Source organism: Salmo salar, chromosome 03, assembly GCF_965601325.2.
Source record: "Salmo salar chromosome 03, fSalSal1, whole genome shotgun sequence".
NCBI classification, from domain to species: Eukaryota; Metazoa; Chordata; class Actinopteri; order Salmoniformes; family Salmonidae; genus Salmo; species Salmo salar.
In genome coordinates, this window is record NC_138293.1 from 50668613 (window position 1) to 50925272 (window position 256660).

The 256660-nt window shown below is 42.6% G+C and overlaps 3 protein-coding genes and 1 long non-coding RNA gene across 4 annotated transcripts; 3 read left to right on the plus strand and 1 right to left on the minus strand.

Annotated features, from left to right (window-relative positions):
• The first annotated feature begins 23270 nt into the window (after nt 1–23270).
• On the plus strand, nt 23271–195582 carry LOC106600634 (phospholipid-transporting ATPase IA). The gene is made up of 18 exons (XM_082973546.1): nt 23271–23346; nt 23465–23574; nt 50144–50228; nt 50834–50973; nt 57491–57629; nt 63280–63344; nt 76624–76796; nt 101532–101646; nt 145368–145442; nt 149837–149959; nt 160706–160784; nt 163087–163148; nt 167433–167489; nt 167816–167923; nt 176005–176093; nt 187726–187818; nt 191267–191358; nt 192932–195582. The coding sequence occupies exons 1-18, from the start codon at nt 23313–23315 to the stop codon at nt 193027–193029; spliced, it is 1737 nt and encodes a 578-aa protein (XP_082829672.1). The 5' UTR covers nt 23271–23312; the 3' UTR covers nt 193030–195582.
• Nucleotides 195583–197356: 1774 nt separating this feature from the next.
• On the minus strand, nt 197357–201942 carry LOC106600637 (protein shisa-3 homolog). The gene is made up of 2 exons (XM_014192137.3): nt 201107–201942; nt 197357–198845 (listed from the first exon to the last, which is right to left on the minus strand). Exons 1-2 carry the CDS (start codon nt 201375–201377, stop codon nt 198250–198252), a joined length of 867 nt encoding a protein of 288 aa, XP_014047612.3. The 5' UTR covers nt 201378–201942; the 3' UTR covers nt 197357–198249.
• A 9096-nt stretch (nt 201943–211038) lies between these two features.
• Nucleotides 211039–245738, plus strand: LOC106600618 (BEN domain-containing protein 4-like). Its single transcript, XM_082973103.1, has 9 exons — nt 211039–211194; nt 211312–211362; nt 211540–211950; nt 216177–216255; nt 219053–219634; nt 220196–220287; nt 239692–239932; nt 245382–245501; nt 245722–245738. The coding sequence occupies exons 1-9, from the start codon at nt 211039–211041 to the stop codon at nt 245736–245738; spliced, it is 1749 nt and encodes a 582-aa protein (XP_082829229.1).
• Nucleotides 227014–234588, plus strand: LOC106600639 (uncharacterized). The gene is made up of 4 exons (XR_001327870.3): nt 227014–227430; nt 227955–228025; nt 231584–231704; nt 234083–234588. It is a non-coding gene; the product is annotated as an uncharacterized LOC106600639 (long non-coding RNA).
• Nucleotides 245739–256660: the final 10922 nt, after the last annotated feature.

The following is a 256660-nucleotide window of genomic DNA, read 5'->3' on the forward strand; positions in this document are numbered from 1 at the left end:
CACCTCATGTCTTGATGAGGGGAGATAAGACAGACAAAGGGAAAAGTGCGATGGCTCAAATTAGGATCTACTGGCGCCTCAAAGGCCGAGTACTATTAGATCGGATGTGTTGCCAACAACTTACTGCAAGCATCTGAGATTATCCATGCACCCACTGTGCACAGACGTGAGTTCAAAAACAAGCCAATATTTGATTGAGCTGTTAACTAATGTGAATTCTATGTGAAATCAACAAAACTTCCAGCCATTTTGGTTAAAAGTGGGTGGGAAAAAAACGTGTATGACATTTTGCAAACCTAATAGGTCTTCCATGTTGATACAATGTCATCACATGGACAATTTGCATAATTTTTTATTGAAATTACATGGGCCGTTATGGTATATTATTAGCCTAGACACAAAGTGTCCCTCCCTCTACATTCAACGGGAGTGTCTTTCCCTCTAAATGTCATATTGGTTCACGAATGTACAGCCGCAACAGTTGCAACTATGATTAGTCTCACTGCCTCTATGTCTTAGTTAGATCTATTGTTTGATGAGCATTGTAATTATAATGTAATTTTATTGTAACTGTAATATTTCATTTTAATATGTTTCAGAAAATATTTTGGGTTATTCAATTAACCAACTATACTCACAATATTGAACAGATGAGTGTTGCCTCATTTAGGGCTCGTGTGAGATAAACCATGTACCATGTATCAAAGTGAAAGAGACTAATCAATAATATATATTATATTTGACTATATATTTTATATTCTATTCTATTCTATTCTATTGCAATCAATTCCATTCTATTTTAGGGGTCAAAGTCTGCATTCACTCAAAAGTCCCCTTTAGACGGCAATCAACCTGATCCATCCCCCAAGGATAATGTAACTATGTCCACCAAAGGGCAGACTGGAATTAAATTTGCAATGGAATGTCAGGCTGACCCATCACCTCCCAAAGGGCCAGAGAGACGAGGACTGATGGTTGTCTCTATGAGCCTGGCTCAGCTCACTCCATGGGGCTGAACAAGCGATGAATCTCCCTCAATGAGAAAATCGTTCAAACCCACTGAACAGGAGCTAGAGGAGAACACACTTTCCCTTTCCCATATCGGTGAGAGACGACCATACTAAGAATCGGGAAGAGACTAAAATGCCAAAGATTTTCACCATGCATGCATGATGCATCTAGACTGGTTCCAGATCTGTTTGTGCTATCATGTCAACTCATTGTCATTCCAAACATTGGTATGGCAAGGAGTGGCACGATGGCACAAACAGACTGGTTCCCAGGCTAGCATGCATCATGTTGTAGTATATTTTTTTTACTCCTTAAAATGAATGTCTTAGGTGTTTGTATCAAGGTCCTCTTGATATTCACATATTTATTAAGATAATTTGGCCTTCACTCCCTTACATTAGTTCAGCTCAGTGCTTGTCATTTACTGGGTTCTTCTTATCTGATTATGGAGAAAGCTGTGAAATTAGAAGCAGCGTCCAGTGAACCTTCTACAAAGAGCTCTGAAAAGATGTGGCTTCCTGTGTATGCATTATCATCACTAATCAATCTCAGGGAATGCAGAATAATTATACTTTACATTTTATCAGAAAAAAGCGTATTGTTGTTTACCCTTTACAGTCCATCCTAATCATAACTGGCAAATGTAATGTAGTAAACACACACACACCACTCATCTCTTGAATCCTCATCCTCAGGTCTTCCTGTGTGATTTATGTTGCTTAGTCCTAGCTTGTGGTCAGTAGTGCTGCAAATTGATCAGACCCAAGACCTTTGACCGTAGCCAGAGGCAAAGATAATTGCAGGTCCAATTACAATGAGAGAGGGCCGTAATGCCAACGTAGACTGTGTAGCATTTTTTAGGTTTTTGTATTTCGCGCCACGCTCTTCCACTGGCTGTTGAATAGCTAGCTCATAGAAGTTAATGAACATACTATTCTCCTTCTTAAATGTTAGCGTTTATTTACATATTAGGGTACCTGAGGATTGATTAGAAACATTGTTTGACTTGTTTGGACAAAGTTTATTGGTAACTTTCGGGATTCATTTGTACGCATTTTGTACGAGGGAAACCAGTGGATTACTGAGTCAAGCACGCCAACTAAACTGACTTTTTTGGGATATAAAGAAGGACTTTATCGAACAAAAGGACATTTGTTAAGTAGCTGGGACTCTTGTGAGTGCAAACAGAGGAAGATCTTCAAAGGTAAGTGATTTATTTTCTCGCTATTTCTGACTTTCGTGACGCCTCTGCTTGTTTGGAAAATGTTTGTAATGCTTTTTGTAGGGTGCTGTCCTCAGATGATTGCATGGTGTGCTTTCGCCGTAAAACCTTTTTGAAATCTGACAAAGCGTCTGGATTAACAAGAAGTTATGCTTTTAAACGATGTAAGACACTTGTATTTTCATGAATGTTTAATATAACGAATTTTGTATTTTGAATTTTGCGCTCTGCAATTTCACTGGATGTTGGCCACCTAGCCCAAAGAGGTTTTTAACAAAATCCAAAACATGCAGGGTTTCATTGTAATTCACACTGCTTTGACAGGGACGAGACATATTGCGGGTTGGGTTGAGTCATTATTTAGACTGATATACGTTGAAACATAAAACCACCAAACACATAATCGAAGAGGCAGGCTTCTTGTCACTGTTTCTAAGCAACTGCAGGAGCCATAGGCCCGAAATCCCTGTGGTGGCTTGCTGATATTGAATTAGGTAGAGACAGAAAAAGGAAGTCTTTGCAAAAGATGCATCTCTGGAAGACTTTAAAAGCCTGCTCGAGTGTGCATGTTCAAGTGTTTATTCGTATGTACTGTACCAGTCAAAAGTTTGGACACACTTTCTCATTCAAGGGTTTTTCTTAATTTTACTATTTTCTACATTGTAGATTAATAGTGAAGATGTCAAAACTATGAAATAACACATATGGAGTCATGTAGTAACCAAAAAAGTATTTTAGATTTTAGATTCTTCAAAGTAAAAAAAAAGAGAAAAAAGAAGAAAGCCACACATTGCTCTTGATAGTATCACTGCTCTTTAATAAGCTTCACGTATCGGCCTTGCAGCCTTCGCCTTTAAAAAAAAAAATTGCACCCTTATGTAGATTTAGCCCCACCCACATCCATTCCACGCATCGAATGGGTGAAAACAAATAATTTCTACCAAATATACCAATATGCTGTTCATAAATATTTGAATAAAATGTGTACATTAAACATATTAAACATGTCTGTAAAACCACAATGAGGACATCGACCTACCAAGCAAGTTTTCATAAATCATTGTCAAGAAAAAGTCAGAGTAATCTGAAATATGGTCATAATTCATGTTCACATTTACAACATAACATACATGCATTTCATCTTTAAGACCTTTAGGAAATAATGTCTGGAGGGTGAAAATCCCAAAACATTCTCTTTTGCTCTGAGTATTATTTATATCACCTTCCCTATTTGATATCTTAACTTTCTCTATGCCACAAAATGTTTTTTTTACCCCGTGTTTCTCCCCAATTTTGTGGTATCCAATTGGTAGTTACAATCTTGTCTCATCACTGCAACTCCCGTACGGACTTGAGAGAGGCGAAGGTCGAGAGCCGTGCGTCCTCCGAAACACAACCCAACCACAACACCTGGGAGCCAGAAATCTTTCTGATTGAGAGGGGGTCAAATACTTATTTCCCTCATTAAAATGCAAATCAATTTATAACATTTTTGACATGCGTTTTTATGGATTTTTTTGTTGTTATTCTGTCTCTCACTTCAAATAAACCTACCATTAAAATTATAGACTGATCATTTCTTTGTCAGTGGGCAAACGTACAAAATCAGCAGGGGATCAAATTATTTTTTCCCTCACTGTATGGGCACAAACCCACCGTTGCTGGACCAGACAGGACTGGCAAAAAGTGCTCTTGACTGACGAGTCGCGGTTTTGTCTCACCAGGGGTGATGGTCGGATTCGCGTTTATCGTCGAATGAGCATTACACCGAGGCCTGTACTCTGGAGCGGGATCGATTTGGAGATGGAGGTTCCATCATGGTCTGGGGTGGTGTGTCACAGCATCATCGGACTGAGCTTGAAGGTCATTGCAGGCAATCTCAACGCTGTGCGTTACAGGGAAGACATCCTCCTCCCTCATGTGGTACCCTTCCTGCAGGCTCATCCTGACATGACCCTCCAGCATGACAATGCCACCAGCCATACTGCTCGTTCTGTGCGTGATTTCCTGCAGACAGGAATGTCAGTGTTCTGCCATGGACAGCAAAGAGCCCAGATCTCAATCCCATTATGCACGTCTGGGACCTGTTGGATCGGAGGGTGAGGGCTAGGGCCATTCCACCAGAAATGTCCAGGAACTAGCAGGTGCCTTGGTGGAAGAGTGGGGTAACATCTCACTGCAAGTACTGGCAAATCTGGTGTAGTCAATGAGGAGGAGATGCACTGCAGTACTTAATGCAGCTGGTGGCCACACCAGATACTGACTGTTACTTATGACCCCCCCCCCCTTTGTTCAGGGACACATTATTCCATTTCTGTTAGTCACATGTCTGTGGAACGTGTTCAGTTTATATCTCAGATATTGAATCTTGTTATGTTCATAAAAATATTTACACATGTTAAGTTTGCTGAAAATAAACGCAGTTGACAGTGAGAGGACGTTTCTTTTTTGCTGAGTTTATTATATTTTGTTCATTTGAATAGCTTATGGATGATGATGATGACATCTTTAAAGGGAACTAGGAAAACCAAACCCTCAGTTGGGTATACTGTAGACCTCTCAGAGCTTTCTGTATGAGAAGAGAGCTTGAGACTTATATACGTTACCAGTCAAAGGATTGGACACACCTACTCATTCAAGGGTTTTTCTTTATTTTTATTATTTTCTACATCGTAGAATAATACTGAAGACATCAAAACTATGAAATAAGACATATGGAATCATATATTAACCAAAAGTGTTAAACAAATCGAAATATATTGTATCTTTTAGATTCTTTAAAGTAGCCACCTTTTGCCTTGATGACAGCTTTGCACACTTTTGGCATTCTCTCAACCAGCTTCATGAGGGAGTCACCTGGAATGCATTTCAATTAACTAGTGTGCCTTGATAATTTGTGGAATTTCTTTCCTTCTTCTTCTGAGCCAATCAGTTGTATTGTGACAAGGTAGAGGATGTATACAGAACATTGGCCTATTTGGTAAAAGACCAAGTCCATATTATGGCAAGAACAGCTCAAATAAGCAAAGAGAAACCACATTCCATCATTACTTTAAGACATGAAGGTCAGTCATACCGAAAAGTTTCTTCTTCGCAAAATCCTTCAAGCGCTATGATGAAACTGGCTCTCATGAGGACCTCCACAGGAAAGGAAAACCCAGAGTTAGCTCTGCTGCAGAGTTAACTGCACCTCAGAGTGCAGCCCAAATAAATTCTTCACAGAGTTCAAGTAACAGACACATCTCAACATCAACTGTTCAGAGCAGACTGCGTGAATCAGGTCTACATGGTCGAATTGCTGAAAAGAAACCACTATTCAAGGACACCAATAAGATGAAGAAGAGACTTGCTTGGTCAAAGAAAGACAAGCAATGGACATTAGACCAGTGGAAATCTGTCCTTTGATCTGATGAGTCCAAATTTGAGATTTTTGGTTCCAACCGCCGTGTCTTTGTGAGACGCAGAGTAGGTGAACGGATGATCTCCGCATGTGTGGTTCCCACCGTGAAGCATGGAGGAGTATGTGTGATGGGGCTATGCTGGTGACACTGTCAGTGATTCATTTAGAATTCATGGCACACTTAACCAGCATGGGTACCACCGCATTCTGCAGCGATACACCATCCCATCTGGTTTGCTATCATTTGTTTTTCAATAGTACAATGACCCAACACACCTCCAGGTTGTGTAAGGGCTATTAGACCAAGAAGGAGAGTGATGGAGTGCTGCATCAGATGACCTGGCCTCACCAATCACCCGACCTCAACCCAATTGAGATGGTTTGGGATGAGTTGGACTGCAGAGTGAAGGAAAAGCAGCCAACAAGCGCTCAGCATAAGTGGGAACTCCTTCAAGACTGTTGGAAAAGCATTCCAGGTGAAGCTAGTTGAGAGAATGCCAAGAGTGTGCAAAGCTGTCATCAAGGCAAAGGGTGGCTACTTTGAAGAATCTAAAATTCAAAAGACACTCGCACGTCTGAGCTATCTTTTTTGCAGGTGCATGGTAACAGTTGAATAAAATGAGAAAAAATAAGAAACCCGCACACTGCTCTTGAAAGTATCACTGCTCTTTAATAAGCTTCATGTATTGGCCTCACGGCCTTCGTCAGAGCTTTTGTGAGTTTTTTAAATGAGCACCCTTATGTAGACACAGCCCCACCCACATCCGTTCCACTCATCAAATGGGGTTGGAGTCAAGGGAAAACGAATAAGTGTTACCAAATATAACAATGTGCATTTCATAAATATTTTAATAAAGTGTATACATAAAACGTAGTAAACACATCTGTAAAACCACAATGAGGACATCAACCTACCAAGCAAGTTTTCATAAAACTGTTAGGGTTGAACTGGCTATTTGTTTGCATAACTGGGGAAGCTATGCTACAATATTAAATATATAAACTACGGATAAGTCAACTGCTGAAGACAAGAACTACAATCGGCGACAGGAAGTGCGTCACGAAGCTGGGACCAGCCTGCACGCCGACGATAGGAGGAGCAAGTTTAAACCACGCTCCTTCTCCCTCTGACAGGCCAGCATTGAGCGGGAACTATCACTGTCAGAGTATATAAGAGAGAACAATAGGATGGGACGCTCTCTTCTCTGTCTGCCCTGCGTGGTGTAACAGCGAGACCGTATACGAACGACATATTTACCATACACGTGTTTGCATTAATTAAAGTACAAATAAATCAGAAGTTACTATGTGCTGACTATTTTGTTCTGATACCAGAATCGAATTGACGCAACTTTAACAAAACATTGGGTACAGTGCAAGAAAAACAGCGCAAGAAAAATGTCAACATAACATACATAGGCATTTCATCATTAAGACCTTCAGAATGTCTGGAGGGTGAAAATCCAAAAACATTCTCTTTTGCTCTGAGTATTATTTATATCATCTCCCCTGTCTGATATCTTAACTTTCTCTTTGCCACAAAATATAAAGGTAGAAATGTCATGTTTTAAGTCATTAAAATGTACTCCGACTGGATAATCCCTGTTGTTTCTCCTAATTGAACGTTTCTGTTCACAGATTCTCTGTTTGAGAGAATGAGAGGTTTTACATACATAGCAAAGCCCACATGGACATTTAATAATGTAGATAACATGGGTGGTGGAGCACGTAATAATGTCATTTATTTGGAACTGTTTTCCTGTATGTGGGTGGCAGAAATATTCACACTTCATCATATTCTTGCACTGTGCACAACCTCTCAGAAGAGGGCATAAAGAGCCTGGCTGATTTTTCTTTTGTGTCTGGCAGTTGGCATGGACCAATTTATTGCATAAATTACGACCTCTCCTATATACCATAATTGATGGATTCTTAAATTCAGCTGGCAAAGCTGGGTCCGATGATAAAACATGCCAGTGTTTCTTGACAGCATCTCCCACTTTTTGTGAGTTCAAAGTATATGTGGTTATGTTCTTTAACTCTAGTGGGTCTTTTTTGTAGCAGTTCATCTCATGTTTTCCCCAATGCCAAATTAAGAGCTTCATCCACACATTGTGGAGAGTAGCCTCTTCTTAAAAACCTATTGCGCATCTCCGCTGCTTTTTCTAGATAGTCCTCTGTGGAGTGGCATATACGGCGCAGTCTGAAAAATGGGCTTCTTGGAAGTCCTCTTTTTAATGACTCAGGGTGGAAGCTGTCCCCCTGTAATAGAGTATTTCTGTCTGTTTATTTTCTATACAGAGTTGTAAACAGGGTTCCATTTGATTTCTCAATCCACATATCGAGGTAATGAACACGTTCAGTGTCACATTCAATAGTGAATTTGAGATTGGGGTCAATGTCATTGAGTAATGCCATAAAGTCTGACAGCTCTTTTCCCGTTCCTCCCCATAAGCAAAACATTTCTTCAATATATCGATACCACTTCAGGACTTTATTCAAAATGGATTTTCATTTTCATTATTAACATAGCTCGGAGCGAATGTGGAGCCCATCGATGTTCCATTCGCTTGGAGGTAGTGTTCATCATCAAACCTGAAATAGTTATTCGTCAAAACATATTCAGCCAGCTCTAGAATAAAGTTTGTTGGTGGGCATTCGTTAGTATCTTTGTCTCTCAAATAGTGAGCTAGGGCTGCCAGCCCCTCTATGGGGAATGCTGGTATATAGACTCTCCACATCTAATGTGACCAAAATACAGTCTTCTGTCTTACTGCCTTTAGCTTTCAGCTGTCTCATGAGTCTCTCAGTACAAAATGTTGGTGAGCTACCAGAATCGAGAAACACATAGGTTATGTTTTGCTTCCATTTGCCATCTTTTCTTGAACTGACACAATTGCAAGTGCACAATCTGTACCGGCCCGGTATCTTTACCAGTTTCCAGTGACAAGAGCACTGTTGACAGTCTGCTCCCGCTTTACTGCTACACCACTCATATCCGCCTTTTGAGATCTAAATCTCTCTCTTCCTTCAATGTGCAGGATAGTGGGGTGCTTTCTTTGACAGCTCTGACAGGTCATCCTTCTTTTACATTCTTTGCTTAAGTGTCCTCTCATCAAACAGCCAAAACAAAGGCCTCTTGATCTCAGAAACTTAACTTTGGATTCGTGTGGCTGTGCCTTCACCTGTTGGCAGTCGACCAATAAATGCTCACCAGCACAAAATACACGAGATACCGGGAGCATCAGAAGGGTAGGTGCCTGGTCTCTTTACTTTAAATGTTGTTTTTTTAAAAAGGTTTTTCAGAGACGTAATCTGCCACTACAGCTACTGCAGTGGCAAAGCTGCTTCCCCTACTCTTAGACTTGAACTACTGTTTAAAGTCTGCTGCTGTTTTGGTTTTTAAAAACCTTTTGTTGGACAGGGAATCTTGAATATCTCCATACAACGGATCCTGCATGAACGTCACAAGGTCAATGAACAGGGCTCTCAGGTGGCATCTCTCTAAAATGTCACATGCTGTAGACCTACATTTTCCCCTTAGTTTGTAGGGAAGTTTTGATATTATCAACTTTATGTTGGGAAGATTAAGCTCTTCCATATTCTGGTGGTCTTGCATAGCGATACAGCAACCTATAAGATAGAGTGCATAGCCACCTAGTCCCTTTCCCTCATCCGGTTTGATGTTTGTCCAGTTCCTTTTTCCATGTAAGCAGTGGTGATTTTGATTTCATTGCCCAAGTGTTCCTTTAACAACCTCTTAGCCTCTGCATAGCCTCTTCTGGCTTCCATATGCAGACAACTGTGGACCAGATCCTTGTGCTGACCAGAGGTGTATTGTTCCAGGTAATAGAGCCTATCCTGGTGACTGCTGACCAGAGATGTACTGTTCCAGGTAATAGAGCCTATCCTGGTGGCTGCTTGTCTTATCTTCTACGCCATGCTCAAATGCATGCATGAATTGCCTAAAGTTTAGAGGACCACCGTCAAACATACAGTTGAAGTCGGAAGTTTACATACACAAAACTCGTTTTTCAACCACTCCACACATTTCTTGTTAACAACTAGAGTTTTGGCAGTTAGGTCGGTTAGGACATCTACTTTGTGCATGACACAAGTAATTTTTCCAACAATTGTTTATAGACAGATTATTTCACTTATAATTCACAGTATAACAATTCCAGTGGGTCAGAAGTTTATATACACTAAGTTCAGTGTGCCTTAAGTTAAGAGGAGGTAGTCTGGTAATGTACCTTTGCCCAGTGCACAATCTCCCAGGCACCGTTCCTCAGCACTTTAAAGAGCAGAGACAAATGAAAAGAGAAATGTTGTGACACTCAGAATAAATATCATCACCATGCATTGTCATCACCACACATTCTGTCATGTGTCATACGACAACAAAGAAATACATTCATCTTTTGAAGGCTATGCCGTTATACATAAATGTATTATGTATACACTATACATACGAAAGTATGTGGACATCCCTTCAAAATGTTAGATTCGGCTATTTCAGCCACACTCTTTGTTGACAGGTGTATAAAATAGAGCACACAGCCATGCAATCTCCATAGAAAAACATTGTCAGTAGAATGGCCTTACTGAAGAGCTCAGTGGCTTTCAACGTGGCACAGCCATAGGATGCCACCTTTCCAACAAGTCAGTTCCTCAAATTTCTGCCCTGGTCAACTGTAAGTGCTGTTACTGTGAAGTGGGAACGTCTAGCAGCAACAACGGCTCAGCTGCAAAGTGGTAGGTCACACAAGTTCACAGAATGGGACTGCCGAGTGTTGAAGTGCTTAGAGCGTAAAAATCATCTGCCCTCGATTGCAACACTCACTACCGAGTTCCAAACTGCCTCTGTAAGCAACGTCAGTACAATAACTATTCGTCGGAAGCTTCATGAACTGGGTTTCAATGGCTGAGCAGCCACACACCAGCGTCGGCTGGAGTGGTGTAAAGCTCGCAGTCATTGGACTCTGTAGCATTGGAAATGCGTTCTCTGGAGTGATGAATCACGATTCACCGTCTGGCAGTCCGACAGACAAACCTGGGTTTGGCGGATGCCAGGAGAACGCTACTTGGAGGAATAATGGTCTGGGGCTGTTTACATGGTTCGGGCTAGGCCCAGACACAGGTTCCAGTGAAGGGGAATCTTAACACTACAGCATACAATGACATTCTAGACAATGATGTGCTTCCAACTTTGTGGCAACAGTTTGGGGAAGGCCTTTACCTGTTTCAGCTTGACAATGCCCCCAGGCCAAATCGTCCAACATCAGTGCTAGACCTCACTAACGCTCTTGTGGCTGAATGGAAGCAAGTCCCTACAGTAATGTTCCAACATCTAGTGGAAAGCCTTCCCAGAAGAGTGGAGGCTGTTATAGCAGCAAAGTGGTGACCAACTCCATAATACAGTTGAAGTCGGAAGTTAACATACACTCGTTTTTCAACCACTGCACAAATGTCTTGTTAACAAACTATAGTTTTGGCAAGTCGGGTAGGACATCTACTTTATGCATGACACAAGTAATTTTTCCAACAATTGTTTACAGAAAGATTATTCCACTTATAATTCACTGTATCACAATTCCAGTGGGTCAGAAGTTTAAATACACTAAGTTGACTGTGCCTTTAAACAGCTTGGAAAATTCCAGAAAATGATGTCATGGCTTTAGAAGCTTCTGATAGACTAAGTGACATCATTTGAGTCAATTGGAGGTGTACCTGTGGATGTATTTCAAGGTCTACGTTCAAACTCAGTGCCTCTTTGCATGACATCATGGGAAAATCAAAAGAAATCAGCCAAGACCTCAGAATTTTTTGGGGGACCTCCACAAGTCTGGTTCATCCTTGGGAGCAATTTCCAAACGCCTGAAGGTACCACATTCATCTGTACAAACAATAGTACGGAAGTATAAACACCATGGGACCACGTAGCCATCATACCGCTCAGGAAGGAGACGAGTTCTGTCTACTAGAGATGAACGTACTTTGGTGCGAAAAGTACAAATCAATCCCAGAACAACAGAAAAGGAACTTGTGAAGATGCTGGAGGAAACAGGTACAAAAGTATCTATATCCACATTAAAACGAGTCCTATATCGACATAACCTGAAAGGCCGCTCAGCAAGGAAGAAGCCACTGCTCCAAAACCGCCATAAAAAAGCAAGACTACGGTTTGCAACTGCACATGGTGACAAAGATCGTACTTTTTGGAGTAATGTCCTCTGCTCTGATGAAACAAAATAGAACTGTTTGGCTATAATGACCATCGTTATGTTTGGAGGAAAAAGGGGGAGGATTGCAAGTCGAAGAATATCATCCCAACCGTGAGGCACGGGGGTGGCAGCATCATGTTGTGGGGGTGCTTTGCTGCAGGAGAGACTGGCGCACGTCACAAAATAGATGGCATCATGAGGTATGACAATTATGTGGATAAATTGAAGCAACATCTCAAGACATCAGTCAGGAAGTTAAAGCTTGGTCGCAAATGGGTCTTCCAAATGGACAATGACCCCAAGCATACTTCCAAAGTTGTGGCAAAATGCCTTAAGGACAACAAAGTCAAGATATTGGAATGGCCATCACAAAGCCTTGACCTCAATCCCATAGAAAATTTGAGGGCAGAACTGAAAAAGCGTGTGCGAGCAAGGAGGCCTACAAAACTGACTCCACTGACCAGCTCTGTCAGGAGGAATGGGCCAAAATTCACCCAACCTATTGTGGGAATCTTGTGGAGGCTACCTGAAACGTTTGACCCAAGTTAAACAATGTAAAGGCAATGCTACCAAATACTAATTGAGTGTATGTAATCTTCTGACGCACGGGGAATGTGATGAAAGAAATAAAAGCTGAAATAAATAATTCTCTCTACTATTATTCTGATATGTCACATTCTTAAAATAAAGTGGTGATCCTAACTGACCTAAGACAGGGACTTTTTACAAGGATTGAATGTCAGTAATTGTGAAAAACTGAGTTTAAATGTATTTGGCTAAGGTTTATGTAAACTTCCGACTTCAACTGTATGTTCAATGAGCAGATGCCCACATACTTTTGTTAATGTAGTGTATGTGTAACCTGTCACCTTCTCTCAGCTTGTGAGCTATAAAAATAATTACCCCTTGAAGGACAAACATCATCAATCAATTAATCAATCAATCTGGGATAACAGCAACAAGAAACAGACAAAATTGGTCCGTACCTTGACATTCCTTCTTATTGACGACACTGTCGGCGCTGTGACGTTTCTGCAACCAGACAAAAAGAACCACTTCAATCAAGACACACAGTTCAGGCATTTAGACAATACATTAGTGGAATGAAATTGTCACGTCCTGGCCAGTATAAGGGTTAATTGTCATTGTAGTTTGGTCAGGACGTGGCAGAGGGTATTTGGTTTATGTGGTTCGGGGTGGTGTGTTTGTTGTAGGGGATTTGATTTATGTATTCCGGGGTTTTTGGGCACTGTTCCTTGTTTATGTATTTCTATGTTGATCTAGCTGGTTGTATGTCTATGTTTGGTTAATTGGGGTTGGGACTCTCAATTGAAGGCAGGTGTTGTCTATTTGCCTTTGATTGAGAGTCCCATATAGTAGGGTGTGTTTGTCTTTTGTGGGAGATTGTTTGTGAGCACTGCTTGTTGAGCCTGCCACACTGTTGTTAGTTGTGAGTATCATTTATTGTTTTGTTTTTTCTGTGGATGCTTTACTCTTTTTGTGAATTAAAAGAATGAGTATCCATATACCCGCTGCATTTTGGTCTTCCCTGCAACACCACGACATAATTCGTGACAGGAATGGAATGATGGAATGATGACTGCATTGAAGACCCCCACTTTAATAAAATGTGGGCCCCCCTACACATTGGGTAACCAAAAATGTTCAGCCTAGCCTACCTGAAACACCAGTCAACAGAGTCAAAACAAAGCCAGTTTCACTCAGACATACAGTACCAGTCAAAAGTTTGGGTTTTTCTTTATTTTTACTATTATCTACATTGTAGAATAATAGCGAAGACATCAAAACTATGAAATAACACATATAGAATCATGTATTAACCAAAAAAGTGTTAAACAAATCAAGATATATTTTATATTTGAGATTCTTCAAAGTAGCCACCTTTTGCCTTGATGACAGCTTTGCACATTCTTGGCATTCTCTCAACCAGCTTCCTGAGGAATGCTTTTACAATAGTCTTGAAGGAGTTCCTACATTTGCTGAGCACCTGTTTGCTGCTTTTCCTTCTCTCTGCGGTCCAACTCATCCCAAACCATCTCAATTGGGTTGAGGTCGGGTGATTATGGAGGACAGGCCCATAACCATGTGTGTGTGAGGTATATACTTTTGTTTCAAAGTAGATATGTTTAAGACTACCAGGAAACACTGTGTGACCCTGATTTAGCCCACTGCAGTAAAAGGTTAAACATCACAACTGAGCATATTTTGTGTTTTGGGAACCTCTCTCTTGTAATGTACCCACACTGTTCCCACAACCTAATTACATATTCTGGGAACCTTTACATAACTCAGAAAGGCTATTTTGTCAACATTCTTGCAACATGTGAGAGCAAAATTGCAAGATTATGTTATAATACTGTAACTGCATCAAATGTTGTTTTATGCAACATAATAAAGGGTTCTTATAACTCTATTTAATTACTGCATTAAAGTTTGATTGTTTTTAAGAAATGCAAAAGTCTCTCGTTTCGATTACAATAATTCCATGACAAACATCAAAGGAGTGTTTTGTGCACCCTGATACAAACACAATCTGAACTTCAGCACAACTGGAATTGTTTTGTGTTTTGGGACCATATCTCATCATGTCCCCACAATGTCCCCAGAACCTAATGAGACATTCTAGGAACCTTTAAAGAACAGACAAAATGTGTTCTGGGATGTTCAGGTGAATGTTTTTTGTCCCCTGAAAGAAACATTGTCGAATCATCCACACAAATGGACAATTTTGTGTTTTGGGAACATATCTTGTGTGATGTCCCCACAATGTTCCCACCAGACTGTTCCCACAACCTAATGAAACATTCTGGGAACCTTTAAAGGGATACGTTAGGATTTTCAAAACATCTGCATGCTAACCATTTGATCTCAATCAGTTTCATGAGAATACGTATTTAGATCTAATGGAATTAGGCTCTGTAACCTACAGTGTTGTTTCGAAGTACCGTGTTGTTTTCTATTATGCAGGCCTACAGTGAGCAGTTTTAAAAGCAAATGGTGATAAACTGTAGCCTACCTGTGTTTTGGTTCAATCTATTTTGCCTTGTGGCGCACGCTATGAAGTTTTGGCCGCATGAGAGAAAAATCCAACCATTCAAACTCCTAAGAAATGAGGTGGTGTTTTTCTTATAAAAGTAGTTATAGTATACTATTAAATTCAGTTCTGTTACGTCTAATGTGATCTTGCAGACATACAATGCCTTCAGAAAGTATTCATAACCCTTGACTTATTCCACATTGTGTTACAGCCTGAATTCAAAATAGATTAAACATATTTTTTTCTCACCCACACAATACCCCGTAATGACAAAGTGAAAACATGTTTTAGAAATGTTTTCAGATGTATAGAAAATTCAATACAGACATCTCATTTATTGATGATGCAATTCAAAACGGCATGAAAAGCGTCCCTTATCACAACTAAATTCTATCTTGATAAATCTAACGCATCCAATTAATATTGTCCATAAACATTCAGGCAGCTTTACAAAACTAAATATAGCCTACATATTAAAGCCTATAAAAAAAGGATATCAAGTCAAATCAACGCCGACATCAAAATTCGAATAACCGGCGCTTTAACTGACCACGGCTCAAATGCAAACTATGTCAGATAAATCCTACAGATAATACTGTATTGAAATAAAAGGCATACAATCAAAGGGATTACTTGTCATCAAGGACCTACTGTATGTAAGTCAAACAAAATCGATGAAACAATGGCAAAAATCACTAAGTACTAAAGGAAAATCTACACTTTCGCTCATCTGATAGCCTGCAGGTAGGCCTATAGTGGAGCACCGTGCTGAATGGACAGTGTAAAAAAAAGGTAATATAACGAGTAATATGTGATATTACTTTCCTTGCAAAGTAATATTGTAACGTAACAAGATTACTTTTGTTACATCAAACAAGGTATATGAGGGTTGTGTCATAACAGTATTCTGAGGTAGGTGGTTTGGAAATGTAACATGGCTTAGGTTACAACTGATTATAGCAGACAGCAAACTAACTAAATTGACCCGTACCCAGTACTAATCCCTCAAAGACAATTCCTTTATAATAGAAAAGTCTGGTCTTAGCGGGAAAACAATGTTCATTAGGGACACAGATCACCTAATTGAAATAGCCAGCCTTATTCTAAAAATGATGAAATTCTACATCAATCTACACACAATACCTCATAATGACAAAGCAAAAACGGGTTTTAGAAATGTTCGCAAATAAACTCAGCAAAAAAAAGAAACGTCAACTGCGTTTATTTTCAGCAAACTTAACATCTGTAAATGTTTGTATGAACATAACAAGACTCAACAACAACAGACAAACTGAACAAGTTCCACAAACATGTGACTAACAGAAGTGGAATAATGTGTCCCTGAACAAAGGGGAGGTCAAAATCAAAAGTAACAGTCAGTATCTGGTGTGGACACCAGTTGCATTAAGTCCTGCAGTGCATCCTTATGGACTGCGCCAGATTTGCCAGTTCTTGCTGTGAGATGTTACCCCACTCTTCCACCAAGGCACCTGCAAGTTCCCGGACATTTCTGGGGGGGAATGGCCCTAGCCCTCACCCTCCGATCCAACAGGTCCCAGACGTGCTCAATGGGATTGAGATCCGGGCTCTTCGCTGGCCATGGCAGAACACTAACATTCCTGTCTTGCAAGAAATCTCGCACAGAACGAGCAGTATGGCTGGTGGTATTGCCATGCTTGAGTGTCATGTCAGGATGAGCTTGCAGGAAGGGTACCACATGAGGGAGGAGGATGTCTTCCCTGTAACGCACAGCGTTGAGATTGCCTGCAATGACAACAAGCTCAGTCTGATGATGCTGTGACACACCGCCCCAGACCATGACAGACCCTCCACCTCCAAATCGATCCTGATCCAGAGTACATGCCTCGGTGTAACGCCCATTCCTTCGACGATAAACGCGAAACCGACCATCTCCCCTGGTGAGACAAAACCGCGACTCGTGAGTGAAGAGCACTTTTTGCCAGTCCTGTCTGGTCCAGCGATGGTGGGTTTGTGCCCATAGGGAATGTTGTTACCGGTGATGTCTGGTGAGGACCTGCCTTACAACAGGCCTACAAGCCATCAGTCCAGCCTCTCTCAGCCTACTGCGGACAATCTGAGCACTGATGGAGGGATTGTGCGTTCCTGGTGTAACTCGGGCAGTTGTTGTTGCCATCCTGTACCTGTCCCGCAGGTGTGATGTTCGGATGTACCGATCCTGTGCAGGTGTTGTTACACGTGGTCTGCCACTGCAAGGATGATCAGCTGTCTGTCCTGTCTCCTTGTTGCGCTGTCTTAGGCATCTCACAGTACGGACATTGCAATTTATTTCCTTGGCCACATCTGCAGTCCTCATGCCTCCTTGCAGAATGTCTAAGGCACGTTCACACAGATGAGCAGGGACCCTGGGCATCTTTCTTTGGTGTTTTTCAGAGTCAGTAGAAAGGGATCTTTAGTGTCTTAAGTTTTCATAACTGTGTCCTTAATTGCCTAGCGTCTGTAAGCTGTTAGTGTCTTAACGACCGTTCCACAGGTGCATGTTCATTAATTGTTTATGCTTCATTGAACAAGCATAGGAAACAGTGTTTAAACCCTTTACAATGAAGATCTGTGAAGTTATTTGGATTTTTACAAATTATCTTTGAAAGACAGGGTCCTGAAAAAGGGATGTTTCTTTTTTGCTGAGTTTATGTCTTTATCATGTATTAAACATGAATAGCCATGTGTTTTTGTAGATTTAATAGATATTTTGTGAAGGCACTGCTCACACTTCCACAGATATTGTGCTCTTCTAAATTATTTTCTCCCTGCCAAACATAGTTCCCGTAGATCAGAGGATTGACGGGAGCAGGAGGCATGTTGTATGCCGTAGGTGTATCTGCTGCTACTATCTCCTTGAATTATCGTGAATCAATAATTTAATGTAATTTGCATTGAAACAAAGATTTACAGTGCCTTCCGAAAGTATTCATACCCCTTGACTTGTTCCACATTTTGTTGTGTTACAGCCTGGATTCAAAATGTATTAAATCTAAAAAGAAATCTCACTCATCTACACACTATCCCATAATGACAAAGTGAAAACATGTTTTTATACATTTTAGCAAATGTATTGAAAATGAAATCCAGAAATATATAATTGACATAAGTATTCACACCCCCGAGTCAATACTTTTTAGAAGTGCATTTGACAGCGATTACAGCTGTGAGTCTTTCTGGGTAAGTCTCTAAGAGCTTTATTAAACACCTGGATTCTGCAACCTTTGCCCATTATTATTTTCAATATTATTCAAGCTCTGTCAAATTGGTTGTTGAGCATTGCTTGACAACCATTTTCAGGTCTTGCCATAGATTTTCAAGTAGATTTAAATCAAAACGTTAACTCAGCCACTCAGGAACATTCACTGTCTTCTTGGTAAGCAACTCCAGTGTAGACTTGGCCTTGTGTTCTAGGTTATTGCCTTGCTGAAAAGTGAATTCATCTCCCAGTGTCGGGTGAAAAGTAGACTGAACCAGGTCTTCCTCTAGGATTTTGCCTGTGCTTAGCTCCATTCCTTTTATTTTTTATCCTGAAAAACTCCCCAGTCCTTAATGTTAAAAGCATACCCATAACATGATGCAGCCACCACTGTGCTTGATAATATGGAGAGTGGTGCTCAGTACTGTGTTGTACTGGATTTGCCCCAAACATAACACTTTGTATTCAGTACAAAAAGTGAATTGCTTTGCCACATTGTTTGCAACATTACTTTAGTGCCTTGTTGCAAACAAGATGCATGTTTGGGTATTCCGTACAGGCTTCCTTCTTTTCACTCTGTCGATTAGGTCAGTATTGTGTAGTAACTACAATGTTGTTGATCCATCCTCAGTTTTCTCCTACCACAGCCATTAAACTCTTTAACTGTTTTAAAGTCACCATTGGCCTCATGGTGAAATCCCTGAGTGGTTTCCTTCCTCTCCTGCAACTGAGTTAAGAAGGACGCCTGTATCTTTGTAGTGACTGGGTGTGTTGATACACCATCCAAAGTGTAATTAATAACTTCACCATGCTCAAAGGGATATTCAATGCCAGCTTTTTTTGTTTTTATTTGTTACCAATCTACCAATAGGTGCCCTTTGCGAGGCATTGGAAAACCTCCCTGGTCTTTGTGGTTGAATCTGTGTTTGAAATTCACTGCGTGACTGAGGGACCTTACAATTATCTGTATGTGTGGGGTACAGAGATGAGGTAGTCATTCAAAAAGCATGTTAAACACTAGTGTTGCACATAGATGGAGTCCACGCACCATATGTGACTTCTTAAGCAAATTTTTACTCCTGAATGTAGGCTTGCCATAACAGAGGGGTTACATTTTAGTCATTTAGCAGACGCTCTTATCCAGAGCGACTTACAGTAGTGAATGCATACATTTCATGCATTTTTTTTTGTACTGGCCCCCCGTGGGAATCGAACCCACAACCCTCGCGTTGCACACACCATGCTGGCGTTGTAAACACCATGCTCTACCAATTTAGCCACAGGGAAGACTATGATTGGTTGAATTCTTATTGACTCAAGACATTTTTGCTTTTTATTTTTTATTCATTTGTAAATATTTCGAAAAACAATATTCCACTTTGACATTATGGGGTATTGTGTGTAGGCCAGTGACAAAATATCTCCGTTTAATCCATTTTAAATTCAGGCTGTAACGCAACAAAATGTGGAAAAAAACTTTCTGAAGGCACTGTATACCTAAGGGATAAAACCCTACGTTCTGTACATTACCTTGGAAATAATGGACAACGTAGCGAGTTAATTTTTCCAATGTAATGTACAGAACGGAAGCGCTTATACCACAGTCAAAGAAAACCATATGAAAGCACCCATTTACCTATAGAAGTACTTTTTTTTCGTTGACATTTTCATTTTTATAAGCAAATTCATACTTTCTCATCTTCTGGTTGCTAGAGACGCGGCCCAGTCGTTCGTCCGATTAGTTCGAAATTTATGAACACGACCCAGTCATTCGTTCTTTATGTTCCGTTGCCATGTTCAGCGGCAACGTTCTTATCCCTTGCTTGCTGCTAGCTAGCCAACTAGCTATGGCTACACAGTCACAACCTTGGCAGCCAGAATAACAGCAAAGTAGCTGTTTTCTATTGACATTAATTTGGATACATTCATAAAAATGAACTGATAATGCCCGATTTTGCCTGGCATAGCTAGAAAATGTTGCCTTCTCGTCAGGACACTTGACTCTGTTCAATACGAGGAGATAGCATTGCATATCAAAAACTAGGTTAGAAGCTAGCTAAATAGTTTGTTGCTAGCAAACCTGCCAATATGACAACCAAATGTAAAAATATCAGTTGCTGAAAACAGCTGGTCAAACTAGAAACATGGGAGGATTTGACAGCATATTGTATCATGACTGCAACACTAGGGACCTGAGAAATTCATGTTCATCACTCACCACGTTAGGTCATCAGATGCTCCCCAAAAATATTTCTGGAAAAACAAATCAATGCTATCTAGCTGGCTACGTTTTTTTTCTCATTGGACTTGCGTTTACAATGTATACATTTTGGTTTGTGTGGTTGTTGGTTTAGGTTTCTGTGGCTTTTTAGCAAGTACGGTCTGCATGTATAACGTGAGCATCTAGCAACACAAAGGTTGCGAGTTCGAATCTCATCATGGACAACTTTAGCATTTTAGCTACTTAGCAACTTTTCAACTGCTTACCACTTTTTAGCTACTTTGAAACTACTTAGCATGTTAGCTAACCCTTCCCCTAACCTTGACACTTTAATCTATCTCCTAAACTTAACCTTAACCCCAACGTCTACCCCAACGTCTTAACCCCAACGTCTATCCTAGCTAACGTTAGCCAGCCAGCCAGCAAATTCGGAACATATTGTACAATTGGAAATTCATAACATATTGCATGTTTAGCAAATTTGTAACATATAATACGAATTGTAATTCGTAACTTATCACCCGAAATGGGTTATGGACCTCCACAAGTTAATACATACCTTACGAAACATAACATATCATACTAAACGCAGTGTCTCTGATTTACGTACAGAATAATACAAAATGCGCTGACACCAGGTTGCAGCCAAACTGAAGCTGGAAAGACTGCAAACTAGCTGCATTTTGTTTCGTTTGGCCTGTTTTCTTTTACATTTCTTTGTATATATCCATAAAAATGAGGCTAATTCATGATTTTGACTGGCTGAGAAAAGTTGGCTGCCTGCCTGTCTGTCTTGTCCCGACTCCCAAACCCTACACATTGAGTACTATGTCTAGATGCTTTTTACAGTGGAGATCAAGTTTATAAATTGTCTGGCTGGGCTGATGAGACAGTGGATTGCGCAGTGAGATGGAACTTGTGGTGGGAACTTGTGGAATAGACACCAGCTGGAATGCGGTTTTAACCAATCAGCATCCAGGATTAGACCAACCTGTTGTATAATGTGCGATAGACTGACAGACTATTACATGTTCATATATGACAGTGTCACGGTCGTCGTTCAATGAAGACCAAGGCGCAGCGTGTGTATCGTTCCACATTTTATTTTAACTGTGAAACTATGCAAGACATACAAATAAACCACTAAACAAAAACAACAAACCGTGACGAAGAGGTGCAACATACACTAACTCAAAATAATCTCCCACAAACCCAGGTGGGAAAACAACTACTAAATATGATCCCCAATTAGAGACAACGAAGACCAGATGCCTCTAATTGGAGATCATCCCCCCAAAAAACATCGAAAAACAGAAACTAGAACCACAGCAACTTACCTTGCCTCCTTACAGCCACATGGTCCTTTTGATGCTGCACTCGCATAACAGGTGGTCAGCCTGCCATGCAGTCTCCTCGTGGATTGCAATGTAATCGGCCATAATTGGCATCCAAAAAGGCAGATTACCCGTTGTTATGAAAACTTGAAACCGGCCCTAATTAATCGGCCATGCCGATTAATCGGTCGACCTGTACTTGAAATAACTGATTCCATGTGATTTTTGGCTGTTCAGACTGCAGGAAAAATAGCAGATTATAATCGGATATGCAAAAAAAATTTTTTGGAGTCACTTCCAACTGACAGTGTGAATAAGGCTTGAAGCGGCAATCAGCAATTGAAGCAATAACAAAGCGTCCTCCCCACCACTGCTTCTGTAAATAGCAGGGGGATGGGGCTGGAGAAATGTTACCACTCAAATTCAAAGACAGAACTATGGAAGCAAGGACTGACCATCAATGATATCAACATTGTAGTTTTAGGCTATACAATGTTTGTTTACATTTACTTTGTTTACAAACATTGAGGTAAAACAAACTAATATTTTGGGCTCTGATGGGGTACTACAGTTGACCTAAGCTCAGGAGGCACAAGTTCTATTCTTCAAGAATCATTTGGTACAAACCATATCATTCATTTATAATTCCAAAAATGGATGTAGCAACTGCTGATTGCCCCTTTAAGTGTGGCTGGTCATGCTGAAAACTCTGAGTGGAAAAAGACCAGAATAAAACACACATTGACAGGGGTTTTTTGGGTTTGTTTTTTTACAAACTTCCTCTCCGTCGCAGAAAGCATTGTAGCCATATTCACAACAATGCCATATTGTAGTAGGCTACAGCATTATGTGCAATTAATGAGGGAGATCTATACAGGCAATTAGGAATGGCATCAATTAGGCTAATGGTTCATAGTTTATTGTTTGTCTCAGACAATGTTGTTTCTGTGTTTTCATGTTTTAGGTAATGTCTTTTTAAGCACATGACCAAATTAATTTCACCCTGATGGTTTAATAAAGTTAATCTGAATCTGAATGACACACCTTTTTAAAGTGTTGTGTTGATAAAGCTGAATTTAGACACAGACACACAGAAATAGTGAAACAGTGTCATTGAGTCGTTCGACATTACAGCCGAGTGACCGACAGTGCATGTGACTGCTGACTGACTGATCTACAAATAACCTTGCATCATAAATAACTACTCATTATTATTATTATTTGTCGATCAGTCAGTCAGTCACAATTTACCCATGATATTTCTGTGCTTGCTACCACACTTCATGACTAACTACAGTATGCAATCTCCATAGGAATCGCTAATGCATCTGTTATGTTGGGTGATACGCCTTACAAATTATTTCTGTATTTTTATATCATGTCATATAGTCTCAATTAGTTAGTAATCTAAAGATTTAAAAATAATTTTGCTAAAGCATTTGAATGGTCTCTTTGTTGATTTGATATGAGCCAGGCAGAAACATTTTATTTAGCAATCGGTTTACCCCCTGCATTTGAGATGGTACAGTCCATATTGTGAAGCGGCATCGTCCTTCCCGTTTCAGTTCATGTGAAAAAAAAAACGGTTGTCAGCGTCTTCATTCATCAATTCTATCTGTAAAGAGATGCAGGGACGACCAACGAAATCTCGAGTACATGGTTTGTCATAAGAAAATGAATGTTAGTACTAGATAAATGTGCCAGCATTTAAATATACGTTTACCGTCTGCATGAGAGAGGTTACTCTGTTGAATGTAGACTGGCTCTGAATTCCTAGACCGTAAAAATAGCCAGCTAACCGGCGGGAGAAAAGCAGAGATCGAGCTCTGTGTGGAAAGACGTCGTCCGTGCAGAAAACTATGTCTAATCTTCGCTCCCGAGTGGAGGGTGAGTAGCAACCTAGATAACCGGCTATGTGCATGGGTTAGTTAGCTACAATTTAGAGAAATGGCCAATGTATATCCCCTGTGAGATTGATATCGTTATTTTTGGTTATGAACAGGGCGCCTGTCTTAGCGCAGAATGCTAGCTAGCTAAATGATCGCAGCTAACTTTAGCTAGCTATTAGCCTATTATCCAGCTAAGTGAGCTGATTAACTAAACTGTACAACTACTGCTTAGATAGCTAGCGTTTTGACACAATAGTGTGGGAATGGGCCTCAATTCGGTTTCTGCATATGAGCATTCATGCACCCTCAAGCATCCCAATGGGTAGATTAAATTATGCTGAGTTGCAGGGCACAGGTATGCTGGACACTTTTTTTTTTTCGGATAAAAAATTGTTAATTACATCTGCCATGGAGCCCAGTTTCATAATACTACAATATGTCCCAGCTGCTTGCGGTAGTTTTGAAGTAATCACAAAAAACGCCTTATTTTAGGGCATTTTTCACCCAGCAGCTCCTAGTTCTATTCAACATGGCACCTTACCATAGCACCAACTCTCATTCCTAATGTTCTATTCCCTGCCCATTGTTCTGCTTCACAATAACATTGGCTCACATCAAATCAACAGAGACCATTCAATAGTTAGCAATTACATTTATCCAAGTAAACCTTGAAGGCTTAACTCTTGTAACTTAATATTAACAGGGTTAGGGCCACTTGGTGAGGGATATCACTGTAAGCCTGGGTACACATTGTGGTAACGTAAACTCACTCACTTTTGTACATCGCCTTGGGCCGTACAACTGTAATATCAATACCAATGTAAAGCACCATTTCTCCCCTTTCCAACAAAATTAATGACGAGACCTTCATGATGCCCATCTCTGCATAATTCAAGAAGGCAATGAGCTCCGTCGGGTCTTTTTAAAAATGTCGGTTGGTTAAATATGTTGTGAAGAAACAGGTTTTTTCACCCGATTTGTCCAACTAATCAACTTTAAAATGTAAATAAAACATAGAGTTTATGTAATGTCTCGTCACATACCTGTTTGAAGGTTTGTGTCGAATTTGAAGAGGGATTTAGGGCTGTGCTAACGTTAGCCACAAGTGAGCTGCAGCTGTTCTGGCTTTTGAGTGTCATGATGGCTCGCAGTAATGACGTGCAAAAAAAATGCAATTGGCACCCTAGCCATGAAATATTAGTTTAATATTAGCAATAATTATATTAATTTAGACAAATCATGAATAATGAAGTTGTCTTACAAGTGTATATGGTTAAGCATGATTTTAATCTGCGAGAGAAGGGCTACCCCTGCCTCTTTCGGCTGTATAGCACAAAATGAGTTGCAAATGCGCGCTGTACGTTACGTAGTGACATGTCACGATGTAACGTACAGCGTCAGAGGGGTCCGTTTTTTTCATCTTTTCTCCAATACTGTTAGTCCATTACCATGTCAATCAACGCTGAATCGAAATGTAGTAAACACTCTGGATTTTGATGGCAACAGTCACTCCAGTCCCATTCGTTTTCATTGCAGCCTCGTTTGAATGTCGCGGTTACGCACATTTGTAGGGAATGGGGTGAGTTTACGTTAGCCCACGGTGCCTGAGATGGCTGGTGCCTACCAGAGCATGTGAGCAGAGTTGAGTTGTTGGAAATGCTTGCACACTGTTCCAGTGCTCCATGTCCTTTCCTAATGCTCTACTCTAGACCATAAAAACCACTTTAAAAAAACTTTGAAACCAAACCATATGGATTTGAATGAAAAGTACTTGAATAAACATGAAAAGGTGAATGTAAGAAGCGAACATCATTTCAAATAGGCTACGTATCATATTAAACAGCATATAAACACTAAATAGGTCAGGAGTCAGACGGAGCCTAAGAAGGGTTGAAAATGAATTATTTAGGCTATATTATTTCAATTATTTCTAGGCTATAGCCTACAAAGAAATACATTGTGAAGCATTTGCAAGTGCGACACAAACGTATTAAATCATTATAGTCTATAAATTGTGCATATAGGCTGTAACTTACTTCGAATTAAATACAAATTAAACAAAAAATTACTTATTAGTGTCTTTGAATTCATTTTTAGAGTTTGGCCAGTCTGTGGCTTCAGGATCATGTGATGGTGCCTGGAGAGCCGGCCAGCAGCGGAGAATACCCTCTCCATACTTGCAAAGCCACTGGGGATGCTAAACACCCTTTTGGCCACTCTTGCCAGGCTGGGCAGGGATGCAGAGTTGTTTTTTTGTTTTTTTCCCCCTATAGGTAGGCCTAAAGGTATTTAGGCAAAATAAACAGTTGACAGTAGAGGTCGACTTATTAATCGTAATGGCCGATTTAATTAGGGCCGATTTCAAGTTTTCATAACAATCGGTAATCGGCATTTTTGGACACCGATCATGGCCAATTACATTGCACTCCACGAGGAGACTGCGTGGCAGGCTGACTACCTGTTATGCGAGTGCAGCAAGGAGCCAAGGTAAGGTGCTAGCTAGCATTAAACGTATCTTATAAAAAACAATCAATGTTAACATAATCACTAGTTAACTACACATGATTGATGATATTAGTAGTTTATCTAGCTTGTCCTGCGTTACATATAATCGATGCGGTGCCTGTTAATTTATCATTGAATCACAGCCTACTTCGCCAAACAGGTGATTTAACAAGCGCATTCGCGAAAAAAGCACTGTCGTTGCACCAATGTGTACCTAACCATAAACATCAACGCCTTTCTTAAAATCAATACACAAGTATATATTTTTAAACCTGCATATTTAGTTAAAATTGCTTGCTAACATGAATTTCTTTTAACTAGGGAAATTGTATTACTTCTCTTGCGTTCTGTGCAACAGAGTCAGGGTATATGCAGCAGTTTGGGCCGCCTGGCTCGTTGCGAACTGTGTGAAGACCATTTCCTCCTAACTAAGACAGCCAACTTCGCCGAACGGGGATGATTTAACAAAAGCGCATTTGCGAAAAAACCACAATCGTTGCACGAATGTGCCTAACCATAAACATCAATGCCTTTCTTAAAATCAATACACAGAAGTATATTTTTTTAAACCTGCATATTTAGTTAAAAGAAATTCATGTTAGCAGGCAATATTAAACTAGGGAAATGTTGTCACTTCTCTTGTGCCACCTGGCTCGTTGCGAACTAATTTGCCAGATTTTTACCTAAATATGACATAACATTGAAGGTTGTGCAATGTAACAGCAATATTTAGATTTATGGATACCACCCGTTAGATAAAATACAGAACTGTTATTTCACTGAAAGAATAAATGTTTGGTTTTTGAAATTATAGTTTACGGATTTGACCATATGAATGATCTAAGGCTCTTATTTCTGTGTGTTATTATATTATAATTAAGTCTATGATTTGATAGAGCAGTCTGACTGAGTGGTGGTAGGCAGCATCAGGCTCGTAAGCATTCATTCAAACAGCACTTTCCTGCGTTTGCCAGCAGCTCTTCGCAATGCTTCAAGTTTATGACTTCAAGCCTATCAACTCCCGAGATTAGGCTGGCAATACTAAAGTACCTATAAGAACATCCAATAGTCAAAGGCATATGAAATACAAATGGTATAGAGAGAAATAGTCCTATAATAACTACAACCTTAAACTTCTTACCTGGGAATAATGAAGACTCATGTTAAAAGGAACCACCAGATTTCATATGTTCTCATGTTCTGAGCAATGAACTTAAAGCTTTTTAGCTTTTTTACATGGCACATATTGCACTTTTGCTTTATATTTACGTCATTTAGCAGACGCTCTTATCCAGAGCGACTTACAAATTGGTGCATTCACCTCATGATATCCAGTGGAACAACCACTTTACAATAGTACATCTATCTTTTTTTTTGGGGGGGGGGGGGAGTTTGCGGGGGGGGGGGTTAGAAGGATTACTTAATCCTATCCCAGGTATTCCTTAGAGGTGTGGTTTCAGGTGTCTCCGGAAGGTGGTGATTGACTCCTCTGTCCTGGCGTCGTGAGGGAGCTTTCTTCTCCAACACTTTGTTTTTGCATTATTTAAACCAAATTGAACATGTTTCATTATTTGTTTGAAATTAAATTGATTTTATTGATGTATTAAGTTAAAATCAAAGTGTTCATTGTTCATTCAGTATTGTTGTAATTGTCATTAATATATATATATATATATATATATATTTGCTCAGAAAAATAAAGGGAACACTTAAACAATACAATGTAACTCCAAGTCAATCACACTTCTGTGAAATCAAACTTTTTTTATTTATTTTATTTAACCAGGTAGGCAAGTTGAGAACAAGTTCTCATTTACAATTGCGACCTGGCCAAGATAAAGCAAAGCAGTTCGACAACATACAAAAACACAGAGTTACACATGGAGTAAAACAACATACAATCAATGATACAGTAGAAAAATAAGACTATATACAATGTGAGCAAATGATGTGAGATAAGGGAGGTAAAGGCAAAAAAGGCCATGGTGGCAGAGTAAATACAGTATAGCAAGTAAAACACTGGAATGGTAGATTTGTTATTTGAAGAAAGTTCAAAGTTAAAATATAAATAATATGGTGCAAAATAAATAAATACAGTAGGGGAAGAGGTAGTAGTTTGGGCTAAATTATAGATGGGCTATGTACAGGTGCAGTGATCTGTGAGCTGCTCTGACAGCTGCTCTGACAACTGTCCACGTAGGAAGCAACACTGATTGACAATGCATTTCACATGCTGTTGTGCAACTGGAATAGACAACAGGTGGAAATTATAGGCAATTAGCAAGACCCCCCCCCCCCAATAAAGGAGTGGTTCTGCAGGTGGCGACCACAGACCACTTCTCAGTTCCTATGTTTCCTGGCTGATGTTTTGGTCACTTTTGAATGCTGGCGGTGCTTTCACTCTAGTGGTAGCATGAGATGGAGTCTACAACCCACACAAGTGGCTCAGGTAGTGCAGCTCATCCAGGATGGCACAACAATGCGATCTGTAGTAAGAAGGTTTGCTGTGTCTGTCAGCGTAGTGTCCAGAGCATGGAGGCGCTACCAGGAGACAGGCCAGTACATCAGGAGACATGGAGGAGGCCGTAGGAGGGCAACAACCCAGCAGCAGGACCGCTACCTCCGCCTTTGTGCAAGGAGGAGCAGGAGGAGCACTGCCAGAGCCCTGCAAAATGACCTCCAGCAGGCCACAAACGTGCATGTGTCTGCTCAAACGGTCAGAAACAGACTCCATGAGGGTGGTATGAGGGCCCAATGTCCACAGGTGGGGGTTGTGCTTACAGCCCAACACTGTGCAGGACGTTTGGCATTTGCCAGAGAACACCAAGATTGGCAAATTCGCCACTGGCGCCCTGTGTTCTTCACAGATGAAAGCAGGTTCACACTGAGCACATGTAACAGACGTGACAGAGTCTGGAGATGCTGTGGAGAACGTTCTGCTGCCTGCAACTTCCTCCAGCATGACCGGTTTGGCGGTGGGTCAGTCATGGTGTGGGGTGGCATTTCTTTGGGGGGCCGCACAGCCCTCCATGTGCTCGCCAGAGGTAGCCTGACTGCCATTAGGTACCGAAATGAGATCCTCAGACCCCTTGTGAGACCATATGCTGGTGCGGTTGGCCCTGGGTTCCTCCTAATGCAAGACAATGCTAGACCTCATGTGGCTGGAGTGTGTCAGCAGTTCAAGCAAGAGGAAGGCATTGATGCTATGGACTGGCCCGCCCGTTCCCCAGACCTGAATCCAATTGAGCACATCTGGGACATCATGTCTCGCTCCATCCACCAACGCCACGTTGCACCACACACTGTCCAGGAGTTGGCGGATGATTTAGTCCAGGTCTGGGAGGAGATCCCTCAGGAGACCATCCGCCACCTCATCAGGAGCATGCCCAGGCATTGTAGGGAGGTCATACAGGCACGTGGAGGCCACACACACTACTGAGCCTAATTTTGACTTGTTTTAAGGACATTACATCAAAGTTGGATCAGCCTGTAGTGTGGTTTTCCACTTTAATTTTGATTGTGACTCCAAATCCAGACCTCCATGGGTTGATAAATTGGATTTCCATTGATTATTTTTGTGTGATGTTGTTGTCAGCACATTCAACTATGTAAAGAAAAAAGTATTTAATAAGATTATTTCATTCATTCACATCTAGGATGTGTTATTTTAGTGTTCCCTTTATTTTTTTGAGCTGTGTATGTATGTGTGTATATATCTATCTCTATATATATCTCTATATATATCTATATATCGGCTGATTAATCGGTTTCATTATTTTTTTTTGTCCTCCAATAATCGGTATCGGCGTTGAATAATCATAATCAGTCGACCTCTAGTTGACAATGCATGTCAGAGCAAAAACCAAGCCGTGAGGTTGAAGGAATTGTCCGTAGAGCTCCGAGACGACAGGATTGTGTCGAGGCACAGATCTGGGGAAGGGTACAAAAACATTTCTGCAGCATTAAAGGTGCCCAAGAACACAGTGGCCTCTATCATTCTTAAAAGGAAGACGTTTGGACCCACCAAGACTCTTCCTAGAGCTGGCCATCCGGCTAAACTGAGCAATCGGGGGAGAAGAGCCTTGGTCAGGGAGGTGACCAAGAACCTGATGGTCACACAAAGCCCTAGAGTTCCTCTGTGGAGATAGTTGTCCTGGAAGATTCTCCCATCTCTGCAGCACTCCACCAATCAGGCATTTACGGTAGAGTGGCCAGACGGAAGCCACTCCTCAATAAAAGGCACATGATAGCCCACTAAAAGTTTACCCAAAGGCACCCAAAGGACACTCAGACCTTGAGAAACAAGATTCTCTGGTTTGATGAAATCAAGATTGAACTCTTTGGCCAGAATGCCAAGCATCAGGTCTACGGGGAAGCATGGTGGTGGCAGCATCACGTTGTGGGGATGTTTTTCAGTGGCAGGGACTGGTAGACTAGTCAGGATCGAGGGAAAGATGAACGGAGCAAAGTGCAGAGAGATCCTTGATGAAAACATGCTCCAACGTGCTCAGACTGAGGTGAAGGTTCACCTTCCAACAGGACAACGGCCCTAAGCACTGTGGTGGAATATTCTAATGAAGTTAGAGAGACTTTGTTTGAAGAAATGACAATCATCTTTATTCAACATTGATTAATTATTGCAGAGTGCTTAAAATCATACATAGTATACAGGGTCTTTATATAGCAGACCTCAAAATGCTTTGATCATGGCTGCCTCCCCCCATGCAGATTGGGCACCATAAACCACCCTGGGTTCATCCTGTCGTTTATCTGCACGGGGGGAGGGGGGGGGGGGTATTTTACTCCTCCAGGCAAAGTTTCCCAGATGCATGGATTGATCCTTCAGGCTATCTCGATTCACACACACACCACATCTTACCTAAGAATGCAGGCTCAGTCTGACCGGAGACATATTTCTCAAATGCACCACTAATCGTAGAATGGAATGTGGCTGTAAAGTTTTTTAGCACCAAGCCATCACTTAATGAGTTGCCTGCCCAAGCTTTAAAAGACTCCTCTCAGTTAACTCATAAAGGGAGAGAGAGAGTGTTCTAAGAACCTTACTCTATTTCATAAAACAACAATTTATGGTGCATAAATATAACAACCTTGTAATTTTTCTACCATAGCACACAGCTAAGACAACGTGGGAGTGGCTTCGGAACAAGTCTCAATGTCCTTGAGTGGCCCAGCCAGAGCCTGGACTTGAACCCGAACAAACATCTCTGGAGAGACCTGAAAATAGCTGTGCAGCGATGCTCCCCATCCAAGCAAACATTGTCAAACATATACAGTACCAGTCAAAACTTTGGACACACCTACTCATTCAAGGATTTTCTTTATTTTTACTATTTTCTACATTGTAGAATAATAGTGAAGATATCAAATCTATGAAATTACACACATGGAATCATGTAGTAACCAAAAGTGTTAAACAAATCAAAATATATTTTATATTTGAGTAGCCACCCTTTGCCTTGATGACAGCTTTGCACACTCTTGGCATTATCTTAACCAACTTCATGAGGAATGCTTTTACAACAGTCTGGAAGTAGTTCCCACAAATACTGAGAACTTGTTGGCTGCTTTTCCTTCATTCTGCGGTCCATCTCATCCCAAACCATCTCAATTGGGTTGATGTCGGGTGATTGTGGAGGCCAGGTCATCTGATGCAACACTCCATCACTCTCCTTGTTGGTCAAATAGCCCTTACACAGCCTGGAGGTGTGTTAGGTCATTGTCCTGTTGAAAAACAAATGCTTGTCCCAGTAAGCGCAAACCAGATGAGATGGCGGATCACTGCAGAACGCTGTGGTAGCCATGCTGGTTAACCTGTCTGGGCTAGGAGGCAGTATTTTCATGGCGTTCTGCAAAAAACGTACCCGATTTAAACTGGTTACTACTCTTGCCCAGAAATGAGAATATGCATATTATTAGTAGATTTGGATATAAAACACTCTGAAGTTTCTAAAACTGTTTGAATGGTGTCTGTGAGTATAACAGAACTCATATGGCAGGCCAAAACCTGAGAAAATTCCAAGCAGGAAGTGGCCTGTCTGAGAATTTGTAGTTCTTCTTTTGATTCTCTATCAAAACTACAGTATACGTGGGGTTACGTTGCACTTTAAGGCTTCCATTGGCTCTCTAAAGCCTTCAGAAAGCGGATTGAGGTGTCTTCTGTCACTGGGCAGAGTATAGTTTCTCAGTGGTCTGCCTGGGGACAAAGAGATTGGATATGCGCGTTCACGTGCGCACGTTATTTATTTTCCTCTTTGAATGAATACAACGTTTCCCGGTTGGAATATTATCGGTATTTTACGAGAAAAATACCATAAAAATTGATTTTAAACAGCGTTTGACATGCTTCTAAGTACGGTAATGGAACATTTTGAATTTTTTGGTCTCGAAATGCGCTCGCGCGTTATCCTTTGGATAGTGACCTGAACACACGAACAAAACGGAGGTATTTGGACATAACTATGGATTATTTGGAACAAAAACAACATTTCTTGTGGAAGTAGCAGTCCTGGCAGTGCATTCTGACGAAGATCAGCAAAGGTAATACAATATTTCTAATACTAATTCTGAGTTTAGTGCGCCTCGAACTCAGCTGGTGTCAAAATAGCTAGCCGTGATGGCTGAGCTATGTACTCAGAATATTGAAAAATGTGCTTTCGCCGAAAAGCTATTTTAAAATCTGACATAGCGATTGCATAAAGAGCTCTGTATCTATATTTCTTAAAATAATTGTTATGTATTTTGTCAACGTTTATGATGAGTAATTTAGTAAATTCACCGGAAGTTTTTAGTGGGAATGCATGTTCTGAACCTCACACGCCAATGTAAAAAGCTGTTTTTGGATATAAATATGAACTTGATTGAACAAAACATACATGTATAACATAATGTCCTAGGAGTGTCATCTGATGAAGATCATCATTTACATTACATTTACGTCATTTAGCAGACGCTCTTATCCAGAGCGACTTACACATCATCAAAGGTTTAGTGCTTCATTTAGCTGTGTTTTGGGTTTTTGTGACATATATGCTTGCTTGGAAAATGGCTGTGTGATTATTTTGGTCTATGTACTCTCCTAACATAATCTAATGTTTTGCTTTCGCTGTAAAGCCTTTTTGAAATCGGACAATGTGGTTAGATTAACGAGAGTCTTATCTTTTAAAATGGTGTAAAATAGTTGTATGTTTCAAAAATTGAAATTATTGCATTTTTGAGGTTTTTTGTATTTCGCGCCACGCTGTTCCACTGGCTGTTGAATAGAGTGGGACGGTCACGTCCCACCTAGCCCATAGAGGTTAAGTGTGCCTTGAATTCTAAATAAATCACAGACATTGTCAACAGCAAAGCACCATCACACCACCTCCTCCATGCTTCATGGTGGGAACCACACATGCGGATATCATCCGTTCTCCTACTCTGCGTCTCACAAATACACGGCGGTTGGAACCAAAAAGCTCAAATTTGGACTCATCAGACCAAAGGACAGATTTATGTCCATTGCTTGTGTTTCTTGGACCAAGCAAGTTTCTTCTTCTTATTCCTTGAGTAGTGGTTTCTTTGCAGCAATTCGACCAGGAAGGTCTGATTCCTCTGAACAGGTGATGTTGAGATGTCTGTTACTTGACATCTGTGAGGCATTTATTTGGGCTGTAATTTCTGAGGTAACTCTAACTTATCCTCTGCAGCAGAGGTAACTCGGGGTCTTCCTTTCCTGTGGCGGTCCTCATGAGAGCCAGTTTCATCATGGCGCTTGATGGTTTTTGAAATTTTCCGCAAGTAATGATGGACTGTCATTCTTTTTTGGAACAATGTGTTGACTGCATTTGACCTAACACAACAGCATGCGACCTTAGTGAATCTAACGTCGAGGAACTATGTGTGCGCAGCCACAAGGGGGTAGCTGCAGCCCAATATGGTAACCGGAGAATTGGCGAGTGGGTGTGTCTAAAGGAAAGTAGTGGGAGTGTGGAAAGTAGTTTGTATGTCGAAAGTGCTCTGCTGTAGGTTAGACGGTTTGATAGAGCAGTGGGTTTTTTTCATTCTGTTTATTAACATTCAACTACCATACATTGAGCTGCCATATCGTGAGAGTTTCGACTTTTGTTTTGTCATATTTCACTGTTCGTTTCACACAAATAATTGTAACTTTTCAGTTATAAAACTGACAATTGTTTATTTCTTATTAAAAGTCCTGATGATGGGTGTACTGTTGCTTCATTCGTTGTATGCGTGCGCTTACTGTCACCCTGATATTGGCCCACGCCATTGCCGGACAGTAGTGCTTGTCATTCGGGAACGAAGGGCATTGTGTCCCGGTGTTGTTGCCGTTCATGCCCTCCCCATTGAGTAGTAGACTGTATGTATCAAGATGACATCTAAATGGTTATCAATATTACAAGCTGCTATCCTACTTGAAATCAAATCCTTGGAGGGAAAAAAAAATGTCCACGTTAGCTTTGCCGGCAACACCCAGTAAGAAGAACCTTGGGTAGGTAGGCACTTCGACACAACATCGGCATATCGACTTGTCGTGCAGCCCAATCAGCCAAGCAAAACGTTCTTGAGCGGCAACAAATTGGGCTGCAGCTACCCATACTTGAGAAGAGAGAGAGACGACAAACTGATTAAACTATAAAAAGGGACATTACATGCGGCTGAGTGTCGTTTCAAAATATTGCATGCTTATGAAATATGTATATTGCACATGTCAATATTATTATTTAAAACATTTTACTCCTTATTTCCTTCACAATTTCGTGGTTTCTGTTACGTTCTCCCCTCGGGTGTACTTCGTCTGAGGAGGAGACATAAATGCCTGTGCCTACGCACACAAGGTAAACTAGATGGAGGGGGAAGAAATGTGGAGTGTAATGAGCGGAAATAACCAGACAACAACCAGAACTCAATGTTAGCCCTTGGGGGATGTTTAGTAAAGTAATTAAGCAAACAATCTAAAACACCAGTAATAAAAATGTAAAAAACAACAACAAACCAGTGAAGGTAAGAGAAGAATATTTGGGATCGGGGTCCAAGTAATGAAAATAAACAAAAGGTCCCTCTTCTACACACCTAATCCTTCCTAACACACTACACTCTAAGCCCTAACCCACTTTCCTACCTGGTTCCAAAAAAAATACAAGGGTGACACCCGCCCGGCTAACCTAGTGTGTAAAACAATGGGTTATCTACGTGGGAATGTACACCCATGGGCAGATCTACCTTTTCCCTTCTCCAGGACCTAGGTAGGGTGGAGTACATCAGGAGGACAGGCTGAAACACAAACAAAGATAAATGAAAACAACAAATCATCAAATACTCAACTTGCAAAAAAAAAACAAGCGTGTGTCTCTCTCTCTCACTCACTGTCACTCTCACTCAGAGCTCACACGGCAAACAGTTATCCTCTCGTCAATCAGCTACAGCTGCCAGGACTCCGGACCGAAGCCACACCCACTATCGTCAGCCGCAACTCAGTACACCTGTAATGCCCAGGACACAAACACACTACAAAGGTAAATGGGGAGCAAGAAAAATGCGTCACACGTAACAGTATCCAATTGGTAGTAGTTAGTCTTTTCTCATCGCTGCAACTCCCGTACGGACTCGGGAGAGGCGAAGGTCGAGAGCCATGCGTCCTCCGAAACACAACCCAACCTAGCCGCACTGCTTCTTGACACCATGCACATCCAACCCGGAAGCCAGCCGCACCGATCTGTCGGAGGAAACACCGTACACCTGGTGACCTGGTCAGCGTGCACTGCACCCGGCCCGCCACAGGAGTCGCTTGCTCGCGATGAGACAAGGATATCCCTGCCGGCCAAACCCTCCCTAACCCGGACGACGCTGGGCCAATTGTGCGTCGCCCCATGGGCCTCCCAGTCGCGGCCGGCTGCGACAGAGCCTGGGCTTGAACCCAGAATCTCTGGTGCCACACACGTCAATATTGAAATGTGAATTTCATTAATAGTGCAGCCCTAATACCTGCGTATATCCTCCACCACTGGTCCTCGAGCTGTAATGACCATTATGGCCATGACCATTCTAATCCCAGGCCATAATAATAAGCCACGTCCCTATTTTCACTACAACAATTTGTTTGACATCAGTTTAGTTGTTTTGTGATGTTTTTATAAAGGTATCACATTCTTGTATGTCAGCTCAGGTGGTGCTGCTGCTTTGCCAGGTCCATAGGCGATTTCTTCAGTTTACCCTGAATGATACTGCGGTCACGACGGGCCATGTAGGGTAACACGTTTTAGTATCAACTCTATTGATACTGCATTTAATCTTCCCCGGTGTTGAAAGTCATGCAGCAATAATCTTTCATCCCAACCCCCCCTACTATAGCCCTAGCTAATACATTACCCCTCTGCCTCTTCCTATCATAAATCTACAGACATGGACGTAAACCAGCAATGCCCACAGAGATTAGGCTACACTAAGATATACTGTGTAATATTATACTATTAGTATAGCATTTCAAAACCTAGGCCTACACTGTTGTAATAAGGCTTTGAGGCTAGGCATACTATGTTTTTTGTTAATTAATTATGCATTGTGCGTGGAATTTTGGACCAACAGAACAGTTGGACAATTCGCCTTTCAGACATAAATGGAGACAGCATATTAGCTTAAGCCTTTAGGCTATTTATTCTGACTTTGTGTATTCCAATCTGTTTTTCTGAAACAATTTGTGGATAATGTCACACCCTGATCAGTTTCACCTGTTACACGGAACCCAAACCGGCTGCGCGCCTGCACGATCGTGCATGAATTTATTTTGTCCCCCTACACCAAACGCGATCACGACACGCAGGTTAAAAGATCAAAACAAACTCTGAACCAATTACATTAATTTGGGGACAGGTCGAAAAGCATTAAACATGTATGGTAATTTAGCTAGTTAGCTTGCACTTGCTAGGTAATTTGTCCTATTTAGCTAGCTTGCTGTTGCTAGCTAATTTGTCCTGGGATATAAACATTGAGTTGTTATTTTACCTGAAACGCACAAGGTCTTCTACTCCGACAATTAATCCACACATAAAACGGCCAACCGAGTTTTTTCTAGTCATCTCTCCTCCTTCTAGGCTTTTTCATCTTTGAAATTATATGGTGATCGGCATCTACACTTTTACCACGACAACCGGCAAAACATTTCGTCTTTCAATCACCCACGTGGGTATAACCAATGAGGAGATGGCACGTGGGTACCTGCTTCTATAAACCAATGAGGAGATGGGAGAGGCAGGACATTCAGCGCGATCTGTGTCACAAATAGGAATTACTTCTATTTTAGCCCTTGGCAACGCAGACGCCCGTTGGCGCGTGCGAGCATTGTGGGTGCAATAATTAAATAACATGTATTTCTAAATGTATTTTGCGACGCTCGCGCACGCAACGTGTCCGGTCTGGTCAGCATGTTATTGTCTCCACGCCCTCCAGGTGTCGCTTGTTATCCCTGGTGTATATATCCCTGTGTTTCCTGTCTCTCTGTGCCAGTTCGTCTTGTATGTTCCAAGTCAACCAGCGTGTTTTTCCCGTGCGCCTGCCTTTTCTATTCTCTTTTACTAGTCCTCCCGGTTTTGAACCTGTTTTCTGGGCTCTGTACCTGCCTGCCTGACCATTCTGCCTGCCACACTGTACCTCCACGACCATTCTCTTGACTACCCCTTTTGGATGTAATAAATATCAGACTCAAACCATCTGCCTCCCATGTCTGCATCTGGGTCTCGCCTTGTGCCCTTATCGATAATGATTATTCCGGTTGTTGTAAGTGACCACATTATCTACTCGTGAAATATTAGATATTTGGAAGGATATCAAAACACTTGTAATTTGGTTAGTGCAGAGCTATAAGCCTATTTAATTGACACAAACTGCAACATTAGGCTTCTCTCCTTATTGGACAAAAGGCTGTTAAAATGGTTTGCCATAGAAATGACAAGAACAGGTCTTGGTGACTGATTTCATAGTGATCGATACAGTTACATATTGGGATATTATTTTTGACGATATATCGCATCATATCGTTTTGACAATATCACAATATTATTTTTGTGCTAGTTGACTGTACCTGCACCAAAACTTATATTTTTCCTTCATAGCTTGTTCTCCATCTTTTTAAATAGGAAGCCAATTTTGTTTTCAGGACTTTTATTTCCATGACTGATCAAAACGCATTTCTCATGGCTCTCTCTTGTCCATCTGCAGCAGGCATATGGTGAGCAATATGTTTGGAACATCGAATCGCAATACATATCGTATCGGCACCTAGCAATTTCCAGCCCTACTGATTTACATATCGTTTTATTCTTAGCCTCAAGATGCAAAACAGGAAGGATTTCCCATGCCTGGTGGCATTTCCTTTCTGACTGAAAGGGAGAAAGGTGCCGGGCCCAGTTTTTTTTTTTTCCCCGGTGGGCAACCCCTCCAGAATCCATTGCCCATTGTTCCGCCTTATCAGACCTCAAGATAAGACCCAGATGCAGACTGTTTGAAATAACAAATGCTTCTTTACGAAATAGGGGGCAGGCAGAGGTAAATAACAGGAACTAACAAGAAACGGGAGTACTGGAAAAAATGCTGGTAGGCTTCACGAGACAAGACAAACAGGCAACAGAGAACGCAGGTGTAAATGCACTAGGGATAGTGGGGAAGATGGGCGACATCTGGAGGGGGTGGAGATAAGCACAAAGACGGGTGAAACAGATAAGGGGACAAAGGTCTGTGAGACAGGTTTAATCCTAGACACATGAAAAGTGGGTTGTATACGGAGGGTACAGGGCAACAGAAGACGAACAGCAGAGGGGCTAAGAATCTTAGATGGGGAAAGGGCCGATAAAACGGGGGGAAAGCGTTGTCGCACAAAGGCCAGGGTCCGACGGGAGCCCGGGTAGCAGGTCAGCCTGGAGGAGTGGGTCCACTCCAGGACCGAGGGGACAGCATCAGGAACAAACGTGGTTATGAGTACAGGCAGGGGGGAAGCCAGGGTACTGTCACTCTGGATAAAGCGGCGGTTAAAAATGGGTGAATCCCAGGAAGCGTTGCAGCTGTACTCTGAAAGTAGGTTGGGGCCAATCCACCACCGCTTTCACCTTTCCGGGATCCATGCGCACATTCCCAGCGGCGATGATGTACCCGAGGAAGGGGATGGTGGAGTGATGGAATTTGCACATTTCCGCTTTCACAAAAAGCTGGTTCTCCAGGCGGCGCTGTAGGACCTGTCAGACGTGGAGCTCGTGTTCTTGGGCTGAGCGGGAGAAAACGAGGATATCGTCAAGGAAGAGGAACCTGTTCAACATGTCGCGGAGAACGTCATTAACCAGGGCCTGGAACACAGCTGAAGTGTTGGATAGACCAAATGGCATGACCAGATATTTGTAGTGACCACTGGCCTTGTTAAAGGCAGTCTTCCACTCGTCACCTCTGCACGGGCGCAGAGTTTTGTCCTTTTTTGCCACAAAGAAGAACCCCGCGGGGGAGGCAGAAGAATGGATACACCGTGCAGCCAGGGAGTCCTCGATGTAAGTCTCCATAGCCTTGGTCTCTGAAACCTGACAGTGAATACAGTCGTCCCCGGGGTGGTGTGGTGCCCGGGAGAAGGTCGATCTCACAGTCATAGGGTCGGGGTGGAGGAAGCGAAGTGGCCCGGGCCTTACTGAAAACCTCTCGGAAGTCCTGGTACTCTGCAGAATGGCGGAGAGGTCTGGGGCAACTTCCGGCAATGGGTGTAGCAGAACGGACTCCAGCCCATGATGGCACCAGCAGTCCAGTCAATGAGGGGATTGTGTCACTGGAGCCAAGAGAATCCCAATATCACCGGAAAGTGAGGAGACTTAATTATCAGGAATTGGATAGCCTCGCTGTGATTTCCTGACACTTGTAGGTTGATGGGAGTGGTGTAGTGCGTGACCCTGCCTATAGAGCGCCCGTCCAGCACTCTAACGTCCATGGGAATGGAGAGGGGCTGAGTGGGGATGCCCAGCTCGGACTCCAGTGTGGTGTCCATAAAACTCTCATCGGCCCCAGAGTCGATGAGTACCCGGAGATATTTTGACTGGTTCCCCCACAGCAGGATGGCATGGAGAGGGGTGTGAGTAAGGGGAGAGGGAAAGTTCTCAGTATGGCCCACCAGAGTACTTGCCCCTACCGGTGAGCCTGGTCTTTTAGTGGACATCAGGACACGAAATAACCAGTAGTTCCGCAATACAGGCAACTCTTCGTGTTAAACCTGTGTAAACGTTCGGCTGGAGACAACCTAGCTTTGCCTAGTTGCATCAGCTCGGGAAGAGGCAAATCGGCAGACTTTGGGGACTCTCGGGGGAACTCGGGTAGCCTCGGATTTTCTTGGAAACGGAGACGTCGGGGACTTCCGGGATGCCTCGGAGGCGAGGTGGAATCAGACCTCTCCTTCCTATGTTCCCGTAGCCGTCCATCGATCCAGATGTTCAAGTTGACGAGCTAATCGTTGTCTTTTTATTCTGTATCTATGGGTACAATCCAGTCATTTGTTCTAAATGTTTAATTGCCATGCTGGCTGGCAACATTATCCCTTGCTTGCTAGTAAGCCAACTACAGCTAACTTAGTGACGTCAAACAGTGCAGCCAGAATAACAACAGTAGCTGCATTTGCGATTGTTTAAGCTGTTTTCAAGTGACATTTATTTGGATACATCCATAACAATGAGCTAATGAGGCGCGATTTCGCCTGGCATAGAAAATGTGGTCTCTTGTCAGGACACAGTTGTTCAGAGGAGCTAACAACACGTTCTATACTATGGGACAGCTGCAAATCGAATTTGAATATTGAAACAATGTTGCAAATGTCAGAGACAGACAGCAAGGTTTATACACTGTTGAAAACAATGTTAGTCTAAAATAAATGAGATGTTTAGATGCTTTTTATAGTGGAGATTCAGTTTTAAAATTACCTGGTTGGGCTGATGAGACTGTGGATTGCGCAGTCAAATGGAACAGAGTAAATAGGCATTTTAACGTCATAGATTTAGCCGGTGGTAACTTGTGGAATAGACACCGTCTGGAATGTGGTTTTAACCAATCAGCATTCAGGATTAGAACCACCCGTTGTACAAATGGCTAACAATAGCTCGCAATGGAAAAAAAAATGTTTTGTTACAGACGAGACAATAACGTATGCACATAGCTATCTTGGCATTTTATCTCTTGACTCTTACCTGTGTATGAAATACGATGATTCACGGCAGACTAAAACACTTTCTAAATAATCCTCCCCACTCGACTTCAACCAGTCCAGACTGCTGTGTGGATAGCAGCAAGTGTATTCAAGGCAACACTGGTATTGAAAGCTGTAGCTACAATTTTCATGTAGTCCATGATGAAAATATGAGTAAATCCAATGGATGTGCCATTTGACAGAATGGACTCTCTTTCTCGTGAATGTCCCAGCCCTCTCATTATCTCAACCAACCATTTCTAAACAGCTTTGTGATTTCACATTTTATATTTACAGATTACATACTAGTTTATTACGGCACCTAAAAGTTCAAATGTTCAAAAAGGCATTTCTGCAAAAAATGGCATTTAGATAAATGTTTTTTTTTATTTTTTTTATGTTCAAATGCCTCCTGTGAAGTCGTAAAGTTAGTTATACACCCAGCTTTCTGAAACGGGTCCCAAATGCACTTTCTCCCCCGTTGGATACATCAGTGCGCTGTTGAATTGGCGCCTTTTCCTAGACCATGTTGCTATTTTGCCTTGCACTAGTTGTCTAAGAAAAGTGAGAAGAGTAAACCTCAACTTAATTAGGGCTATAATCAATAACCCGACTGTTAAATGTGCCTGACTTTATAAATCATCCATATATGTCTACAGAAATGAGACATCCTGGTTCTGTTGCCTGAGTGTTTAATGGCCTACTGATTCCGTGAGCTCCAAGCCTTACGCAACCACAACATGTCGGATAAAGCAATTTCACAAATTCAGCTGTTTTAATCTTTGCTATGCTTTAATATAGGCTTTACATTTTTTTCCCCATTAGAACACACTCTGGTATTACATATGATTTATTTAGTGTTTACACTGTTCCAAATGGTCTAAAAAATTATAATATTGTAATCTAACAGCACCTGTTTGTCACGCATGCAGCGCTCGCTCTGATACCCTCCTTTTTCTTGATCTCCTTGTTATTATTATTATTATTATTATTATGATCGTCATTATAATAATAAGTAATGTCATTATAATTAGTAGGCTTATTATAGCAGCCTTCTATAAACACCAATATGCACGTAGCGCTTGATCTTTACCTTCCCTCTTTTTCTTGATCTCCAGTAGTTTCCACAACTAAGTCAAATGTCTTCCACACATCTTACTTCCCCTTTCCCTCCTGAGCATTCTCCCATATCAAGTTCATTTTTCACATCCTCTGCATCCATTTTGCTGTCACGTGTTTTGGTGTTCAGAGTTTGTTATAATTAGAGCCCGACTGATTTATTGGTTTACCGATATTATCCTTTTACCAATGTATTTGTATCGGCGTTTAATCCATTGAAAATTACCGATATAAAATGCAGAGAAAACGCTCTGCAAAAAAACCTTTCTTCATATAATTACTTTTTCATGCATTTCTTTATTTGTCCTAAAGAGGGCGCTCTTTTCATGGCTATATACCTATCTTGCCATGGCACGCTACACTAAAACTGGACACTACCACCGGGCCAACACAACTACCCCAGTAAGAGGGGAGAGTGAACTAACTTAGTCTTACTGCTGCTACGGTGAGTGCTGAGTAGATAGAAGCTTGCCTGCTCAATAAAGTGCCAAAAATGTGCACTGGTCATACTGTTATGTGAAGTGTCATGATCGGGTGTCGTGACAAACAATGGATGCTATGCCCAAATGTGAAGTAAGTGCCGCGCTAAGAACGTTCAACTGTGGTAATGAGAACATTACAGCCCTTTAGTGAAGCCAGCGAAATCTGGTGTTATATTTGCTCTATGCAAAGGGTAATCCTCAAGCTCTGTCATTCAAATGTTTTCAGAGACACAAAAAAAACTTTGCAGGTTACAAAGTAGCACTTCGTAGCAATGTTTTGGATGTCCCTGACCTTAACACTTACCTAACCTGAACCCTTACCGTAACCATATGTAGGAAAGTCCCAAGGAATCGCAGATAGCAATGAGGCAACGCTTGAAGTGACAACTACCAGAATTCGGTAGAATTTGGGGGAATATTCAGAGGTGGTAACTTTCCATGGGAATTAACGGTAATATATGGGAATTAACCTAAATATATACAAATTAAATTAATATCATTGAAATACAGATTTTTTTTTTTTGCATTGGATATATTTACCATATCATATGGAGACAGAAACATAAACCTTTTTAACTTATCATAAGTAGACATAATCGCAAATAATGAAATCCTTCCAATAGAAAAAAAATCTATTTAGTTACGAATTGAACTTTAATTAAATAGGTTGACTCTTCTCATGGGATTATTTCACTGAACATCAAAAGAAAGGGAATGTTGAATGATCCCCAATGATCCATCGCATATAGCAATAATGGTTTCAACATACAGTTGAAGTCGGGAGTTTACATACACCTTAGCCAAATACATTTAAACTCAGTTTTTCACAATTCCTTGACATTAAATCTTTGTAAAAAATTCCCTGTCTTAGGTCAGCTAGGATCACCACTTTATTTTAAGAATGTGAAATGTCAAAATAATAGTAGAGAGAATGATTTATTTCAGCTTTTATGTCTTTAATCACATTCCCAGTGGGTCAGAAGTTTACATACACTCAGTAAACGTTTTGGGTAGCCTTCCACAAGCTTCCAGTAATAAGTTGGGTGAATGTTGGCCCATTCCTCCTGACAGAGCTGGTGTAACTGCGTCAGGTTTGTAGGCCTCCTTGCTTGCACACACTTTTTCAGTTCTGCCCACAGATTTTCTATAGGATTGAGGTCAGGGCTTTGTGATGGCCACTCCAATATCTTGACTCTGTTGTCCTTAAGCCATTTTGCCACAACTTTGGAAGTATGCTTGGGGACATTGTCCATTTGGAAGACCCATTTGTGACCGAGCTTTAACTTCCTGACTGTTGTCTTGAGATGTTGCTTCAATATATCCACATAATTGTCCTACCTCATGGTGCCATCTATTTTGTGAAGTGCACCAGTCCCTCCTGCAGCAAAGCACCCCCACAACATGACGCTGCCACCCCGTGCTTCACGGTTGGGATGGTGTTCTTCGGCTTGCAAGCCACCCTTCTTCCTCCAAATATAACGATGGTCATTATGGCCAAACAATTCTATTTTTGTTTCATCAGACCAGAGGACATTTCTCCAAAAAGTATGATCTTAGTCCCCATGTGCAGTTGCAAACCGTAGTCTGGCTTTTTTATGGCAGTTTGGAGCAGTGGCTTCTTCCTTGCTGTGCAGACTTTCAGGTTATGTTGATATAGGACTCGTTTTACTGTGGATATAGATACTTTTGTACCTGTTTCCCCCAGCATCTTCACAGGGTCCTTTGCTGCTGTTCTGGGATTGATTTGCACTTTTTGCACCAAAGTGCGTTCATCTCTAGGAGACAGAACGCGTCTCCTTCCTGAGTGGTGTGACTGCTGCGTGGTCCCATGGTATTTATACTTGCGTACTATTGTTTGTACAGATGAACATTTGGAAATTGCTCCCAAGGATGAACCAGACTTGTGGAGGTCTACAATAATTTTTCTGAGGTCTTGGCTGATTTTGATTTTCCCATGATGTCAAGCAAAGAGGCACTAAGTTTGAAGCTAGGCCTTGAAATACAGCCACAGGTACACGTCCAATTGACTCAAATGATGTCAATTAGCCTATCGGAAGCTTCTAAAGCCATGACATTTTCTGGAATTTACCAAGCTGTTTGAAGGCACAGTCAACTTAGTGTATTTAAACTTCTGACCCACTGGAATTGTGATACAGTGAATTATATGTGAAATAATCTGTTTGTAAGCAATTGTTTGAAAAATTACTCATGTCATGCACAAAGTAGATGACCCAACCGACTTTCCAAAACTATAGTTTTTTGACAAGACACAATAACTTGCATTACCCGAAACAGTTACAAGCAATATAAAAATCCTCCAATACATTTTTAAAATGGGCAAGGGGGACAAGAGTCTCAAGTTTAAGTTTAGTCTGCAGGCTATTCCATAAACAAGGAGCGTAACAGGGAAAGGCAGCCATACCCAAATCTGTGGAAATCTCTTAGGCCTCAAGTGTCATCCATGCTTGAGACCTAGTTTTACGAATTCTAATTCTAATATTGATGAGTGATGATAAATAAGAAGGTAGCTTATTCAGAAGTGCTTTATAAACAACCATGAGAGCATGTTGTTCTCGTTTCATGGACAGCGAAGTCCAACCCACATTTTGATATAAAACAGTGGTGAGTTCTGTAGCTAGCACCCGTAATAAAGCTAAGTGTGCAATGATAAATTGCATCCAGCGATTTTAAGTGTTGGTGCCGTAGCATGCATTTAAATAATATCCCCATAATCTATAACAGACATAAAAATAGCTTGCACAATATGTCTTCTATTTGTAGAGGACAGACATGTCCTGTTTCTATAGAGGAAGCCTAGCTTGATATTTAGCCGTTTACAAAGTTTGTCAATATGCATTTTAAAAGACAGTTTTATCATCCAACCATATCCCTAAGTATTTATATGCAGAGACCTGATTTAATTCGAGAACAATCTTTCCTGAAATTTAAGAAATCAACTTTCTGAGTATCTTTGTCGGGCTGTTTTTAGAATAATCCATTATTACAGCTATAATAATACGAACATTGGCAGATGTATCATATCAGTTGTTGGTGAATATTTCCCCCCAAAAAATCAGAATCGGATCCAAATTTCCAAATTGGTTGGGCTGTAGTTTTAACCAATTTATTGATGCGGTTATGGTAGGATTTAGGTCAGCGCCCATTGGTCACGTGCATGCGACGCATATGTACCACGTAAAGAGAGCAAGGGCTGAGAGAATAGGGAATGTTTTTCCTAAACAAATGAATGATTTCGGTAACAGAACTTTTCAGTCAGAAATGGCTGTAATTATGTTGCAGCTTCAGTAACATGGACAGCGCGATGAACACTGATGTTCTGTGGTGGTTGCCGCTGCAGGAAGGAGAGAGAGAGAGAAAACAGGTGCTAGTCACACAGGCACTCGCTGTATCAATCTAATCAATTGCAATCGGACTTGAACCCGATCGAACATCCCTGGAGAGACCTGAAAATAGCTGTGCAGCAAAGCTTGAGAGAATCTGCATAGAAGAATGGAAACTCCCCAAATACAGGTGTGCCAAGCTTGTAGCGTGAAACCCAAGAAGACTCTAGGCTGTAGTCGCTACCAAAGGTGCTTCAACAAAGTACTGAGTAAAGGGTCTGAATACTTATGTTAATGTGATATTTCCGTTTTAGTTTTTTATACATTTGCTAAAATTTATAAAAACCTGTTTTTGCTTTGTCATTTTATGGTATTGTGTAGATTGAGGAGGAAAAAACGATTTTAATACATTTTAGAATAAGCTTGTAACGTAACAAAATGTGGAAAAAGTCAAATGGTCTGAACACTTCGTTTGTTTAGTCAGGGACAGTCCTACACTGGCTACTCTACACAGTCTTCCTCGACATGGCTAGATATTTGTCTTTCACAATGCACACCTAGAATTGTAATTCATATTTGAGGATGTTCTGTCAATCGCTGTAGTTTACCTTTTTTTGTATTGTCTAACCTGCATCTTGTCAAGCAACAAATCCCTTACAGCGACACTACCACAGCATGAATGCTAGTGATTAACCACAATCAAGTTTCTCTACTTAACCTCTATGGGCTAGGTGGGACGCTTGCGTCCCACCTACTCAACAGCCAGTTGAATCCTGTGGCGCGTTATTCAAATCCTTAGATATGCTATTACTTCAATTTTTAAAAAATATGACTATTTTACACCATTTTAAAGATAAGACTCTCGTTAATCTAACCACACTGTCCGATTTCAAAAAGACTTTACAACGAAAGCAAAACATTAGATTATGTCAGCAGAGTACCGAGCCAGAAATAATCAGACACCCATTTTTCAAGCTAGCATATAATGTCACATAAACCCAAACCACAGCTAAATGTAGCACTAACCTTTGATGATCTTCATCAGATGACAACCCTAGGACATTATGTTATACAATACATGCATGTTTTGTTCAATCAAGTTCATATTTATATCAAAAACCAGCTTTTTACATTAGCATGTGACTAGCATTCCCACCGAACACTGCCGGTGAATTTACTAAATTACTCACGATAAACGTTCACAAAAAGCATAACAATTATTTTAAGAATTGCACTCTATGTCTGATTTTTAAAATAGCTTTTCGGTGAAAGCACATTTTGCAATATTCTCAGTAGATAGCCCGGCATCACAGGGCTAGCTATTTAGACACCCAGCAGGTTTAGCACTGATCAAAGTCAGATTTACTATAAGAAAAATGTTCTTACCTTTGTTGTCTTCGTCAGAATGCACTCCCAGGACTTCTACTTCAATAACAAATGTTGGTTTGGTCCCAAATAATCCATCGTTATATCCGAATAGCGGCGTTTTGTTCGTGCGTTCCAGAAACTATCCGAAATGGTAAATCAGGGTTGTGCGCATGGCGCAATTCGTGACAAAAAAATTCTAAATATTCCATTACCGTACTTCGAAGCATGTCAACCGCTGTTTAAAATACATTTTTATGCAATTTCTCGTAAAAAAGCGATAATATTCCGACCGGGAATCTCCTTTTCGGCAAACAGAGGAAAAATCACAAAGACGGGGGCGGCCAGGGCACGCGCCTAAGCCCACAGTCCCTTGATTGGCCACTTGAGAAAGGCGATAATGTGTTTCAGCCTGGGGCTGGGATGACGACATTCAGGTTTTTCCCGGGCTCTGAGCGCCCATGGAAGACGTAGGAAGTGTCACGTTAGAGCAGAGATCCTTTGTAAAAGATAGAGATGGCAAAGAAGTTCAAGAAATGGTCAGACAGGCCACTTCCTGTAAAGAAATCTCTCAGGTTTTGACCTGCCATTTGAGTTCTGTTATACACAGACACCATTCAAACAGTTTTAGAAACTTTGGAGTGTTTTCTATCCAAAGCCAATAATTATATGCATATTCTAGTTACTGGGCAGGAGTAGTAACCAGATTAAATCGGGTACGTTTTTTATCCAGCCGTGAAAATACTGCCCCCTAGCCATAACAGGTTAAGCTGACTCCCCTTCATCTACACTGATTGAAGTGGATTTAACAAATTACATCAATGAGGGATCATAGCTTTCACCTGGATTCACCTGGTCAGTCTATGTCATGGAAAGAGCAGGTGTTTCTTAATGTTTTGTATACTCAGTGTATACACTCAGGTAATAACAGATTGATAATGCTGGCTAGATAGGTTACAGCAAACTATCAGACCACTAGGCCTACTTATGACAGAATTTTGATTACAATATAGCTACAGTATGTCAAGGGGCAGGGCTCCAGACTGCGACCATTTAGTCGCATTTTGCGCCCCTTTGACTTGGCTGTGCGAGTAAAATGTTGAATTGGTAGCATCAGCTGAACATCCATTAGATGGTCACCTCTCTCAAAAGTTTCAAAATGTTGAATTTTTTGGGTGGCTAAAAACATGATTTTGTCAAAAAGTAAACAAAGTGCATTATCCTCACAATTCCTGTAATGAAAGTGTCTGCTGCCAGGCCCCTGGGCCTGTTTTATTGGGGGCTGCTGCTGTGATGAGTGAGCCACTCTCTTTCCCTCTCCCCCAATGTGCACTCCAGGAGAGAGAAAAAAGGCTTCTGATTGTATAACATTTCAAAATCCAATTGCGGGAAATACACAGCTTTGGAAGCAACTACTGTTGTTCTCAGCTTTCTTTTTTGGGTATATTTTTTTATTTGTCATCTCTTAATATTGAGCTCCATAGCAACTATTTTACAACTGAGATATTTGATATCACTTTAAGATACAAAGTGCGCAATATTCACAATTGCACAACAGCCCCAAAAAATACATTTAAGACATTCATTATATTTAGTTTTAGCGAGTTAATGTGTTTTGAGTTTTCACTTCCTCATGTGGTGAATTAGCCCCGAAATAAATGTACCTACGATACTAGTGCACATAAAGATGTAGGCAAATTCATCTCTATTGAAAATTCTGGAGCCCTATTTTAACAGTAAAATATAACACCAATACCCTATTGTCAAACCACAATTCATGACTATCACTAGTTTAGGTTCCACATCAAAATATCTTGAATCATGCATTCCTGCTTTCTTGAATAGCCTATCATCTCAGTAGTCTATAACACAGTCTAAAGCACGGTTAATGGCTTCATAAGGTGATTACAAATTGTTTCTATTGTGTGATGGTGAGAGGAAAAATTGGTGTGACCAAATCATGTGCTGCCACCAACTGAAAATGTGAGTGGCACCAGTGCCACCAGGGGAAAATGTTTGTCTGGAACCCTGTCAAGGGTATAATGTGTTCTCCTGCCAATTTGGCTGTTTGGAAGAGAATCTTGTGATAAGATGTTTTGCAGAGAAATATATTGATAGGACAAGGCTATGTATGTTTGTGCAGTGATTTATGTTTACTATAGGTTAATGAGGCAATCAAAATGTCATGTGACTAAAATGAAAGGGCATTTAGTTGACTAAAATGGCCCACTATTTTCATAATTTTGACAATAACTACACTAAATCATTATTCATTCTAAAGACAAACATGTGAAAGTACAACATTTTCTCTAAGCCCCGTGGCAAAATGTTGTACTCACAAGGTGTGCCAAAAGGCAAGGCTCTGACTGCATGTATGGGTACACAGATGTTTTGTGGCTCCCATCCCCAACAAAGTTGCCCATCCCAAACATACATCACTGGTGTTTGGTATCTAGTGATTTTACATGGTGGTTTGTTTACATGGCAGTTATTTGCTGGCTGTCCAGACAGTATATGTAATGACTGTGCTGTTTCCAACAGGACACGGTGGTCTACGACCGTCTAGCCGACAGTTCCAGGTATAAAGAGATCACGCTTAAACACCTGGAGCAATTTGCCACCGAGGGTGAGTGAGGGAACAGCTCCCCCTGTCTACCTAACACACATAGGACCTATTAAAAAAGTTGAGAAAGGCTTTCTTCCTTCCTTTTTCCTTGAGGTAAGCACAGATCTGTAAGTGATTGGATAGGTTTAATCAATGCTACTACCCCTTTACTTTCACTAATCCACTCGATTATTTGATTACTTCAAGGAAGGAAGGTTGGAAGGAAGGATGTGCTTCTGTATTCAAACTGAATATTTTATTAGATTGCATTGCTTTACCTCTATAAATATACTACCTTCTTGTGAGAGTTTGGCAGAATTGCATTAACATTAACCCTGTGGAAGAACCTGCATATTTCTAGTTTCTGCAGCTTATAAACCACATATTTTTTAAATTATGTAATTGAAGAGAAAAGCAAAGTAATGGCACTCGCCATAAGCGGACACCTGTTGTGTAATTATTAGGTTATGTAAGCCTTCTGGGTTTACTCGGGTGAGTTGAGAAGTGATGATTATTGTGGAGATAGGGGAAGATGGTGGATAGGGGTTAGATGGGGACTGATGTTGTGTGTGTGTGTGTCTGTGCGAGTGCGAACAGGCATGTGTTGTCTGTCCATTATGTCTCAGGGCTGCGTACTCTATGCTTTGCTGTGGCTGAGATCAGCGAGTCATCCTATCAGCAGTGGCTGGAGGTGTTCCACTATGCCGCCAGCGCCCTGCAGAACCGAGCCCTCAAACTGGAGGAGAGCTATGAGTTTATTGAGAAGGTCAGTCTCACACACACATGCCCGTTCGCCCTCGCACAGACACGCACACCACATCAGTCCCCATCTAACCCCATACTAACCCCTATCCACCAATCACCATCTTCCCCTATCTCCACAATAATCCTGTAGGTCTGCACCACCAGGTAAAAGTTAGCACAGATTTCTTCACATTTTCAAGTTACTAACACTACCACTACCCCGCCTCCCCCATTCTACACCAGGAACCTTATGCAAACTTATTTAATTGAATTTATTTTGGGTAACAGACATGTACCACAAAATGTACGATGTGGACCCAGAGGATATCACTTGAAAGTATTAATTAAAACGCTTGTTTCCAAAGTGGTCCTCAATGGTAAAAACAATAACACATAATGATTAAAAGACAAGACAAAATTACAAACAACCATAAATACATTCATTTATATTGACATCCTAAAAAAATAGCACTATTCACTGCACTTCTCCCTAACCCTAAAAATCCTCCATATTCATTTCACATTAAAACAATCTATTAATTGCCCATCATACCGATCCTTCAAATAAATACACCTGACCAGCAGTAGGGGGCACAAGGGTCAGAGGAGTGGTTTCTTACTTAGACAACCTTGTCCAAATGAAAACCTTTGCCTGCTTTTTAAAGCTATTTTTACGGTTTCTTTGCTTGATCTCCAAGGGAAGGCTATTCCATAGACAAATGCCTGTATGGAAAAACGTGCTCCTCGCAGTACTGTTTACTCTTGGGATTTTACAAGACACAACACTAGCTCTGGTATTGTGACTGTGTTGGTTATAGACCATATCATGTAACCTGGGGCACGATCATTTAAGATGTCAAAAATATTATTAAGTTTAAGTTGGTCCACTCTGGACTACAAATGCAACAAGCCCACCTCCCGGAACTCCTGTATCCCTATGTGGGTCCTCGTGGGGACATTCAACATATACCTGATAACATTCTCTTGTTCAGCTTTTTTGATAGCCCACTATACCAAGCAGAGCAGGCATAATCAACATGACACTGAAACAAGGTTGAGACAAGCAGTTTCTTAACTTTAATGTTAAAATATCTAGTGTTACGATATAAACATTTCAATTTCTTCGCCATTTTAGAAAGAATTTTAGCAGCAATCAGGTCTCCAGAAAGGGATTGATCTAGGGACACACCAAGATAAGATACACTCGTCTTAGATTAAATCTCCTTGCCTGCACAGTTTACTGTTATCTTGTCAGCCCTACAAACAAAATTGATCTAGTTTTTCACAAATGTAGTGACAATTTGTTGTCAGACAACCAATCTCTAACAAAATGCAATTCCTTACTCAGGTTCTCCTCTATGTAAACTGTATCCTTCCCTGATATCAGTATGGCTGAATCAGATCAGCCAAGAGATTACAATGATGAGCGATCATCTCTGCAAACAAGATAATTACTGCCTGCTTGGTTCACCCTAAGGACACCAACCCCTCACACAAGGCATCCATTTTAAAACTCTCCACCCATTTCATTGAGTGGTTCGCTGAACACAAATCAGTAGAACCGATTTCAGACCTTCAACTTGATTAAAGGTCCAATGTTTTAGAAATTGAGGCACACTTAACCAGTATGTCTACCACAGAATTTTGCAGCGACACGCCATCCCATCTGGTTTGCGCTTAGTGGGACTATCATTTGTTTTTGAACAGGACAATGACCCAAAACACACCTCCAGGCTGTGTAAGGGCTATTTGACCATGAAGAGTGATGGAGTGCTGCATCAGATGACCTGGCCTCCACAATCACCTGACCTCAACCCAATTGAGATGGTTTGGGATGAGTTGGACCGCAGAGTGAAGGGAAAGCAGCCAACAAGTGCTCAGCATATGTGGGAACTCCTTCAAGACTGTTGGAAAAGCATTCCTCATGAAGCTGGTTGAGAGAATGCCAAGAGTGTGCAAAGCTGTCATCAAGACAAAGGGTGGCTATTTGTGTTATTGTGTTTTTTCATAGTTTTGATGTCTTCACTATTATTCTACAATGTAGAAAATAGTATAAATAAAGAAAAAACCTTGAATGAGTAGGTGTGTCCAAAATGTTGACCGGTACAGTATATAAAACACAGGAAAATAACGTTTTTGACTGCACTGGACCTTTAATGTGGCAGGTGTGATTGCCATCGGGGGAGTAGAACAGAACATCTGTAGATTTTCCCAAATACATTTTGTGCCAGGATGTAAAATGTCTGTTTTGTAGATTTGTGAAGATATCAAAATACTTAAACTTACATGCAAAATACCTGCTGTTAACTTTAAAATGATTGGAATGAATTATCCAAAGAGAGTGTAAGCAGCAGGAGAAAAATGTCCATAGGGAGAGTAGCAAGTGAGAGTTGAGACAGTTGGAGGGAGTAGCAGAGGGAATGTCCATAGGAGGAGTAGTAGGGTGGAGGGGGGTTCAGGTAGCTGACTAGTGGTGGCTATTCAGCAGCTTGATGGTCTGAGTGTAGAAACTATTGGCCAGTCATTCATTTTTTGCCGTGATGCTCCTGTACTGTTCGGGTGCATGTACAGTGGCAAGAAAAAGAATGTGAACCCTTTGGAATTACCTGGACATAAATTGGTCATAAAATCTAAGTCACAACAATAGACAAACACAGTAACAAGAACACACAAACAATTATACATTTTCATGTCTTTATTGAACACACTGTGTAAACATTCACAGTGCAGGGTGGAAAAAGTATGTGAACCCTTGGTTTTAATAACTGCTTGACCCTACTTTGGCAGTAGGGTCAACCAGTTTTCGCAATCGGGTTGAGGTCGGGACTCTAGAAGGCGTATTTTCTTCTGTTGAAGCCATTCTGTTGTTGATTTACTTCTGAGTTTTGGGCGTTGTCCTGTTGCATCACCCAACTTCTGTTGCGCTTCAATTGGTGGACAGATAGCCTATCATTCTCCTGCAAAATGTCTTGATAAACTTGGGAATTCATTTTTCCACTGATGATAGCAAGCTGTCCAGGGCCTGAGGCAGCAAAGCAGTTCCAAACCACGATGCTCCCTTCACCATACTTTACAGTTGGGAGGAGGTTTTGATGTTGGTGTGCTGTGCCTTTTTTTCTCTACACAGTGTTGTGTGTTCCTTCCAAACAACTCAACTTTAGTTTCATCTGTCCACAAAATATTTTGCCAGTAGTGCTGTGAAACATCCAGATGCTCTTTTGCAAACTTCAGACGTGCAGCAATGTTTCTTTTGGACAGCAGTGGCTTCTTCTGTGGTGTCCTCACATGAACACCATTCTTGTTTAGTGTTTCACGTATCGTAGACTTGTCAACAGAGATGTTAGCATGTTCCAGAGATTTCTGTAAGTCTTTAGCTGACACTCTAAGATTCTTCTTAACCTCAATGAGCATTCTGCGCTGTGCTCTTACAATCATCTTTGCAGGACAGCCACTCATAGGGAGAGTAGCAACCGTGCTGAACTTTCTCCATTTATAGACAATTTGTCTAACTGTGGACTGATGATCATCAAGGCTTTTAGAGATACTTTTGTAACCCTTTCCAGCTTTATGCAAGTCAACAATTCTTAATCTTAGGTCTTCTGAGATCTCTTTTGTTTGAGGCATGGTTCACATCAGGCAATGCTTCTTGTGAATATCAAACTCAAATTTTGTGAGTGTTTTTTATAGGGCAGGGTAGCTCTAACCAACATCTCCAATCTCGTCTCAATGATTGTACTCCAGGTTAGCTGACTCCTGACTCCAATTAGCTTTTGGAGAAGTCATTAGCCTAGGGGTTCACATACTTTTTCCAACCTACACTGTGAATGTTTAAATGACGTGTTCAATATAGACAAGAAAAATACAATAATCTGTGTTTGTCTGTTGTGACTTAGATGAAGATCAGATCTAATTTGATTACCAATTTATGCAGAAACCTGATAATTCCAATGGGTTCCCATACTTTTTCTTGCCACTGTATCACCCAATGAAGATCCTTGTGGTCCACGGAAGTGGAGTTGCCGTACCAGGCTGTGATGCAGCCTGATAGTATGCTCCTGTAGAACACTGTAAGGGCCCTCAGGGACAGGCCAAATTTCTTCAGCATCCTGAGGTTCAAGAGTCGCTGTCGTGCCTTCTTCGCTACTGTGCACGTGTGGTTAGACCATTTCAACTTCTCTGAGATGTGTACACCGAGGAATTTGAAGTTATCGACTGTCTCCACGGTTGCCCCGTTGATGAGGATGGGGGCGTGTCCAGCCTGGTTCCTTCTGAAGTCCACAATCAGCTCCTTTGTTTTGCTAACATTGAGGGAAAGGTTGTTTACCTGCCACCAAGCTGTCAGAGTGACCAGAAAGTAGTGCTTTATATAGGGGTGCAGCCATGGAATCTGAATGGGTTTGGATGGTTTGATGCAGTGTATACTATGGAACTATGGTTTGAGTGTATGGGGGCAGGTTGGGTTGGCCTAGTACCGGAAAGCAACAAACAGTTCCTCTGTGAAAAACAGTGATCTGGAAGTGGAAACACAGGCGGCCACGCTAGTAAATCAAGTGCAGGGCTCCTTTGCTGCCAGACCTTCAGCTCTGCCCAAAACAAAATACTAAAATCACTGTGTTAACACAAAGGTTCTGAGAGGAGGGTGCAGGGATGTGATAAGTCCACTAGGTGGCAGTCTGAGACAAGGGTCAAGTCCCAAAAATCTCTCCTTCCTCCTGAAGTGTGCACTTGCTCACTTCTTCCCACACCAAAAAGCATTGGATTGGTGGAGGAATGGGCTAATGGCAGTTTCCACCATATTTCTTATACCAGTCATTTCCTTTCAAATCAGTGAAGGGAAGTGCATACTTCAGGTGAAGTAGAAAATTGGGATGTAGCTATGGTCGTAGTGTTTAGGAACTGTGACCTCAACATGTACTTTTAGAGCAAATCAAAAGGAAAGCACACCACCACATTACATCTCTTTGCAGAACACTCTTGACAAGCTACTCTCGAACAGCTACTACTTGGTCTTCATTGAAATAAGTTATGCACAAACACACCTTGTGGGGTGGCAGGTAGCCTAGTGGTTAGAGCATTGGGCCAGTAACCGAAAGGTTGCTAGATTGAATCCCCAAGCTGGGCAGTTAACCCACTGTTCCTAGGCTGTCATTGTAAATAAGAATGTGTTCTTAACTGACTTGTCTAGTTAAATAAAGGTTAAATAAAATAAAAAATAAAACCTTATGCCTGTAAATTTATTTTGTAAATGTTCGGGTGAATTTTCAGGGATCGTCTTGATTGAAACCTATTTGAAATCTTGCTTTAGCCTGGCTGGAATGCCTGCAACATTGTGTCAGCGTTAAGACAATGTAGCTGTGAAGTTGTCGCAACATTAATTAACGCATCCCTCCCCTCTGCGTGAGGTTTCATAAGGCTAGTGGGTTACAGATATACTGCAGCTTGGCCTCTGTCACAAAAAGCATCGGGGCCTCCCAGGTCCCACAGGCCCTTTACTAGCAGATAAATCAAATCAAATGTATTCATAAAGCCCTTCTTACATCAGCTGATATCTCAAAGTGCTGTACAGAAACCCAGCCTAAAACCCCAAACAGCAAGCAATGCAGGTGTAGAAGCACGGTGGCTTGGAAAAACTCCCTAGAAAGGCCAGAACCTAGGAAGAAGCCTAGAGAGGAATCAGGCTATGAGGGGTGGCCAGTCCTCTTCTGTCTGTGCCGGGTGGAGATTATAACAGAACATGGCCAAGATGTTCAAATGTTCATAGGTGACCAGCAGAGTCAAATAATAATAATCACAGTGGATGTCGAGGGTGCAACAGGTCAGCACCTCAGGAGTAAATGTCAGTTGGCTTTTCATAGCCGATCATTCAGAGTATCTCTACCGCTCCTGCTGTCTCTAGAGAGTTGAAAACAGCAGGTCTGGGACAGGTAGCACGTCCGGTGAACAGGTCAGGATTCCATAGCCGCAGGCAGAACAGTTGAAACTGGAGCAGCAGCACGGCCAGGTGGATTGGGGACAGCAAGGAGATAGTCCTGAGGCATGGTCCTAGGGCTCAGGTCCTCCGAGAGAGAGAAAGAAAGAAAAAAGAGAGAAAGAGAGGGATCATACTTAAATTCACACAGGACACCGGATAAGACAGGAGAAATACTCCAGAAATAACACACTGGCCCTAGCCCCCCGACACATAAACTACTGCAACATAAATACTGGAGGCTGAGACAGGAGTGGTCGGGATAACACGTCCCAAAGTCCCTCGCCCGTGACGGCCCCCTCTCTCTCTCTCTCTCACACAACCACTGTGCTGTGACTACAACTGGCCCTTAAGTTTCCCCCTTATTCCTGCCCCCTCACTCAAACCCCAATTCCCCTAATCCATTCCCCAGCTTTGGAGGGGTGGAAAAACAAGCGCAGCAGACTCAAGTGAAAAACAGGGAGTAAATGAATGAGTGACACAGTCCGACCCCTCACATGACATTGTAAAGCCCCTTCTCCTGTTAGATTTTCTCCTTTTTATTACCAAAATGTTTTCTCTTCCTCTATAGAACTTGCATCTTCTAGGGGCCACGGCCATCGAGGACAAGCTTCAGGACAAGGTGCCTGAGACTATTGAGTCCCTGATGAAGGCCGACATCAAGATCTGGATCTTGACTGGGGACAAGCAGGAGACAGCCATCAACATTGGTAAGAGTGGAAAAATAGTCGAAGTGGACCATAAAAAAGAGATCTGACCAGAAAACATCAAAATAACATAAAAATGGCGTCCTTCCCTGACATTGTGAAATAAAACATCTATACCTGATTGTAATCTGGGTATGTGATGTCTCTACTACCAGAAAGACTGTCGATATAATTCTCGCACCAGCCACATTGTTGTTGTATTTAATGTCCCTTTGGATAAAAGGATCTGATAAATTACCATATTATGTTTTATTAGCTTACCTATGAACAATATCCCAGGTATGAGTAGCTAATTTCAAGATTGGCATACATTTAGAGCACTCGAAAAACAGGCAAGGATGAATTAATCATAAAAGTGTTCATTCAGATGGAGACACACAGGTGAGACAGGAATAAGGAAACCAGACATATCCTGGGTAGCCAGCGCAGTCAGCACTGTGGCCATTCCTCATGGAGCAAAACGGTGTATTGACAAGCAGATTTTCTCTATAAAAGTTGGCAGCACAACTCGCTTCAAAATGCACGTGACATATTGCTACACCACATGACATGGACAGGAATAACATAAGTGTGTGCACATGTACACATATACACACACCCTCTCACATACATACCTGGCAGCCACAGGGGTTCCAGCATTACCACTGCTGTCAACGCACCAGAGAGCTGACGTTAGGCATGTGCACCCTCCCTCCCCATGTTCCCCCTGAAAGCGCATGGCCACTCAGATGTCCTCAGATGTGGCCGTTTTAGCAAAATGGCAAAAAATGTGCCGACCTCGCTTAGCTAGCAAGTTAGCAAACCAAATGCATAGCTGGAGCCCTGAGCTGGAGATAATTTCTTTGGCACGTCTTAGATAGTTAACTTATAAACAGTGTTGTAGCAACCACAAAAGTAAATAAATAAATGTTTTTGACAGTACTGAAAATCATACCGTGGGTATTTCAAAATATATATGTATTCTACCCAAGCCTGTTTTCTCCCTCCTCCTCTTCCTCTGCCTGAAAATAAAACACCCTCTGTGGCGAAGGGGGGCTGATGAACTAGACTCTGTCCCATTGTCCGTGTTCTTCTGTTCCCAGAAGCCGATGCCGTGAAAAGGCAACGCAAACACTGGCCTACCCTAACAACCCACTCTCTCCTCAACTACACTCTAACCTCACCATGCCCAGATTAAGTTGAGTGCCACCCCCACCCTCCCCCCTAAAGTCCACTGCCCCGGCAGCAACTTTTTACCCCTTTTTTTCTCCCCAATTTTGTGATATCCAATTGTCAGTTACAGTCTTGTCCTATCGCTGCAACTCCCGTACGGACTCGGGAGAGGCGAAGGTCGAGAGCCATGTGTCCTCCGAAACACGACCCTGCCAAGCCGCACTGCTTTTTACCACACTGCTCGCTTAGCCCGGAAGCCAGCCTCACCAATGTGTCGGAGGAAACACCATACAGCTGGCGACCGAAGTCAGCATGCAGGCGCCTGGCCCGCCAGAAGGAGTCGCTAGAGCGCGATGGTACAAGGAAATCCCGGCCGGCCAAACCCTCCCCTAACCCGGATGACGCTGTGCCAATTGTGTGCTGCCTCATGGGTCTCCCGGGCACGGCCGGCTGTAAGACAGCCTGGGATCGAACCCGGGGCTGTAGTGACGCCTCAAGCACTGCGATACAGTGGCTTAGACCGCTGCACCACTTGGGAGGCCTCCCGGCAGCCATTTTGAGGAGCCACTATGACCATATTGTGCAGATTTAATTACCTCCCCCAAACCAACAAACCTCTGGGGTTGCCATGTGACACAGGTGTCACGCCATTCGTATTCTGCAACTCCTTGGAGAGCTTTGTTGTTTAGTTCCACCAGGCCCCAAAACACTGAGAGGAATTGACTTTATCTTTTGAATAAAAAGAGTAGTTTGGTTAGAGTGAACTGAGCCTTTAAGATAAACACATTAAGCAAGGGGACTGTGGCAGGGTCGCCAGGGGGGTGTAGAGGTGGTGGGGCATTTTCTACACGCTGGATTATTTTTTTTAAGTTTGCGCATTAACACGTAAGAAAACAATCCACCAGGTCCAGACCTGTTTGGTATTGTTTTGAGCCTCTGGAGGTGAAACCTGCACACTCCTCATCCCGACCCCCGTGTGTGTGTGTGTGTGTGTGTGTGTTCAAGCACGTGTGTGTAATTCTCTCTCAGACACAGTCCAACCCAAACACTCACTTATACATGCGGATCTAGGTTTTATGGTAAGCCCTCAGATTGAAACGGGAGTCATTTCCAAGCTTGACGAAGCCCACAGATGTTCCACTGATATTGCCGCTCACTAGGGAGACATGTTTAACAAACAAAGGTCTAACTGCTCCCTTAAAATAGAAAACAGACATGTAACCCAGAGAATTAGTCTTGTCTTTATAGACTTTGATGGACTCAATACTGTCACTGTGCACCTAATGAAGTTCCAAGAATTTGTTGTCTTTTTCATCCCATTGGTACTTAAGCTAATAACATCAAAGTAAACAGAGAGCTCAATTTCAGGAGGTAGTACATATAACCTATTACTTCTCCTACATTTGCTATTTTGTATTAAAGTTTATTTTGAAAAGATAATCATAATACAGTGCATTCAGAAAGTATTCAGACCCCTTGACCTTTTCCATATTTTGTTACATTACAGCCTTAATCTAAAATGGATTAAATCGTTTTTTTCCCCCTCATCAATCTACACACAATACCCCATAATGACAAAGCAGAAACAGGTTTTTAGAAATGTTTGCAAATGTATTAATATTAAACTGCTGTCTGGACCTCTGGCAGTCTCTATGGGGGTACCACAGGGTTCAATTCTTGGGCCAACTCTTTTCTCTGTATACATCAATGATGTCGCTCTTGCTGCTGGTGAATCTCTGATCCACCTCTACGCAGACGACACCATTCTGTATACTTCTGGCCCTTCTTTGGACACTGTGTTAACAACCCTCCAGACGAGCTTCAATGCCATTCAACTCTCCTTCTGTGGTCTCCAACTGCTCCTAAACACAAGTAAAACTAAATGCATGCTCTTCAACCGATCGCTACCTGCCCGCCTGTCCAGCATCACTTCTCTGGACGGTTCTAACTTAGAATTTGTGGACAACTACAAATACCTAGGTGTCTGCTTAGACTGTAAACTCTCCTTCCAGACTCACATCAATCATCTCCAATCCAAAGTTAAATCTAGAATTGGCTTCCTATTTCGCAACAAAGCATCCTTCACTCATGCTGCCAAACATACCCTCGTAAAACTGACCATCCTACCAATCCTCGACTTCGGCGATGTCATTTACAAAATAGCCTCCAATACCCTACTCAACAAGCTGGATGCAGTCTATCACAGTGCCATCCGTTTTGTCACCAAAGCCCCATATACTACCCACCACTGCGACCTGTACGCTCTCTTTGGCTGGCCTTCGCTTCATAATCGTCGCCAAACACATTGGCTCCAGGTCATCTACAAGACCCTGCTAGGTAAAGTCCCCCCTTATCTCCGCTCACTGGTCACCATAGCAGCACCCACCTGTAGCACGCGCTCCAGCAGGTATATCTCTCTGGTCACCCCTAAAGCCAACTCCTCCTTTGGTCGTCTCTCCTTCCAGTTCTCTGCTGCCAATGAATGGAACGAACGACAAAAATCTCTGAAACTGGAAACACTTATCTCCCTCACTAGCTTTAAGCACCAGCTATCAGAGCAGCTCCCAGATCACTGCACCTGTACATAGCCCATCTATAATTTAGCCCAAACTACTACCCCTTCCCCTACTGTATTTATTTATTTTATTTATTTTGCTCCTTTGCACCATATTATTTATATTTTAACTTTGAACTTTCTTCAAACTACAAATCTACCATTCCAGTGTTTTACTTGCTATACTTTATTTACTTTGCCACCATGGCCTTTTTTGCCTTTACCTCCCTTATCTCACATCATTTGCTCACATTGTATATAGTCTTATTTTTTTCTACTGCATCATTGATTGTATGTTGTTTTACTCCATGTGTAACTCTGTGTTTTTGTATGTTGTCGAACTGCTTTGCTTTATCTTGGCCAGGTCGCAATTGTAAATGAGAACTTGTTCTCAACTTGCCTACCTGGTTAAATAAAGGTGAAATAAATAAATAAAAATAAAAAACTGATTTTACATTTACATAAATATTCAGACCCCTTTACTCAGTACTTTGTTAAAGCACCTTTGGCAGCGATTACAGCCTTGAGTCTTCTTGGGTATGACGCTACAAGCTTGGCACACCTTCATTTGGGAAGTTTTCCCATTCTTCTCTGCAGATCCTCTCAAGCTCAATCAGGTTGGATGGGGAGTGTTGCTGCACAGCTATTTTCAGGTCTCTCCAGAGATGCTCGATCAGGTTTCTAGTCTGGGCTCTGGCTGGGCCACACAAGGACATTCAGAGACTTGTCCCGAAGCCACTCCTGCGTTGTCTTAGCTGTGTGCTCAGGGTCATTGTCCTGTTGGAAGGTGAACCTTTGCCCCAGTCTGAGGTCCTGAGCACTCTGGAGCAGGTTTTTATCAAGGATCTCTCTGTACTTTGCTCCATTCATCTTTGCCTCAATCCTGACTAGTCTCCCAGTCCCTGCCACTGAAAAACATCCCCACAGCATGATGCTGCCACCACCATGTTTCACCGTAGGGATGGTGCCAGGTTTCCTCCAGACGTGACTCTTGGCATTCAGGCCAAAGAGTTCAATCTTGGTTTCATCAGACTGGAGGATCTTGTTTTTAGATCTTTAGGTGCCTTTAGTTGCCTTTTTGGCAAACTCCAAGCGGTCTGTCATGTGCCTTTTACTGAGGAGTCGCTTCTGTTTGGCCACTGTACCATGAAGGCCTGATTGGTGATGTGCTGCAGAGATGGTTGTCCTTCTGGAAAGTTCTCCCACCTCCTCAGAGGAACTCTAGAGCTCTGTCAGAGTGACCATCGGGTTCTTGGTCACCTCCCCGACCAAGGCCCTTCTCTCCCGAATGCTCAGTTTAGCAGGGCGGCCAGCTCTAGGAAGAGTATTGGAGGCCACTGTGTTCTTGGGAACCTTCAATGCTACAGAATTGTTTTGGTATCCTTCTCCAGATATGTGCCTTGACACAATCCTGTCTCGGCTCTCTACAGACAATTCCTTCGACATCATGGCTTGGTTTTTGCTCTAACATGCACTGTGAACTGTGGGACCTTATATAGACAGGTGTGTGCCTTTCCAAATAATTTCCAATCAATTGAATTGACCAAATCAAGTTGTAGAAACATCTCAAGGATGGTCAATGGAAACAGGATGCACCTTCGAGTCTCATAGTAAAGGGTCTGAATACTTATGTAAATAAGGTATTTCTGTTTTTTATTTGTAATAAATTTGCAAACATTTTGAAAAACCTGTTTTCACTTTGTCGTTATGGGGTTTTGAGTGTAGATTGCTGAGGATTTTTTTTTGGTTTTTATCCATTTTAGATGAAGGCTGTAACAAAACAAAATGTGGAAAAAGTCAAGGGGTCTGAATACTTTCCAAAGGCACTGCATATAATGCATGATGGCATGAACAATCTTTTTCTTCAGTACTTTAGGATGTTAGATGTTTGATGTTTGCACAAGATGACATTGCAGCTCATCTCTTGTTTCACTTGTCTCTCTCCAGGATACTCCTGCAAACTTCTGACCAAGAACACGGGCATGCTGGTGATAAACGAAGACACACTTGACGTGAGTACAGCAGACTGAAGCTCTGTTATCAATCTACATTATTATTATTATATCATTGAACAGGGGATGTGCGATAGTAACTGCGTAGGTCTACAGTGTGAACAGGGCCGTATGCATTTGTGCACACTGTAGCAAACTGCAGCAAAACTAGTGTCTAAATCGGACAAGTTCAGGTAGTCTCTCTCCGTTTAGGTCAGTTTTCTTCCATTTGTTAGTGAATGCAACCCTATAATACAGTCCCATATTACCCTTAAAAGTTATTTTGTTGAACTGTTTTCATGGAAATGTAGTTATTGTAGGATTGTTAGTGTTAATGCTGTCAATCTGCATAATCCAAATTGCAACGCTCCCTCTCAACCCCGATTATAATCATAATCCATCCCTGTGTGTGAAACAAAAACACCAATCTGGTTTGGCTTGTACCCTGGAGCCCGCTCAGAATGTAAAAAACAGTCTTTGTGCCAAAGGTTAGTAAATTTCCTTGACCGACAATGTAATCCCACTTAAAACAGGGCTCAGTGTGTCCCCCAATCAGCTAGTGCTTTTGATGACTATTAGCCACGTATCCTGAAAACTCAGATGAGGGGAGTATAAATGACGGCTTAGGAAGGTTGTATTAGTGCAGAGTTCAGTTCATGCTAGGCTCTTGGGGCCTTAGTGTTGTCAGACAAACTCTGACAAACCACAAATGTGATCTTGCACGTTGCTAAACCAACTACCGTCATAGTCGGTGACGTTGAACTTGGCTTTACTGTTGCTTTCTTTGTTCCTTAGTGTTTTTCTTCCTCTTCTCTTTGGATTCTCTTTCTCTTCTGTAACAACCCACACTCTGTTGTGTAAGTTGCCTCTAGTGACCACAGTGCAGATGCCTCTATGTCAAACCCATAGTTGAAGAGATATCTCTATCCAGAGTGAAGTGAACCCCAGCTAGTCACAGGGCCGAGGTTGGGGCTGGGGGCTCTGACTGTGCCTAGTGGGATGGTTGGAGAGGGGGATGTCGGTCAACACATAACCAGAGCCCAGCATGCCTTCTTTCGCATGATGTAGAAAACTCAACAGAAGGAGGCCCGGGTGGGCCTCCAGCCGAACCCCCATTTAACCCCCTTTAAAAGCAGAGCAGTAGAGGGGGGAAAGGTAAGCAGGCCCCTGCAGGGATAGTCTTGTCTGTTGTCGTGGGGGACGGAAAGGAGGAAAAGAAACCACTGCTGCACTCCTCCAGGAGAAGAAGCAAGGGAACAGAGCCGTGGACGGAGGAGGAACCACTCACTGTGTGTGTCGGAGCAGGAGGGAGGGATGAAGGGAGGGAATGTAGGAAGGGAGGAGGGGATACAGCGATGACGGACGGCCTTCACTCTGTCAAACCGGCCGGTTAGCATGATAAATTAAGTGGAGGTAGAGAAGAGAGGACGGCCCCTTTGAAATGTCAGCTCCCATTCTCCTGTGGCTCACAAGAGATGCTCATATAAGGTTGTTTGTAAAACATGGAGGAATTATGGAAGAATTCTCTCCCCCCACCCCTCCATTCGGGCTCAATGAACAGAGGTCCTGCCAACGGTGCTGCTGGGAATTGGAGTTGCTCTTATGTTGTGCCTGAGAGTAATTGGAGTGCGTCTTCCTCCCCTTTTCCATGTTTAGAAACTGTTATGAAAGAGATGGGGACGTGTTCGGCGGCTTGAAGCAGGCTGAAATCGCTTCAGTGCTAAATCTTCCAACCCCCTGAGACCTGAAGTGAAATGTGCTATGCAGGAAGTAGTAAGGAAGGATCCATTAGCTGAATCTTCAACTTCAGCTCAGTGACTGAGATAGTCAAAGAGAGTGAACGCGTTGCAAAGGAGCCTAGGACTGCGCTCACGCTCACATCAGGGTTTCCATTAGCTGGTAATTGGCAGCTTTTGGCTGATAAAATAAATGAAAAGCCAGTAAGTAAAATTGTAGCCAGCCAAATTGTCCGGGGAGAAAGCAAAAGAGGAGGCTTTGCCCAGGCTACTGTTAATTGAAAAGATGAACGCCTTTTTATAAGTAAAATGAAAGTTACACCGAACAAAAATATAAACGCAACATGTAAAGTGTTAGTTCCCTGTTTTTCATGACCTCAATTAAAAGATTCCAGAAATGTTCCATATGCACAAAAAGCTTATTTCTCTAAATTGTGTACACCAATTTGTTTACATCCTTGTTAGTGAGCATTTCTCCTTGGTCAAGATAATCCATCCACCTGACAGGTGTGGCATATCAAGAAGCAGATTAAATAGCATGATCATTACACAGGTGCACCTTATGCCGGGGACAATAAAAGGCACTCTGAAATGTGCAGTTTTTAAACACAACACAATGCCACAGATGTGTCAAGTTTTGAGGGAGCGTACAAGTGGCATGCTGACTGCAGGAATGTCCACCAGAGCTGTTGGCAGAGAATTGAATGTTAATTTCTCTACCATAAGCCGTCTCCAACGTCGTTTTAGAGAATTTGGCAGTAAGTCCAACCGGCCTCACAACCGCAGACCACATGTAACCATGCCAGCCCAGGACCTCCACATCTGGCTTCTTCACCTGCGGGATAGTCTGAGACAAGCCACCCTGACAGCTGATGAAACTGAGGAGTATTTCTGTCTGTAATAAAGCTCTTTTGTGGCGAAAAATGAATTCTGATTGGCTGGGCCTGGCTCCACAGTGGGTGGGCCTGGCTCCCAAGTGGGTGAGTCTATGCCCTCCCAGGCCCACCCATGGATGTGCCCCTGCACAGCCATGTGAAATCTATAGATTAGGGCCTAATTAATTTATTTCAATTGACTGATTTCCTTAAAGAAACTTTAGCTCAGTAAAATCATTGAAATTGTTGCATGGTGTTTATTTTGTTCAGTAGAGTTCGGTCCTTGAACTGTTCTTGTCTATTAATGTTCAGTTTTATGTCATATTTCATGTTCTGTGTGGACCCCAGGAAGAGTAGCTGCAGCTAATGACTATCCTAATAATATTCCCCAAAAATACCAAATATTAATATTAAAGCTTGAATCTTATAGGGATCTCACTGTCACCACTGGTCATCTAGCTAGCTATTAGCCAGCATGGTTGCATCGGTTTCCATTGGACTAGAGCTTGCTAACGCTGGCTAGCTAATGCAAGCTAATTATCATGTAGCAGCCAATGCTGACTAGCGTCGCCAGCATGCTAACGTTAGCTATTTAGCTAATGTCAATACACCTTAGTCGTGGATCCGCAAAATCAAGCAAATGGTACTGAACTCATGACAAAATTATGTTTTGACATTGTAGTGGCTATTGGTGTTTTGGTTGTTTGTTTTTTGCTTAGTGACATTGAATAACATCTTTTTGGAATATAACTCTGATTCACTATAAATACTGGTATGTATATAATCCGGTTTTGGCATGAGAAAATTTGTGAAGTGTCAAAATACCTTGAAGTATCGCGAGAATTTGTGTACTCACGGATACGGAGTCTCAGGAATATAATATCCGGTCACGGATTAGAAGCAACTCCCTATTATTAATGTATATCGTTGTTGTTATTGTAGGCCTATTTATTAATCCAAACCAGTTCTTTAAATGTGACCGACCGGCTCAAATCGGTCTTATGTAGCAACATTTGAAATTGTGTTTTTTATATAGGATAAAAGTAGAGACTCGGAGCTACAAAATGGTATATCATACACTACAGTTGAGGAACTGTAATGGGTCCTAGGTGTAGCTGGTGTAGAGAGTCAGGCGCAGGACAGCAGATATGAGTAATCAATGTATTTTTACTCAAAATGTCAAATATACAAAGTAACAAATATACGCACACCATGACAGACCGAAAATACAAATAACAATCACTCACAAAAAAACATGGGGGAACAGAGGGTTAAATAATGAACAAGTAATTGTGGGATTGAAATCAGGTGTGTAAAACAAAGACAAAACAAATGGAAAATGAAAAGTGGATCGGCGGTGGCTAGAAGGCCGGTGACGTCGACCACCGAACGCTGCCCGAACAACGAGAGGGACCGACTTCGGCGGAAGTCGTGACAGGAACAATGTGAAAGTAATTTTGCTTTGAAAGTTGATGAACTTGTAAACTCACTTTTGAGAAAATGGCCTTTGAATGTTTTGGTACTAATACTGGAGAGCCCTCTTTGTCTACACCCATTCAGCATCGTTCACATCCTCTTAAGCTTTAGCCCCACCCATCTCTTTAAGGGTTGATCTGAGAATTCTGTACTAACAACAACAGTCAAGCACCCCTGTAAAGACCTTTATTATACACAGATTCAAAATAGCTATTGATAACAAATGTGTATTTTGTGGTTGTGACCCAGAGACTCTTGACCATTTATTTTGGGACTGTTCTTAAGTCAGAAGATTTTGGAGTGAGTTAGATTTTATTTCAAAAGAAACTACCATTAATGTTAATTTGAAATACTTTTTTATGGCAGATTCTTTATCCATAAAATGAAGTGGGCGGAGAACAAACCCCTCTTCACATTGTTTAAGATAGAATTTAAATATTATTTTGAAATTATCAGTAAGTGTAAAAACATGTTTATGTACCCTTGTTTGTATATTTCTGTTTTTGTATTTGTTTTGTTCATAATAATCTTTTTAAAGCGGTCAAGCACGCAAGCTAACTTGCTAGCTACTTCCAGACACAAATGAGAGAACAGCTCACTGAACATTACTCGCCCTAGCAGAGCTCATTAGGCTGTTATCCAGATCGTTGGTGACTGCAACTGTGCTGTCAGATTGTCCGTTCGTAAATTCAGAGCGCACACTGGACGCTCTGGGCAATGAGCAGGGTTGATCCAAACATTCTGACCTCACAACAGCAGTCAAGCACCCAAGCTAACTGGCTAACATTGACTAGCTTGCTAGCTACTTCCAGACACATAATGAGAGAACACCCCACTCTGACCATTTTACTCTCCCTAGCAGAGCTGGTTAGGCTGTTTTCATGTTATCCAGAGCATTGGTGACTGTAACTGTGGTGCTGGCAACAATTGAATTACGCTTTTTTGTCAAGGTTTCCTGACACCGGCCATATTCAACGGTTGTTGAGCATTCGTAAATTCATCAGTTATTCTGCGCTCTGGCACACGAGAGTCTTTTGTTAAGACATGTAGCTAGCTAGCTATCTAGGTAAACAATGAACCATAATCCCAATTTCTGATGTTACTACCTTGCATGAATCTTTAGGTAACTAACCAACCAGGTTCAATGTTAGCTAGCTAACATTAGGCTATAAATAGTCGAGCAAGTGGCGCAGCTGTCCTAAGGCACTGCATCTCAGTGCTAGAGGCGTCACTACAGATCCTGGTTCGATCCCGGGCTGTATCGCAACCGGCCGTGATCGGGAGTCCCTTAGAGCGGCGCACAATTGGCCCAGCGTCGTCCGGGTTAGGGGAGGGTTTGGCCAGGGTAGGTTGTCATTGTATAATAAGAATTTGTTCTTAACTGACTTGCCTAGTTAACAAAAGACTCCACTATTTTTTTATTTAAGACATGTAGCTAGCTAAACAATGAACCATAAACCCAACTCATGACCTGGAACCTGCAGGTAGCTAACCAACCAGGTTCAATGTTAACCAGCTAACATTAGGCTATAACTAGTCAATCAAATGGCTCTAAGATACGAATAATAAGATCATACACTTAACGTTAGCTAGCGAGCCAGCCAGCTAACGATAGCTAGCTAACAGTACACTTTAACTTGAAATGAAACCACTTTCTGTCAAAATTAGAAACATGTAATATATGAAAATTTATATTGCTAGACTATATTACATCACGTCATCACTATTATACATCACGGATGGGCGCGTCTCCTGTCGGATGCCATGGTTGCCCATAGTTTGAAGATGTAATCCGGAGACAGGCGTTTTCTCCATCTCCTTAGCTATTATACTCGAATTCCACTGACTTCAAAACTCGGTCAGCCAGAAAGTGGAGAGCATACACGTAACGGTAACTAGCTAACAGTACACTTTAACTTGACATTAGGCTTATGCAGTTTTACTATGAGATACTTTTTTTTTTTTACGTGTTAGACAGGATTACCAAGACATACTGACCAGCCCACTCATTGTCTGACATACTGACCAGCTCAATTAGGCAGACCAGTCCAAACTCATCGCAATTCAACGGCTCAGACACAAGACATATGTGGCAGGGTCTACAAACAATCACGGAATACGAAAGGAAAACCAGTCATGTCGCGGACAACGTCTTGCTTCCAGACATGCTAGACACGTTCTTTGCTCGCTTTGACGGTAACACAGTGCCACCGACGCGGCCAGCTACCAAGGACTGTGGGCTCTCCTCCTTCGTGGCCGACGTGAGTAAGAATTTTAAATGTGTTTACCCTCGCAAGGCTGTCGGCCCAGACGGCATCCCTAGCCGCGTCCTCAGAGCATGCACAGGCCAGCTGGCTGATGTGTTTACGGACATATTCAATCTCTCCCTATCCCAGTCTGCTGTCCCCACATACTTCAAGATGGCCACCATTGTTCCCATACCCAACAATGCAAAGGTAACTGAACTAAATTACTATCGCCCCGAAGCACTCACTTCTGTCATCATGAAGTGCTTTGAGAGACTAGTCAAGGATCATATCACCACCACCTTACCTGTCACCCTAGACCCAATTCAATTTCCTTACCGTCCCCAATAGGGCCACAAACGATGCAATCGCCATCACACTGCACACTGCCCTATCCCATCTGGACAAGAGGAATACCTATGTAAGAAAGCTGTTCATTGACTATAGCTCAGCATTCAACACCATAGTATCCTCCAAGCTCATCATTAAGCTCAAGGCCCTGGGTCTGAACCCCGCCTTGTGCAATTGGATCCTGGACTTCCTGACAGGTGGTGAAGGTAGGAAACATCTCCTCTTCGCTGATCCTTAACACTGGGGCCCCACAAGGGTGCGTGCTCAGCCCCCTCCTGTACTCCCTGTTCACCCATGACTGTGTGGCCATGCATGCCTCCAACTCAATCATCAAGTTTGCAGACGACACAGAAGTAGTAGGCTTGATTACCAACCACGACGAGACAGCCTACAGGGAGGAGGTGAGGGCTCTGGGAGTGTTGTGTCAGGAGCGTGTCACTCAACATCAACAAAACAAAAGACTTCAGGAAACAGCAGAGGGAGCACCCCCCTATCCACATCGACGGGACAGCAGTGGAGAAGGTGGAAAGTTTTTTTTAAGTTCCTTGGCATACATATCACTGACAAACTGAAATGGCCCACCCACACAGACAATGTGGTGAAGAAGGCGCAACAACACCTCTTCAACCTCAGGAGGCTGAAGAAATCTGTCTTGGCACCTAAAACCCTCACAAACATTTATAGATGCACAATTGAGAGAATCCTGTCAGGCTGTATCACTGCCTGGTACGGCAACTGCACCGCCTACAATCGCAGGGCTCTCCAGAGGGTGATGCGGTCTGCACAAAGCATCACCAGGGGCAAAGCATCAAAGCTGGGACCGAGAGACTGAAAAACAGCTTCTATCTCAAGGCCATCAGATTGTTAAATAGCCATCACTAGCACAGAGAGGCTGCTGCCTACATACAGACTTGAAATCATTGGCCACTTTAATAAATGGAATTTTAGTCACTAATAATGTCACTTTAATAATGTTTACATAACTTGCATTCTCATCTCATACTGTATGTATATACTGTATTCTATCTATTGCATCTTAGCCTATGCCGCTCTAAATTGCTCATCCATATATTTATATATTCTTATTCCATTCCTTTACTTAGATTTGTGTATATTAGGTTATTTGTTGTGAAATTGTTAGATATTACTTGTTAGATATTGTTGCACTGTCGGAACTAGAAGAACAAGCATTTCGCTACACTCGTAATAACATCTGCCAAACATGTGTATGTAACCAATAAAATTTTATTTTATATCTCGGCATGTCCAGCCCACTCATTATCTCAGCCAATCATGGCTAGCGGGAAGGTTTCTGACATTTTCTGTGGCTAAACCATTCTAGGCTTGAAATTTAACAATTTTATTTGTATTTACAGAGGGCATGGAAGTTTGTTATTAAGGCACATGAAAAGTTCACATGTTCAATAAGCCATTTCTGTAACCAAAAAAACGCATTTTGATTAAAAAAAGATTTACATTCAAACGGCTCTCCTGTGAATTAGTGAAACGGGTCACAAATATGCAAAATGTGTTTTGTTTCATTCTGTTGAGACATTTTCGTTGACTAAATTACATTCGATCTGTCTTAATTGTGTGGTCCATATTTAGTTTAAGATAGGTTAGGTAGGCCTATTGTAAAATAAATATCATTAGCCTATTGCTGTCATTTGTTGGGTACGATAGGCATTAGCCTTTCTTGGTAATTGATGCAATATAGCCTGTTCAAAACTTTTGTGAATGTTTAAACCAGTTCACAAGTGTTTTGTTTCATTCTAATGAGCCATTTTCTTTAGCCAAATTAAGTTCCAACTGTAATGTTGTGTTTGCCGCAATATAATATCCTGCTTGTATTTTCCCTATAAACAATTTTCCCCTAATAAAGTTTAGAATTTTTGTGAAGGTTTAGTGTGGTGTGGCCTATGATATGAAGGCAGTGTGCACTGGTACTCCAATTGACTCTGACAGTTGATCTTGAGATGAGGAAGAATGTTTTAGGTCTACCAGAGTTACTCCTATAATCTAACAATATAATGCTTATATTTAGATTCTAAATAGAAATTAACTAATTAGCCTCCTTCTGTACACCTATATCTGTATAGCAGACGCAATAGCCTATCTGACAAGTATAAAGAAATGTATGCCAGTGTCGCAGCATGCCGCCGGCATATCTCTTATCGCTTTCGCTCTCTGGGGCTATAGGCCTAAGATTCTCTTCCTTTTATATACAGTATATATTTATATTAATATAATACAGTGGATGCCTAGGCCAATAGGCCTATGTATGCAATGCCCTTATGCATTTTGTCCTCAAATCTCTGACAGCTAAACTTTGAGATGGACAATTTATTGTTTTAGGAAAGTAAAAAGTAATAAAACAATAGGCTATATGGTTTTGCATATGCTACAGTTTGAAATACAAGGAATAATGTTTTTGGAATTAGTTATAGGCTTTTTAAGGACATGTAAATGTGACTCAGTTAGCCAATATCCCTTGTTTATTGATTGTGCTGGCTGCGTGGATGGATGGCCTAATTGGTTACGCACCCAATGCATATGGATGACCGGTAAATTTCTGAAATGCCTGATAAATTCAAATCTTCCTGGTCACTTGTCAAGCGCCAAATGTTCCTAACGGAAACCCTAACTGCTATACACAATCACACAGTCTTTCTCACACTCTTCTAAAACTAAGGGTGTTCTTCTGACTTGAGATCCACTTGATTAACTTTTTCGCAAATATCACATTGATTTAAATGAATGATTTATGCAAAAGTCTGAGTTGCACAACCTAATCTCCACTTTGAACTGGGGCATAAATGAGTCAACTGAATCAAAGCTTGAGTCAAGCCTATCTGAAGTTTTCTGTGTAGAGTGTGTCTATTGCAGAGAGAGGTCAGGGGTCAAACCAGAAGGGCAGAGGAGAATGTGTGTGAGCCACGGCTCATTGTTTTCTCAGACATCATTGACTGCTCTGCTTGATGCCCACTGACAGGTGGAGCTGCCGTGACTAAACACTGGGCCTGGAGGCAGCAGACTGACTGGGAAGTGTATGTGTTTGCCTGTGTGCGTGCATGAACGCACATGGGTTGTCGATGTTGGTGTGCACGGATGTGCATAATATGTCTGTGCTTTATTTATCGGTGTATGCCCCTCTTTGGGTGTGTCCAAGTTTGTATGGAACTGTATGAGACTAATGGAGACACGTCCTCCAACTCGGAATCCCTGTCAAGTGTGTAATGTCCTGTTTGCTACATTACTCAAGACTTTCATCAACAATGGATCACAAAGTCTTGATGGAATCTCTCGTGTTTTTTGAATGGATGCCATCTAGCCACTCCTAAACCAAACACAACTAAGTCACATACGTTAACTGGTCAGTCTAGCCATAACTAAGAGGCTTTAGGAGGAGACACATAGCATTAGCACTAAAATACCTAAGTGGAAATGGGGACCCTACTTGAGCAAATGGCTGCACTGCTTGATTGCGGTTATCGTGATTTCGTGATAAATCGCTTGTACCCAAACATTCCCAGACATACACTGTACAAAGTCGGTACACAACACACACTTCCATACATTAGTGTTCCCTGTTAAATGCTTTCACACAAGTGTGGTGCCAGTTCACCCTGTGAGGAATCACTGTTTTGGGTTCCAGGGTTGGATACATATGTCAAATGTGAGTCTATTCTTACTCTTGTATGTAACACACACACACACACACACACACACGTTGCTTGCCAGCCCGCATGCTGTTTTATGGCCCACATCAGGGATTGACCACGCTCATGTGGCGAAGTCCTCACAGCTGCATTCCTCCCTGCCTCCTCTCATTCAATTTCTCTCCCTCTTTAGCTTCCATCTCTCTCTCTCTGTCTCTCTTCATCTCTTTCCCTCTTTCTCTTCATCTCTCTCTCTCTCTCTCTCTCTCTCTCTCTCTCTCTCTCTCTCTCTCTCTCTCTCTCTGTGAAACTTGAGGCCCTTCTCTTAAAATATTGTCCTTCAAGCTTTGGTTTCAGAGCTTTGTTATGCCAGGAGAGGGTTGCATGATCCCGTTCATGCCCTTAGGTATCTAACCCTCCTCAAATGACCCCTCCCAAGCCTCATTCATGACCACTAGGTCACCCCTGCATTTCATTATAGTCACACCCGGCCGAGCCATCTGTTCAATGTGTTAGGTGTGACCACCTTCGGGTGGAGGTGACGATACCTTTGGGTAGAAGGGCCCACCTAGGTCTCGTAACCCAGCTGATACGCTCGCTCTCACACAAGCCCAGATGCAGATACTTGTGAGTCTCAACCTTACCTCACTCTTCAGACCACACCTGAGTCTGCTGGAGTCTGCGACTCCTATGGGCAAACGGGGTGACTTTCCGCCCTTCTTTATGTGTGTGTTTACCTTTACAATTGTTTGAGTCACTTCTTAGTTATGGGCTGTTAGTCATACAGGACAATTATTGAACTTCATATCACTAACCTCGCTCTTTTTAATACTCTCATTGTCTTTACATAGTAACCACAGCTGGTGTAAAGTTTAAATTACATGTTGGCAAGAACCGGAGTTATCACTGCACATCATGTTGTTCAAATCATTGTATGGCTGAATTCCTTAGCTTGGTTAAAAAATGTAGAATGTCCTTTTCAGAGAGTGGAAAAGTCTGTCATTCAAAATTCTATTATAGGCATCTTTGTAGTAATCCAACTTGACCAAATATTGATGACCACTGCTCACAAATATTGTTATTTATTTTGTTTAATTCAATAACTACCATCACAAGGATGCATCTCAGTCACCAATTCCTCGCCAGACAACAACAGCAGCAGAAATTGATGGACAATTTATACCCAATTATACCCATGTCATTGATTAGTGTGGTCTGAGAGCAGCATGTCTGTCTCCAATCCCAATTCAAAACCTAAAGATTTAGTCTGTCTGGGGCATGTGTGACCTCTCCTGTAGTAATGTATGCACAGCCACATACTCTAGAAGATGTTAAGTATCCTACTGCACAAATAAATATTACCAGAGCTGCGATCACATTTCATCCATGTTGTTTCAAGCAGTCTAATATCTTATTTCCATTAACCAAGCCCTTGGCCCCAGAACCACATGCTCGCAATCCTCAGAACCCTCAGAACCCTCTTTTATAAGCACATCCAAAGCTGTTCCGGTCTCTCTTGGAAATGGATCCTTGATTGGTTTTCTCTCCAGATGCACAGATGATGTCACCATGACTACAGTATGTCTATCTCCATCCTGGGCTTTCCTGAGTGCAGGATGTTGTCCTTAGCTGCTCCTATTAGATGGCACTTGATCTTACCGCCCATTTATGGCATTTCAACATCGCTTGTCATTGTATCACTATATCACAAACACAACCCGAGAATACATCCATTCACGTCCCAAACCTTTTGCTCGGTTTGTGATTTGAGTAATCGTCTCTTGGCCAGGCGTCTGAATATTCTGTCCAATAGGCATGTAAAACATGGAGGACAGCTGCTATATGGCAGCTTAGTAAGAGAACGGAGAGTGGAGAGAGCAAGAGCTTATATTTTTAACCACCCTCATTGATTTAGGGACTTATAGAAGATGGGGCCTCCGAGGACGCTTGAAAGCCGGGTTAAGACAATGGACTTTCGAATGGGCTCTCCAGCACAGCGCTGAACTGAGATCTGTGGAAATCGTATCTAGCAGGGATGCTTTGTGTGACCCGTACGTCTTCTTGGTTTTCAACATGAAACGCAAAGGATGACGAATCCCAGTGACATACGTCTAGGGTGTCTGTCCTCACGGGAGCCGATACTTTTACTATCCCCGCTCATCGCTCCAGCAGATCATCCGGGGAATCACGTGGCTTTTTATGGGGAAAATTATATTGAGGTTCAGTGCATTCCCAACCCAAACAGGACCCATCCGCCAGTACACCTTAACCCTTAGAATAACAGTCTCCTCTTTAAGGCCCTATTTGCCATTTGAAGAGTTTGAAACATTAAACTAACAGGGTTCATGTGAAGTATCCATAGTATTCAAGTCAGCGGGGATTTAAAATAGTCCAGGTTTAGTCAGTATATGGAAATATTCCTGGCTTTCAGTTTGAACAAATTCAGATGGCTCGGGACATTCCTGAAAATTGGCTCGTAAACCCAGACAGCTAACTGTACAGTACTTGGTTGCTGAGAACTAAATTATGGAACTGTAACAACGAGAGAATAGAATCACTTTGTTATTAATGCCCGATACCATGTGAAGGTATGCTTTTCCAAATGAATCATCAAACCATTTCTAATGGAGCGTGCCTTATGTATTTTCGTGTTATTTTCTTATGTTCTATCATTGCATGATGTTCTATCCTCAGTAACAAACCTAAATTGTCTTGGCAAGCCTGAATAATCTTTACTATATGTAAATATGATACTTGTCATATTTTCTTGCACTGTAAAAATAATAAAAGTATTGATGATAAGATCAATGAAATCACTGGAGAATAGGTTGCCATGTTCTCTCAAAAACATTGCATTGAAAACCTCAACTATATTTACTTTACTTCACTGTCATTTGTAGAATGTGTTCTGTTTAGATATGGTAGTCCTAATGATGAGAAAATGTGTGTCTTTACAGGCAACCAGGGAGACCCTCAGCCACCACTGTGGAATGCTGGGAGACACCCTTCACAAGGAGAACGATTTTGCCCTCATCATCGATGGAAAGACTCTCAAATACGCCCTTACGTTTGGAGCACGGCAGTACTTCCTAGACCTTGCCTTGTCCTGTAAAGCAGTGATATGCTGCAGGTAAGGCCCACTCACCTATAACAGCATTACACTGAGTATACAAAACATTAAGAACACCTGCTCTTTCCATGACATAGACTGACCAAGTGAATCCAGGTGAAACCCTAAATCCACTTCAATCAGTGTACATAAAGAGGAGGAGACAGGTTAAGAAGGATTTTTAAGCTTTAGACAATTGAGACTTGGATTGTGTATGTGTGCCATTCAGAGGGTGAATGGGCAAAACAAAATATAAGTGCCTTTGAACGGGGTATTTGTAGTAGGTGGCTGGCGCACCAATTTGTGTCAAGAACTGCAAAGCTAATGGGTTTTTCACTCTCGAAAGTTTCCCATGTGTATCAAGAGTTTTTGCCTAATGTACCATAACAGCAAATCAGGACAAACCTGTGCATTCAAAGGCTTATGCACTGGACCTGAAAGGTAAGAATTTAGTGTGTAGTTCACTGTAGTTAAATAAAAAATGGTAACGCTATAATTACGAAGGTGCGGTGTGTGTGTTGCACTGACCACATAAATAAAAGGACGTACTTAAGTGCTCAGGAGACCCTAACCACAACATCCAGTTTACAACACCTTCTTTTGAAAGTTTTTGTACTGTAGCTGTAGATCATGGGGTGCATCACAAATGGCACCCTATTTCCTATATAGAGCCCAGGTCAAATGTAGTGTACTATATAGGGAATATGGTGCCATTTTGTACGCATACCATGTCTTAGACCCGGGCAGACGCAGAAAAAAGCTTGGAGCTCCAGGAGCCTATAAGATTCAGGCTGTCATTTCAGAGGTTAACGTCGGATAACTCGTAAAAGAGGGGACACAGGAAGTGGCAGATCCATCACATGACGAGTGGCTTTACAGGCGCAGGCAGCCAGGGAGGTCAGCCAGTCAGACAGAGCTTAGCTAGCCCTTTTGTTCCAAGCACATAGTGAGGAAATCATTCAAAAAAAATAAAAAGAGAGTTGCAAGGTGGGTTGGTGCCAAGACAACTAACAACAAAACACGAGGCCAAGGTTGTACTTTGTGACGACCTCTTTTACAACAATATTGCTTTAGATATTAGACAAGCAATTTGTTATTTTATGGATTCTCCCTGTCTACTGATCTCACCAACCCTGACCTCGTGTTTTGTTGTTAGTTGTCTTGGCACCAACCCACCTTGCAACTCTCTTTTTATTTTTTTTGAATGATTTCCTCACTATGTGCTTGGAACTCTACAGAATACATAATTTTTTATTAATCAGCATTGTCTATATGTCTGCACCTAGCTTAGATTGGTTATGTTCAAAACTGTTCGCTGCTCTGGCACCCCAATGGTGGAACAAGCTCCCTCACGACGCCAGGACAGCGGAGTCAATCACCACCTTCTGGAGACACCTGAAACCCCACCTCTTTAAGGAATACCTGGGATAGGATAAAGTAATCCTTCTACCCCCCCCCCCGAATCATGTAGTAACCAAAAAAGTGTTAAACAAATCAAAATAGATTTTATTTTTGAGATTCAAATAGCCACCCTTTGCCTTGATGACAGCTTTGCACACTCTTGGCATTCTCTCAACCAGCTTCACCTGGAATGCTTTTCCAACTGTCTTTGAGTTCCCACATATGCTGAGCACTTGTTGGCTGCTTTTCCTTCATTTACATTTACGTCATTTAGCAGACGCTCTTATCCAGAGCGACTTACAAATTGGTGCATTCACCTTATGATATCCAGTGGAACAACCACTTTACAATAGTACATCTCTATCTTTTTTTTTGGGGGGGGGGGGGGGGGGGGTTAGAAGGATTACTATATCCTATCCCAGGTATTCCTTAAAGAGGTGGGGTTTCAGGTGTCTACGGAAGGTGGTAATTGACTCCACTGTCCTGGCGTCGTGAGGGAGCTTGTTCCACCATTGGGGTGCCAGAGCAGCGAACACTATTCAATAGCCAGTGTAAAATCAGAGCGCCAGATTCAAAACTACAAAATGTCATAATTCAAAGTTCTCAAACATACAACTATTTTACACCATTTTATAGATAAACATCTCCTGAATCCAACCACGTTGTCCGATTTCAAAAAGGCTTTACAGAGAAAGCAAAACATTAGATTATGTTAGGATACCACCATAGCAAAAGAGCAAGAACACCATTTCCTAGCATTTTCAAAGCAATGGTAGCCGTTCAAAAGCAGAAAACCAGCTAAAATGAAGCACTAACCTTTGACAATCTTCATCAGATGACACTCCTAGGACATCATGTTACACAATACATGCATTTTTTTGTTCTATCAAGTTCATATTTATATCCAAAAACACCATTTTACTTTGGCGTGTGAAGTTCAGAAAATATTTAGCCTCCACAACTGCCGGTGAATCAACACTACGATTTACAAAATTACTATTTAGAATCCTTGATAAAATATTAATCTGTTATTCAAAGAATTATAGATTAACATCTCCTGAATGCAACCGCATTGTCAGATTTCAAAATAACTTTACGTGGAAAGCACACTTTGCAATAATCTGAGTACTGAGCTCAGAAAAAGACATCAAGCTAGCCATTTTGGACTCATATAAATGCACATATAAAAGTAGAAATATTCGCTTACCTTTAGTAATCTTCATCAGAAGGCACTTCCAGGAATCCCAGGTCCACAATAAATGTTGTTTTGTTCGATAAACTCCATAATTTATGTCGAAATAGCTCCTTGTTGATAGCGCGTTCAGTCAGCCACTCCAAATGTAGGAAGCGCGCCCAAAATATCACGACGAAAAATAAAAAAAAATCTATTTAGGTTCGTTCAAACATGTCAAACGTTGTATAGCAGCAATCTTTAGGGCCTTTTTCAACGAGAACTTCAATAATATTCCAACCGGACCCATCCGTTGTTTTGAAAAACTTTTTGGAACACAACGACCTCCTCATGAGACAACAACTTCTTCTGTTTGCTCTCTGTTCATCACAGAAGTCTCAAACAACTTTCTATAGACTGTTGACATCTAGTGGAAGCTGTAGGAAGTGCTAAATAAATCCTAACTCGCTGTGTATTTGATAGGCAAAGGCTGTAAGAGATTCCACAGATTCAGAATTCCACTTCCTGCTAAGATTTTCCTCAGGTTTTTGCCTGCCATATGAGTTCTTTTTTCCTCACAGACATCATTCAAACAGTTTTAGAAACGTCAGAGTGTTTTCTATCCAAATCTACTATATGCATATCCTACCTTCTGAGTCTGAGAAGGAGGCCGTTTAATTTGGGTACGTTTTTCATCCGGCCGTGAAAATACTGCCCCCTACCCTAGAGAGGTTAACTTGGTTGAGATCAGGTGATTGTGGAGGCCAGGTCATCTGATGCAGCACTCCAGCACAGAGGTGTGTTGGGTCATTGTCCTGTTGAAAAACAAAGGATAGTTCCACTAAGCCCAAACCAGATGAGATTGCGTATCGCTGCAGAATGCTGTGGTAGCCATGCTGGTTAAGTGTGCCTTGAATTCAAAATACATCACAGATAGTGTCACCAGCAAAGCACCCCCACACCATAACACCTCCTCCATGCTTTACAGTGGGAAATACACATGCGGAGATCATCAGTTTACCCACTCCACGTCTCACAAAGACACGGCGGTTGGAACCAAAAATCTCCAATTTGGACTCCAGACCAAAGGACAGATTTCCACCGGTCTAATGTCCATTGCTCGTGTTTCTTTGCACAAGCAAGTCTCTTCTTATTATTGGTGTCCTTTAGTAGTGGTTTCTTTGCAGAAATTCGACCATGAAGGCCTGGTGGACTGTCATTTCTCTTTGCTTATTTTATCTTATAAAATCCAAGATGGCGTAGCAGTTCAGACGTCTTTGTCTTGTCGTGTCCCATGTATATATCTTTTTTTTCTTCATATATATTTTGTATATATTCTTTATATTTTTAACCTCAATTTCAACATACTCTCCTGCAACCCGCCTCACCCAATGTGGTATGGATCTGCTATTTTTTACGCTTTAGAACTGGAACCCCCCACAGAAGCTAGCCAGCTAACTAGCTACTAGTCAGTTAGCCACTGCTAGTGGTCATCAGCTAACCTTAGCCCGGTCAACTCCTGCCAGTCTGCACAGCGCGATTCAACCCAGAGCATGCCAGACTGCTTTTTCTCCACCAAATCTCCACATCTCTGGATTCCTACCGCAAGCTCTGATCCTTTTCACCTGGATCATCGCAGCTAGCTAGCTGCTATCCGAGTGGCTACTCCTGGCTAATGTCTCTGTCCCGAAACAAGCACCAGTTAGCCTGGAACTAGCCTTGTGCTAGGCCCATCTCCCGGCTAGCTGAAGATGTCCATCAGTCACTCCTTGGGCTACAATACCTATTTTGCCAATTGGCCTGGACCCCTTTTACTGCCGACACGGAGCCCCGCCGATCCATCACGACTGGTCTACCGATGGAATCCGCCCGAGGGGGTTTCAACAGGCTCCTCCATCGTGACGTTGCCTGATGGCCCATATGCTGGCCTGCTTGCCGCGGCCCACTAGCTGTCTAGAGCATATCGGACTGTTAGCTGAAGAGGTCCATCAGCCAATTTCTTGGGCTACAATACCTATTTTACCAGTTGGTCTGGACCCTTTTACTGCCTACACGGAGCCCTGCCGATCCATCATGACTGGTCTGCTCATGTAACCATCCGAGGGGGCTACAACAGACTCTAACGTTGCTGAAGAGCCTCCAGTCCTGCTCAATATGCCTTAGCTAGCCCTTTTGTTCCAGCTCCCACACATGCAGTGACCTCACCTGGTTTAAATGGTGTCTCTAGAGACAAAATCTAGGTTTACCTCAATTGTATTCACATCCTACCATACCCTTGTCTGTACATTATGCCTTGAATCTATTCTTCCGCGCCCAGAAACCTGCTCCTTTTACTCTCTGTTCCGAACGCACTAGACGACCAGTTCTTATAGCCTTTAGCCGTACCCTTATCCTACTCCTCCTCTGTTCCTCTGGTGATGTAGTGGTTTATCCAGGCCCTGCAGCGCCTAGCTCCACTCCAATTCCCCAGGCGCTCTCATTTGTTGACTTCTGTAACTGTAAAAGCCTTGCTTTCATGCATGTTAACATGAGAAACCTCCTCCCTAGGTTTGTTTTATTCACTGCTTGAGCACACTCTGCCAACCTGGATGTCCTAGCATTGTCTGAATCCTGGCTTAGGAAGGCCACCAAAAATCCTGAAATTTCCATCCCTAACTATAACATTTTCCGCCAAGATAGAACTGCCAAAGGGGGCGGAGTTGCAATCGACTGCAGAGATAGCCTCCAGAGTTCTGTCATACTATCCAGGTCTGTGCCCAAACAATTCAAGCTTCTACTTCTAAAAATCCACCTTTCCAGAAACAAGTCTCTCACCGTTGCCGCTTGTTATAGACCACCTTCAGCCCCAGCTGTGCCTTGGACACCAAATGTGAATTGATTGCCCCCCCATCTATCTTCAGAGCTCGTACTGTTAGGTGACCTAAAATGGGACATGCTTATTAACACCCCGGCCATCCTACAATCTAAGCTAAATGCCCTCAATCTCACACAAATGATCAATGAACCTACCAGGTACAACCCCAAATCTGTAAACACGGGCACCCTCATAGATATCATCCTGACCAACCTGCCCTCTAAATACACCTCTGCTGTCTTCAACCAGGATCTCAGCGATCACTGCCTCATTGCCTGCGTCCGTAATGGGTCTGCAGTCAAACGACCACCCCTCATCACTGTCAAACGCTCTCTAAAACACTTCAACGAGCAGGCCTTTCTAATTGACCTGGCCCGGGTATCCTGGAGAGTTCCGGCACCGACAGAGATGGCCGCCTCGCTTTGCGTTCCTAGGAAACTATGCAGTATTTTTTTTTTTTTTATGTGTTATTTCTTACATTGTTACCCGAGGAAATATTAGGTTTTATTACATACAGTCGGGAGGAACTATTGGATATAAGAGCATCGTCAACTCACCAACATTACAACCAGAAATACGACTTTCCCGAAGCGGATCCTCTGTTTGGTCCACCACCCAGGACAATGGATCGGATCCCAGCCGGCGACCCAAAACAACGGCGCCGCAGAAGGGGCAGACGGAGTGGTCTTCTGGTCAGGCTCCGTAGACGGGCACATCGCGCACCGCTCCTGAGCATACTACTCGCCAATGTCCAGTCTCTTGACAACAAGGTAGACGAAATCTGAGCAAGAGTTGCCTTCCAGAGAGACATTAGAGATTGTAACGTTCTTTGTTTCACGGAAACATGGCTCACTCGGGATACGTCATCAGAGTCGGTCCAGCCACCTGGCTTCTTCACGCATCTCGCTGACAGAAACATACATCTCTCTGGTAAGAAGAAGGGCGGGGGTGTATGCCTTACAATTAACGAGACGTGGTGGGATCATAACAACATACAGTAACTCAAGTCCTTTTGTTCACCTGACCTAGAATTCCTTACAATCAAATGCCGACCGCATTATCTACCAAGAGAATTCTCTTAGATCATAATCACAGTCGTGTATATCCCACCACAATCAGACATATCGACGGCCCTGAAAGAACTTCATTTGACTCTATGTAAACTGGAAACCACATATCCTGAAGCTGCATTTATTGAAGCTGGGGATTTTAACAAGGCTAATCTAAATTTGATCAGCATATTGAATGCGTGACCCGGGCTGGAAAAACCCTGGATCATTGTTATTCTAACTTCCGCGACGCATATAAAGCCCTCCCCCGCCCTCCTTTCGGAAAATCTGACCACGACTCCATTTTATTGCTCCCTGCCTATAAACAGAAACTAAAACATGAAGCGCCCATGCTCAGGTCTGTTCAACACTGGTCCAAACAATCGTACTCCACCCTTCAAGATTGCTTCGATCACGTGGACTGGAATATGTTCCGCATAGCGTCGGACAATAACATTGATGAATACGCTGATTCGGTGAGCGAGTTTATTAGCAAGTGCATCGGTGATGTTGTACCCACAGCGTCTATTAAAACATTCCCCAACCAGAAACCGTGGATTGATGGCAGCATTCGCGCAAAACTAAACGCCCGAACCACTGCTTTTAATCAGGGCAAGGTGACCGGAAACATGACCGAATACAAACAGTGTAGCTGTTCCCTCCGCAAGGCAATCAAACAAGCTAAGCGTCAGTATGGAGACAAAGTAGAGTCGCAATTCAACGGCTCAGACACGAGATGTATGTCAAATCAAATCAAATCAAATGTATTTATATAGCCCTTCTTACATCAGCTGATATCACAAAGTGCTGTACAGAAACCCAGCCTAAAACCCCAAACAGCAAGCAATGCAGGTGTAGAAGCACGGTGGCTAGGAAAAACTCCCTAGAAAGGCCAAAACCTAGGAAGAAACCTAGAGAGGAACCAGGCTATGAGGGGTGGCCAGTCCTCTTCTGGCTGTGCCGGGTGGAGATTATAACAGCACATGGCCTAGATGTTCAAATGTTCATAAATGACCAGCATTGTCAAAAAATAATAATCATAGTAGTTGTCGAGGGTGCAACAAGTCAGTAACACAAGAGTAAGTGTCAGTTGGCTTTTTCATAGCCGATCTTTGAGAGTATCTCTACCGCTCCTGCTGTCTCTAGAGAGTTGAAAACAGCAGGTCTGGGACAGGTAGCACGTCCGGTGAATACGTCAGGGTTCCAGCAGGTCTGGGACAACAGGTCTGGGACAGGTAGCACGTCCGGTGAACAGGTCAGGGTTCCATAGCTGCAGGCAGAACAGTTGGAACTGGAGCAGCAGCACGGCCAGGTGAACTGGGGACAGCAAGGAGTCATCAAGCCAGGTAGTCCTGAGGCATGGTCCTAGGGCTCAGGTCCTCCGAGAGAGAGAAAGAAAGAAAGAAAGAGAGGATTAGAGAGAGCATATTTAAATTCACACAGGACACCGGAAAAGACAAGAGAAATACTCCAGAATTGACAGACTGACGCTAGCCCCCCGACACATAAACTACTGCAGCATAAATACTGGAGGCTGAGACAGGAGGGGTCAGGAGACACTGTGGCCCCGTCCGATGGAACCCCCGGACAGGGCCAAACAGGTAAGATATAACCCCACCCACTTTGCCAAAGCACAGCCTCCACACCACTGGAGGGATATCTCCAACCACCAACATACCATCCCGGGACAAGGCCGAGTATAGCCCACAAAGATCTCCGCCACGGCACAGCCCAAGGGGGGGGGCGCCAACCCAGACAGGAAGACCACATCAGTGACTCAACCCACTCAAGTGACGCACCCCTCCCAGGGACGGCATGGAAGAACACCAGTAAGCCAGTGACTCAACCCCCGTAATAGGGGTAGAGGCAGAGAATCCCAGTGGAAAGAGGGGAAACCGGCCAGGCAGAGACAGCAAGGGCGGTTCGTTGCTCCAGCCTTTCCGTTCACCTTCACACCCCTGGGCCAGACTACACTTAATCATGGGACCTACTGAAGAGATATGTCTTCAGTAAAGACTTAAAGGTTGAGACTGAGTCTGCGTCTCTCACATGGGTAGGCAGACTATTCCATAAAAATGGAGCTCTATAGGAGAAAGCCCTGCCTCCAGCTGTTTGCTTAGAAATTCTAGGAACAATTAGGAGGCCCGGGTCTTGTGACCGTAGCGTACGTGTAGGTATGTACGGCAGGACCAAATCGGAAAGATAGGTAGGAGCAAGCCCATGTAATGCTTTGTAGGTTAGCAGTAAAACCTTGAAATCAGCCCTTGCCTTAACAGGAAGCCAGTGTAGGGAGGCTAGCACTGGAGTAATATGATCAAATTTTTTGGTTCTAGTCAGGATTCTAGCAGCCGTATTTAGCACTAACTGAAGTTTATTTAGTGCTTTATCCGGGTAGCCGGAAAGTAGAGCATTGCAGTAGTCCAACCTAAAAGTAACAAAGGCATGGATTCATTTTTCTGCGTAATTTTTGGACAGAAGGTTTCTGATTTTTGCAATGTTACGTAGATGGAAAAAAGCTGTCCTTGAAACAGTCTTGCTATGTTCTTCAAAAGAGAGATCAGGGTCCAGAGTAACGCCGAGGTCCTTCACAGTTTTATTTGAGACGACTGTACAACCATCCAGATTAATTGTCAGATTCAACAGAAGATCTCTTTGTTTCTTGGGACCTAGAACATGCATCTCTGTTTTGTCCGAGTTTAAGAGTAGAAAGTTTGCAGCCATCCACTTCCTTATGTCTGAGACACAGGGTTCTAGCAAGCGCAATTTTGGGGCTTCACCATGTTTCATTGAAATGTACAGCTGTGTGTCATCCGCATAGCAGTGAAATTTAACATTATGTTTTCGAATGACATCCCCAAGAGGTAAAATATATAGTGAAAACCTTGAGGAATACCGAAATTTACAGTTGATTTGTCAGAGGACAAACCATTCACAGAGACAAACTGATATCTTTCCGACAGATAAGACCTAAACCAGGCCAGAACTTGTCCATGTAGACCAATTTGGGTTTCCAATCTCTCCAAAAGAATGTGGTGATCGATGGTATCAAAAGCAGCACTAAGATCTAGGAGCACAAGGACAGATGCAGAACCTCGGTCTGACGTCATTAAAATGTCCTTTACCACCTTTACAAGTGCAGTCTCAGTGCTATGATGGGGTCTAAAACCAGACTGAAGCGTTTTGTATACATTGTTTGTCTTCAGGAAGGCAGTGAGTTGCTGCGCAACAGCTTTTTCTAAAATTTTTGAGAGGAATGGAAGATTCGATATAGGCCGATAGTTTTTTATAATTTCTGGGTCAAGATTTGGCTTTTTCAAGAGAGGCTTTATTACTGCCACTTTTAGTGAGTTTGGTACACATCCGGTGAATAGAGAGCCGTTTATTATGTTCAACATAGGAGGGCCAAGCACAGAAAGCAGCTCTTTCAGTAGTTTAGTTGGAATAGGGTCCAGTATGCAGCTTGACGGTTTAGAGGCCATGATTATTTTCATCATTGTGTCAAGAGATATAGTACTAAAAAACTTTAGTGTCTCCCTTGATCCTAGGTCATTGCAGGGTTGTGCAGACTCAGGACAACGGAGCTTTGGAGGAATACGCAGATTTAAAGAGGAGTCCGTAATTTGCTTTCTAATGATCATGATCTTTTCCTCAAAGAAGTTCATGAATTCAGGGTTCATGAATGGCAGGGTCTACAGTCAATCACGGACTACAAAAGGAAAACCAGCCCCGTTGCGGACCACGATGTCTTGCTCCCAGACAAACTAAACAACTTCTTTGCTCGCTTTGAAGACAACACAGTGCCACTGACACGGCCCGCTACCAAAACCTGCGGACTCTCCTTCACTGCAGCCAATGTGAGTAAAACATTTAAACGGGTTAACCCTCACAAGGCTGCCGGCCCAGACGGCATACCCAGCCGTGTCCTCAGAGCATGCGCAGACCAGCTGGCTGGTGTCTTTATGGACATATTCAACCAATCCTTATCCCAGTCTGCTGTTCCCACATGCTTCAAGAGGGCCACCATTGTTCCTGTTCCAAAGAAAGCGAAGGTAGCTGAGCTAAATGACTATCGCCCCGTAGCACTCACTTCCATCATCATGAAGTGCTTTGAGAGACTAGTCAAGGACCATATCACCTCCACCCTACCTGACACCCTAGACCCACTCCAATTTGCTTACTGCCCCAATATGTCCACAGACGACACAATCACTCTGCACACTGCCCTAACCCATTTGGACAAGAGGAATACCTATGTAAGAATGGTGTTCATCGACTACAGCTCAGCATTTAACACCATAGTACCCTCCAAACTCGTCATTAAGCTCGAGACCCTGGGTCTCGACCCCGCCCTGTGCAACTGAGTCCTGGACTTCCTGACGGGTCGGCCCCAGGTGGCGAGGGTAGGAAACAACATCTCCACCCCGCTGATCCTCAACACTGGGGCCCCACAAGGGTGCGTTCTCAGCTCTCATCTGTACTCCCTGTTCACCCATGACTGCTTGGCCATGCACACCTCCACCTTGGTCATCAAGTTTGCAGACGACACTATAGTTGTAGGCTTGATTACCAACAACGACGAGACGGCCTACAGGAAGGAGGTGAGGGCCCTCGGAGTGTGGTGTCAGAAAAATAACCTCACACTCAATGTCAACAAAACAAAGGAAATGATCGTGGACTTCAGGAAACAGCAGAGGGAGCAGCCCCCTATCCACATCGACGGGACAGTAGTGGAGAAGGTGGGAAGTTTTAAGTTCCTCGGCGTACACATCACGGAGAAACTGAAATGGTCCACCCACACAGACAGCGTGGTGGCAACCTCAGGAGTCTGAAGAAATTCGGCTTGTCACCAAAAACACTCACAAACTTTTACAGATGCACAATCAAGAGCATTCTGTCGGGCTATATCACCGCCCGGTACGGAAACTGCTCCGTCCACAACCGTAAGGCTCTCCAGGGGGTAGTGAGGTCTGCACAACACATCACCGGGGGCAAACTACCTGCCCTCCAGGACACCTACACCACCCGATGTCACAGGAAGGCCAAAAAGATCGTCAAGGACAACAACCACCCTAGCCACTGCCTGTTCACCCCGTTATCATCCAGAAGGCGAGGTCAGTACAGGTGCATCAAAGCGGTGACGAGAGACTGAAAAACAGCTTTTATCTCAAGGACATCAGTCTGTTAAACAGGACCATGGCTGTTTGAGTGGCTGCTGCCAACATACTGACTCATCTCTAGCCACTTTAATAATGAAAAATTGATGTAATAAATATATCACTACCCACTTTAAAAAATGCCACTTTATACACTGCTCAAAAAAATAAAGGGAACACTTAAACAACACAATGTAACTCCAAGTCAATCACACTTCTGTGAAATCAAACTGTCCACTTAGGAAGCAACACTGATTGGCAATAAATGTCACATGCTGTTGTGCAAATGGAATAGACAACAGGTGGAAATTATAGGCAATTAGCAAGACACCCCCAATAAAGGAGTGGTTCTGCAGGTGGGAACAACAGACCAATTCTCAGTTCCTATGCTTCCTGGCTGATGTTTTGGTCACTTTTGAATGCTGGCGGTGCTTTCACTCTAGTGGTAGCATGAGACGGAGTCTACAACCCACACAAGTGGCTCAGGTAGTGCAGCTCATCCAGGATGGCACATCAATGCGAGCTGTGGCAAGAAGGTTTGCTGTGTCTGTCAACGTAGTGTCCAGAGCATGGAGGCGCTACCAGGAGACAGGCCAGTACATCAGGAGACGTGGAGGAGGCCGTAGGAGGGCAACAACCCAGCAGCAGGACCGCTACCTCCGCCTTTGTGCAAGGAGGAGCAGGAGGAGCACTGCCAGAGCCCTGCAAAATGACCTCCAGCAGGCCACAAATGTGCATGTGTCTGCTCAAACGGTCAGAAACAGACTCCATGAGGGTGGTATGAGGGCCCGACGTCCACAGGTGGGGGTTGTGCTTACAGCCCAACACCGTGCAGGACGTTTGGCATTTGCCAGAGAACACCAAGATTGGCAAATTCGCCACTGGCGCCCTGTGCTCTTCACAGATGAAAGCAGGTTCACACTGAGCACGTGACAGACGTGACAGAGTCTGGAGATGCCGTGGAGAACGTTCTGCTGCCTGCAACATCCTCCAGCATGACCGGTTTGGCGGTGGGTCAGTCATGGTGTGGGGTGGCATTTCTTTGGGGGGCCGCACAGCCCTCCATGTGCTCGCCAGAGGTAGCCTGGCTGCCATTAGGTACCGAGATGAGATCCTCAGACCCTTGTGAGACCATATGCTGGTGCGGTTGGCCCTGGGTTCCTCCTAATGCAAGACAATGCTAGACCTCATGTGGCTGGAGTGTGTCAGCAGTTCCTGCAAGAGGAAGGCATTGATGCTATGGACTGGCCCGCCCGTTCCCCAGACATTTACATTTTACATTTAAGTTATTTAGCAGACGCTCTTATCCAGAGCGACTTACAAATTGGTGCATTCACCTTATGATATCCAGTGGAACAACCACTTTACAATAGTGCATCTAAATCTTTTAAGGGGGGGTTAGAAGGATTACTTTATCCTATCCCAGGTATTCCTTGAAGAGGTGGGGTTTCAGGTGTCTCCGGAAGGTGGTGATTGACTCCGCTGTCCTGGCGTCGTGAGGGAGCTTGTTCCACCGTTGGGGTGCCAGAGCAGCGAACAGTTTTGACTGGGCTGAGCGGGAACTGTGCTTCCTCAGAGGTAGGGAGGCGAGCAGGCCAGAGGTGGATGAACGCAGTGCCCTTGTTTGGGTGTAGGGCCTGATCAGAGCCTGAAGGTACGGAGGTGCCGTTCCCCTCACAGCTCCGTAGGCAAGCACCATGGTCTTGTAGCGGATGCGAGCTTCAACTGGAAGCCAGTGGAGAGAGCGGAGGAGCGGGGTGACGTGATTGAACTTGGGAAAGTTAAACACCAGACGGGCTGCGGCGTTCTGGATGAGTTGTAGGGGTTTAATGGCACAGGGAGGGAGCCCAGCCAACAACGAGTTGCAGTAATCCAGACGGGAGATGACAACTGCCTGGATTAGGACCTGCGCCGCTTCATGTGTGAGGCAGGGTCGTACTCTGCGAATGTTGTAGAGCATGAACCTACAGGATCGGGTCACCGCCTTGATGTTAGTGGAGAACGACAGGGTGTTGTCCAGGGTCACGCCGAGGCTCTTAGCACTCTGGGAGGAGGACACAAGGGAGTTGTCAACCGTGATGGCGAGATCATGGAACGGGCAGTCCTTCCCCGGGAGGAAGAGCAGCTCCGTCTTGCCGAGGTTCAGCTTGAGGTGGTGATCCGTCATCCACACTGATATGTCTGCCAGACATGCAGTGATGCGATTCGCCACCTGCTTGTCAGAAGGGGGAAAGGAGAAGATTAATTGTGTGTCATCTGCATAGCAATGATATGAGAGACCATGTGAGGATATGACAGAGCCAAGTGACTTGGTGTATAGCGAGAATAGGAGAGGGCCTAGAACAGAGCCCTGGGGGACACCAGTGGTGAGAGCACGTGGTGCGGAGACAGATTCTCGCCACGCCACCTGGTAGAAGCGACCTGTCAGGTAGGACGCAATCCAAGCGTGGGCCGCGCCGGAGATGCCCAGCTCGGAGAGGGTGGAGAGGAGGATCTGATGGTTCACAGTATCAAAGGTAGCAGATAGGTCTAGAAGGATGAGAGCAGAGGAGAGAGAGTTAGCTTTAGCAGTGCGGAGAGCCTCCATGACACAGAGAAGAGCAGTCTCAGTTGAATGCCCAGTCTTGAAACCTGACTGATTAGGATCAAGAAGGTCATTCTGAGAGAGATAGCAAGAGAGCTGGCCAAGGACGGCACGTTCAAGAGTTTTGGAGAGAAAAGAAAGAAGGGATACTGGTCTGTAGTTGTTGACATCGGAGGGATCGAGTGTAGGTTTTTTCAGAAGGGGTGCAACTCTCGCTCTCTTGAAGACGGAAGGGACGTAGCCAGCGGTCAAGGATGAGTTGATGAGCGAGGTGAGGTAGGGGAGAAGGTCTCCGGAAATGGTCTGGAGAAGAGAGGAGGGGATAGGGTCAAGTGGGCAGGTTGTTGGGCGGCCGGCCGTCACAAGACGCGAGATTTCATCTGGAGAGAGAGGGGAGAAAGAGGTCAAAGCACAGGGTAGGGCAGTGTGAGCAGGACCAGCGGTGTCGTTTGACTTAGCAAACGAGGATCGGATGTCGTCAACCTTCTTTTCAAAATGGTTGACGAAGTCATCCGCAGAGAGGGAGGAGGGGGGAGGGGGAGGAGGATTCAGGAGGGAGGAGAAGGTAGCAAAGAGCTTCCTACGGTTAGAGGCAGATGCTTGGAGTTTAGAGTGGTAGAAAGTGGCTTTAGCAGCAGAGACAGAAGAGGAAAATGTAGAGAGGAGGGAGTGAAAGGATGCCAGGTCCGCAGGGAGGCGAGTTTTCCTCCATTTCCGCTCGGCTGCCCGGAGCCCTGTTCTGTGAGCTCGCAGTGAGTCGTCGAGCCACGGAGCAGGAGGGGAGGACCGAGCCGGCCTGGAGGATAGGGGACAGAGGAAATCAAAGGATGCAGAGAGGGAGGAGAGGAGGGTTGAGGAGGCAGAATCAGGAGATAGGTTGGAGAAGGTTTGAGCAGAGGGAAGAGATGATAGGATGGAAGAGGAGAGAGTAGCGGGAGAGAGAGAGCGAAGGTTGGGACGGCGCAATACCATCCGAGTAGGGGCAGAGTGAGAAGTGTTGGATGAGAGCGAGAGGGAAAAGGATACAAGGTAGTGGTCGGAGACTTGGAGGGGAGTTGCAATGAGATTAGTGGAAGAACAGCATCTAGTAAAGATGAGGTCAAGCGTATTGCCTGCCTTGTGAGTAGGGGGGGAAGGTGAGAGGGTGAGGTCAAACGAGGAGAGGAGTGGAAAGAAGGAGGCAGAGAGGAATGAGTCAAAGGTAGATGTGGGGAGGTTAAAGTCACCCAGAACTGTGAGAGGTGAGCCATCCTCAGGAAAGGAACTTATCAAGGCGTCAAGCTCATTGATGAACTCTCCAAGGGAACCTGGAGGGCGATAAATGATAAGGATGTTAAGTACCTCCATAAGGTAGGGTACCAACAGGTCCTTAAATTCTTTATAGAAATATGGAGGGAAGTGTAGCATCGCTTGATTGGGAAGTGTAGAGGTCTTCGTAATATTTCTTAAAAGTATCATTAATTTCAGTGGAGTTGGAAGATATCTCATTAGTAAGAGTTTCTATAGGATTAATTGTCCTCTTACTTTCCTCTGCTTTCAGTTGCCATGCCAATACTTGCTTTCTGTGTGCTTTCTCTCCAAGCTCGTAGTAATGCTGTTTTGATTTAGTGATGGCCCTCTCAGCTTGGTATGTGTTCAGAGTATTATATTTCTGTTTTTTATTTACCATAAGCCTGTATAGGTCTTTAGTCAGGCCTCTTTGGTAGGTTTTCTCTAGCTAAGAGATTTCAGATTCAAGGACATTCAGTTCAGCACTGTGTTTTCTCTTCAACCCTTTAGTATAGGAAATTATCTGTCCCCTTAGATAGGCTTTCAATGCGTCCCAAAGAATGAAACTGTCAGGAGCGGAGGGTTTGTTTGTCAAAGTAAAAATATTGATCTGCTCCTTGATGAATGCTCAAAATTCAGGTTGCTTCAGGAGTGTAATATTTAGTCTCTGTCTATATGCTCCATTTACCTTGGTAGAAATGGAGATTGATAATATCAGAGGGGAATGGTCACATTAGTAATCTGGGGAGATAATCGGTATCTAACACTCTATGAAACAGTTGAGTCGATAGTAAAAAGTTATCTATGCGTGTGTGTGTTGTGTGTGTGTGAATAAAAAGAGTAGTTCCATCTGTCTCCAGATATCTAGTAAATTGAGATCCTTCATGAAAGACATGGTTGAGCTTGGCGACTTTGGTAAGAAGAGAGGGTTTATCAAAGGACCTATCAAGAACTGTATCTAAACAAATATTTTAATCTCCTCCAGCCAGTAGCCATCCTGGTGGTGCTTGAGCAACCTGAAGGAAGACATTCTGAATAAACATATGGTCATCGAAGTTGGGAGCATAAATATTCAACAGGGTCCAAGACTCCGAAAGCATATGCCCCTGCACCAAAACAAACTTGCCTGAGGTATCAGAGATGGTATTGTTGACACAGAATGGGATGTGTCTACTGATCAAAATTGCAGTTCCTCTTGCTTTGGAGTTAAAAGAGGACGCAAAAACGTGTCCTACCCATTCCCTCTTTACTTTCTGGTGTTCACTGGCTGTAAGATGTGTTTCTTGTAAAAACACAAAGTCAGCCTTTAATTTCGAAAGGTATGTATAGACTTTTCTTCTTAATTGGGCTGTTAAGACCCGTAGTGGATTAAGCATAGGTTCAAACGACCTCCACTCATCACTGTCAAACGCTCCCTGAAACATTTCAATGAGCAAGCCTTTCTAATCGACCTGGCCCTGGTATCCTGGAAGGATATTGACCTCATCCCGTCAGTAGAGGATGCCTGGTTATTTAAAAAAAAATGCCTTCCTCACCATCTTAAATAAGCATGCCCCTTTCAAGAAATTTAGAACCAGGAACAGATATAGCCCTTGGTTCTCCCCAGACCTGACTGCCCTTAACCAACACAAAAATATCCTGTGGCGTTCTGCATTAGCATCGAAATGCCCCCGCGATATGCAACTTTTCAGGGAAGTTAGAAATCAATACACACAGGCAGTTAGAAACACCAAGGCTAGCTTTTTCAAACAGAAATTTGCTTCCTGCAACTCAAACTCTAAAAAGTTCTGGGACATTGTAAAGTCCATGGAGAATAAGAACACCTCCTCCCAACTGCCCACTGCACTGAGGATAGGAAACTCTGTCACCACCGATAAGCCCACTATAATTGAGAATTTCAATAAGCATTTTTCTACTGCTGGCCATGCTTTCCACCTAACTACCCCTACTGCATTCAACAGCACTGCACCTCCCACAGCTACTCGCCCAAGCCTCCCCCATTTCTCCTTCTCCCAAATCCATTCAGCTGATGTTCTGAAAGAGCTGCAAAATCTGGACCCCTACAAATCAGCTGGGCTTGACAATCTGGACCCTTTCTTTCTAAAATTATCTGCCGAAATTATTGCAACCCCTATTACTAGCCTGTTCAACCTCTCTTTCGTGTCGTCTGAGATTCCCATAGATTGGAAAGCAGCTGCTGTCATCCCCCTCTTCAAAGGAGGTGACACTCTTGACCCAAATTGCTACAGACCTATATCCAATCTGCCCTGCCTTTCTAAGGTCTTCGAAAGCCAAGTCAACAAACAGATTACCGACCATTTCGAATCCCACCGCACCCTCTCCGCTATGCAATCGGGTTTCAGAGCTGGTCATGGGTGTACCTCAGCCACGCTCAAGGTCCTAAACGACATCGTAACCGCCATCGATAAGAAACAATACTGTGCTGCCGTATTCATTGACCTGGCCAAAGCTTTTGACTCTGTTAATCACCACATCCTCATCGGCTGACTCGGTAGCCTTGGTTTCTCAAACGATTGCGTCGCCTGGTTCACCAACTACGTCTCTGATAGAGTTCAGTGTGTCAAATCGGAGGGCCTGCTGTCCGGACCTCTGGCAGTCTCTATGGGGGTACCACAGGGTTCAATTCTTGGGCCAACTCTTTTCTCTGTATACATCAATGATGTCGCTCTTGCTGCTGGTGAATCTCTGATCCACCTCTACGCAGACGACACCATTCTGTATACTTCTGGCCCTTCTTTGGACACTGTGTTAACCTCTATGGGCTAGGTGGGACGCTAGCGTGCCACCCGTGGTGCACTCCATCAACAGCAGGTGCATTTCAAGAGCGGTAAATTTGAATCCAAATAAATGTCAAAATTCAAATTTTTCAAACATACAACTATTTTACACCCTTTGAAAGATAAACATCTCCTTAATCTAACCACGTTTTACGATTTCAAAAAGGTTTTACGGCGAAAGCATAAATTTAGAGTATGTTAGGACAGTACATTTACAAGAGTTGTGTGTAATGTTTTGTCAATTCAAAGACAGGGTCACCAAAACCATAAAACCAGCTAAAATGATGCACTAACCTTTTACAATCTCCATCAGATGACACTCCTAGGACATTATGTTAGACAATGCATGCATTTTTAGTTCTATCAAGTTCATATTTATATCCAAAAACAGCGTTTTACTATGGCATTGATGTTGAGGAAATCGTTTCCCTCCAATAACCGGCAGTCAATTCAGCGTCACAAATTAAATAATTAAAATTATAAAACATTGGTAAAATATTATATTGTCATTTAAAGAATTATAGATTTACATCAACTTGCCAGATTTAAAAATAACCTTACTGGGAAATCACACTTTGCAATAATCTGAGCACTGCGCCCAGAAAAATACGCGTTGCGATACAGACTAGACGTCATGTTGGGGAGATCTAAAATCGAAAATACTATGTAAATAATCCATTACCTTTGATTCTCTTCATCAGATGTCACTTCCAGGTATCACAGGTCCATAACGAATGTAGTTTTGTTCAAAAAAGCTCATCATTTATGTCCAAAAATCTCCGTCTTGTTAGCACATGATCTAAGCCAGCCGGACTTCTCGTCATGAACGAGGGGAAAAAATATATTTACGTTCGTTCAAACATGTCAAACGTTGTATAGCATAAATCATTAGGGCCTTTTTTAACCAGAACATGAATAATATTCAAGGTGGACGAATGCATACTCTTTTATAACGTATTGGAACGAGGGTACCCAACATGAACTTGCGCGCCAGGTGTCTAATGGGACATCATCGTTCCATGGCTCTTGTTCGGTCAGATCTCCCTCCAGAAGACTCAAAACACTTTGTAAAGGCTGGTGACATCTAGTGGAAGCAATAGGAAGTGCCAAAATATTCCTCAGCCCCTGTGTTTTTCAATGGGATAGGTTTAAAGTCAATACAACACATCAGGTATCCACTTCCTGTCAGAAAATGTCTCAGGGTTTTGCCTGCCAAATGAGTTCTGTTATACTCACAGACACCATTCAAACAGTTTTAGAACATTTAGGGTGTTTTCTATCCATATGTAATAAGTATATGCATATTCTAGTTACTGGGTAGGAGTGGTAACCAGATTAAATCGGGTATGTTTTTTTATCCAGCCGTGTCAATACTGCCCCCTAGCCCTAACAGGTTAACAACCCTCCAGACGAGCTTCAATGCCATACAACTCTCCTTCCGAGGTCTCCAACTGCTCCTAAATACAAGTAAAACTAAATGCATGCTCTTCAACCGATCGCTGCCTGCACCTGCCCGCCCGTCCAGCATCACTTCTCTGGACGGTTCTGACTTAGAATTTGTGGACAACTACAAATACCTAGGTGTCTGGTTAGACTGTAAACTCTCCTTCCAGACTCACATCACTCATCTCCAATCCAAAGTTAAATCTAGAATTGGCTTCCTATTTCGCAACAAAGCATCCTTCACTCATGCTGCCAAACATACCCTCGTAAGACTGACTATCCTGCCGATCCTTGACTTCGGCGATGTCATTTACAAAATAGCCTCCAGTACCCTACTCAACAAGCTGGATGCAGTCTATCACATTGCCATCCGTTTTGTCACCAAAGCCCCATATACTACCCACCACTGCGATCTGTACGCTCTCGTTGGCTGGCCTTCGCTTCATAATCGTCGCCAAACACATTGGCTCCAGGTCATCTACAAGACCCTGCTAGGTAAAGTCCCCCCTTATCTCCGCTCACTGGTCACCATAGCAGCACCCACCTGTAGCACGCGCTCCAGCAGGAATACTCTCTGGTCACCCCTAAAGCCAACTCCTCCTTTGGTCGTCTCTCCTTCCAGTTCTCTGCTGCCAATGAATGGAACGAACGACAAAAACCTCTGAAACTGGAAACACTTATCTCCCTCACTAGCTTTAAGCACCAGCTATCAGAGCAGCTCCCAGATCACTGCACCTGTACATAGCCCATCTATAATTTAGCCCAAACTACTACTTCTTCCCCTACTGTATTTATTTATTTAATTTATTATTTTGCTCCTTTGCACCATATTATTTATATTTTAACTTTGAACTTTCTTCAAATTACAAATCTACCATTCCAGTGTTTTAATTGCTATACTTTATTTACTTTGCCACCATGGCCTTTTTTGCCTTTACCTCCCTTATCTCACATCATTTGCTCACATTGTATATAGTCTTATTTTGTAAAAAAAATGTTCTACTGTATCATTGATTGTATGTTGTTTTACTCCATGTGTAACTCTGTGTTTTTGTATGTTGTCGAACTGCTTTGCTTTATCTTGGCCAGGTCGCAATTGTAAATGAGAACTTGTTCTCAACTTGCTTTCCTGGTTAAATAAAGGTGAAATAAATAAATAAATAAATCGCTATCTTGGGGATCAACAAAGTTTGATCATCCTTCTTGCCTCTCGGCCGGAGGTGCATGGCTCTTTGGGAAGGTACGTACTTGACAGTTTAACAGCCGATGTTAGAATATTGTTTCAACGTTGTTATTTAAGTAATAATAGGATAACTTTGAGGAGCTCGGTTTGTCAACGTCTGCTCAGCTCCGCGGCATCACGTGCTCTCCACAAATTAACTTTTAATAAGGCACACCTGTTAATTGAAATGCATTCCAAGTGACTACCTCAATAAGCTGGTTGAGATAATGCCAAGAGTGTGCAAAGCTGTCATTAAGGCAAAGGGTGGCTATTTTAAGAATCTCAAATATAAAATATATTTTGATTTGTTTAACAATTTTTGTTACTACATGATTCCATATGTGTTATTTCATAGTTTTGATGTCTTCAGTATTATTCTACGATGTAGAAAATAGCACAAATAAAGAAAAACCCTTGAATGAGTAGGTGTTTTTCACCTTTTCACCTGTAATGTAGGTGAGGAATTTGGAAGGAGTGTTAGGGTTAGAGCCAGTAGATTAGACAGGTCATCTTTGCTTACACAGGTGAGCAGCAGCAGGACAGGCATCTGTTGACACCTTATTCTATAGCCACAGTTAGGAATTTCTAAAGAAACCAATTTTGAAAATGTAAACTCATTATTCTATCTCAGTAACCAGTATCTCCAAAATTCAGAGATAACAAAAGCGACAGGGCTTCTATATCATGGATACATTTGGTTTTTCTTCTGTCTCCATTATTTCATGGTATATACTGTCAATGCCTCACTGTACTTTGTTCATATAGCCAAGGGCTCTGTGAGCAAGGCAAGCCAATAGTTAATTAAAGCACAGTACAGTCTCTAAGCCGTAGCATTGGATTACTCTGAGAGCGACTCTGTCTTATCTTAAGTGCCCCCACTATCTACATGACATTCAGAATGACGAAAGCAGACGGCTTCATAGAATCGGTTTAGGTTGCATCCCAGCAATGTATTGAGTTACCTTCCAGGCCTCATTGGTGTGTAACAATTTGTTATGTGATAAAATCAATCTTCACAATTGCATTTATTCCTTTAATTGTACTGTATAGGCTACAGCCCTGTCCAGACTCACTCCAGATAATGTATTTTATAGACTGTAGCATCATAGCTGTGTTAGCAATTTATGTTATTCTTCAATAACACAAACTCCAAAGCAAATCAGGGGGAGAAAAATAGGTTTATTCAGAGAGGACAAATCAAGATGTTGGGAGTCAGATGTTCAGTCTTCCTGTCCTCAGCTTTTCCCCCAGAACAAGCGACAGGATGCCACTTATAACCTTATGAACTAAAACACAACTCCTATTTACAATTCACTATTGACCATTAGTACTATATTTAGTGTAGTACTCTCGTCCTCTCATCCTCTCAAACTCTCAAACTCTGCATTGCGTATTTATCTTAAAAGTATTCTTACATTGCCCCCTAGACCATTTTAAAAATAAATATAGTTCAAATGTATTTTTAGAAAACAAAAGAAAACATGAAAAAATGTACAGAATAATAAACATTAGTAGTCAGCATAAAATCGTTCACATTAACCTCTTACATCTAGACGTTCCGCTAGCGGAACACCTGCTCCAATATCCAATGATAGGCGTGGCGCGAATTACAAATTCCTCAAAAATACAAAAACTTCAATTTTTCAAACATATGACTATTTCACAGCATTTTAAAGACAAGACTCTCCTTTATCTAACCACACTGTCCGATTTCAAAAAGGCTTTACAGCGAAAGCAAAACATTAGATTATGTCAGCAGAGTACCAAGCCAGAAATAATCAGACACCCATTTTTCAAGCTAGCATATAATGTCACAAAAAACAAAACCACAGCTAAATGCAGCACTAACCTTTGATGATCTTCATCAGATGACAACCCTAGGACATTATGTTATACAATGCATGCATGTTTTGTTCAATCAAGTTCATATTTATATCAAAAACCAGCTTTTTACATTAGCATGTGACGTTCAGAACTAGCATATCCCCCGCAAACATCCGGTGAATTTACTAAATTACTCACGATAAACGTTCACAAAAAACATAACAATTATTTTAAGAATTATAGATACAGAACTCCTCTATGCACTCGATATGTCCGATTTTAAAATAGCTTTTCGGTGAAAGCACATTTTGCAATATTCTCAGTAGATAGCCCAGCCATCACGGCTAGCCATTTAGACACCGACCAAGTTTAGCCCTGATCAAACTCCGATTTACTATTACAAAAGTTTCATTACCTTTGTTGTCTTCGTCAGAATGCACTCCCAGGACTGCTACTTCAATAACAAATGTTGGTTTGGTCCAAAATAATCCATCGTTATATCCGAATAGCGGCGTTTTGTTCGTGCGTTCCAGACACTATCCGAAATGGTAAAGAAGGGTCGTGCGCATGGCGCAATTCGTGACAAAAAAATTCTAAATATTCCATTACCGTACTTCGAAGCATGTCAACCGCTGTTTAAAATAAATTTTTATGCCATTTTTCTCGTAGAAAAGCGATAATATTCCGACCGGGAATCTCCTTTTCGGCAAACAGAGGAAAAAAATCACAAAGACGGGGGCGGCCAGGTCACGCGCCTAAGCCCAGAGTACCTTGATCGGCCACTTGAGAAAGGCGATAATGTGTTTCAGCCTGGGGCTGGGATGACGACATTCAGGTTTTTCCCGGGCTCTGAGCGCCTATGGGCGATTACATGATTATGACGTCCACGACATGCCCCAAATAGTAGGATTATCAAATAATCACATTTTATTGGTCACATACACGGGTTTAGCAAATGTTATTGCGGGTGTAGCGAAATGCTTGTGTTTCTAGCTCCGACAGTAATATCTAACAATTAAGAATATATAAATATATGGGCGAGCAATATCAGAGCGGCATAGACTAAGATACATTAGAATAGTATAGAATACAGTATGTACATATGAGATGAATATTGCAAGATATGTAAACCTTATTAAAGCGGCCAGTGATTTCAAGTCTATGTATATAGGCAGCAGCCTCGAACGTGCTAGCGATGGCTATTTAACAGTCTGATGGACTTGAGATAGATGCTGTTTTTCAGTCTCTCGGCCCCAGCTTTGATGCACCTGTACTGACCTCGCCTTCTGGATGATAGTGGGGTGGCAGTGACTCGGGTGGTTGTTATCCTTGATTATATTTTTGGCCTTCCTGGGACATCGGGTGCTGTAGGTGTCCTGGAGGGCAGGTAGTTTGCCACCCTCTGGAGAGCCCTGCGGTTGCGGGCTGTGCAGATGCTGTACCAGGCAGTGATACAGCCCAACAGGATGCTCTCAATTGTGCATCTGTAAAGGTTTGTGAGGGTTTTAGGGGCCAAGCAACATTTCTTCAGCCTCCCGAGATTGAACAGGCGCTGTTGCGCCTTCTTCACCACACTGTCTGTGTGAGTGGACCATTTCAGTTTGTCAGTGATTTGTATGCCGAGGAAACCCATTAAAGTATTATGTCGAACCCTGGGAGAGCATACCCCCTCTCTGGCTCTCCCCTTTTTAACAACTTAAGGCAAAACTAACCCCTAATCAAACTATGACAAAAAATGCCTGGAATTTGTCTGTGAAGACCTTGCTCGCGACTGCCCTCTGGCCCTTCAGTTTCCTGCTGTCAAACGACGATAAGATTGTTTCTTTATTTAATCCAAGACTTTCTCTCAAAAGCATTTTTTCCTCGAGGGATAGCCCTGGTCCTGGGTTGCCCAAGAACACTCTGTGTACAGACTTTATAATGCCTGTGTTACAACTTTTGGGTTATTCATTTATCTTGGCCTTTCTCCTCCCTTCCCTCCCACGCAGTTCAAATACTTTTGCTGGTCCACTATTGCTGGTCCACGGTGCCTGGAATTACAACCGCGTCGCCAAGTGTATCCTGTACTGCTTCTACAAGAACATTGTCCTGTACATCATCGAGGTAAGTCATGCAGCCCTCGACACCAACAACCTTCGATGTCTCCCGTAGGGTTCCCATGGCAGTGGTAAGGCAGTAAACTCGATAGGCATAAAAAAACGTAGATTTTCCACATGACATTACTAAGTTGAAGTGAAGGGAATATTTTTAAATGTTTTTATGACTAAGGCATATGCCCTATACCCTAGTTTGCCAATTTGTCCAAGTCTATATACAGATATATAAAACATGATATGATATAAAACAGAATCCATGTATATTCAGCTTTACTGGAAGCCAGTTTTTAGAAAACTGTAGTATAGATGGTAGGAATTCTGCTCCACTCAATGTGTAGCTTCTTGGCCTCCGTGGCCAGTGATGGCATTTAACAGAAGCCAGGTCTTGTGCTAATAGCAGCATCAGAGCTAAGACCAAGAGTGACCTGACAAGTTTTCAAGATGTATAACTTTCAAAATACAAGAATACAGCCAGTTTGCAAAATGCATCATACCAGCTGTATTTCTGTATTTTGAAAGGAATATATCTTAACTTGATTGCTGACATGCAAAACATTTTGGGCCTATATCAACAATGGACTAATGAAACAAATACCAAAAGATAGTTTTTGGGTGGAATTTTCCTTTAAGGCCTCTTGGATCATCCCAATTTTCATTATCCAATACTTTTTTCAACAACAGTTTTTCAACAACAGTTACCCCCCTCTCTTCTGACTGACATTCCTTTGGCTGTAAACGTCTGTCCTCAGGGGCCAGTGATACAGACACAGTGAATTAGTTGCTCCCCTCTCCCCCTTGAGTGAGTCATCGCTGTGTGCTCCCGGGCACACTGGAGGATTGGACAAGGGGCTTCTGGGCCCAACTATTCAAGATCAGTGAAGATCATCCTGATGTCATGAGAATGTCACCACCACCACTGACTAAATGCTCCTGGCGCATTACAGAGACCGAAGGGTTGCACGCTGTAAGCGACACAACCCGTACAAGAAATCTGAGCCCTTAAAGATTACATTTTTTCCCCCACTCTTTTTCTGAGACACTTCACCTGTGAACTCCTTTTTCATCCTCGTTTTGGTTTATGTGCTGCAGGAAATCTTGGCGTAACCTCAAGGATTACTGTGTATGTCTGTGCGTAACCTCAAGGCCTCTATGTATGTCTGTGTCTATCTACACTCTTAGAAAAAAAAGGTTCTATCTATACTGAACAAAAATATAAACGCAACATGTAAAATGTAGGTCCCATTTTTCATGAGCTGAATTAAAAGATCACAGAGATGTTCCATATGCACAAAAAACATATTTCTCTGAAATTGTGTGCATTATCCTTTGCCAAGATAATCCTTTCACCTGACAGGTGTGACATATCAAGAAGCTGATGAAACAGCATGATCATTACACGGGTGCACATTGTTCTGGGGACAATAAAAGGCCACTCTAAAATGTGCAGTTTTATAACACAACACAATGCCACAGATGTCTCAAGATTTGAGGGAACGTGCAATTGGCATGCTGACTGCAGGAATGTCGACCTGAGCTGTTGACAGATAATGTAATCTTAATTTCTCCACCATAAACCGCCTCCAACGTCATTTTAGAGAATTTGGCTGTACATCCTAACGGCCTAACAACCGCAGACCACGTGTAACCACGCCAGCCCAGGACCTCCACATCCGGCTTCTTCACCTGCATGAGAAATCTATAGATTAGGGTCTAAGAATTCCTAGAGTAGGTCCCAATTTATTTATTTCAATTGACTGATTTCCTTCTATGAACTGTAACTGAGTAAAATCTTTGAAATTGTTGCATGAATAAATGAATGAAATTGTATTTTTGTGTCAAATCTCCAATTGGCAACCCATCCCTTATGGGATTATTTGACACTTAAACAAATATGGTAATTAAATGATCACCCTTCTTCTGGTGTTCTTTGCATTGTGCATCGCATAAAGAGTGAAAAAAAATCTATACAAATCTAAAAAATCAATACATAATAATAGTAAATAAGGTTGTCCAAACAATAATTACTTCCCTAGAGCAGTAAAATAACATACATACATCCATACATACATACACTACCGTTCAAAAGTTTGAGGTCAATTAGAAATGTCCTTGTTTTTGAAAGAAAAGCTATTTTTTGTCCATTAAAATAACCTCAACTTCATCAGAAATACAATGTAGACATTGTTAATGTTGTAAATGACTATTGTAGCTGGAAACGGCAGATGTTGAATGGAATATCTATATAGGCATACAGAGGCCCATTATCAGCAACCATCACTCCTGTGTTCCAATGACACGTTGTGTTAGCTAATCCAAGTTAATCATTTTAAAAGGCTAATTGATCATTAGCAAACCGTTTTGCAATTATGTTAGCACAGCTGACAACTGTTGTTCTGATTAAAGAAGCAATACAACTGGCCTTCTTTAGACTAGTTAAGTATCTGGAGCATCAGCATTTGTGGCTTCGATTACAACCTCAAAATGGCCAGAAACAAAGACCTTTCTTCCGAAACGCGTCAGTCTATTCTTGTTCTGAGAAATGAAGGCTATTCTATGCTAGAAATTGCCAAGAAACTGAAGATCTCGTTCAACGCTGTGTACTACTCCCTTCACAGAACAGCGCAAACTGGCTCCAACCAGAATAGAAAGAGGAGTGGGAGGCCCCGGTGCACAACTGAGCAAGAGGACAAGTACATTAGAGTGTCTACTTTGAGAAACAGATGCCTCACAAGTCCTCAACTGGCAGCATCATTAAATAGTACCCGCAAAACACCAGTCTCAATGTCAACAGTGAAGAGGCGACTGTGATGCTGGCCTTTTGACCCTTTTAATGGTAATAAACTGCCTTTGTTGACACGGCAACAGGCAATCCTTTCATTTTCATAGGGCACCATAGACGCATAGATCATTGTGATTTTAGTGTCTCATTCATCATTTCTCTTTGACTCAGTGCACATGCAAAGTAAAGCTTGGATTTCCAACAAACCATTTAGGTTTAAGATAGGGTACCAAATGTAAATGAGAAAACAAAAATGTAATTCAAATTGCGATCAAGGGCCAACAGTGCCGAAAGCAAACGCACTAGAAATGAGACCTTTTAATGTAAACGCTGATCCCTTTCATGTAGTTGTCTTAGCTTTCGCCCTTGGGTAATCTTTTTGCGCCCACTGGGAAACATTGAAATAGTTGGCAAAACTTTTGACATGATTGCAAAAGACCAGAGGTTCTCATCACACACCAGGCCATATGACCCTCTCTCTTTCCTTCATATAATTAAGAATAGAATTGACTGGTGGTGGTGGGATACTCTGAGCAAACCAAGCTCATTACAAAGTTTTCCTTTCTGAATTCTTCTCCCACCTTATTTTGCCTCTCTTTGTGTCCATCCACAAGCCCTCTTTCAAACATTTCAATTCCCTTTTGAAAGGAGGTTGTCTCTCTCAGCATGTACAGTCTACAGTTCTGTCCGCAAGGCGAGTCCCTTCCCAGCACACCTTTTGTTATTCCCTGAAAATCGTGATTCAAGTACATAATAGGGGATTTCTTCACTGTTTTTGCTGCTTTGTAAAGTATCAAACACCCCTGTTTGTAAGGGCTTGACATCCAAGACACTAGCAACCCAGGAGAGGGCTCAAAGCTACATTTGTTTCAGAAGTAGGTTTACTTTTGCACACGTTTTTCCTCCTCCTCTCCCATGCCATGTCCTACCAAAAGAAACAGGGAGAAAAGAAGTAAAGGAATTTTCACCTTTTTCTGAGAACATTGTCTGTTACAGTGTGCATTAGAAACTAAATACCATGACTGGGATACTGTATAGAGGACTGTGCCCTGTAGCCTGGCCTGGCCTGTTCTGGCCTGGCTTATTTTGTTCTCTCCTCTGTCTAGCATTTGCCTTTGGTTGTTTGAAAGGCATAGAGATGGTGAAAGGGTCTTTCCAAGGTCATTGTAGGGAATGTGAGTGTAGGTGCAGATCGCTCTTCTTTGGTGGTGGAATCAGCAGCTGTGTAATAATTGCTATTTTGCTGGGAGCCTGGATGGATGGAGGTTAATTGAGAGTCAGGAAGTGAGGCTGACACTGAACTGTCTGTTGGAGCAACAGGTTGGGCTGCCATGCAATGCCCCGGTCAGTTTTCTCATGGCCTGTTAGTCTCTCTCTCACTCAGCTAATGATCTGTCTTTTTTGACAGGGCACTCATTCAGAAGGAACATTCAAACTTCACAGAACTTAACATTTTCATAACTTTGTGAGGGATAGTTGGAGGGAGATCATGATGGTCAGAAAATTGCGGGGGATATGAGGGAGCAGAAGATACTGAAAACAGTTATATATTACACACAAATGCCAAATGATATTTAACACAGCAGTCATACTTTCTTTCCTTTGTCTATATTCTTGCAATGCTAAACAAACAAAAGAAAAACAATTGGACAAAATAAAGGATTTGCCACATTTAAACTGAGAGGCCTTTTCAATGATGTTGCCATAACGACTTAATTCAAATATTTGGTCCAGCTGGGCACGACTTTGCTTGATTGACATATTGTCAAGCGGCCCCGGAGAGGCTGATAGACAAGTGTTATTTATGAGGTTATTACAAGAGGCTCAGAAAGCCTGGAGAACACCTGGAGACCGAGAGAGGAGGGCCTAGTGCTGAGCTGAGCACAACCTGCCGACTGGTGCCACACTGTGAACATAACCACCACTCAGGGCCCCCATCCAGTATGGTAACACTAGGTGCCCTTCTCTTTCCAGCATATTTACTAGCTCCTCTTTCTTCATCCCTCTCTTTCTCCTTTGCCTACTTTTTTGAAGCAGGATAAGGACATCGTTTGCATTTTTTCAGGAGCAAAGAGGGCTGTTATTTTGTTCAGGACAAATGTCACTCCTTTCTCTCCCTCCTCCACTCCCTTCCTCCCACACAGAGGCCTACGCATCCGTGGGACGGTGTCGCAGAATTTTTTATTCTGCTGATGAATATGCAGTGGGAGCTTCTTTATTGGCGGGTCGCATTCCCTTCTTCCCTCTCCCTCCGTTTCCCCCTGCTCTGTTTTTCAGAATGTGCACTGGGGGAGAGAGGCCAGCCACACCCCTCTGCTGAGTGACACTCAATGAAGAGAGAGGGAAAAAAGACCCTGCCTGGTCCTTCTCCTAATGAGCAAATCAATGCATCTGTCTCTCAAGAGAGAGAGAGAGGGGCGCTAGCGGGACCCGAAGGACCAGGCCAAAACACTCACGCATAAGCCGTTACCGCATGCTCTGAATGGGCTTCTTTTTAAACTTAGCACAACAATATATCAGCCCGGAGGCCTCTCATTGAGCCGGCCCTTAATTAATTCAGCACTTTGACCCCAGGCTAGTAGTGTTGTCACGATACCAGAATTTTGACTTCGATACAATACTCGATACCGTCATGATACTTGATACCAAAACGTCACTGAATGGCACTTGATCCAGACAGCTAATTCAGCTAACGGACAGTTCAATCGATGGGCATCTTTTGAGTTCAATATCATTACATTCAATATCATTACACCATTTTTTTGAGACAGCCATGTACGCATTAATTGAATCAATTATACAATCATCCAACCAATTTTACCTTTTTTTTATCAATCTAACTACAAAACAACACAGTGGTAGTAATTTATTTGAATGGTAAATCTCTGTTGATAAACTGGATAAATCAAGATGTAGCCTAGGTCTATTCACAATACAGGTGAATGCATATTATTTAATAGGAGTGTGTAGCCCCCCGCCCCCTCCCAAACATCTTCCCGTGGCTATGCCTAAAATTGAAGCTGGAAGCTAACGGTATCGTCTTGCATTTCATAAAAGTGTTCAAGCCTGGATGGACATTGTTTTGCGAACAGTAATGAACAGTTTCAAATTATAATTTTTACCCCTTTTTCTCCCTACTTTTGTGATATCCAATTGGGTGTTACAGTCTTGTCCCTTCGCTGCAACTCCCCTACTGATTCGGGAGATGCAAAGGTCGAGAGCCATGCGTCCTCCGAAACACGACCCTGCCAAGTTGCACTGCTTCTTGACACACTGCTCACTTAACCCGGAAGCCAGCTGCACCAATGTGTTGGAGGAAACACCGTCCAGCTGGCGACCGAGGTCAGCTTGCAGGCGACCGAGGTCAGCTTGCAGGCGACCGAGGTCAGCTTGCAGGCGACCGAGGTCAGCTTGCAGGCGACCGAGGTCAGCTTGCAGGCGACCGAGGTCAGCTTGCAGGCGACCGAGGTCAGCTTGCAGGCGACCGAGGTCAGCTTGCAGGCGACCGAGGTCAGCTTGCAGGCGACCGAGGTCAGCTTGCAGGCGACCGGCCCGCCACAAGAAGTCGCTAGAGCACGATGGGACAAGGAAATCCCTGCCGCCCAAACCCTCCCCTAACCCCGACAACGCTGAGCCAAAATGGCCTTCAAAATGTATTTAGTTGCATTATTGAAGTGTGGTAACTTCTGTGCAGCATGAGTGGGGACTGGGGAGCTAATGGATCCCAGACAGCTTTAGCAATGAATGAGTAAGTGGAGCAGGCTCTTCGCGCTATAAAGGGGCTGCGCTGATAAACAGACGTGATGCTCTCAATCACGTGAGACACATTTTGACAGAAGTACCGAACATAACAACAATTCTAGTACCAAACTGGGGGGTTTCTGTATCGAAAAAATATTGACATTTTGGTATACCATGCAACACTACAGGCTAGCCACTCATTACCACGACGTCGGCCACACCACAGGTTTAACCTGTTGGGGATAGGGGGCAGTATTTGCACGGCCGGATAAAAAACGTACCCGATTTAATCTGGTTACTACTCCTGCCCAGTAACTAGAATATGCATATAATTGTTTGATTTGGATAGAAAACACCCTAAAGTTTCTAAAACTGTTTCAATGGTGTCTGTGAGTATAACAGAACTCATTTGGCAGGCCAAAACCTGAGAAGATTCCAAACAGGAAGCGCTCTCTCTGACTATTTCTTGGCCTTCTTGATCATCTCTATCCAAAACAGGGGATCTCTGGCATAACGTGACATTTTCTATCGCTCCCATAGGCTCTCAGAAGGCGCCAGAACATTGAATGGTGACTTTGCAGGCCATGGCTGAAAAACAGTAGCGCATTTGGATAGTGGTCGATCTGAGAACAATGAGACTGGGGCGCGTGCACAAGCCGACACCATGTTTTTATTTTTTCGTCTTTGAACGAAAACAGGGTTTCCTGGTCGGAATATTATCGCTTTTTTACGAGAAAAATCGCATAAAAATTGATTTTAACCTGTTATGGCTAGGGGGCAGTATTTTCACGGCCGGATAAAAAACGTACCCGATTTAATCTGATTATTACTCCTGCCCAGAAAGTAGAATATGCATATAATTATTAGCTTTGGATAGAAAACACTCCAAAGTTTCTAAAACTGTTTGAATGGTGTCTGTGAGTATAACAGAACTCATTTGGCAGGCCAAAACCTGAGAAGATTCCATGCAGGAAGTGCCCTGTCTGACAATTTCTTAGCCTTCTTGATTATCTCTATCCATTACAGGGGATCTCTGCTGTTACGTGACACTTCCTACGGCTCCCATGGGCTCTCAGAAGGCGGAAAAAGCTGAATCGTGGCTTTGCAGGCTCTGGCTGAAAAAAAGTAGTGCGTTTGGATAGTGGCTGGTCACAGTACTGTGAGACTCAGGCTCGTGCACGAGTGGACTCCATGTTTTATCTTTGAATGAAAACCACCGCTCCCGGTCGGAATATTATCGCTTTTTTACGAGAAAAATGGCATAAAAATTGATTTTAAACAGTGGTTGACATGCTTCGAAGTACGGTAATGGAATATTTAGAATTTTTTTGTCACGAAATGCGTCATGCGCGTGACCCTTATTTACACTTCGGATAGTGTCTTGAACGCACGAACAAAACGCTGCTATTTGGATATAACAATGGATTATTTTGAACCAAACCAACATTTGTTATTGAAGTAGCAGTCCTGGGAGTGCATTCTGACGAAGAACACCAAAGGTAATCAAACTTTTCTAATAGTAAATCTGACTTTGGTGAAGGCTAAACTTGCTGGGTGTCTAAATAGCTAGCTCGTGATGCCGGGCTATGTACTCAGAATATTGCAAAATGTGCTTTCACCGAAAAGCTATTTTAAAATCGGACACCTCGATTGCACAAAGGAGTTCTGTATCTATAATTCTTAAAATAATTGTTATGTTTTTTGTGAACGTTTAGTAATTTAGTAAATTCACCGGAAGTGTTCGGTGGGAATGATAGTTCTGAACGTCACATGCTAATGTAAAAAGCTGGTTTTTGATATAAATATGAACTTGATTGAACAAAACATGCATGTATTGTATAACATAATGTCCTAGGGTTGTCATCTGATAAAGATCATCAAAGGTTAGTGCTGCATTTAGCTGTGGTTTATATGATAGCTTGAAAAATGGGTGTATGATTATTTCTGGCTGGGTACTCTGCTGACATAATCTAATGTTTTGCTTTCGCTGTAAAGCCTTTTTGAAATCGGACAGTGTGGTTAGATAAAGGAGAGTCTTGTCTTTAAAATGCTGTAAAATAGTAATATGTTTGAAAAATGGAAGTTTTTGTATTTTTGAGGAATTTGTAATTCGCGCCACGCCTATCATTGGATATTGGAGCAGGTGTTCCGCTAGCGGAACGTCTAGATGTAAGAGGTTAAACAGCGTTTGACATGCTTCGAAGTACGGTAATGGAATATTTTGAAATATTTTGTCACGAAACGCGTCGGGCGCGTCACCCTTCTTTACCCTTTGGATAGTGTCTTGAACGCACGAACAAAACGCCACTATTTGGATATAGCTATGGATTATTTGGAACCAAACCAACATTTGTTATTGAAGTAGAAGTACTAGGAGTGCATTCTGACGAAGAACAGCAAAGGTAATTCAATTTTTCTAATAGTAAATCTGAGTTTGGTGAGTACCACACTTGGTGGGTGTCAAAATAGCTAGCCCGTGATGGCCTGGCTATCTACTCAGAATATTGCAAAATGTGCTTTCACCGAAAAGCTATTTTAAAATTGGACACCGCGATTGCATAAAGAAGTTCTGTATCTATAATTCTTAAAATAATTGTTATGTTTTTTGTGAACGTTTATCGTGAGTAATTTAGTAAATTCACCGGAAGTGTTCGGTGGGAACGCTAGTCACATGCTAGTCACATGCTAATGTAAAAAGCTGGTTTTTGATATAAATATAAACATGATTGAACAAAACATGCATGTATTGTATAACATAATGTCCTAGGAGTGTCATCTGATGAAGATCATCAAAGGTTAGTGCTGCATTTAGCTGTGGTTTGGGTTTATGTGACATTATATGCTAGCTTGAAAAATGGGTGTCTGATTATTTCTGGCTGGGTACTCTGCTGACATAATCTAATGTTTTGCTTTCGTTGTAAAGCCTTTTTGAAATCGGACAGTGTGGTTAGATTAACGGGAGTCTTGTCTTTAAAATGGTGTAAAATAGTCATATGTTTGAGAAATTGAAGTAATAGCATTTCTAAGGTATTTGAATATCGCGCCACGGGATTCCACTGGCTGTTGAGTAGGTGGGACGCAAGCGTCCCACTGGCCCAGAGAGGTTAAACTACTCCGTGTTCTTCAATTGAGGTGATTACCGTGTGTGTCTGAGACAGAGAAAAACCATAGTTGACCAGCAGCGGCATCCCCTTTAAAAAACAACATCACGGTAGAGTGCACCTGATGGAGGGAAGAGCAGGAGCTGGAATTGGTGGGTGGGGTAGTAGGGGGGATGGGGGTGGGGTGTATGGTTTAGGAGAGCGCATACACACACTTGCTTCTCTCTCCTTGCCCAAGGGAATGGGGTGTGCGGGAGGGGTGTGCGGGTAACAGACATTTGTTTTGGGAACATTTTCGTGCATTCGCTCGCACGATTGAATGGGAAGGGCTGGTGGATTGTGAATTGAGCGTGTCCGAACCGAGAATTTGTAGCAATTCAGGCCTTCATAATGCAGTTAAATGAAGCAAGGAAATGTTTGCAGCCTGGCCATGGCACAACACAGCAACCCTGATGTCCCTTCAACAGCCATGGCCGATCCAACAGAGAGGGTCTGTTCAGCGCCACTGTCTGTCCACACAATAACACAGAGACGGCCAGGCTGTTTCACTGTTTCTCGCACGAGCAGAAAATCTCACCCGGAAAATGTCCAGACAATAAGGCCTCTTTTTGCCTGACATATGCTGTTTTTTGGGGGGGCTTTTATGTATATCTGCAATGGTATTATAAAAAGTCAGGACAGCAATACATCAGTCTTTAATGCACCACCTGACAAGTTGTTCTTTCTCTCTGTGTTTTCACAGTCTCACACAATCACATTCATACATAAAGCCATAATTTATAGAATAAAATAATAAACAATCTTCAATACAAACACTTTATAATAGTATTGTTTAGACAACAGATCCTGGTATTATGAAAAGTCAGAACAGGAACACATCAGTCTTCAATGCACCATCTGACAAGTTGTTCTATAGAGGAGCATGAAGAAAAGTTAAACACATCCTGTATCACATTTCCAATACATTGCTAGATGTATTTTTTTCCCCTTCATTTTTATTCAAGAGCGCATAAAGAACATGTACCATACATACACAACATATCTTTGCTGTCTTTACAAAGGAGTGTAATTACATTCACATGTTAAAACCTCTACAGGATCGGTGAGCTAACGTAGGCTAATGTGATTAGCATGAGGTTGTAGGTAACAAGAACATTTCCCAGGACATAGACATATCTGATATTGGCAGAAAGCTTAACCTGTTGGGGGTAGGTGGCAGTATTTACACGGCCGGATAAAAAACGTACCCGATTTAATCTGGTTATTACTACTGCCCAGAAACTAGAATATGCATATAATTATTGGCTTTGGATAGAAAACACCCTAAAGTTTCTAAAACTGTTTGAATGGTGTCTGTGAGTATAACAGAACTCATATTGCAGGCAAAAACCTGAGAAGATTCTGTACAGGAAGTGCCCTCTCTGACCATTCCTTGAGCTTCTTGACTCTGTTTATTGAAGACTGAGGATCTTTGCTGTAACGTGACACTTCCTACGGCTCCCATAGGCTCTCAGAAGGCGGGAAAAAGCTGAATGATGTAATTCCAGCCACTGGCTGAAAAACATTAGCGCATTTGGTAAGTGCTCTATCAGAGGACAATGGGCTGAGGCGCGTGCACGAGTCGACCCCATGTTTGATTTTCTTTCGTCTTTAAACCTAAACACGCTTTCCCGGTCGGAATATTATCGCTTTTTTACGAGAAAAATGGCATAAAAATTGATTTTAAACAGCGGTTGACATGCTTCGAAGTACGGTAATGGAATATTTAGAAATGTTTTGTCACGAAATGCGTCGTGCGCGTCACCCTTCTTTACCATTCGGATAGTGTCTTGAACGCACGAACAAAACAGAGGATATTTGGATATAACTATGGATTATTTTGAACCAAACCAACATTTGTTATTGAAGTAGAAGTCCTGGGAGTGCATTCTGACGAAGAACAGCAAAGGTAATAACATTTTTCTTATAGTAAATCTGATTTTGGTGAGTGCTAAACTTGGTGGGTGTCTAAATAGCTAGCCCTGTGATGCCGGGCTATCTACTGAGAATATTGCAAAATGTGCTTTCACCGAAAAGCTATTTTAAAATCGGACATAGCGAGTGCATAGAGGAGTTCTGTATCTATAATTCTTTAAATAATTGTTATGTTTTTTGTGAACGTTTATCGTGAGTAATTTAGTAAATTCACCGGAAGTTTGCGGGGGGTATGCTAGTTCTGAACGTCACATGCAAATGTAAAAAGCTGTTTTTTGATATAAATATGAACTTGATTGAACAAAACATGCATGTATTGTATAACATAATGTCCTAGGGTTGTCATCTGATGAAGATCATCAAAGGTTAGTGCTGCATTTAGCTGTGGTTTGGGTTTATGTGACATTATATGCTAGCTTGAAAAATGGGTGTCTGATTATTTCTGGCTGGGTACTCTGCTGACATAATCTAATGTTTTGCTTTCGTTGTAAAGCCTTTTTGAAATCGGACAGTGTGGTTAGATTAACGAGAGTCTTGTCTTTAAGTTCTTGTTCATCTAACTGCACTGTCCAATTTACAGTAGCTATTACATTGAAAGAATACCATGCTATTGTTTGAGGAGAGTGCACAGTTATGAACTTGAAAATATATTAACCTCTTGGGGCTAGGTGGGACGCTAGCGTGCCACCCGTGGTGCACTCCATCAACAGCAGGTGCATTTCAAGAGCGGCAAATTTGAATCCAAATAAATGTCAAAATTCAAATTTTTCAAAAATACAACTATTTTACACCATTTGAAAGATAAACATCTCCTTAATCTAACCACGTTTTACGATTTCAAAAAGGTTTTACGGCGAAAGCATACATTTAGAGTATGTTAGGACAGTACATTTACAAGAGTTGTGTGTAATGTTTTGTCAAGTCAAAGACAGGGTCACCAAAACCATAAAACCAGCTAAAATGATGCACTAACCTTTTACAATCTCCATCAGATGACACTCCTAGGACATTATGTTAGACAATGCATGCATTTTTAGTTCTATCAAGTTCATATTTATATCCAAAAACAGCGTTTTACTATGGCATTGATGTTGAGGAAATCGTTTCCCTCCAATAACCGGCAGTCAAGTCAACACCACAAATTAAATAATTAAAATTAGAAAACATTGGTAAAATATTATATTGTCATTTAAAGAATTATAGATTTACATCTCTTGAACGCAATCAACTTGCCAGATTTAAAAATAACCTTACTGGGAAATCACACTTTGCAATAATCTGAGCACTGCGCCCAGAAAAATACGCGTTGCGATACAGACTAGACGTCATGTTGGGGAGATCTAAAATCGAAAATACTATGTAAATAATCCATTACCTTTGATTCTCTTCATCAGATGTCACTTCCAGGTATCACAGGTCCATAACGAATGTAGTTTTGTTCAAAAAAGCTCATCATTTATGTCCAAAAATCTCAGTCTCGTTAGCACATGATCTAAGCCAGCCGGACTTCTCGTCATGAACGAGGGGAAAAAATATATTTCCGTTCGTTCAAACATGTCAAACGTTGTATAGCACAAATCATTAGGGCCTTTTTTAACCAGAACATGAATAATATTCAAGGTGGACGAATGCATACTCTTTTATAACGTATTGGAACGAGGGTACCCAACATGAACTTGCGCGCCAGGTGTCTAATGGGACATCATCGTTCCATGGCTCTTGTTCGGTCAGATCTCCCTCCAGAAGACTCAAAACACTTTGTAAAGGCTGGTGACATCTAGTGGAAGCAATAGGAAGTGCCAAAATATTCCTAAACCCCTGTGTTTTTCAATGGGATAGGTTTAAAGTCAATACAACACATCAGGTATCCACTTCCTGTCAGAAAATGTCTCAGGGTTTTGCCTGCCAAATGAGTTCTGTTATACTCACAGACACCATCAAACGGTTTTAGAAACTTTAGAGTGTTTTCTATCCATATATAATAAGTATATGCATATTCTAGTTACTGGGTAGGATTAGTAACCAGATTAAATCGGGTAAAACATTTTTATCCAGACGTGCAAATGCTGCCCCCTAGACCCAACAGGTTAATAAACCAATTAGGCACATTTGGGCAGTCTTGATACAACATTTTGAACAGAAATGCAATGGTTCATTGGATCAGTCTAAAACATTGCACATACACTGCTGCCTTCTAGCGGCCCAAATATAAATTGCGCCCATATTCCTAAGTCATATATTGACCTTTCTCTTGCAAAGATGATGGGGGAAAAGAAAAAAAATGCATGTTTTTTTCTTTGTATTATCTTTTACAAGATCTAATGTGTTATTTTCTCCTACATTAATTTCACATTTCCACAAACTTCAAAGTGTTTCCTTTCAAATGGTATCAAGAATATGAATGTCCTTGCTTCAGGTCCTGAGCTACAAGCAGTTAGATTTGGGTATGTCATTTTAGGCGAAAATTGAAAAAAGGGTCCTATCCTTCAGGGTACATTTTGGCTATATAGAGCAAATATGTCAAGAGTCTGAATAAGAATACAATTTGGATAAAGCCACAGAAAAACAACAGAAACAAACAAAAAATACAAAAATTGGAGAATAAGACCAGGAACTCTGACCAGACACCTTCATTCCTATGCTGTCTATGTTGCAAAATGTATGTAATTCTCTCCATGTTAGCAAGTTCCCTGCATAAACCTAACCAAATATCTTTTGAGGGTGCATGTTCATTTTTCCAGCATTTTGTTACACATTTCCTTGCTGCTGCTAAAAGATAATCTATCAATTTAAGTGGAGAGGATCGGAGTGTATTCACAGGAACAGCACCTAGGAGATGGGTCTGGTTAAATAATAATACCTGTGATGTATTGTATGAAATTTAGAATTTCAGACCAAAAAGACTGGATTTTCAGACATTGCCAAAATATATGTGATAAAGTACCTATACTGCCTCCAACACGTAGAGCATATTCCTTTTTTCATTTTGAATTGAAACTTCCTTGTTCGGTTACTTGTAGTGGCTTTATATAGTGTTTTCCATATATTCCCCCAACTCTCCTCTGATATCTGCACCTGTAATTCAACCTGCCATGAGTTCCTAAGATTATCTAAAGATAATATTTGCATGTTAAGGATATTGTTGTAAAAAAAATGAAAGGGTTCCAATGTTTTTCCCTTGATAAAGTAATTAAATCATCTCATCAATAGGAGTTATCGGCTTTTTTAACAATGAATTACCTTACTTAACCTGTTGGGTCTAGGGGGCAGCATTTGCACGTCTGGATAAAAAAAATGTACCTGATTTAATCTGGTTACTAATCCTACCCAGTAACTAGAATATGCATATACTTATTATATATGGATAGAAAACACTCTAAAGTTTCTAAAACTGTTTGAATGGTGTCTGTGAGTATAACAGAACTCATTTGGCAGGCAAAACCCTGAGACATTTTCTGACAGGAAGTGGATACCTGATGTGTTGTATTGACTTTAAACCTATCCCATTGAAAAACACAGGGGCTTAGGAATATTTTGGCACTTCCTATTGCTTCCACTAGATGTCACCAGCCTTTACAAAGTGTTTTGAGTCTTCTGGAGGGAGATCTGACCGAACAAGAGCCATGGAACGATGATGTCCCATTAGACACCTGGCGCGCGAGTTCATGTTGGGTACCCTCGTTCCAATACGTTATAAAAGAGTATGCATTCGTCCACCTTGAATATTATTCATGTTCTGGTTAAAAAAGGCCCTAATGATTTATGCTATACAACGTTTGACATGTTTGAACGAACGGAAATATATTTTTTCCCCTCGTTCATGACGAGAAGTCCGGCTGGCTTACATCATGTGCTAACGAGACGGAGATTTTTGGACATAAATGATGAGCTTTTTTGAACAAAACTACATTCGTTATGGACCTGTGATACCTGGAAGTGACATCTGATGAAGAGAATCAAAGGTAATGGATTATTTACATAGTATTTTCGATTTTAGATCTCCCCAACATGACGTCTAGTCTGTATCGCAACGCGTATTTTTCTGGGCGCAGTGCTCAGATTATTGCAAAGTGTGATTTCCCAGTAAGGTTATTTTTAAATCTGGCAAGTTGATTGCGTTCAAAAGATGTAAATCTATAATTCTTTAAATGACAATATAATATTTTACCAATGTTTTCTAATTTTAATTATTTAATTTGTGACGCTGACTTGACTGCCGGTTATTGGAGGGAAACGATTTCCTCAACATCAATGCCATAGTAAAACGCTGTTTTTGTATATAAATATGAACTTGATAGAACTAAAAATGCATGCATTGTCTAACATAATGTCCTAGGAGTGTCATCTGATGGAGATTGTAAAAGGTTAGTGTATCATTTTAGCTGGTTTTATGGTTTTGGTGACCCTGTCTTTGACTTGACAAAACATTACACACAACTCTTGTAAATGTACTGTCCTAACATACTCTAAATTTATGCTTTCGCCGTAAAACCTTTTTGAAATCGTAAAACGTGGTTAGATTAAGGAGATGTTTATCTTTCAAATGGTGTAACATAGTTGTATTTTTGAAAAATTTGAATTTTGACATTTATTTGGATTCAAATTTGCCGCTCTTGAAATGCACCTGCTGTTGATGGAGTGCACCACAGGTGGCACGCTAGCGTCCCACCTAGCCCCAAGAGGTTAACAGAACCTGGTATGGGCCTTCCCAACGGGGCTGGTTCCAGTCTTTTCTCCTTAGGGACTGGATCCACACCCAGTCTCCTGGTTGTACTGAGTGAATCACCTTCTCCTGTAATTCACCTGTTGGACACAAAATCTTGGACATACGGGTTTGCTTAACAAACAGTCTTCTCATGTGTTCTGTTAGTATTTCTTCAACTTCTATGTCTACCTGTTCTGGTATCTCAAACTCTGGCATTCTATTTGTTCAACCCGATTAGCTAAAATGTCATCCATCATTTAAAGAGATAGATCCTAGTAAACCAACTCTAGGGATAATATCTTGACCTCATATTTTAGCTACCATAATCATGTCCACCAAGTAAGTTGGGAACACTTCTACCCATTTGCTATACTTATCTATTATTGTTAAACACCCCTTCTTCCCCTCAATTCGGAATAGTTCAATAAGTCCATTTCCAAATGTTGGAATGGATATTCTACAAAAAAATTGTTTAAGTAATTATCCTAACCTTTTCTATCATACTTCCCCCCTATTGATACATTGCTTAGCCCATTTATCAATATTGCTGCATATCTAAACAATGTCTTTGGTAAGATTAGTAAATTATCCTTATGTCAGACCTTCTCTTGTAGGATGCCCCCTTTCATTTTCCACATGTCCAATTCTCCCTGGGGCCTTCATCCTTGGCTATCTATCTTCTCCTGCTGGCCCCCCTCCTTTCTTCCTGCTACTCCCCAACCCTGAAGGTTTCAGCAGTGCGGGGGAGGACTTCGCCGTCTGCCCTTCCTTCTATCTGGCCGTCGCTCTTTCTCATAACAGTCAGTATCAAATATGGTTTGTTTCCAAATATTGACTAAATGTCTCACTGTCTCCCTTGTTGCACTCCTAGATTTTAGAAAAATCAACATGTCTTAATATCAAGATTATTCCATAGCTACTTCGATACCCTCAATGATCCTGGATCACCTACAGATGTCATAAATTCCTGTCCCGTTGGCTTAGAATATATCCTAATACTTGACATAAGTCTACCATTATTAAACTTATTCAACAACAAAATATAATAATACTATTATATCAATTCCACAGCCTTGTTGTGTTAAATCTCTTCCACTGAATACAACCACAGCTGACTTCCTAAGGGAAAATAAACTTATCTAGATCATGTAAAAAAATATACCCCTACTTATCAAAAGATATTCACATAACATAATCAGATCAAAATGACTAATCTGAACTACTCCTCAAAGAAAAATTATTGTACCCTTATCGTCATTCTGTCTTCTCATTGGTTCAAATTATCAATTGTGTCTAAGAACTTTAACTCCATCATAATTATCAGTTCTACAAATTTCCTTAAAATCAATATCACCAATGACCATAAATTCACTATCCAAATGGCTTTTCAATGCGGCTGATCAGACCACAAAGGAAAAGTCACCAGAGGGGTCAAAAGTCATACCACCCTTTCAGAACCATGTTTCTTACTACATCAGACAAATGAAAGCTAAGAACTTTATTTACATTTTGTATCCCGGGTTCCTAGAACGTCCTACAGGAATGCGCACGCCGGCCAGGCACACGGACAACTGTGATTAATTTGCACTGTTCCTGCAAAATAAAATAAACTCACCCTGCAATCCACCTTTCTGACCTGACATTGTTTCACATAATGGAAAAAGATTATAAGGATAGAATACATTCACTTCCTTCTCAATCCACTGGTGTTACTAAATAATCAAACCAAGAATCAATAACCAGAATTTATCACAAAACCTTTACGATTCCATTATTCAGACCAGAATTGCTTCCAGCCACATATAGTCCAGTGCTCACAACCAACTCTCCTCGTTTTACCCATAGGAAAAAATATTACCTCTTTTCAAACAGCGTTCTGCCTTACCTCTATCGTAAGATTAAAACCAATGTTACAACTTTATCTCTCTTTCGGCTTCACACTTATGAAATGTCTATGACCTTAAATGTATCATGTAAATCTCCAAATGTATAAAATACTTCTTTCAACTCCTTTAGCATAAAAATAAACCCCATTTCGCTCGGTACTATTCTATCGCAATCACCTATGCGCTCATTATAATTCATTAGATTTAGGTAACTGTCTCTTCAATTTAAACTAAACAAGCTATCAAAACATTCGCTTTCTATCTTAAACAAACACTAACAACCGTATCGTTCCAGTCAAAACATAACAATAATTAAATTACATTTTAGTCCCATGGTGCATGGGCTAGGATCTGAACCCGGGCCTCCCGCATGGCAGGCGAGTATTCTACCACTTAACCACCAACATGCTCCCTAGCAATATGACCCGGTTTGTGATAGTTAAAGCATCTATTTTGGTTTCTTTTGACTGTTTCTATCCACTTTTCTCGACTTCCTCCCTTTCTCCCCCTCTATCCACTTTCTCAATAAGTTTACTCAATCCTGTTCTCCTTTCTGTGTCTCTGTGGGGGATTTGGGAGTCCTCTCCGTCTGAGAGGAATTACTACTCGTGTTCGTTAAATTACTATCGTAGTTATTCTGCTCCTTCTCACAATCTAGAATTTCGTATGAATCTTAAATGATCTTCTTATTCTATGTGCTTTTTTAAAACTCTGATTCAATTACAATCTGTGTCTACTTGTTATTAATCTTTGTGTATGCTATTTACTGTTGTTAACCTAGAATTGAAGAATAATTATTCGTATGGACCCTGACACATTGTTCATATCTCACGCATAGACGAATCAATAAGTTATACTTATTTACCAAACAATACCTGTCTTATCTCGCGACTGTTGACTGAACAATATATCTATCTCTCACGCAACAATTATCTTCCAATTCTATGTGTGTGTTTATAAGTATTCAATTTAAAACTTCTATGTGTATCACAACCCTATGTATTTCCTTCTCACAATATAGAATTCTTTCTCTAGAATGATCATTCGTATGGACCCTGACACATTGTTTATATCTCACGCGTAGACCAAACACTGCAACCAGTTTTACTTTTAGGTCTTACTGCCTGTCTTTTCTCGCGACTGTTGACTGAACAATATATTCACCTCACACGCGAACAATCATCCTAGAATAAACACTCTATCTCTCTCGAAAACTTTTCTATAGAGTTGTTTGATCGGACATTAGGTTGCATAGGTATGCAATTATAAGCTACTTTCCAGGGTTCATAAAGCCCTAGTTAATGGCCTATTTATCTATTGCTCCCTTGTAACAATAATATCTTATCTCACTCCGCCATATTAGGTTTCCCTTTTCCCATGGATATCAGACCTAAATGGACTCCCCCTTAAAGATCTGACTATCCCCTTATAGTCTGTTGACCCTTTTTTACGTTATCAGGTCTCACCATAAGCGCTAGTTTAGTTTTATGCAGTGGCCACAGTTGCCCAGGGTCATTACGGACCCTGTTTCGCCATTTTTGAATTTACAACTAATTCCTGTCTTCCATTCGCACAGAATACTTGGTTCCCTTTAAAACATTTTTTCTCTTTGCGAACTTATAAAGACAGGTCACCAGCTATAAACTTCCCTGTCCGGATATTTCCAGCGTCTAACACCCAGAGTACATTAAAATCCTCTAATCGCTCCCGCCTTTCACTCTCACATCAATCGCTTTTGCCCTTCACTCGCACAACAATGTAATGCAAACATACAGGTGCTATCACTCATTCCTCATTTAATGTAATCATACAGGTGCTATGCCCCAAAAAACTGAATAAAGCGCACTGACCTTGTTCTGCATCTGAGATTTCAATGTTGGTAGAATCTCGTCAATCTCGTCACTGCCTCTGTCGCATACCAGTTTGCCACCAGCTTGTAAAGAACCCTCAGCAAGGGGCCAGGTCTTTAATCTACGGATATTTCATCTGCCCGTGCACGGTTTCTGTGTCTCCCTGGACCGACAGGGGCAGATATTGAGATCCGGGCTCGAAGGACCAGTTGATAATGGAATTTTATATCCTAATGCTATAAATTAACAATCAATATATCCTTGACTAATCCCCAGGGTTTGTAAGACACTGGGATAATAATTAGGCAAGGACTCAGCTTTCTACAAAAGGTCTGTTCAGTTTATTCAGAGAACTGACAAATGACAAAGATGTTCATTTTATCCTCTCTCCGCTTACGCACACACATCCACACCCAAAAGTAGATAACCTATGCACACACATACGCACAGACAGTAGGTGAACAGTATCTCTTCCTTGACCTGCTACCACTGTTCCAGCACTGCATGTTCCTTTCCCCATAGATTAGGAGAACCTTGAAGGCTCCTCCCGGTATCTCTAAATACACACACACATTTCTCTCCCTTTCCAGCCTCTACTTGACCTTTATGAGACTAACGTTCAGTACATTAATTATTAATTATCCATGCTCCCTAACTACTAATTAATGATGGATTATTGATTCATTTACCCTTATTAGATAATTCTCTTATCAGATACACATAAGGCAATTCTAGGTCTTGTGGCATATTTTGGTTAAACTATCCCCAATTCAATGGAATTGCAACCCTCTGCATGCACAGTGCATTCTTCCATCACATGTGTAGTGTACTCTTCCATCACATGTACAGCTGATTCTCAAGATCTTGCACACACACTAATGAGATGCTGTTGAGCCCACATTACTACACTGTCTGAGCCAAGGACTACATGCTTTCTGGTAAGTTTTGTTTACAATACTGGGTGGGGTGAATATATTTTATATGACATTCATTATTTTTGTTAACTAGTAAATAGGAGCCTACAGCATGTGTGTTTAAATCATTCTAATTGTTAACAAATTCTGCTAGTTACTTTTTACTACCATGTGGGTTTTAGCTTGCTTGAGCCTGCTAACTGAGGAGTGTTAATTCACCTGTTTCCAAACATGCTTCATTTTAAAACATTTTTTCTTACAAAGGAGTTGTTTAATCTAACTGCTTAACTATTTATCTGTATATTGAATTGTATTTGTTGTTTTTTTACTTATTTTTTCTAATCTTTACAGGAAAATGATACAGGCTCTATCTGATGTGTTGAGACATTTCACTGCAGCTAATGTAGAAGGAAAAGCTGTGTACATTTGCAAATACTGTGCCAAATCATATGTGAAGAATGATTCTACAACAAAGATGCAGAATCTTCTGGCAAAGTGCATAAAGTTCCCTCAGCGCTTACAACAAGTAACCTCTGATAAGTCACTCTACGTCTATTCAAGGTGAAAATGATGAATCAGACACCTTATCGATAGCAAAAGCTCATGGTCCTCCTGGAATCAGAAGTTTTTTGACTCAATGGAGTAGTCAAGAAATGCTGCAACTGGTTCACCTCTGATGCTCACAGGCAATGTGTATTGGAAGAGATTTCTGAATGTTCTTCGCCCAGCATACACATCCCTCCAACCAGACATGCGTTATCTACTCATTTTCTGGATGCAGAGTTCAACAGAGTTCAAGTGAAGGTCAAGCAAATCATAGAGAAAGCAGACTGTATGGCAATCATCTCTGATGGGTGGTTGAATGTTCATAGGCAAGGAATAATTAACTACATCATCTCCACCCCTCAACCAGTATTCTACAAGAGCACAGACACAAGGGACAACAGACACACCGGTCTCTACATTGCAGATGAGCTGAAGGCAATCATCAATGACCTTGGACCACAGAAGGTATTTGCAGTGGTGACAGACAATGCTGCGAACATGAAGGCTGCTTGGTCTAAAGTGGAGGAGTCCTACCCTCACATCACAACCATTGGCTGTGCTGCTCATACACTTAATCTGCTCCTCAAGGACATCATGGCACTGAAAACAATTGATACTCTACAAGAGAGCCAAGGAAATGGTTAGGTATGTGAAGGGTCATCAAGTTATAGCAGCAATCTACCTCACCAAGCAAAGTGAGAAGAATAAGAGCACCACATTGAAGCTGCCCAGCAACACCTGTTGGGGTGGTGTTGTCATCATGTTTGACAGTCTCCTGGAGGGGAAGGAGTCTCTCCAAGAAATGACCATATCACAGTCTGCCGATATGGACAGCCCCATCAAGATGATCCTCCTGGATGATGCATTTTGGGAGAGAATGGTAAGCAGCCTGAAACTCCTGAAATCTATAGCAGTAGTCATTGCACAGATTTATGGACGCAGCCACTGCTAGCTAGCCAACTCTACCAGCTAGCAGTACTGTATAATTTTTAGTCAATAAGATTTTTTGCAACGTAAGCTTAACTTTCTGAACATTCGAGATGTGTAGTCCACTTGTGTAGCTAGCAGGACTGACTTTGTGTTAGCTAGCCAACGTTTAATTACTTCTGCGTTATGAAAGGAACTAGAAACGGACACGAATGATCCATTGGTAGTTTGTTGTAACCAAGTATTGGTGCTAACCGTGTGTTATTGGATGCTAGCATGCTAGTTAGCTATGGTGTCATAGGATACGGTGCGCTGGGTGGGTTTCACGGAAGAATACTGTACCAAGTTATCTAGCTGAATAAACTAAGTTTGAGCCTATTCCTGGAAACATTGAACCACTGTAGTTTACATCAATTATAATTTCTAAAGTGGAAGTTGGAAAAGTTATATTAGAGTGTTTCAGTGAATGGTTAGTGAGGGAGGCCCTGCTCTCTCGCTTCCCCAGTTGTTTAGTTAATTTTCATGCCAATCTCCTTTGCATTAGCGTAGCCTCTCCTGTAGCCTATCAACTATGTGTCTGTCTATCCCTGTTCTCTCCTCTCTGCACAGGCTATACAAACGCTTCAAACCGCATGGCCGCTGCCACTCTAACCTGGTGGTCCCAGCGCGCACGACCCACGTGGAGTTCCAGGTCTCCGGCAGCCTCTGGAACTGCCGGTCTGTGGCCAACAAGTCAGAATTCATCTCAGCCTATGCTACCCTCCAGTCCCTCGACTTCTTGGCGCTGACGGAAACATGGATTACTACAGACAACACTGCTACTCCTACTGCTCTCTCCTCGTCTGACCACGTCTTCTTGCATACCCCGAGAGCATCTGGTCAGCGGGGTGGGGGCACTGGAATCCTCATCTCTCCCAAGTGGACATTCTCTCTTTCTCCCCTGACCCATCTGTCTATCTCCTCCTTTGAATTCCATGCTGTCACAGTCACTAGCCCATTCAAGCTTAACTTCTTACATCTAGACGTTCCGCTAGCGGAACACCACTCCAATATCCAATGATAGGGCGTGGCGCGAAATACAAACTCCTCGAAAATCCAAAAACTTCCATTTTTCAAACATATGACTACATTAGATTATGTCAGCAGAGTACCCAGCCAGAAATAATCAGACACCCATTTTTCAAGCTAGCATATAATGTCACAAAAACCAAAACCACAGCTAAATGCAGCACTAACCTTTGATGATCTTCATCAGATGACACTCCTAGGACATTACGTTATACAATACATGCATGTTTTGTTCAATCAAGTTCATATTTATATCAAAAACCAGCTTTTTACATTAGCATGTGACGTTCAGAACTAGCATTCCCACCGAACACTTCCGGTGAATTTACTAAATTACTCACGATAAACGTTCACAAAAAACATAACAATTATTTTAAGAATTATAGATACAGAACTCCTTTGTGCAATCGAGGTGTCCGATTTTAAAATAGCTTTTCGGTGAAAGCACATTTTGCAATATTCTCAGTAGATAGCCCAGCCATCACGGCTAGCCATTTAGACACCCGGCAAGTTTAGCCCTGACCAAAGTCAGATTTACTATTACAAAAGTTTGATTACCTTTGTTGTCTTCGTCAGAATGCACTCCCAGGACTGCTACTTCAATAACAAATGTTGGTTTGGTTCAAAATAATCCATCGTTATATCCAAATAGCGGCGTTTTGTTCGTGCGTTGCAAGACACTATCCGAAATGGTAAATCAGGGTCACGAGCATGGCGCAATTCGTGACAAAAAAATTCTAAATATTCCATTACCGTAGTTCGAAGCATGTCAACCGCTGTTTAAAATCCATTTTTATGCCATTTTTCTCGTAAAAAAGCGATAATATTCTGACCGGGAATCTCCGTTTAGGTAAACAGAGGAAAGAAAACAAAGCATTCGGTCGACGCGGGCACGCGCCTGAGTCTCACAGTACTGTAACCAGCCACTACCCAAACGCGCTACTTTTTTTCAGCCAGAGCCTGCAAAGCCACGATTCAGCTTTTTGCCGCCTTCTGAGAGCCCATGTGAGCCGTAGGAAGTGTCACGTAACAGCAGAGATCTTTTGTAATGGATAGAGATAATCAAGAAGGGGAAGAAATTGTCAGACAGGCCACTTCCTGCATGGAATCTTCTCAGGTTTTGGCCTGCCATATGAGTTCTGTTATACTCACAGACACCATTCAAACAGTTTTAGAAACTTTAGGGTGTTTTCTATCCAAAGCCAATACTTATATGCATATTCTAGTTACTGGGCAGGAGTAGTAACCAGATTAAATCGGGTACGTTTTTTATCCAGCCGTGTCAATACTGCCCCCTAGCCCTAACAGGTTAAGTTGCAGTGCAAGAAGTTTCCCTGGTTTGTCTCCCTGAGTATAGTATTTATTCCAGGCAAATCATATAGAACCCTCAGCTTTATAAGTAAGAAGTATATTATTAAGCTCCCCTTTCGCTGCAGCCAACTGAATTAGTGTCCCCATCCCCTTGTTTCTTGTCTTTCTTCTAATTAGGAAATTTCTCTCTCAATCTTCTCTTGTTTTTGTATACATACTTTTTTGAGCAGAGATGAAAAGCTGTGATTTGACCCCTAAGATAAGCCTTAGCACTCTCCCATAAAAGGGTTGAATTCCAAAAACGTTGTACGTTTCACCCAGAAGAGAAGCATTTAACCTCCACCTATATGTATCAGGTTGTCAATCTTTTAACCTTAGTTTTTGGGATACCGAACTATGATCTGAGATGGTGATGTTATTAATAATACAGTTTTCTACCTGATGAGCTAAGGTCTGAGTGATAAGTATCAGGATTTGTAAAGAAAGTATAGTCTTTTGTTGTTGGATTTAACTTTCTCCAAATATCAATAAACCACTGTTCTTCACAGTGAAATTGAACTGCTCTAAACATTTTTTATATGGACCACCTGGTTGTGACTTGTCCAAATGTGGAGATAATGTGCAATTAAAGTCACCTCCAACTACACAATGTGTATTTGAATGCTTAGCAATCTCTAAGAATCTCTATCTATTAATAAATTGTAGGGAATCATAATTTGGTACATACAATAAAAGTAACATTTATGCCAAAATAATAGGCACTGAATAATAACAAACCGACCCTCTGTATCAGTTACCTTATTTTTTTATGTAAAATACAACCTCTTCTTTACCAGTATACAAACACCATTTCTTTTTGAGGAGTGAGAGGAAAAAAAGTCTGACCTACCCATTCCCGTTTAAGCTTTTTGTGCTCCTAGAGGAGGGCAATGTCACAATCCGTTTGTTTTAGCTCTGTCAATATTTTTTTCAGTTTAAACACATGGTTTAAGCCCCTCTCATTATAAATCTAAATGTTAAGTGATTTCATTGTCAGTATAAAGTGTTAATATAAAACACCTCAGACCTTGATTTGACTTGACCTTTTCCTCGCACCCATTTGTTTTTTATTTCAATACAAAACACACACAGAAACCTCAAGATCATCAACACAAAAATAAGTGTCTCATCTAGAATGAAGGAAGCCCGAACAGTGAAATTAAAAGTAGAACACATAAGACTGCCACATTCCTGGGTGGCAGATCTTGGTGGTGTGGTGTTCTTTAAACAAGGGGGGTTCCTCACAAGACCCAGTAGCAGGGCAATTGTGGAAACTAAGTGGTATTTCGGCCTATATTATAGTATGTCTGACCTAATATTTATCACTAGACAATTTCACTTCAGCGACCTATCATTGAAAGAGTAGCCTGGATGCAAAAATAAATAAATAAGAAACAAAAACAGGAGGAGCCCATAAACCTGCATGGATGAGATATTCCCTGCGCTCCGTTATTAACTATGAAACATACCCCCTTAGCCTATTACATTTTTTCCCAACTCAAATAATATCAGGTTATAAGAAAACAGAACGCAAACAAAAAATTGCAAGCATATGTGGGCAGGCATAGTTAACGGTCTCTCGTTCCAAAGTAGGCTGTCCTAAACATTAAGGGTTAAATGCTAGAAATGAAATGTAATCCAAAAGCATTATCTAAATCAATAAAGGATTAGCACATTTTAGGATAATATTTTCAGTAACCTACGCTTGGGTAAACTGTATGTAATTCAAATCAAATGTATTTACAGTGGGGGGGAAAGTATCTGATCCCCTGCTGATTTTGTATGTTTGCCCACTTACAAAGAAATGATTAGTCTATAATTTTAATAGTAGGTTTATTTGAACAGTGAGAGATAGAATAACAAAAAATGTTTAAAAAAAACCGCATGTCAAAAATGTTATAAAATGATTTGCATTTTAATGAGGGAAATAAGTATTTGACCCCTCTGCAAAACATGACTTAGTACTTGGTTGGCAAAACCCTTGTTGGCAATCACAGAGGTCAGACGTTTCTTGTAGTTGGCCACCAGGTTTGCACACATCTCAGGAGGGATTTTGTCCCACTCCTCTTTGCAGATCTTCTCCAAGTCATTAAGGTTTCGAGGCTGACGTTTGGCAACTCGAACCTTCAGCTCCCTCCACAGATTTTCTATGGGATTAAGGTCTGGAGACTGGCTAGGCCACTCCAGGACCTTAATGTGCTTCTTCTTGAGCCACTCATTTGTTGCCTTGGCCGTGTGTTTTGGGTCATTGTCATGCTGTCATCCACGACCCATTTTCAATGCCCTGGCTGAGGGAAGGAGGTTCTCACCCAAGATTTGACGGTACATGGCCCTGTCCATCGTCCATTTGATGCGGTGAAGTTGTCCTGTCCCCTTAGCAGAAAAACACCCCCAAAGCATAATGTTTCCACCTCCATGTTTGACGGTGGAGATGGTGTTCTTGGGGTCATAGGCAGCATTCCTCCTCCTCCAAACACGGCGAGTTGAGTTGATGTCAAAGAGCTCCATTTTGGTCTCATCTGACCACAACACTTTCACCAGTTGTCCTCTGAGTCATTCAGATGTTCATTGGCAAACTTCAGACGGGCATGTATATGTATTCTTGAGCGGGGGGACCTTGCGGGCGCTGCAGGATTTCAGTCCTTCATGGCGTAGTGTGTTACCAATTGTTTTCTTGGTGACTATGGTCCCAGCTGCCTTGAGATCATTGACAAGATCCTCCCGTGTAATTCTAGGCTGATTCCTCACCGTTCTCATGATCATTGCAACTCCACGAGGTGAGATCTTGCATGGAGCCCCAGGCCGAGGGATATTGACAGTTCTTTTGTGTTTCTTCTATTTGCGAATAATCGCACCAAATTTTGTCACCTTCTCACCAAGCTGCTTGGTCTTGTAGCCCATTCCAGCCTTGTGTAGGTCTACAATCTTGTCCCTGACATCCTTGGAGAGCTCTTTGATCTTGTCCATGGTGGAGAGTTTGTAATCTGATTGATTGATTGCTTCTGTGGACAGGTGTCTTTTTTACAGGTAACAAGCTGTGGTTAGGAGCACTCCCTTTAAGAGTGTGCTCCTAATCTCAGCTCGTTACCTGTATAAAAGACACCTGGGAGCCAGAAATCTTTCTCATTGAGAGGGGGTCAAATACTTATTTCCCTCATTAAAATGCAAATCAATTTATAACATTTCTGACATGCGTTTTTCTTGATATTTTTGTTGTTACTGTCTCTCACTGTTCAAATAAACCTACCATTAAAATTATAGACTGATCCTTTCTTTGTCAGTGGGCAAACGTACAAAATCAGCAGGGGATCAAATACTTTTTCCCCTACTGTATATAGCCCTTCTTACATCAGCTGATGCCACAAAGTGCTGTACAGAAACCCAGCCTAAAACCCAAACAGCAAACAATGCATGTGTAGAATCACGGTATTTGCCATTAAACAACAGATAAAATCTATAAAAATAAATAATCTTTACTTTGTAGCCTACTAAAAGAGAAAGTGGTAATGAGGAAAGCAGGCTATTCAGTTTTTTCCAGAATAAATAATTACTTTATCATGTATTTATTTATTTTTTATTTATTTTATTTCACCTTTATTTAACCAGGTAGGCTAGTTGAGAACAAGTTCTCATTTACAACTGCGACATGGCCAATATAAAGCAAAGCAGTGTGACACAAACAACAACACAGAGTTACACGTGGAATAAACAAACATACAGTCAATAATACAATATAAAAGTCTATATATAGTTTGTGTTAATGAGGGAGGATAAGGGGGGTAAGGCAATAAATAGGCCATAGTGGCGAAATAATTACAGTATAGCAATTAAACACTGGAGTGATAGATGTGCAGAAGATGAATGTGCAAGTAGAGATACTGGGGTGCAAAGGAGCAAAATAAATAAATAACAGTATGGGGATGGGCTATTTACAGATGGGCTATGTACAGGTGCAGTGATCTGTGAGCTGCTCTGACAGCTGGTGCTTGAAGTTAGTGAGGTAGATATGAGTCTCCAGCTTCAGTGATTTTTGCAATTCATTCCAGTCATTGGCAGCAGAGAACTGGAAGGAAAGGCAGCCAAAGCAGGAATTGGCTTTGGGGGTGACCAGTGAAATATACCTGCTGGAGCGTGTGCTACGGGTGGGTGCTGCTATGGTGACCAGTGAGCTGAGGCAGGGCTTTAGCTAGCGTAGACTTATAGATGACCTGGATCCAGTGGGTTTGGCAACGAATATGAAGCGAGGGCCAGCCAACAAGAGCATACAGGTCGCAGTGGTGGGTAGTATATGGGACTTTGGTGACAAAACAGATGGCACTGTGATAGACTGCATCCAATTTGCTGAGTAGAGTGTTGAAGGCTATTTTGTAAATGACATCGCCGAAGTCAAGGATCGGTAGGATAGTCAGTTTTACGAGGGTATGTTTGGCAGCATGAGTGAAGGATGCTTTGTTGCGAAATAGGAAGCCAATTCTAGATTTAATTTTGGATTGGAGATGCTTAATGAGTCTGGAAGGAGAGTTTACAGTCTAACCAGACACCTAGGTATTTGTAAGTCAGAACCGTCCAGAATAGTGATGCTGAACGGGCGGGCAGGTGCGGGCATCGATCGGTTGAAGAGCATGCATTTAGTTTTACTTGCATTTAGGAGCAGTTGGAGGCCACAGAGAGAGAGTTGTATGGCATTGAAGCTCGTCTGGGGTTTAGTTAACACAGTGTCCATTTACATTTACATTTTAGTCATTTAGCAGACGCTCTAATCCAGAGCGACTTACAGTAGTGAATGCCTACATATCATACATTTTTCTGTCCAAAGAAGGGCTAGAAGTATACAGAAGTATACAGGTGTTGTCTGCGTAGAGGTGGATCAGAGAATCACCAGTAGCAAGAGCAACATCATTGATGTATACAGAGAAGAGAGTCGGCCCGAGAATTGAACCCTGTGGCACCCCCATAGAGACTGCCAGAGGTCCGGACAACAGGCCCTCCGATTTGACACACTGAACTCTGTCTGAGAAGTAGTTGGTGAACCAGGCGAGGCAGTCATTTGAGAAACCAAGGCTGTTGAGTCTGCCGATACGAATGTGGTGATTGACGGAGTCAAAAGCCTTGGCCAGGTCGATGAATACAGCTGCACAGTATTGTCTCTTATCGATGGCGGTTATGATATCGTTTAGGACCTTGAGCGTGGCTGAGGTGCACCCATGACCAGCTTGGAAACCAGATTACATAGCCAGAGAAGGTACGGTGGGATTAGAAATGGTCGGTGATCTGTTTGTTAATTTGGCTTTCGAAGACCTTAGAAAGGCAGGGTAGGATAGATATAGGTCTGTAGCAGTTTGGGTCTAGAGTGTCTCCCCCTTTGAAGAGGTGGATGACCGCGGCAGCTTTCCAATCTTTGGGGATCTCAGACGATACGGAAGAGAGGTTGAACAGGCTAATAATAGGGGTTGCATCAATTTCGGCGGATCATTTTAGAAAGAGAGGGTCCAGATTGTCTAGGCCAGCTGATTTGTAGGGGTCCAGATTTTGCAGCTCTTTCAGAACATCAGCTATCTGGATTTGAGTGAAGGAGAAATGGGGGAGGCTTGGGCAAGTTGCTGTGGGGGGTGCAGGGCTGTTGACCAGGGTAGGGGTAGCCAGGTGGAAAGCATGGCCAGCCGTAGAAAAATGCTTATTGAAATTCTCAGTTATCGTGGATTTATCGGTGGTGACAGTGTTTTCTAGCCTCAGTGCAGTGGGCAGCTGGGAGGAGGTGCTCTTATTCTCCATGGACTTTACAGTGTCCCAGAACTTTTTGCAGTTTGTGCTACAGGATGCAAATTTCTGTTTGAAAAAGCTTGCCTTTGCTTTGCTAACTGCCTGTGTATATTGGTTCCTAACTTCCCTGAAAGGTTGCATATCGCAGGGGCTATTCGATGCTAATGCAGTACGTCACAGGATGTTTTTGTGTTGGTCAAGGGCAGTCAGGTCTGGAGTGAACCAAGGACTATATCTGTTCCTGGCTCTAAATTTTTTTAATGGGGCAAGCTTATTTAAGATGGTGAAGAAAGCACTTTTAAAGAATAACCAGGCATCCTCTACTGACGGAATGAGGTCAATATCCTTCCAGGTCGATTATAAAGGCCTGCTCGCTAAAGTGTTTTAGGGAGCGCTTGACAGTGATGAGGGGTGGTCGTTTGACTGCAGACCCATTACGGACGCAGGCATTGAGGCAGTGATCGCTGAGGTCCTGGTTGAAGACAGCAGAGGTGTATTTGGAGGGCAGGTTGGTTAGGATGATATCTATGAGGGTGCCCATGTTTACGGATTTGGGGTTGTACCTGGTAGATTCATTGATAATTTGTGTGAGATTGAGGGCATCAAACTTAGATTGTAGGATGGCCGGGGTGTTCAGCATGTCCCAGTTTTGGTCACCTAACAGCACGAGCTCTGAAGATAGATGTTGGGCAATCAATTCACATATGGTGTCCAGGGTACAGCTGGGGGCAGAAGGTGGTCTGTAGCAGGCGGCAAGTGGCAATCATCTCAACAAACTGTAGGTCAACAATTGATGAATTAGTCCAGCATTAAGGTCCCAATTATGATCATAAATCCAGGTAGTTTTAAGTCCTTAAGAAGAAGGGGTCGCTTCAGTAGTCAATGTGGACTAGACAAAGTTCCGCGGTTGATTTAGTCTACTTCTTGGGCCTTGAGTCCTTCTGTCTCTCACTCCTTCTGGTCCCAACAATTTGCCACATAGTTGACATTTTTCTTCGGGCCCCTGTCCTTGGGTCTCGAAGGTGGTGCATTCCCAATGGAGCACGGGAAGGACTCGGAATCAGGTACTGAATCAAAGATGTGGGTCTTGCTCTCATAGGTGAAGCGCAGCTTCGCAGGGAACATCAGAGAGTATGTGATGTTTTTGGCAGCCAATTCTCTCTTGATCCCGTCGTAATCTTTTCTCTTCTGCAACAGCTCTGCAGAATAGTCATTGAAGATAGATATGCACTTGTCCTTGTAGAGTAGTTCTCCCTTTGTTCTTGACAGATGCATTATCTCTTGTTTCGTTGAGAAGGCACACGATGACAGAGCTGGTTCTCTGTGTGTCCTTTGCTCCTGGCCTGCTCTGGGCTGCAGGTGCCATTCTGTGGGCCCTCTCCATGACAGCATCGATTTCATTTCCAAGACCTCCCTCAGCATCTTGTCCACAAATGTAGACATTTTCTGCACCCTTTCTGCACAAAAATGTGAACATTATTACGACGCAAAATGTTGTCCAACAAGTTTCCCTTCTTTTGCAATTCCTCTACCTGGCCCATCAAGTAATTAATAGCCTGGTCTTGTTGTATTAGCTTTTCGTCATGTTCCTCATTTTCTTTTCAATGTGGGTCATCTGTTTATAATTTTTCTCCAGAGTAGCCTTCATGCCATCGATAGAGGTCTGCATTTTGCCGAGTGAGGTGTCTGTTTCTCGTCAAAATAACTTCAGTTCTGCCCTGAGAGATGAACCTCCACCATCTCTGTCTCTTTAGTGTTAGAGCAACATCCAGCTAAATCTACACTTCACTGTTTTCCAAAGTGGTGTCTGTTTCTTGCCTGACAGGTGAAGCTGTGTCCAGACAAGACTGACTAATCAAGATATCAAGTGATCAGCTGCATCTACCCCAGCATATGGTTTAGATACATGGTATCTTTACCTTCCCCTCTCCTTCATCTACAAGCAGATCCAAGACTGTCTTTATCCAGCCAGTCTCTCCACACTCATGGCTCCTGCCTCATCACTAACCTAGGCTGTCACTTGGATGTCACTGGCTGGATCAAGGAGGGAAACGGTGGGCTTGACATATGTTCAGATATAATGCTGGGCTAAATCCATGGGAAATATTACACTGTGGAGATGATATCTCTGAGGCTTTCCCACTCCCACTCGTCCCAACTAATTCAGTCCATCTCGGTCCTTGTCTCCCGTCCTCATCCACCGAAAGTTTGAAACGCTGCACTTTCAGAGACTAATGATGTGTTGAGCACAGTTCAGAACTTAAAAAAAAAACAAGATTCGATTTTCCACTCATTGTATCTCTTTTTACAGTGCCTGGAACATTTTCTTCCATTTTTCCTTTAGTAACGATTCAATATGTATCTAGTTCCATGGGCTGCGATACGATACAGAAACGATACGTTTTAGTTTGAAATGATTTGGTAAGATTTGATTTGATTAGAGGAACAAATCGATGCGATACACTGCACTAACATTTGTGGCATAAACACATTCATTTTCCATTCTAAACTAAAATTGGCTGCTGGTGGAGCTCATGAGCTGGGCCTCTGAGCTGGTTCTGTTTGAGCTAACGTGTGTGTGTGTGTGTGTGTGTGGTGTGTGTGTGTATGCATGCATGCATGCATGCAAAAGTGTAAAGACCATTTGGAAGTTTTGACCAACTTGGAGTGAGCTTCTCTTCTTCTCCCGCTTCAACCATGCAGTGTGGGTAGCAAAAGTGATCGCTGTCCTTGTTATGAAATTATCAACTTTTCACTGTAAATCTAAGAATGACATCACCTTCTTGGTCAAATAGCCTTTACACAGCCTGGAGGTGTGTTGGGTCATTGTCCTGTTGAAAAACAAATGATAGTTCCACTTAGCGCAAACCAGATGGGATGGCGTATCACTGCATAATCCTGTGGTAGCCATTCTGGTTAAGTGTGCCTTGAATTCTAAATAAATCACTGACAGTGTCACCAGCAAAGCACCATCACACCTCCTCCTTCATGCTTCACAGTGGGAACCACACATGCAGAGATCATCTGTTCACCGACTCTGCGTCTCACAAAAAAAAACTCACATTTTGACTCATCAAACCAAAGGACAGATTTTCATTGATCTCATGTCCATTGCTCGTGTTTCTTGGCCCAAGCAAGTCTCTTCTTATTCTTGTTGTCCTTTAGTAGTGGTTTCTTTGCAGCTGTTTCCGGTCACAACTTGCAGACTTGTTTACGCTGCTGTGCGTTTTTGTTGCCGATCTTACTTTGATACCTGACGGTTTTTTACTTTTTCATTACCGTATATTTTAACTTTTTCCCTCACTCAACTTTTTTCATTCAACTTTTTCACCCCGGAGGTTTTATCTGGACATGGTTCGTCAGGACTTCAAACAGCCGAAGCTAAGTAACATTAACATGATGCCTTCTAATTGCAGTCGTTGTACTTATAATATACAGGAGAACGATCGCCTTACGGCAAGGATAGCTGTGCTGCAAGCCCAGCTTCAGACGCGATCGTTAGGCAAGGGTAATTTCAGTGTAGGAAAGGATGAAACAGCGTCTGTGCCACCAGTAAGTACAGATAGTAACGTTAGTATAAACCCCCTCGCACGGTCCCCGCAGCCAGACATCTTTCTCATGGCTTCTGGAGGGAAACGCTGTAGGAATGCTCAACCGGTGTCGCTTATTCAGCCGACAGAAACTTTCAACCGGTTCTCCCCATTAAGCGAGTCGGAGTCGGAGGCCGAGACTTCTCTGGTCTCTACTCCTCCCGCTGTGGGGTCTGAGACGCCGACGGCTCCCACCATTAGCTCTGACAAATTGAAAACCCTAGTCATTGGCGACTCCATTACCCGCAGTATTAGACTTAAAACTAATCATCCAGCGATCATACACTGTTTACCAGGGGGCAGGGCTACCGACGTTAAGGCTAATCTAAAGACGGTGCTGGCTAAAGCTAAAACTGGCGAGTGTAGAGAGTATAGAGATATTGTTATCCACGTCGGCACCAACGATGTTAGGATGAAACAGTCAGAGGTCACCAAGCGCAACATAGCTTCAGCGTGTAAATCAGCTAGAAAGATGTGTCGGCATCGATTAATTGTCTCTGGCCCCCTCCCAGTTAGGGGGAGTGATGAGCTCTACAGCAGAGTCTCACAACTCAATCGCTGGTTGAAAACTGTTTTCTGCCCCTCCCAAAAGATAGAATTTGTAGATAATTGGCCCTCTTTCTGGGACTCACCCACAAACAGGACCAAGCCTGGCCTGTTGAGGAGTGACGGACTCCATCCTAGCTGGAGGGGTGCTCTCATCTTATCTACGAACATAGACAGGGCTCTAACTCCTCTAGTTCCACAATGAAATAGGGTGCAGGCCAGGCAGCATTCTGTTAGCCAGCCTGCCAGCTTAGTGGAGTCTGCCACTAGCACAGTCAGCGTAGTCAGCTCAGCTTTCCCCATTGAGACCGTGTCTGTGCCTCGATCTAGGTTGGGCAAAATTAAAAATGGCGGTGTTCGCTTTAGCAATCTCACTAGTATAAAGACCTCCTCCATTCCTGCCATTATTGAAAGAGATTGTGATACCTCACATCTCAAAATTGGGTTACTTAATGTTAGATCCCTCACTTCCAAGGCAGTTATAGTCAATGAACTAATCACTGATAATAATCTTGATGTGATTGGCCTGACTGAAACATGGCTTAAGCCTGATGAATTTACTGTGTTAAATGAGGCCTCACCCCCTGGTTACACTAGTGACCATACCCCCCGTGCATCCGGCAAAGGCGGAGGTGTTGCTAACATTTACGATAGCAAATGTCAATTTACAAAAAAAAAAACAACAATGACGTTTTCGTCTTTTGAGCTTCTAGTCATGAAATCTATGCAGCCTACTCACTCACTTTTTATAGCTACTGTTTATAGGCCTCCTGGGCCATATGCAGTGTTCCTCACTGAGTTCCCTGAATTCCTATCGGATCTTGTAGTCATAGCAGATAATATTCAAATTTTTGGTGAAAGCCAAAAGGCTTTCGGAGCCATCATCGACTCAGTGGGTTTTGTCCAACATGTCTCTGGACCTACTCACTGCCACAGTCATACTCTGGACCTAGTTTTGTCCCATGGAATAAATGTTGTGGATCTAAATGTTTTTCCTCATAATCCTGGACTATCGGACCACCATTTTATTACATTTGCAATTGCAACAAATAATCTGCTCAGACCCCAACCAAGGAGCATTGAAAGTCGTGCTATAAATTCTCAGACAACCCAAAGATTCCTTGATGCCCTTCCAGACTGCCTCTGCGTACCCAAGGACGTCAGAGGACAGAAATCAGTTAACCACCTAACCGAGGAACTCAATTTAACCTTGCGCAATACCCTAGATGCAGTTGCACCCCTAAAAACTAAAAACATCTGTCATAAGAAACTAGCTCCCTGGTATACAGAAAATACACGAGCTCTGAAGCAAGCTTCCAGAAAATTGGAACGGAAATGGCGCCACACCAAACTGGAAGTCTTCCGACTAGCTTGGAAAGACAGTACCGTGCAGTATCGAAGAGCCCTTACTGCTGCTCGATCATCCTATTTTTCCAACTTAATTGAAGAAAATAAGAACAATCCGAAATTTCTTTTTGATACTGTCGCAAAGCTAACTAAAAAGCAGCCTTCGCAAATGGAGGATGGCTTTCACTTCAGCAGTAATAAATTTATGAACTTCTTTGAGGAAAGGATCATGATCATTAGAAAGCAAATTACAGACTCCTCTTTAAATCTGGGTATTCCTCCAAAGCTCCATTGTCCTGAGTCTGCACAACTCTGCCAGGACCTAGGATCAAGGGAGATACTAAAGTGTTTTAGTACTATATCCCTTGACGCAATGATGAAAATAATCATGGCCTCCAAACCATCAAGCTGCATACTGGACCCTATTCCAACTAAACTACTGAAAGAGCTGCTTCCTGTGCTTGGCCCTCCTATGTTGAACATAATAAACGGCTCTCTATCCACCGGATGTGTACCAAGCTCACTAAAAGTGGCAGTAATAAAGCCTCTCTTGAAAAAGCCGAATCTTGATCCAGAAATTATAAAAAACTATCGGCCTATATCGAATCTTCCATTCCTCTCAAAAATTTTAGAAAAAGCTGTTGCACAGTAACTCACTGCCTTCCTGAAGACAAACAATGTATACGAAACGCTTCAGTCTGGTTTTAGACCCCATCATAACACTGAGACTGCACTTGTGAAGGTGGTAAATTACCTTTTAATGACGTCAGACCGAGGCTCTGCATCTGTCCTCGTGCTCCTAGATCTTAGTGCCGCTTTTGATACCATCGATCACCACATTCTTTTGGAGAGATTGGAAACCCAAATTGGTCTACATGGACAAGTTCTGGCCTGGTTTAGATCTTATCTGTCGGAAAGATATCAGGTTTGTCTCTGTGAATGGTTTGTCTTCTGACAAATCAATTGTAAATTTCGGTGTTCCTCAAGGTTCCGTTTTAGGACCACTATTGTTTTCACTATATATTTTACCTCTTGGGGATGTCATTCGAAAACATAATGTTAAATTTCACTGCTATGCGGACGACACACAGCTGTACATTTCAATGAAACATGGTGAAGCCCCAAAATTGCCCTCGCTAGAAGCCTGTGTTTCAGACATAAAGAAGTGGATGGCTGCAAACTTTCTACTTTTAAACTCGGACAAAACGAGATGCTTGTTCTAGGTCCCAAGAAACAAAGAGATCTTCTGTTGAATCTGACAATTAATCTGGATGGTTGTACAGTCGTCTCAAATAAAACTGTGAAGGACCTCGGCGTTACTCTGGACCCTGATCTCTCTTTTGAAGAACATATCAAGACTGTTTCAAGGACAGCTTTTTTCCATCTACGTAACATTGCAAAAATCAGAAATTTTCTGTCCAAAAATGACGCAGAAAAATTTATCCATGCTTTTGTTACTTCTAGGCTGGACTACTGCAATGCTCTACTTTCCGGCTACCCGGATAAAGCACTAAATAAACTTCAGTTAGTGCTAAATACGGCTGCTAGAATCCTGACTAGAACCAAAAAATGTGATCATATTACTCCAGTGCTAGCCTCCCTACACTGGCTTCCTGTTAAGGCAAGGGCTGATTTCAAGGTTTTACTGCTAACCTACAAAGCATTACATGGGCTTGCGCCTACCTATCTTTCCGATTTGGTCCTGCCGTACATACCTACACGTACGCTACGGTCACAAGACGCAGGCCTCCTAATTGTCCCTAGAATTTCTAAGCAAACGGCTGGAGGTAGGGCTTTCTCCTATAGAGCTCCATTTTTATGGAATGGTCTGCCTACCAATGTGAGAGACGCAGACTCAGTCTCAACCTTTAAGTCTTTACTGAAGACTTATCTCTTCAGTAGGTCCTATGATTAAGTATAGTCTGGCCCAGGAGTGTGAAGAGGAACGGAAAGGCTGGAGCAACGAACCGCCCTTGCTGTCTCTGCCTTGCCGGTTCCCCTCTTTCCACTGGGATTCTCTGCCTCTAACCCTTTTACAGGGGCTGAGTCACTGGCTTACTGGTGTTCTTCCATGCCGTCCATGGGAGGGGTGCGTCACTTGAGTGGGTTGAGTCACTGACGTGGTCTTCCTGTCTGGGTTGGCGCCCCCCCCCCCCCCTTGGGTTGTGCCGTGGCGGAGATCGTTGTGGGCTATACTCGGCCTTGTCTTAGGACGGTAAGTTGGTGGTTGGAGACATCCCTCTAGTGGTGTGGGGGCTGTGCTTTGGCAAAGTGGGTGGGGTTATATCCTGCCTGTTTGGCCCTGTCCGGGGGTATCATCGGATGGGGCCACAGTGTCTTCTGATCCCTCTTGTCTCAGCCTCCAGTATTTATGCTGCAGTAGTTTATGTGTCGGGGGGCTAGGGTCAGTCTGTTACATCTGGAGTATTTCTCTTGTCTTATCCGGTGTCCTGTGTGTATTTAAATATGCTCTCTCTAATTCTCTCTTTCTCTCTTTCTGCCTTTCTCTCGGAGGACCTGAGCCCTAGGACCATGCCTCAGGACTACCTGGTATGATGACTCCTTGCTGTCCCCAGTCCACCTGGCCGTGCTGCTGCTCCAGTTTCAACTGTTCTGCCTGCGGCTATGGAACCCTGACCTGTTCACCGGACGTGCTTGTTGCACCCTCGACAACTACTATGATTATTATTATTTGACCATGCTGGTCATTTATGAACATTTTAACATTTTAACATTTTGACCATGTTCTGTTATAATATCCACCCTGCACAGCCAGAAGAGGACTGGCCACACCTCATAGCCTGGTTCCTCTCTAGGTTTCTTCCTAGGTTTTTGGCCTTTCTAGGGAGTTTTTCCTAGGGAGTTTTTCCTAGCCACCGTGCTTCTTTCACATGCTTTGCTTGCTGTTTGGGGTTTTAGGCTGGGTTTCTGTACAGCACTTTGAGAATATCAGCTGATGTACGAAGGGCTATATAAAAATAAATTGTATTTTGATTTGATGAAGGCCTTATTCATGCAGTCTCCTCTGAACAGTTGATGTTGAAATGTATCTGTTACTTGAACTCTGTGAAGCATTTATTTAGGTTGCAATTTCTGAGTCTGGTAACTCTAATGAACTTATCCTCTGCAGCAGAGGTAACTCTGGGTCTTCATTTCCTGTGGTGGTCCTCATGAGAGCCAGCTTCCTCATAGCGCTTGAAGGATTTTGCACCTGCACTTGAAGAAACTTTCAAAGTTCATGACATTTTCCACATTGACTGACCTTCATGTCTTCATGTAATGATGGACTGTCGTTTCTCTTTGCTTATTTGAGCTGTTTTTGCCATAATATGGACTTGGTCTTTTACCAAATAGGGCTATTTTCTGTATATCACCCCTACCTTATCACAACACAACTGATTGGCTCAACTGCATTAAGAAGGAAAGAAATTCCACAAATTAACTTTTATCATGGCATATCTGTTAATTGAAATGACTTCAAATCAAATTTTATTTGTCACATCTGTCGAATACAACAGACCAATAGACCTTACCGTGAAATGCTTACTTACAAGCCATTAATCAACAATGTAGTTCAAGAAATAGAGCTAAGAAAATCAAAATCAAAAAGAAAGAAAATCAAAAAGTAACACAAGAAATGAATATAACAATAACAAGGCTATACACAGGGGGTATCGGTACCGAGTCAATGTGCGGGGCTACAGGTTAGTCGAGGTAACTTGTAAAGTGACTATGTATAGATAATAAACAGCGAGTAGCAGCAGTGGGGTGGGGGTGGGGGGTCAATTTAAATAGTCCGGGTGGCCATTTGATGAATTGTTCAGCAGTCTTATGGCTTGGGGGTAGAAGCTGTTGAAGAGCCTTTTGGTCCAAGACTTGACGCTCCGGTACCGCTTGCTGTGCGGTAGCAGAGAGAACAGTCTATGACTTGGTTAACTGGAGTCTTTGACAATTTTTTGGGCCTTCTTCTGACTCCGTCTAGTATATAGGTCCTGGATGTCAGGAAGCTTGGGCCGTACGCACTACCCTCTTTACCGCCTTATGGTCAGATGCCAAGCAGTTGCCATACCAGGCGGTGATTCAACCGGGCAGGATGCTCTCGATGGTGGAGCTGTAGAACTTTTTGAGGATGTGGGGACCCATGCCATATCTTTTCAGTATCCTGGGGAGAAAAGGCATTGTCGTGCTCTCTTCACAACTATCTTGGTGTGTTTGGACCATGATAGTTCGTTGGTAATGTGGACGCCAAGGAACTTAACTCTCGACCCGCTCCATTTCAGCCCCGTCGATGTTATTGGGGGCCTGTTCGGCCCTTCTTTTCCTATAGTCCATGATCAGTTCCTTTGTCTTGCTCACATTCAGGGAGAGGTTGTTGTCCTGGCACCACACTGCCAGGTCTCTGACCTCCTCCCTATAGGCTGTCTCATCATTGTCGATGATCAGGCCTACTACTGTTGTGTCGTCAGAAAACTTAATGATGGTGTTGGAGTCGTGCTTTGCCACACAGTCGTGAGTGAAGAGGGAGTACAGGAGAGGACTAAGCACACACCCCTGAGGGGCCCCAGTGTTGAGGATCAGTGTGGCAGAAGCATTGTTGCCTACCCCTACCACCTGTGGGTGGCCCGTCAGGAAGTCCTGGCTCCAGTTGCAGAGGGAGGTGTTTAGTCCCAGAGTCCTTAGCTTAGTGATGAGCTTTGTGGGCGCTATTGTGTTGAACGCTGAACTGTAGTCAATGAACAGCATTCTCACATAGGTGTTCCTTTTGTCCAGGTGGAAAAGGGCAGTGTGGAGTGCGATTGAGAGTGTGTCATTTGTTTATCTGTTGGGGCGGTATTGCGAATTGGAGTGGATCTAGGGTTTCTGACATAATGGTGTTGATGTGAGTCATGACCAGCCTTTCAAAGCACTTCATGACTACCGATGTGAGTGCTACGGGGCGGTAATCATTTAGGCAGGTTACCTTCGCTTTCTTGGCCACAGGGACTATTGTGGTATGTTTGAAACATGTAGGAATTACAGACTCGGTCAGGGAAAGGTTGAACATTTCAGTGAAGACACTTGCCAGTTGGTCCGTGCATGCTTTGAGTACACGTCATGGTAATCAGTCTGGCCCCGCGGTTTTGTGAATGTTGACCTGTTTAAAGGTCTTGCTCACATCGGCTACGAAGACCGTGATCATGTAGTTGTCCAGAACAGCTGATGCTCTTATGCATGCTTCAGTGTTGCTTGCCTTGAAGCGAGCATAAAAGGCATTTAGCTCGTCTGGTAGGCTCGCGTCACTGGCAGCTTGCGGCTGTGCTTCCCTTTGTAGTCCTTCATAGTTTTCAAGCCCTACCACATCCGACGAGCATCGGTGCCGGTGTAGTAGGATTCAATCTTAGTACTCTATTGACACTTTGCCTGTTTGATGGTTCGTCTGAGGGCATTTCTTATAAGCGTCCGGATTGGTGTCCTGCTCCTTGAAAGCGGCAGCTCTAGCCTTTAGCTCGGTGGGGATGTTGCCTGTCATCCATGGCTTCTGGTTGGTATATGTACGTACAGTCATTGTGGGGACAACGTCGTCGATGGACTTATTGATGAAGCTGGGGATTGAGGTGGTATACTCCTCAATGCCATTGGATAAATCCCAGAACATATTCCAGTCTGTGCTAGCAAAACATTCCTGTAGTGTCATTAATTTCAGGTGACTACCTCATGAAGCTGGTTGAGAGAATGCCAAGAGTGTGCAAAGCTGTCATCAAAGCAAAGAGTGGCTGCTTTGGAGAATCTCAAATATAAAATATATTTTGATTTCTTTCACACTTGTTTGGTTACTACATGATTCCATATGTGTTGTTTCATAGTTTTGATGTCTTCACTATTATTCTACAATGTAGAACATTTTACAAATTAAGAAAAACCCTGGAATGAGTAGGTATGTCCAAACTTTTGACTGGTACTGTATAATATCTCTCGCTCTCTCCATCTTCTCCTTCATTTTGGAAGAAGTTCAACTATTGTCTTTCTCTCTCTTTGAGCTAAATAAGCTAAATCACCATAAGCTAACTCATAAGCTGTAACTTATGCTTTCAGTGCTAGATTAATTATCTGATCCATTGATTGGGTGGACAACATGTCAGTTCATGCTGCAAAAGCTCTGATAGGTTGGAGGACATTCTCTGGAAGTTGTCTATGGAAGGGGGTGAGAACTACGAGCCTCCTAGGTTTTGTATTGAAGTCAATTTACCCAGAGGAGGACGGAAACTAGCTGTCCTCCGGCTACACCATTGTGCTACCCTACCGAATGATGTTGAGGCTACTGTAGACCTTCATTGCAAAACTGTATGTTTTAATAAATTATTTGGTGACGTGAATATATTTAGTATAGTTTTATCTGAAAAGGATAACTTTTTTAATGTTTCACTATTTTTATGAAACTCACTGAGGAGGATGGTCCTCCCCTTCCTACTCTGTGGAGCCTCCACTGTTGTAGATCAATGACTGTCAACACAACAATTACATGCTTAGTTCGACACTGAAGGAGAGGACACAGTTGTCACAAAGGGTGAGAGGTATTTTCGGAAGGTAGAAAGTAATTTGAGCAAAAAAATCTGTGAACCAGCGATTCATAACATTTGACTCTATTTCCTGGCCAATGCATGCTACATTTTGACCAGTTTGGGGTCTCGTAGACCGATGCACTCGTCTGCACTCATATCTTAAACATTTGAACCGGGACTGATGGGTATTGGTGAATCGTTACATCCCAACCCTCTTAGAAAAACATATGCTAAATAGAAGCATATAGGGTTCTTTGTTTTGTCCCCTTAGGGCAACCCTTTTTGGTGGGTTCTTCATAGAACCCCCTGTGTATGGTTCTACCTAGAACCCTATATGAAGGGTTCTGCCTAGAACCCTCTATAAAGGGTTCTACCAAGAACAAATTTTATAATCTCAAGGTCCTTGCTAGAACCCTGTATGAAGGGTTCTACCGAGAACCATTTCATCTTTGGAGGGTTCCTCCTAGAATGATCTATGAATGGTTCCACCAACCTTATTAGCATTTAAAATTACGTTATTTATGACAATAATTGCATATATCATAAGGCCTTTCTTTGAGGGCCTAGTTATACCCTAACACAGTGGTGTTAGATAACTCCTGGTTTACAGGCTACATCAGGTGAACTGGAACAACCATCCCAGTATCGGGTCCAATGAGTATACCTACTAACAGAATGGATTAGTTTGTTATTTATCTTTGTGTAGCATAGCATTAATCAACCAATAAATGTACATGCAAAAACAGATATTAAAACAAACAATTCTGATTATCACCCTGCAGTAGAGCATGCTGGAAAATATGGCTCTATGTAGATAGAACCCTTCTTGACTTCTAAATAATCCTTCTTGCCTTCCAAAGAATCATCAAAGAACCCTTTCTTCCAAAAATGTTTTTAGGATGTTAAAGGTTCTAGGTAGAACCCTTTGCCTTACAAAGAACCCTTGTCTTCGGATCAAAGCAGTTCTTGGTAGAACCCTATCCCTTTTTTCTAAGAGTGCAGTAAAGGGCATATTGCTTAATGTCGAGTGATTGAAAACATGCATCCAAATGGGAAGGGGACGAGACCAAATGTCCTCTTTGCTCTGCTCTTTTGTCTCCTTCAGATCTTGTTTGCCTTTGTCAATGGATTCTCTGGTCAGATTCTGTTTGAGCGCTGGTGCATCGGCCTGTACAATGTGGTGAGTGTTTATCTGATTTACTCTCCTCTCTCCATTACTGTGAAAGAGCCTGTTTTATAATTCCCCTCCCCTGTTGCTCTCTGGCAAGAAAACTAATTTGCTGTGGCACCCCAGACGTGTTCCCCTTACAGCAGGACCATATCATCATATCCTGAGACATTTCCCAATTATTTATGACCTGCTGTTAAGTCCATATTCCCCTCGTGCCCCGAACTATGTACTGAATGTGGAAAGAACAACAGCCTTGCATGCCCCCAAAGAGTGTAGTTAGTGAAGGTGGTCATTTGTGAATGATAAAGGAGCAGGTTGAATAGAGCAGCACACAACCAGCTCTGGGCAACTGATGTCCCACAGGGTTCGGTTTTGGATCTAATGAACCTATGTTTCCTGTCTGTCAAATGAAATGAGTGAACGGGTGGAAAGAATGTGTATTTTAATACTGCAACAAAAAATGTGAATAGTACATTGTTTGGGTTTCAAGGAGTTGACGTGTAGCTTTACACCTTTTATTAAAGATATACCCAAGTTCATAAACAAAAGCGAGTGAGGGAAGTGAGAGGAGAGAAGTGCCCGCACACCGTTGACGGAACGCTAATGGAAGTGATTTCATCGTCGACCAAGAAATTAGAACATAGTCACCGCTCTGGCTGTTTTTGAGATTGCTCAGTAAACTGCCAACATTTTAAACCAGCAACAGTGTATGGGGGGGTGGGCTATTTTTTCACTTTACCTAAAATGCAGGGAAATTCCACCAGCTCTGTGGGAGTCTGTTGGAGGCAGTGGCCCGAATCCGCCCCTCAATGGCAATGCTTGGCACCCTGAATGAGAAACGATGCAGTGGAGCACGTCCTCCTGCATCCCACCAGCCCCAGCCTGCAGTCTGGAGCCTGCAGATGGGCCAGTGGGGAACTCACACCACTGACTCGAAGAGTCCCCCAGATATACAATACTGACACTTCTCACTCTGTTCTCTCATTCCTCTCTCTCATTCTCTTTCTCTCTCTCAGTAGCTGCTGCAGAGTGAAACATTACAACACCACATAGAAATTACACTTGCTCCACGAAAATACCTGCTAACTAGTCAAGGGCGTCGCAGATGTTCGTCTGAGATGTCTTTTGAATATGAATGGAGTGTGTCGAATCAAAATAAAACTCCAAAAGTGCTACACGCTCGACAGCCTCCACTCAATAGAATCAGGGCAAGTCATAACTTCAGCATATGGCAATCAATGCAAATGATAAGCAACATTTTTGGGGGATTTCACTGTTTACAAAACAAAAAACAGTTTACAATGTTCACAAATGTGGGATGAACTGGGCATGATGGGCAATGATGGGCAATGATGTATATGAGAGGCTTTGAAGCCACTGATTGGCCATATTGGCACTCCAAAGTAGTAAGTAGACCTTCATAGGAATGAATGGAATTCTACAGTATTTCAATTACATATATTTAAGTATTTTTGTTGTTGTAATGGGGACAGTAACATTAGTAATCTCAACAACGACAAAAATATTTAAGGAAAATGTTTTTAGATATTTTTTTTATTTATATGTTTAGATCACATAATATTATTTAAAAGTATGCATTAAGGTGTCTGTAATAGAATAAACATGTAGACATTAAAACATGCATTTCTATAGCTTCCAAAATATCTTTTACAATGGTGAGGGAGTGCCAAGATGGAGGCGTGGTGACTTTAACATCTAGTGTAGAAATAATTTGCTAATGGACAGGATGAATTGTATCTTATTGTTGATACTTTTCTTGGTATTGTTTGGCCCATGGTAAGCAAACTGTTTCTTTTCAGACCTTTTCCACATTTTGTAACATCACAGCCTTATTCTAAAATAATTTCAATTGTTCTACACACAATACCCCATAATGACAAAGCAAAAACAGGTTTTTAAAATGTTTGCAAATTTATACAAAATAAAAAACCTCTAATATCACATCGACATAAGTTTTCAGACCCTTTACTTAGTACTTTGTTGAAGTACCTTTGACAGTGATTACAGCCTTGAGTTTTCTTGGGTATGACGCTACAAGCTTGGCACACTTGTATTTAGGGAGTTTCTCCCATTCTTCTCTGCAAATCCTCTCAAGCTCTGTCAGGTTGGATGGGTAGCATTGCTGCACAGCAATTTTCAGGTCTCTCCAGAGACGTTGGATCAGGTTCAAGTCCGGGCTCTGGCAGGGCCACTCAAGGACATTCACAGACTTGTCCCGAAGCCACTCCAGCGTTGTCTTGGCTGTGTGCTTAGGGTCGTTGTCCTGTTGGAAGGTGAACCTTCGCCCCAGTCTGAGGTCCTGGAGCAGGTTTTCATGAAGGGTCTCTCTGTACTTTGCTCCATTCATCTTTCCCTTGATCCTGACTAGTCTCCCAGTCCTTGCTGCTAAAAAACATCCCCAAAGCATGATGCTGCCACCCCCATGCTTCACCGTAGGGAGGTTTCCTCCAGATGTGACACTTGGCATTCAGGTCAAAGAGTTCAATCTTGGTTTCATCAGACCAGAGAATCTTGCTTCTCATCTGAGAGTCCTTTAGGTTTCTTTTGGCGACTTCAAGCGGGCTGTCATGTGTCTTTTACTGAGGAGTGGCTTCTGTCTGGCCACTCTACTATAAAGGCCTGATTGGTGAAGTGCTGCAGAAATAGTTGTCCTTCTGGAAGGTTCTCCCATCTCCACAGAGGAACTCTGGAGCTCTGTCAGAGTGACCATCGGTTCTTGGTCACCTCCCTAACCAAGGCCCTTCTCCCCCGATTGCTCAGTTTGACTGGGCGGCAAGCTCTAGGAAGAGTCAAGGTAGTTCCAAACTTCTTCCATTTAAGAATGATGGAGGCCACTGTGTTCTTGGGGACCTTCAATGCTGCAGACATGTTTTGGTACCCTTCCCCAGATCTGTGCCTTGACACGATCCTGTCTCTGAGCTCTTCGGAAAATTCCTTTGACCTCATGGCTTGGTTTTTGTTCTGACATGCACTGTCAACTGTGGGACCTTATATATACATGTGTGTGCCTTTCCAAATCATGTACAATCAAGTTGTTGAAACATCTCAAGGATTATTAATGGAAACAGGATGCACATGAGCTCAAATTTGAGTCTGATAGCAAATTGTTTGACTACTTATGTATTTTTTTTCTAAAAACCTGTTTTTGCTTTGTCATTATGGGGAATTGTGTGTAGATTGAAGGAAAAAAATATGTAATCCATTTTAGAATAAGGTTGTAACGTAACAAAATATGGAAAAATTCAAGGAGTTCGAATACTTTCCGAATGCACTGTATACAGTGCCGTGAAAAAGTATTTGTCCCTTTCTGATTCTCTTTGTTTTTGGCATATTTCTGACACAGAATGTTATCAAATCTTCAACCATAACCTAATATTAGATAAAGGGAACCTGAGTAAACAAATAACACAAAATGTTGATACATATTTCATTTATTTAATTAACAAAGTTATGCTACACCCAATGCCCCTCTGTGGAAAAGTAATTCCCCCTTACACTCAATAACTGGTTGTGCCACCTTTAACTGGTTGTGCTCTGTATCAGAGAATTCTAAAGGAGAATGTCAGGTCATCCATCCGTGAGCTGAAGCGCAGCTGTGTCATGCAGCAAGACAATGATCCTAAACACACAATCAAGTCTACATCAGAATGGCTGAAAAGCAACACATTTAAGTTCAAAGTCCAGATCTAATCCTGAATTGAGATGTTGTGGCAGGACCTGAAACGAGCAGTTCATGCTCGAAAACCCACAAATGTTGCTTAGTTAAAGCAGTTCTACATGAAAGAGTGGGCCAAAATTCCTCCACAGCGATGTGAGCCTGATCAACAACTACAGGAAGCGTTTGGATGCAGTCATTGCAGATAAAGGCGGCACAACCAGTTGTTGAGTGTAAGGGGACATTAACTTTTTCACACAGGGGCATTGGGTGTCGCATAACTTTGTTTATTAAATAAATGAAAAAAGTATTAATATATTGTGTTATTTGTGTTTATCCAATATTATGTTTTGGTTTAAGATCTGATCAAATTCAGTGTCCAAAATATTCAAACATTTTGAAAATCAGAAAGGGGGCAAATACTTAGCCGAAAAGGACATCATTAGTGTCCGTGTTTTCACTAATGCAGTAATGGAATAAATTATATCTTGAAGGTCCTTGTGATTATGAAAAGCCTGGCTTTCATTAGGTTACTCACTGAGGAACGATAAGACTGTTTTCCCATCCAAAATTGTATCTGATAGCGTCTTTGCTAACAGGCCGTTAGTTGAGTCTACTGGGCCTTTGAGTTTACTACCTTTATCCTCACTTCTTGGTTTTGTGATGGGAAATGTTGAACAATGCAAAACAGTGTGGTTTAATTTGACATGTGTGTTTGTGTGTTTAGATTTTCACCGCTCTGCCTCCTCTCACTCTGGGAATATTTGAACGCTCATGCAGGAAAGAGAACATGTTGAAGTACCCGGAACTCTACAAAACCTCCCAGAATGCCATGGGCTTCAACACCAAGGTAGGTCATGTGTCTGTTTGTGTCTGAACGTTAGAGGAACATTGTCTCAACGATTCCTTCATTTTCTGTCATTCCACTTTTACCCCTCATGTTGTTTGTCTGGGCCACATTTCCATTCATAGTGTAGTAAATTCTTAACTATTTTCTAAGCTTAAATAGGTTTACTAAGGTTTACTTAGCACCAACAAACAAAAAGGGAGATATAAGACTGCAATCAACCAGGCGTTTTTTTCTTTCTTCTAACCTCTGTTCTGTCTCCAAATTGACATCCTTTACACACAATGGAGACTTGATAAGCTCCGAAATGCTCCAAACTGATTTTAGGTCAGTCTAATGACAGAGAGTGAATCTGCGCATCTGCCCCAATTAGTCTGTGTCTTACGCGTGGGGTCTCTCCACATAATGATCACCAGTCTTACCAGGTGCAGTGGTCAGAGGGTGTCTGCCTGCCTGTCTCTCTATCTATTGGGGGGGGGGGGGTGCTGTCCGTTAGCTTTCCCCTGCTGTCTGTTAACAAAGATGTCTCCCCTTCTCCACGCCTGCCCCCCTTCTACGGCCTTTAACCCCCCATCCACGGCACACCTAGCCCCCTTACTTTACAGGCGTGGAGACCCGGTTAGTGCCGCATGGAGACAGATTAAAGCCCGAGTGGCCATGGAGGTCAGGGGCGACATGGGGAGATAGTGGGCCAGAGAGAGGGGTGGAGGAGGGGGAAGGTTAAAGGGAGAGAGTGTGCTCTGCTGTGAGGATGTGATGGCATAAACTGTGGAAAATTATGATTGTTTTTTAAGCAAGGGGCTGTTTGAACTGGAGGCCTTCTGCCTGGTCAGGCTGGTTTAGCCTAAGTACTTTAAATAAGATAACCCCAGTCTACTGGTCTCTCCCCAGAGAGTTAGTCTGCATGGTGTCAGTCACCTCACAGTTAGAGTTGACCCATGGACCTCAGCCGGCATGTCCCTCTCACAGCTTTTATTTCTGTTTGGGTGAGAGAAGGGCTCCATATGACCAAGTGTTATATGACCCTCCAGGGAATAGCAGGGTGACATTGTGCAAGGCAGGCCGTAGTCTCAGTTTTGTGGTTTCAAGTCGCCCTGCAAATCAAGACTGTCAAAAAACTGACTTGTTGATTCAAATTGGTTTTCTTCCATTTTCGTTTGACTCCTTGCTAAAGCCCTGTAATAATGACTTGTCCAGGTCACCGTGGTGTTTTCACTGGCCTGTCCACGCTTTCCCTCCGATAAATTTCAATGCTGCATGGCCCGAGGCAAGGTGCAAAAATCCAGCAGGAATTTGCCCGAAACCCCTTTCTTTCTGCACGCAACAGATACTGTCTGAGCGAATTAAAGGCATTTGTGTTGAGGAGGTGAGAGAGAGCGGGCCGGGGAAGGGTGTGAAATATTTCAGGCGTCGCCGCCTGCACCACTGTGTCCCCTTTCATTTTTAATTGCATTTTCCTGACACTTAAGTCACTCTAATAAACCTCAGTCCCCCGATGTGGCCCCCAGTAATTACACTGCCATTTTCCTCCATTTACTCTTCCCCCACTCCCTCCTCTCCTCCCTTGCTCTGCGCAACAGCATTAAAGAGGAAGGACAGGAAATATTTGGCCCGATATAAACGACATCCTTTCATGCTTTTTTAAGCAATTAGGTACCGCACAATGGGCCCGAATCTTTTAGCCAGGGCACGGACATGGACAGGCCGGCATTCATGCCAGAGTTCTTAGCAACCTACCGGGATACAGCGGTGGGGGGAGGGGAGTGAGGCTTCACTATGACAAATGATTATGAACATTTATTGATTTAATTAGCATTCATTGGGGTGCTGGGCATTTGTAAAGGCTTATTGTTCCACACTGTGTTGTGTTGGGGCAAAGTGAGGATGGTGATGTGAGGTGGGGTTGTTGTTCCACACTGGGTTGTGTTGGGGCAGAGTGAGGAGGGTGATGTGTGGTGGGGTAGGGGTGGGGGAGGCAGGGACAGGGACAGGGGGGGAAAGTTGTAGGCTACTTGCCAGTTGAGGCTAATTGGGTTTAAACATGTAATTGTAACATTGGAGATAATCTATCACACATTGAACCACAGAGATGGGGGGGTGAGGGGTACATCCATCAGATGTAGTGATCACAATATACTAGCCATATCAAAGTTCCAAAGGCTGGGCATAATATTGTGTATAAGAGGTCATACAATATGTTTTGTAGTGATTCCAATGTTGTTGATGTGAAGAATATTTGTTGGTCTGTGGTGTGTAATGACGAGCAACCAGACATTGCACTTGACACATTTCTGAAATTTGTTATCCCAGTTAGCATGCACCTATTAAGAAAATGACTGTAAAAATGGTTAACCTCTTGGGGCTATGTGGGACGCTAGCGTGCCCCCCGTGGTGCACCCTATCAACAGCAGGTGCATTTCAAGAGCGGCAAATTTGAAACCAAATAAATGTCAAAATTCAAATTTTTCAAACATACAACTATCTTACACCCTTTGAAAGATAAACATCTCCTTAATCTAACCACGTTGTCCGATTTCAAAAAGATTTTACGGCGAAAGCATAAAGTTAGATTATGTTAGGAGAGTACATTGACAATAGCTGTGTGTAATGTTTTGTCAATTCAAAGACAGGCGTCACCAAAACCATAAAACCAGCTAAAATGATGCACTAACCTTTGACAATCTCCATCAGATGACACTCCTAGGACATTATGTTAGACAATGCATGCATTTTTAGTTCTATCAAGTTCATATTTATATCCAAAAACAGCGTTTTACTATGGCGTTGATGTTCAGGAAATCGTTTCCCTTCAATAACCGGCAGTCAAGTCAGCACCACAAATTAAATAATTAAAATTAGAAAACATTGGTAAAATATTATATTGTCATTTAAAGAATTATAGATTTACATCTCTTGAACGCAATCGACTTGCCAGATTTAAAAATAACCTTACTGGGAAATCACACTTTGCAATAATCTGAGCACTGCGCCCAGAAAAATACACTTTGCGATACAGACAAACGGCCATGTTGGAGAGATCTAAAATCGAAAATACTATGTAAATAATCCATTACCTTTGATTCTCTTCATCAGATGTCACTTCCAGGAATCCCAGGTCCATAACGAATGTAGTTTTGTTCAAAAAAGCTCATCATTTATGTCCAAAAAGCTCCGTGTTGTTCGCACATGATCTAAGCCCGCCGGACTTCACTTCATGAACGAGGGGAAAAAAATATATTTACGTTCGTTCAAACATGTCAAACGTTGTATAGCATAAATCATTAGTGCCTTTTTTAACCAGAACATGAATAATATTCAAGGTGGACTAATGCATTCTCTTTTAAAACGTATTGGAACGAGGGTACCCAACATGACCTCGCGCGCCAGAGTCTAATCGGCCATCACCGTTCCAAGGCTCTTGTTCGGTCAGATCTCATAGTAGAAGACTCAAAACACTTTGTAAAGGCTGGTGACATCTAGTGGAAGCAATAGGAAGTGCCAAAACATTAATCAGCCCCTGTGTGTTTCAATGGCATAGGCTTAAAGGTAATTCAACACATCAGGTATCCACTTCCTGTCAGAAAATGTCTCAGGGATTTGCCTGCCAAATGAGTTCTGTTATACTCACAGACACCATTCAAACAGTTTTAGAAACTTTAGGGTGTTTTCTATCCATATATAATAAGTATATGCATATTCTAGTTACTGGGTAGGATTAGTAACCAGATTAAATCGGGTACGTTTTTTTATCCAGCCATGAAAATACTGCCCCCTAGCCCCAACAGGTTAAATCCCTGTGGATTAATGAGGAATTAAAACATTGTATGGTTGAGAGGGATGAGGCAAAAGAGATGGCAAATAGGTCTGGCTGCACAACCGATTGGCAAATGTACTGCAAATTGAGAAATCATGTGACTAAACTGAATAAAAAGAAGAAAGTACACTATGAAACAAAGGTAAATGATATACAGAATGATAGTAAAAAGCTTTGGAACACCTTAAAGGAAATTTGGGGCAAAAAGGCAAACTTGGCTCCATCATTCATTGACTCAGATGGCTCATTCATCACAAAACCTACTGATATTGCCAACTACTTTAATGATTTTATCATTATCATTGGCAAGATTTGCAAACTTAGGCAAGACATGCCAGCAACAATCTCCGACGCTACACATCCAAGTATATCTGACCAAATTATTGTAATTTTGAATTCCGTAAAGGAAACGTGGAAGAGGTGACAGAATTATTGTTGTCTATCAACAATGACAAGCCACCGGTGTCTGACAACGTGGATGGAAAATTACTGAGGATAATAGCGGACAATATTGCCACTCCTATTTGCCATATCTTCAATTTAAGCCTACTAGAAAGTGTGTGCCCTCAGGCCTGGAGGGAAGCAAAAGTTATTCCCCTACCTAAGAATAGGAAATCCCCCTTAACTGGCTCAAATAGCCGACCAATCAGCCTGTTACCAACCCTTAGTAAACTTTTGGAAAAAATGTGTTTGACCAGATACAATGCTATTTTACAGTAAACAAATTGATAACAGACTTTCAACACGCTTCTAGGGAAGGACATTCAACAAGCACACCACTTACACAAATTCTGAGGGTTGGCTGAGAGAAGTTGATGGCGGCTGTTTTGTTAGACTTCAGTGCGGCTTTTGACATTATTGATCATAGTCTGTTGCTGGAAAAACGTATGTGTTATGGCTTTACACCCCCTGCTATGTTGTGGTTAAAGAGCTACCTGTCCTACAGAACACAGAGTGTGTTCTTTAAAGGAAGCCTCCAACAAATGGAAGCCTTTAAAACCTGTTGGGGATACCCCTTCCCGTTCGGATCCCGTTAACGGGATTGCTTGACAAGATACAACGCGCGAAATTCAAAACAGAATAAATCGAATAATTTAAATTTCTCAACAATCAACTATCTTACACCCTTTGAAATATAAACATCTCCTTAATCTAATCACGTTGTCCGATTTCAAAAAGGCTTTACGGCGAAAGCATAAAGTTAGATTATGTTAGGACAGTACATTGAAAATAGCTTTGTGTAATGTTTTGTTAAAGACAGGCGTCACCAAAAGCAGAAAACCAGCTAAAATTATGCACTACCCTTTGACAATCTTCATCAGATGACACTCCTAGGACATTATGTTAGACAATACATGTATTTTCTGTTCTATCAAGTTCATATTTCTATCCAAAAACAGCATTTTACAGTGGTGGTGAAATTCAGAAAATATTTTCCCTCAAATGCTGCCGGTGAATCAGCGGGACTGGTGAATCATGGAGCGGGACTGGTGAATCAGCGCTACAATTTACAAAATTACTATTCGAAAACATTGGTAAATTATAATATTGTCATTCAAAGAATTATAGATTAACATCTCGTGAATGCAACCGCATTGCCAGATTTCAAAATAACTTTACTGGGAAATCACACTTTGCAATAAATGAGGTGCTATGCTAAGAAAAATAGGCTAGGCGATACATGTTAGCGCCATCTTGGAACCATCTAAAATCAAATATACTATTGTAAATATTCACTTACCTTTGATTATCTTCATCAGAAGGCACTTCCAGGAATCCCAGGTCCACAACAAATGTAGTTTTGTTCGAAAAAGTTAATAATTTATGTCCCAATAGCTCCTTCTTGTTAGCGCGTTCTGTAGGCTACTCAAAATGTACCGAAGCCCGCGGGACTTGTCGCCACGAAAGAGCAAAAAAATTATATTTACTTTCGTTCAAACATGTCAAACGTTGTATAGCATAAGTCATTAGGGCCTTTTTCAATCAGAACTTCAATAATATTCAAGGCGGACGATTGCATTGTCTTATAAAACGTTTCGGAAAGAAAGGGTCCCCACACGCATGCGCGTCATAGTAGACATGGCCATCCGCCTATGACCAACTTTCCAGGCCTCTCGTTCGGTCAGTTTTTACAGGAGAACACTCAAACCACTTTGTAAAGACTGTTGACATCTAGTGGAAAAATTAATCCTAACTCACTGTGTGTTTCAATGGCAAAGGTTTGAAGTGATTCCACACATCAGATTTCCACTTCCTGTTAGGATTTATCTCAGGGTTTTGACTGCCATATGAGTTCTGTTATACTCACAGACACCATTCAAACGGTTTTAGAAACTTTTGTGTTTTCTATCCAAATCTACTAATTATATGCATATTCTCGTTTCTGGGCAAGAGCTGTAAACAGTTTAAATCGGGTACGTTTTTTATCCGGCCGTGCAAATACTGCCCCCTATCCCCAACAGGTTTTAATGGAAGCCTCCAACAAAATCCAGGTAGAATCAGGAATTCCTCAGGGCAGCTGTCTAGGCCCCTTACTTTTTTCAATCTTTACTAACGACATGCAACTGGCTTTGAGTAAAACCAGTGTGTCTATGTATGCAGATGACTCAACACTATACACGTCAGCTACCACAGCGACTGAAATGACAGCAACACTTAACAAAGAGTTGCAATTAGTTTCAGAATGGGTTGCAAGGAATAAGTTAGTCCTAAATATTTCAAAAACTAAAAGCATTGTATTTGGGACAAATCATTCACTAAACCCTAAACCTCAACTAAATCTTGTAATGAATAATGTGGAAATTGAGCAAGTTGAGGAGACTAAACTGCTTGAAGTAACCCTGGATTATAAACTGTCATGGTCAAAACATATTGATACAACAGTAGCTAAGATGGGGAGAACTCGGTCTATAATAAAGTGTTACTCTGCATTCCTAACAGCACTATAAACAAAGCAGGTCCTACAGGCCCTAGTTTTGTCACACCTGGACTACTGTTCAAAGAGGGATTTTGTAATTGGCTCAGAACAGGGCAGCACGTCTGGCCTTGGACGTACACAGAGAGCTAACATTGTCAATATCTCCTGGCTCAAAGTGGAGGAGAGAATAACTTCATCACTACTTTTATATATGAGAGGTATTGACATGTTGAATGCACCGAGCTGTCTGTTTGAACTACTGGCACACAGCTCTGACACCCATGCATACCCCGCAAGACATGCCATCAGAGGTCTCTTCACAGTCCTCAAGTCCAGAACAGACTATGGGAGGCACACAGTACTACATAGTGCCATGACTACATGGAACTCTATTCCACATCAAGTAACTCATGCCAGCATTAAAATTAGATAAAAAAAACAGATAAAAATACACCTTATGGAACAGCGGGGACTGTGAAGCAACCCAAACATAGACATATGCATACAAACACACAATAACATACACACATATACACATGGATTTTGTGTAATAGATATGTGGTAATAGAGTAGAGGCCTGAGGGCACACACTTAATATGTTGTGAAATCTGTTATGAATGTATTGTAATGTTTTTAAAATGTATAATTGCTAATTTTGCTGGACCCCAGGAAGAGTAGCTGCTGCCTTGGCAAAAACGCATTAACTTCAATAAGGAGGTCGGTTTTATAATTTGTCTAAAATAAGAAATTGTGTTTTTATAGACCAATTTTATGAAGTTGACGAGTGCTTTTTACAGAAGTGTGATATTAAATTGGTCTTGTATCCTGCCAAAAATGTATTAAAAAGTTTAAATATTGTCACGATCGTCGTAATGAGCGGACCAAGGCGCAGTGTGAGTTGAGTTCCACATACTTTATTTCACAGTGAAACTACCAAAAAAAAAACAATAAACATAATACGAACGTGAAAGCCGTAGTGCTAAACACACTAACACAAACAATATCCCACAAAAGCAGGTGGGAACAGGGACACCTTAAGTATGATCCCCAATTAGAGACAACGATAATCAGCTGCCTCTAATTGGGAACCATACTCAATCATAGAAATTAATCGACTAGAACAACCCCTAGTCACGCCCTGACCTACAACACCATAGAGAACCAAGGGCTCTCTATGGTCAGGGCGTGACAGTACCCCCCCCCCCCCCCCCCCCCCCCCCAAAGGTGTGGACTCCGGCCGCAAAACCTGAAACCAAATGGGGAGGGTGGGGGTGGACTAGTGTCGGTGGCGGCTCCGGTGTGGGTCGCCCCTGCATCCGGATCCGGACATGGTGCCGGGCTGAACGCCATGCCTCGACTGGGCATCGGTGCAGAGGAAGGCTCTGGCCTTGGAGCGGAACTGGATGCCTGGACTGGGCATCGGCGCAGAGGAGGGCTCTGGCCATGGAGCTGGGTTGGACGCCGTGCCTGGACTGGGCACCGGCGCAGAGGAAGGCTCCTGCCATGGAGCGGGACTGGACGCCATGCCTGGACTGGGCACCGGCGCAGAGGAAGGCTCCGGCCTTGGAGCGGGACTGGACGCCGTGCCTGTAGTGGGCACCGGCGCAGAGGAAGGCTCCTGCCAGGGAGCGGGACTGGACACCATGCCTGGACTGGGCACCGGCGCAGAGGAAGGCTCCGGCCTTGGAGCGGGACTGGACGCCGTGCCTGGACTGGACACCGGCGCAGAGGAAGGCTCCTGCCATGGAGCGGGACTGGACGCCATGCCTGGACGCCATGCCTGGACTGGGCACCGGCGCAGAGGAAGGCTCCTGCCATGGCACCGGTGCAGGAAGCTCCGGGCCGTGGACCGTCACTGGAAGCTCCGGGCCGTGGACGTCACTGGAAGCTCTGGGCCGTTGACCGTCACTGGAAGCTCCGGGCCGTTGACCGTCACTGGAAGCTCCGGGCCGTTGACCGTCACTGGAAGCTCCGGGCCGTTGACCGTCACTGGAAGCTTCGGGCCGTTGACCGTCACTGGAAGCTCCGGGCCGTTGACCGTCACTGGAAGCTCCGGGCCATTGATTGTCACTGGAGGACAAGTGCGGGGAGCCGGCACAGGATGTACCGGGCTGGAGAGGCGCACTGGAGGCCTGGTGCGTGGAGCCTGCACAGGTGGCACTGGACTGATGACACGCTCTTCAGGGCGAGTGCGAGGAACCGGCACAGGACGTACCGGGCTGGCGCACTGGAGGCCTAGTGCGTGGAGCCGGTACAGGTTGCACCGGACTGGTAACACGCTCTTCAGGGCGAGTGCGGGGAGCAGGCACAGGACGTATTAGACTGGGGATTCGCACTGGGGGCCTGATGTGTGGAGCCAGCACAGGTGGCACCAGACTGTTGACACGCACTTCAGCACGCCTGCGCTGCAGCATGTTCCTCGCTAACACCCCGGTACCCCTCATTGAACTCCTCCACCGACTCCCATTCGGGCTCTGGCACTCTCCGCTGCTCAGCCGTCCACCCTATGTGCCCCCCCAAAAATAAGAATCTTGGGGTTTCTGTGGCCGCGGACCCCGGCATCGTCGCTGTCCTTCTATCTTCCTTGGTGTCTCCTTCCAAGGAAGGGTCTCACATCCTCCCATTATTTCCTCCCATGTCCAAAACTCCTTTACCTCCATAACAAGCTGATTGGTCCTTGCTTGGTGGGATATTCTGTCACGATTGCCGTAATGAGCGGACCAAGGCGCAGCGTGAGTTGAGTTCCACATACTTTATTTCATAGGGAAACTACAAAAAAAAACAATAAACATAATACGAACGTGAAAGCCATAGTGCTAAACATACTAACACAAACAATATCCCACAAAAGCAGGTGGGAACAGGGACACCTTAAGTATGATCCCCAATTAGAGACAACGATAATCAGCTGCCTCTAATTGGGAACCATACTCAATCCCAAACATAGAAATGAATCGACTAGAACACCCCCTAGTCACGCCCTGACCAACAACACCATAGAGAACCAAGGGCTCTCTATGGTCAGGGCGTGACAAATATTGAGAGACTAAACAGATATTTTCCCCCAACTCAGAATGTGCTCCTTGCTGTTTTATAAAAATCTATTTAAAACTTTTAGGAATAACAGAGCAGTGAATGGAGCAGGGTAGGGGTGCAAGGGGGCATGAATACAGACTTTTTTGGCAGGGTTGATTACACGGCCATTTCATGCTACATCACCCTTTAGTGTTGTGTTTGGTGACATCTGTGCATAATGTACATTTGAAACAGTGTTTTTGGAAAAAGGACTATTGATTTAAACATCTCATCCAAGGTCCAAACACACACCAACAACGCACACATATTGTTTCCAAGCCTGTGTGGAAACACACAACGCATATATACACACACACACACTACTGTTTTCCTACTTTTCCAGCTTCTTATTAATTACCGTAAAAACAAGTTAATCCACTTCAAACTTCTCTGTGTTTTTAGATTGATTTCTGCTTTCTGCTCTTCATTTATTTTTGTGCCATCTTAAATTCACATATGAAAGACTTTTGAAATTGCTGAAGTCTACAGTAAAGGAAAACTACCCCCCACCACAAACCATCACACTGACATAGCACACCCGACTTGCATGCTCACACACACACACACACACACACACACACACACACACACACACACACACACACACACACACACACACACACCAAACCTATACACACACACACACACACACACACACCAAACCTACACACATCCCTGCACCCTCTCTCCTCCAGTACTGCGCCAACACACAGGAGGATATACAAAGTGTCTGTCAGCGGGGTGGCCATTCAGACGGGAGGCCCTACAAAACCGCCACTTAGCCGAGTGCTGAGCCAGGACAAAGAGCCCAGGTCAGGGGTCGCTAGGCAAGTTCAGTCAGCAACCGGGTTTCTCATGCTTTTTCTCTCCTTCTTTCACCCTGGAACCCACCAACCCACCCAACCCCCTCCCTCCTCCATCCCTCTCTCCCCCCTCGTTGCAGGTCTTCTGGGCCCATTGTCTGAATGGCCTCTTCCACTCTGTCATCCTTTTCTGGGTCCCCCTCCTAGCCTTCCAGCACGGTAAGCACCTCCCAGAGACTCTAACCCTAACCTGCCAGAGACTCATCTTTCTTTTAAGGTGTGTCCCAAATGGCACCCTATTTGCTACAGTATATGGCAGGGTTTCCCAACTGGCAGCCCGTGGAGCATTTTTTTTAATTTTTTTATAAAAGAAGCAAATCAGCTCGAAGTGATTTTTGGGAAATCTGTTCCAAAGTATTCCCACGCATAATAGAGAGATATACTACTGTAAGTGATCGTGTACAAATGTAAGCAAGGTTTGAAATAATTGTGTTTTAGTCAAATATTACATCTGTTTGGGATTATTGCGGTCAATTTGCAGTCTAGAAATTATTTGTAATTATGTTCTGGCCCCTAACCATCCTATGAAGAAAATAATTGTCCCACAGCTGAATCTATACTAAACAAAAATATAAATGCAACAATTTCAAAGATTTTACTGAGTTACAGTTCATAGAAGGAAATCAGTCAATTTAAATAAATTCATTAGACCCTAATCAATAGATTTCATATGACTTGCATAGTCCCACCCACTTTGGAGCCTGGCCAAGCCAATCAGAATTCGTTTTTCGCCACAAAAGGGTTTTATTATACACAGAAATACTCCTCAGACAATCCCACAGGTGAAGAAGCCGGATGTGGAGGTCCTGGGCTGGCATGGTTACATGTGGTCTGCGGTTGTGAGGCCGATTGGATGTACTGCCAAATTATTTAAACAACATTGGAGGCGGCTTATGGTAGAGAAATGAACGTAAAATTATCTGGCAACAGCTCTGTTGGACATTTGTGCGTATGGAACATTTTTGGGATCTTTTATTTCAGCTCATGAATCATGGGACCAACACTTCACATGTTGCGTTTATATTTTTGTTCAGTATAGTTAATGATCCCTGGTGTATGGTGTACTGCTTTTGACCAGGTAGTGTGCTATATTGGGAATAGGGTGCTATTTGGGACTGAGGCAGGATTTCTAGTCTCTACAGGCTCTGGGTGGAGTGGGATTCAGTCAACACACATACCTTGTCTTGATTACTTTTCTTTTTACCCACTAGCCTCATGAATTATAAACATTGGCATGCTTGAACATAAAAGTGTGTGCACACGTAGGCGCACGGACACACACACACACACACACACACACACACACTTGTACATATACACAGACACTTTTAAGTTACACTGTTCAGCTCACACGGAGAGAATGGGGACCTCTGAGTCTATGTAGTCTTGGCTGCTGGACCCAGAGGACCACACAGGCTTGGGCCTGCTCTCCAAACAAAGCCCAGAGAGAAGCCCCTTCAGTCTGACTGACAGGTTGTCAGCAAGGCCTCAGCACACACATAGGCATGTGACTAGCAGGAAGCAAAGGGGAGCCAGACTCTCTCCCTCTCTCGTTCTTGTTTTCTCCCTCTCTCTCTCTCCCGCTCTAACACTCTCCCCAAGCACACCCATGTGTTGAATTTGGAGGAAAATGTTTTATTTACATGTACATTTTATTCACTTGGCAGGCACTCATAAATTAGGGAGTGTTAAGGTAAATACTTCCAGTACAATCAAGGAGCTACATTATTTTAAACTGTTCAAAGGTTGACCCATTCCTTTACTGGTATTTGAGTAGCAGTTTGCTTTTATTTGAATGCTTAATTTGTCAAAGATTATTAGACTAATTCTATTTGTCAAAGATTATTAGACTAATTCTATTTGTCAAAGATTACTGGAGTAATTCTTGTTTTTGTTTCCAATAATAACCAGGAAAATTGGGTCATGTCAACCATAGTCCAGACTGCTTCCTGATTGCTCCATCAGGTTGCTCCATCAACCATATGCAATGGACATGTTTTGACACACACACACACACACACACACACACACACACACACACACACACACACACACACAGGACGGCAACTCAACAGTGCCGTTTTACTCCAGTGTCCAGGGTTACATCCCACTGCGTGCTCTAATGGGGCATTATGCTACAGAGTACAGAGTAATGTACAGAGTACTGTACTCACAGTCTGCGGTCTTTTCTGTTTATAGTACACTGCTTTTGACCAGGGCCCATAGGGCTCTGGTCAAAAGTAGTGCACTGTATAGGGAATAGGGTGCCATTGGGATGCAGACACATTCAATGCCCTGGTTTGCTATCTGGGTTGTTTTATCCATAGCAGAGATTTCACATAATTCCCCCTGGTCTAATTGAATTATTTTTCTTAACACGGCCCTGGTCCGAATTGGGAGGAGTCGTGAAGAGGGACATGACCATACATCTAAAAGCTTTTCATGTTGATCTTTTTCACAGATACAGTCTTTGGAAACGGAAAGACCCCGTACTATCTCCTCTTAGGCAATATGGTTTATACAGTAAGTACGCATCTAAAATGGCACCTTTTTCCCTTTAAATAGTGCATTCAGAAAGTATTCAGACCCTTTGACTTTTTCCACATTTTGTACGTAACAGCCTTATTTTAAAATTGATTAAAACATATTTTTCCCCTTATCAATCTACACACAATACCCCATATTGACAAAGCAAAAACTGTTTTTTAGGAATGTTGCAAATTTATAAAAAAATTCTATAAAAATAACAATATCACATTCAGACATTTTACTCAATACTTTGTTGAAGCCCCTTTGGCAGCGATTACAGCCTCGAGTCATCTTGGGTATGACGCTACAAGCTTGGCACACTTGTATTTGCAGAGTTTCTCCCATTCTTCTCTACAGATCCTATCAAGCTCTGTCAGGTTGGATGGGGAGCGTCGCAGCACTGCAATTTTCAGGTCTCTCCAGAGATGTTCGATCGGGTTCAAGTCCAGGCTCTGGCTGGGCCACTCAAGGATATTCAGAGACTTGTCCCGAAGCCACTCCTGCATTGTCTTGGCTGTGTGCTTAGGGTCGTTGTCCTGTTGGAAGGTGAACCTTCACCCCAGTCTGAGGTCCTTTTCATCAAGGATCTCCCTGTACTTCGCTCTATTCATCTGTCCCTTGATCCTGACTAGGGTTGCACATTTTGGGGAATATTCAGAGGTGGAAACTTTCCATGGGAATTAACGGGAATATATGGGAATTAACGGAAATATATGCAAATTAATATTAATACCATTTAAATGTAGATGTTTTTTGCATTGGATATATTTGCCATATCATATGGAGACAGAAACATAAACCTTTTACCTTATCATAAGTAGACATAACTGCAAATGATTCAATCCTTCCAATAGAAAAAAAAAAAAAATACTTAGTTACGAATTGAGCTTTAATTAAATGAGTTGACTCTTCACATGGGATGATTTCACTGAACATCAAAAGAAAGGGAATATTGAATAACCCCCAATGATCCATCACATATCCCAATAACGTTTTCAACATACATCTGTAAAATGATAGTCTGGAAACTAAAGCTTTGGTTGTCTTCCTCTCAGGCTTCTATGTCTTCTCCCTGGACCTCCTCAATGTCCAACTTTGAACATCAGACTCTGAGGCCTCATCTTCACTGTCACTTTCCAACCTTGTTGAGGATGGCTCGTTGTCAGGCTCAAAAAGCCTCAAATTTGCCCAATTGGCCACCAACCTTTCAAGCCTTGTATTGGTCAGCCTGTTGCGTGCTTTGGTGTGTGTTCCCAAACAAGGACCAGTTGCCCTCTGAGGCAGCTGATGTTGGTGGGATTTAGAGGATGATGGAGGCAACAGGGGAAAGAGCCTCAGATCCACAAAGTCCCTTGCACCAGGTGGCTGATGAGATATGTTGGCACGATTGCCATATTGCATCTCCATCCCAAAGCCCTTGCATGGAAGTGTACTTCGCCAGACTGCCAAGAACCTTGCCCTCATCCAGGCCAAGGTGGCTAGACACGGTAGTGATGACACCATAGGCCTTGTTGATCTCTGCACCAGACGGGATGCTCTTGCCAGCATACTTTGGGGCCAACATGTACGCTGCGGCGTGTATGGGCTTCAGGCAGAAGTCTTCACACTTTTTGATGTATTTCAGGACTGCAGTTTCCTCTGCTTGGAGCAACAGTGAAGTGGACAGGGCAGTACTGATTTCTTCTCTTACATCTGCAAGCAGAGTCTGAACATCAGACAGGATGGCATTGTCTCCCTCAATCCGTGCAATGGCTACTGCTATAGGTTTCAGGAGTTTCAGGCTGTTTACCACTCTCTCCCAAAATACATCATCCAGGAGGATCCTCTTGATAGGGCTGTCCATATCGGCAGACTGTGATATGGCCATTTCTTGGAGAGACTCCTTCCCCTCCCGGAGACTGTCAAACATGATGACAACACCACCCCAACGGGTGTTGCTGGGTAGCTTCAATGTGGTGCTCTTATTCTTCTCACTTTGCTTGGTGAGGTAGATTGCTGCTATAACTTGATGACCCTTCACATACCTAACCATTAACTTGGCTCTCTTGTAGATTGTATCCATTGTTTTCAGTGCCATGATGTCCTTGAGGAGCAGATTCAATGCATGAGCAGCACAGTCAATGGGTGTGATGTGAAGGTAGGACTCCTCCACTTTAGACCAAGCAGCCTTCATGTTCGCAGCATTGTCTGTCACCACTGCAAATACCTTCTGTGGTCCCAGGTCATTGATGACTGCCTTCAGCTCATCTGCAATGTAGAGACCGGTGTGTCTTGTCCCTTGTGTCTGTGCTCTTGTAGAATGCTGGTTGAGGGGTGGAGATGGTGTAGTTAATTATTCCTTGCCCACGAACATTTGACCACCCATCAGAGATGATCGCAATACAGTCTGCTTTCTCTATGATTTGCTTGACCTTCACTTGAACTCTGTTGAACTCTGCATCCAGCAAATGAGTAGATAAATAATGTCTGGTTGGAGGGGTGTATGCTGGGTGAAGAACATTCAGAAATCTCTTCCAATACACATTGCCTGTGAGCATCAGAGGTGAACCAGTTGCATACACAGTTCGAGCAAGACATTCATCAGCATTTCTCTGTCTATGTTCCTCCATTGAGTCAAAAAACTTCTGATTCCAGGAGGACCATGAGCTGTTGCTATTGATAAGGTGTCTGATTCATAATTTTCACCTCGAATAGAAGTAGAGGGACCTTTGTCAGAGGTTGCTTGTTGTGACCGCTAAGGAAACTTTATGCACTTGGCCAGATTATTCTGCATTTTTGTTGCATTCTTCACATATGATTTGGCACAGTATTTGCAAATGTACACAGCTTTTCCTTCTATATTAGCTGCAGTGAAATGCCTCCACATTTTCCTGTAAAGATTTTTTTTTAAAACAAATACAATTCCATGTACAGATGAATAGTTAAGCAGTTAGATTAAACAACTCCTTTGTAAGATAAATGTTTTAAAATTAAACATGTTTGGAAACAGCTAAAGCTAAAACCCACATGTTAACAATTTCTGCTAGTTAGATTTTGCTACCAAGTTAGAGATGATTTAAACACACTTTGCTGTAGACTACTATTTACTAGTTAGCAAAGAACCATGTTTGTCATATAAAATATATTCACCCCACCCAGTATTGTAATCAAAACTTACCAGAAAGCATGTAGTCCTTGGCTCAGACAGTGTAGTAGTGTGGGCTCAGTAGCGTCTCATTAGTGTGCAAGATCTTGAGAATCAGCTGTACATGTGATGGAAGAGTGCACTGCACACGTGATGGAAGAATGAACTGTGCATGCAGAGGGTTGCAATTCCATTGAATTGGGGACAGTTTGACCAAAATATGCCACAAGACCTAGAATTGCCTTGTGTATCCCACAAAAAAGGTTCACTGTTATAACCTAACTTTCTTGATAAATTTAAGAAAAATTTCACAAATTCCAGGGCTTAACTTCTCATGGAAAATTTCCGGAAAAATGCTGGATATTTACTGGAAAGGTCCGACCCTTTGCAATCCTAATCCTGACTAGTATCCCAGACCCTGCCTCTGAAAAACATTCCCACAGCATGATGTTACCAACACCATGCTTCACCGTAGGGATGGTGCCAGGTTTCCTCCAGACGTGGTGCTTGGCATTCAGGCCAAAGAGATACATCTTGGTTTCATCAGACCAGAGAGTCTTGTTTCTCATGGTCTGAGAGTCCTTTAGGTGCCTTTTTTTGCAAACTCCAAGCGAGCTGTCATGTTCCTTTTGCTGAGGATTCCAGCTTCCGTCTGGCCACTCTACCATAATGGCCTGATGGGTTGAGTGCTGAAGAGATGGTTGTCCTTCTGGAAGTCTCTCCCATCTCCACAGAGGAACTGTGGAGCTCTGTCAGAGTGACCATCGGGTTCTTGGTCACCTCCCTGACCAAGGCCCTTCTTCCACGATTGCTCAGTTTGGCTGGGCGGCCAGCTCTAGGAAGAGTCTTGGTGGTTCCAAACTACCATTTAAGAACCGTGTGTTGGCCTCAGTGTCTTGCTGTGAGACTATTTATCAGTTTGTTTTGGTTTCTTTATTTGCTGACCGAAGCGTCATTACTGTGTATAAGTAAAAAAAAATATATATATATACATATATAGTTCTAAGCCTAAGAATACACATTCAGTTAGACATAAAATGCAATCTGTCAGTGCCTTTCCGTGTCGAACTTCTGGTGACTTTGATTTTAACTTATTCTCAATGGCGGTGAAAACGTTGGTTTAGCATTTGACTTTGTGCTTTTCTGTTTCCGAGTTTGTGGTCATCACCGTGTGCCTCAAAGCTGGCCTGGAGACCTCGTCTTGGACTATGGTAGGCTCTCTCCTCTTACTACAATATCTTGTCTATCCATCATCTTTCTCATACCACACACACCTATAACAACTGAAAAAAAGGAAGATCTTAAAAGGTCCATAAGGATATGTTCCATTCATCTGTTCCTCTTCCTCCTTCAACTCTTTGCCACCATTCACATTACATAGGCCTTCTGCCAGAACTACTAGCAGAATAACTTAGTCATTGAGTAATTACTCTGTAATAAGATGGTAAGTACACTGTATTTACTATTGTAACCCTCACCTCCCACACTTTATTTATATATGTAGACAAAAGGATGTAACATGCTCTGTCTCCTCCAGTTCAGTCACATTGCCATCTGGGGCAGCATCAGCCTGTGGGTGGTGTTCTTCGGTATCTACTCCTCTCTGTGGCCACTCATCTCTCTGGCTCCAGACATGTCTGGTGAGGTAAACACTCAACTTAAACTCCACCCTCCTTTAAACCCAGCAAAACATGTCTGATCATCTCTGCATTCACAGAACATTAGTAAGGGCTCCATTGGAAAATAAACAAACATTGTAGAAATGTTCACTGTTTTCTGGGTATGCACCCAGCAGTGATAAACCCTTCTATATGATCACATCATTCATAACTCAACGTAATGAACAGTATCTCCTATCTCATTGCTGTTACTGACTGTGGTTGGTGGGAAGGTTTCAATGTGTCTACTCCGTAACCCAAAAGTGTGCTTTTGAACGTAGGGCCAGAGTATAAGGGCACAAGGCGAGACCCATATGCAGACACAGGAGGCAGATGGTTGAGCTCTGATATTTATTATAACACAAGGGGTAGGCAAAAGGAAGGTCGGGTACAGGCAAGAGTTCATTAACCTGTTATGGCTAGGGGGCAGTATTTTCACGGCCGGATAAAAAACGTACCCGATTTAATCTGATTATTACTCCTGCCCAGAAACTAGAATATGCATACAATTATTAGCTTTGGATAGAAAACACTCCAAAGTTTCTAAAACTGTTTGAATGGTGTCTGTGAGTATAACAGAACTCATTTGGCAGGCCAAAACCTGAGAAGATTCCTTACAGGAAGTGCCCTGTCTGACCATTTCTTGCCCTTCTTGATTATCTCTATCCAATACAGGGGATCTCTGCTGTTACGTGACACTTCCTACGGCTCCCATGGGCTCTCAGAAGGCGGCAGAAAGCTGAATCGTGGCTTTGCAGGCTCTGGCTGAAAAAAAGTAGCGCGTTTGGATAGTGGCTGGTCACAGTACTGTGAGACTCAGGCTCGTGCACGAGGGGATCCCATGCTTTTATTTTCTCTCTCTTTGTATGTATACACGCTTTCCTGGTCGGAATATTATTCAATCAAGTTCATATTTATATCAAAAACCAGCTTTTTACATTAGCATGTGACGTTCAGAACTAGCATACCCCCCGCAAACTTCCGGTGAATTTACAAAAAATTTACTAAATTACTCACGATAAACGTTCACAAAAAGCATAACAATTATTTTAAGAATTATAGATACAGAACTCCTCTATGCACTCGATATGTCCGATTTTAGAATAGCTTTTCGGTGAAAGCACATTTTGCAATATTCTCAGTAGATAGCCCGGCATCACAGGGCTAGCTATTTAGACACCCAGCAAGTTTAGCACTCACCAAAGTCAGATTTACTATAAGACCTTTGGTGTTCTTCGTCAGAATGCACTCCCAGGACTTCTACTTCAATAACAAATGTTGGTTTGGTTCAAAATAATCCATTGTTATATCAAAACAGCGGCGTTTTGTTCGTGCGTTCAAGACACTATCCGAATGGTAAAGAAGGGTGACGAGCACGACGCATTTCGTGACAAAAAAATTCTAAATATTCCATTACCGTACTTCGAAGCATGTCAACCGCTGTTTAAAATCAATTTTTATGCCATTTTTCTCGTAAAAAAGCGATAATATTCCGACCGGGAATCTGCGTTTAGGTAAAAAGACGAAAGAAAATAAAGCATGGGGTCGACTCGTGCACGCGCCTAAGCCCATTGTCCTCTGATCGGCCACTTGCCAAAAGCACAAATGTGTTTCAGCCTGGGGCTGCCTCGATATCATTCAGCTTTTTCCCGCCTTCTGAGAGCCTATGGGAGCCGTAGGAAGTGTCACGTTACAGCAAAGATCCTCAGTCTTCAATAAAAAGAGCCAAGATGAACAAGAACTTGTCAGACAGGCCACTTCCTGTTCAGAATCTTCTCAGGTTTTTGCCTGCCATATGAGTGTTGTTATACTCACAGACACCATTCAAACAGTTTTAGAAACTTTAGGGTGTTTTCTATCCAAAGCCAATAATTATATGCATATTCTAGTTTCTGGGCAGTAGTAATAACCAGATTAAATCGGGTACGTTTTTTATCCGGCCGTGTAAATACTGCCCCCTACCCCCAACAGGTTAACCAGCTCTATCTGCCCCTCTCCATCACTCTTGCTCTTTGTTTTGATCTCTATTGATCTCGCTCTCGCTTGATCTCTCACTTACTCTTGCTCACTTTCTCCTTGCCCTCTCCTCTTTCTTTCCCGTCTTCTCTCTCTCTCCCTCCCTCTCTCTTTCTTTATTTCTCTCTCTCTCTCTCTCTCTCTCTCTCTCTCTCTCTCTCTCTTTTTTTTGCTTGGGAATGCCTGAGGACCATGATGATATAGACATCACTACACCACTTCTTGTTCTACAGTTTCTGCACACACTGACTCCACAATTCACCTCCTCCAAGAAGAGAGGTTCAGAAATGGCCAACTTGATAGTATTCAAAATAAAATGTTTTTCCAGGAGGTTGATTATGTGAAGTGACCTCTCCGTCTCCTTGGGCTCTGGTCAAAAGTAGTTCACTATGTAGGGAATATGGTGTCATTTGGGATGCACAACTTCACTCCCTTCCTCTTTACTCACATGTTGTTTTGGATGGAGTTATTTATATTCAAGTGCACCTGTAGAGGCTCCAACCCAGGCTGCTCATCAGGACTCACTTGCTTTGAAGCACAAGAATGCCCCTTCAGAATGGCACTGAGAAGCCAGCTCCACCTACTGTATCGCTAGATAACCCAACCTCTCTCCACTCACATGCCAGCTCAATACAGCCAAGACCACGCTAGGACCCATAGAACAGAGACTATCTGTAGTGTGTGTGTTTTGAGTGTGTGTTTTGAGTCTATATGTGTGGGTGCGCGCCAGTGCGATGTGTATTCATCCGTGCGAGTTTATCTACGCTTACTTGTGTGAGTGTGCTGTCACCAGTGCCCCTGCGATTGAAGTAGCAGGGCCGCAGATGACAGTTCTCCTCGCTATTTCTCCGCTCTGCCATATCTTTCCAAAACCACCAGGGACCCCTAGAAACTCCAGGGGTGGATTGAAACATCAGGCTCCCAGCTCCCCATGGTTTTATAGAAACCCTACAAGGTTCCTCACTATTAAACCTGTGAAAGGCTCTATGATAGAATTAGAGAGGCACTTCAGCATTGCTGTTGAGATGACTTTGTACCCCTACACTGTTTTTCCTCTGTCTCGGTGTTTTCGGAATACTTAAGGGCCGCGCATGTGTCGTAAGTTAGCCCCCTCTGTGATTAAAACCACACACACACGGATCCATTAGGAGCCCAGAACCAATGATTTATGGAAGACTAAAGCGGCTGTGGAAGGCACAGGCTAATCCATGGTGTGAGACTTTGCATTGTGTGTGTGTTATTTGAATGAGTTTAAGCGTTATAATTCAAATGGATATGGGCATACTTGTCGTGATCTAATACATGTCAAACTGACACTTTTGTCTGTCGGCTAATTTATCTCTCGCACCATTTTAATAATTATTGAGTTGCGTTGTAAATCACTATTGTACAGTTGCACCGGGATGACTTCTGTTGTGCTATACCTGTTTTTGTTAGCATTCTTTCCCTCAGTTTTTTTTCGGGATATCTCAGGGCTATTGTGAGGCGACACACAGAGCGTAAAAAGATGGACCCAACTGAGCAAGTCCAATTTTTGTTTTCCATAGTAAAAGCTTAGTGGGGTGGGGGTGGGAGTGTTAAGGAATTGTGAACTCGTCATTTGCTTTTGCGTTGCAATGACGTCGTGGGGAATTTGTAGAGTTGTGGGCCGCATCCGATCAAGGCTCCTCTCACACACTCGTGCTCTCTTTCTTTCTCCTTCTCTTGCTTTTACTCTCTTTCTCTCTGTCTTTCTTGATCCCACTCTCTCTTTTTCTCTTTCTCCCCCCTCTCTCTCTCTCTTTCTCCTTCCAGGGCATTAAGCCTCCATCTCTTTTCTCTCCCATTAAATCCTCAGGGACTGGCTTTTTCTTTCTGCGGCTATGTTTACAGCCTATCCAACAACACACTAACCCTAAGGATTTTGTTTGGGGAGGTATCATGGAGCTGGTCATGAGGGATTGGGGGTCATGTTTGGCCACAAACAAACACATCCAGCCTCAATTTGCAGTAGGATACACCTCTGAACCCTCAAATCACCCAATAGCCCTTCCCCTAGCTCCTTAGCGCCATTGCAGAACGGTCTACCCCTCTGTTCTAACTTCCATCCAAATTGTACAGTATGGTCCGGTAGAGCCAGTAGAATTTAGCCAAAGGGACATGGATGGAGGTAGACCAAATCACTCACTGGGACTGGATTTTACTTAAATAACCCTCATTTCATCGGCCCAATAAAATAGACACGCACAAAGAGTGACTGCGCCCAGGCTCCTAGTGTCTGAATATTAGCATCCAGAGGCTTTGGCTTTGGCAACAACCAGGCTCATACAGAGAAAAGGGCAGAGACTCAAATTTGACACCCTTACAGATATGACAGAAAGAGACATGGTAAGAGTGAGGTGCGTGTGCGGTGCACATGTGTGTGGAAAGTTGACTTTTCTCTATCTATGCTTTCTAAAGTCAAAAGGTCTAGGAACAGGGTGAAAGCCTTGATTGTCCACCCTTCATATTTACCATCACAATGGCAGGCATTACCCTCGTGGAGTCACACTAGCACTGTGGCCTGTCAGGCATGGTCAGCCAACTGCCGCTGCTGTGAGACCCCCTGATCAATGCATCCAGGCATAGTAATCACACTCCTCTACTCTGAGCCGATTGGATCAGTCTGTTCCTTTACCATCGCATGAAGGATGGCTTTGAAAAATCTATTTTCTTAGACTAAGACACAGTTTCAAGAATGTCAAATATGACAAACGACTGTATTGGCGTGTCCATATCATATTCAGAGTGAAACAACAGTCTTATTTGTATATATAAGTAAATTCCAAGTTTGTACAGCAAACAAATTATGAGACTTACACCTCTATACGATGTACAAAACTGAGCTCTGCAACAGAAACAAAAGCTTACTCGTCTGCTCCAAACAAGATCTTAAGCTGTGTTGAGTGGCAGACTGAATACTCTTTCACCTATGGCTATGAACGTTTCTAACTTGTTAGTGATAGACTGTGTGTGTATGCATGTGTTTGAGTGTGTGTGTCTGCATCTTTGTGTGTCTGTGTCTCCAGTGGCTGTGAGAGGTTGACAGCCTGTCAAAACACTGCAGACACCACTGTCTGCCTGCCCAGATGAGTTTATTAGTTTGTCCTAAAAATACACTCACACCCCCCTGCACTCCAACTCCCATAGGCCTCCAGGAATGAGCCATTGCTAGCATCTACCAAACACTGCTGGCTCGGCCAGGATTTAGTGTATCTGTCATCCAAATCTTTAACAGATAAACGTTTATTAAGATTAAGTTAAGCGTTGAATTTACAGATTAGCAAAGTAGTCAGTCCTTCGATGCAGTTCATAAAATTTGGAACAGTATGTTTCAGAAGTTTGTTTAAATTAGAAGCTGGTTTATTTTTCATGCTCGTTGACTTCATTTAATGTATTTAACGTGCTGAGCCTATATGCGCAGTTTATTTTCAAAATACTTTCAAGACAGTTTAAATGTGGCTATTAAAATGTGTGGATGAAAACAAAAATATGTACAGTGATGTTACGAAAAAAAAAGTCTAGGTTTCTACCCGGGACTGCCTAACTTCAAACTTGACGTGAAAATGTCTTGTTGTTTTCCCTCAACTTATGTATTTTGGTCATTGCCGGGCAACATAGATAAAACTCCATTCATTCCAATACCATTTCAAACATTAGGAAAATGCCATTTTGATTTCCAGTTATTTGGGATTTCCTCTTTCCCAGATGTTTTGTCAGACATTAAAGTCCATTTCGCTGGTAATAGCTAATTTGGGAACACCTGAACTCTTTGATATCTTTGACACTGATCTGTGTGTGTGTGTGTGTGTGTGTGTGTGTGTGGTGTGTGTGTGTGTGTGTGTGTGTGTGTGTGTGTGTGTGTCTGTGTGTGTGTGTGTGTGTGTGTGTGTGCCCTAAGGTGCCGTCCCAGGGTCCAGCTTGTTTCGTATTACAGGAAGACCATTGTCTGGGGGCCCCTGCAGTTTGTATAAGTGGCACAAGCATGTAAGGCCCAAATTGCTGATGCGAGGGGACGTGTGTTTTGCTCGTTAACATGTAATGACAGATAGTTTCAATGCAGCCGGTCCAAAGCAAACACAGCCCTGCGGAGACGACTGTATGGGACGGCCCACGGCAAGAGTATCCCTCCCTGTCTCCCCCTGACTTGCCAGACCAAATGGAACCTCCCGAGTCCTGGAGTTCCGACAAGGCCAATGCGTTTTGAGACTTTCGTCTAAACAGCAGACTGTTGTCTGACGATCTGTGTGTTTTTGATGACCAGGGAGAAGATGCTGTCTCCTAAGATGTCAGAGTTACGATATCTAGAGAGATGTAGGCCTACATCAGAGGTGGATGAAGAAGAGTTGCCTCCAAGCTTGCGTTTTCCCAATGCATATCATATCAGTCTCAATACACTCTTAGGGTTGCATCCTAAATGGCACCGTTTTCCCTATATAGTGCAATGCACTACTTGTGATCAGAGCTCTATAGGGCTCTGGTCAAAAGTAGTGCACTAAATAGAAAATATGGTTCCATCTTGGCCTTGGTTATCTCATGTATCTCATCTGTGGATTTATCTTGGCACTCTGTAGACAATGAGAGCATTTAGAATATACTGCACACAAAAACATTGGGACAGTGTTTATTATTTGAAGGTTATATAGCATAACAAATAGCTCTTTCTCTCTGTTGGCTGTCCTTACTACTGCAAGTCAACGAGCATGAAGGGCAATGGTTCCAATGATACACATACACAGCTGTAGTTGACCGACATCTTTTTATAGGTCAATGCATGGAAAGACTACCTTTAGAACTTACATCAGTGGACTTTCATGTGTAGCTGCTCTGCCCTTCTCATGTTTCTCTCGAAAATGTGATGACAAGGGTGAATAAGTGTATCCTACTGTATTTCCTCCCCTCTGGCTAGAAGTTGGCACAGATCTAGGATTAGCTACATGCTCACCTTAATCATTGGAGGGTTGAACGCAAAACTGACCTTATCTTTGTCTGAGGTCAGCTACAATACGTCCTACTCCATCCCCCTCTCCACTGGTATGGTGTGTGTCTAATGCCTTTTCCTAGTCAGACATGGAGCTTTACCCAGTCAATCAATCAATCAATAAAAAAAATTTTATAAGGCCCTTTTTACATCAGCAGTTGTCACAAAGTGCTTATACAGAAACCCAGACTAAAACCCCAAAGAGCAAGCAATGCAGATGTAGAAGCATGGTGGCTAGAAAGACGGGAACCTAGGAATAAACCTAGAGTGGAACCAGGGGTGGCCAGTCCTCTTATGGCTGTGCCGGGTGGAGATTGTAAGAGTACATGGCCATTAAGGCCAGATTGTTCTTCAAGATGTTCATAGATGACCAGCAGGGTCAAATAATAATCACAGTGGTTACAGAAGGTGCAAGAGGTCAGCACCTCAGGAGTTAAAGCTTCCAAGTGGCTCATTCTTCTCCCCTGTAACTATTCCCCAGGTCATTGCTGTAAATGAGAATGTGTTCTCAGTCAACTTACCTAATAAAATAAGGGTAAAATAGAAAATGTCAGTTGGCTTTTCGAGACAGCGGGTGCTGTACCCAAGGTTCCTTCACTGATAGGGAATACTTGGAATAAGGGGTTTGGATATACTTCCCATTTGTGTCGTTTGGAATGACCTCATTAAAGAGTGTAAAGGATACGACAGTACTGACTGACTACCATAGTAAAGGACACTACAGTACTAACTAGCATAGTAAAGGACACCACAGTAACTAATTACACAAAGCTACTTCCTCAGCCCTAGGGGGTTCTAAGGATCATAGTTGAAACCAAAACAACATGAGTGTCATTTAGTCATGGTGGATTACCAACTATGGTCAAATTAGGTTGACTCATCCTTTTATTGTTTAGAAATGCCATTTTATGTAATAGAAATGCCTAAAGCAAGCTGACCCTTTTATTTTCTGCTGAGGACCTCCTTTACTGCTTCACAAACTATTTTGTTTGCAATGACCCAAGGAATGTGTTCCTGTTGTTCTGTGTGTGTGTGTGTACATGTGTGTCTCAGGTGGACATGATGTTCAGTTGGGGAGTCTTCTGGATGGGCCTGGTCTTTATCACTCTCACCTCCCTGGTCTTTGACATGACCTACAAAGTGTGAGATCCCCTCCACGCACCTCCATGTCCTGCTTTAGGACACTTTTCTAGAGAAACTTCTTAGATCACAAATAGATCACATGCAGTTTAACACATTTACATATACAGTTGAATTCGGAAATGTACCCCCCCAAAGGTGCGGACTCCGGCTGCAAAACCTGACTCTATGCGGGAGGGTCCGGGTGGGCATATAGCCTCGGTGGCGGCTCCGGTTCGGGACGTAGACCCCGCTCCGCTCGCGGATCCCTCCGCTTCTGTGGAACCGGACCGTGGATTGTCGCCGGAGGCTCCGGACCGTGGATCGTCACCGGAGGAACCGGACCGTGGATCGTCGCCGGAGGAACCGGACCGTGGATCGTCGCCGGAGGAACCGGACCGTGGATCGTCGCCGGAGGAACCGGACCGTAGATTGCCGCCTGGGACTCCGGACCGTGGATCTTCACCGGAGGCTCCGGACTGGGAACCCCCGCTGGAGGCTCCGGACTGGGAACCCCCGCTGGAGGCTCCGGACTGGGAACCCCCGCTGGAGGCTCCGGACCGGGGACCGTCGCTGGAGGCTCCGGACCGGGGAATGTCGCTGGAGGCTCCGGACCGGGGAATGTCGCTGGAGGCTCCGGACCGCAGACTGTCGCTGGAGGCTCTGGGCCGCAGACTGTCGCTGGAGGCTCTGGGCCGCAGACTGTCGCTGGAGGCTCTGGACCGCAGACTGTCGCTGGAGGCTCTGGACCGCAGACTGTCGCTGGAGGCTCTGGACCGCAGACTGTCGCTGGAGGCTCTGGACCGCAGACTGTCGCTGGAGGCTCTGGACCGCAGACTGTCGCTGGAGGCTCTGGACCGCAGACTGTCGCTGGAGGCTCTGGACCGCAGACTGTCGCTGGAGGCTCTGGACCGCAGACTGTCGCTGGAGGCTCTGGACCGCAGACTGTCGCTGGAGGCTCTGGACCGCAGACTGTCGCTGGAGGCTCTGGACCGCAGACTGTCGCTGGAGGCTCTGGACCGCAGACTGTCGCTGGAGGCTCTGGACCGCAGACTGTCGCTGGAGGCTCTGGACCGCAGACTGTCGCTGGAGGCTCTGGACCGCAGACCGTCGCTGGCACAGGACGTACCGGGCTGGGGAGACGCACAGGAGACCTGGAGCGTAGAGCCGGCACAGGACGTACCGGGCTGGGGAGACGCACAGGCGGCCTGGTGCGTGGAGCTGGCACAGGACGTACCAGGCTGGGGAGACGCATAGGAGGCCTGGTGCGTGGAGCTGGCACAGGACGTACCGGGCTGTGGAGGCGCACTGGAGGTCTGGAGCGTAGAGCTGGCACAACGTGTCCTGGACAGATGACAACCTTTGCACGGCAAGTGCGCGGAGCTGGCACAGGACATACCAGGCTGTGGAGGCGCACTGGAGACACGGTGCGTAGAACCGGCACACATTGTACCGGAACAATAACACGCTCCTCAAAGGGAATGCGGAGAGCTGGCACAGGACGTGCAGGGCTGGGGAGGCGTACTGGAGACCTGGTGTGTGGGGCCGGCACAGTCTTCACCAGACGGCTAGCACGCTCCTCAGGATGAGTACGGAGAGCTGACTCAGGTGGCATTAAACTGAGGACACGCTCCTTAGGGCGAATGTCGTGCCTCATGCACCAACACAACAGCCCTCTCATAACTCTCTCCTCCAATTTTCCCATCAACTCTTTAACTGTCTCTGATTCACTCCCTTCACTCCCCTCCAAGTTCACCTTCCTCTCCCAGACTGGCTCTGTTTCACACCTTGGCTCCGCCGACCACCCCGTGTGGACTGGCTCTGGTTCACACCTCGGCTCCGCTGACCAACCTGTGTGCCCCCTCCCCAATTTTTTTTTGAGGCTGCCTCTCGAGCTTCCATCGTGGCTGCGAACCCCGGTGTCGTCGTTGTTGCTCCCCGCTTCTGTCTCCTGCCATGACTTCGTCCCACGTCCAGGATGTCCTCCACTCCTGGCTTTCCTCCCAGGCCCAGGATCCCTGCTCCTCCTGAGCACTTTGCTTGGTTCGTGGGTGGTGGGATCTTCTGTTACGAATGTCATTGTAAAGATGGTCGGACCAAGATGCAGCGTGGGGTAGGTTAATCATATTTATTAATGATAACCAGCAACAAAACAAGAAAGAGAAACCAATGAAACGTACAGCCTTGTAGGGCTCAACAGCAAGAATACAAAAAACAAGATCCCACAAACAACAGGTGGGAAAAGGCTGCCTAAATATGATCCCCAATCAGAGACAACGATAGACAGCTGCCTCTGATTGGGAACCATACCAGGCCAACATAGAAATACAAAACACTTGAGTACCCACCCTAGTCACATCCTGACCTAACCAAAATAGAGAATAAAAAGGCTCTCTAAGGTCAGGGAGTGACAGTTAGGACATCTACTTTGTGCATGACACAAGTACCTTTTCCAACAATTGTTTAGTCAGATTATTTCACTTATAATTCACTGTATCAAAATTCCAGTTTACATACACTAAGTTGACTGTGCCGTTAAACAGCTTAGAAAATTCCAGAAAATTATTCAATGGCTTTAGAAGCTTCTGATAGACTAATTGACATCATTTGAGTCAATTGGAGGTGTACCTGTGGATGTATTTCAAGGCCTAGCTTCAAACTCAGTGCATTTTTGCTTGACATCATGGGAAAATCAAACAAAATCAGCCAAGACTTCAGAAAAAAAATTGTAGACCTTCACAAGTCTGGTTCATCCTTGGGAGCAATCTCCAAACGCCTGAAGGTACCACGTTCATCTGTACAAACAATAGTACGGAAGTATAAACGCCATGGGACCACGCAGCCGTCATACCACTCAGGAAGGAGACATGTTCTGTCTCCTAGAGATGAACGTACTTTGGTGCAAAAAGTGCAAATCAATCCCAGAACAAAAGCAAAGGACCTTGTGAAGATGCTGGAGGAAACAGGTACAAAATAATCTATATCTACAGTAAAATGAGTCCTATATCGACATAACCTGAAAGGCCGCTCAGCAAGGAAGAAGCCACTGCTCCAAAACCGCCATAAAAAAGCCAGACTACGGTTTGCAACTGCACATGGGGACAAAGATCATACATTTTGGAGAAATATCCTCTGGTCTGATGAAACAAAAATAGAATTGTTTGGCCATAATGACCATTATTATGTTTGGAGGAAAAAGTGGGTGGCTTGCAAGCCAAAGAACACCATCCCAACCGTGAAGCACGGAGGTGGCAGCATCATGTTGTGCGGGTTGCTTTGCTGCAGGAGGGACTGGTGCACTTCACAAAATAGATGGCATCATGAGGCAGGAAAATTCTGTGGATATATTGAAGCAACATCTCAAGACATCAGTCAGGAATTTAAAGCTTGGTCGGAAATGGGTCTTCCAAATGGACAATGACCCCAAGCATACTTCCAAAGTTGTGGCAAAATGGCTTAAGGACAACAAAGTCAAGGTATTGGAGTGGCCATCACAAAGCCCTGACCTCAATCCTATAGAATATTTTTGGACAGAACTGAAGAAATGTGTGCGAGCAAGGAGGCCTACAAACCTGACTCAGTTGCACCAGCTCTGTCAGGAGGAATGGGCCAAAATTCACCCAATTTATTGTGGGAAGCTTGTGGAAGGCTACCCGAAACGTTTTACCCAAGTTAAACAATTTAAAGGCAATGCTACCAAATACTAATTGAGTGTATGTAAACTTCTGACCCACTGCGGCCCACCCATGTGATGAAAGAAATAAAAGCTGAAGTAAATCATTCTGTCTACTATTATTCTGACATTTCACATTCTTAAAATAAAGTAGTGATCCTAACTGACCTAAGACAGGGAATTTCTACTCCGATTAAATGTCAGGAATTGTGAGGAGCTGAGTTTAAATGTATTTGGCTAAGATGTATGTAAACTTCCGACTTCAACTGTACACTGAGTATACCAAACATTAGGAACATCTTCCTAATACTGAGTTGCACCCCAATTCGTCTGGCATGTGCTCTACAAGGTGTTGAAAGCGTTCCGCTGGGATGCTGGCGCATGTTGACTCCATTGCTTCCCACAGTTGTTTCGAATTGGCTGGATGTCCTTTTGGTGGTGGACCATTCTTGATACACACAGGAAACTGTTGAGCATGAAAAACCTGCAAGATCTGCAGTTCTTGACACAAACCGGTGCGCCTGGCACCTACTACCATACCCTGTTCAAAGGCACTTAAATATTTTGTCTTGCCCATTCACCCTCTGAATGGCAGTCATACACCATCCATGTTTCAATTGTCTCAAGGCTTAAAAATCCTTCTTTAACCTGTCTTCTCCCCTTCATCTACACTGATTGAAGTGGATTTAACCAGTTACATCAATAAGGTATCATAGCTTTCACCTGGTCAGTCTATGACAGGGAAAGAGTAATGTTTTGTATACTCAGTGTAGAAAAACATTTATAATATTAAGTTATATATACAAGCAATTTATATTTATGAGGATTTATAGGATATCTATGGTGTAACATTTATAGTGTTTGATTCATAACAAATTCTGAAGTTTGTAATATTTATAGTTATTTGATTTACAGCAAGAGATACTGACCGATTCAATGTATAGATAAATGTGTACAACTCAGTCTTAAATCATTCATTGAATTAAGTATAGGGATCTCAATCTTAATCAGCCTCATAGTCCTGGGAAAGCCAAAGGAATTCAACTCGCAGCAGATACAATTTTTTACAGACAACTGGCAAATTAAGCTAATAGGGTTTTTACATACAGTTCCTTTCGTAAAGTATTCAGACCCAGCCTTATTCTAAAATGTATTAAATAAATAAAAATTCTCAGCAATCTACACACAATACCCCATAATGACAAAGTGAAAACAGGTTTTTAGAAATGTTTGCTAATTTATATACATTTTTAAACAGAAATACCTTATTTACTTAAAGGGATAGCCCACTTTTTTTTAATTTTCACCTAAATGACATACCCAAATCTAACTGCCTATAGCTCAGGCCCTGTAGCAAGGATATGCATATTCTTGGTACCATTTGAAAGGAAACACTTTGAAGTTTGTGGAAAAGTGAATTGAATGTAGGAGAATATAACACAATAGATCTAGTAGAAGAAAATACAAAGAAAAAACCAACCAGTCTTTTTCTACCACCATCTTTGAAATGCAAGAGAAAGGTCATAATTCTAAATGTAAGAGAAAGGTCATAATTCTATAATTCTCATCACTCTGGTTGTAATTCCAATAGTGTCCACAAGGACGTCAGAGGACAAAAATCAGTTAACCACCTAACCGAGGAACTCAATTTAACCTTGCGCAATACCCTAGATGCAGTTGCACCCCTAAAAACTAAAAACATCTGTCATAAGAAACTAGCTCCCTGGTATACAGAAAATACACGAGCTCTGAAGCAAGCTTCCAGAAAATTGGAACGGAAATGGCGCCACACCAAACTGGAAGTCTTCCGACTAGCTTGGAAAGACAGAACCGTGCAGTATCGAAGAGCCCTTACTGCTGCTCGATCATCCTATTTTTCCAACTTAATTGAGGAAAATAAGAACAATCCGAAATTTCTTTTTGATACTGTCGCAAAGCTAACTAAAAAGCAGCCTTCGCAAATGGAGGATGGCTTTCACTTCAGCAGTAATACATTTATGAACTTCTTTGAGGAAAAGATCATGATCATTAGAAAGCAAATTACAGACTCCTCTTTAAATCTGGGTATTCCTCCAAAGCTCCATTGTCCTGAGTCTACACAACTCTGCCAGGACCTAGGATCAAGGGAGATATTAAAGTGTTTTAGTACTATATCTCTTGACGCAATGATGAAAATAATCATGGCCTCCAAACCTTCAAGCTGCATACTGGACCCTATTCCAACTAAACTACTGAAAGAGCTGCTTCCTGTGCTTGGCCCTCCTATGTTGAACATAATAAACGGCTCTCTATCCACCGGATTTGTACCAAGCTCACTAAAAGTGGCAGTAATAAAGCCTCTCTTGAAAAAGCCGAATCTTGATCCAGAAATTATAAAAAACTATCGGCCTATATCGAATCTTCCATTCCTCTCAAAAAATTTAGAAAAAGCTGTTGCACAGCAACTCACTGCCTTCCTGAAGACAAACAATGTATACGAAACGCTTCAGTCTGGTTTTAGACCCCATCATAACACTGAGACTGCACTTATGAAGGTGGTAAATGACCTTTTAATGACGTCAGACCGAGGCTCTGCATCTGTCCTCGTGCTCCTAGATCTTAGTGCCGCTTTTCATACCATCGATCACCACATTCTTTTGGAGAGATTGGAAACCCAAATTGGTCTACATGGACAAGTTCTGGCCTGGTTTAGATCTTTTCTGTCGGAAAGATATCAGTTTGTCTCTGTGAATGGTTTGTCTTCTGACAAATCAATTGTAAATTTCGGTGTTCCTCAAGGTTCCGTTTTAGGACCACTATTGTTTTCACTATATATTTTACCTCTTGGGGATGTCATTCGAAAACATAATGTTAAATTTCACTGCTATGCGGACGACACACAGCTGTACATTTCAATGAAACATGGTGAAGCCCCAAAATTGCCCTCGCTAGAAGCCTGTGTTTCAGACATAAAGAAGTGAATGGCTGCAAACTTTCTACTTTTAAACTCGGACAAAACAGAGATGCTTGTTCTAGGTCCCAAGAAACAAAGAGATCTTCTGTTGAATCTGACAATTAATCTGGATGGTTGTACAGTCGTCTCAAATAAAACTGTGAAGGACCTCGGCGTTACTCTGGACCCTGATCTCTCTTTTGAAGAACATATCAAGACTGTTTCAAGGACAGCTTTTTTCCATCTACGTAACATTGCAAAAATCAGAAATGTTCTGTCCAAAAATGACGCAGAAAAATTAATCCATGCTTTTGTTACTTCTAGGCTGGACTACTGCAATGCTCTACTTTCCGGCTACCCGGATAAAGCACTAAATAAACTTCAGTTAGTGCTAAATACGGCTGCTAGAATCCTGACTAGAACCCAAAAATTTGATCATATTACTCCAGTGCTAGCCTCCCTACACTGGCTTCCTGTTAAGGCAAGGGCTGATTTCAAGGTTTTACTGCTAACCTACAAAGCATTACATGGGCTTGCTCCCCCCCCCCCCTTGGGTTGTGCCGTGGCGGAGATCGTTGTGGGCTATACTCGGCCTTGTCTTAGGACGGTAAGTTGGTGGTTGGAGACATCCCTCTAGTGGTGTGGGGGCTGTGCTTTGGCAAAGTGGGTGGGGTTATATCCTGCCTGTTTGGCCCTGTCCGGGGGTATCATCGGATGGGGCCACAGTGTCTTCTGATCCCTCTTGTCTCAGCCTCCAGTATTTATGCTGCAGTAGTTTATGTGTCGGGGGGCTAGGGTCAGTCTGTTACATCTGGAGTATTTCTCTTGTCTTATCCGGTGTCCTGTGTGTATTTAAATATGCTCTCTCTAATTCTCTCTTTCTCTCTTTCTGCCTTTCTCTCGGAGGACCTGAGCCCTAGGACCATGCCTCAGGATTACCTGGTATGATGACTCCTTGCTGTCCCCAGTCCACCTGGCCGTGCTGCTGCTCCAGTTTCAACTGTTCTGCCTGCGGCTATGGAACCCTGACCTGTTCACCGGACGTGCTTGTTGCACCCTCGACAACTACTATGATTATTATTATTTGACCATGCTGGTCATTTATGAACATTTTAACATCTTGACTATGTTCTGTTATAATATCCACCCTGCACAGCCAGAAGAGGACTGGCCACCCCTCATAGCCTGGTTCCTCTCTAGGTTTCTTCCTAGGTTTTTGGCCTTTCTAGGGAGTTTTTCCTAGCCACCGTGCTTCTTTCACATGCTTTGCTTGCTGTTTGGGGTTTTAGGCTGGGTTTCTGTACAGCACTTTGAGAATATCAGCTGATGTACGAAGGGCTATATAAAAATAAATTTGATTTGATTTGATTTGAAGATGGGAGCAGTGTATGTGCAAAGTTTCAGATGGATAACTTGAGGTATGAGTGAACAACAAGACTTTTAGTGTGAAGTCCCCAGGTACATTTGGGAAAATCGTGAAGGAGACATTTGCATTCATATTAAATTTTTCTGCAAGAATATTGTGAAATCTGTATACTTGGACTTTGATTAAGCTTTCCAAGTATTTGTAGCCATATTATAAGTTCAACATTTGCGAAACAATACGTTTTCATAACTTCATAACTCTGAATATCCTTAGAATTTTTGTCCAAGATGAAAAGGCATGCTGTCGTACAAGGTTAGTAGCTACATTTTACGACAGACATGAATTTGATTTGACTCGTTGAAACAATGTTAAGGGTGAGATTTTCACAGATTCCTTTCTTTGCAAATTGAACGAGTGGAAATACAAAATCAATCGTGCATGCTATATGGACCTTTTTAGGATCTGAAAAATAATTTAATCTAACAAAACGACACTTAATGTTATCTCTGGGACCCTTTGGATGATAAATCAGAGCAGGATTTCAGAATGTAAGTACACATTTTACCTTCAGAGGTGAATTTATCAAACCTATCGCATTGAAAAAAGTGATTTGTTGTTAGGAGCTCTCCTCAAACAATAGCATGGCATTTTTTCACAGTAATAGCTACTGTAAATTGGACAGTGCAGTTATATTAGCAAGAATTTAAGCTTTCAGCCGATATAAGACATGTTTCCCGACATTTGTTGTTTCTTTACAATCTGCGATCTTGACATAACGCACTGCATGATTTACAACTGTCCAGTTGACGGAACGCCGATCCTTAATTAAGTATTCAGACCCTTTGCTATGAGACTCAAAATTGAGCTCAGGTGCATCCTGTTTCCATTGATCATCCTTGAGATGTTTCTACAACTTGATTGAACTCTTTGGCCTGAATGTCAAGCGTCAAGTCTGGAGGAAACCTGGCACCATCCGTACGATGAAGCATAGTGGTGGCAGCTTCATGCTGTGGGGTTGTTTTTCAGCGGCAGGGACTGGGAGACTAGTCAGGATTGAGGCAAAGATGAACAGAGCAAAGTACAGAGAGATCCTCAATGAAAACCGGTACCCGATAAAACATATCAGGAGAGACCTGAAAATAGCTGTGCAGCAACGCTACCCATCCAACCTGACAGAGCTTGAGAGGATCTGCAGAGAAAAATGGGAGAAACTACCCAAATACAGGTGTGCCAAGCTTGTAGCGTCACACCCAAGAAGACTCGAGGCTGTAATCGCTGCCAAAGGTGCTTCAACAAAGTACTTAGTAAAGGTCCTGAATACTTATGTAAACGTGATATTTCATTTTTAAGTTTTTTTCTTATTCGCAAACATTTCTAAAAACCTGTTTTTGCTTTGTCAATATGGCGTATTGTGTGTACAGTCGTGGCCAAAAGTTTTGAGAATGGCACAAATATTAATTTTCACAAAGTCTGCTGCCTCAGTTTGTATGATGGCAATTTGCATATACTCCAGAATGTTATGAAGAGTGATCAGATGAATTGCAATTAATTGCAAAATCCCTCTTTGCCATGCAAATGAACTGAATCCCCCCAAAAATGTCCACTGCATTTCAGCCCTGCCACAAAAAGGACCAGCTGACATCATGTCAGTGATTCTCTCATTAACACAGGTGTGAGTGTTGATGAGGACAAGGCTGGAGATCACTCTGTCATGCTGATTGAGTTTGAATAACAGACTGGAAGCTTCAAAAGGAGGGTGGTGCTTGGAATGATTGTTCTTCCTCTGTCAACCGTGGTTACCTGCAAGGAAACACGTGCCGTCATCATTTCTTTGCACGAAAAGGGCTTCACAGGCAAGGATATTGCTGCCAGTAAGATTGCATCTAAATCAACCATTTATCGGATCATCAAGAACTTCAAGGAGAGCGGTTCAATTGTTGTGAAGAAGGCTTCAGGGCGCCCAAGAAAGTCCAGCAAGCGCCAGGACCGTCTTCTAAAGTTGATTCAGCTGCGGGATCGGGGCACCACCAGTACAGAGCTTGCTCAGGAATGGCAGCAGGCAGGTGTGAGTGCATCTGCACGCACAGTGAGGCGAAGACTTTTGGAGGATGGCCTGGTGTCAAGAAGGGCAGCAAAGAAGCCACTTCTCTCCAGGAAAAACATCAGAGACAGACTGATATTCTGCAAAAGGTACAGGGATTGGACTGGTGAGGACTGGGGTAAAGTCATTTTCTCTGATGAATCCCCTTTCCGATTGTTTGGGGCATCCGGAAAAGAGCTTGTCCGGAGAAGACAAGGTGAGCGCTACCATCAGTCCTATGTCATGCCAACAGTAAAACATCCTGAGACCATTCATGTGTGGGGTTGCTTCTCAGCCAAGGGAGTGTGCTCACTCACAATTTTGCCTAAGAACACAGCCATGAATAAAGAATGGTACCAACACATCCTCCGAGAGCAACTTCTCCCAACCATCCAGGAACAGTTTGGTGACGAACCATGCCCTTTCCAGCATGATGGAGCACCTTGCAATAAGGCAAAAGTGATAACTAAGTGGCTCGTGGAACAAAACATCCATATTTTGGGTCCATGGCCAGGAAACTCCCCAGACCTTAATCCCATTGAGAACTTGTGGTCAATCCTCAAGAGGCGGGTGGTCAAACAAAACCCCACAAATTCTGACAAACTCCAAGCATTGATTATGTAAGGATGGGCTGCCGTCAGTCAGGATGTGGCCCAGAAGTTAATTGACAGCATGCCAGGGCAGATTGCAGAGGTTTTGAAAAAGAAGGGTCAACACTGCAAATATTGACTCTTTGCATCAACTTCATGTAATTGTCAATAAAAGCCTTTGACACTTGTGAAATGCTTGTAATTATACTTCAGTATTCCATAGTAACATCTGCCAAAAATATCTAAAGACACTGAAGCAGCAAACTTTGTGAAAATTCATATTTGTGTCATTCTCAAAACTTTTGGCCACGACTGTTGATTGATAAGGGGAAAAAAATAATGTAATCTATTTTGGAATAGGCTGTAACCTAACAAAATGTTTAAAAAGCTCTGAATACTTTACGATGGCACTGTACTTGGCATCTACTGTACTTTGCCTCTGTATATAGTCTTATGCAGAATTTATTCAGATTCCATGTAAACTTTTGAGAAAAGCCTCATGGACTGATTTGGGATGTTGGGTACATAGACATATTTTATTTATTTATTTTATTTATTTCACCTTTATTTAACCAGGTAGGCAAGTTGAGAACAAGTTCTCATTTACAATTGCGACCTGGCCATGATAAAGCAAGCAGTTTGACACATACAACAACACAGAGTTACACATGGAGTATAGCAAACATACAGTCAATAATATAGTAGAAAAATAAGTCTATATACAAAGTGAGCAACTGAAGTGAGATAAGGGAGGTAACGGCAAAAAAGGCCATGGTGGCGAAGTAAATACAATATAGCAAGTAAAACACTGGAATGGTAGATTTGCAGTGAAAGAAAGTGTAAAGTAGAAATAGAAATAATGGGGTGCAAAGGAGCTAAATAAATAAATACAGTAGGGGAAGAGGTAGTTGTTTGGGATAAATTATAGATGGCTGTATAATAATATTCAATAGTGTTGTATTCAATTGTGGTTGTGAATGCCTGTTGGTGACGTCTGCTCCTTTTGACCAACAGTCTGAAGAAGGTGTACTTTAAGACCCTGGTGGATGAGGTACAGGAGCTGGAAGCCTTGTCCAAGGACCCCGGAGCCGTGGTGCACGGGAAGAGGTACTGTACCATCTCAGACACTTTTCTCACCTTCCTTCTTTTCCTATGTGTGTCCCAAATGGCACCCCTTTCCCTATATAGTGCACTACTTTTGACCAGAGCCCTATTGGTCCTGGTCAAAAGTACTGAATTAAATAGGAAATATGGTGTTATTTAGGACTCATGCCATGTTTTATTCTTCACAATGCCTCATTACTCTAGGATATCTGAATTACTTTTCTTAATATCATACATTCCTGAATAATCTTAGTATTTCTTCTTACACAGCATGTACAACACATGATTTACAGTGTCATACAGTTTGTAACTTCTAAACGTATATAAGCTATACAGTGTATAGCTTATATTTGCTCCTTGAGGATTCACAAATATTTATCCTGGCTTCCCTATCGTTAGTATTTTGGCATAATTACTGTCTGCCTACTGTACACATACGGTACAGTCCACCCTTATATTATCTGCTCTATGAATTCTACTCCAGGCCATTCATCCAGATTGTAACCCATGCTTTTTTGTTTAGGGGGAGATCAGCTTTAATATTGCAAATAGATTGTGGCTTCCATCAATGTAATTGTCTGCATCTCTTCCAATCCTCCATATCTTTTTTTGCAAATATATCTAAACTTCCTCTCACTGTCAACTGCGTTTATTTTCAGCAAACTTATCATATTTCTATGAACATAACAAAATTCAACAACTGAGACATAAACTGAACAAGTTCCAGACATGTGACTAACAGAAATGGAATAATGTGTCCCTGAACAAAGGAGGGGTCAAAATCAAAAGTAACAGTCTATATCTGGTGTGGCCACCAGCTGCATTAAGTACTGCAGTGCATCTCCTCCTCATGGACTGCACCAGATTTGCCTGTTCTTGCTGTGAGATGTTACCCCACTCTTCCACCAAGGCACCTGCAAGTTCCCAGACATTTCTGGGGGGAATGGCCCTAGCCCTCACCCTCTGATCCAACAGGTCCCAGACGTGCTCAATGGGATTAAGATCCAGGCTCTTTGGTGGCCATGGCAGAACACTGACATTCCTGTCTCGCAGGAAATTACACACAGAAGAGCAGTATGGCTGGTGGCATTGTCATGCTGGAGGGTCATGTCAGGATGAGCCTGCAGGAAGGGTACCACATGAGGGAGGAGGATGTCTTCCCTGTAACGCACAGCTTTGAGATTGCATGCAATGACAACAAGCTCAGTTGGATGATGCTGTGACACACCGCCCCAGACCATGACGGACCCTCCACCTCCAAATCGATCCTGCTCCAGAGTACAGGCCTCGGTGTAACACTCATTCCTTCAACAATAAACGCGAATCCGACCATCACCCCTGGTGAGACAAAACCGTGACTCGTCAGTGAAGAGCACTTTTTGCCAGTCCTGTCTGGTCCAGCGATGGTGGGTTTGTGCCCATAGGCGACATTGTTGCGGGTGATGTCTGGTGAGGACCTGCCTTACAACAGGCCTACAAGCCCTCAGTCCAGCCTCTCTCAGCCTATTGCTGATGGAGGGATTGTGCGTTCCTGGTGTAACTCGGGCAGTTGTCCCGCAGGTGTGATGTTCGGATGTACCGATCCTGTGCAGGTGTTGTTACACGTGGTCTGCCACTGCGAGGACGATCAGCTGTCCGTCCTGTCTCCCTGTAGCGTTGTCTTAGGTGTCTCACAGTACGGACATTGCGATTTATTGCCCTGGCCACATCTAAGGCACATTCACGCAGATGAGCAGGGAGCCTGGGCATCTTTCTTTTGGTGTTTTTCAGAGTCAGTAGAAAGGCCTCTTTAGTGTCCTAAGTTTTCATAACTGTGACCTTAATTGCCTACCGTCTGTAAGCTGTTAGTGTCTTAATGACTGTTCCACAGGTGCATGTTCATTTATTGTTTATGCCTCATTGAACAAGCATGGGAAACAGTGTTTAAACCCTTTACAATGAAGATCTGTGAAGTTATTTGGATTTTTACGAATTATCTTTGAAAGACAGGGTCCTGAAAAAAGGACGTTTCTTTTTTTGCTGAGTTCACACATATATATATATATATATATATATATATTTATATATATATATATATATATAAATATATATAAATATGTATACATACACTACCATTCAAAAGTTTGGAGTTACTTAGAAATGTCCTTGTTTTTGAAAGAAAAGCACTTTTTTTGTCCATTAAAATAACATCAAATTGAACAGAAATACAGTGTAGACTTTGTTAATGTTGTAAATGACTATTGTAGCTGGAAATTGCAGATTTTTATTGGAATATCTACATAGGAGTACAGAGGCCCATTATCAGCAACCATCACTCCTGTGTTCAAATGGCACGTTGTGTTAGCTAATCCAAGTTTATCATTTTAAAAGGCTAATTGATCATTAGAAAACCCTTTTGCAATTATGTTGTGGTGCAGATTAAAGAAGCAATAAAACTGTCCTTCTTGGATTTCTATTTGCCATATATTTTTTTGCTTGGAATATTATTATTTCTCTCTGAAAGTCTGTGGCGAGAGGTTGTACTGTACTGTACTGTAGCACCTTCAGTGTATTCAAGACATGCATCTTGAGCTGAGCTCCCGGAGATGGGGTAGTCCCAAATGGCACCCTATTCCCTATATTGTGCACTACTTTTGACCAGGGCTCTGGTCAAAAGTAGTGCACTATGTTGGATAATGGGTGCCATTTTGGACACAGTAATGGGCTCGTATCAGTAAGCCGGGGCCGGACCCCATCGAAGGCCCGTGGAGTTCATTAGCATGGATCAGATCAGTGTGAAATCTACTGCCGGCTGAAAGTCTTCCCCATTGGCCACAGTCCAGGGCCCAGCAGGCTAGGACCCTGGCCCTGGAGCTGAAGACACATACACTCAGTTCCTTTCTCACATGCACACACAAGTATATAAACACACATACATACATGCACGCAAACCACACATGCCATCTCTCTCTCTTTCTCCCTCTCTCTTTTTCTCATTCTCTCTCTCACACACACACACACACACAACATTTTTTACTAAACTTCTGGGGACCTAACATTTATTTCCATTCAAAATCCTGTTTTCCCTAAACCTTACCTTAACCCTAACCCTAACCTTAAAATAGCCTTTGTCCTATGGGGGTGTGGGGAGAAGGGATAATTTCCCTTGTTTTACTATACTTGTGGGGACTTTGGGGGATTTCTGGTACCCACGAGGATGGTACTACAAGCACACACAAACAAACACAGAATCCTCCCCTTCCTCCTCTCCCTACATGGTCTCTCCTCAGCAGGAAGTGCAGTTGGCTGGTCTCTCTTCTCTGGTCCTGTGGAGTACTCGGCGTGAGAGGGCTTGATGTATGGGTGGTTAAGTTTAACTGAAGGGCTCTGTGTGGCGCTTACGCTCTCTCTCTCTCTCTCTCTCTCTCTCTCTGTCTCTCTCTGTCTCGTGTGTGAGTGTGTCTTATTGCAGTCTGACAGAGAGGGCACAGCTCCTGAAGAACGTCTTCAAGAAGAGCACCGTGAGTCTGTACCGATCGGACTCCATGCAGCAGAACCTGCTACGTAAGTCACACACACTATTAATAACACACACCTTTAAACACACACACGCACATGCCTCACACACTGACCTGAAAGCAAGTCCTCATGTTGTTTTCTTAGAGGGAGAGACACATTTTCTCTCAGCACTGGTCCAAAGACCCAAGACAGGCATTTTGTATTGAGTATAGTTCCTGTGTGGATACATAACGCCATATTATGGGGATTCCATACATAGCTCAGAAGGGGACTCTGGGTGTGTCTTAAATGGCACCCTATTCCCTATGGGCCCTGGTCAAAAGTAGTGCACTGCATGGGGAAATGGGTGCCATTTGGGATGCAGCCTCAGCATTGGGGATGTGCTAATACTCTGCTGATCCCACCGCTCTTTAGAATTCGTATGCATGTTCCACATTAGCCAGATGCAGGAAATCCACATACATAATCCTGTCGTTAACCCCATTAAGTAACACAAAAGTGCCCCACTGTTCGTGTTCCTCCGCCTGTTAATACAACCCCCCCTAACACTATGTGTGTCCCAAATAGCACCTTTTTCCTTTTATAGTGCACTACTTTTGAAAAGGGCCCATAGGGCTCTGGTCAAAAATAGTGCACTATATATGGAATAGGGTACTATTTGGGATGCACCCTAATGGACAGTCTCGTCCCATCTAGTACAAATTTAGTAGGCCTAGTAGTTTAGATAGAAGCTTTAAGACAATACAGATGGAATGGGTTTAATTTGTTATGTTGGATTTTATTTATTTCTGTTCTTTTCGCTGGATGTTTTTTTTTTTTTGTCTCGTAGGTGGGGATGGGATCGGTCTTGTGTGACCCCTTTTATTTTTGCCTCCTTAACTGTAGAGAAACCATAATCCCGATCCCTATTAGAAACCCCACATATGCCCTTTTCACAGTATAGCGCCGATCTGAAACACATTGTCCTTTACAGCAGGATTTCAGCAACTATGATGGATGTGTAACCAGGCCATCTCGGGTACAGCTTGGTTTGGTTAGGCTCAGTTCGGTTCGGCTCAATACTGTGAAAAGCCCTCTATGTACCCACCTCTCCTTCCCTGTGTGCTGTGCACTGTGTGAGTGGTGGTTAGAGCGAAAACTATTCAATAAACGTGTGCGATATTATTCCCACAATGCACTCCTCTCACTGGGCCTTCTGAACTCATCTGCTGGCCTGCAGGTAGTGACCAAGTCATTTGAGACCTAAAGGTGAGCTAATGGGTCAAAGGTTAAGGTTGCGATAGGAACTCCCATAGTTGTAGTTAGTGGCTGTAGAGCTAAGTAAAGATGGTAGGTGTCAGGTAACATGACTGACCCTCCCTCGCTTAGCACTGGTCAAGCTTCTTAGAGAGCATGTTGTTATTTTTCATTAATATTGTTTTCATTCAATTGAAACTTACGTTGATTCTTAGTTTATTTTGAAAGTCATTCTTTAATTTATTTTTATTCAGTTAAAATAATTTTTACGAGTTTTTATTTTGAAGTGGTTTACTTTAAACTAAGTTTCTTTCTAATCATGGTTAGAATTTGAACGTGTCAGCCATTGTTTCTCACTCTGTTCATCTGTCCTGCCCTGCAGATGGATACGCCTTCTCTCAAGATGAGAACGGAGTGGTCTCCCAGTCTGAGGTCATCCGGGCGTACGACACCACCAAACAGCAGACCAATGAGTGGTGAAACCACGCTGCTCTCGGCCAGGACAGCCTATCACGATTCACAGTCGTTTTCCGACAGCGATTTGAATCTGAGGGTGGCAGCCTCTGGATAACCCTAGCCCGAGCGTCTCGGGAATTTGGACATGACAGAGGGATGTCTTGTACATCAAAAATGGAAAAAACCTAGAAACAAAAAAGCATTCAAAAAGTATTCACTTTTTGTAGTTGTGTGTCCAGCAGACATAAGCACTGTGCTTGCATTTTTAACAGAGTCTGTGGTCTGAAATTCCTTACTGTTCCTGCTCAGTTAAATGTGTTGAAGTATAACCATCTTAATGTCTCCTCCTTTCATATTAATAGAAAAAATATGAGTATTGAGCCAAAACAATCTATCATTTTGTCAAAAACTGTCAACATGTTTAGGTATGTGTACTCCAATTGGTGACAGAATAATCCAGATTTGATTTTGATAAAATATAAAAAACAAATGTAAATGCAGATTTAAAAAATATCCACCAAGCATATTAACAATGAACCACTTCAGAACAGATATTTTGTTGTTTTGTTGTTCTTTTGCTCTTTGAAAAAAAATGTATTTACTGTATAGTAAGGCCTTACATTTGTTCATGCCTTCAGCCATCCGTGTTTGTTTTCTTCAAAATTTATATTTTTTATTTAAGAAGTATGTAGTTATTGTGCCTAAACAGCATTGTCTTTTTAATGATAGTCCTGCAACTTAGTCCAATTTCCAAAAATGTTGTATAGCAGTTTGATTGCTTTTAACAAGTAATTGCATTCCACACATTACTCAGCTGTAACAATCCCAATGGTGCCTAACTAGACTTTTTCCCTGATAGAATACGTAAGATATCCTAGCTAGCTAGTTTAGAACAGTGCTCTACCCCTCGATTGGCAAGATGAGCTCCCCCCCCCCCCCCCCCCGTATTGTACTCGTGTATACAATGTGGTAACAAGTGTGGCACATATAAAATCAAGGTTCCGAGTGTTTTGGGGGGGTGGCTGTATGAGGATCCTGTTGAATTTCCGTATGTGGCAACTTTTCTTTCACAATCTTATATTCCCTTGGAATGGAGTTTATCCTTCGAACATAAGTGCCATTAGCTTAAGAGAGAGAGAAAATTTGCCAGAAAACTCCACACAGTATCAAAACTACTTTGTCTCTATAGTTATTATCTGAATTTGTATTTTTATATTGGAGAGGTACGAATTTTGCATTGACCGGCTTTATAATGAATTTTTGTCTTCTTTTTTTTTGACAAACAATAGAATTCTAGAGTAATAGAAGGATGATAAATATCTTTCCTAAATGTCTTGTTGTTGTTATTAATATTGTTCTAATAGCTTCTTGGTTTATTTATTATTTGACTATATGTTTGTTCTCTTCCCCCTATGGGAGATCAGTTTCCAGACTCTGTGTGTGTGTGTGTGTGTGTGTGTGTGTGTGTGTGTGTGTGTGTGTGTGTGTGTGTGTGTGTGTGTGTGTGTGTGTGTGTGTGTGTGTGTGTGTGTGTGTGTGTGTGTGTGTGTGTGTGTGTGTGTGTGTGTGTGTGTGTGTGTGTGTGTGTGTGATCTGTCGTCTACTCTGGATAACTTCTACGTATGCATGTCTGTGTCCTTAATGTGAGACTGGGAGCCCTTGGAACCTCAGGTCTTATTTTGCATTATTCGAGTGTGTGTTTGAGGAGCTGTATGGGTGGGTGACTGACTGAATGACTGAGTGTGCAATACATGGTTGTCCATGTGTGTGTATGGTGCTGCTTGCTCCTCTTGTCTGTCTGCACGACTCCAGGTATAATGATGGTGTACTATCTGCTGCTGCATGGCTCTCTGTGTGGCCAGACCTCAGCCGTGGTGGTCCTGGGCCCTGACGCTAAGTCTCTCGCTTGACAGGAGATGTTGAACAATGCAGAATGCTACCTTTCCAATAGTGGATATTTTGGTATTATCTGGTTATTGTAATTTCTCTGGGTGTACACGTTTGTAACTTTTTGTTTCTCTCGTGCAGTGTACCTCTTCTTTACAATAACTATTTTTGTGGTTTTTCCTGGTTTTAGTGAGGGTATCAGTAAAAATGTATTTGTTATGCTATACTTTCGTGTTTCGATTGATTAGTTATGAACTGCTGTCATATTTTCAAAATGCTGAATGTGGTTCTTCTGATGTGAAATTGGTCATGGAAGGCTTGGACTGTTGCTTTTTCAAAAACTGTTGTCTGTGATAGTTGTGGGCTGCATAAATGTAAAAAAGAAAACGTTCTTTCGTTTATTGTACTACTTTGATTCTCCCTCAAGTGTTGTTCACTACAGAAAAAAAATGCACTTTTCAATTTGTTTGATTATTGTTTATTTTTACATCTTTCATTTAATGATTGTTCTGCATGTTGGGACTGCAAACTTAAGTGTTATGTCTTGGATGTCAATTAAGGTTGGGTTAAATGCAGAAGACACATTTCAGTTGAATACATTGTTGGACAACTGACTAGGTATCCCCCCTTTATCTTTCCTTTCCCTGCCATGAAGGACTACTACTAAAATAAACTTTACAAACAAGGAAACCAACTTTTGTCATCATCTCTGACCTATCGTCATAGAAATTGAATATTCCACTATCAGGTGGCACCCTATATTTATATATTTTTTATTTTACCTTTATTTAACTAGGCAAGTCAGTTAAGAACAAATTCTTATTTTCAGTGACTGCCTAGGAACAGTGGGTTAAATGCCATGTTCTGGGGCAGAATGACAGATTTGTACCTTGTCAGCTCGGGGATTTGATCTTGCAACCTTTTGGTTACTAGTCCAACCACTAGGCTACGCTGCCGCCCCAATATATAGTGTACTACTCTGGTCAATGTAGGGAATAAGGTGCCATCCCTCATTTCGGACTTTGTAACCGTCCAAAATGAGGGGAGGCAGCTAGTTGTTTTTCCCATAGAATCATATGCCTATGTGTGTGGTAGCAAACAGGACCTGCAGAGCAATGAGAACCTAAACAGGAAAAGGCAGGGGAGACAGAAAACATAGTTCCCTTCCATGCGTGACAAACAAACAAATGTCGTCATTATGGTGACGTTGTACTCCCTGGTGACTGGTGATCTGAGGTTTACTGTGGGGCCGTGTGGTAGAATATCCTTTTCGTTACAATTACAATAATTTGTCTCTGTTATTGACAAACTATCCACTATCATAGCAGTATCACAAAACCAACCTAGATGGTTTCGCTTTAGTCGTTAGTTCATGAAATACATATTTTCCTGACTAGGTGTACCCTTGCTAGAGTATTCCTACAAGAGTCCTTGGATTACTGTCAATGTAAGTTAAAAATAATTCAATCTGTGAGGTATTTTCGTGGCGTTCTAAATAGATTTAGAGCAGTATTATACAGGACCATCTAGAATACAGTATCTGAAAGACGAAGACTTTTTCCTGTGTTTTTAAAACAACAGAAGTGTCCAAGCATACCCAAATGTATAGAAAATCAATTGTGTTGACATCTGCGCAACTATAGCACAAATACCTCCAAAGAGTAGTATGCAAGTATGCATGTCCTACCAAAGGTTTCTATTGGAATGGCATGCTTGTCTGGGTAAACATTGTAGATTTTGAGCCTTCCAAAAAAGAAAAAAGGACAGCAATACCCAAAGATTGTTGTGGCAGTCATCTCTGGGAATTGCTTTTACCTTTGTTTGGAAGACTCAGAGTATAGCTCCAAACATTATCCACTGTATGATCTATTGTATCTAATCTGCCATAATAGGTCAGTGATTGCCAAGTTTATTTCACACTTAAATGACTAGGGTACAGAGAAGTCTTTGGACTCTTGCCATACCTGCTCATCCAACCCAAAACTCTTCCCTATTTCTGGGATCAGTTGTTTTTAACACTGTGGCCATGACAGGCTCATTGAGCATTGACAATGACTGATCTCATTGCCACATTCCCCATGTGAAGTCTGGCGCAAGATTGAGTGGCAGGTAGCGAACGACTATGGCCTTAATGAACCGTTTTAGTTGCCTATATATCTGAGGCTGGAGAAATGGGGACTCCGCTATCTGTAAGCCAACATTTTGGCTCGTAGTTTCTGTATTTAAGGTTCAATGTGTCATTAATGTTTGTGAATATCTTTGCATCCCCTCACTTAAGTATAATAAGTAGTACATTAATAAACCAAATATGGAGGCTGCAGTTGGGCTAAAAGGTGAAACAAACTCAGGATTGTGACTTTAACAGCATAAAGGAAACAGTTGCAAGCCATTTTCAGAAGTTAGTAATATACAGTACAAAATCTATCCGTAAGTGAGCAATTAAGCAATTCTCAACCATTCAATCTTGGATTATTAAAGAGTAGGTTTAATTTTCAGAAATATTGACCAACTGTTGAGTGTTTTTATATTTTTGAAATGTACTTCTAGTTGTAGCATTGCATGACAAGTATTCACAATCATAGAATTAGTCATTAGAATACTAATTAGATACTGGTGTTGACTAATATTATCATTAAATAAAAACAAACTTATAGTTCAGCCAGTGAGCACTGTACACACAGTACATCCTTTGGCTTTGTTCACCCTACTGCACAACTTGGTGTCAGTCCTTCCCCTCTTTTAGGGGCTTGCAATTGTCAAAATGATAATTTGATTAAATGTCCAACAGCTCGCAACAAAATGTGTAGAACACTACTTAATAATGTTGCTGCCACAAAAGTTATTGTGACAATTTAACATCACCATTTAACCAAATTGTGTATAAAAGAGAAAGGGAAGACAGAATATTGTTTACAATAGAAATGTATATATAAAAAAGTGCCTAACATAGAAAACAATAATGACCAATAAACAGGTCCTGTCTGTTCTGAGCAGAAGTCCATTCCTGTAATTTAGAGAGACAAGACTCTCATGTACTCTGCTCGACTAGGAAGCTTTCTTGTGGTTTATCTTGAACACAGCCTCCTGTCTCCCAGTCTCCATTCAACAGGCCTACTGCAGTGCATGTCAGGGCAGTCCTTCCGGTAGCCGATGACTGTGTGTCTGTCCACAAAACACACCAGGGTCATGTTCAGTACAGTTCACTGATTTAAAACAAAGTCATACTGGGCAGATTCAGGTAGTCCCTTCCTGTTGTTTCGGTCTGTTTTCTTCTGTTTAGTGCTAAATGAACATGACCCTACTCACGTCCCACAGTGTGCTCCTGTAATCCACCTCCTCGTTGCCAAGGAAGTCCCGTCAGCTCTGTCCAAAGTCTGCAAAGCCCTTAGCCCCGGAGAAGGGCTCCGGCTGTAGGGGGAAGAAGTACTGCTGGGGCAGCAGGAAGCCCGTGCCCTGGGCCAGGTGAGGCTGTTGGTGTGGGTGCATGGGCTGGTGCAGCTGCAGCTGGGCATGGGGGTGAGGGTGCTGGCGGCCGCCTGGCATGCAGGCTGCGGGGGAGGTGTAGGGGGGTGGAGGGGGTGGTGGTAGTAGCGGCTGGGGTGTGGAGGGGGAGGTGAAGACACGGGTGCTTGGTGCAGACGCTGACACCAAGCACCCGTGTTGCTGACCCTGACCTCCGAGGGAGAAGCGGCGCACTGAGCTGCTCCCGCCAGCTGAGCTGGAACTGGTGGCCGTGCTGGACTGGCGCGAGGGGGTGCGCAGGCTGGGTGGCGCAGTGGTCAGAATCATGGGGATGGTCTCGCCCTGGCAGTTGCGTAGTGAGAAGCGGATAGCCTGCTGGGTAGGCTGTTTGGGCCGCAGGCAGGTGCAGCAGTAGACGGCAACCAGGGAGCCCACCACCACGAAGGCCACAAAGATGGAGCCCACCATCAGGAAGGGCACGTAGATAGGCTCTGCAAGGAGGAACAGGTGTTTGAATACTTGTATACTTGTACACTTGATAACTTGAATACCTGTTTAAAAACTTGAAAAAGCATCCCTTTACCTTCCTTGAAGTAATCACAGATCTGAATACGGGTTTTATTGGTGAAAGCAATAGGGTGGTAACATTGCTTACACCTAACAAATCACTTACATAACTGTGCTCACCTTAAGGAAACTAGGAAGGATGTATTCATAAAGTAACAGGGCCAATGAGAAGTGGAGTTTATACTCAGTGAAAATACGTGTGTGTAATAAACTGTATTGCAAACATGCACAGGCATATGGGAACATCTTGATTGAATAAGATATGTATCTGTGAAATAATTTATTTTTCTACAGAATCCAGAATTGCACCTTTTTTTATGGAAAGGGATTCAGGAGAAAATACATTTTTGAAGACAAAGGTCAAATGTTACTCTTTACCTTCCTAAATCCCCTCAAAATTCAACATGTATTTACATTAACTCACAAGACATAATTTTGTATTGTTGCAAAAATATTTTCAATAGCCCATTTTAATGTCAGACTGGAAGTAAACATTTCTGGATCATAATACAACGTAAGAAGACTACTGGGGTGTATTATGCAAACACAGTGCTGCAAAAAAAACTATTTTGCTACTATAAAAATAACCAACTACATTTAGGCTGTCTTAATACAATGTATTCAAAGTGTTAAAAGGCATCGCATCTTTTTTTATTTCATGTAACCCACATGCACCTACAAAACCAGGCGTTCTGGAGTTATTAATAGGCCTATCATTTAGCTAAGTTTTATTTCTTGGTTCTTGGTTAGTCATTGTCTCTATATTTTTTTGTTTAAGGCCTGAATTGGACTATGCAAAAGGCTACTGTGCGAATGTTCATTCAGAAGCATTTTTTTCTGAAGACAATGTATTTTTCCAAAATGTAGATTAAACGTTCAGATTACACCTTAAATTAGCAATTGGCACCAGGGGAGGAAATTATTTTAAGTTGAATTATTATCAGAAAAAAATAGGAAATTGTATTAATCACCCTATTGGGGTTAGCAACTTGGGAGACCATTAAATTGAGTGATTTGGTGAAATTAGTTTATTTAAATTTTTTGTATATATGTTTCAGTTTTATTCCATAAATGATACACATTTCGAACTAATGCTGATGAATAATTCCATGTGAATGAAAACTCTTCTTTTTAAATTAGAAATTAATTCTAATATAATAACCCCTGCTACACAGGCGTATCATATACACATCTGATGGCGATTTGATGTCACCTTTGGATACAGTAGGGCATAGGCTATTCTGCCATTGGTGTGCAAAGTTATTATTTAGATTGCAGGATTATTACAAAGTTGCATGGTTTATATTGTGGTCAAAATCAATCCACTTCTTTTCACATAGGGGTAGCCTACTACTTTTCACAGCCTACAACTTTCTAGCCCTGGTCTCTATAAAAATACAAACCTATGATTGGGTCTATGATTTCTTGATCCGGCCTTGATTGTGACACTCCAGGTGTATCGCATGCCCACTTTTCGTTTCCTTGTTTTGGAGCCGATAACAATATACCTAACCTGTTGTCAAATGAAGCCCGAGCCCAAAAAAACTGCTGCCCCACATGCATACAATCAGAGATGCTTAGTGCTTACACCCCACAAAGTTCCTTTGTAAATGAAGATGGGCTGTCATTTCTGCATCTTGATAGAGCTATTACATTGTTATAACTAAATGAAAAGTTAGTTTTAGTGCTTATGTTAGGTTTCAAAATGACAACATACATTTTAAGGAGATTCTTAGGACAATGTACTTATGAAAACAAAACATAGGCTGTGATAGATATATAGATAACAGCATGATTTCTCCCCCCTTTGTATTATATGGATGTCATTTTTGGCATCTAAATTATTTAAAAATAGGCTAAAAAAAGATGATGGATTTATAGGTTATATTTATTCTTAATAATATAGACTATAACTAAGACTGATTGAAAACAAAAAAATATTTTATAATGAAATATGTAGGCTATGCATGCCTGACACTGACCTGAAAAGGCTGAATGGTGAAACAAACTTGACTCTCATTTGAGTGCCATGCATGGTTCATTAAAAGGGTGTCGAGATATTGAATGTTGAACTATTTCACTATATTGAATCTTTATTGAATCTTTGGAAATCCCACTTTTTGAAGTTAATTGTGCATTAACTTGTCCACTCCTGCCAGGCTCTGCTTTGGTAGTCTAAACTTACGCGCTGCAAACTCCGTGTTATTCAGTTCTCGGTCGTTGGTACAGCTTCCCTGGTCCAGCCGTGCGTCCACAGCCGCGCAACAGTACCGCAGGGAGCAAGACCCGCAGCACACGGTCGCGTCCATGGTGTCAAAGTCCTCCGGACACTGAAAGCCTTCGTGGTAATTTCCATTAATGTCCAGCCACCCATGGCAGTACTCCCCTTGTGCGTCTGATATCCGTAGATTCCAGGTCAGGTAGCCCAGCAAGAGGTAGTTTAGCAGTCGCATCATCCCGACAAAACCTTATTATAAACCCAGTCGCCTACACAGTATTCCTTAACTCCTACCTTGTCTTTAAAATATTCGCATGATGAATTCGGTTTGAAACAGTTGCACGGTTGAATTACCTACAGTTTCAATGGCGTTTTAATTGTCATCATTCGTTTGATTTTAATTCAACCATACGGAGTTTTGCATTTATATCCATTTGGCAAATACTCTCCTCATCCAAAATCGGACCAGTATCAGGTCACAGGTGTAAAATAAACTTGAATTGAACTCTCAAGTTTGTCCAGGTGAATGATTGTTTCAGTCTCTTCTCAAAGTGTAATTATTGCGTAGGCAAAGACAATCAGATATATAACCGAGAGTGTATCTGAGCTTTACCCAGACATTTCTTCTTTTCAGAGCGTTCCTTTGAAAACAATTAAAATAAGTAATTAATCCAAAGTTGTTCAGTTCCGTGAAGATGTGATACGGATGGCTACGGTCGTATGGTGCCCAACCTAATTTGAAATCTGTAGTTTTTTGTTACCGATTCAGTATAGGCGCGCACGCATCCCTTTGACCATCGGGCGTGCGCATTCATGATGGAGCGGGGCTTTTGCGTCACCACGCGGACGGTAGCTTATTGCAGTGATGCTGAGAGCTGCTCGGTTTCCTTAAACATAATAAGGATAAAGCAGAAAAAAAACCTCATAAATCTAATTGTGCTAATGGAAAAACTTCATATTCATAAATGTAAATTCAGTAATAAAAAAAACCTTCCGTGTTTCTATAAGGAATTCGAGCAGTAGATTAAGACCTTTCTACAGTCGTCTAATAAGAAAGCTGTTAAAATCATATCAAACTGTATTTGCCACATGTGCCGAAAACAAGTGTAGACTTTACCGTGAAATGCGTACTTACAAGCCCTTAACCAACAGTGCAGTTCAAGAAATAGAAAATATTTACCAAGTAGGCTAAAATAAAAAGTAAAAATAAAAATTAACACAATAAGTATAACAATGACGAGGCTATATACAGGGGGCACCGGTACCAAGCCAGTGTGCAGGGGTACAGGCTAGTTGAACAATCAATATGTGTGTTTCTTTTAAGGTCTTTATATAATCTGTAATTTGTTATACCCCCTAGCATATGTTATCATTGTCTGTTTGTATACTTATTGTATGCATACTGTTTTTTTCTGCAATAAAAAAATAATACAAATAAAAAGGGATGCTGAGAGGTCATATGCTACAGTAGTCATGCGTGCTCTTCACTTTCCGTATCAATAGGACAAGGAATATTAATACAGAGCCAACCATTTCGATAGTCTTTTTTAATATTTGCACAATTAGTCTATAATTTCCAATAGCCTATGCCTACTGACCCTTATTTTGCAACCTGTTTGAAAAACACACATATACATATTGTTTGCAGCGTATCTTCACCTCTCCCACTGGGCACGGACGTCAACTCAACATCTACTGCACGTTGGTTCAACGTAATGTCATTGAAATGACATAGAAACATCCTTGATTCAACCAGTGGGCTGAACTTTCTCTCAAATCGCCAAACTTAAATTGTTGTGTCGCCCTCTGGTGGCCTTAACTTTGACTGTCACCGTATTTTATTGCCATTGTACTTTATATAGGTTGGATTTATTACCTTATTCGATTAATGGATTGTTTTTCCTTTCTAGATGCCAATTGATATTCTTCTATAGGCCAACATAAGCATATGCCAGCTAAATGTAGGTTAGCTAAAGGAAAGCGTAGTCTACTCAGATGGCGTCTGAGTGTATAGCCTACCTATACTGAATATTCCGTTTTTGTAAAGTAGAAAATCTAACAAAAAAAACAAATGACACCTTTATTTGGTATAATTTCCCCCCTTTATTTGTTTTCTCTAATTCAATAACTTGGAATGTATGAGAAACTGTTGATTAGTGAATTCTTAAACATTTTATGGACTGGCATAATGAGCAAATTAATGTCATCAGTCAGTATGCTAGATGTGACAATCATGCCATGTTTGGTCTCTTGTAGGATTATTTCAAACATTACCCAAAAGCCAAACACAACATTATTATCCAATTCATTTTAGGTGTAATTTTGAGTGGCACGCTCATTTGAGGCCATTGTCATAGTGAAGGGGTGGCATATTCTCTATTTACCTGGCTTGTCAGATGCAAAATGGCCGCTATAGTTTCATCGATTTAACTTCCATACTGAAGTTACATTTTTTTGGACCAGGTTAGAAATTACGCAGCATGTTAGGATAATTAACATAGCAGGTTAGGAAACTGAGGGACCCTGAGTTGTGCAGTGGTCTACGGTGCTACATTGCAGTGCTAGAGGTGTCACTACAGACCCCAGTTCGATCCCAGGCTGTATCACAACCAGCCGTGATTGGGAGTCCCATAGGGGGGCGCACAATTGGCCCAGCATTGTCCGGGTTAGGGGAGTGTTTGGCTGGGGTAGGCCGTCATTGGAAATAAGAATTTGTTCATAACGGACTTGCCTACTCAAATATAACAAACAAATATATAAACTGAGGTTAAGTTTAGGAAAGAGTTAGGGTGAGCGAAAATGATCTCCTAACCTGCTAGAGACAGTGTACTGTCAGCAGGGTGAATCTAGTTTCCGGATTTGACCATATTAATGACCAAAGGCTCGTATTTCTCTGTGTTATTATGTTATAATTAAGTCTATGATTTGATAGAGCAGTCTGACTGAGCAATGGTAGGCAGCAGCAGGCTCGTAAGGATTCATTCAAACAGCACCTTCGTACGTTTTGCCAGCAGCTCTTCATAATTCTTCAAGCATTGAGCTGTTTATGCCTTTTTGTTTCTTTTTTTTTTGTCATTTAGCAGATGCTCTTATCCAGAGCAACTTACAGTAGTGAATGCATACATTTCATACATTTTTTTTGTTTTGTTTTTTTGTACTGGCCTCCCGTGGGAATCGAACCCACAACCCTGGCGTTGAACACACCATGCTGGCGTTGCACACACCATGCTTTACCAACTGAGCCACACGGAAGACTATCAACTCCCAAGATTAGGCTGGTGTGTGAAATGGCTAGCTAGTTAGCGGGTGCGCGCTAATAGCGTTTCAAACGTCACTCGCTCTGAGACTTGGAGTAGTTGTTCCCCTTGCTCTACATGGGTAACGCTGCTTCAAGGGTGGCTGTTGTCGATGTGTTCCTGGTTCGAGCCCAGGTAGGAGCGAGGAGAGGGACGGAAGCTATACTGTTACACTGGCAATACTAAAGTGCCTATAAGAACATCCGATAGTCAAAGGTATATGAAATACAAATCGTATAGAGAGAAACATTCCTATAATAACTACAACCTAAAACTTCTTACCTGGGAATATTGAAGACTCATGTTGGAACCACCAGCTTTCATATGTTCTCATGTTCTGAGCAAGGAACTTAAACGTTAGCTTTTTTTGCATGGCACATATTGCACTTTTACTTTCTTCTCCAACACTTTGTTTTTGCATTATTTAAACCAAATTGAACATGTTTCATTATTCATTTGAGGCTAAATTTATAGTATTTATGTATTATATTAAGATAAAATAAGTGTTCATTCAGTATTGTTGTAATTGTCATTATTACAAATAAATAAATAAATAAAATATCGGCCGATTAATCGGTATCGGCTTTTTTTGGTCCTCCAATAATATCGGTATTGGCGTTGAAAAATCATAATCGGTCGACCTCTACCGATAACCGATATTAAACATTTTAGTGGCCTTTTAAGCTTTCTAGTACAATTAAATAGTTAACACACACACACACACACACACACACACACACACACACACACACACACACACACACACACACCCACACACACACACACACACACACACACACACACACACACACAGCGGTCAAGGCACTGCATCTCAGTGCAAGAGGCGTCACTACAGTCTCTGGATCGAATCCAGGCTGTATCTCATCCGGCCGTGTTTGGGAGTCCCATAGGGTGGGACACAATTGGCCCAGCGTGGTCCGGGTTTGGCCAGGATAGGCAGTCATTGTAAATAAGAATTTGTTCTTAACTGACTTGCCTAGTTAAATAAAGGTAACACACACACACACACACACACACACACACACACACACACACACACACACACACCACACACACACACACACACACACACACACACACACACACACACACACACACACACACACACACACACACACACAGACCAAAAAGTTATTTTGTTGGCATTTATGTATGTCCCCATTACCAGTAAAACATAATCAAAACCAATTTCTTTCACGTACAGTTGAAGTTGGAAGTTTACATACACCTTAGCCAAATATATTTAAACTCAGTTTTTCACAATTCCTGACATTTAATCCTAGTAAAAATTCCCTGTCTTAAGTCAGTTAGGATCACCACTTTATTTTAAGAAATGTGAAATGTCAGAATAATGGTAGAGAGAATGATTTATTTCAGCTTTTATTTCTTTCATCACATTCCCAGTGGGTCAGAACTCAATTAGTATTTGGTAGCATTAACTTTAAATTGTTTAACTTGGGTCAAACGTTTCGGGTAGCCTTCCACAAGCTTCCCACAATAAATTGGGTGAATTTTGGCCCATTCCTCCTGACAGAGCTGGTGTAACTGAGTTAGGTTTGTAGGCCTCCTTGCTCGCACACGCTTTTTCAGTTCTGCCCACACATTTTCTATAGGATTGAGGTCAGGGCTTGACTTTGTTGTCCTTAAGTTGTCCTTAAGCCATTTTGCCACAACTTTGGAAGTATGCTTGGGGTCATTGCCCATTTGGAAGACCCATTTGTGACCAAGCTTTAACTTCCTGACTGATGTCTTGAGATGTTGCTTCAATATATCCACATAATTTTCCTGCCTCGTGATGCCATCTATTTTGTGAAGTGCACCAGTTCCTCCTGCAGCAAAGCACCCCCATAACATGATGCTGCCACCCCCGTGCTTCACGGTTGGGATGGTGTTCTTCGGTTGGCAAGCCTCCCCCTTTTTCCTCCAAACACAACAATGGTCATTATGGCCAAACAGTTATATTTCTGTTTCATCAGACCAGAGGACATTTCTCCAGAAAGTGCGATCTTTGTCCCCATGTGCAGTTGCAAACCGTAGTCTGGCTTTTTTATGGCGGTTTTGGAGCAGTGGCTTCTTCCTTGCTGAGTGGCCTTTCAGGTTATGTCAATATAGGACTCATTTTACTGTGGATATAGATACTTTTGTACCTGTTTCCTCCAGCATCTTCACAAGGTCCTTTGCTGTTGTTCTGGGATTGATTTGCACTTTTCTCACCAAAGTACATTCATCTCTAGGAGACAGAACGCGTCTCCTTCCTGAGCGGTATGACGGCTGCTTGGTCCCATGGTGTTTATTCTTGAGTACTATTATTTGTACAGATGAACGTGGTACCTTCAGGCATTTGGAAATTGCTCCCAAGGATGAAACAGACAATCTCTGAAGCTGGAGACTCATATCTCCCTCCCTAGCTTTAAGCACCAACTGTCAGAGCAGCTCACAGATCACTGCACCTGTACATAGCCCATCTTTAAACAGCCCATCTACCTACCTCATACCCATACTGTATTTATTTATTTATCTTGCTCTTTTGCACCCCAGTAGCTCTACCTGCACATTCATCTCCTGCACATCTACCATTCCAGTGTTTAATTGCTATATTGTACTTACTTCGCCACTATGGCCTATTTATTGCCTTAACTTACCTCATTTGCACTCACTGTATATAGACTTTTTGTTTTCTTTTGTATCTTTTGTTTATTCCATGTGTTGTTGTTTGTTTCGAATTGCTATGCTTTCTCTTGGCCAGGTCGCAGTTGCAAATGAGAACTTGTTCTCAACTAGCCTACCTGGTTAAATAAAGGTGAAATAAAAATAATATTTAATAAAAAGTGGAGGTCTTGGCTGAATTTGTTTTCTGAGGTCTTGGCTGATTTCTTTTGATTTTCACATGATGTCAAGCAAAGAGGCACTGAGCTTGAAGGTAGGCCTTGAAATACATCCACAGGTACACCTCCAATTGACTCAAATGATGTCAATTAGCCTGTCAGAAGCTTCTAAAGCCATGACATAATTTTCTGGAATTTTCCAAGCTGTTTAAAGGCACAGTCAACTTAGTGTATGTAAACTTCTAACCCACTGGAATTGTGATACAGTGAAATAATCTGTCTGTAAACAATTGTTGGAAAAATTACTTGTGTCATGCACAAAGTAGATGTCCTACCCGACTTGCCAAAACTACAGTTTGTTAACAAGAAATTTGTGGAGTGGTTGAAAAACGAGTTTTAATGATTCCAACCCAAGTGTATGTAAACTTCCGACTTCAACTGTACAGTAGCTTGGAAAAGTATTCACCCCCTGTCACGGTTGTCGTAGGAAGGAGCGGACCAAAGTGCAGTGTGTGTCGTTCCACATTTTATTTCGCTGTGAAACTATGCAATACATACACATAAACCAAAGAACACAAAACAACAAACCGCGACGCAGAGGATAAACATACACTCACTCAAAAACAATCTGCCACAAACCCAGGTGGGCAAAACACCTACTTAAGTATGATCTCCAATTTAGAGACAACGATGACCAGCTGCCTCTAATTGGAGATCATCCCAAACAAAACCCAACAGAGAAATACAAAACTAGAACATGACAACATAGAAAAACTAAACTAGAAAACCCCCCTGTCACGCTCTGACCTACTCTACCATAGAAAATAACAGCTTTCTATGGTCAGGACGTGACAGTACCCCCCCAAAGGTGCGGTCTCCGAACGCACCTAAACAACAAAAGAATCAACAGAAAAAAGGGAGGGTTAGGGAGGGTGACAAATGTCTAAAGCAGAACCTTCTCATCCCGCGGATCCTCTAACAGAGGAGGCAGCTCCAGTTCAGGGCGTAACCCCCGCTGCGCCCGCTGATCCCTCTGCTTTTGTGCCACCGGACCGTGGATCGTCGGAGGAGGAACCGGACCGTGATCATCGCCGGAGGCTCTGTACTGCAGACTGCCACTGGAGGTTCCGGGCTGCAGGCCGCCGCTGGAGACTCCGGGCTGCAGGCCGCCGCTGGAGACTCCGGGCTGCAGGCCGCCGCTGGAGACTCCGGGCTGCAGGCCGCCGCTGGAGACTCCGGGCTGCAGGCCGCCGCTGGAGACTCCGGGCTGCAGGCCGCCGCTGGAGACTGTAAGGTTCCGGACTGTAGGCCGTCTCAGGAGGTTCCGGACTGCAAAACGTCGCCGGAAGTTCTGGACTGGGAACTGTCGCCGGAAGCTCTGGACTGGGAACTGTCGCCGGAAGCTCTGGACTGGGAACTGTCGCCGGAAGCTCTGGACTGGGAACTGTCGCCGGAAGCTCTGGACTGGGAACTGTCGCCGGAAGCTCTGGACTGGGAACTGTCGCCGGAAGCTCTAGACTGGGAACTGTCGCCGGAAGCTTTGGACTGGGAATGCGCACTGGAGGTCTGATGCGTGGGGCTGGCACAGGTGGCGCCAGACTGGTAACACGCACCTCAGGGCAAGTGCGAGGAGCAGGCACAGGGCATACCAGGCTGGATAGACTCACTGGAGGCCGGGTACGTGGAACAGGCACTGGATATACTGGGCCGTGGAGGCGCACTGGAGGTCTCGATCGTAGAGTTGGCACAACCCATCCTGGCTGGATGCTTACTTTTGCTTTGTGGTGTTGCAGACTCTGGGGGCTTTCAGAACAGGTGTATATATACTGAGATCATGTGACAGATCATGTGACACTTAGATTGCACCCAGGTGGACTTTATTTAACTAATTATGTGACTTATGAAGGTAATTGGTTGCACCAGGTCTTATTTAGGGGCTTCAAGGCAAAGGGGGTGAATACATATGCACGCACCACTTTTCCGTTATTTAAAAATAAATAATTTAAACAAGTTATTTTTTTCATTTCACTTCACCAATTTCGACTATTTTGTATATGTCCATTACTTGAAATAAAAATCTATTTAAATTACAGGTTGTAATGCAACAAAATAGGAAAAACCCAATCGGGATGAATACTTTTGCAAGGAACTGTATTGTGTTAGTGTCTTGTGTTGAAAAAGGATGCCAACAAATTAAGATTATGAATTAATTTAATAAGTAGATACCTCTTTCTCCAGCCTTGCACACAAACATACTGCTGTTGCCTAATAATCATATTGCATAAGCTATACTACATTTACGTGTACGCCACAGGAGGTTGTTGGCACCTTGGAGTGGAGTGGAGTGGTATCAAACACATGGTTTCTACACTGAACAAAAAATATAAACGCAACATGTAAAGTGTTGGTCTCATGTCTCATGAGCTGAAATAAAAAAATCCCAGAAATGTTCCATACTCACAAAAAGCTTATTTCTCTCAAATGTTGTATACTAATTTGTTTACATCCCTGTTAGTGAGCATTTTTCCTTTGCCAAGATAATCCATCCAGCTGACAGGTGTAGCATATCAAGAAGCTGATTGAACTGCATAATCATTACACAGGTACACCTTGTGCTGGGGACAATAAAAGGCCATTTTAAAAAGTGCAGTTTTGTCAACACAATGCCACGATGTCTCAAATTTTGAGGGAGTGTGCATTTGGCATGCTGACTGCAGAGATATCCACCAGAGCTGTTGCCAGAGAATGAAATGTTCATCTCTACCATAAGCTGCCTCCAATGTCATTATTAGAGAATTTGGCAGTACGGCCAACCTGCCTCTCAAGTGCAGACCACGTCTAACCACTCCAGCCAAGGACCTCCACATCCGGTTTCATCACCTGCGGGATTGTCTGAAGGGGAGTAGGGGGGGGGGGGGGGGGCTGCTGAGGAGTATTTCAGTTTGTAATAAAGCCATTTTGTGGGGAAAAACTAATTCTGATTGGCTGGGCCAGGCTGCCTAGTGGATGGGCCTATGACCTCCAAGGTCCACTCATGGCTGCACCCCTGCCCAGTCATGGGACATCCATAGATTAGGGCTTAATTCATTTTTTCAGTTGACTGATTTCCTTATATGAACTGTAACTCAGTAAAATCTTTGAAATTGTTGCGTTTATATTTTTGTTCATTGTTTGTGTTTGATGCCATTCCATTAGCGCCGTTCCAGACATTATTATGAGCCATCCTCCCCTCAGCAGCCTCCACCTAAATGTACAGGTACAACGTTTTATAGATTATGCATTATTATAATCATCCACTTGTCACAACGTCTACAGAAGGTGGCGCCTCTCCCCGTTCGGGCGGCGCTCAGCGGTCGTCGTCGCCGGCCTACTAGCTGCCACCGATCTCCTTTTCCTTTTCATTTGGTGATGTCTGTTTTATGTTAACACCTGTTTTGAGTTAGTTCATTAGTGGGGGTATTTAGTCTGTCTGTTTTTGGTTTGGGATTGTGCGGGATTATTTTGTGTCATTGTATTGAAGGTTGGGGATTTGATTTTCCTCTGCCATTCGGTATTAGGCAATAGGGTTTGCTGGGCTGCGTCCCGACTCGATCTAGGGTTCTTACCTGTCGCTTGAGTTCTGTACCCTGCCTTGTTTTACGGCACTGTTGGACTGTGTTCATTAAAACGTTTTTTTTCCCACGTACCTTAGTCTCCTGCGCCTGACTTCACCCCTCCTGCATGTTAGAGTCAGATAATAGAATCCCGCACCAGAAATATGGAGTCAGCAGGAGCGGAAGCGCCAACCCTGTCCATGGAGGAACGGGTTACCCATCACGCCAACATCCTCCATCGCCTGGGTACGGCTATGGACCAGGTGTTGGCGCTTCTGGAGAGCTGGGAGAAAAGCGCTCCCCCACCCACGCCAGCAGCTGTTCGACACCCTGCGCCCCTACCAGCGCCGACGGAGTCCAGCCACAGAGGGATTAAGCTCGACCTCCCGAGGGAGTTCGATGGGACGGCCGCTGGGTGTAAGGGGTTCCTACTCCAGGTGGAGCTGTACCTAGCGACCGTTCGCCACACTCCCTCAGGAGAGGAGAGTGTGAGTGTCCTCGTCTCTTGTCTCACGGGTAGAGCCCTAGAATGGGCCAATGCCGTCTGGGAGGGTCGGGACTCGGCTAGGGACAATTACCCGGAGTTCACCCGCCGCTTCCGGGCTGTATTTGATCATCCACCAGAGGGCAAAGCGGCGGGTGAGCGACTGTTCCATCTGAGACAGGAGACGAGGAGTGCCCAGGACTTCGCCCTTGAGTTCAGGACCCTAGCCGCTGGAGCGGGGTGGAATGAAAGGGCCCTGATTGATCACTACCACTGTAGTCTGAGAGAGGAGGTCCACCGGGAGCTGGCATGTCGGGACACCACCATCACCCTGGACCAGCTCATCGATCTGTCCATCAGACTGGACAACCTGCTGGCTGCCCGCGGGCGTTCCAATCGGGCCCTTTTCATTCCACCTCCCAGTCCTCCTGCTCCAACGCCCATGGAGATAAGGGGGGCTGCAGCTTGGAAGACCAGATGGGGAGTCTTCTCCTGCGCCCACTGTGGTCGCAGAGGGCACACTGCCGACCGGTGCTGGAGAGGCTCGCCCGGGAGTTCAGAGGGCAGGCAGAGCACCACTTCGATACCTCAGGTGAGTCAGCACCAGCCTCACCCAGAGCCCCCTGTCGGCCACATGCATGTCTTAGTTTCTTCTCACTCCCAGCATAAGGCGCTAGTTGATTCAGGCGCGGCTGGGAGTTTTATGGACCGTGGGGTCACCAATAAGTTAGGGATTCCCCTGGTTCAGTTGGACCAACCCTTCCCCGTGCACGCCCTAGACAGTCGACCACTTGGGTCATGCCTGGTTAGCGAGGTCACTGTGCCACTGGTTATGGTGATGCGGGGGGTCATGAGGAGCGTATCAGCCTCTTCCTCATTGATTCCCCGGCGTTTCCGGTGGTACTGGGAATTCCCTGGCTGGCCACTCACAATCCTAAAATTTCGTGGTCGAGGGAGTGCTCGGGCAGGTGTATAGGGGTTTCCATCGGTGCGACTACGGTGGAGAGTCCAGACCAAGTCTCTACCGTGCACATTCCCTCAGAATATGCCGATTTGGCTATCGCCTTCAGTAAAACGAAGGCGACTCAATTACCACCCCATCGACGAGGAGATTGTGCGATAAACCTCCAGGCTAACGCTGCACTTCCCAGGAGTCACGTGTATCCTCTGTCTCAGGAGGAGACAGTGGCTATGGAGACATACGTCACTGAGTCCTTGAGGCAGGGATACATTCGGCCATCCAAATCACCTGTCTCCTCGAGCTTCTTTTCTGTGAAGAAGAAGGACGGAGGTTTGCGTCCGTGCATTGACTATAGAGGTCTAAATTCCATCACGGTGGGTTTCAGTTACCCGCTACCTCTCATCGCTACGGCGGTGGAGTCATTTCACGGGGCACGCTTCTTCACAAAACTGGATCTCAGGAGCGCGTACAACTTGGTGCGTATCCGAGATGGGAACGAGTGGAAAACTGCATTTAGTACCACATCTGGCCATTATGAGTATCTCGTCATGCCGTATGGGTTGAAGAATGCTCCAGCCGTCTTCCAATCCTTTGTGGACGAGATTCTCCGGGACCTGCTTGGTCAGGGCGTGGTGGTGTACATCGATGACATTCTGATCTACTGCGCCACACGCGCCTCGCATGTGTCTCTAGTGCGTAAAGTGCTTGGGCGACTGTTGGAGCATGACCTGTAATGTGAATTCTCCAAACAAGCCGTCTCTTTTCTGGGGTATCGCATTTCGACATCCGGGGTGGTGATGGAATGTGACCGCATTGCGGCCGTGCGTAATTGGCCAACTCCGACCACGGTTAACCTGTTTGGGAATGGGGGCAGTATTTTCACAGACGGATAAAAAAACGTACCCAATTTAATCTGGTTACTACTCCTGCCCAGAAACTAGAATATGCAAATAATTAGTAGATTTGGATAGAAAACACTCTAAAGTTTCTAAAACTGTTTGAATGGTGTCTGTGAGTATAACAGAACTCATATGGCAGGCCAAAACCTGAGAAGATTCCATACAGGAAGTGCCCTGTCTGACAATTTATTGTCCTTCTGTAGCATCTCTATCAAAAATACAGCATCTGTGCTGTAACGTGACATTTTCTAAGGCTTCCATTGGCTCTCAGAAGGTGCCAGAAAGTGTAATGGGGTGTCTGCAGTCTCTGGGCGAAGAACAGCATGTCACGTCCTGGCCAGTATAAGGGTTAATTGTCATTGTAGTTTGGTCAGGACATGGCAGAGGGTATTTGTTTTATGTGGTTCGGGGTGGTGTTTTGGTAAAAAGGGCGTTTGATTTAGTATTTCCGGGTTTTTGGTTTATGGTCTATGTTTATGTATTTCTATGTGGAGTCTAGTGAGTGTGTTTCTATGATTGATTAATTGGGGTTGGGACTCTCAATTGAAGGCAGGTGTTTTCTCTTTGCCTTTGATTGAGAGTCCCATATATTAGGGTGTGTTTGTGTTTGTCATTTGTGGGAGATTGTTCTTTGTCTAGCATGTATGAGCCTGAGAAGACTGTCAGTATATCGTGAGTTTGTTTTGTTGTTTTTGGTAATCATTTTGAGTTAATAAATGTTCAAAATGAACAAAACCAGTTCTGCTGCATATTGGTCCTCCTTTTCCGACGATAATTTCGCCATATCATCGGACGACGATGAAATCCCTGACACAGCAGGAGTATTTGGTAGTGGTCAGGCTGGGAACAGTGACACTGGAGATGCGTATCCAAGAGACTACACCATTTTTTTCTTTCAGCCTTTGAATGAATACAACGTTGCCCGGTTGGAATATTATCGCTATTTTACGAGGAAAATAGCATAAAAATTGATTTTAAACAGCGTTTGACATGCTTCGAAGTACGGTAATGGAATATTTTGCAATTTTTTGTCACGAAATGCGCTCGCGCGTCACCCTTCGGATAGTGACTTCAACACACGAACAAAACGGAGCTATTTGAATATAACTATGGATTATTTGGAACCAAAACAACATTTGTTGTTGAAGTAGAAGTCCTGGGAGTGCATTCTGACGAAGAACAGCAAAGGTAATCCAATTTTTCTTATAGTAATTCTGAGTTTAGTAAGCACCAAACTTGGTGGGTGTCAAATTAGCTAGCCTGTGATGGCCGAGCTATCTACTCAGAATATTGCAAAATGTGCTTTCGCCGAAAAGCTATTTTAAAATCTGACACCGCGATTGCATAAAGGAGTTCTGTATCTATAATACTTAAAATAATTGTTATGTATTTTGTGAACGTTTATCATGAGTAATTTAGTAAATTCACCGGAAGTTTGCGGTGGGTATGCTAGTTCTGAACATCACATGCTAATGTAAAAAGCTGGTTTTTGATATAAATATGAACTTGATTGAACAAAACATGCATGTATTGTATAACATAATGTCCTAATAATCATCAAAGGTTAGTGCTGCATTTAGCTGTGGTTTTGGTTTTTGTGACATATATGCTTGCTTTGAAAATGGCTGTGTGATTATTTTTGGCAGGGTACTCTCCTGACATAATCTAATGTTTTGCTTTCGCTGTAAAGCCTTTTTGAAATCGGACAATGTGGTTAGATTAACGAGAGTCTTGTCTTTAAAATGGTGTAAAATAGTCATATGTTTGAGAAATTGAAGTTAACGCATTTTTGAGGCATTTGTATTTCGCGCCACGCTCTACCATTGGATATTGGTGAGGCGTTCCGCTATTGCCCGACTCCAACCACGGTTAAGGAGGTGCAGCGGTTCCTAGGTTTTGCCAATTACTACCAGAGGTTTATCTGGGGCTTTGGGCAGATGGCGGCTCCCATTACCTCACTGATGAAGGGGGGCCCGGTGCGGCTGCGGTGGTCGGCGGAGGCGGACGGAGCCTTTTGTCGGCTGAAAACCCTGTTTACCGAAGCCCCAGTGCTGGCGCATCCGGACCCCTCTTTGCCATTCATAGTGGAGGTGGACACGTCCGAAGCTGGGGTTGGAGCTGTGCTGTCACAGCGTTCGGGAGCGCCCCCGAAGCTTCGCCCCCTGTGCTTTCTTTTCTAAGAAGCTGAGTCCGGCGGAGCGTAACTATGATGTGGGGGACAGGGAGTTGCTAGCCGTGGTCAGGGCCCTGAAGGTGTGGAGACATTGGCTTGAGGGGGCGCAACACCCTTTTCTCATCTGGACTGATCACCGTAATTTGGAGTACATCCGGGCGGCGAGGAGACTGAACCCTCGCCAAGCCAGGTGGGCTATGTTTTTCACGAGATTCCAGTTCACTATCTCGTACATACCAGGTTCCCGGAACACCAAGGCCGACGCACTGTCTCGTCTCCACGACTCCGAGGAGCGGTCCATCAACCTTACTCCCATACTTCCGGCCTCCTGTCTGGTGGCACCTGTGGTCTGGGAGGTGGATGCGGACATCGAGCGGGCATTGCAGTCAGAACCTACTCCACCTCAGTGTCCCGCGGGTCGGAAGTACGTCCCGCTCGGTGTCCGCGATCAACTGATCCGGTGGTCGCACACGCTACCCTCCTCGGGTCATCCAGGGATTGAGCGGACGGTGCGGGGTCTTAGAGCGAAGTACTGGTGGCCCACTTTGGTGAACGACGTGAGGCTCTATGTCTCCTCCTGTTTGGTGTGCGCCCAGTGTAAGGCCCCTAGACACCTGCCTAGAGGGAAACTACAGCCCCTCCCCGTTCCACAGCGACCATGGTCCCACCTGTCGGTGGATTTCCTCACAAATCTCCCGCCGTCTCAGGGGAACACTACAATCCTGGTCGTTGTGGATCGGTTCTCTAAGTCCTGCCGTCTACTCCCTTTGCCCGGTCTTCCTAAGGCCCTACAGACCGCAGAGGCCCTGTTTACTCATGTCTTCTGGCACTACGGGGTGCCTGAGGACATTGTCTCTGATCGTGGTCCCCAGGTTACGCCACGGGTGTGGAGGGCGTTTATGTAGCAACTGGGGGTTTCGGTCAGTTTGACCTCAGGTTTTCACCCCGAGAGTAATGGGCAGGTGGAGAGAATTAACCAGGATGTGGGCAGGTTTTTGCGGTCCTATTGCCAGGACCGGCCGGGAGAGTGGGCGAGGTTCGTGCCATGGGCCGAGATGGCGCAGAACTCTCTCCGCCACTCCTCTACTAACCTGTCGCCCTTTCAGGTGGTGTTGGGTTACCAGCCAGTCCTGGTGCCCTGGCATCAGAGCCAGACTGAGGCTCCTGCGGTGGAGGATTGGGTACAGCGCCGTCCAGGAATCCCTTAAACGGGCTGTTGGACGGCACAAGGACAGCACTGACCACCGCCGCAGCGAGGCCCCCGTGTTTACCCCGGGGGACAGGGTCTGGCTCTCAACCCGGAACCTGCCCCTCCGCCTGCCCTGCCGGAAGTTGGGTCCACGATTTGTGGGGCCATTTTAAAGTCCTGAGGAGAATAAACGAGGTGTGTTATAGGTTGCAGCTCCCTTCGTATTACCGTATTAACCCCTCGTTTCATGTGTCTCTCCTCAGGCCGGTGGTAGCTGGTCCACTGCAGGACGCTGAGGTGCGGGAGGTCCCTCCGCCCCCCCCCCATTGGGGGGGGGGCCCTGGCGTACACAGTCCGGTCCATCTTGGACTCCAGGCATCGGGTAGGGGGCCTGCAGTACCTCGTGGACTGGGAGGGGGACGGTCCGGAGGAGAGGTGCTGGGTACCGGTGGAGGACATCTTGGATCTATCACTGTTGCGGGAATTCCACAGCCTCCATCCGGGTCGTCCTCGAGGTCGGCATCGGCGCGCTGCAGGAGCCGCGCGTCGGGGGGCGGGGGGGGTTACTGTCACCACGTCTACAGAAGGTGGTGTTCGGGTGGCGGTCGTCGTCGTCGGCCTACTAGCTGCCACCGATCTTCTTTTCATTTGGTGATGTCTGTTTTATGTTAGCACCTGTTGAGTTAGTTCTTACCTGTCGCTTGAGTTCTGTACCCTGCCTTGTTTTACGGCACTGTTGGACTGTGTTCATTAAAACGTTTTTTTCCCCACGTACCTTAGTCTCCTGTGCCTGACTTCACCCCTCCTGCATGTTAGACTCAGATGACACCACTTCGTCACATGCGTTTTAAATCGAGCATCAAGGTGAACAGTTTTTTTCCTCAACAAACTTGCTGCGAGGTGGACTTCAAATCAAATTAAAGTTGATTTATCACATGCGCCAAATACAAATGCTTACTTACAGGCCCTAACCAACAGTGCAATTTAAGTGAAAAATAGGTATTAGGTGAACAATTAAAAAGTAAATAAATAAACAACAGTAAAAAGACAGTGAAAAATAACAGTAGCGAGGCTATATACAGGCACCGGTTAGTTGGGCTAATTGAGGTAGTATGTACATGTAGGTATGGTTAAAGTGACTATGCATATATGATAAACAGAGTAGCAGCAGTGTAAAAGAGGGGTTGGCGGGGCGGGACAATGCAAATAGTATGGGTAGACTTGAACCCACGGTTAAAGTGCAGTATCAGCTGTGAGTCATCTGCTTTAGCAGTGTGTGCCACTGAGAAGCAAGGTTGACAATGATAGCCTACATGACTGCTATTTGCCAAATCTATAAGGTCCTTTTTTAATTTTTTTTTATTTTTTTTTTATTTTTTTTTTATTTTTTTTTTTTTTTACAATATACAATAAACGTATTTTTTTCCCCATAAAAGCACATGGATGCGTGTGAAACTAATAAACAAAAAAACATGGGATTTACCTATTTTAAGAAATGCCATTGGTTGGCAGATATAAAGTCTAAGATCTTTTATAGGCTGATGAGGAAGTTGTGCCTGGATATAATCAGTACCATCTGTTGAGGTTAGCATAGGGCTAACGTGTGCCATGTTATCTGATGAGACCAGCTACAATTTAGCGTTCTCTCACATGCAAGTTTAATCTACGCTTTTCATTGGCATTTTGACCAATTTTGTCAAGCAACAATTTCGCTAGGACTGTCTGGGAGTGGTCTGAGTGTGGAGGAGATAATTGAAAACTAACTGTTATTGGCATAGAGGTTTGGAACTCTTTCTTATTGGTCTATCAACTAATTCCAACCGCATAGTGTGGAAATATATATAAAACATAGAAAAAATTGTTTTTGACTGCACTAGGCCTTTAAGCCACAAATAGGAACCAGAGGCAGCAATGGCAAGAAATAGACAAGTACAGGCCTAGACAGTGAGGTCTGACTCAGCCATCTTCCTTTACAAGAGTGCAATTGAATAGAGGGACCCTGTACTATTGTAAAAGATGGTAGAAGATTTGAAAGAGGAAAAGCCAGATAGAGAGTGGGAGAAAGTGGGTGATGAGGAAGCCAGAGCAGTGATGCAGAAACCAGTGTAGCACAGCTCAAATGGTTGACAGAACCATTTAGTAATGATACCCCCCACGGCTGGAAACAGACAGGCTTCAACAGGATGTTGCACTGTGACACCTTTATACAGAATCTGAGAGTCAAGTAGAGGTGACTGAGAAAGGGATAAAACTCAAGCAATCCTACAGTAGTATGACGAACAACCGATCTAGTCAATGCTGATCTTAGTTTTTTGGTCCATCAATTCAATGCCAAATAAATCAGGACAAGTATTTCAGGACAGTGGAAATTTAGAAATGTGCTCAAAAAGTTGATGCCAAAATATACTGATTGACTTGAATGTCATATTGAATGCCTTGGCTATCATTGTGTCTTGACTCCTCTGTTTCTAGAAAACTGTCTAATCTCGGATGCCTTCGCACAGGAGTGTAGCCGTGTACTCACTCTCCTCAACAGTGGTCGGTTCGTGGAGCCCCAAGATCCTCTGCCCTCCTCCGTTACCTCCCACATCAAGCAGGAGGAAAGCTACCTGGGCCTGGGGGGGAGTCAACGCCAGACGCGGGTCAAGTGTCTGTCCCCCACCCTGGGCAAGCCACGGCCCAAGGAGAGCTCCACCGTCGATCCTGATGAGGAAGCCCAGCGCAGTCACTGGAGCCAAAAACAAACATGCGCATTCCTGCACATCTTCACAAAGTCCCTCCAGAGCTACCTGATCACCGGGCTCCAGCAGCCCCACCCGGACCTGGGCCTCGAGGTAGAGCGAGGCCCACCAGCCGAGTCTAGGGTGTCACCCAGCAATAACCTTGGGGGCTGGAGCTCCCCAGCCCCTTCGGAGTCCTATGGCCACCCCTCGTCCACCCTGCCGGAGGAGGAAGAGGAGAGCAGCTGCCCTCGCTGTGTGGAGCTGGAGCAGGAGATGCTGTGTCTGCAGAAGGAGAACGAAGAGCTGCGCAACAAGCTGGACAACACACCAGGTACAGTACAGTAATGGCACTGTGCTCTATTATCCCTTTCGGGATAATAGAGCACAGTAATGGCAATTTCTACAGTTTATGCAGATTCATGTGAGATGGTGACTTGGTATGTGGATACGAAATAAGCCCACGTCAGTCTTAACTTAAGTGAGACAATGTGCTCAATTTGCTGCCCAAGACAAAACACTCAATGGATTTGGGCTTTTACCCTGTGACTCACATTTTAGTCATTTAGCAGACGCTCTTATCCAGAGCAACTTACAGTAGTGAATGCATACATATTTTTTTTCCCCCGTACTGGTCCGCCGTGGGAAACAAACCCACAACCCTGGCGTTGCTAACACCATGCTCTACCAACTGAGCCACACGGGACCGACTCAGCATACATGTGGCTAATAATTACACAATAATGACACAGCACCAACACAATGTGGTGTAGTACATAACTTTTCATGTCAAGATTTATAAATCACATTGTTGCTATGAATTTTATCAGACGCACAATTTACAATGAAATATTTTTGATGGGTTTTATAAATGAAGCCACTGATCTCCTTCCAGCTCCCTGCCAGAATGTGCTGGACTTCTTCAAGACTGTTCTCCAGCACCATAACCAGTTTATACAGCCCATGTCACAGGAGCAACAAACAGAGGTAAGCAAGCAGTTTGTCTAAAAAACACATGTTTTTATAAAAATAAATACTCTTGGTCTGTTCCAGTTCTGTCAGATACTGTACTCTACTGTTTGATACTGTATGTTTCAGTAGTCATAATGTGTATATTATAGATGTTACATGACAAATGCAAAATAAGACACCAGGGTGAACTTCTATATCTAAATAGCGCTCTCTCTCTCTACAGGAAGAAGAACAGACAACATATGAGGTTTGTGTTTTCAAGATGTGTTTTATGTAACTTAATGACCCCTCAATTTTTTACAGTTCTGAGCTATAGTTTGAATCAGAGTTCAGTTATTTGTGACATTGTATTTTTTTCATTTGGGCTAGTTGGTTTCACATTGCTAAATGTCAAACTAACTAAAATGCCTAAACAAAACCACGTGTCCTTTGTTTATTGGAGAAAAATGCTCACATTAAATCTATCTATGATTCTCAAGAAGCATATCTTGTCCCAAACTTCATATTACTTTTTTTTGGTCTTCCAACATGCGTGAGGAAACAGTGTAATAGCCGCTCTGAGACATGAATAAGCTATAGTCAGTAGCCTGTATCCCCAGTATAGCTCCCTAATCTGCATCATATGCACTGCTACTCAATGTTTCAGAGAAAGTTATGGTACTGCGTGCATTTCATAAAATTCTTGCAGTCAAACCAGCAGTACTGCCCATCTCTGGTTCTTTTCTTGTGTTTGGTCCGGACTGTGTTCAAACCTGCAGCGAACCGCACCACGGTGTGAATGGAATCAGACCAAAACCCCCCTTTTTTAGCGAACCACGGTTCATTGTTTAGTGCGCTCCCGGGTGCCGATAGTGTTCACACCAGTCTGAATAAACTAAGGGGGAGTTCGGAAAATCCGCACAAAACCACTTTGGTGTGAAAGCCCCTTCATTTTTGTCTTTAAGGAATTGGCCTTAATCAAATACCACCTAAACACCTGTGTTGCTTTCTCAGCATGAGAATTATGAAAATTATTTTTCTATGGAGCTGATAGTTTTGCTTCTCGTTGTAAACATAAGAGTACATTAATTAATAATGAGCATTTATGCAACATCAGAAGAATGTTGTTTTTGACATTCCAGAAACCCGGTGACTGGCTTTGATTGGGCTGCTCCCATACTGCCACAGGCTTTAGGGTTAGGGAGAAACAAAACCCTGCAGAGGAAAATGACTAGGACAGAGTAATCTAGGTTCAAGACTGTTGTTGCCACCATGGAGCGTCAGTCAGAATGCAAATGAGGAGATTGCACAGGAATCCAGGTTTAGGGGTAACACACACACAGTGGGGAGGGTTTGGAATGGTGATTTTGTAGGGCTAGTAAGGCCGGTGGCAAGGTTAGCAAGGATGTCTTAGGAGTTGTGGCTTGTAAGGCCTTGGAGATAGGATGGGGATAACAAGGATGTGGTAGTTTGGTAGGGAGATACAAAAAAGGACACATCAGGAACATAACATTAAAATGTACAGACATTACAAAGTAGTGTCAGGTGACTATAGGCTTAACATACAGTGGTTGCTCCACTAAAAGTTTTGCGATTATGCTGCGCGACTATGAGGTCATTTGTGGTTTAGTACAGTACCTCGCGTCACCACTTCATTGCACCAGACCAGCGCAAGGGGGAGTTAGAGCACTGATTTTGCTTTTGGGTCCTACTGTGTCTCTAACTAACAATGAATGGGCAACATAAACCTAAATAGGAACTGATAATTGTGCACAACTTCAGTATTACTTACTAAAACTGTTGTTACACTAAGGTTTTTATTATTTAATTTTGTTAGGATTATTTTGCTCTTACTGTAGTACTGTAGCCCACTCCCGAACAGTCATGTTATACATTGCCTGAGTGGCGCAACGGTCTAAGGCAGTGCAAGCTGTGTTGTTACAGATGCTGGTTCAATACCTGTGCCGGCCTCAACTGGGAGACCCAGTAGGTAGGTTTTTGGTTTCTCTCCCTCTAAAAACAGAATGAAATCATTCTAAATAACAAACTGGTTTTATTTACAAATTAGTAACAATGTCTCACCCCATGTTCAAGAATGGCGTTTTTCACGCTCATTTTACGTTATTTGAAAATATTGTTATTTTTTAAACAAAGCGATTATTATTATTATTATTAATTTAGAATGATATAAAAGCCCCTTAGATATTCTCACAGATATATTATTAACCCTGTTATTAGCAGGACAATGTATATTGATCATGGCTCCGGAGTGGCGCACAATCGGATTGCCTTGCAGTTCTCCAGCTGTATCCACTGAAAGCGTGCAAGGTTCAAGGCACAAGGGCAGGTGGCACGGGATGTGCCGCAGAGTAATAATGGCGCTGACTAGGGAAACGTTCCCGCTGTTCTTAGTGCCAGTCTGCACGTTCAAACTAAAACAATGTAACTAATAATGGCATCTTCCTGCTTTCGTTAATCAAATAATGATAAAGTACACTTTCAAAATGCCGATGTTTATTTAGTTATGTAATCCATAACAAATTACTATGGTAATAGATATCACTGAATTACAGAAATATTGGAACAAAGTTGTCTAATGAAGGTAAACAAATTGTTGCTTACTGGAAAATACTCTTTCAGACACACACGGTCACATTGTACAGTTGTGGACAAAAGTTTTGAGAATGACACAAATATACATTTTCACAAAGTCTGCTGCCTCAGTTTGTATGATGGCAATTTGCATATACTGAAGAATGTTATGAAGAGTGATCAGATGAATTCCAATTAACTGCAAAGTCCCTCTTTGCCATGTAAATGAACTGAATCTTCAAAAACATTTCCACTGCATTTCAGCCCTGCCACAAAAGGACCAGCTGACATCATGTCAGTGATTCTCTCGTTAACACAGGTGTGAGTGTTGACGAGGACAAGGCTGGAGATCACTCTGTCATGCTGATTGAGTTCGAATAACAGACTGGAAGCTTCAAAAGGAGGGTGGTGCTTGGAATCATTGTTCTTCCTCTGTCAAATATGGTTACCTGCAAGGAAACACGTGCCGTCATGATTGCTTTGCACAAAAAGGGCTTCACAGGCAAGGACATTACTGCCAGTAAGATTGCACCTAAATCAACCATTTATCAGATCATCAAGAACTTCAAGGAGAACGGTTAAATTGTTGTGAAGAAGGCTTCAGGGCGCCCAAGAAAGTCCAGCAAGCGTCAGGACCGTCTCCTAAAGTTGATTCAGCTGCGGGATCGGGGCACCACCAGTACAGAGCTTGCTCAGGAATGGCAGCAGGCAGGTGTGAGTGCATCTGCACGCACAGTGAGGCGAAGACTTTTGGAGGATGGCCTGGTGTCAAGAAGGGCAGCAAAGAAGCCACTTCTCTCCAGGAAAAACATCAGGGATAGACTGATATTCTGCAAAAGGTACAGGGATTGGACTGCTGAGGACTGGGGTAAAGTCATTTTCTCTTATGAATCCCCTTTCCGATTGTTTGGGGCATCCAGAAAAGAGCTTGTCCGGAGAAGACAAGGTGAGCGCTACCATCAGTCATATGTCATGCCAACAGTAAAGCATCCAGAGACCATTCATGTGTGGGGTTGCTTCTCAGCCAAGGGAGTGTGCTCACTCACAATTTTGCCTAAGAACACAGCCATGAATAAATAATGGTACCAACACATCCTCCGAGAATAACTTCTCCCAACAATCCAGGAACAGTTTGGTGACGAACCATGCCTTTTCCAGCATGATGGAGCACCTTGCCATGAGGAAAAAAATGATAACTAAGTGGCTCGGGGAACAAAACATCGATATTTTAGGTCCATGGCCAGGAAACTCCCCAGACCTTAATCCCATTTAGAACTTGTGGTCAATCGTCAAGAAGCGGGTGGACAAACAAAAACCCACAAATTCTGACAGACTCCAAGCATTGATTATGCAAGAATGGGCTGCCATCAGTCAGGATGTGGCCCAGAAGTTAATTGACAGCATGCCAGGGCGGATTGCAGAGGTCTTGAAAAAGAAGGGTACAAACTGCAAATATTGACTCTATGCATCAACTTCATGTAATTGTCAATAAAAGCCTTTGACACTTATGAAATGCTTGTAATTATACTTCAGTATTCCATAGTAACATCTGACAAAAATATTTAAAGACACTGAGGCAGCAGACTTTGTGAAAATTAATATTTCTGTCATTCTCAAAACTTTTGGCCACGACTGTACAGCGCCGTTATGGCTTTTAGCAGGTAGCTGGATAGTAGACTTGCCTGAAAGGAGGGTAGGGGGAGAATTCTATCATCAAATGTATTTCTAAGTTAGGTTGGCTGTATCACAACCAGCCATGATTGGTTGCAATTTCAGTTTAATCCCCCAGAAAAAGAAGAAAAAAATAATACCACAAAAAGTATTATTATGTATCACATCCAATCGTGATTGGGAGTCCCGTAGGGCGGCACACAATTTGCCCAGCATTTCTCTCCCTCTAAAAACAGAAATAAATGTTTTGGCCTTAGCAAATATTATTTTGTCCTTTATTCAGATTACAATTGCTCACTTTTTTTTAATGAAATAACCTCCAAAATATCGTTGTATATTATCAAGTTGATGGCACAGTCATATAGCCCGGCACCTACATAAAACTGAGTGACTCACTCATTCATAGCTTTGGATCAAAATAAATAAGTACTAACATTCTTTCTGATAGTCTTTATTAAAGAAATGTTTTGGTTATCCTGACCTGGACACCATGTACAGTATTATGGGCTATTAGCGGAGTGGATGGGGGCTCCTACAGTGCAAACAGATGCAGATTCGATACCCGTGCCAGCAACCACTGGGAGACCCATGAGGCGGCTTTTGGTTTTAATTTAGAATCCTCCAATCCTCTATATGTAATTATTGGCGGAGAGTCACATCATATTTTCCGATATACTGTGGGCCTACTGCAGGCGACATGAGTCTCACTAGTGTTAACCTGTCTGGGCCAGTGGGACGCTTGCGTCCCACCCTAATCAACAGCCAGTGGAATCGCGTCGCGCTAAATGCAAAACCTCATAAATGCTATAACTTCAATTTCTCAAACATATGACTATTTTACACCGTTTTATAGATACACCTCTCCTGAATCGAACCACGTTGTCTGATTTCAAAAAGGCTTTACAGCAAAAGCAAAACATTAGATTATGTCAGCAGAGTACCGAGCCAGAAATAATCACACAGCCATTTTCAAAGAAACTAGCATGCATCAGAAATACCCAAAACACAGCTAAATGCAGCACTAACCTTTGACAACCTTCATCAGACGACACTCCTAGGACATCATGTTACACAACACATGCATTTTTTGTTCGATAAAGTTCATATTTATATATAAAAACAGTATTTTACATCGGCGCATGACGTTCAGAAAATCTTTTCCCTCAAATGCTTCCGATGAATCAGCGCTACAATTTACAAAATTACTATTCGAAAACATTGTTAAAATGTAATATTGTCATTCAAAGACTTATAGATTAACATGTCTTGAATGCCATCTCTTTACTAGATTTAAAAATAACTTTACTGGAAAATCACACTTTGCAATAAACGACGTGGTATGCCCAGAAAAAAAGTCTTGGCTATAAATGTTGGAGCCATCTTGGAACGATCAACCATCAAAAATACTATTGTAAATAATCCCTTACCTTTGATTATCTTTATCAGAAGGCACTTCTAGGATTCCCAGGTCCATAACAAATGTAGTTTTGTTCAAAAAAGTTAATAATTTATGTCAGGATTTGTCTCAGGGTTTTGACTGCCATATGAGTTCTGTTATACTCACAGACACCATTCAAACAGTTTTAGAAACTTTAGGGTGTTTTCTATCCAAATCAAACAATTATATGCATATTCTAGTTACTGGGCAGGAGTAGTAACCAGATTAAATCGGGTACGTTTTTTTATCCGGTGGTGCAAATACTGCCCCCTATCCCCAACAGGTTTTAAGTAATGTGTTGTTAAAAGTGGTGTAGGTGTTATTTATTTTAAGAGCATATTGAAGTTAGAAGCAATAGGATTTGAAACAATAGCCTACAACTATTTTAGCACTGTTTCACACTGTTCTGAGACGAGCATGGGGACTGGTCTTGATAAATCAATTAGATTTATATTTTCACTGAATATCCGTTTGGGTATTGGTATGACTACAATCATACAATTAGGTGTTGAAATGTTATGCTCTTACTGCAACCTTTATTTAATTAGGCAAGTCAGTTAAGAATACATTCTTATTTACAAGGACAGCCTACTCCTTCCTCCCATCAGGGAATTGAACCCTGGTCTCTTTAGCTAAATAGCCAAGTACTGTAGCCTACTCCCGACCGTCATGTTGTACAGCGCCATATTTTCCATTCCATCCTAACTGAAACCCAGAGGGTTTTTCGTTTTTCTTGGAATAGAAGCACCACAATATTAATCAAATTAATTAAGCAAATACCAGTCAAAAGGTTGGACACACCTACTCATTCCAGAGTTTTTCTTTATTTTTATATTTTCTACATTGTAGAATAATAGTGACGACATCACAACTATGAAATTACACATATGGAATCAGCTAAGAACAAATTCTTATTTACAAGGACAGCCTGCTCCTTCCTCTTCATCAGGCGGTTCCGGCGCGCGGCAGCCGGGGATTATTTTTCTAAACCGCCCTGTCAATGGGGTTTGTAAACCAACCCGGATGTAATATAATTCTGGCCACATGTTGATTCAGTGGCGCTTCTCAATGCAGGACGTGGGAGGGACGCAAACTTTGTAAACAGGAATAGGTGCATCACTGGTCACTGAGCTGGCAAGCTAAAGTTAGCTAGTTAGTCACAGTTAGTACCTTCAACCTGTTAATTATTTATCTCACGAAGTCAGCATCGCTTAACATAGTTTATTTTGTTTTTGACCTCGCGATTGTTGCTGGATAGGTACTTTCATATCTAACATGCTGGCGATGCTAGCTAACCTCGTATCAGGATGCCTCGATCTAGTCCGATTTGATTTATTTTACGAAGTAAGCATGGCTTAACATGTTTTCTTTCGTTTTTGACCTCGACATTGTTGTTGGATAGATACTTTCATATCTAACATGCTAGCTAATCTCATATCTGGATGCCTCACTCTAGTTCCCGAGAGAGCAGCATACTGGTAAATCAACTTTGCTTTCAAACTTTGTACTCATCTGTAAAGTTGTTTTACATGCAATCATATAAGCTAGATAGATGGATAGTTTAAAAGCCTGTTGTCATTCATTGGTTGTTCATTTGGAGCTAGTTAAGCTATCACTAGCTAGCTAGGTGGATAATAATGTGATGTATAACGTTAGTAGGCTACAGTAACGTTACAGTATTACTGAATGACAACAATATAGCCTTGTTACTACTAGTTGGCAAGTTGGTTGATTATGGGGTGCAGTAGGCTAGCGGCGTTGTTATTCGTTGGGTCCCTTGACAAAAGTATGTTATTTTTGACTTGGTAAAATAAGTTAATGGTTGTGTGCACTCTCACTAGATAGAATTGTGTGGTTTGGTGTCAGATTTTCAAAAGAAAATAGACATATACAGTATATCATCAGCAATTCTCAATCATATGAGATAGACAGCTAACCCATATTGAATTTCATTCATTCATAAATGTGGACACTAATTATTGTTAATATTCCAATTATCTAGGCGCCCCGTTCCCAAACCTGAAGCCCCCTGTTTCCGAGCAGGAAAGACCAGGAACAAAGTGTTGGCTTAAGGTACAACTTCCTATTGAGGAAATGTAAGACAACTCAATGTAACATTTAGCTTACGAAGTCAGCATGGCTCAACATAGTTTCTTTCGTTTTTGACCTCGACATTGTTGCTGGATACTTTAATAGCTAACATGCTGGCGCTGCTAGCTAGCTAACCTCAAATTTGAATGCCTCACTCAAATCAAATCAAACTGTATTTGCCACATGCGCCGAATACAACAAGTGTAGACTTTACCGTGAAGTGCTTACTTACAAGAGGAAAATATTTACCAAGTAGGCTAAAATAAAAAGTAACACAATAACAATAACAAGGCTATGTACAGGGGGTACTGAGTCAGTGTGCAGGGGTACAGGCTAGTTGAGGTAATCTGTACATGTAGGTGGGGGTGAAGTGACTAGGCATAGGGAACAAACAGCGAGTAAGCAGCAGTGTACAAGAGGGGGGTCAATGTAAATTCACCAGTGATGATTTTTATGAATTGTTCAGCAGTCTAATGGCTTGGGGGTAGAAGCTGTTGAGGAGCCTTTTGGTCCTAGACTTGGCGCTCCGGTACCGCTTGCCGTGCGGTAGCAGAGAGAACAGTCTATAACTTGGGTGACTGGAGTCTCTGACAATTTTATGGGCTTTCCTCTGACACCACCAATTATATAGGTCCTGGATGGCAGGAAACTTGGCCCCAGTAATGTACCGGTCAGGATGCTCTCGATGGTGCAGCTGTAGAACCTTTTGAGCCCCTTGTCCTCAGCAGGAAAGACCAGGAAACAGTGTTGGCTTAAAGTACAACTTCCTATTGAGACAACTCAATGTCATATTTAGACATGAATAGAAGCATATACAAGCAATCTCTCAAATGTATTTTATAAAACCCCTTTTACATCAGCAGTTGTCACAAAGTGCTTAGACAGATACCCAGCCCAAAACCCCAAAGAGCAAGCAACGCAGACGTAGAAGCACAGTGTCTAGGAAAAACTCCCTAGAAAGGCAGGAACCTAGGAAGAAACCTGGAGAGGAACCAGCCGCTGAGGGGTGGCCAGTTCTCTTCTGGCTGTGCTGGTGGAGATTATAAAAGAGTACAGCCATTTAGGCCAGATTATTCTTCAAGATGTTTAAATGTTCATAGATGACCAGCAGTGTCAAATAATAGAGTGTGCAATAGTTCAGCACCTCAGGAGTAAATGACAGTTGGCTCTTCATAGCTGAGCATTTAGAGGTTGAGACAGTAGGTTCGGTAGAGAGAGAAGGATCAAACAGCGGGTCTGGGACAAGGTAGTACCTCCGGTGAGCCTTGGGCAGGTCAGGGTTCCATAGTTGCAGACAGAAACAGCAGAGACTGGATCAGCGGCACGACTAGGCGGATTGGAGACGGGGAAAGCCAGGAGTCGTCAGGCCAGGTAGTCCTGAGGCATGGTCCTCGAGCTCATGTCCTGCATCCTTTATTGAACTTGAGTGTAGACTAAGCTCTAGAGGTTTGTAACTTCACATGATTTAGCCTACTTGTCAGTCCAGATCTGAATATTTTTTATCCTTTTTACTGTACACTGTTGATAGTAATTTTTTCCAAAGCTAATCACTGAATGTCCAACTACAAGGATGTGGTCAGGTTGATACTTTTAAGTCATAATAACACAGAACACATACACATCAGATTTCAAGGGCAAGTACAATGAGCAGTTGGGAAAATGAAGTCTGCAGCATGGGTTTCCAGATACACACACACACACACACACAAACGTAATTAATTTGTTGTATTTATTATGGATCCCCATTATCTGCTGCCAAGACAGCAGTTACTCTTCTTCGGGTCCAGCAAAATTAAGGCAGTTATACAATTTTAAAAACATTACAATACATTCACAACACATTAAGTGTGTGCCCTCATGCCACTACTCTAATACCACATACAGTTGAAGTCGAAAGTTTACATACACCTCAACCAAATACATTTAAACTCAGTTTTTCACAATTCCTGACATTTAATCCTAGTAAAAATTCCCTGTCTTAAGTCAGTTAGGATCACCACTTTTTATTTTAAGAAATGTGAAATGTCAGAATAATAGTAGAGAGAATTATTTATTTCAGCTTTTATTTCTTTCATCACATTCCCAGTGGGTCAGAAGTTTACATACACTCAAGTATTATTGTATGTATCGGGTAGCCTTCCACAACCTTCCCACAATAAGTTAGGTGAATTTTGGCCCATTCCTCCTGACAAAGCTGGTGTAACTGAGTCAGGTTTGTAGGCCTCCTTGCTCGTACACGCCTTTTCAGTTCTGCCCACACATTTTCTATTGGATTGAGGTCAGGGCTTTGTGATGGCCACTCCAATACCTTGACTTTGTTGTCCTTAAGCCGTTTTGCCACAACTTTGGAAGTATGCTTGGGGTCATTGTCCATTTGGAAGACCCATTTGATCATTCTGGCCAAACAGTTCTATTTTTGTTTCATCAGACCAGAGGACATTTCTCCAAAAAGTATAATCTTTCTCCCCATATGCAGTTGCAAACCGTAGTCTGGCTTTTTTATGCCGGTTTTGGAGCAGTGGCTTCTTCCTTGCTGAGTGGCCCTTTAGGTTATGTCGATTTATAGGACTCGCTTTACTGTGGATATAGATACTTTTGTACCGGTTTCCTCCAGCATCTTCACAAGGTCCTTTGCTGTTGTTCTGGGATTGACTTGCACTTTTCGCACCAAAGTACATTAATCTCTAGGAGACAGAACGCGTCTCCTTCCTGAGCGGTATGATGGCTGCGTGGTCCCATGGTGTTTATACTTGCATACTATTGTTTGTACAGATGAACATGGTACCTTCAGGCATTTGGACATTGCTCCCAAGGATGAACCAGACTTGTGGAGGTCCACAATTTTTTTTCTGAGGTCTTGGCTGATTTCTTTTGCTTTTCCCATGATGTCGAGCACTGAGTTTGCACTGAGTTTGAAGGTAGGCATTGAAATACATCCACAGGTACACCTCCAATTGACTCAAATTATGTCAATTAGCCAACCAGAAGCTTCTAAAGCCATGACATTATTTTCTGGGATTTTCCAAGCTGTTTAAAGGCACAGTCAACTTAGTGTATGTAAACTTCTGACTCACTAGAATTGTGATACAGTGAAATGATCTGTATGTAAACAATTGTTGGAAAAATGACGTGTCGTGCATTAAGTAGATGTCCTAACTGACTTTCCAAAACTATAGTTTGTTAACAAGAAATTTGTGGAGTGGTTGAAAAATTAGTTTTAATGACTCCAACCTAAGTGTATTTAAACTTCCGACTTCAACAGTATCTACAACACTAAATCTTTGTGTACGTGAGTGTAGAGTGCGTATGTTATCGTGTGTATGCATGTGTCTCTTCACAGTCCCCACTGTTCCATAAGGTGTATTTTTATCTGTTTTTTTTAAATCAAATTTTACTGCTTGCGTGACTTACCTGATGTGGAATGGAGTTCCATGTAGTCATGGCTCTATGCACTACTGTGCTCCTCCCATAGTCTGTTCTGTTTGGGTTAGTGTGTAGTCAAGTCTTTGTCATAAAAATTATATTGTGCCTATTTTTCAGATCTGCCAACCTGCTTGGTGGGTGACAGGTAACCATCTTTCCACCAAGCTATTCCAGGCCTGGAGTGGCACGCTGGACCTTCCAGAGGCTTGTAGACCGTAAGCGGTGTGATGTGGTCCAGGTAATTATCAAACACACGTATACTCAGTCACTCAATTTGTTTTGTTGTATAATTATTTTAACTTAAGAAAATGTTATCACGTCAACTTTAGCCAACATCCACATAGCGGTTGTTTTGGCGGTGTCTGAGGTGGAACTGTGTTAGAGCTGTCAAATTCACAAGCGGCTCCTGGCATTATACCTAAAGCGGACATTGCCATTGGCTGCACAGAGTCGCATTAACAGAAATCTCATGCAGCCCTGTTTACAAGTTAGAACACTGGAATTTGAGATGTAATCTACACCTCGATTAGGCTGATAGAACTCCTCATTATTTAGTTTAATGATTTTGAATTTGAGCGTCATTATTTCTATATAACCCACATTTTCTCGTTCTGAACTTGTAACGCGAGTAGGACGGGTGTGGTTTTGTGAAAATGATCAAGAGCTGCTGCTTACCGATTTGACAGATCCAATGCAGTTACACCTCAGACATCATCAAAACATCAGCTATGCGGGTGTCGGCTATCGACGGTTAACACTTGATCTGATTGAATCTAAGCCTTACACTCATTCAGGTTATTTTAGTGCCTTGCAAAAGTATTCATCCCCCTTGGCGTTTTTGCTATTTTGTTGCGTTACAACCTGTCGTTTTAAATTGATTTTTATTTGTATTTCATGTAATGGACGTACACAAAATAGTCCAAATTGGTGACGTGAATTGGAAAAAATATAACTTGTTTAAATTTTTTTAATAAAAAACAGAAAAGTGGTGCGTGCATATGTATTCACCCCCTTTGCTATAAAACCCCTATATTTGATCTGGTGCAACCAATTACCTTCAGAAGCAACATCATTAGTTAAATAAATTCCACCTCTGTGCAATCTAAGTGTCACATGATCTCAGTATATATACACCTGTTCTGAAAGGCCACAGAGTCTGCAACACCACTAAGCAAGCGGCACCATGAAGACCAAGGAGCTCTCCAAACAGGTCAGGGACAAAGTTGTGTAGAAGTACAGATCAGGGTTGGGATAAAAAAATAGCAAAAACTTTGAACATCCCAAGGAGCACCATTAAATCATTTATTAAGAAATGGAAAGAATATGGCACCGCAACAAACCTGCCAAGAGAGGGCCGCTCACCAAAACTCAGATCAGGCAAGGAGGGCATTAATCAGAGAGGCAACAAAGAGACCAAAGATAACCATGAAGGAGCTGTAAAGCTTGGAGACTGGAGTATCTGTCCATAGGACCACTTTAAGCTGTACACTCCACAAAGCTGGGCTTTACGCAAGAGTGGCCAGTAAAAAGCCATTGCTTAAAGAAAAAAATAAGCAAACACATTTGGTGTTTGCCAAAAGACATATGGAAGATGGTAATCTAGTCAGATGAGAATAAAATTGAGCTTTTTGGCCATCAAGGAAAATGCTATGTCTGGCTCAAACCCAACACCTCTCATCACCCCGAGAACACCATCCCCACAGTGAAGCATGGTGGTGGCAGCATCATGTTGTGGGGATGTTTTTATCAGCATGGACTGGGAAACTGGTCAGAATTGATGGAATGATGGTGCTAAATACAGGGAAATTCTTTAGGGAAACCTGTTTGCCTTTCAGAGATTTGAGACTGGGAAGGAGGTTCACCTTCCAGCAGGACAATGACCCTAAGCATACTGCTAAAGCAACACTCGAGTGGTTTAAGGGGAAACATTTAAATGTCTTGGAATGGCCTAGTCAAAGCCCAGACCTCAATCAAATTGAGAATCTGTGGTACGATTTAAAGATTGCTGTACACCAGCGGAACCCATCCAACTTGAAGGAGCTGGAGCAGTTTTGCCTCGAAGAATGGGCAAAAATCCCAGTAGCTAGATTTGCCAAGCTTACAGAGACATACCCCAAGAGACTTTCAGCTGTAATTGCTGCAAAAGGTGGCTCTACAAAGTATTGACTTTGGGGGGTGGATAGTTATGCACGCTCAAGTTTTCAGTTTTTTTTGTCTTTTTCTTGTTTGTTTCACCCCCAAAGTGGTAGGCATGTTGTGTAACTCAAATGATACAATCCCCCCCCCCCCAAAAAAAATATATATTTTAATTCCAGGTTGTAAGGCAACATAATAGGAAAAATGCCAAGAGGGGGTGAATACTTTCGCAAGCCACTGTAGTTGTATGATTATTGTCAGTTAAGAAAATGGTGCCTCTCTCTTTTAGATCTGCCACCCCCAGCAGTTCAGCTGCAGTCACAGCAGTCCTCTGCTTTGGTATTTCATTTATTGGCTGCACCAGTTCCTACTACACTGGCCATGAAGGGAGAAACTTTTGAGGATTCCCATCAACAGATGTACACACAGACATGTTGTTGAGCTATATACTTACTGTCACTTTGTGCATTTCTCTTTCAGATCTGCCATGCACTCCACCACTGCCTGACAGCCTCACCCAGAAGTGCATACACTGGGCCTATCAAGACTGACAAAGCAGAGATGGGTGGCTGACAAGAAAAAATAAAACATATATACACACATACACACACTCATTATCCACAATGTAAATAAGTTGTAATTACTTGTTTATTTTATGTATGCTCCATTTTATTTGAGGATTGAAGATATTGATAATGTCTAGATATCTGCATAATTACTCTAAATATCTATCAAATCAAAGTGTGATTAAGCAAAAGTCTTTTACAATATTATTAATCGCACTTTGATTTGATAGATATTTAGAGTAATTATGCAGATATTGATAATGGATAGATATCTTCAATCCTCATAAAATGGAGCATAGACAAAATAAACAAGTTATTACAATTTGTTTACATTGGGTCTAATGTGTGTGTGAGAGAGCGAGGCACGTTTTTCAACTCAGGAAAAAAAGCACACAGAATTTCCTAAAACTGTACACATTAAGCAAAAGTCTTTTACAATATTATTAATGTGTACAGTTTTAGGAAATTCTGTGTGCTTTTTTTCTGAGTTGAAAAACGTGCCTCGCTCTCTCACACACACTAGACCCAATGTAAACAAATTTTAATAACTTGTTTATTTTGTCTATGCTCCATTTTATTTGAGGAAAATATCTGCAGTAAAATACATTCACAGTAAAAGCAATGTCTTTGCTTTATTGGATATTTCTCAGAATACAATGTGTGACCAGAATGAAGTTGGCAGAGCTGCAACCCTTGCACTGTGTGCAGATTTTGTCATCTAGAGTTGAAAAATAGAGAGATGGGGGGGAGGAAGAGTGCAGCCTAAAGGTTTATCATTAATAACTGACACAATTCTATAATGAATATATATTAGAATAATAATACATAATAGAGTGACCAATAGTTACTGTTTTATTTACTCAATCAAGTAGTGCCCCAAGGAGGGATTGAACCGTGTCTCAAAAGCATCAGAAAAGGTCACCAAAATTTCAGGTACGGCTATACACAACTGGCCTGCCCGCACGACACTGGGATTATTTAGCTAAATTAGCTAGTACTGTAGCCTACTCCAGACCGTCACATCATACAGCGCCATTTTTTCTGTTCCATCCTAACAGAAACCCAGAGCGTTTTTAGTTTTTCTTGGAATAGAAACACCATAATATTAATCAAATTAATTAAGCAAAATTTCTTAATCAGTCCCATATAATATGTTCTTACAAAAAAAGGTTTTAAATTCTGAAGTACAGCCACAATTGAAGGCTATTAAATGCTTCTCAAGGATGCCCTCTGGTGGTCAAACTAACAGTAACTAGCTGGTACCAGTGGTTGACGCTTAAATAACGTGCCATAGAATTCTGCGGCACCATGCAAGCTGCGCCGCAGTGCGCTGCAACTTTTAAAGGATGAACCACTGTACACTGAACAAAAATATAAACACAACATGCAGTGTTTGTCCCATGTTTCATGAGCTGAAATAAAAGATCCCAGACATTTTCCATACTCACAAAATGCTTTCTCAAATTTTGTGCAACAAATGTGTTTATATGCCTTTTAGTGAGCATTTCTCCTTTGCCAAGGTAATCCATCCACCTAACAGGCGTGGCATATCAAGAAGCTGATTAAACAGCATTATCACTACATAGGTACACCTTGTGCTGGGAACAAAAGGCCACTCTAAAATGTGCAGATGTATCACACAAACACAATGACACAGATGTCTCAAGTTGAGGGAGCGTGCAATTGGCATGCTGACTGCAAGAATGTCCACCAGAACTGTTGCCAGACAATTTTATGTTAATTTCTCTACCGCTTCAGAGAATATGGCAGAACATCCAACCGGCCTCACAACCGCAGACCACGTGTAACCCACACCAGCCCTGGACCTCCACATCCGGCTTCTTCACCTGCAACCAGCCACCTGGACAGCTGATGAAACTGGGTTTGCAAAACCGAAGAATTTCTGCACAAACTGTCCTCACCAGGTTCTTGACCTGACTGCAGTTTTGCGTCGTAACCAACTTCAGGGGCAAATGCTCACCTTCGATGACCACTGGAAAAGTGTGCTCTTCTCCAGTTTCAACTGTACTGGGCAGATGGCAGACAGCGTGTATGGCGTCGTGTGGGCGAGTGGTTTGCTGATGTCAACGTTGTGAACATAGTGCTCCATGGTGGTACTGGGGCTATGGTATGGGCAGGCATAAACTACAGAAAAAAATTGCATCTTATCGATGGAAATTTGAATGCAGGGACAACGTGACAATATCCTGCGACCCATTGTTGTGTCATTCATCTGCCGCCATCACCTCATATTTCAGCATGTTAATGCACGGCCCCATGTCACAAGGATCTGTACACAATTCCTCGACGCTGAAAATGGCCCTGTTCTTCCATGGCCTGCATACTCAGCAGACATGTCACCCATTAAGCCTGTTTGGGATGCTCTGGATCAACATGTATGACAGTGTGTTCCAGTTCCCGCCAATGTCTAACAACTTTGCACAGCCATTGAAGAGCAGTGGGACAACATTCCACAATTAACATCCTGATCAACTCTATGCAAAGGAGATGTGTCACGCTGCGTGAGGCAAATGGTAGTCACACCAGATACTGACTGGTTTTCTGATCTACGCCCCTACCTTTTTTCCAAGGTATCTGTGACCAACAGATGCATATCTGTATTCCCAGTCATGTGAAATTCATAGATTAGGGTCTAATGAATTTATTTAAATTGACTGGTTTCCTTATATAAACTGTAACTCAATAAAATATTTGAAATTGTTGCATGTTGGATTTATATTTTTGTTCATTGAAGGTTTGAGCATAGCCAGAAGGTAGGGAGGGGCACTTCCCCTTGCTGTTCCGTAGGCAAGCACCATGGTCTTGTAGTGGATGCGAGCTTTGACTGAAAGCCAGTGGAGTGTACGGAGGAACAGGGTGACATGGGAGATCTTGGGAAGGTTAAACACCAAATGGGCTGTGGCGTTCTGGATAAATTACAAGCGGGGAGACCAGCCAACAGAGTTGCTGTAGACCAGACGAGATATGACGAGTTCCTGGATTAGGACCTGCAACGCTTCTTGTGTGAGGAAAAGTCGTACTCTACAGATATTGTTGAGCATGAACCTGCAAGAGCGAGTCACTGCTTTGATGTTTGCAGAGAACAACAGAGTGTTGTTGTCCAGGGTCACACCAAGGTTCTATGCACTCTGGGAGGAGGGCACCATGGAGTTGTCGATCATGATGGAGAGGTCTTGGATAATGGATTTATCTCTGACAAACTGACACAATTTGATTTTGGAGTAAACAATCACTTTAAAAGCCTTTAAGAAAAAGCATACATATACCATTAAAATAGGGGAGTGGATGTATCTATTGATTTTGTGGGATGTTGTCACTGACTCCCTTTAAGTAATGTTCAACTTAGTTGTACAGTAGCTACAGTGCATTCTGAAAGTATTCAGACTCCTTCCCTTTTTCCACATTTTGTTACATTACAGCCTTATTCTAAAATTGATTTAATAATTTATCTATGAGCACAGACAGCTAGCTAAACATGGCGCCCTTGCTGCAACTGGGCAGGAGGCCCGGTGCTCTGACAGCCGGCGAGACGTGTCTATTGGCCTGGCATAACTTCTGTCTGACTGTCATCTCCAATGAAATGTGCTTTTATCACTGCAATCAATGATACTTTTTGCAAATGTATTAAAAAATAAATAAAACAGAAATAGCTTATTCACATAAGTATTCAGACCCTTTGCTATGAGACTCAAAATTGAGCTCAGGTGCATTCTGTTTCCATTGATCATCCTTGAGATGTTTCTACAACATTGAAGGTCCTCAAGAACACAGTGGCCTCCATCATTCTTAAATGGAAGACGTTTGGAACCATCAAGACTCTTCCTATAGCTGGCCGTCCGGCCAAACTGAGCAATCTGGCAAAAGGGCCTTGGTCAGGGAGGTGACCAAGAACCCAGTGGTCACTCTGACAGAGATCCAGAGTTCCTCTGTGGAGATGGGAGAACCTTCCAGAAGGACAACCATCTCTGCAGCACTCAACCCATCAGGCCTTTATGGTAGAGTGGTCAGACGGAAGCCACTCCTCAGTAAAAGGCACATGACAGCGTGCTTGGAGTTTTCCAAAAGGCACCTAAAGGACTCTCAGACCATGAGAAACAAGATTCTCTGGTCTGATGAAACCAAGATTGAACTCTTTGGCCTGAATGCCAAGCGTCACATCTGGAGGAAACCAGGCACCGCACATCACCTGGCCAATACCATCCCTACGGTGAAGCATGGTAGTGGCATGGTAGTGGCAGCATCATGCTGTGGGGATGTATTTCAGCGGTACAGATTGGGAGACTAGTCAGGATCGAGGAAAAGATGAACGGAGCAATGTACAGAGAGATTGTTGATGAAAACCTGTTCCATAGCGCTCAGGACCTCAAACTGGGGGGCGAAGATTCACCTTCCAACAGGACAATGACCCTAAGCACACAGCCAAGACAATGCAGGAGTGGCTTCGGGACAAGTCTCTGAATGTCCTTGAGTGGCCCAGCCATAGCCCGGACTTGAACCCGATCTAACATCTCTGGCGAGACCTGTATATAGTATGTAATCACTGCCAAAGGTGCTTCAACAAAGTACTGATTATAGGGTCTGAATACTTACGTAAATGTGATATTTTTGTTACAATTTCTAAAAACCTGTTTTTGCTTTGTCATTATGGGTGTAGATTGATGAGGGGAAAAAACTATTTAAATAATTTTAGAATAAGGCTGTAACATACCAAATGTGGAAAAAGTCAAGGGGTCTGAATACTTTCCGAATGCACTGTACTGTATATAGTATCAATCTAAAACTAGTGGCACAAGATGTGAATGTGCCATTCAAATCAGCTTCTTTAAAAAGGTTTTTAAAATATTATCTTGCAACTGTGTTGCATAACACCGCCTTTTCCTGGGAATTACTTAATGTTCTATTGGGCAATGGTTTTACAAATATAGGAATTGGTTATTGTTAGCTATATATCAGATGTGTAGCACAAATAATGCTTTTGATTTAATTGAGAAATTGAGAAATATCATAGTTCTCCATTACACATTGAGCATGAAGTTAACGACCTTGTTCTAACACGTGAATGACTGCACTTCTTCTGAATGCTTTGAATGCACTTTTTATTACCCTGCTAGGGTATCAGGGTTGGGGTCAATTCCATTTAAATGTAGTCAATTCAGGAAGTCAACTGTAATCCAATTCTAATTTTCCTTTTCCTTTCATTGCTTTTTAACGAGGAAAAAAATGGAAAATACATTTCAGTTGACTTCCTCAGTTGGCTGAACTGAAATGGAATTGAACCCAAACCTGGTGGCTCTATGGCAGCGTACTCAGAGCTCATAACTAAGTTGTACCATTCTCACCAGTACTGGCTGGTGGCACTTTAAATGGGATAATAAATGGAATGGTATCAAACACATGGTTTGATACCATTCCATTCAACCCATTCCAGCCATTATGCACCGTCCTCCCTTCACTAGCCTCCTGTCATTCTCACCCTCTTCCGTTCTTCGTACCCCTCCTCAGGGCAGTAAACAGCTCCTGGGGAACTACCCGCTCTTCATCACCAACAAGCAGTGGGACGAGGCTGTCAACTCGTCCAAGAAGGACGGCCGGCGGCTGCTGCGCTACCTGATCCGCTTCGTCTTCACCACGGATGAGCTCAAGTACTCGTGCGGCTTGGGCAAAAGGCAGCGGTCGGTTCACTCAGGAGAGCCTGGGCCGGAGAGACAGCCCCTCAACCCCGTCAAAGTCACCTGCCTCAGAGGTACTGGTGTTATTTCTACCGAAGAGATGTGTACTAAAGCAACATGTATCCTACTAAAGAGATGTGTACTAAAGCAACAGGTATGCTACAGATATAAGATCTTAATTTGAGCCAGTTTGCTACAGCAGGAAAATAATCCTGAACCAACAGGAAATGTGAATTATAATTACCATAATTTCCGGACTATTAAGCCACACCCACTGAATTAATTTATTTATTTATTTTTTGAACATAAATAAGCCGCACATGTCTATAAGCCGCAGGTGCCTACAGGTACATTGAAACAAATGAAGTTTACACAGGCTGTCACGTCCTGACCAGTAATAGGGGTTATTTGTTATTGTAGTTTGGTCAGGACGTGGCAGAGGGTATTTGTTTTATGTGGTTCGGGGTGGTTGTGTGTTTAGTAGGGTGTTTGATTTATTATTCCGGGTTTTGGGCAATGTTCTATGTTTATGTATTTCTATGTTTAGGTAATTGGGGGTTGGACTCTCAATTGGAGGAAGGTGTTTTCTAGTTGCCTCTGATTGAGGGTCCAATAAATAGGTATCTGTTTGTTTTAGTATTTGTGGGAGATTGTGCTGGGTATAGTTTTTTTGCCTTACCGGCCTGTTATTAGTCGTTGTGTTTTTTTTTGTGTACGTGTTGTTTTGGTTCACCTTCTTGTCCATTTAATAAAGAAGATGAGTGCACATTTCCCCGCTGCGTCTTGGTCCGCTTTAACCTACGACAACCGTGACACAGGCTTTAACGAAACACGGCTTGTAACAAAAATCAATAGGCTTTAACGAAACACGGCTTGTAACAAAAAAATCAAAAAATAGCAGTAAGCTTTAGTTGTCTTTTTGCACTGAGTCAATTCCTCATGCTGCTGTTTCCAACGTCTTATCATCGACTCATTAAGACCAAGCTCCCGTGCAGCAGCTCTATTTCCTTTTCCAACAGCCAGATCAATCGCCTTCAACTTGAAAGCTGCATCATATGCATTTCTCCGTCTCTTTGCCATGATGAGGGTGACAAAATGACTACCGTAATCAAAATGATTGGAAGTTTGAGAGCACTCGATTTAATCTAAACAGTAAACAAAAAAGTAGTTTGACCTTAACCCATTCGGCAATTTCATTGGTCTAATGAAAGCTTCATGCCACCAAAAAACTGAGCACGTCACAGAATGTGTTTTTTTGGATATTTTTTTTTTGAAAGCGGGTAAAATCCATATATTAGCCGCGTCATCGTTTAAGCCGCGAGGTTCAAAGCCTGGGAAAAAAGTTGCGGCTTATAGTCCAGAATTTACGGTAATGGACATTTTTGTAGGGGTTCATACAATTTTTATAAGGGAAAATCAAATCAGTAATTTCCACTTTGAAATTTCTAACTTCAAAAGCCTTTTTAAACCTCAAATACAGTACAAGTTTAACATGTCATGCATTGCAGGAAAGTTCTACTGCAACAGGTGATCAGATTAAGGTCCTACATCTGTATTAACCCTAAAAGCGCCAACAGGGTTTTTTTTTTTACCCCAAATTAGTAATAATTGCAGAGACAATGTCTGTTAAGCAGTGACACTTTTTATTTTATCAACCTTTTGTTACACAATTAAATGGTTTAAATTCGCCAAAATAAGCATATATATATATATATATATATATATATTGAACAGATTTTTTGATCAATTTCATCCATAGCCACTTGTTATGAACATTTGTCTGTTATTCATAAAATAATGGTGTTACTGTGATACTCAGAGGCGGAGAAACTGGCGATTGAGCTAATCTGACATACCGGTACGACCTAAGAAGGCCACCAATATGGGCGATATAGGCAGAGATTTGTGGATATAATGACGAAATGCTCATGTCTCCGCCCTAACAATGGCAGTCGTTGTCTACAACGCCGGAAGGCAGGCAGGAGGAGGCAAGATCACGTGGGAACATTCTAGCCAATGAGAGGACAAATATAGTCGGAAGTTTAAATACACTTAGGTTGGAGTCATTAAAACTCATTTTTCAACAATAGTTTTGGCAAGTCGGTTAGGACATCTACTTTGTACATGACACAAGTCATTTTTCCAACAATTGTTTACATATTGTTTACATTATTTCACTTATCTGTATCACTGTATCACTGTATCACAATTCCAGTAGGTCAGAAGTTTACATACACTAAATTGACTGTGCCTTTAAACAGCTTGGAAAATTCCAGAAAATGATGTGATGGCTTTAGAAGCTTCTGATAGGCTAATTGACATCATTTGAGTCAATTGGAGGTGTACCTGTGGATGTATTTCAAGGCCTACCTTCAAACTCAGTACCTCTTTGCTTGACATCATGGGAAAATCAAAAGAAATCAGCCAAGACCTCAGGAAAAAATTGTAGACCTCAACAAGTCTGGCTCATCCTTGGGAGCAATTTCCAAATGCCTGAAGGTACCATGTTCATCTGTACAAACAATAGTACGCTAGTATAAACACCATGGGACCACACAGCCGTCATACCGCTTAGGAAGGAGACGGAGACGTCTCCTAGAGATGAACGTACTTTGGTGCAAAAAGTGCAAATCAATCCCAGAACAAAAGCAAAGGACCTTGTGAAGATGCTGGAGGAAACCGGTACAAAAGTATCTATATCCACAGTAAAATGAGTCCTATATCGACATAACCTGAAAGGCCGCTCAGCAAGGAAGAAGCCACTGCTCCAAAACCGCCATAAAAAAGCCAGACTACGGTTTGCAACTGCACATGGGGAACAAAGATCGTACATTTTGGAGAAATGTCCTCTGGTCTGATGAAACAAAAATAGAACTGTTTGGCCATAATGACCATCTTTATGTTTGAAGGAAAAAGGGGGAGGCTTGCAAGCCGAAGAACACCATCCCGACCGTGAAGCACGGGGGTGGCAACATCATGTTGTGGGGGTGCTTTGCTGCAGAAGAGACTGGTGCACTTCACAAAATAGATGGCATCATGAGGCTGGAAAATTAAGTGGATATATTGAAGCATCATCTCAAGACATCAGTCAGGAAGTTAAAGCTTGGTCACAAATGGGTCTTCCAAATGGACAATGACCGCAAGCATACTTCCAAAGTTGTGGCAAAATGGCTTAAGGACAACAAAGTCACGGTATTGGAGTGGCCGTCACAAAGCCCTGACCTCAATCCTATAGAAAATTTGTGGGCAAAACTGTAAAAGCGTGTGCGAGCAAGGAGGCCTACACACCTGACTCAGTTACACCAGCTCTGTCAGGAGGAATGGGCCAAAATTCACCCAACTTATTGTGGGAAGCTTGTGGAAGGCTACCCAAATTGTTTGACCCAAGTTAAACAATTTAAAGGCAATGCTACCAAATACTAATTGAGTGTATGTAAACTTCTGACCCACTGGGAATGTGATGAAAGAAATGAAAGCTGAAATAAATCATTCTTTCTACTATTATTCTGACATTTCACATTCTTAAAATAAAGTGGTGATCCTAACTGACTTAACCTCTATGGGCTAGGTGGGACGCTTGCGTCCCACCTACTCAACAGCCAGTGGAATCCCGTGGCGCTATATTCAAATACCTTAGAAATGCTATTACTTCAATTTCTAAAACTTATGACTATTTTACACCATTTTAAAGACAAGACTCTCGTTAATCTAACCACACTGTCCGATTTCAAAAAGGCTTTACAGCGAAAGCAAAACATTAGATTATGTCAGCAGAGTACCCAGCCAGAAATAATCAGACACCCATTTTTCAAGCTAGCATATAATGTCACAAAAACCAAAACCACAGCTAAATGCAGCACTAACCTTTGATGATCTTCATCAGATGACACTCCTAGGACATTATGTTATACAATACATGCATGTTTTGTTCAATCAAGTTCATATTTATATCAAAAACCAGCTTTTTACATTAGCATGTGACTAGCATGTGACTAGCATTCCCACCGAACACTTCCGGTGAATTTACTAAATTACTCACGATAAACGTTCACAAAAAACATAACAATTATTTTAAGAATTATAGATACAGAACTCCTTTATGCAATCGCGGTGTCCGATTTTAAAATAGCTTTTCGGTGAAAGCACATTTTGCAATATTCTGAGTAGATAGCCCGGCCATCACAGGCTAGCTATTTTGACACCCACCAAGTTTGGTACTCACCAAACTCAGATTTACTATAAGAAAAATTGGATTACCTTTGCTGTTCTACGTCAGAATGCACTCCCAGGACTTCTACTTCAATAACAAATGTTGGTTTGGTTCCAAATAATCCATAGTTATATCCAAATAGCGGCGTTTTGTTAGTGTGTTCAAGACACTATCCGAAGGGTAAAGAAGGGTGACGCGCCCGGCGCGTTTCGTGACAAAACATTTCAAAATATTCCATTACCGTACTTCGAAGCATGTCAAACGCTGTTTAAAATCAATTTTTATGCGATTTTTCTCGTAAAAAAGCGTTCATATTCCGACCGGGAAACCCTGTTTTCGTTCAAAGACTGAAAATGTTAACATGGTGGAGTCTCGTGCATGCGCGCCCCAGTCTCATTGTTCTCAGATCGACTACTTACCAAATGCGCTACTGTTTTTCAGCCATGGCCTGCAAAGTCATCATTCAACATTCTGGCGCCTTTTGAGAGCCTATGGGAGCGTTAGAAAATGTCACGTTATGCCAGAGATCCCCTGTTTTTGATAGAGATGATCAAGAAGGCCAAGAAATGGTCAGAGAGGGCGCTTCCTGTTTGGAATCTTCTCAGGTTTTGGCCTGCCAAATGAGTTCTGTTATACTCACAGACACCATTCAAACAGTTTCAGAAACATTAGGGTGTTTTCTATCCAAATCAAACAATTATATGCATATTCTAGTTACTGGGCAGGAGTAGTAACCAGATTAAATCGGGTACGTTTTTTTATTCGGCCGTGCAAATACTGCCCCCTATCCCCAACAGGTTTTAAGACAGGGAATTTTTACTAGGATTAAATGTCAGGAATTGTGAAAAACTGAGTTTAAATGTAGTTGGCTAAGGTGTATGTAAACTTCCAACCTCAACTGTACGTGTGTGAACAGCAGACACAACTCTAATATAAAATATATAATTTTGAGTTACAAGCTTAGTATACACCACTAGTATTCAAAAGATGCATTCCTCCATATTAAAACAGAAATTATGGTAAATGTTTTTATTTTGTTGGCAACAAGTTTATTGACAAAGTCCTAACATTTCAAAATGATAAAAAAGGGTTTAAAAATTATGACATTTTTGACCCCTTGGGACACTTTTAGGGTTAAAGGACAACTGGTATGCTACTAAAGGTACATTATGTGTACTACTGCAACATGTACACTCCCAAAGAGATGTGTGAACAGATGTTTGCAAAATCTAATTGTTTTCAGTGATCATTATTCATAAAACAAAAAACCCTAATCTTAACAAATATTTACTTGTCTCTGTTTTACTCCTCAGAGTTTATCCGATTGCACTGTGCCTCCAACCCTGACTGGTGGTTGCCTTCCGAGGAGCAGATCAACAAAGTGTTCAGTGACGCGGTGGGCCATGTGCGCCAGGGTCGGTCCGTGGGAGAATGTGAGAGAAATTACAAGATTATGTTATAATACTTTTATTGCATCAAATGGTTGTTTTAAGCAACAGAATAGAGGGTTCTTATAACTCTATTGTGTCTGTGTGAACTGAAAGTGGGCCTCTGGGAGATTTAACACTGACAGGAGATTTACGATGTCTGTTGGGTGATAAAACCTAAAGAGACTGCATTCGATAGCATGTGTTAATGTTTCTGTTCTATAAGGTACCAAGGAGAGATGACTCCAGGGCCAGACCCTGGTCTCTACACAATGAGATTTTTTTTACAGAAGATACTGTCTGCTGTGAATTCTAAGTTTCTTTCATACACATCTTGACCTTGTGACCCATACCATACATCTGTTGTTTGGCATGTAGACTGAAGGGGGTGTATCTTGGCTATAAAATACCTTTGTATCTTTGTCTTGGGGCTCTCAACGTCGGCCAGCCATCATTATCGTAGAGCACTCAATCGATTCACTTTATATGTGTGTGTTGTATTGACCTGCTCCCTTATTAATAAGTGAATAAAGATTTAGTTTAAGTATAACTGACTTGTGTGATAAGTTTGTCTCTCCTCATTTGATAGTAAATAAATTAACCACTACACTGTCTGTGATTTATTTAGATTTCAAGGTACACTTAACCAGCATGGCTACTACAGCATTCTGCATCAATATGCCATCCCATCTGGTTTGCGCTTAGTGGGACTATCATTTGTTTTTCAACAGGCAATGACCCAAAACACCCTTCCAGGCTGTGTAAGGTCTATTTGACCAAGGAGAGTGATGGAGTGCTGCATCAGATGATCTGGCCTCCACAATAGGTTAGGTCACAAATAGAAAGGTTAGTGCGGTTAGTATGACTATTCGGACACCGCTCTAGGGTTACTAGCCACATAAAGCCTACCATTAATTAGACTAGGTCAGCACCTGTCATCACATAATACCATGATTAATATAGGCTAGCCAGGCTATTTGCATCCCCTTCCATTAACACTTACTTAGCATTTTAGTTTTTTCAATTTCAGAGGGATCAGTGCATCTGAAGCCGTTCAACGTGAGAGAGTGGTGGAACAGAGTCGTACAGAGGCCTGTCACACAGGGGGACAGGACCACCCTTCAGAACCAGCAGGCCCTAGTGAAGTGTATCACGCTGCGTTGTACGAAGAACAGCCGTGTGTGTGGGCGACCTCTGGTCTCTCTGCTGGAGAGGAGCGTCAGTATATAAGAGGTGGAGCTGACACAGAAAAGGAGGAATACGAGCTGGCACGCACAGAGGGACACACCACAATCAGAAGGTATGTTGCAGAGGGGACCGTCCTCACGAACTATGTGGATGTTCTAGCTATGCTGGTCAGGCTGAGACAGTTCTGCTGCCACCCTGACCTACTGCAGCTATGTGGGTGTTACATTTATTGAAATTTTTTTAAACCTTCTGGAAACAAAGCTCGTTTTTTAAGATCATGGGATCCATCCAAATCATTTGGGTTCCTGGATCCTTTCACAGCATTATAAGGCTGCGTTGAGACAATTACTTATAAATGACCCAAGCCCAGCTCAGTTACTCCCTACCGTAGTGTCGCTGAGTTGTCATAATGCTTCGGCAAATGTACATTATCCCAGGGGCATTGGAATACATAATGTACAGTAAGTAACATAATGTATGTCCCTCTAACTGCACTGAATGCCTCTGCTGATCCTACAGCTATTGTATGCAGAAATCATGTGCCTATGAACCAGAGTTATACTGTTAGCACTGTGCACCCTAGTAGGAAGTCTACTTTGTGCAGCTCACCCTGCACTAACATAAATAACATGAGCATGTGATAAGCATCTGATAAGCATCCCAGTATGTAAGGAGTGCGTACTGTCGGCAGAGAAGTCAGACGCAGGAGAACAAAAACTGTGTTTCCAAACGGCGCAGTTTAACCTGTTGGGGCTAGGGGGCAGTATTTGCACGGCCGGATAAAAAAACGTACCCGATTTAATCTCGTTACAACTCCTGCCCAGTAACTAGAATATGCATGTAATTAGTAGATTTGGATAGAAAACACTCTAATGTTTCTAAAACTGTTTGAATGGTGTCTGTGAGTATAACAGAACTCATATGGCAGGCCAAAACCTGAGAAGATTCCATGCAGGAAGTGGAAATCTGATTTGTGGAATCACCTTCAACACTTTGCCTATGAAACACACCGTGAGTTAGGATTCATTTAGCTTTAGATGTCAACAGTCTTTACAAAGTAGTTTGAGTCTTCTCCGGTAAAAACTGACCGAACGAGAGGCCTGGAAAGTTGGGCATAGGGGGAGGGCCATTACTACTATGATGCGGGCGCCCATGGGTACCCTTTGATTCCGAAACATTTAGTAAGACAATGCAATTGTCCGCCTTGAATATTATTGAAGCTCTGATTGAAAAAGGCCCTAAAGATTTATGTTATACAACGTTTGACATGTTTGAACGAATGTAAATATATATTTTTTGCACATTCGTGACGACAAGTCCCGCGCGCTTCAGTACATTATGAGTAGCCTTCGGAACGCGCTAACAAGAAGGAGCTATTGGGACATAAATGATTAACTTTTTCGAACAAAACTACATTTGTTGTGGACCTGGGATTCCTGGAAGTGCCTTCTGATGAAGATAATCAAAGGTAAGGGAATATTTACAATAGTATATTTGATTTTAGATGGTTCCAAGATGGCGCTAACCTGTATCGCCTAGCCTATTTTTCTGAGCATAGCACCTCGTTTATTGCAAAGTGTGATTTCCCAGTTAAGTTATTTTTAAATCTGGCAATGCGGTTGCATTCACGAGTTCTTAATCTATAATTCTTTGAATGACAATATTACATTTTAACAATGTTTTCAAATAGTAATTTTGTAAATTGTAGCGCTGTTTCACCGGAAGCATTTGAGGGAAAATATTTTCTGAACGTCACGCGCCGATGTAAAATGCTGTTTTTATATATAAATATGAACTTTATCGAACAAAACATGCATGTATTGTGTAACATGATGTCCTAGGAGTGTCATCTGATGAAGATTGTCAAAGGTTAGTGCTGCATTTAGCTGTGTTTTGGGTATTTGTAATGCATGCTAGTTGCTTTGAAAATGGCAGTGTGATTATTTTTGGCTGGGTACTCTCCTAACATAATCTAATGTTTTGCTTTTGCTGTAAAGCCTTTTTGAAATCGGACAATGTGGTTCGATTCAGGAGAGGTGTATCTATAAAATGGTGTAAAATAGTCACATGTTTGAGAAATTTAAGTTATAGCATTTATGAGGTATTTGTATTTCGCGCGACGCGATTCCACTGGCTGTTGACTAGGGTTCCCAGACAGGTTAAATAACAAAAAAAAAACACTGGAAAACAGAACAATTAAATAATGGGTACATAACCCGACACACACCAGGACAGACGTGCACAAGCACCGACAAGGACATGAGGGGGAACAGAGGGTTAAATACACAACATGTAATTGATGGGATGGGAACCAGGTGTGATGGAAGACAAGACAAAACCAAAGGAAAATGAAAGGAGGATCAGCGATGGCTAGAAGGTCGGTGACTTCGACCGCAGAACGCCACCCGAACAAGGTGAGGGACCAACTTCGGCGGAAGTCGTGACACAGTAAAACAATGAAAACAATCAAGCATCCCAGAAAAGTGATAAAAATAGCCCACATTTACATATGTAGCTTAAGAAATATAAGTTCCTGAAATCAATAATTTGCTAGTAAACAGATGACATTCATATTCTGACAATCACTGATACTTACTTAGATAATACCTTTGATGATATAGTGGTAGCAATACATGGTTATGAGATATACAGAAAATACAGAATTGCCAATGGTGGAGGTGTTGACATTTATATTCAGAACCACATTCCTGTAAAGCTTAGAGACGATCTTATGTTGAATACTGTTGAAGTAATATGGCTACAGGTTCATCTGCCTCACCTAAAGCCCATTCTTGTGGGAAGCTGCTATAGACCACCAAGTGCTAACAGTCAGTATCTGAATATCATGTGTAAAATGCTTGATATTTTATGTGATATCAACAGAGAGCTATATTATCTGGGGGATTTAAATTGACTGGCTTTCATCAAGCTGCCGACCCAAGAAAAAGCTTCAAACTGTAACTAGTGCCTGCAACCTGGCTCAGGTTATCAGTCAACCTACCAGGGTAGTTACAAACAGCACAGGAATGAAATCATCAACATGTATTGATCACATCTTTACTAAGGCTGCTAAAATTTGCTTTAAAGCAGTATGCAAATCCATCAGATGTAGTGATCACAATTTTTTCATTGGCAAGATTAGCAAACCTTGGCATGAGATGCCAGCAACAAACTCTGACACTACACAAGTATAACGTATTAAATTATGAAAGACAAGCATTGTAATTTTGAATTACATAAAGTGAGTGTGGAAGCGATGAAAAAAATGACTGTTGTCTATCAACAATGACAAGCCACCAGGGTCTGACAACTTGGATGGACATTTTCGGAGGTCAATAGCGGACGATAATTCCACTCATATTTGCCATGTCTTCAATCAAAGCCTCATAGAAAGTGTGCACCATCAGGCCTGGAGGGAAGCAAAAGTAATTCCGCTACCCAAGAATAGTAAAGCCCCCTTTACTGGCTCAAATAGCTGACCAATCAGCGTGTTACCAACCAACTTTTGGAAAAAAATGTGTTTGACCAGATACGATGCAATTTTACTGTAAACGAATTGACAACAATCTTTCAGCACACTTATAGGGAAGGACATTCAACAAGCACAGCACTTACACAAATGACTGATGCTTGTCTGAGAGAAATTGATGATAAAACGAGAGCTGTTTTGTTTGACTTACGTGTGGTTTTTGACATTATCATATTATGGCTTTACACCACCTGCTTTGATAATGGCGCCGGAGGAGATGGCTGCTGTTTTACGGTCCCCTAACCAATTGTGTTATTCTGTGTGTTTTTTCACGTTATTGTAACTTATTTTGTACATACTGTTTCAGCCACAAGTCTCTTATGACCGAAAAGAGCTTCTAGATATCAGGACAGCGATTACTCACCCCGTACTGAAAGAAGATTTTTTTCTATAACGAGAAGAACGCAAAGGATTTCCTCCAGACACCCGACAAGGCCCTCATCCCTGTCATTCGCAGGAGAAAGAGACAAAGATATCGGGGACGTAGGTCTGGTGCCTTGTAAGGATCTGACTGCGAGTGGGTAATCTTACCATCGGTCTTATTAGCCAACATACAATCATTGGATAATAAAATAGATACGCGTGCACGTATATCCTACCAACGGGACATTAACCTGTTATGGCTAGGTGGCAGTATTTTCACGGCTGGATAAAAAACGTACCCGATTTAATCTGGTTACCACTCCTACCCAGTAACTAGAATATGCATATACTTATTACATATGGATAGAAAACATCCTAAAGTTTCTAAAACTGTTTGAATGGTGTCTGTGAGTATAACAGAAGTCATTTGGCAGGCAAAAACCTGACAAGGTTTCAGGCAGGAAGTGGCCTGTCTGACAAGGTGTCGTTCTTCTTGTCTCTGTTTATTGAAGAGTGAGGATCTTAGCTGTCCCGTGACACTTCCTACGGCTGCCATAGGGTCTCAGAAGGCGGTAAAAAGCTGAATCGTGGCTTTGCAGGCTCTGGCTGAAAAAAAGTAGTGCGTTTGGGTAGTGGCTGGTTACAGTACTGTGAGACTCAGGCTCGTGCCCGCGTCGACCGAAAGCTTTGTTTACTTTCCTCTGTTTAGCTAAAAGGAGATTCCCGGTCGGAATATTATCGCTTTTTTACGAGAAAAATGGCATAAAAATGGATTTTAAACAGCGGTTGACATGCTTCGAAGTACGGTAATGGAATATTTAGATTTTTTTTGTCACGAATTGCGCCATGCGCGCGACCCTGATTTACCATTTCAGATAGTGTCTGGGACGCACAAACAAAACGCCGCTATTCGGATATAACGATGGATTATTTTGGACCAAACCAACATTTGTTATTGAAGTAGCAGTCCTGGGAGTGCATTCTGACGAAGACAACAAAAGGTAATCAAACTTTTATAATAGTAAACCTGATATTGGTGAGTGCTAAACTTGCCGGGTGTCTAAATAGCTAGCCCGTGATGCCTGGGCTATGTACTTAGAATATTGCAAAATGTGCTTTCACCAAAAAGCTATTTTAAAATCGGACATATCGAGTGCATGGAGGAGTTCTGTATCTATAATTCTTAAAATAATTGTTATGCTTTTTGTGAACGTTTATCGTGAGTAATTTAGTAAATTCTTAGTGAATTCGCCGGAAGTTTGCGGGGGGTATGCTAGTTCTGAACGTCACATGCTAATGTAAAAAGCTGTTTTTTGATATAAATATGAACTTGATTGAACAAAACATGCATGTATTGTATAACATAATGTCCTAGGGTTGTCATCTGATGAAGATCATCAAAGGTTAGTGCTGCATTTAGCTGTCTTCTGGGTTTTTGTGACATTATATGCTAGCTTGAAAAACGGGTGTCTGATTATTTCTGGCTTGGTACTCTGCTGACATAATCTAATGTTTTGCTTTCGTTGTAAAGCCTTTTTGAAATCGGACAGTGTGGTTAGATAAAGGAGAGTCTTATCTTTAAAATGCTGTGAAATAGTCATATGTTTGAAAAATTGAAGTTTTTGTATTTTTGAGGAATTTGTAATTCGCGCCACGCCTATCATTGGATATTGGAGCAGGTGTTCCGCTAGCGGAACGTCTAGATGTAAGAGGTTAAAAACTGTATGTTTCACCGAGTCGTGGCTGAACATCGACATGAATAACATACAGCTGGCGGGATTTACGCTTTTTCGGCAGGATAGAACAGTAGCTTCTGCTAAGACAAGGGGTGGCGGTCTATGTATATTTGTAAACAACAGCTGGTGCACGAAATCTAAGGAAGTCTCAAGGTTTTGCTCGCCTGAGGTAGAGTATCTCTTGACACTATTTACCAAGAGAGTTTTCATCTATATTCTCGTAGCTGTCTATTTACCACCACAAACCAATGCTGGCATAAGACTGCACTCAATGAGCTGTATACGGGCATAAGCAAACAGGAAAACGCTCATCCAAAGGCGGAGCTCCTAGTGGCGGTGGACTTTAATGCAGGGAAACTTAAATCCATTTTACCTAATTTCTACCAGCATGTTAAATGTGCAACCAGAGGGAAAAAAACTCTAGACCACCTTTACTCCACACACAGAGACACGTACAAAGCTCTCGCTCGCCCTCCATTTGGTAAATCTGACCATAATTCTATTCTCCTGATTCCTGCTTACAAGCAAAAACTAAAGCAGGAAGCACCAGTGACTCGGTCAATAAAAAAGTGGTCAGATGAAGCAGATCCTAAGCTACAGGAGTGTTTTGCTAGCACAGTCTGGAATATGTTCCGGGATTCTTTCGATGGCATTGAGTATACCACATCAGTCACTGGCTTCATCAATAAGTGCATCAATGATGTCGTCCCCACAGTGACTGTATATACATACCCCAACCTGAAGCCATGGATTACAAGCAACATGTTCAATCCAAGATGGCGTAGCAGTCAGATGTCTTTGTCTTGCCTCGTCCCATGTATATATTTTTCTTTGCATTCTTTTTAATATTTTTCCTAAACCTCAACTTCCAAATACTCTCCTGCAACCCACCTCACCCAATGTGGTGTGGATCTGTTTTTTTTCTAAAGTATTTCTATTTACCTCCGAACTGGAATACCTCAACTGAAGCTAGCTAGCTAACTAGCTACCAGCTATCAGTCAGCTAACCACTGCTAGCGGTCATCAGCTAACCTTTAGCTCGGAAAGCTCGAGCCAGTTTGTACAACACGTTTCAAACCAGAGCATACCGGACCTATTTTTCTCTCCATATCCCCGGATTCCTACCGCAAACGCTGAACCTTTTCATCTGGATCATCGCAGCTAGCTAACCGCAACTCAGGTTGACTACTCCTGGCTAACGTTTCCGTCCCGGAGCTAGCACCAACTAGCCTGGAGCTAGGCCATGCTAGACCCATCTCCCGGCTAGGGCTCCTGGGCTACCCCTGAAGCCCACTCCTCGGCTACAATATCCGGACCCCTTCTACTGCTGGTATGGGGCATGGAACCCCGCCGATCCTTCATGACTGGAATACTGACATAATCTGCCCGAGGATCCCAACAGGCCCCTCAGTTGCGACGTCCCCTGAAGGCCCATTCTGCTAACCGCGGCCTGCTAGCTATCTAGAGCATATTGGAGTGTTAGCTGATCCATCGGCCAGTTTCTTGGACCACTATAGCCATTTTGCCAATTGGACTTGGACCCCTCTGCTACTTGGAACCCTACTAATTCCACAACGTCACCGCACGAGGAGCCAAAAACAGACTTTCCTCCATCGCGACGTCCATCTAAGGCCCTTATGCTAGCTTGCTAGCCCCAGCCTACTAACTGCTAGCTTGCTAGCCCCGGCCTGCTAACTGTCTGAATCGCCGTGTCCCCAGCCAGCCCAACCACTCACTGGACCCATACGATCACTTGGCTACGCATGCCTCTCTCTAATATCAATATGCCTTGTCCATTACTGTCCTGGTTAGTGATTACTGTCTTATTTCACTGTAGAGCCTCTAGAACTGCTCCAAGTTTGTTTTATTCACTGCTTTAGCACACTCTGCCAACCCGGATGTCCTAGCCGTGTCTGAATCCTGGCTTAGGAAGACCACCAAAAACCCTGACATTTCCATCCCTAACTACAACATTTTCAGACAAGATAGAATGACAAAAGGGGGCGGTGTTGCAATCTACTGCAGAGATAGCCTGCAGAGTTCTATCTTACTATCCAGGTCTGTACCAAAACAATTTGAGCTTCTACTTCTAAAAATTCACCTTTCCAGAAACAAGTCTGTCACCATTGCCGCTTGCTATAGACCACCCTCTGCCCCCAGCTGTGCCCTGGACACCATATGTGAATTGATTGCCCCCATCTATCTTCTGAGCTCGTGCTGCTAGGTGACCTAAACTGGGACATGCTTAACACCCCGGCCATCCTACAATCTAAGCTTGATGCCCCCAATCTCACACAAATGATCTATGAACCTACTAGGTACAACCCCCAATCTGTAAACGCGGGCATCCTCATAGATATCATCCTAACTAACTCGCCCACCAAATACACCTCTGCTGTTTTCAACCAAGATCTCAGCGATCACTGCCTCATTGCCTGCATCCGTAATGGGTCTGCAGTCAAACGACCACCCCTCATCACTGTCAAACGCTCCCTAAAACACTTCAGCGAACAGGCCTTTCTAATCAACCTGGCCGGGATATCCTGGAATGCCATTGACATCATCCCGTCAGTAGAGGATGCCTGGTTATTCTTTAAAAGTGCCTTCCTCACCATCTTAACCTCTATGGGCTAGGTGGGACGCTAGCGTGCCACCCGTGGTGCACTCCATCAACAGCAGGTGCATTTCAAGAGCGGCAAATTTGAATCCAAATAAATGTCAAAATTCAAATTTTTCAAACACAACTATTTTACACCCTTTGAAAGATAAACATCTCCTTAATCTAACCACGTTTTACGATTTCAAAAAGGTTTTACGGCGAAAGCATAAATTTAGAGTATGTTAGGACAGTACATTTACAAGAGTTGTGTGTAATGTTTTGTCAATTCAAAGACACGGTCACCAAAACCATAAAACCAGCTAAAATGATGCACTAACCTTTTACAATCTCCATCAGATGACACTCCTAGGACATTATGTTAGACAATGCATGCATTTTTAGTTCTATCAAGTTCATATTTATATCCAAAAACAGCGTTTTACTATGGCATTGATGTTGAGGAAATCGTTTCCCTCCAATAACCGGCAGTCAAGTCAGCGTCACAAATTAAATAATTAAAATTAGAAAACATTGGTAAAATATTATATTGTCATTTAAAGAATTATAGATTTACATCTCTTGAACGCAATCAACTTGCCAGATTTAAAAATAACCTTACTGGGAAATCACACTTTGCAATAATCTGAGCACTGCGCCCAGAAAAATACGCGTTGCGATACAGACTAGACGTCATGTTGGGGAGATCTAAAATCGAAAATACTATGTAAATAATCCATTACCTTTGATTCTCTTCATCAGATGTCACTTCCAGGTATCACAGGTCCATAACGAATGTAGTTTTGTTCAAAAAAGCTCATCATTTATGTCCAAAAATCTCCGTCTTGTTAGCACATGATCTAAGCCAGCCGGACTTCTCGTCATGAACGAGGGGAAAAAATATATTTACGTTCGTTCAAACATGTCAAACGTTGTATAGCATAAATCATTAGGGCCTTTTTTAACCAGAACATGAATAATATTCAAGGTGGACGAATGCATACTCTTTTATAACGTATTGGAACGAGGGTACCCAACATGAACTCGCGCGCCAGGTGTCTAATGGGACATCATCGTTCCATGGCTCTTGTTCGGTCAGATCTCCCTCCAGAAGACTCAAAACACTTTGTAAAGGCTGGTGACATCTAGTGGAAGCAATAGGAAGTGCCAAAATATTCCTCAGCCCCTGTGCTTTTCAATGGGATAGGTTTAAAGGTAATACAACACATCAGGTATCCACTTCCTGTCAGAAAATGTCTCAGGGTTTTGCCTGCCAAATGAGTTCTGTTATACTCACAGACACCATTCAAACAGTTTTAGAAACTTTAGAGTGTTTTCTATCCATATATAATAAGTATATGCATATTCTAGTTACTGGGTAGGATTAGTAACCAGATTAAATCGGGTACATTTTTTTTATCCAGACGTGCAAATGCTGCCCCCTAGCCCTAACAGGTTAAATAAGCATGCTCCATTAAAAAAAATTTGAACCAGGAATAGATATAGCCCTTGGCTTACTCCAGACCTGTCTGCCCTTGACCAGCACAAAAACATCTGTGGCGTTCTGCATTAGCGTCGAATAGCCCCCGTGATATGCAACTTTTAGGAACCAATATACACAGGCAGTTAGGAAAGCTAAGTCTAGCTATTTCAACCAGAAATTTGCATCCTGTAGTACAAACTCAAAAAAGTTCTGGGACACTGTAAAGTCCATGGAGAATAAGAGCACCTCCTCCCACTGCACTGAGACTAG

Coding starts and splice junctions, on each gene's coding strand:
- LOC106600634 (XM_082973546.1), top strand. CDS start 23,313: ATGCAGGGACGACCAACGAAATCTCGAGTACATG. Junction 145,443..149,836: donor GCATCGGCCTGTACAATGTG/GTGAGTGTTTAT, acceptor TTGTGTGTTTAG/ATTTTCACCGCTCTGCCTCC. Junction 176,094..187,725: donor TTTGACATGACCTACAAAGT/GTGAGATCCCCT, acceptor TTTGACCAACAG/TCTGAAGAAGGTGTACTTTA.
- LOC106600637 (XM_014192137.3), bottom strand. CDS start 201,377: ATGATGCGACTGCTAAACTACCTCTTGCTGGGCTACCTGACCTGGAAT. Junction 198,846..201,106: donor TAACACGGAGTTTGCAGCGC/GTAAGTTTAGAC, acceptor TCCTCCTTGCAG/AGCCTATCTACGTGCCCTTC.
- LOC106600618 (XM_082973103.1), top strand. CDS start 211,039: ATGGAGTCAGCAGGAGCGGAAGCGCCAACCCTGTCCATGGAGGAACGG. Junction 211,363..211,539: donor CTCCCTCAGGAGAGGAGAGT/GTGAGTGTCCTC, acceptor CATCTGAGACAG/GAGACGAGGAGTGCCCAGGA. Junction 211,951..216,176: donor GCACCACTTCGATACCTCAG/GTGAGTCAGCAC, acceptor GGTCTTCCTAAG/GCCCTACAGACCGCAGAGGC.